Source organism: Eumetopias jubatus, unplaced genomic scaffold (assembly GCF_037043125.1).
Source record: "Eumetopias jubatus isolate StellerSeaLion01/CBP00866 unplaced genomic scaffold, mEumJub1_p1.0 scaffold_10, whole genome shotgun sequence".
Classification (NCBI taxonomy): domain Eukaryota; kingdom Metazoa; phylum Chordata; class Mammalia; order Carnivora; family Otariidae; genus Eumetopias; species Eumetopias jubatus.
The window spans coordinates 22,157,563-22,373,389 of NW_028274816.1; the positions used below are offsets into that span (position 1 = coordinate 22,157,563).

Genomic DNA, 215,827 nt, shown 5'->3' on the forward strand with positions numbered 1-215,827 from the left:
GAGCTATTGAGAGGGAACCCAGAAGATCCACTCTCCCACAGCTGGAGCTACCCACTGTCTTCTTCTTTTTTTTTTTTTTTAAGATTTTATTTATTTATTTGACAGAGACAGAGCGAGAGAGGGAACACAAGCAGGGGGAGTGGGAGAGGGAGAAGCAGGCTCCCCACTGAGCAGGGAGCCCAACACAGGGTTCGATCCCAGGACCCTGGGATCACGACCTGAGCCAAAGGCAGATGCTTAACGATGGAGCCACCCAGGCACCCTGATCCACTGTCTTCTTCCAGTGCTGAGCCCAACCATCAGGGTCTTCTCCCGTCCTGCTAGTGAGACTCAGGTCTTACTTGAGTAACTGGTGGCTGAACTGCAGGGTCCCCTACCAACCACCAGAATGGGGAGCCTGTGCCACCAGACCCCTCCACAGAAAAGGACACTCATGCCTGGTTCCATGTCATTTGTGCCTGAATGATGGGGGAACATTGTGGGGTGTCTGCGGCTGCCATAGTAACATCTGGTAGGATGAACTGGGTCATCAGAACCACAGAATGAGGACTAAACAGGCAGCAATAACTGTGAGGCCTGGAGCCATGTTGGGGGGAGATTTTGACAATGATTGTTTAGGTGACCACTTAGGTGTCCAATGCGCTGAAGTCTCAGTTAGTTTCTGGTCTGGAGCCAGGTACTGTGTCTGATGCAGACGTGAGAGAACAGAGCGGCAAGAACTGCCCAGCTGCTCATCCGGGAACTCATCCTCCAGGGGGCTTTGCCCCTTGCTTGCCTCCCGTACCTGGAAGTAGCAGTCAGGGCTCAGCAGCTCCCAAAGCAACTCCAACACACTTGCTCAGGCCCATGTGCTACTCTTTTGCCCAGCCCAGCATACCTGTTCCACTTGTCCGAAGACCCGCAGCAGGTTTCCGCGAAGGACACCCTGGAGCTCTTCCTCACTCCAACCACGACTCAGCAACTCCTCTATCAGAACCGGGTACGTGGACACGTCCTCCAGCCCCTGAGGGAACCTGTGTGGCCGCGAGCCAGCCAGCTGTGGAACCTCAGCCCTGTTCCCTGTTCATGACTCAGAACCACAGCCCCATGTATCCAGGTCTACTGAACCCCAGCTCTGGTCAGATATGGGAAAGGGAGACTTGGAGAGGGTAAGTGATTCATACCTGCTCTTTATCCTGCAAAAGGAAGCTCTTAACCACTTTGAATATTCATAAAAACCCATTGAACTGTACTGTTAAGGTCTATGCTGGGACGCCTTGGTGGGTCAGTCAGTTAAGCATCCCACTCTTGATCTCAGCTCAGGTCTTAATCTTAGGGTCATGAGTTCAAGCCCCATTTTGGGCTCCACACTGGGCATGGAGCCTATTTAAAAAAAAAAAGATCTATGCGTTTCACTGAATACAAAGTTTCCCTCCATTTATAAAAAGAAGAAAAGCTTTTTAAGAACTGAGTTGACCTCCTGTAGGCACAGACCCAGCTGCAGGCAGAGGAAAGGGTGAGTTCACACCAGACCTTGCTTAAGAGTCTGCTCAGAAGCAGTGGGTCAGGGGCACCCTGGCTGGCTTGGTCGGAAGAGCATGTGACTCTTGATCTCGGTATTGTGAGTTGAAGCCCCACATTGGGTGTAAAGATTAGTTAAATAAATAAAACTTAAAAAAAGAAGCAATAGATCTGCTGGCACTAAGGGTGGGTGCACCTGCTGGGCAGATGATGATGATGACCTAGAGTGAAGTCAAGGGGTCACAGACAAACAGAAGGGCCCAGGAAACAGACTCTGGGTGTGGAGAGATGCGAGGTGGGCCTAAAGGCTATAAGGATCACGGTGTGGTGGGCATGGTGACTGTCAAGGCCCTACTGTGGCACAGCCAACCCCAGACAAGCCATAGAGAAGCGCTTACCGTTTGGCCCCATCATAATCTCCGCCAATGCCAATGAACCTGGATCCAATGACTGTCTTGATGTAGTCAAAGTGATCTGGAGGATGGAGAGTCAGCAGTGTGGGACTTCCAGGGCAGGGGGAGCTGGGGACTGCACTCTGCTGATTCCCCTTCTTGCAGCCCGTAGGCCACGCAGGCCAGTTCCTTCTGGCACCCAGTGTACTAACTTGAGGAAGCTGATGCCAGTTGTCTCTAGACTGGAATTTAGATTTGGAGTGGACCCCATTTGGGCCATTTCTCATCCAAGATCACCCTGCCTCCATTCTCCTTGAGAACCATGGGGGCTCCTTTCCATGGGTGTGGAGGATGAGCAAGAGACAAAGAATACAACTGACAAAGACCACAGAGACTTAAGGGGTTGCCCAGTCCCTTGGTCAGAGGCAGGGGCAGGGAGCTCTGGGAGCCCCTGCAGAGGCACAGATGGTTGGCACCTGGGCTCTATGTCTGACTGCCTCCCTTATACCCACGAGTATCATAGTTACCAACTCTGTGTCTTCAGTTCCATATGGCACCAAGGTGCTTTATACCATCCATCATTGAGTTTTTAGGAGCTGTGTCTACAGCCAAGAATGGGTCAGACCACTGGGGCTGTACTGAGGCCCTCCCCCCAAGGCTTCAGGTCCAAATCAGAGTTATTCAGAGAGCCCAGGCGGGGCTTACCTGCCACAGTGGACACATTGGCTAACAGGTTGCATTGCAGCACCCCCACTGAGAAAGACACCATCACGATGCCTCCATTCTTCTTCTGCAGGGGTGGACAAATGGACATTCAGCTTTGACCCCAGAACAACTACCTGCCTCTTGGCTCCGGTAAGGAAGATGTTCAGCTCTGGCTTTGAGTTCAGAGGAGACTACACCTCTAGGTTTGTGTGAATGGAGGAGTCTCAGCTCTTGTTGGGATGGAAATGTCTTGGAGTATTTACCACTTAGAACCCCCACACTTGAGCAAGAATTCAGGAGCTGTGGACTGTGGGTTTGTGGGGCAGATGTTCAGTCTAGGGTTTGAGGAAGATGAGGGAACACGGGCTCAGGCTCAAGGGCTCCTGCTTTAAACCTCTAGCTTTAGGTTTGAGGGCCAGGGCAGTCTCACCAGAAGCTGTAGGATATCATCAGGAACGTTCCTGGCATTCTTGCACACACCTCGGGCAGCCGAGTGGGAAAAGATCACAGGTGCCTGTGACACTTCCAAGGCTCGCCGAGCCACAGTGTCTGAGACATGCGACAAATCTACCATCATGCCCAAGCGGTTCATTTCCACCACCACCTTCTGCAGAGACAGGTTGGGGAAAGGGCATCAGGGGTGCACATGCCCATGCATTTTTCTGTAGGGAACTAACTGGTGGGACATGCACATTCATGGGGGGCAGGGTAGGGAACTAGGGTCCTCACCTCACCAAAGCTGGTCAGCCCACTGACATTGCTGTAGAAGGAATGGATGCCCTTAGCTGAGCTCTCTGCCCTGCAGGATGACCAGGAGGCAGTCTGAATGGTGGCCATGACTTGGCTACAAGAGCCTACTGAATCCTCTATACCAGCACCCCCCTGGAGCAAGAGCAGAGACCCAAGCTGGGCTGTGCCTGGCAGGAGGCAGTCCCTGCTGGGAATCCAGTCTTGCTCTGGGAACCCCTGCTCCCCTCCCCACTCCAGGGTCAGTGACAGATCCCAGGGGTAAAGCTTGGTCTGAGCCCCAGTATGATCTTGGGCAGATGCCTGCATCAGAGGGCACATACCATTTGCACTATGCTCACCAGGGTGTGTTGCAGGTGTGAGTGAGTGTCAGGTAGCGCACACCCAGCACATAGAAGGTACGCAAGATGGAAAGGCTACTATCCAGCGAGTGGCCACCCTCCACACCAATGAGGCAAGCTAACTTCTGGGTGTTGTTCAGAGCTGGGGGCAGGTAGGTCAGGTGATCACTTTCAGAGGCTGGAGTATTCAAACAAGTCCCTAACAACCCCCACTTGTCTGCCTACCTTTAACTGAAGTCACAAGCTCCAACTCAGAATAGGAGGCACACATGCGGCGGATGAGGTCAATTTGCTCCAGGGTGAGGCGCAGGGCATCCCGTTCCTGGGTCTGGCATGGGACGTAGGCTGACCAGAACTGAGGGAAGGTCATGGGTTGGCTTGGGCAGGGGTTGCTTTGGAGCTCCGTGGGCTTCTCGCCTTCACAGCCCACACAGCAAAAATGGTCACTTGTAATGCAGTGCTTATTCTGTAGTACTTGGATGCCCACCAGGCTAGTTCACTGTGACCCCTGCAGCCCCCAGCATCATGTTGTAGCATTTTGGGGGGCCGTAAGGTAACTGAGTTCTCATGTGATTAACCTGTGGTCTCTGGGGCCCCCACACTCCCTCTCAGCCATGCTATGCGTCAGTGTGGTACCTGGGCGCCCACGAGACCGTCTCTAAGCCTGTCCAGGCTGGTCTGGCCACGGCTGAAATTGCGCAGATTGACATCCTGTAACCCGTTGCGGTAAAATTGCCTCAGCACAACCGGCATGTCGTTGTGGCTGGAGGGTGGGCAAGGCAAGATCCGGTCAGGGGCAAATGGGTGGGCTCCTTAAGCCTCGGGATCAAGCAGGACATGAGCCAACGTTGGTGGGGGGATGCCCCCCCACCACACTGTCACACAGACTATACTAGGACCCCTTGAGCACTAGGCTGGGGGGTTCCCAGCAGGGGCGCAGTGACAGAGGAAGGGAAAAGGCGCCCATGGATGATGGGAGAGTGCATCCAGGGGTGGTATGAGGGAGCTTCCTCACTAGCTCTGCACGCTGAGAACTCCTTCCCCCCTTTGGGGTGGGCTCAGTCTCCACGCGCCCCCACACCGCACCTACGCACCCGTCCACAAGAGGGAAGTCCCGCATCAGGGCTCGCACGCGCTCCCGCAGACTTGGGGCGCTGGAGGTGGCCGGCGGGGTCCGGGAGCTGGGGGTGGCCGGCGGGGTTCGGGAGCTGGGGGTTCCCGGTGCGGTCTGGGCGCAGGTTATCGGCCGCGGCAGCAGCAGAGACAGCAGGAGCAGGAGACGCAGCAGAGGTCGCCGGCGGATGGCGGGGGTACCCTCGAGGCCTAGGGGCTGCATGCTGCGCAGGGCAGGACAGGCAGGCAGGGGCCGGTGTCGGGAGCCCGAGACGGGTGGCGAGGGGCGGAGGGCGACGATAAAGTTTGGAGCGTCGACTCGGACCACGCGGCGGCGCGGTCTGGCAAGGGAGGACCGGACTCGCAGGACCCTGGACCCCGGCTCTCCGCCGAGGCACACGCTCCTCCTCCCCCCGCCCCCCGTCCCCCGTCCCCGCCCCCAGCCTCCAGCCTCCCGCCTGCAGGACACCACCCTCTGGGCGGGCTCTCTCTCCTGTTGCCTCTCTCCTCACCCCCAGTGCTCCAAGGGACTGACCCAGGTTGCTCTGCTGCTGCCTCTAACCTTGCTCTGCAAGACAGAAGGCTTGGGGTGCTCCTCCCAGAGAGTAGCCCTCGGCGGTGAGGCCTCTCTCAACCACATCACGTCCCCAGTTTGCCTGCATCCTGCACCAGCCACCCTGAGGGCTACGTGCAAATGTCTCTGGCCACAGTACTCTGAGCTCTCGGATTCCTGGGCTGAGCCACAGTGAGGGTGGGGTGGGGAGCTGAGAGTTTCTCGAAATGAGGGGTTAAGCTTGTGGACTTTGCATTCAGGAAAAGGTCCTTTGCCCCTGACCTCTCTCTCCCCTACCTTACTTCCTTGCCTACTTGTCCATCCCCTGGGGGACTCAAGCCTGAACTGGGAACTGTCAGGGGCGCCCCTCCCCTAGTCTTCCCGTAAGTCTCAGGAAAGAGCTCCCTCCTCAGCAGATGCTACACCTCCCTGGGTCTGAATGGAGGGATTTTTGGAATGTGAACTGAGCAAACCTTCTGGGGAGGGTCAGGGGTGGCTTACTGAACAGAGCAGGAACTCAGTAAGCTGTTTGAGTGGAAGGAAATTAAGTCATTTTTAGGGCAGCAGAGTACGCCCCCCCATCCCAGCAGCATTCCTCCCAGAACTGCTGGCTGAGCTGTTGATCAGGATCCCACCTACCTCAGTGTGGAAGCCCTGTCTTCACTGAAGTCAGAAGTGTGGCTCCTAAGGAAAGACCTGGCATCTGGGTTCTGATCCGCGTTATCTTTTATCTCCTGTGGCTCTAGCTCTAGCTCTCCCAGAAAACTCTAGGCTGAATTGTGTTCTTCCTCTGAAGGCCCCACCCTCATTCCTAGCCTCAGGCCTTCACCCTAGTTGCCTCCTCCAAGAACCACCTCCTTACACACACGCACACAGCAGAATGCATCTTTTCCCCGAAGTTCCGCCACTGAGACGCTTCAAGGTCTCTGCTCAAACTCCTTCCTCCCAGCCTCTCAAGGTTCTACTGTGAACCTTGGTACCCTATGGAGCTGCTTGACCTTTGGGACCAGGTGACAGGAGTGACCAGTGCAGGAGTGGTGACCAAGTCTGAAGACTGGAGACCTTAGAAACCACCCTAGAAAGGAAATGACCAAAACTCTGCCAGCTTGGGTATATCTGAGTGATTGTGCATACGCTGGTGCTCGGGTGCAGGCAGGCAGGGGTGAAGGGCAAACCAGTGGCACTGTGCTTGAGGTGGGTCTGCTCTCTGACTACTGCAACTGGAGGGTTTTCTGGGCAGCCCCACTGCAGAGTGTGCATCCCCTAGGGTATGTCCTTGCCCTGGGTAGCTGGGGAGCCCAAACTCAGACCTGGCTCCCTCCTTTCTCCCCCTACTGCTGGCCAGCAGCCCCACACCCACTCATGAAGCCAGCAAGTGGGGAAAGGGGAGGAGAAACTCTTGGATTGATGGGGCGCCTGGGTGGCTCAGTTGGTTAAGCGACTGCCTTTGGCTCAGGTTGTGACCCTGGAGTCCCGGGATCGAGTCCCACATCGGGCTCCCTGCTCAGCAGTGAGTCTGCTTCTCCCTCTGACCCTCCCCCCTCTTGTGCTCTCTATCTCTCATTCTCTCTCTCTCAAATAAATAAATAAAATCTTAAAAAAAAAAAAACTCTTGGATTGGCTGGTCTCCAAGACAAAAATGTTGGTTTGGGGAATAAACAACTTCTCTATTCCACTCTTAATAGCCCCCCAGGAAGTGGGGAGTATAAACAATCGAAGAGGTAGGGAGGAAATCCAGGATAAATAGCAGCTGCTGACAAGAAATAAGAAGGGAGAATTTAGTTTTTCGAGGTTTGTTAGCTTTTCTCCAGGGGCCAGATGTCTTACACCCCAAGACTTGGAGAAAACTCTAGCCCAGCACAGACAGGCTGTGGTGAACCAGAGAAAGTGGGCACCATCTCTGTAGAAGATCAGCCAGGCAGAATAATTTTCAGTAACGTTCAACTTCAGTCCTTAAACTAACTAGCATCGCTAGTCATGGCCTTGAGGTGACCATACAAAGCCAATCACAGAAACACAGACATACCCAGACCCTTATACACACAGGGACATGTGAACACTCATACTCAAGTAGCAAGCGGGTTTTAGCCAACTGAGTGAGTGGCCTGTTCTCCTTTTTACCTCGTCCGAGGCCATCTCTCTGCCCTGTCCTGTGCAGGGGGAAATAAACACGCATTAGTGAAGCCTCCTTGTCCCATTCCTTCTTTCCTCCCCTCCCCCTCCCTCTTCATTCCTTCCTTCCTTCCTTCCTTCCTTCCTTCCTTCCTTCCTTCCTTCCTTCCTTCCTTCCCTCCTCCCTCCCAACCTCCCTCCCTCCCTTCCTTCTGCAAAGCCTTGTCCTTCAGAAGACTCCAGTATCTGTGGACAGACCTGGACAATTTGGGAGAAGGGGCTATGAGAAATTATCCAGGCGCTTGCTGGCAGTGGACACAAGAGGAAACAGGGGGGAAGCCCAGGGTCTGGCTCCAGAGCTGACCTGAATGTCATCTCTGACACCTACTCCCCTCTGCCCCCTTCTCCCCTTTAACAGCATCTCCAGATCATTCTGGTTGAACCCCCAAACATCTCCCAGGGGTGTCTTCTCCATTCCCACTACCTCTTCCTCAGTACCGGTCCCTTTCACCTCTCACCTCCTCCTGGTCCCCCCACTTCCAGTCCATTCCCAAAATGAGCTGCCAGACCTATCTCTCTTTGAGAAGAATCTATCATCTTCTTGCCTAAAGTTCTTCTGTTCCTTCCCATTGCTTTTAGGGTACAGGTTTCCCCACTAGCTGAAGTCAGAACTTTCCCATGAAGCCTTTTGTAAGTCAGAATGGTGTAAAGCAATGAGTACCCCAGGTTTTGGAAAGTTTGCATCATGCCACCTTACTTTTACAAAAGACCTACATTGCTGCCTGTTTTTACTAACCAAAAGAAATCTGGAGAGGATTTTTGCTTTTAGGAAAAAGCCATTACCATACTCATGTACCAGATTCCTTTATTTGGCTGGCCTCTCTAGTCTCAGCAAATGGCATAAACCCTGTTGCCTTCTTGCTTTGCGGCCTGCTACCACAGAGCCTTGTACGTGCTGTTCCCTTAGCCTCCCACTAGTGGGGCTGCTCAGGCAGGGCCAGTGTAGGCAAAGGGGTATGTGAGTAAGCACCTTCTCTTCTAATTCCTCACCTGTGTAGTGTTTACCTAAATCAAGACCTGCAGAGGACGCAGTGGTAGAAACAGGCTTCTCCTGGGTCCAAGCTTACTTTCGTGGCAGAGCTGACCCAACCCCACTGATCTCCAGTGTATTACAAGAATATGCAGGCAAGAAGGCTGTCAGACTGAGTGACAGGTCACTGCACATGCTCGGAGCGCAGGAGTGGGGCAGAGGCAGGGGCTTCCTCAGTATCCAGCATTGCCCAGGTGATGTTCGTCTTCCTTCTTGCACCTGGAGACTCATGCTGCCCTTGCTGCTTTCTGGGTGTTGTGCTGGTTCTGCTGCCGTGATGACAGAGTCTCATTCCCAAGTCGCAACAGTCTCTCTGGCCAGAAGACAGCCTGGCCACCATGGACACACATCCTCTAATCACAAAGCTGAGGCTACCCTTCCGGAAGTGGCCAACAGGTAGCACATTTTCCTTCAAAAGGCAGCCACCGGGGCGCCTGGGTGGCTCAGTTGGTTAAGCAACTGCCTTCAGCTCAGGTCATGGTCCTGGAGTCCCGGGATCGAGTCCCGCATCGGGCTCCCTGCTCGGCAGGGAGTCTGCTTCTCCCTCTGACCCTCCCCACTCTCATGTGCGCTCTCTCTCTCTCATTCTCTCTCTTTCAAATAAATAAATCTTAAAAAAAAAAAAGGCAGCCACTGTCCACCTTGCTAGGTAAGCACGAGTGCCTCTCTGTCTCCCGATTCCACCCGGACTTCTCCCTAATCCCCACCTTTGTCTTCCACGTCCTTGCCCGCCTTCCTGTCCATCTTGGGTCTCTTGCAGCCAGACTCGGCCTGATTTCAGGCAGTATGGAGGATCCAGTACACAGGGTCCCCAGAGCAAAGCCACCGTGGTGTCTGGGAGGCTTTAAGTGTCTGACAAGGCTATTTTCTGGGACCAGATATTTGGGTGATTTAGGGGTGAAGCCCACAGGGCTTGGGACTCCCGTCCTGAGGTTGGTTTGCATGCCGTCCCATGTTCTTGAGGTCTTGCCATCAGCTGAGGGGAGGCTGGAGGGGCAGGGGCTACAGGAGTTCGACTGAGGAAGATCCTACAGGGAGTCCCTGGGATTCAGATGGCACCTTCTGAACTGTGATACTCAGTCGCCTCGAGAGGGGGGCATATCATGGAGAACCTGAAAAATCCAAACCTTCTTCGGTAACTTGCTCTCTTTAAAAACAGGAAAGCGGATGAGCCTCTCCGATTGCTCAGGTTCAGGTTTGCTGGAACCTTTGCCTCCTCCTCCTCACCTTCGTCCGTACCCTCCTCCCAGCAGCCTGCGGTCACCCGCCCTGTCGAAGCTGGCAAGTGAACTCAGTGAGGCCACGACCACCATATTCTGGCCCCTAGCACCACACCTGCGCATAGCAAAGGCTCAACCAACATTCCTTGAGGAGCGAGTCGACTTGGAGCTCAGCAGACTGCTGCCTTTCCTTCCCTCATGGAGCAAGGGCATGTGACGACAGGGACAATGTGCCAGAGCAGCCAAAGCTACTGTGTGTCCAGAGCTGTGCTACCAGTGTCATGCGTCGTAGCCCATTTGATCTTAACGATAGCCCATGAGGTAGGTTTTTACCAGCTTCATTTTCTAGGTGAGAAAATTGAGCTTCATCTTGGTGAAACTGGCAGGTGGAGCTGGGATCTGAAACCAAAATTCCCTTACTCTTAGATTTTTTCAGCTTTGAGCTTTCCGATTCTGTTCTCCATCTCGGACCACTGCGGGTACGAAGCAGTTGCCCCAGCTAACAGATGCCCTTTCTTGATCTCTGTACCCCTCTGTCTGGAGGCCTCCCTGAATGCTGGGCAGAGGGAATTCATAAATTTGGGGGCAACTTGTGAGGACAATGGGACTGACTTTGTGGTAGAGGAATGTACTTAGCTTCCTGATGTCCAGGGCTCTCTGGGACCCCAGGCCAGAGCTACTCAAGAGTTTTTATCTCTTTGGGCTCGCTCTCTATGGGTGCTCCAGGCCCATGTGGGGAGAGAACTTTGGAGAATGACTACCAGCCATTTGGTAAGGTCTATCCTGTCTGCTTCTGCACATGCCACTCACCTCCTGCTCACCACTGCCAGGCTCACCAAAGTTGGACTGGCCTGGCCCTGTCTTTGGTGTGGCTTCATGGGGCATAAGGCAGCCATTTGGGGAAACCAGCAGTGGCAGAGAGAATAGCCTCCTGGCCCGAGGACGGAACCCTCCTTGAGCTTGGCTGAAGGGGAGGAAAGGGTAGGGAGGCCAGCAGCTGGACATGCCCTTGGGGCCAAGTCAGATTAGGGTTCCATGGACTTCTTGACTTTCAGCTGCTGCTTCTCTCACCAGGAGAGGCTTCAAGTCCCTTACATCCTCTGTTTGTCTAGGCGTTCCCCACTGATCACCCCGTGGAGCTGGCCCCGTTCCGGGGTATGCCGTGAAGGGGCTGGACAAGTTTCCAGCAGTTATCTACCACATCTGCTGACAGAAGCATCTGGAAGAGTGGGCTGTGTGCACATCAGGTGCTGGGAACTGGCTCTGACCAAACAAACATCTATGATGTGGCATATGTGATTTTTTTCAGTTAGCCTCAAGTTCAGACTTGCTGTCCCTTTGCTCAACCTAGCCTGCTTATCTCTGAGGCCTGTCAGACCGGCAACAACATGCTGTACACAGCATACCCTGCCTCAGAGCCCTCGTGCTTCCTGTGTTCATGCAGGAAGGCTGCCCTCCTCTGCCTGGCTGCCGTGGCTCCCACCTGCTAATTTATGCTATGAAGCCGACCCCCCTTCACCCTGAGTCCTCACTGATTCCATATCTGGCTGATGAACATCAGGCTGCACCTGAGAAGCTTTAAAAAAAAATTTCTTTTAACCTATCAGGGTAATTTCAAACATAAAACAGTAGAAGAGTATATTGAACTCCTATGTGCCAGTCGTTCAGCTTCAACAATTATGGATGGCCCATCTTGTTTCATTTATACCTTACTCATTTATACCTTCTACAGAATATTTTAAGGCAAATCAAACATTTATTCCATCCATATTTAAGTTTGCATCTCTAAAAGATAACGGCTCTTTTTAAAAGACAACTACCATTCAGAGGTCTTTCCTCCAGTATCTCCTGAACGGGTGCAGCACTGGAAAAGACCATGAGGGATGATTGTACTTTTATTACATCTGACTTCCTGACTTCCTCCGAGGTTAGAGTGGCTTACTTGCTCAGCCAGTGTTGGCAAAAGGTTGTGCTTTAGCCCCTTTTAGTCAGTAAGGCTTCCACATTTTGCTGATGGACCTGTGGTATAACTTGGGGAATTTTTTTTTACATCTACTCTATATCCCACTATGGTTACTCCTGAGGGGGTTCAGCCTAGGATGTGTTCTTGACCTTCTGGCCCCTCAGGGATATGTGTGATCTCAGGGGGACTCTTCTTGGATGTCTCTCAGGTGCTGTCTATTGAATTTATGGCTGGTTCACTTTGTTCTACTGATACTGTGAAGCTACTAGCCCCTGTGTAATTAATTGCTTGCCACCAGAATCTCCATTGTTTTTGACAGAGTCCTTAGGCATGGATAAAGTCAGACTCTTCAGACGGTGTGGTGGAGCTCTCTGTCATTAGGGCCTGCCTCTCCTCCTGAGCAGAACATCCGTGCCACTGCGGCAGAGCTTTGGGCAGAGGCAGTAGCCTGCTTCTCCCAAAGGGTCAGTCCTTCTCTACAAGCAGGCACTGGGTGGCCCCTGGTCTTCTAGCTTGCTTCTCTCAGTGTGCAATCTCTATATTCTAGGAGTGAGCTAGAATTGGGGCAGTTGGGGCCCCACTATTCTCAACTTGTTGCTTTTGAGGCAGAGCCCTGCCCTACAAATGGGAACTGAGTGGGGGAGGAGAGATGTAACTGTCTTAGCAGCCCCCGCCCAGCTCTGTGTTTCAGCAGTGGTGGGGGCCTGGGGGTGGAGGAATGAGAGGCACTGGCAGCTGGTCCCTGTCACGTGAAGCCATATCCCTAGATTAGCTGCTGGGAAGAGAGGGAACCCCCATGTTCTTGGCCATATCCACCCAGAGTAGAGCTCTCATCACATGCTCTTTTTTTTTATTTTTTCAAGGCTGTGTTCCAAGTTAAATGACATTTAGCTCATCGGATGACTAATCCTTCACTGTAGTTGAATATGCTCATTAATTTAAGCTTTTTTATATCTTTATGTTCCCTGTTGTTAGAACCGTGAATGCCACTTCATAACAAATACTCAATAAATGTTTGCGGATGAAAAAAAAAAGACAACTACCAAACCATTATGACACCTAAGAGAGTCACAATACTTTCTTAATATCATAAATCATCTATCATGTTCAAATTTCCCTGATTGCCTAATTTTTATTTTTTTATTTTATTATTTTTTTAAGATTTTATTTATTCATTTGAGACACAGAGATACAGAGAGAGAGAGAGAGAGAGCCTGAGCAGGGGGAGAGGGAGAGGGAGAAGCAGGCTCCCCACTGAGCCAGGAGCCCGGACTGGGGCTCGATTCGAGGATCCTGGGATCATGACCCGAGCCGAAGGCAGATGCTCAACTATCTGAGCCACCTGGGCGCCCCGGGACTAATTTTTAAATAATTGTTTTGATTATAATGTAGATAAGGCCACCCACATTGCATTTGGTTGTTAGAGCTCTTAATGCATGGGTTCCTCTTCCTTCTTCCTTCCTTGCAATTTGTTTGTTGAAAAAATCATGTCCTTTGTCCTTTAGAGTTTTGGAATTGTCTTAGAACTTGCTGGTTGCATCCCATGGTGTCATTTAACAGGTTCCTCTGTCACTTGTATTTCCTATAAAATCATGATTATGGGAAAAATTTAAAACTGCAGGTTTCCAGATTCCTCCCGAAGAATGTATTCAGCAGGACTGGTGTAGGCACTGGGGATCTCTAGTTTTCCTAAGAGTCTGCCCCACGAGTCTGTTTGCCTCATGTTTAGGAATTGCCAACCTACTTGACTCCTCCAGGGTCGCAAATCTTCCTGAGTCACACCAAGTTTCAGAGAGCAACATGAGGTTCTAATCTCCAGCAGTGGGTAGTGGGAGTCGCTGCAGGAAGAGGCGTTAGCTGTGTTTTGTGGGTTAACTGAGATGAGACTCACAGTGGGAACTCCCCAGAGCCTGTGCCTCCTTCCTCTAACCCAGGTTAGGGAAACTTCTTAAGTTATCAGGACCCTTCCTGGCGAAACACTCTTGCTGGTGTGGCCCTTGGGGGTGAGCGTACCGTCCACAGAGTGAGTGGTTTCACCTGGGCCTGAGGGCTACAAGTTGCTGACAGCGCCCACTTTGGATCTGGGAAGCTAAGGCACGTGGACCTGGCACACAGGCCCCCGCACACCCTGTGCGCTTTCTTCTCTGCTGATATTCCCCCACCCCCACTCCCTAGGACCAACTGTCCCCTTAACTGCTGAGAGAGACATTCCATGGGTAACAGCCAGCACCCCACTGCCAGGGCACACAGTAGTCGGAATGATCTTTTTAGCATCTATGTCTGATCATTTCACTACCCTGCTCAACTTCTTCCCATGACTTCCCCATCACACTTAAGATCCACATTCCTCACCATGGCTGAGGAGGCCTGCTGTGGTCTGGCCCATGCCTGCTTCTCCAACCACATCTTTCATTCTTCTTTCTCTTTTCTCTCTGGCCACGAGCCTTTCTGTTGTTCCTACAACAGGCCAGCCTCATTCCTGCCTCAGGGTCTTTGCTCCTGCCATTTCCTCCTCCAGGAATTGTGTCCCTCCAACTCTTCACAGGATTCCCTCACATTTTCACTGAGATGTTGCCTCCTCAGAGAGGCCTCCCCTGACTACCTTGTGGAACCTAGCACCCCTCATCCCTCTATCCTTTTATCCCATCTTACTTTATTGCTCTTATAACTAGTTGAAATTATATCTTTTACTTATCTCTTCCTTTAGTTTCTGGGTGCTATGAGGAGAGGGGCTTCAATCATCTTATTCACTAATATACCCCAAGCAACTAGCAGGTGCTCAATAAATATTTATGGAGTAGGGGCACCTGGGGGGGCTCAGTTGTTAAGCATCTGCCTTCGGCTCAGGTCATGACCCCAGGGTCCTGGGATCGAGTCCCGCATCGGGATCCCTGCTCCGTGGGAAGCCTGCTTCTCCCTCTCCCACTCCCCCTGCTTGTGTTCCCGCTCTCGCTGTGTCTCTCTCTGTCAAGTAAATAAAATCCTTAAAAGGAATTTGTGGAGTAAATGGATAGAGATGGGTGGATCGACAGAACGTCTTCTCAGTCCTGCCTCTCATCTTCTTACACACACACACACACACACACACACACACACACACACACGTATGCACGCATATGTGCACACACAGAGGGAAGTTCTCATCAGGCTCTGCATTTCTTAAAGAACCTGCCCGGGTCCTGCCCCGATTTGTACAGGTGTCCATTGTGAGAGCCACACAGTTAGAAGCTGCACTCAGGGGTCTTCTTTGGAGGCAGGTCTCAGAGCACCAGGATCCCCATGTGGGAATGTACTTTCAGGGAACAAGGAGGTTTGGGGCCTCGCCTTGGACAAGCTGGATTTCAAGTCAAATATGTTAGACAAAATCATTTTATTGAACAGTAAGAAATCCCACTGGGGCCAGAAAGGGATGGGAATGAAGGAGCACATGAGCCTCAGTGGTGGTGCCACCCAACTCTCTCCATTTTCTTCCTGCACGGGGGAGCGGATCTTCCTGGGTCTCTTTATTCTGCCTCCTGGCACTCCAGACAAGAGGCTCCCTGGGTAGACACAAATTGCTTTTTTCAGTTTCAAAAAGCCCAGCTCTTCTTGATTTGTGTTGATGGCTGCTGGCAGTGACTCAGGGCAGGAGTCTATCTGATAGATGGGCCCCTGCTGAGACTACTCTGAACCCTCTCTCTGCTCCTGGATCCTCCTTGGCTCAAAGAGTGCAGACTTTTCTTTCTTCTTTCCAAGAAGGGACTCTAGAGTATCAAGCAGAGAAACATCAGGTTTTCTTCCAGGCCAGTTTCCACCCTGGGATGGTCGGAGCAGCCTCTCGTTTCAAGTCTCGGTTTCTAAGGCTCCTTGCCCATGGCCAGTTAGTATGGAAGGAGGCTCCTGGCCGACAAAGGCTCAGACAGAACGGCTCAGGTTCTAACCTCCAGTGGTGGGCAAAGGGGGTCACTGCAGGAAGAGGCATTAGCTGTCCTAGGCGGTTAAACGTTTGCCCTCTCTGTAGAGTGGCTCAGCCAGCAAGCTTCTGTGGGGTCAGCCTCCTGCGACCATGCTGCAATCGCCGAATTTTGGGGCTGGAGCAACCTAGGTCTTTATCCGACTCTGCGAGAGCTCGACGTCTCTTGGGAGCCCGGCTGGGAATGGGTTTCTCTGCTTCCGCCTTTGCTGGGGTGGCCACAGGAGCATCCCCATAGGTCCGGTAGCCACCAACCAGGCAGTATGTCTCCCCATGCCAGCCCACCTGGGTTTCTCCACACCCTTGGTAGAGGACATGGTAGTGACCAGGTGTAGGAGGAGAAGTGGGAGGTACTGCTGCTGGAAAGAAAATCAGATCTCATCAGTCATTTCTGCTGTATACGGCGACCTGCCAGGACCTCCAATCTCACATCTCTCCCTGTTTCCGGCTGAAGCCCTTTAATCTGCTTGGTATCCAAAACACAGCCTTGGCCCATCACCTCTATGAGTCCCCTAGAGAAGGAATATGGCTGCAAAAGCGGTTCTATGGAGCTTAGGGCAGCAGCAGGAGGCCTGGAAATCTGTCCCTCATTCTCAGAGGAAACCGTAGAACCTGGAAACAGTTGCAACCAGGATCCCTTCCATGTATCCCTTCCACAGCAGAAAAAGCATTTCTTAAGGTCTGTCACTTCTGAGGCTTTAATGGAAATACCTTTCGGGTGTTGAAAAAATAATATAAATGGGCTAAGAACCCCTCCCACCTTGGCAACTCCTCTTGGGCCCCATTCACACTGCCTCTTTCAACCACACTGACCTCTAGCCCTCTGATACTTTTACCTAGATTAGGAAAAGGCCAAATACGGAGGCAGAGTGAGCAGGAGCTTCAGAGCCAGATTCTGAGTAGCAAGTCTATGCTCACGTCAACCCAACCTCCTAGGACGCCATTTCGTCAGCCCTCTAATCTTGTATCACTCATCACTCTCCTTGGCTCTTCTGTTCTTCCCATCGATATGAAACCACCTTTCCCCAGTATTCAGCAGCCCAGTCTGCGGTGTTTCTGGGGGGACCCTTGTGTGTGTCTACCCGACAGCACAGTGAAGGTGCCTGGGTTTGAAGGGGAGGTTCATGAGTAGCCCTCAACACTCCTTCCTCAAACTGCTCCGCTTATCACTTGCCAACAAAAATGCGCTTGACTTTTCCTAAGGGGCCAATCAGGAAAGGGTCAGAATGGAAAAGGAGCTTGTAGCCCAAAAGGGAAGGCTGTATTTATAAAGATTAGAAGCTTTCTGAATAGTTGCCCAGGGATGACCTTTCACTTGTCCTCGGCAGGGAGCAGGGACACCGTAAGTCCCTGAGGGCGCCCCAGGCCACTTGTTCTACTTACAGCTGGTTACGTTCTGAGGTGTGGTGGGGAAGCCCCAAAGGAACATGTGGCTGCCAGGTGGAGTTGTATGTACACCAGTGACTCTTGGACAGATGCCTGGCCTAGGCCTACCTGCTGTGCTGCCCTCCCAGGGCACAGAGGACAAGTTAGAATGAATATAGAAGATCCGGTCAGACATTCTCTCTCAGGCAACCAAACAGATTGGTATCTGGTAGAGAACTGGTAGGAAAGTTTCCCCGACAGCACCACGTTTGAGTAGTTACCCTGCCGTGGAAACTGTGAGGAAGGCCTGTGAGGTCATCACTACCCAGTGAGGTCACATAAGGAATCTGTGACTTGAGGGGCAGGCTCTCAGGGTTTTGTGGAGGAGAGCAGGGTGGAGGCAGAGAAGCACGCTGCCTGGGCCCTCACACTTCCCTCCTCAGCCAGCCCTAGTGAAGTAGCCACTCCCTGTGGAGCATACCTCTGGGCTGTCACAGCCCCAGGGACCAAAAGAGGGCAAGAGAAACCCACATTCTGCTATTGGCTTGAGACGCAAGATTAACCCAAGAGACAGCTATGTTGTATGGCACTGTCCCTAAGTATTCAATAGCTGGAGAGGCAGAGATCTGTGTAGAAGGCTCCTTGGCAGTGGGTCTGAAGGATAAGTTAGATTTGGACCCGTGGAGAGGAGAGGGAAGACATTCCAGCTGGGAAGAATAAAAGCAAAGACATGCTCTTCTTGAACTTGTCCTGCCCCAAGTATAAATTCACAGAACCCTCATGTATTTACAAGTGGGGGACTCAAAAAACCTATGCAAGGTTGCATAAGCAGTGAAGAGGTGTTCTGCTCAATGGTAGAGCTTCATGTTGGGCTCTGGATTTATACCTGATAGGAATGTGAGGACAAGCTCATCACATTTCAAAGTAACACTGGAAGAGATGTTAAAGGTGCTCCAAGGCAAAATGAGGGTCCTGAATGGCTTCACAAAGTGGGAATGGTGGGCCCATTTTAGTATAAAATTCAAAACAAATTCATGACAAAATGACATAATATGACAACTTAATCATTACTTTCATCTCTCCCCCAAAAGGCAAATACTGTAATAACAATCCTACCACCATGAAAGGACGAAGTGGGGGCTCAGCAAAAGTGCCGGTGAAAAACATGGTCAAACTGTGAAGAGATGTTACTAAAGCTGATTGGGTCCTACTTGGAGGAGGAGGAAATAGACAACTCTGCCCTTAGCCTGATCAGGCCCACAGGAAGGAACCATATTTGGGGCAGCCTTGGATATAGTGCAGCCAAGAACTTCCTAGCAATGAGAGATAACCTTCCTTAGGAGGGAGCCCCCTGTTGCTGACCTTCAATATGCGAAGATGGGATGCTTGTTTCCTGGGGCAGTTGCAAAGGGGATGTGCCCTGGAGGTAGAAAATGACAGGACTACTATTTTAGAGGTTGGGCAACCCTGGTTGAGAATCACATCATGTTCTTTCTATTCCTGAGTTGCTTGAATTAGTGTGGTGCATGTTAGGACACACAAAATCAGGCTTGATTCGAGCAGACTGCCCTTGGGGAGTGCTAGGAGGAAAAATGTGAAGGGGAGAGCTCTGGAGGAGGTTCTTTCTGGCAGGTGGGCCAGCAGAAGACTACTTAGATTCTCCAAGGCTCCAGAGAGTTTGGGAATATCACTCTGACCTGGTAGGGTTAGATACCTTATCAGGACCTGGCTGTGTCTCTGGGGAAGGCAGAATAGCATAGACAAATGGTTGTGAGTTCAGGAATCTGTAATTTTTTTTTTTATGATTTTATTTTTAGGTAATTTCTTTACCCCTCATGGGGCTTGAATTTACAACCCAGAGATTGAGTCACATGCTCTACTGACTGAGCCGGCCAGGTGTCCCTGGAATATGTATTTTTAACAGTTCTGCCATAGTGATCCATGGATAGAATGACTCCATTATTGTCCAAACCTGGTTGCTTTTGAGAGTCAAATTGGGCAATATTGAAAGTTGGTAAATAACTCAATCCTTGGTGCAGACAGACCAGATTCTGTCATACTTATGTGTATGATTTTGAGCAAGTTTTTTTTTTAATTTATTTATTTGAGAGAGAGACAGAGAGAACATGAGAGGGGGTTAGGGCAGAGGGAGAAGCAGACTCCCTGCCAAGCAGGGAGCCCGATGTGGGACTCGATCCTGGGACTCCAGGATCCTGACCTGAGCTGAAGGCAGTCGCTTAACCAACTGAGCCACCCAGGCGCCCTTGAGCAAGTTCTTTTATCCCTCTGAGCCTCAACCTTCCTCATATGAAAAAGAGAGATATGATTGTACATTTAGTGCAATATTCTCTCCGGCAAAGATTGCCCTGGGCCCATTTCTTTTCTATGCAACCTTATCCTTTTCAGTGTGTAAGTATTTTTAAGTTGTTTTGTGGAGTATTTGACTCTCAACTGTGCATTACTTTAGGCTTATATAATGCTGCAGAAAATGGAACCTAGGAAATAGAGGATGCTACATGCCTATTTTGCCAGTTTTGTAAAAAGTTTAATCCTCTTTTCTCTTCCCCTGCCACAAGAGATGAGAAAGAAGGCAGAGCCTGGAAATGCACACCAAGCATTACTTCTGCCAGTACTTCCCAGAGAGATTTCACCAAGAATGCCCAAGCTTGCCATGGGCACTGTTGGTGAAGAGAATCTCTGCTACTCATATCCCCTTTCCCTTCTCTGGGGTGCTTAATGGATGTTTTGGGGGCAAGAAATAAAATCTAAATGTTTACTAATTAAAGCAGCAATGGAATGGGTTGGCTGGGTGGCTTGGTTGGGCGTCTGCCTTCGGCTCGGGTCATGATCTCAGGGTCCTGGGATCGCGCCCCACATCAGGCTCCCTCCTCAGTGGGGAGTCTGCTTCTCCCTCTCCACTCGTGCTCACTCTCTCTCAAATGAATGAATAAAATCCTTAAACAATAATAAAAATAAAAATAAAACAGCAGTGGAAAGAGCCTCGGTCCCAGATGTATTGTTTGGAGTGTGAATCTTCTCATAATCCAATGAATTCTACCCCAGTGTTAACTATTGTTAGACCCATAAAAACATCATTTATTGTTAGAAATTATGACATAATACAAAGCCAAAAAATCTACTTTATTTTTCAGGAGTCATGTGAAAGACTACAAAGAACCATGCTCATTCTCCAGTGCTGGCCAAATCTACCTTTGGAAGCCAGAGAGCAGCTAACCAGGCCTTCAGGGAGGTGACTGGGCAGCCCAGTGCATCCTATGGACAAGTGTGCTCACCCACCCAGGGCAAAGGGAAAGATTCCTGTTAATGGCATCACATTTAAGCTGGCTACCATCAGATTTGCTGGGGCAAAGGCTCTCTTACTGAGGACCCTAGTCCTGGAAGACTTCTCCTCCGGCGAGCTGCCAGCTCAATCTTCTGAACCAGGCTTACATCCCAGGGATGGGTCACAAAGCTGATGACAGTGCCAGGCACCTCACTTCCTACACGGCCCACCCTACCTGCTCTGTGGATGTAGTCTTGCAGGGTGAGGGGAAAATCATAATTGACAACTAGCTCTACATGGGTGCTGTCCAGGCCCCGAGAGGCTATGTCTGTGCAGAGGAGTATGTCTCGGGAGCCCTCCTGGAAGCACTGGAAGATGCCTGCCCTCATTGAGGCTGGCATTTGTCCCTGCAGCCTTAGGTGTTGGATTTTGTGGTCATCCAGAATATATCCCAGCCAGTTCACAGTGCTGGAGCTATTACAGAACACCAGAACAGTTCCCGAGAGGCCAGTCCTTTGTGATCTGTCATGCTGCTTGAGGATCTGCACCAACTCAGTCACCTTCTCTGCTCCCTTCAGCCTCATAAATGTCTGTCTAACATGAGGCATGATGCGGTGGAGTTTGGAGCTGGTGATGGTGGTCAGAGAGTCTGGGCTGGCAAGTTTACTTAGCAGTTGGCCTACACCTTCAGGAAATGTGGCCCCCACCAACACTAATTGAGTTTTGGGATTGAAGGGGTCTTTTAAGTCAGCGGGGCTTTCTGCTATATGGCTCTTCTCCAAGATGTAGTCCACTAGTTCTAGGAAGCTTTCATCCAATAGTGTGTCCGCTTCATCCAACACCAAGTAGGAGAGCTGGTTCAGGCTGATTAGTTGACCTTTCAGGGCCTTCCACAGAGCTCCTGGAGTGGCCACTAGTACATCTACTGGAGGTTGTTTGGACAGTTGCAGCCGAATCCTACTCATGCCATGGCCTCCCCCTAGCTCCCGCACCTGGAGGCCCAAGGAGATGCCCAAGGGCTGGGCCACGGCCCGCACCTGTTCGGCTAATTCTCGCGAAGGCACAAGGACCAGGCCTCGAGGGGCAGGTATACTGTGCGAGTCCAGGCTTGGCCGGCCCAAGAGCCGTTGAAGCAGAGGTAGCAGGTATCCAAGAGTCTTGCCACTGCCGGTTTCCGCCGCGCAAAGGATGTGGCGGCCGCGAAGTAGGGGGGGGATGGTGCTCGACTGCACGGTTGTAGGCCGAACGACTTCAGGAGCAGCCTCCCGTAGTGCATGCAGCACGCGGGGTTCCAGACCCAGAGCCGCGAAGCAGCCCTCACATGGGGGGTTCCGCAGCGATGGTGCCTCCTGTTGCGCACGCTCGATAGAGAAGTAGTCTCTGCGGGAGCGTCGATTCTTCCAACCACGCGAAGCTAGTGGCGCGCGCTCCCAACGGCCCAGCGTGAGGCGCGCCGGCTGGTTCAACTCCGGCCGCCGCGCTGAAATTAGCAGCGGGCCCGGTCGCGCCAGTACCAGCCGAGGGGAACTCGGTCGCCCGCTCTGCCGCTGTTCCTGCCGCCGCTGTAGAGCCCGCGGGATGCGAACCACGGGCAGGGGCTCGTCGGGGCCGCGGACCGCTAGGTCCCGTCGAGGCGCCAAAAGCAACCGAACCGCGAGCCACAGCGGCCGCAACGGTCGCGCCAGTGCCATCGTCCCCTTGGTGTGCGAAAGGCGCACGGCAATGACGTCACGGGCGCGCAGAGCCTCGCGGACGGTGTCTGGCGCGGCTCAGTAAGGCTTGTGGACTTGGCGAACCCTGAGGAAGGAGGGAGAGTCTGTAAAGTTCAACTGCTGCGAGGTCTGTAGGTCCGAATAGGGTTTGGCGACATCCGGACCCGGACCAACCTTGGGGAAACGGGCTTGTTGGAGGCAGGCTCCAGGGTCCGGCGATACGCGGCGCTGGGGGCCTGGCCCTATGGACAGGGGGCGGAGGGCTTCTGGAGATTGGGTGTCTGATCCTTGCCATTCTCCTTTGTCGCTCCCACCGCTTCTTTGATGGCTTGTCCAGTGCTGGTCTCCTCCTGTAAATTCCGAGGGTGCGGTGGTGTTTTCCCAGATGTGGTCCCCGTGCAAGGTCTGGTTAGTAAGTGTTTATTGAGAGTATGAATGTATGGTAAGGCCTGGGGGAGAAGACAAGAGCCAGGTGTCTTAGATCTAGGCACCCCCACTTCCCTCAGCCAAGAGCTGAGAACTCCGAGGGCAAGCTGGTGGCCTCTCGGTGAAGTGGGAGGTCAGATCTTCAGGCTTTATTTCAAGCAGACCTTTCTCTCTGTACTTACCCCCCCCCCTTTTTCAGCTGAGGTTCACTCTCTATTCTCTTGCCTTCCCTCCCAACTTTTCATCCTGAGGCTACCATTCTTGCAATCATTCACCTTCACTGGCTTCCCAGATACCTAAATTGTTTAAATAGTGGTGAGGAGGGTCCTTCTAATCTACTGAGTGATCACATATGTGGCTTGCCTCACATAGCCCTGGTCAGAATATTTTACTTGAATTCAGATGTTCAGGTTGCAAAAAAACCCCTTATCTTTCTTTGATTGACTTATTTCACTTAGCATTATACCCTCTAATACCATCAGTGTTGTTGCAAATGGCAAGATTTCATTCTTTTTTTAATAGCTAATATTCCATTCTGTGTGTGTGTGTGTGTGTGTGCGCGCGTGCGTGCGTGCGTGCGTGTATACACCACATCTTTATCCATTCATCTATCAAGGGACACTTGGGTTGCTTCCAGAATTTAGCTATTGTAAATAATGCTGCAATAAACATAGGGGGTGCATATATTTTTTGAATTCATGTTTTTGTATTCTTTTCATAAATACCCAGTACTGGAATTGCTGGGTCATACGGTTTCCATACTGTTTTCCACAGCGGCTGCACCCATTTTAATTTCCACCAGTAGTGCAGGAGGGTTCTTTTTTCTCCACATCCTCACCAATGCATGTTGTTTCCAAAATGATAAATACCTTTAAAGTTTCAAATGCCATTTTGATACATAAGTAGACTTTCTGGAAAGTTACTCATTAAACCAGCAGAGGAGAGAGATTTGAGGAGTGACAGGTGAACAGAGTCATTAGATAGAGTGGTGGCTCTCAAGTGAGGGTGATTTTGCCCCTGCCCCACCCCGGGACATTTGACAGTTTGGAGACATTGTTATTTTTAATTTTAAATTTTTAAAAAGATTTTATTGATTTATTAATTAATTATTTATTTACTTGTTAGAGAGAGCACAAGCAGGGGGGAGGGCATGCAGAGCAGGCAGAGGGAGAAGCAGGCTTCCCGCTGAGCAGGGAGCCCAATGTGGGACTCGATCCCAGGACCCTGGGATCAGGACCTGAGCTGAAGGCAGACACATAGCCGACTGAGCCATCCAGACATCCTGAGTTTGGAGACATTTTTAGTGTCACATCTGGGGAGGTGCTACTGGCATCTAGTGGGCGGAAGCCAGGGATGTTGCTCAACACTGTACAATGCACAGGGAAGCCCTCCACAAAAAAGGATTATCTGGCCCAATATGTGAATAGTGTGTTGTTGAGAAATCCTGCATAGAGGATGAGGACTGAAGAGAGGCTGAGATTACTTGTGCTTTCACTTTAGGGAGGCACATTTGACAAGTTTTTGCACTGGCTCTGCCTCATCCTCAGAATCTGTAGCAAGTACACCGATGCCATTGCTTGCTTTGCCCTTGGGATTAGGAATGTTGGGGGCCCTGAAAGTCATAAACACAAGAAAAAGTGATTCAAGGCAGTGATGCTGGAGAAGAGAAGTTTAGGGAGAATAAAACTGTCCTTACAGATCTGGGGAATGTGCCAGATGGAAAAGAGATGAGGTGTGCTGTGGGGTGTACTATTCCAGAAGGCAGATTCTGAATTTGATATATAAAGAACTGCTGTAACAACTAGAATTGCCCAGATCTGTCCTGAGGGTGAGGAGTTTTCCATCAATGAAAAGTTCATATCCAGGCCAGATGGCTGCTGGTTGGCAATATGATAGAGGGGAGTTGATATAAAGGACACTCTAAGATACTTGATTTTACACTACTTGTATGATTCTTTCAAGAACTCAGGGCTCCTTGTTCCTTATCTATGTAGCTTCTTGGACATCTGACTCAACAGGTTTTATCCATTTACATGTGCCACTGTTTTTTTCAGATGAAAACAGTCTTACTTCGCACCAAGCCAGAACAGATACACTGAAGAAATTATCAGAAAAGAGTAATACATAGGTATGTACTTGCATTTGGGTTCTGCCCAAATATTTGGAGCAGGGAAGCTGGTTAGTATAGGGCTGTTTTCTCACCACGCTCAAGTCCTGACAATATGATTAATTCAAAATCTCATAAGGATTGGAATCTGTCTGAGCCAGTCTCTGGCCATGGCCCTTAATTTCTTTTTGTCAGTTCATTAGCCACTGAATAAAGCTCCTCTCTTTTCCTTTTGCTCACATTGAGTAACTTCTAGTTGTTATTGAGATACATGTTGTACATTATAGAATAATGTACAATAACGGAAATAAGAAAGTTTTACTTATTGTGGAAAGAATGTAAGCTCCTGAGAGCAGGGGCCTAACTTAGTAGTATTTTTTTCCCAGGGCTACCATGGTAACTCCCATTGCCTGGTTACTCCATAAGTTTTAAACAGAATTGTCCCTTGGATCTCAGGTGATAGTGATACATTCATTCATTCATTCATTTATTCATTCAGTAAATGTTTCCTGAGCACCATGCATGTGCTGGATACTGTTCAAACAGACAGCAAGCAAAACAGGTAGAATCCCTGCCCTAATGGAGGTTACATTCTGATTTAATTGGTTTTGGGTGTAAGGCCGGGACATTGGTATTTTTTTAATATCTTTCCAGATGATTTTAATGTGCTGTCCCATTTGAGAATCACAGTTATATATGAAGCACTTTGAGAATTGCAACGCATTGCAAAGATAAAAAGTGCCTGTTAGTATTCCCTCCCTGTTCCTTCAATTTCCTGCCTGCATCAGGACTGTTGTACAAGTGCTGGCCATTCTCTTTTCAGCCTGTTTCACTGTATGCCTAGGTCATTTCACCCTCTTTCTTTTTTTTTTTTTTAAAGATTTTATTTATTTATTTGACAGAGAGAGAGAGACAGCGAGAGAGGGAACACAAGCAGGGGAGTGCGGGGAGGGAGAAGCAGGCCTCCCGCGGAGCAGGGAGCCCGATGCAGGGCTCGATCCCAGGACCCTGGGATCATGACCCGAGCTGAAGGCAGATGCCCAACGACTGAACCACCCAGGTGCCCCTCACCCTCTTTCTAACCCAACTCCTTACCTCCTTCCTGTCTTTCACTCTCTAGCCCATCGTCTGTTGTCCGAATGATCTTACTAAAGCACAGCCATGGCTTTGTCACTCCTTGACTCAAAAGCCATCAATGGTTGGCCTACAGCTTATCTCCTAATCAGTCTCCGGAGTCTGCCCCCAACTTTATATCCTGCTGCTTTCTTACCTGAATCTTGTTCACTCAAGTGGTGGCTTTTATGCAAGTTGCATAAAGGGCTCATAGTCCTTTACTGGGTAAGCAAAGGAGGGGAGTAGTCATTTGCTCTGTAACGAAACTGGACATATGGCAGAGCGCTTGAAATGCTCCGTGATAGAGCACATTTGTCTGTGATAGAGCTCTTCTGTGGCTGTAGCATGAGCCCTATTGTGGTTCTCGTTGCCACTTGACCTGTTAACTTCTTTTCACAACAAACCCTAAACACCTACCTCATGCCAGATTGTGTGCTCTGTGACAGGGACCTAGTGATGAGCAAGATGCGGTGCTTGCCTTCCCCTTGTGATGCGGAAGGCAGATTGATAGTTGCTCTTGTAATTACAAGAGTATATTCCATCCAGCACAGGAATGAGCTAAGAGGAGGTGCCCTTACTCTGTGTTTGGGAGATAAGTGTCAGGGAAGACTTTCTGGAGGAAGTGACATCTGTATGGAGGTTCTGAAAGGCTACTGGAAGTCAGCCAGGTGGAGGAATAGGAATCTGGGTTCTAGGCAGGGGCAACTTGTTCAGGGACTACAAATTGAGAGAGAGCAGGCCAGTTTGGGGAGCTAGAAATAGTTCAGAAGAGCTGAAGCTTAGCATGGCGGAGTTAAGAGGGCAGGGGGCAAGTGATGAAAGATAGGGCTTCTGAGGAAGGCAGGGAGCAGACCTTGTTTGCAATGTGAAGGAGCTGGGACTTAATTCTAAGGGCAGAAGGGAAGGCTTTGGAGAATGGGAATATCGTATCCTGATTTGTGTTTTGAAAGACCCCTCTGGCTGCTGGAAGGAACAGAGATGGAACATAATGAGTCTGGAAGCAGAGAGACTGGTTTGCAGGCCCTTGTCATCAGTCACTTGACAGATGGCACTGGCAGAGCCGAAACGCTCCTTGGGGTCGAGAGCTTCGTTCTTCCCATTTCTTTACCTTCAGCGCTTCACACTGTGCCTTCATCCCAAAAGAACTAGTAGATGTTTGTTGATAAAACAATAGACTTAGAATGTGTTGAAAGTGTAAAAGCCTGATAGTGAGAGCAGTTAACATTTATTAAACCCTTACTGTGTGCCGTGAGCTATTGTGCATCATAGAATTGACTCTTCACAGCATCCCACCTGACATGGATTCTGTGGGAGCCTCATATGCCAGAGGGAGAAGCTGGGCCTCCACTAGGTTAATTCATCTGCCCGGGCAGAGTTGGGATTCCAGTGCAGGTCTCTCTGATTCCAGAGTTCAGAATCTTAACAGAGAGATTCTGTATCACCTCATTCTCTTATAAATATAATAGATCACTTTAGTTTTTTCTTATCTACCCGTGTTTTGAGTGGGAAATAGAATAATTCTCTGAATATTTAATCTCTTAAATATTTAATATTTAATATTTTATTTATTTATTTGACAGAGAGAGACACAGTGAGAGAGGGAACACAAGCAGGGGGAGTGGGAGAGGGAGAAGCAGACCTCCCGCCGAGCAGGGAGCCCGATATGGGACTCAATCCCAGGACCCTGGGATCATGACCTGAGCTGAAGGCAGATACTTCATGACTGAGCCACCCAGCTGCCTCTAAATTTCTATTTTAAAGAAATTGCTTTTTAAGCAAGGTTATAGTCCCTAGGAAAATTTACATGGAAGGGGCTGGTAAAGTTTTTTCCATTCATTGCTTTCCCTGAATGGTGTTATCTTCAATCTGAAAACGTTATAATTGATGGGATTTTGGATCTATGCAACTGAAGTTAAGGTTACTGTCTGAGAAGGTAATCAAAACTGTCAGAAAACCAGCCCTTAAAAGAATGATAGAGAAATCGTCTCAGTTTGTGTGACTAAAATGGTGATCTGGGTGTGATCTCCGGCCGGTGAATGATTGTGAAGGTAACCGGGAAAGGGTGGGGACTGCCTAGCTTCTTTGAGAGGAGCCTTCTTGGAGGCAGGCCCTGTCAGGCACTGCTGACGTGGGCCAGAGGGAGTTCCCAGACCAGCCACCCTCCAGGAGGGTGTTCCCAGCCACCACAGAGTGAGTATTCAGTCACACCTTCCTTCCAAAGCGGCTGCTAAGGGCCAAATACTGGGCTGAGGGCTAGAAACCTGGCGGTGAACTAGGTAGCCATGTTCCTGTCTTGGTGGACTTGTCCTGGTGGTCTAGAACAGGAGCTGGGGGTTAAACAAGAGACCACACAAATCAGAGTGGATACAGGGGGATCGTAACTGAGCTATAGGGAAGCACAAAGTGTGTGACCTGGGACCTGGAGTTAGGTGGTCTGGTAAGGAAATGTCTCCAGAAAGGGGACATTCAAGGTCAGGAGGAGGTTCATGTGTGTGTGTGTGTGTGTGTGTGTGTGTGTGTGTGTGTGTGAGATTGAGTCGGGGAGAGTGTTCGAGACAGAGAGGACTGCAAGTGCATACCCCAGAGTGTGTGTGTGTGTGTGTGTGTGTGTGTGTGTGTGAGATTGAGTCGGGGAGAGTGTTCGAGACAGAGGACTGCAAGTGCATACCCCAGAGTGTGTGTGTGTGTGTGTGTGTGTGTGTGTGTGTGTGTGTGTGAGATTGAGTCGGGGAGAGTGTTCGAGACAGAGAGGACTGCAAGTGCATACCCCAGAGCTTGGTGTGGGAGACTTTCAAAGAAGGCCAGGGTGGCCAGAGCAAGGAGAGTGAGGGGGGAGAGAGGCTTTGAGCTGGTGACGTGGGCAGAGACAGGTCATGCAGGGCTTGCCGGGTCATCAGAAGGGTTTGGAAGTTATCCTAAACTCAGTGGGAAGCCATTAAAGGATATAAACAAGGGAATGGTATCAGAGTTGCCTTTTTCAAATGCCACTCAGTATAGCAGGGGGTAAGATTAGATTTGGGGAGACCGTTAGGAGGCTGGCTTTGTGCACAGTGGTGGCACTGGAGATGGAGCGAAGCAGATGGATTATATATTTTGAAGGTTGTTTCAACAGGAGTTAGTGATAGATTGAATATGGGGAATATGGATTAAGGATGAGTAATTGGGTGAGTGGAGATGCTAGTTGCTGAAATGGGAAACATTTTCTCTCCATGTATTGGCCTGCTTAACACCTCTCCCTTGAAATCTTAAATCAGAAATTATTTCTTGGGGTGCCTGGGTGGCTCAGTCTGTTAGGCATCCGACTCTTGATTTTGGCTCAGGTCATGATCTCAAGGTTGTGAGATAGAGCGCTGCGTCAGGCTCTGAGCTCAATGCAGAGTCAGCTTGAGGTTCTTTTCCCCATCTCCCTCCCACTCTGCTCTTCTCCCTGCTTGCGCTCTTGCGTTCTCTCTCTCTTTCTAAAATAAGTAAAATAAAAAAAGAAGAAGAAGAAATTATTTCTTAAGGGAAGCCCTTCTCTTCATCCCTTTCCTGCTGGCACAGATTCCCAAAATCTCATGTCCTTCATAGCACTGTACACGGTTACGGTTTCACAAGTATTTGTAAGTTCCCTGTCTATAATCCTCTCTTCTACTGTACCCTCTCCTCCTCATGGTGCCATCCAGTGCTTGGCATATCATACGGGCTCAGTATATGTCTGTTGAATGAATTAGTGAAGACATAGGAGGCAGCTTAGGAGGGCAGATCAAGATCTTGTTTTGTGCATGTTTAGTATAAGATATCCTTAAGCTACCCGGGTGGGGCCGTGTATTAAGCAGTTAGTGTAAAATACCTTTGGAGATCACCAGCATATTACCAATATTTTAAGCCATGGGAGTGAATAAATTTGCAAGGGAGAATGTGTGGAATTAGAAGGGAAGAGGGCCCAAGACTAAGGAGGAAACTCAACATGTGAGTAGAGGAGGTGAAACCAGGAAAGACACTGAAGAGCGGGGCAGAGAGGTGGGAGAAAAACCAGGAAAGTGTGGGATCAGGGGTGTCAAGGAAGACGGGAGGCTCAACCATGTCACCATACTGTTAGTGAAACAAGATTGTGGACAGGTGAGTGTCTGGTTGATTCTACAACTTCGAGGTAATTGGTGACTTTGAGCAGTTTTAGTGGAGCGGTGGAGGTGGGGACCAGCCAGAATGGGCCGAATAGTAAAAAGAAAATGGAGACAGCGTTAGTAACTGAGCAGAGCATAGCATTGGCTAGCTAGCTTTGTGACTTTTTAGAGGGGTCCATATTTGCTTAGAATAAATAAATTAATATTAACAGTTCTCTCTGGGATATGGGATTTTGATTTCTTTTTTTTTTCTCTTTTTACCCCTGTTGGCTCTACCTTCAAAGTATAATTAGGATGTGATCACTTCTCACCACCTCTACTACCAGCTCCCTGGCCTGAGCCACCATCAGCTTTTATGTTGGTTACCAAAGAGCCTTGTACCCAGTCTTCCTGTGTTTACTCTGGCCCCCAGCAGACTCCTTTTTATATAGCAATCACTGTGATCATGAGAAAACATGTTCAGTCATGCTACTCCTCTGCTTAAAACCCTTTACTGGCTTCTTTTTCGTGAAGAGCTAAGAAAGTCCATAGAGTGTCCTGTAAGGCCGTATGGGATCTGACCACTGTGTCCTATCTGCTTACTGCTGTGACATCGTGTATCTGACTTTCATTATTCTCTCTTCTGTGTTCCAACCACATTGGCCTCCTTGCTGTTCCTCTAACACACCAGGCAAGCTCCTGCCATAGGGCCTTTGCACTGGCTGTTTCTTCTGCTGTGTATTCTTCCATTAGATACCAACTTGGCTAACTCAAGTCTTAGCTCGAATGTTATCTTCCCATTGAAGCCTATCTTTGTTTCCCTATTTAAAATTTTATATTTTAATGTAAATATTTCATATAAATATTTTTATATTTTACTATAAAATGTTAAAGTACCATTTATTTATATTTTTCTTGCTGGGAGAATGGAGTTATATGGATGAAGGTGGTAAAAAGATACGAACTTCTGGGGCGCCTGGGTGGCTCAGTCGGTTAAATGTCTGACTCTTGATTTCGGCTCAGGTCGTGGTCTCAGGGTCGTGGGATCGAGCCCTGTGTGGGGCTCTGTGCTCAGCATGGAGTCGGCTTGTCCCTCTCCCTCCTCACCTCCCCGCCCCCTTCTCTTTCTCTTTCTCTAAGAAAAAAAAGAAAAAAAGATAGGAACTTCCAGTTAGAAGATAAATATGTTCTGGGGATGTAATGTATAGCATAGCAACTATAGTTGACAAAATCATGTATTTGAAAGTTGCTAAGAGTAGATCTTTTTTTTAAAGATTTATTTATTTGAGAGAGAGAGAAAGAATAGCGGGAAGGAGGGGCAGAGGGAGAGGGAGAAGCCCGGGATCATAACCTGAGCCGAAGGCAGACGCTTAATCGACTGAGCCACCCAGGTGCCCCTAGAGTGGATATTTTTTTTTAAGATTTTATTTATTTATTTATTTATTTGAGAGAGAGAGAGAGAGTGAGAGCATGGGGAGGAGCAGAGGGGGAAAGAATCCCAGACAGACTACGAGCTGAGTGCAGAGCCCGGAGCCACCCAGGCACCCTGCTAAGAGTAGATCCTAAAACTTCTCATCACAAGAAAAAAAATTATTTATTTATTTATTTATTTTTAAAGATTTTATTTATTTATTTGACAGAGAGAGATAGCGAGAGAGGGAACACAAGCAGGGGGAGTGGGAGAGGGAGAAGCAGGCTTCCCATGGAGCAGGGAGCCCGATGCGGGGCTCGATCCCAGGACCCTGAGATCATGACCTGAGCCGAAGGCAGTCGCTCAACCAACTGAGCCACCCAGGCGCCCCGAAAAAAATTTATTAATATGTGAGGTGATAGATGTTAACTTATTGTGGTAATCATTTTCTAGCATATATGTATATCAAATCACTATGTTTGTACACCTTAAATTAATACATTATATGTCAATCACATCTCAATAAAATGGAAAAAAATTTTTACCCAGCCCCAGTGTTTTCAATTTCCTTTATCCATGCTATTTTTTACTCTGTAGCATTACCAATTTTCCAACATACTAAATAATTTATTTGTTATGTATTATTTTTTTTGCCTTTGTTCCGCTACTAGAATAAAAGCTCTATCAGAGCAGGAATTTTTGTCTCTTTTGTTCTCTATTATATCCCCAAAGACTAGGACAGTGACTGGCCCAGACTAGGCACTACTAAATATTCTTTAGGTAAATAAATAAGCATGCGTGATTTTTATGATCAGAGAAAAGGGGAACAAAGTCCTATGTGTTGGGAAGAAGAAGAAAAGCCTGCCCTGGATAACAGAAGAGATTTTCTTTATTTGGATTTCTTACTCTTGTTTTCCCTTCCTGCAGGCTTTAGCAGAGGAAGAATGATCGAGCACACCCTCTCATTGTGCTACCACAACAAACTCATCTTAGCCCCTATGGTTCGGGTAGGCACCCTCCCCATGCGGCTGCTGGCCCTGGACTATGGAGCGGACATTGTGTACTGTGAGGTAAGAAGCTCCTGATTTTCCCAGGAGGCTTTCCACCAGCGCAAGCTCCTTATCTGTGGGTGGGAGTGGTCAAGAGTCTGTTGGGGGCAAAATGGGCGCTCACTTCACAGGCACTCCCTGAAGGCAGCGGGAGACAAACATGGCACTTGTGAGTTCTCTGGGTCCTTCAGGGCCAGGAGCCTGGGCAGCACAGAGGTATTGTGGGATCCCTGGGCTGGGTGGTTAGATGAGTGTCATGTCAGGTCACCGCCCTCGCCTCTGTAGGAGTTAATAGACATTCAGTGCGTGAATGAACTCAAGGTTAGAAAGAGGAGGAAAAGGACCAGGGAAGCTGGGTGGGGTTGGTTTTGGGAGCCACAGGATTTTCTGGTGGTAGTAGCTAGTGGGTTGCCTACGTCCTGGCTGCTCTGGAGAATAGTGTGACTTCAGACCCAGGTTTAAAAAGCATTTTCTAGGAAAAACAGCATTACAGAAGTAGCTGATATTGGAGAGTGTGGAGGTGTGAGCAGTGTTTCTCAGCTGGGCATATAACAGAATTATCTGGAGAACTTCCCCCTGTCCTCAGTCCCGATATTTCTCCCTAGTGTGTGTGAGAAGTTGAAGAAGAAGCTACTCAAGTGCTTCATATATTTCTATCTTTAAATGGCACTGGTGATGGGAGGGGGACTGTGGCTATATAGCAGGGCAGCCCAAGGAATCCTGGTGGTGATGGGACTGTTCTGTGACTTAACTGTATCAGTGTCAGTATCCTGGTTGTGATGTTATACTATAGTTTTGTAAGATGTTACCATTGGGGAAGTTGGGCAAACAGTACTTAAGAGCTCTTTTTATTTTTTTTTTTAAGTAGGCTCTACACCCATATATAGGGACTGATGTGGGGCTTGAACTCACGACCCTCAGATCAAGACATGAGCTGAGATCAAGAGTTGGACGCTTAACCAGCTGAGCCAGTCTGGTGCCCCTAGGAGCTCACATTCTTACAACTGCATGTGAACCTCCAATTATCTCAAAATAAAAACTTTAATTAAAAAGAAGGCCACGTATAGAACGAAGGGTGAGCTTAAGAGGGAACTTGGGAAGACCCTAACCTGCTGGGTGTTTGTGTGTGTGTGGGGGGACAGGTAAGTAATGTATGATAGAAAAGTAAAAGAGTGGGGCACGTGGCTGGCTCAGTCTTGATCTTGGGGTTGTGAGTTCAAGCCCCACATTGGGCGTGGAACCTACTTAATAAAATTAAAAAAAAGTAAAAGAGTGTGAGAGAAATAGGCAAATTAAGAAGAATGTGTGTCAGGAAAGGCAAAAGTCAAAGTCTATCAAGTGTGACGGATGATGCAGAGAAATCCAATTGCAAAAAGACCAGAAAGGTGTTTGATTTGAAAATCAGATGATTGGAGGACAGCCATGGCACAGAGATGTGAACTCTTGTGGGGGTGACGGATTGCGGAGTGAGCAGCAAATGAGGAAGTAGAAACAGAGCTGCCCACTACCCCTCAGGAATTCAAGAGGTGAAGGGAAGATAAGAGTACACGCAAGTAGGGGAGATGAAGGGAGCTGGGTGAAGGGAGTTGTTCCTAGGTGACTTGTATGTTTGCAACATAAGAGAGAGCACTTACCGTGAGGGGAGGCCTGAAGATTCAGCAAATCAGTGTGGGGTGGGTAGGGCCTGGGCTTGGAGGGGCAGGATTCTAGATGAGGTGGTGGGGCCTGCCTCCAAGATAGGGCAGGGAGGGCAGTGGGGGAACCGTGGAAGGCAGGAAAGCCAAGGTAGTTTGCCTGAGAGGCTTTTTGACAAGATGTGGGAAGCCAGTCCTCTGTTAGTGATGAGGGTGGCAGGAGTGGGGTGGGAACCTGAGGAAAGAAAGTGAGGGCATTTTGGCCCCGTTCCTATGGGGAATGGGCACTGGGAGATTTGCCTGGCAGCTAGGTTTGCATAGTATTGCTGGTTTGCAGCTTTATGGGAAGGAGAGCTGCAAAACCTGGCAGGGGGATGCTCATGGCTGGGATTGGCCTGCCAGTATCTACAGCTGGGCAGGGCCAGAGCCATCTAGGGAGTTAGCAAGGTGAAATGGGAGAGAGGGAGCATGTGTTGTCCAGATGTGGGAGTCAGAAAGGGAGGTTCCCGAGTTTAGGGTCACAAGTGAAGGACCTGACTTCTAAGGGGTTTGTTGAAATAGAGGCAAGGAGGTCCAAGAAATGAGAGCTGGGCATCCATAAGCCTTCCAGGCTGCCAGAATGTGCTCAAGTCAGGGAGGAACCTGTGTCCGGAGGCCAGTCCCAGGGGAATGTGGTAGTGCACTGAGCTCTATTTATCTGGTCGCTCATCCTTTGAGCCTCCACTCAGGCCCCCAAGCAGTCAGCTGTGGGTTAGGTATAGCCTTTTTTAGCCAGCACCCTCCTGGCCCTCCAGAAAAACCTCTTAGATTTGGAAGAGGATTGGGAGGAAGGACTGTGAGGACTCAGGGACAGTGAGGGACTGCGAGGACTCATGGACTCAGAGTGTGAGGAACAGGAACCAAAAAGCAAGTCCCAGAGAACTTAGCTGTTGTTTTCTTGCTTGTGATGCCCCCTTTGGCATGCTTGACGGGCATTTACTCTGGCAGAGTCAGTATGGCTTATAAACAAACCAGCCTCTGCCAGAGGACACCTAGGCCTTCCCCCCAGGCCTAACCCCTGTGGAGAGCAGAGGCAGGCTGGCCAGTGGACCCTTGCTTAGCATGAGCAGGTGGCTGGGGACTGGGCCAAGTACTGGATGTGGCACAGTATGGTGTCTGATGCCCCCTGGTGGATCCAGCATTGCTCTGCAGGCCCGCTGCCCGGATGATCTTCCTGGGTTCATGTGAGGTGGTTGGTCCAGCTGTGGATTTAGTTAAACCATCCCACCCACCTCATAGGACCAGAGTATAGGGTCTAGGAAATACCAGGCACCTCCTTAAAAGCTCTGCAAAGCTCTCAGTAGCTGGAGGTGAAGAAAGCATGAACTAGCTCAGCAAAAGTCAAGGGAGCAGTAGTGTGATTCCCTACTAAGTTCTGCCTTATTGATAGGGGTTTTCCAGGAGTTCCTCAGATGTGATCTTATTTACTCCTTTTTATAAAAACAAGGGGACTCCAGTCGCCCAGACTGTGAGAGGACATCTACCTGTTAGACTTAAACCTTTCTCTAAGCAAGACCAAGGGAGGAGGCAGTGTTCTGAAGAGGCCGATTGCCAGAATGGATACTTAAAATTTGTGTGTGTGTGTAGTAAAAAAACACATAACATAAAATTTACCATCTTAACCATTTTTGAATGTGCATTTTGGTAGTGTTGAGTTGTGAAACAGATCTATAGAATCTTTTCATCTTGCACAACTGAAACTCTGTACCCATAAAACAACTCCTCCTTACCCCATCTCTCCACCCCCTGGTAACCACTCTTCTATTTTCTGTTTCTATGAATTTGACTACTTTAGATACCTCCTAGAAGTAGAAGCATGCGATACTTGTCTTTTTGTGACTGGCTTGTTTCACTTAGCATAATGTCCTCACGGTTAATCCATGCTGTAATATGTGACAGGATTTCCTTCCATTTGTAGGCTGAATAATAGTCCATTGTATGTATCTGCCCCATTCTGTTTATACATTCGTTGGTGGATGGACATTTGGGTGCTTCCACCTCTTGGTTATTTTGAATAGTGCTGCTGTGAACATAAGTATGCAAATATCTCTTTGAGATCTTGCTTTCTTTTTTTTTTTTAAAGATTTTATTTGTTTATTTGACAGAGAGAGACAGAGTGAGAGAGGGAACACAAGCAGGGGGAGTGGGAGAGGGAGAAGCAGGCTTCCCGCTGAGTGGGGAGCCCGATGGCGGGGCTGGATCCCAGGACCCTGGGATCATGACCTGAGCCAAAGGCAGACGCTTAACGACTGAGCCACCCAGGCGCCCCTTGCTTTCAGTTCTTTTGAATATATATATATACCCACAAGTGGAATTGCTAGATCAGGTGGTAGTTCTGTTTTTAATTTTTGGAAGAAACTCTGTACTATTTGCCCTAGCATTTGCACCATTTTACAATCCTACCAACAGTGCACAATTTCTCCATGTCCTTGCTAACACTTGTTCTTTTCTTTTTTCTTTCTTTCTTTCTCTTTCTTTCTTTCTTTCTTTCTTTCTCTTTCTTTCTTTCTCTCTCTTTCTTTCTTTCTTTCTTTCTTTCTTTCTTTCTTTCTTTCTTTCTTTCTTTCTTTCTTTCTTTTTCTTTTCTTTCCTTCCTTCCTTCCTTCTTTCTTTCTTTTGTTTAATAATAACCATCCTAATGGGTGACAGGTGATAGCTCATTGTGGTTTTAATTTGCATATCTCTGATGATTAGTGATGTTGAGTATGTTCATATGCTTGTTGGCCATCGGTGTATCATCTTTGGAGAAATTTTTATTCAAGTCCTTTGCCTAGAATGGGTAACTTCTTAAAACTTAAAAAAGAATTCAAATTTATAGAAAAGTTGTATGTCTGTACTTCAGTAAAAAATAACACATTTTTTTAAAAGGGAAAAAAATTATTAAAAAGTTGCAGTAATAGAGAACATCCATACCCAGATTGACCTATGGTCAACATTTTTGCTTGATTTGTTTTATCATTTGTGTTCTATCTAATGTATATATTTTTCTCCTTAATTAATTTTTTAAAAAACTTTTTGTAATGATTATTTATATATTTATTTTGAGAGAGAGAGCACGAGCAGGGGGGAGCAGCAGAGGGAGAGGGAGAAGCAGACTCCCCGCTGAGCAGGGAGCCTGATGCGGGGCTCTATCCCAGGTCCCTAGGATCATGACCTGAGCTGAAAGCAGACGCTTAATCGACTGAGCCACCCAGTCTCCCCCTTAACTAATTTTTTAAGCTGAAGTACGGTTGACACACAGTAGTTCATTAGTTTCATGCATTCTCCTTAACTATTGGAATAAGTTTCATACATTATAATTTACTTCTCAAGTACTTCATTGATATTTTCCCAGAATCAAGTTATGATTCTTCTGTACAGTTATGATACAGGTATCTTCTATACAGTTATGTTATAGGTATTATCTTCAGTAAACTTAACATTGATATAATACTTTTTTTTAATCTACCTTCCATGTTCTAATTTTGTCAGTTGACCCAAAATTGTTCCTCTAAGCATTTTTTAACATTTAAAAAAAATTTTTTTTAAGATTTTATTTATTTATTTTTGCCAAAGAGAGAGAGAGAGGGCAGGCATGAGCAGGGGGAGGGGCAGAAGGTGAAGCAGACTCCTTGCTGCCTGATGTGGGGCTCCATCCCAGGACCCCAGGATCACGAAGATCAGCTAAAGACAGATGCTTAACTGACTTAGCTGGCCAGGCGCCCTAACATTTAAAAAAATTTTTTTTATTATTATTTTAAATTTTTTTTTTTTTAATTTATTTGACAGAGAGAGACACAGTGAGAGAGGGAACACAAGCAGGGGGAGTGGGAGAAGGAGAAGCAGGCTTCCCGCTGAGCAGGGAGCTCTATGCAGAGCTTGATCCCAGAACCCTGGGATCATGACCAGAGCTGAAGGCAGACGCTTAACGACTGAGCCACCCAGGTGCCCTGACATTTTTTTTTAAAGATTTTATTTTTAGGGTCGCCTGGGCGGCTTAGTTGGTTAAGTGTCTGCCTTCAGCTTAGGTCATGATCCTAGGGTCCTGGGATCCAGCCTGGTGGCTAGTTCCCTGCTTAGCAGAGAGTCTGCTTCTTCCTCTCACTGTGCCCCTCCCCCCCCCACTCATGCTTTCTCTCTCTCAAATAAATAAATAAAATCTTTAAAAAAAAAGATTTTATTATTAAATTATCTCTACCTCCAACATGGGGCTCGAACTTAGAACCCTGAGATTAAGAGTCACATGCTCTACCGACTAAGCCAGCCAGGCTCCCCTTTTAACACCTTTATTGAGATATGGTTCACACATGCCATATAATTCACCAATTCAAATTGTACAATTCAGTGGCTTTTGGTTATATTTATAGAATTGTGCATCCATCACCACAATCAACTGCTGAACATTTTCGTCACACCAAAAAGAAACCTCATATCCGTTAGCAATCCCTCCCCAATTTCTCCCTCCCTGAGTCCTTGGAAACCACTATTCTACTTTCTGTTTCTATAAATTTGCCTGTTTTAAACATTTCATATAAATAGAACCGTACTATATGGTCTTTTATGCCTGGTTTCTTTCACTTAGCATAATATTCCTAAGGTTCATCCATGTCATTGCATGTATCAGTACTTTGTTCCTTTTAGTGGTTGACTAATAATTAATTGTGTATGTATACCACAATTTGGTTATCCATTCAACTGATGGATATTTGGATTATTTCTACCTTTTGGCTATTATGAACCATGCTGCTATGAACATTTGTGTATATTCCTCTTGGGTATATATACCTAGGAGCAGAATTCCTAGATCATATCGTAACTCTGTGTTTAACTGTTTGAGAAAATGCCAGACTGTTTTCTGAAGCAGCTGTACAATTTTACATTCTCACCAGTATGATGTTTCCAGTTTCTCCACAACTTTGCCAACACTTATTTGTCTTTTTGATTTTGGCCATCCCAGTGGCTATGAAGTGGTATCTCATAGTGGTTTTTGCATTTCCCTAATGATTAATGAAGTTGAGCATCTTTTCCTTGTTTATTGGCCATTTGTATATCTTCTTTGGAGAAATGTCTAATAAATATGCCCATTTTTTACTCAGGTTTTTGTCTTTTTATTCTAAGAATTGTAAGAGTTCTTTGTATAGTCTGGATACTAGACCTTTATTAGATAGATGATTTGCAAATATTTTCTCCCATTCTGTGAGTTTTCTTTTCACTTTATTGATAGTATACTTTGATACATAGAAGTTTTAAATTTTGTTTTTTTTTTAAGATTTTTTAAAAAATTTATTTAGTTGAGACAGAGAGAATGAGAGAGAGAGCACATGAGAGGGGGGAGGGTCAAAGGGAGAAGCAGACTCTCTGCCGAGCAGGGAGCCCAATGCGGGACTCGATCCAGGGACTGCTGGATCATGACCTGAGCTGAAGGCAGTCGCTTAACCAACTGAGCCACCCAGGTGCCCAGAAGTTTTTAAATTTTGATGAGATCCAATTTATCTTATTTTTTTCTTTTGTTGTTTCTACTTTTGGTATCCTCTCTAAGAAATTATTGCCTAATCTAAGGTCACAAAGACTTATATTTGTATTTTCTTCTATGAATTTTATAGTTTTGGCTCTTACATTTAGGTCTTGGAAGCATTTTCAGTTAATTTTTGTATGTGATATGAGGTAGGGTGCCTACCTCACATCAAAATTCATTTTCTTGCACTATTTATTGAAAAGATAATTTTTCCCCCCAAAATTATCTTGGTACTCTTGTCAAAAACCAGTCGATTATAGATGTTTTGGTTTGTATCTGGATTCTCAATTCTATTCCACTGGCCTATGTCTGTATCCTTTAGACAGTACCACACAGTCTTTTTTTTTGAGGGAGAGTGCGAGCCTGAAGAGAGTGGAGGGGAGGGGAAGAGGGAGAGAGAGAGAGAATCTTAAGCAGACTCCATGCCTAGCACAGAGCCCGACATGGGGCTCGATCTTACGACTGTGAGATCATGACCTGAGCTGAAATCAAAGAATTGGACACTTAACCAACTGAGCCACCCAGGTGCCCCAACATACAGTCTTGATTATTGTAGCTTGGGAGTAGGTTTTGAGATTAGGAAGTATAAATGTTCCAAGTTTGTTTTTCTTTTTCAAGATTGTTTTGTCTACTCTGTGTCCTTGCACTTCTATATGAATTTTAGGATCAGCTTATCAATTTCTGCAAAAAGAGCATCTAGGGTTTTGATAGGGTTTGTGTTGAATCTATAGCTCAGTTTGGAGAATATTTCCATTTTAACAATATTAATTCTTCCAATCCATGATCATAAGATGTCTTTTCATTTATTTCGATCTCCTTTAATTTCTTTGAACAATATTTTGTAGTTTTCAGTGTGCAAGTCTTTGCCTCCTTGTTTACTTCTGGCCTTCATCATTTCTTTTGAGAGATCAGTTGTTATTTTTTTTTAATTTTTTAGAGATTTTATTTATTTATTTGACAGAGAGAGACAGCGAGAGAGGGAACACAAGCAGGGGGAGTGGGAGAGGGAGAAGCAGGCTTCCTGCGGAGCAGGGAGCCCGATGCGAGGCTCGATCCCAGGACCCTGGGATCATGACCTGAGCCGAAGGCAGATGCTTAACTGGCTGAGCCACCCAGGCGCCCTGAGAAATCAGTTGTTAATCTTATCGAGGATCCCTTGTATGTGGTAAGTCACTTCTCTCTTGCTGTTTTCAAGATTCTCTTTGTCTTTGGTTTTCAGCAGTTTGATTATTTGTGTGTAGGTGTGGGTGTCTTTGAGGTTTTTTTCCTAGGAGTTTGTTGAGCTTCTTAGATGTACGGGTTAATGTTTTTCATCAAATTTGGGAAATTTTCTGCCACTATTTCTTCAAATATTCTTTCTAGGGGCACCTGCGTGGCTCAGTCAGTTGAGTGTCTGCCTTCTGCTCCAGTCATAATCCTAGGGTCCTGGGATCAAGTCCCATGTTGGGCTCCTTGCTCAGCGGGGAGCCTGCTTCTCCCTCTGCCACTCCCCCTGCTTGTGCTCGCTCTCTCTCTGTCAAATAAATAAACAAAATCTTAAAAAACAAAACAAAACCAAAACCAAAACCAAGTATTCTTTCTATCCCTTCTGCCCTTCTTATCCTTCAGGGCCTCCCATTATTCATTTTGGCTTTGATTTTTTTTTTTTTTTTGAGGTGGGGAATTGTGTAGTTTTTCAATCTGAGTATACTTGTGTTTCTGAAAATAAGGGATATACCAAAGATCCTTCAACCAAACTAGAAACGAAAAAAAAGTACCAGGATATACCAGAGCTGGGCGTACAAAGGTGTCATGGAGAGGCACTGGTGATAAACTGGGGATAAATGTTATGATCAGCTCAGACAGAGACAGCAAGCCAAGAGGAATGGAGAAGATGAAGGTGGCAAGGCATATTTCAGATACAGAAACAACACATGACAGACAAGAAAGAATAAGCCCATACACGATAAGGCATTTATTTATTTATTTATTTATTTATTTATTTATTTTCGTTTATTTGTTTATTTGTTTATTATTTATTATTTATTTGTTTGTTTATTATTTATTTATTTATTATTTGTTTATTTGTTTATTATTAATTAATTAATTTATTTATTTATAGGCTTCATGCTGGGTGGGGCCCAACGCAGGGCTTGAACTCACTACCCTGAGATTAAGACCTAAGCTGAGATCAAGACCTGAGATGAGATCAAGGGTTGGATGCTTAACTGACCGAGTCACCCAGGTGCCCCTAAGGCATTTTAAAATTAAATGATATGGGGTGACTGGCAGGCTTAGTTGGGAGAGCATGCGACTCTTGATATCAGGGTTTTTTGAGTTCAAGCCCTACATTGGGCATGGAGCCTACTTTGAAATAAAATAAATAAATAAAGTAAAATAAAATAGAAACAAAATAAAATGTTGTTCAGAAAATTGGGTAGTCATTTGAAGAAAAAATGACTTACAAATGGCCTTAATTTTCAGTTAAGCTAAAATCTAAATTAGTTTTTTAAATTTTTTTTAAAGGTTGTCTATTTTTTTTTAAGATTTTATTTATTTATTTGACAGAGAAAGAGACACAGTGAGAGAGGGAACACAAGCAGCGGGAGTGGGAGAGGGAGAAGCAGGCTTCCCGCCGAGCAGGGAGCCCGATGTGGGGCTCAATCCCAGGACCCTGGGATCATGACCTGAGCCGAAGGCAGACGCTTAACGACTGAGCCACCCAAGCGCCCCTAGCTTTTTAAATTTTTTTTAAGATTTTATGTATTTGAGAGAGAGAAAGAGAGAGAGCATGGGGGGGAGGGTCAGAGGGAGAAGCAGGCTCCCCGCTGAGCAGGGAGCCTGATGCGGGACTCGATCCTGGGACTCCAGGATCATGACCTGAGCCGAAGGCAGTCGCTTAACCAACTGAGCCACCCAGGCGCCCCAAGATTATATTCTTAACTATATAATGGAGATATATTTAGGAAATAGAAGGCACCGATCATGGCAAAGTTAGGGTGGTCTCTTCTATAAAAATAGAATTTTATGTATGATAGAAATTGATGTTTGTCTCCTACACTGTTGGTGGGAATGCAAGCTGGTGCAGTCACTCTGGAAAACAGCATAGAGGTTCCTCAAAAAGATGAAAATAGAGCTACCCTATGACCCAGCAATTGCACTACTGGGTATTTACCTCAAAGATACAAATGTAGTGATCCAAAGGGGCACATGCACCCCAGTGTTTATAGCAGCAGTGTCCACAATTGGCTAAACTATGAAAAAAGCCTAGATGTCCATTAACAGATGAGTGGATAAAGAAGATGTGGTACACACACACACACACACACACACACACACACACACACACAGGAATATTATGCAGCCATCAAAAATGAATCTTGCCATTTGCAACGACATGGATGGTACTAGAGGGTATTATGCTAAGCGAAATAAGTCAGTCAGAGAAAGATAAGTGTCATACGATCTCACTGCTATGAGGATTTTGAGAAACAAGACAGAGGATCATAGGGGAAGGGAGGGAAAAATGAAACAAGACGAAACCAGAGAGGGAGACAAACCGTAAAAGACTCTTAATCTCAGGAAACAAACTGAGGGTCGCTGGAGTGGTGGGAGGTGGGAGGGATGGGGTGGTTGGGTGATGGACATTGGGGAGGGCATGGGCTATGATGAGAGCTGTGAATTGTGTAAGACTGATGAATCACAGACCTGTACCCCTGAAACAAGTAATATATTATATGTTAATAAAAAAATTTTAAAAAAGATTTAAAAAAAAGTCTGCCAGATATGTTTCATTTGCTATAGTTTGCGAGGCATTCTTTCAAGTAAAAGTGCTGTTCTATTTTTTTTTAGAAAAGTATTTCCTTCAGTTCCCAACTAAAATAATTGTACAGGTGCTTTTCCTTGAGACAGTCATCATGGTCTGGTTTGTAGCACAAGTGATTTATGCATACTTCCTATATTGTTACACAGAATAGTAAAAAGATATATACTTGAGTGTCAAGATTTATAATAAAAATAATATTTTGTACTGTTTCACCAAGATGTTCTCAGTGTTGTCAAGCTATCCTCCTGTGTTTTCTTCTAAAGACACTAAGGAACAATTTGGAGATAACTGACATCTTAATAATAATGAGTCTTCCAATCCATCAACATGTTATATCTCTCCATATATTTCAACTTCAGTTTCTCTCTGCAGTGTTTTCTAGTTTTCAGTGTACAAGTCTTATACATCTTTTGTTAAACTTATCCCTGAATATATCATATTTTAAATATGATAAATTGAATTGTTTTTACTTTTATTTTCCAATTGTTTATTGCTTGTTTATTGTTTATTGCTTATTATTCTAAATGATATATTGCTTTATATCAATGAAAATATAATTGATTTCTGGGGGCACCTAGGTAGGGCTCAGTCTGTTAAGCATCTGCCTTCGGCTCAGGTCATGATCCCAGGGTCCTGGGATCGAGCCCCACATCAGGCTCCCTCCTCCGCGGGAAGCCTGCTCTCCCTCTCCCGCTCCCCCTGCTTGGTTTCCCTCTCTCGTGTCTCTCTCTGTCAAATAAATAAATAAAATCTTAAAAAATATATATATATAGGGCGCCTGGGTGGCTCAGTTGGTTAAGCAACTGCTTTCGGCTCAGGTCATGATCCTGGAGTCCCGGGATCGAGTCCCACATGGGGCTCCCTGCTCAGCAGGGAGTCTGCTTCTCCCTTTGACCCTCCCCCCTCTCATGTGCTCTCTCTCTCTCTCATTCTCTCTCTCTCAAATAAATAAATAAAATCTTTAAAAAAAATATATATATATAATTGATTTCTCTATTGACCTTGAAAAAAAATTGAAGTTTGTGACAACATGGATAGACCTAGAGGGTATTATGCTAATTGAAATAAATCAACAGAGAAAGACAAATACTGTATGATGTTACTACCTGTGGAATCTAAAAAACAAAGCAAATAAACCAAACAACAATAAAAAAAGAGAAACAAACTCATCAATACAGAGAACAAACTGGTGGTTGCCAGAGGGGAGGAGGTTGGGGGATGGGTGAAGTAGGTGAAGGGGATTAAGAGGTACAGACTTCTAGTTATAATATAAATAAGTCATGGGGTTGAAAAATACAGCCTAGGGAATATAGTCAATAATAATGTAATAACTGTGTATGGTGACACATGGTAACTAAATTTGTGGTGAGCTTTTCATAACATATAGAATTGTTGAACCATTGTGTTGTACACCTGAAAGTAACATAATATTATATGTCAACTATACTTCGATTAAAAATAGAAAAAAGAGTATAGGTAAAAAAAAAACAAACTGAGGAAATAGTAGTGATAGAAGAAAAGTATTTGTGTGGGGCGCCTGGGTGGCTCAGTCATTAAGCGGCTGCCTTCAGCTCGGGTCATGATCCCAGGGTTCTGGGATCGAGTCCCGCATCGGGCTCCCTGCTCCGCGGGAAGCCTGCTTCTCCCTCTCCCACTCCCCCTACTTGTGTTCCCTCTCTTGCTGTGTCTCTCTCTGTCAAATAAATAAATAAAATCTTAAAAAAAAAAGTATTTGTGATAACTAAGATGGAAAAACTCAGTATCCAATTTGACAAAGAATAGATTTTTTCCTACAACTTGTATAGATGTAAAAGGCAGTTTGCTGTGAAGATACACAGATCATAAGCTCTATCACTTGGAAAAACAATGTTTGTTTTCACTAATTAAGGAAATACAGTGAAAAAAACCGTGAGGTTCCATTTTATTCCCGCAGAACTAACTGAAATGAATAAAATTGATGAACAGGGGTGTGGAGGGTGTGTGGGTGAGCAGACACACTTGTGGTTTTATTGGTGACAATTTAATTTCTCCACTTCAACAGTTGAATGTCTGCTGCGTGCTAGGTCTTGAAGTGGCTCTGGCAGATGTTTAGTGAGCCCTTGAAATGTGCTAGATGCTAGTGATTGGAAGATTGAATGAGACGATATCCAGGCCCCAAAGGCTTTTTGGTGTGGTGGGGAGACTGAAAAGAAAATAAGACATTTCAAGGGCCATTTTGCCTTAACTCCTCTTCTTGGGGCTCAGGTTACCTGGCCTGGGTCCTCAAAGCCTACCCTTGTGTGGACACAGGATCCTCCTCAGGGGGTTCATGGTCTAATGGTAAAGATATTTCAGGGGTATCTGTAACTGGCATTTGAAGAAGTAGTAAATGACTTGGCAGAGGGGGGTTTGGGAATCCCAAGGAGGACAAGTTACTGCTGGCAGAGCTGGAGGCCCCAGCAAGGGCTTGCCTTGCTTTACCCTGCTCATTTCCAGCTGAAGTTCAGCCTGGCTGCAGAGCTTCTTTTTATGAGCACAGGCCACTCAATGCTGCCCACTTTTCCACTTGCGTTTTTGCTTGGTCCTGCAACTAAGATCACTGGTTATAGGGGCTCTGTGTTGGGCTGTGTCCATCCCTTGGGACACCACACAGGTTCTTGGGGCTTAGATGCCAACCGTGTATCCATAACTACTTGGTGGTGGTGATTTGTTTGGCCAGACCTGGTGGACATCAGGTATTTGGTGACCTGAATGCCACAGAAACATTACGGTGTGTACTGTCCTGGATGATGAGTATGCTGGGGGGAGTCCTGTGGATGCCATAGGTGCCCGTTGGCCACGTTAGCCCTCCATGCTCCCATGAGGGAGCAAAGACTATTGTGCCCACTTGGCTGGAGTTGGGACTTGCTGAGGCTCATAGGTAGTCAATATGGGGCAGAGTTTCTTCCTATATTTTTCTGGACCCACAGAACCCCTGGGCATGAGCTTCTGGGCAGTGTGGCAGGTACATGGCTCTTGTGATTTTTCTTACACATTTCTTGAAATGATCACTGAACAAAGCAGAACAGTTGTCTCCTACTAAGAGGCAGAGAATCTCAGTCCTTCAGGAGATAGGAGCTTTCCCTTCATTTTCATGATCCCGATTTGGAAGACACCTCTTTCTCCTTTCTTTCCTGAGTCTGTTTGAAAATGTCCAGAGCTCAAGAGCTTGCCCCTTTTATTTCCACAGTGTGATCCATGTTGGACAAGAGTTCTAGAATTGACCGTGGGGTGCCTGGCGTGGCTCAGTCGGTTGAGCATTTGCCTTCAACTTGGGTCATGATCCCGAGGTCTCGGGATCCAGCCTTGCAGAGCCTGCTTTTCCCTACTCCTCCCCCCCCCCCAACTCATGCTTTCTGTCCTTATCTCTCTCTCTCTCAAATAAATACATTTAGAAAAATCTTATAGAATTGATCTCAAATCTTCCTCCCTCTGCTTTTATTCACTGGTCCCACTTTTGTCCTTGGACATTTCCTGGGAGCCCATCACTGTCTGCTGTTTGCGTAGGGATGAGATAGTAGGTTCTTTGAGGGGATGGACTGGAACTGAGACTAGTAGGTGAGGAACGTGTCCAGGTGTCCATAATCTGGGCTATTGTCTTTTCTCTGGCTCCTGAGTGGCTCACCCTTTCTAGGCCCCCAACATCTCCAAGGTCCCTGGGAAGAGCAGCTGATTGAGGGTAGATCACTCAGGCTCCTGCTTGCCTTAGGCGGGGAGGTCAGCACTACATTCCCCAAAAGCCATGATTTGTTGTTAGTAGTAGGGTGATAGGCCAAGTGACCCCCCCATTAATGATTCCCAGTGATGGTCCCTGCCCCTGTACCCAGGACCTACATGACCAGCACTGACAAGTGCCCTCTGATTCCTCTGCAGGAGCTGATTGACCTCAAGATGCTTCAGTGCAAGAGAGTTGTCAATGGTGAGTGCGGTTCTGGTCCCAGGATTGTGTGTGTGCCTGGTCAGGCCCAAGCAGCACTAGCTACCCCTGCCCTTGCCTGGGGTGACAGTGTCCTTCCCGTGCGCCTGGCTGTGTGGTTTTGTGGATCATGTGCCCCCTTGACAACAGTCACTACTCCCCAGAGACTCTAACAAAGAGCCAAATGTGAGATAGACTGAACATACCTTCCACCCACAGGCTTGCTGGCTTAGAAATTGATAGGTTTGGTAGTGGGGAAGGGGTGCCCCTAAAAGCCTTGGGGTCACGATGGCTTCAACATTGTTCCTGGCTCTGTCACTTGCTAACAGTATGACTTGGAGCAAGTCATATAACATCTCTGCCTCCATTTTTTCAGCTCTAAAATGAAAATCAAAACCCCTGCTTTACTTAGTTTTCAATTAGCGATAATTGCGCCTCAGATAAACCTCATTGGCTATGATACTGCCACTGCGCAAAGCTTCCCCTGCTTTACTTAAATCATAGGGTTGGAGTGAGAATCAAATAAGATAAGGTACATGTAAGTACTTTGCAAATAGAAGTGGTTGTGCTAAATTGTGGTTTTGCTTGTGCTTTATTGATGAGGCTGATTCTGTTTTGATTAGAGTTGTGGTATTGTCTGAGGTTTTTTGAAATGTATACACATTTGTGAAATCTTAATGTCAGTTCATCAGAAATTATGACTCAATTTTGTCTTTAATTGTTTTAGATATATATTTTTTTGTTCTGAAAATTTTATTTTCACAGACCCTTTATATAACCCTAGAGGATGAAAATCCCCCATAATCCCATATTTGAAAAAGTAATCACTAAGAGGAATAATGCATATTTTTTACACATTTAGTAAAGCATGTATATAAAAATAGAGCATGTTTCTGTGTATGCCCTCCCTTGGGATCATGCTCTGCATATTTTGCCCCTGACTTTTTGTACTATGATCTTTTCCCATGTTGGTATCTATAGGTAGCTATGTCAGAATTGATTTCATCAGTGCTTTACTGCGGTTTCCAATATTTTGCTGTTATAAATAAAGCTGTAGTATAAACACACTAGGTTTTTGTGGTTCTTCTCTCAGACTTCCGCCTGCTAGTCATGAGCCTGTGCTGTTGGAATTCACTTCCATTGCCTCTCCCAACATGTCACCACTTGGACCCTACCTTTTTAATCTTCTAATCTGTTTAGTGCTGGGTTGATAATAACAGCTTCCATTTATGGAAGTGCTTTACGTGTATGAAAGATCTCATTTATTTTTCAAAATAAATGCACAGGGTATGCCTAGTCTCTCATCTGCCATGTTGGATCTCTTTCATGTGGCAGTCATCTTTGAAGCTAGTAATGGTGGTACCTACTGTAGTGCTTTATTATGAAGAACATATGAAATTCTTATTATTTGCAATAGTTGTTTTTTTTTTTTTAAGATTTTATTTGACAGAGGGGCACCTGGGTGGCTCAGTCATTAAGCATCTGCCTTCAGCTCGGGTCATGATCCCAGGGTCCTGGGATCGAGCCCCACGTCAGGCTCCCTGCTCCGCAGGAAGCCTGCTTCTCCCTCTCCCACTCCCCCTGCTTGTGTTCCCTCTCTCGCTGTGTCTCTCTCTGTCAAATAAATAAAAAATCTTTAAAAAAATTAAAAAAAAAAGATTTTATTTGACAGAGAGTGAGAGGGAACACAAGCAGGGGGAGTGGGAGAGGGAGAAGCAGGCTCCCCGCGGAGCAGGGAGCCCGACGCTGGGCTCGATCCCAGGACCCTGCTGTCACGACCCGAGCCGAAGGCAGACGCCCAACGACTGAGGCCACCCAGGTGCCCCTGCAATAGTTATGCTCTATAAAATTGCTTTGAACAGGGGCGCCTGGGTGGCTCAGTTGGTTAAGCGTCTGCCTTCGGCTCAGGTCATGACACCAGGGTCCTGGGATCGAGCCCGGCGTTGGGCTCCCTGCTCCGCGGGGAGCCTGCTTCTCCCTCTCCCACTCCCCCTGCTTGTGTTCCCTCTCTCGCTGTGTCTTGTCTCTGTCAAATAAATAAATAATATCTTTAAAAAAAATTGCTTTGAACACCAAATTAGCAAATACTGAACCATTGCTTTTAGGGAAAATACAGTATTAGGTTCCTGTTAGCCTCGGGTTACAACAATTTCACTAACAGATCAGTACATAATCTTGTTTTATGTGTAAGTCTATTTAAACATTGAACTCACAGTCAGCAGTACTCTAATTTCATGTTTGAACAAAGGTTGTTTGATGTGGATTTTCTCCCTAAGGCACCCCACAGCCTTGTGCTTAGGAGCACTGGAGAGCACTTCGGCTCTGTGCTTGGGGCCATTTTCAACAGCGAGAGCAACAAAAGCAAATGTGAAAAAAATGTGGCATTAAATATACCACCTTAAAGACACTTTATTTACAGTGTGAGAGCTGAAATAAGAAGGTAGAGCCTTGCCTTGTCTGACCTCAGCTGGGAAGGCATGCACCAGGTGACTGACTTTTTTTGCAGTTCTACATATATCTGTGAATGACCATGAAAATGGCATGAGTATTGACTTTGGGGTTACAGATGCATTTTAGCAAGCAGGCAAATTTGTAAGTACGTAAGTACACATAATGAGGGTTGATTGTAATAGAGTGAATCTCCACTCACAGTACCTAGCACATGGTAAATTAAGAAACAGCAACTTTCCTCAACCTCAGAGTGACACTGGGAATATTTGGGCCAAACCTGAAATACAGACAAGGTACCACGTGTATACATTTTTTTTCAGTGTTTTAAAAATTATGAAATATACACACTACACCAATGAAGTACATAAAACAAAAGCATGTGGTATAACAAATAACTGTAAAGCAACCAGCATGTAACTACCATCACCTAAGTCAGGGACTGGACCATCATCAGCACCTCAGAAACCTCCATGTGCATACCGATTTCTTTGAAGAATTGTGTACTTCCAGCATCCCTTTTTCCCCTTCAAAGTGATATTTTTGCTGTGTTTTCTTCCAGGGTTAGGCTAGATTGAACTTCCTTTCTTCATTGAGTGGCCCGGTGTGTTTGTGTTTTCTTGCAGAGGTGCTCAGCACAGTGGACTTTGTCGCCCCTGATGACCGAGTAGTCTTCCGCACCTGCGAAAGAGAACAGAACAGGGTTGTCTTCCAGATGGTATGAGATCCCAGGGGCTGAGCGCCCTCCCAAGGGTTACTCATCCTTAAATACCTGGGCTCCGTTGCACAGTGGTGGTTTCCTGAGACTCTGCTTCAGTGTTTTTCAAAGATTTGTTCATGAGTGTTTACACTGTCAGAGACGATTTAAGGAAATCAAGCTTTAGCATTCTTGTTACATGCCTCCAGTGTCAAATACAATTTCCTTAGTTGCAGGAGTTGTCTGTTTGGCATAACATATTTTTACTCCCTAGAATTGGTTATTCAATTCACGTTCTTTGTTTTTTGTATAGTCTGTACATATTTCCCATAGAAAGAAAATTAGGTTTCCTCAAGAGCAGTTAATTTACGTTAGGCTTGTAATGACTCCATAGCGCTCTTCTCTCACTTAGGGAATTTCTTGGTGCTTTTTCAGAAATAGATTCTGCATGATGTTTAAGTTTTTAAAAGGTTGGTAATAACAATGGGTAGACATATGATAAAGCAAACATAGCAAAATATTAATTGTAGAATGTAAGTGGTGAGTATATGAATGAATGTTCACTATAAAATTTTGTCAACTTTTTTGTATGTTAGAAAGTAATCACAGCATTGAGGACATTTTCTAGGCCTTCCGGGTCCAATTTTTACCTCCGACAGTGAGCTAGTAGAGTGGGCTGGCTGTTTAAGAGGATGCCAGCCAGACTCTACTCGCTGAAGTGCGTGTGCATGCGCACACGCATACGTGGTGTCATCGTTGGGTTTGTCTGTGCATCTGTGCACATGTACCTGCGTCATGGATGGTGGTTGAGGGAGCCTCTTTTGTTTCCAGGGGACTTCAGATGCGGAGCGAGCCCTTGCAGTGGCCAGACTTGTGTAAGTTCTTCTCTCTTTGGGACTGCCTTTGCCTCTCCTGTGGGCTGTGAAGCTTTACTATTACTGGTGACCCTGAAGGCGACTACCCTTCTGTCTCTTAGCTCTCTACCTTCTCTTTCCAGGTTAAGAGTGTCTGGTTTTTTTTCTCTGTTTTTGGCCTCTGAGGGCTGGCCTGGGACTCATGTGTACCCATGTACCCAGATCCCAGATAACGTCTGTTCAGGCAACTATTTTTTAGTGTTTATTCATGAAGCTCCCTTTCCAGGGATTCTTATGACTGATCCCTAAGGTTTTGAGTCTCATGAAGTGTAGGGTAAGGCTTATTACTGCTTAAATTAATGAAGGCAGGAGAGTACTGTGGTTAAAGAGATGGGCTTTGGAGTTAGACAGACCTGGGTTGGAATTCTGGTTGCTGCTTGCTGAGTGACCTTACATAAGTTACCTAACCATACTTTAACTAGGAGAACTTAGTTTCCTTACCTAGGAAGTGGGACCAGTAGTACTACCTACCTCTGCCATTATAGGTGATGGTAAATGAGATAATGCACGTAAATGTCTTCGCAATATGTGGTATGTAGTGAGGGATTAGTGTTAGCTATTATTATTATTAATTACAATAGCACTGAGAAGGAACTCAGGCATTAGTTACAGACTATTAACTGTATACACACCAGAGGATGAGCTCAGGGTCCTTTCCACATCTGAAAATTGTTGGGAGTAAACCAACTGTGCAGCCCAGCAAACAAAGGCAGTCCCATAACTTCTAGAACCAGTGCTCTGGGAACGGGCTCTGGTATTCATGTCACTTCTGTGCATTGACAAATGGCTTTCACGACCCAAGTCAGAACTGGAACTCTGGGATCAAGTTCAATGTGGCTCAGTATTTGGATTATCTGATATAATTCCCAAGTGGCAAAGTCCTCCAAAACTAGCCCGTTGTAGATGTTTGAGCACAATATGCTCTTCTTGAACTCTGCTCAGGGAAAGCAGTTGTACCTTTCAGAGACCAATTTCTTCACCTTCTGTCACTGGGGGTTGGCATGTTTAATAGGGCCAGGGACCTGGTAAGAGAGGTTCATGAGCACAGATCCATGCCTTTGACTCTAAATTCTCTCCTCAAGTTGGATCTTTATTATAATCTTCTCTACCTCATGTTTTCCCAGGGAAAATGATGTGGCTGGTATTGATGTAAACATGGGCTGTCCAAAAGAGTATTCTACCAAGGTAAACTGATTTCTTTTTTAAATTAAAAAAAATTTTTTTTAAAGATTTTGTTTATTTGTCAGAGAGAAAGAGAGCAAGAGCGAGAGTGTGAGCACAAGCAGGGAGAGTGGCAGGCAGAGGGAGAAGCAGGCTCCCTGCCAAGCAAGGAGCCCGATGTGGGACTCGATCCCAGGACCCTGGGATCATGACCTGAGCCGAAGGCAGAAGCTTAACCGACTGAGCCACCCAGGCGTCCCTAAACTGATTTCTTTATACACCTCACAAATACAGGGTACAGAGTAAAGGCAACTAACAAGACATTACCTGACTCTGGACTAGGTCCGTACTAGATGGAGAAAATACTCAAAAGGATATTGTTAGGTCAACTGGCAAAGTTGGACTACGGGCCATAGCAGATTAGCTAAAAATATTGTATCAGTATAAGTTTTTGAAGTTGATAACTCTTCTATGGTTTTGTTAGAATATCTCTATTCTTTTTTTTAAAAGATTTTATTTGGGGCACCTGGGTGTCTCAGTTGTTGAGCGTCTGCCTTCGGCTCAGGTCATGATCCCAGGGTCTTGGGATTGAGCCCCGCATCGGGCTCCCTGCTCGGTGGGAAGCCTGCTTCTCCCTCTCCCGCTCTGCCTGCTTGTGTTCCCTCTCTCACCGTCTCTCTCTGTCAAATAAATAAATTTAAAAAAAAAAGATTTTATTTTTTTAGGGGCACTTGGGTGGCTCAGTCGGTTAAACGTCTGCCTTCAGTTCAGGTCATGATCTCAGTGTCCTGGAATCGAGTCCCACAGCAGGCTTCCTGCTCAGCAGGGAGTCTGCTTCTTCCTCTGCTCACCCTCCCACCCCGCTTTTGCATGTACATGAAAATAAATAAATAGGGTAAAGATTTTAGTAAAGATTTTATTTTTTTTAATTTTAATTTAATTTTTTTTTTTTAGAGAAAGAGTGAGAGCAGGGCAGGGGGGAGACACAGCAGAGGGAGAGAGAATCCCAAGCAGTCTCCACACCCAGCGTGGAACCCAATGTGGGGCTCGATCTCACAACCCTGAGATCATGACCTTAGTCCAAATCAAGAGTCGTACCTTCAACCAACTGAGCCACTCAGGTGCCCCTAAAGATTTTTTTTTAAAGATTTATCTATTTGTTTTAGAGAGAGAGAGTGAGAAAGAGTGCATGGGGGGAAGGGGAAAGGGAGAAGGAGAGGGAGAGGAGAATATCAAGCAGACTCCCTGCTGAGCATGGAGCCCAATGTGGGGCTTGATCCCATGACCCCGAGATCATGACCCAAGCTGAAATCAAGAGTCAGACGCTTAACGGACTGAGCCACCCAGGTGCCCCACCCATAAAGATTTTATTTTTAAGTAATCTCTACACCCAACGTGGGGCTCAGACACACAACTCTGAGATCAGAGTTGCACGTTCTACCGATTGAGCCAGCCAGGTGCCCCAAGAATATCTCTATTCTTAGAAAATACACACAAATATTTAGTTGTAAAGGGCTATGATACAGTGTAACCTACCTGTAAGTGGTTCAGGAAAAATTTTATTTACATACACATACACACCTAAATAAACACAAAGCACTCATGCCTGAGTAATTAACGATGTAAATTTTTAAAGAAAAAATTGTGAACAGGGCTTTGTTTTTTCATGAATAAAACTGAGATGTATGCTAAAAAGAATAGAGGATGCAATACATGTGTGCCCGTTGCCATATCAGAAGATCAGAGCAGAGTGCTAGGGCAGCTTGGAGAAAGGAGGGGAAAGGCAGCCCTTAAACTAAGTATCTTCTAGGGAGATGTGGTCCTTGATGAGGGGATCTGGGACCCTGCAGGCAGAGGGAGTGGCACAGGCAGGGGCCCTGGAGAGGCCAGCATGAGGCAGAGGCAGAGAACTTTGAGTTGGGGCATGGAAAATGAAGAGGAAGCAGAAGAGCACAGGATTGAAAATCTTGGTTAGGACCAGATTAGCGGAACTTGGGCTTTTGATGTTTCTGCCTTTTGGAACAGAGAAGCCATGTGATCAGAAACTTAGTTTCCTTCCCCAGGGGAAACCAGCGTTACTGGTTTCTTTGTGTGTCTTTCCAAATATATTCTGTGATAGAAATACTTAGAAATACTAATTTGAGAGCCATGTCTGGTAGATTCAAGTGGAAACGGGCTAGGGGTAGGGACACGGATTTAGGAGATTCCTGGTGGAGAGAGGAGAAGTGAAACTGGAGCAGCATTTGATAGGACTTGGCTGGCAGTTGATTGGACTGGGTGGGGGGAGGTGGAGTGAGTGTTTGGGGTAGAGGGAGGAAAGACCAGTAGTCAGGAGGACAGTTTGTCTTCCACATGATTGGGACTGCTGGAGAAAAAGCATGTTTGGGACAGATAACAAGGACAGCCTGGGGTTGGCTGCATATGAGGCACCAGAGGGAGTCCTGTGCGGCTGCTGCTGGGAACCTTATCACAGGATGTGCGGTCAGGGTCTGCAGTGTAGACACAGCAGATGTCCCCCTGGATTCACTGCCCAGAATCAGCTACTCTGTTCCCTGGAGTTAGGTGGCTTGGGGACGTTGGCTTTAGGCCAGGAGGGCAAAGATTACTTGAAGGAAAGGCTTTTTGGATGCTTGAAAACCACAGGGCCTTGTAGATAGCTACTTCAAGGAATTATGGAGGTTTGAAATTGTCTGTGAGGAGTTGAAAACTTGGGACCTTGTTTTGCTGTCTTCTAATTACTCCTTTGTACTTCTGAGATATGTAAAGAGCAGAGTTTAAATTATTGGCATAATCTCCCTGATACATTGTGGCGTGGAAAAGCAAGGAGCCAATTTAGATATGGTATACCACCATTTATATATGAGGGATGATATTTATATATGTTTACATTTCTAGTCATAGAATATATTTGGAAAGACACACAAGAAACTAGTGACACTGGTTTTCCCTGGGGAAGGAAATCAAGTTTTTATTTGGTTTGGCATAAGGAATAAATTCCCATTGTAGGGGTGCTCCTCAAAATAGCTAACATCTGGCACGCACGGCCCTGGCCCTGACCAGTCAGAATAGATAGCTCCCAGTATGCTATACGAGTATATACCCCCTGAAGAGCCACTCTCTTCTCATGGTTCAAAAATTGAAGCCTTATGAAAAGTATATATTGAAAAGTTTTCCATTTCTCAGGGAAGGGGAGTTCTTACTTTTTACCCTTTTGAACCTTTAAAATTTTTAACGTGTTACCTGTTCAAAAAAGCAAATACGTTAACTAGAAAGGAAGGAAGGAAGGAAATACTAATTGACAAAGCCATTGTTGTAGAAGGGCTGGATTTTAGATCCTGTGATTTCCACAAGGAAGGACTGTGACTGTGTGTGAGGTGGACGAACGGAGCCGGGGGTGAGTGGCCAGGGCTTCCTTAAGCCTTCTGAGGTTTGTATTTGTGGCCAAGGTAGACCAGGACTGGTAGCTCCTCCACCCTTCCCAGTCTCCTCTGAAATGCAGGCTCTGGCTGGGCGAGTCTGCAGTGGCTCAGAGTTCTCAGATTCTAACCTGTCACCCTTAAATATGAAATTAAACTGTAATAAGTGAACTTCACACTTCTGAGCACATCCTGTGAGCATTCATTAGTATGCAGTCTGTGTACTGACAAGGGATTTATTTATTGGATTTGGTTTTTTTCCCTTTACCTCATTTTTTAATGGGTTCAGCTCCCCTTTCCTGATTATTAAAGTAATTCATACCATTGTCCAGAACTTGTGTGATATAGGAAAGTATAAAAAAAGACCAACCATCAACAATCCCACCATCAAGAGGCAGCTACTGTTGTTAATGTCAGGAATTAAGTGGCTCCTCGGGTTGTTGGTTTCTGTTAGCTGGGGCTTTTGCTAGAGCTTGACGTCAGTCTGGAGGATTGTTGCTGGCAGGGAAGAGGAGCCTGGGCAAAATTTTCAGGTTATGTTCCTCTAAGTGGCTTTGCTGGCAGTGAAGGTACCAAAACAAGTGTTGGGAGGATAGGCCGAAGGTGTATTGGATTTCATTTCAAAGGGAGAATAATTCATTGCTTTCTTAAGGGCTTACCATATTGTGCAGTTTAGTTTATTAAGACCCTGAGACCCTGGGTAGGGAACGGGCACTCCTGAGGAACAATGTTTGTGGAACCCGCTTGTAGCTAGATCTGTGGGTTTTGCCAAGAGGATCAGAGTGATGACTTTTAGAATTCATCCAACTCTGATCCCTGACATTATGGGCCTGGATGCTGCTGCTTCCTACTTGACTAGAAGTGCCGATTGCCAGTGAAGCTCGGTCTCTTGGCTGTGAGTCCCGGGGTGGTGCCGGCTTACCATACCACGTTGCCATACCATGGGGAAGGACTACCCTCCTCCAGCTATAAGAAGACCCTCTGTGTGCTTTTCCTTAGGGAGGAATGGGAGCTGCTCTGCTGTCAGACCCTGACAAGATTGAGAAGGTAAGTCCTGCAGGAGTGAAAGCAGAGGTCCTTACACATGCCTGTGAACTAGAGTTGTCTGGAACACCCACCCACCCTCACCTGCCTCCCCCCCTGCAAGATTTAGCGAATCAGTTACTCACTCCACCTGGAGTCTGTGTTTTTTTTGTTTTTTTTTTTTAAGATTTATTTATTTGAGGGGCACCTGGGTGGCTCAGTCAGTTAAGTGTCTGCCTTTGGCTCAGGTCCTGATCCCAGGGTGCTGGGATCGAGGCCTGCATCAGGCTCCCTGTTCAGTGGAGAGTCTGCTTCTCCCTCTCCCTCTCCCCCTGCTTGTGCTCTCTCACTCACTCACTCTCTCTCTCTGTCAAATAAAAAAAAAATCTTTAAAAAAAGATTTATTTATTTGAGAGAGAGAGAGAGCACATGAGCACAACCCCGAGATCACCACCTGAACTGAAACCAAGAGTTGGTCGCTTAACTAACTGCGCCACCCAGGCACTCCCCCTCCCTTTTTTTTAAAGTAAGCTCTGTGCCCACCATGAGGCTTGAACTCATGACCCCGAGATCCAGAGTTGCATGCTTTACCGACTAAGTCAGCCAGGTACTCCTGGAGTCTGGAAAATTTTTGAAAGGCTTCCCATTGACTGTGACATACAGCCAGGTTTGGGAACCCCTGAGCGAGTGTACAGCAGCCTTGGAGTTCCTCAAAAGCCCAGGGCTTAGGGACATGTCAACTGAGAGCCGGGGCCTTGAGGAGTCACTTAGAGCCACCTGTGTGTGGTCTGTCTCCCTTCTGAGAAGATCATGAGAGCATACGCCAGGCTACCTGTGGATTGTGGACAGACTCAGTGGTGTTGGGGTGTGGGGATGGCCTCTCCCAGGGTGCTTGCTGAGAGCAGCAGTGGGTCTCCTCCCTACTGGTGGAGTCTACCACCAGCCTTTGAAAGCCATCAGGCCAGGGTCATGTGAGGCAAGCTGAACTTGGTCACCTCTGGTCCCCTTCCCTTGGTGATTCCAAAGGCCAGGTTTATGAGGCCCTGGCATTTGCCACCCCGTGTTGTGAGCTGCCAGGGCCTGTAGGGGTGACATTTTCTGCTATACCATATATACCTGTTACTTCTTTCTCAGTCCACCAGCTCTCTCTCTCTTGCTCCTCTTAGCTCCTTTATTTTCATTTTCCATTCCCACTTCCCTGTCTGGGCTTTAAGCCTCCTAGTGCCTCCAATAGGCTAGAGCAACTCGGAAAAGGCACCACCAGTAAAAGCTGCCATTATTTGTGCTGGCTACCCTGTCAGCACCTCGACTGTGTATATTCCTCCAGCCCCACTGTCTTTGGGATCTTGGAAGACCAGTGTGTTGATGGGCTTGGTGCCTTTCAGTTTTTCCTATGTGCATATAGGTACAAATATGTAATGTGCCTATATGTGTATATATATTCAATTTGTTCCTCAAGCCCTTTGACGTAGACAGGGGAGACATTTGTTATGTCTATTTGATCAAGAATAATAAAACTAAAGCACAGAGAGATAAAAGTAATTTGCTCACGATTATGTAGCAGATAAGTAGCAGGCGGAGCTGAGGCTAGGGCCATGGTCTTGTGACCCCTACCCCAGTATCAGTTGCCCCCTCTTGATGGTATCTCAGTTTAAAGGTGCCCAGGTGTAGTTTGTAAGTGTCTCGCTACAGGTCAGTAGACATCTGGACTTAGGAACCTCCAGTCAGACACCTCTATGCAAGATGGAGTGGATTTGGACAACTGTGGATGTTAAATTCATCACCACACTTTGGGGAGAGGGCCCCAGTGTGGGGTGGTTTGGCGTCACAACATGTGCCCACAGGCATTTTTGTTATCCTGTTCTCCAGCCTCCTGGTTTCTCCCTCCCATACTGTTGGCTCTGTCTTCTCCACGGCCCCTCTTTGGATAAGGCACATTTCATACATGAGGCAGCAGAGTTATACTGCTCAGTTCATTCCATTCCTTTTCCATTTGATGGCGTTGTTGGATGGACCAGGTTGGACTCGTGGATGGGGTTTGCCTCATGGAGGTTGCAGGCTTCCACAACAAAGCTAGATGGGACCCAAGAATAGTGGACTGGATTAGATGCAGGTTCAAACTTGGCTGGCAGACTGGGTGACGTGGGTGAGAACCTTGTGGGTTCTTTCAGGCTGGTGTTTTAGGTCCATGGTCTTGTCTGTGGGAGCATTTCAAGGCTATGTGCAGAATTTTTTCAAAATAAAGATACTCGTTTGGGATGATGAAAAATTTTGGAAATAGGTAATGGTGATGGTTGTATAACATTGCGAACGTAATTAATGCCACTGAATTATACACTTAGAAATGCTTGAAATGGAAAATTTTATGTTATATATATTTTACTACAATAATAATACTAAAAAAGGATTTTATCTGTTGAGAATTCTATATACCCTTGGAGTGGATAGGGGCTGGGAGGGAGTATTATTTAGCCTTTTGAGAAAGCGTCCTAGGTAACTCTAATGTACCCTCCCTAGATTAAGAACCTCATTTTATTTTTTATTTTTTTTAAAGACTTTATTTATTTATTTGACAGAGAGAGACACAGCAAGAGAGGGAACACAAGCAGGGGGAGTGGGAGAGGGAGAAGCAGGCTCCCCGCCGAGCAGGGAGCCCGATGCGGGGCTCGATCCCAACACCCTGGGATCATGACCTGAGCCGAAGGCAGATGCTCAATAACTGAGCCACCCAGGTGCCCCAAGAACCTCATTTTAGACTCTAGGTTAGTAATGTCCCCTCTCTCACCCCTACCCAAGATTTCCTGGGGCCCCCTGGCTGCCCAGGGCATTCCCCTGTGCATGGTACACTGAGGCTATGACTAACAGTTGGCAGGGCCAGGACTTGAACTCAGTTCCCAGTGATTCCTAAGCCTATGCTCTCCCATCTTCCTTTCTGCCCATCCTGCAACAACCAGGGGAGCTAAGAGTCAACTTTTCCTGAGTCAGCTAGGAGAGGTGTAAGATGAGCCTGCCTGTAGGAGGATGTGCTGTGTTATCTGTGTTACGAGCTTACCTCAGGTCCTTCTCCCCCCTCAAACTTTCACACCACAGACAGGTGGTGTAACTTGGATCTGGGAGAGTTGAGTCCAGCAGGGTTTCATGCTAGAGCCTAGCCAGAAGCAGTCTGTATTCACCCAGTCCCCTTAATGTGACCTTTGCAGGTGGCTGGGGATTTTGATTACTAATTTCCTTCCTGATTCTGAACACGCACATGAACTGAACAGAAATACTAAAGAAAGTGCTTAGAGCTACTTGGATGAAATACAGCAAAGGAAGTTCTGCAGAACAGAACTGGATCAAACCAGCTGACATTGCTTTAGTCACCAAACATCAGGGGATTCTAAGTCAGCACTAGCAAAGGAACCTTCCAGAGATGGTACTGCTAGTCTTAAGTATAGGACTAGAGAGAGAATTTTTATTGTGTACCTCAGTGGATCTGGCAGTCGTCCCCCACCCCATTAAAGGGTAGTTGCCCCCTAAGGCCTGCCAGAGTGACCCTAGAACCACAGGCCCAGTCCAACTCCTGGGGCAGCATCTGGGGACTTTTCCTTCCTGCCAGTCCCTGGCATTTGTGCTTAGGCCAGTAGGCCCTCTCTTGCCCTTTATCTGTCTACCTGCCTTGTCAGCCCAGCTTCTTGGTATGTCTTCTGGATTGGTTTGTCTCAGCTTCGGCCTGAGAGAAAGCCCTCTGGGACTGGTTCTTGCAATCTGGCTCTCTGCTGCCCCCACTTGTCTAGAACCAAGACTGACAGCAGTGGCCTGGGTGTCCCCTGTGCTCTGCTGGCAATCCAGTTCTTGGAAGAGGGCTCTTGGGATCACCTTCCCTCCAGCTTGCCTAGCCTGAATTTTTTTTAAATTTTTAAAAATTATTATTTTACAGTAATCTCTATACCCAATGTGGGGCTTGAACTTCCGACCTCAAGATCAAGAGTTGGATGCTCTACAACTAAGCCAGCCATGAACCCCTAGCCTGAAATTTTTGACGAGGGAAGAATATAGCAAAACGACAGACGTTCATTGTCATCTGCATGTCTCTCTCTCTCTCTTTTTTTTTTAAGATTTTATTTATTTATTTGACAGAGAGACACAGCCAGAGAGGGAACATAAGCAGGGGGAGTGGGAGAGGGAGAAACAGGCTTCCCGCGGAGCAGGGAGCCCGATGCAGGGCTCGATCCCAGAACCCTGGGACCATGACCTGAGCCGAAGGCAGACACTTAACGATTGAGCCACCCAGGTGCCCCTTTCTGCGTGTCTCTTGGTCTCTGATTCATATGTGATCTGACTCTTTCCTGTATGACCTCTTGATCTTTCTTTGAAGTCCTTTGCAATTACTGTGCAAATTAATACTTTTTAGTGTGTTGAATATGTTGTCTTTTACTTTGCCAATTTCACTTCTGTGTAACCAGCCCACCTAAAGAGAGGTACATGAGAAAAAAGAGAGAGAGAGGCTCATGAGGACAGGGCCCAGGCAGGACCTGTACGACCTTCCTGGCTCCCTCACTTGGCAGATCCTGGAATAGCACTTGGGGAACGTGGCCTTCAAGCAGGAAAGAAGCTGTCCTCCATGTCTTTTCAACCAGGACGAGGCCTCAGAATCATGTTGAGGAGGGAGGGTGTTAAGCTGAACCTTTAAAAAAATTTTTTTTATAAAAAAGATTTTATTTATTTGAGAGCACATGTGTGCGTGCAAGAGAGCGCACACCAGCGGGGGGGAGAGGCAGCGGGTGGGGAGGGGCAGCGGGAGACGGAGAAGCCGACTCCCTGCTGAGCCAGGAGCCCAGTGCGCGGCTCCATTCCAGGACCCTGAGATCATGACCTGATCTGAAGGCAGACACTTAACCGTCTGAGCCACTGAGGCACCCCAAGATCTACTCTCTTAACAACTTTCCTGGATATCCTACAGCAGTGTTAGCTGCAGGCATTATGTTGTACGTTAGATGTTTGTGCCTTTTGACACCTTTCTCCAGTTCCCCCTCCCAACGCCTCTGGTAACCATCAATCTGATTTCTTTTTCTAGGAGCTTTTCTTTTTATTAGATTTCACATATAAGTGAGATCATACCATATTTGTTTTTCTCTGACTTATTTAGTATAATGCTTCAAGGTCCATTCATGTTTTTTGCAAATGGTAGGACTTCCTCATTTTTTATGGCTGGATAATATAGTCTTTTGAAAACACATATTCCTAAGCCCTGCCCCTAGAGACCCATTTAGGAAGTACAGGGTAGAATGTAAGATTCTGTATTTCTTAAGCTCTACAGATGATTCTGATGTTTGCCTGGCAAAGGATTACTGTGTTCTACATAGGCATGCATGCAGGTCCATTCATTCATTCATTTACCAAGTATACGTACACCACGGTGTACCAGGCAAGGGGCTTCTGGCGCTGGGGTGCTAGCGTAGGAAAGGAAGGACACCTACGTGAACATAGACTTGTCCATGCCACGGTGATGCACAGGCCTGTAGCACAGTTAATTAGTCTGAGCAGTGTGGCTGTTTTTCTAGAATAGTTTGTGTTTTCCTGTCCGCAGATCCTTAGCACTCTTGTTAAAGGAACCCGCAGACCCGTGACCTGCAAGATTCGCATCCTGCCATCGGTAAGGTGCTACATTTCAAGGTGCATTTTCCCTGGGGATGTTCATTTGTGGGGTGGTGAGTGATTCTCGAGGAGCTGAATTAGGTTTGGAGGAGGGAGTGGGGCTGAGCCCACTCTGGGAGCTGGCAGCTGTTCCCCCGGTAGCTTCAGTAACCACCCTGGGCTGTCCTCCTCCTCAGCTGGAAGATACCCTGAGCCTTGTGAAGCGGATAGAGAGGACTGGCATCGCTGCCGTCGCAGTTCATGGCCGGTGAGTGGTTGCCTAGCTAGTGACTGACTTGCAGGGAGGTCCTCAGCTCTCTTTTTTTAAAAAATGTTTTATTTATTTGAGAGACAGAAAGAGATAACAAGAGAGAGCATGAGCTGGGGGTGCAGAGCAGAGGGAGAGGGAGAAGCAGGCTTCCCGCAGAGCAGGGAATACGATGTGGGGCTCGATCCCAGGGCCCCTGGATCACAACCTGAGCTGAAGGCAGACGCTTAACCGACTGAGCCACCCAGGCGCCCCAGCTCCCAGCTATCTCAACAATGCTTCGCCAGACCCCAGGTGACAGCCAGCTTTTCTTCTACATATGCAGCCTACCTCTGCCTAGCTCTTTGACATCCTATAAGTCCTGAGGGCAGTCAAACCCTTTGTAGGCTGGCATTCTTCTTTGTTTCATTCACTGAGCATCTACTGGTGGTAGACACTGCACTGAGTTTAAAGACAGACAGACGGAGAGGAAGACTGAGTTTAGAGACACAAGAGGAAAGAGAAAGACCCATACCCTCAGGATGTGTAAATGGTAGAGATCAAGTGATAGGTTCAGAATTGAACCATGCAGCCAGGAAGTGGTGGGATTAGAACTGTGAATCTCATTTTCTTTCCACTACGTTGAGCAATGGCTTCTCCCTCAAATGATCCTAAGCAGATGGCTGTTCTTTTAAAGGCACCGTCTGTCACGGTGACTACTTGAAACAGCCCTTGTATCTGCAGCTAATGTGCTCTCTTCTGGGAGCTGACGTGCTGCTGACGGCTCCTTTTGCTTTCCCAGGCCGACTTGCTCCCTGTGTCTACGATGTGCTTTTGTACATCCCAGGTCAACAGACTTTGGCCAGAGTGACCTCTCTTCTCTGAGTGTTGTTCCTTTTGGGCTTCAGGGGTCTTGTAGGAACAGCCCACTGTTTGCTGGTTGTGTCTATTACGCGTTTCAGACAAGTGAACCCGTTAACTCCAACATGTGAAAGAGAAAAGCAGAGCTGTACGGGTTGAAGCCAGTAGGGGGCGGTGAAAGGCCACACACATGTACACACATACTCCTCCCTGCCACAGCAGGCTCTAGGCTCAGGCTGCCTGGTTTGGGCTCCCGGCTCTGCTGCTTGTTGGCTGTGTATCCTTGGACACATCACTTAACCTCTCTGAGCACCACATTCCTCATTTATAGCGTTGTCTTGAGGCTTTTATGAGATTGTGAATATATAGCCTTCACATAGTGCCTGGCATCTGGTATTCTCTGAATAAATATAGCTATTCCTTTTTGCCAGTAGTTGGAAACACCAGGAAGACAGATATGGGTGAGTTTAAAGAGGGGCCTTCAGGCCATCAAAGCTGTTGAGGATGGACTGGCCTGGCTGCTGAGGGTGTGGGGAGGTGGAGGTGAGGGATGGGTTGATAGGCCTTCTGAGGCCCTGTGGCCCCTGACCCTTTTATTGAGGAGTGTACCAGAAAGGATGGGCCCAGGCAAGAACTGAGCAAGGTCTGTCTGGTCGACCATCTCTTTTGCTCATTCCTGAGCACAGCTTAGATCAGGGCTCACTTCAGTATCCCTAAAACTTACTCATACACAAGAACTTCTTGCAGTTGACCTTGGAAGGAGGGGCCCCAGGCTGTGGTCCTGCCTCCCCGGGGCTCGTTGTGACAGCCATGATCTGTGGCCTGTCCTGGCTGTGGGGTCTGCCCTGTGCCAGGTGCCTCTCCCCAGAATCAGCTGCCCAACTTGGCCTCAGCATAGGCAGCTGTGTGGGAGTGGCCAGTCTGAGGGCAGCAGCTGTTCCCAGTCTTGTAGGGAGGGCAGGACTGGGACAGTAGGGGCAGCATTCTTAAAGCACCGTCCCTCATCTCTGGCAGAGGTGAGGGAAAGCTAGGGAAAGGCAGTGTGACCTTGGGAGCCAGGCCACCCATACCAGCCCTCTTCTGCCATGCCTCACCCGCCGGCCTGCAAGAGCTGGACTTGCCTTCCCAGCAGGGGCTTATGCTGCTCCTGCCCCTTACAACAGAGGTCATGGAGAGACATCCTCTGCGCCCAGAACCCTGTCCTTCGTGGCCGTGTGACCTTCCTGAGGTTCAGCAGGGAGGACAGTAGGGTTTGGCTAAGGTAAACCTGTCCAAACTGTGACATGGCCTCAGCCCTTGGCCCCATCTTTTTTCCTTATTTCCAAGGAAGCGGGAGGAACGACCTCAGCACCCTGTGAGCTGTGAAGCCATCAAAGCCATTGCTGAAACCCTCTCCATTCCTGTCATAGCCAAGTAAGCCTCTCTTCTTCATCATTTCCTGTTTTATGCTCCACCTCACTCTGAGGGATTTGAGTTGACATACAAAAAATGGACTCAGATAACATTAAAAAATGATCTAAGGGAAAAGGAAAAAAAGGTGGGACAAAAACATGAGGTTGGGCATGAGGCTGAAAAGTACCTGTCATGTCCCCTGGCCTCTGGTGTGTGGCTGCTGTAGGTATGCAGCAGGCAGGGCATTCTGATGGATGGGTTGAGGTAAGGGGTGTTCACGGGACCGGGAGAGCGAGAAGGCGGCCGCTGAAGCAGGCCCAGGGGACAGTCATGTCACACCCAGAGTTAGGTGTGCAGGGTGTAGGGTGAGTAGTCCCAAGCCAGAGCATACAGAGATATGGCTTAGGGGGCATAAGGCAGGTCACAGTCCAAAGCATTCTGGGCAGCTACAGGACCAGGAGCCGAGACAGGTAACAGTTGTGAGGTACCAGTGACCAGCCCAGAGGCTTAGTAGCAAGACAGTGTTCAGTTGTCATTGGGGAGCTGGCTGTGTGGGCCAGTTGGGAGTCCAGCGTAGCCTTGCACCGTAGGATGGCACCGAGCCCGAGGGCAGGAGGGGAACAGAGAAGTTCCAAAGCCCCGAAGTCCTGACAATAGGCATGCCTGACTGTGAGAAGGAAGAAGGGAGCCAAGGTTGGGGGTGTTAGCCAGGCCTGGTTGTCGCTAGGCCAAGGAGTCGTAGGAGTGGCTTGGAGAGGATAGGACTCAAGAGCCTGGGTCCTGATGCTGCTGCCGCCACCTGAGAGTCTTTCCCACAGTACATACAACACTGTCTCAGAATTGAGGCTGTCACCTGACTCCTAATGGAACAGATACAAACAGAGCGGTTTCCAAGGGGGCCCTTGGGGCTTCCCGGGTGGCAGGAAGGGAAATTGCAACCAAAGTGGGCCTCCTTCCTTCCTCTCATAATCACCACTGCATCTGTGGTTTTTGACCCAGCCATTAGTAGGTATATCAGTGCCCCAGGCTGGGGGTTTTCCTGTGATCCCAACATCCACTTACAGACCCATGTCTTCAGATTTGGGCTGGCTTTAGGATGAGGAGGAAGGAAGGTAAAATCTCTGGGAGACCTGTTATGGGCCAGGCCTGGTTCAGGCTGTTTCACTGCGTCATTTCACTTGGTGTTCTTGACCCCAAAGTGGGGTGTGCGTTATGACCTCCATTCTCCCGAAGTGCTCATAGCTGAAGGATTTGGCCAAAGCCATACAGTTAATGAGTAGCAGTTCTGGGAGTTGCCTTTTTCTGAAAATGCTGGTATAAGGATGGGGACACCCCTCACTCCTCTGTTGCCTTTCAGTGGAGGATCTCACGACCACATCCAAAAGTATTTGGACATAGAGGACTTTCGACAAGCCACAGCAGCCTCTTCGGTGATGGTGGCCCGAGCTGCCATGTGGAACCCATCCATCTTTCTCAAGGAGGGTCTGCGACCCCTGGAGGAGGTCATGCAGAAGTACATCCGATATGTATGTCTATGTACTTTTTCAAAAGAAACATTTCTCACTGTCTGCCATATTCCTGCAAAAAGTACCTTGGGTGAGCCCCCAGCCACCAGCAGCCCTGTTGCTCCTCTCCTTTTCTTTTTAGTTCTTGTAATGTAGCATTGGGTCTCCCTGACTGCAGTGTGAAGAGAGTGTGCTGGGGAGGCATGCCCCTACTGTCACCTCCTTTGAAAGCTTCCCAGGCGTGGGGGTCGTAGTAAGGACCGCTGGATTCTGGATGCTGCCCAAACATGTGATGTATTTCTCTCTCTCATCCCCCCGTCCCCCCACATACATGCATGCACAATGACAGTGGGGTCTGTGTCACTGAAGACACCCATGCCAAAGGGCTGGTGCCTGACAGCCAGGAGGGGCCGTTGTAACTGTTGTTGAGGACAGATTATCTCTGTAGAGACTTCTTTTTGGTCATAAGTCAGGATCACTTCTAAAACTCTTTTCTTGCTAATTCCCAGAATCCTTTAACCTCTGACTTAGGGACCAGCCTAACTTTAACCCTCTCCTCAGGGACCAGCCTCTTCCTCTCACTGAGAGCTTGATGGTAGTGCCAGAGGCATTTCCCTCTAAAGGAACTTTTCGACCAGTTCACCTGCTCTGTCCCTTTGGCACAATCCTAGAATTCTCTGAAACTCTATTAGCTGTAATTGTCTGCAGGCAGAGAGAGTCAGTGGACTTCTAATTCTTCAATGTGTTGGGCCTGAGCAGAGAGTCCAGCCCTCATCCTCTTCAATACTGGGGCTCACACCCTCCTGGGAGGGTCAGGAGCTTCTCAGATCCTCAGCCTGCCCATACCTTCTTCAGGCCATGGCCATGCCTGTGGCAGCCGTGGCCGCCATGGCGTGTGGGTATCCCCAGGACTGTGCAAGCTGGGGATGGTAGGAGGCCCTGAGGCTTCTGTCTAGAGATGGGCAGTTTGTGTCCTGGAGCCTCCCTGCTTGATGCTACAGCCCTCATCCCCTGGGTTCCAGGTGTCCTGTTGGGCAGGTTACCGACTACCGGGCTCTCCAGTACCCTGGGTCAGCCAGAGACAAGGGGGGCTTGCCTTAGCCCAGGCCACCTGTCTAGCTCTCGCAGCTGGCTGGCACGAGCAGAGAAGACACGCTCAGCACTGCTCACTGGGTAAAAGGTGTTGTTATCATTCCTACTCAGTCTGTCCCTTGGCAGCTCCTCAAGAGTTGTTGTCCTGGAGGATGGGAGTGGCTTTCAAGCATAGGCAGGGCTGTGTCTGGTCCAGCCAGGTGCCTTCTGTCACAGACAAGCGAATCAAAGTCTTGCCGCTAGCTGGGGCTTACCAGCGTATCTCTGCTTTGTCCTCAGCGTGTCATGGCACCTTCCCAGGCACTGAAGACATAGGCCCAGGTGGAGATATTAGAAGAGTGTAGAGGGCGAGGCCTGGGAGGGTGTTCTAGAGGCCTGGGGCCCCTCTCACCCAGGATTTTTCTGTCTGCCCCAGCCAGGCAGGCTTCTAAGGGTGTCTCCCTGTGCAGTCAGCTTGCCTCCCTGTGCCCGCATTTGTCAGGAGTAGTGGTAACAGCTGCACCTCACGCTTGTGAGGCTTGTGAAGCTCAATTAAGGGACAAGTAGCATGTGAACATGACTGGTACATGAGGCTGTGCTTTTCCATGCAGGTGGCTACTGGGGACAGATTATTTAAGATGTGGGCAAGGAAGGTACCCACTGTGTATAGAAATAGAAGAATCTCACCCCTGTCCTGGTGCTGCTCCTGCCACACCAGAATTTGACTTGCCCTCCGTCCCTGCCCTGGAAGGGCAGCAGGTCCTCTGTGGCAGCCTGTGGTGGCTGAAGCAGGAAGGGCTCCCTACACATCTGGACGTCCTTCAGTCTGTCTGGTTGAGTGTGCTCCTCACCCTGGGTCTTGGCTATGACTCTCGAGCTTTGTACCGCTCATTGGAGGAATAGATGGCTAGGATGGAGGTGGCTTTCCTTATGGGTTCACACTGCCCCAGCCGCGAGCGCACCTCTGATGCCCCCTTGGAGCCCCTTTCTCTGCCACCAGGGCATAGCTCAGGCCTCACAGCCTGCCTGGGCAGCAAGTGGGCTCATGCTGGTTCTTCCCTCAGGCCGTGCAGTATGAGAACCACTACACCAACACCAAGTACTGCTTGTGCCAGATGCTACGAGAACAGTTGGAGTCGCCACAGGGAAGGTTGCTCCATGCTGCCCAGTCTTCCCAGGAAATTTGGTGAGAGGGGCAATGGCTGTCCATCATTCCTTGCAGACATTGCCAGGCTTGACTATGAGCCCTAAACTGACTATCAGGGACCAGGGATGCAGCTTCTGGAGGCGGATGTACAGGAGTGGGGTGGTGGTACAGTTTCACCTCACAGAATTGGATACTTAACAAAACTTTGGAACTTTCCATCCCTGGACTGATCTCGCAGCAGAATCTGGGGAAGTAGAGTGCCAGTAGGATGGAGGAATGTGGGGGCTGGGCTTGGGAATTCTTGGGAAGGAAGGGGCTTTCCCAATAACAGATTTGTCACACACCAGGCCATCAAGACCCAATGGTCAGGAGAGTTGAGGTTGTAGAATCTAGCCCCTAGCCCCCTAGCCTGAGCCTGTGCCCACAACCCGTCACTCTGCAGTCTGGGAGGCTACCCCTTGGTCCTCTACATTAGGTATAGCTCCTCACAACCTGGCCTATTACCTGTTCCTGTGGCCCCCTGTCTATTTGTCTATTTCCCCAGCTCCACATCTATGCTTATACTGGGTCTTCTGCCTGAATGTTCTTTCCTCCTCACTGTGTGTTTCCTCCCTCCTCAAAGAAACTTTCCTAAACCACACTTGTGCCCAGGCACCCATCCAAACAAATATCCTTTAGCCCTCAAGATGCTTCCTAGAAGGGAAAAGAGCTGCCAGAACTCTCTTCCCAGCGCTGGGCTTGTGGTGTTGGTTCTGTCCCTACCCCACATAGCTTAATCAGCTTGACTCAGGTGTCTTGTGAGTTTAAGAGAAAGAGTATAACTCTGTAATTCTGGGTGGTACCTCAGTTTAGGCTAGGCCTAACTGCTTGTGGCGGGGTCAGGAAGTGGGGAACCACTTAGTGGTCGTGGCCTCTGTCTCTTCCTCCCTTGGGCCCACATGAGGATGGGGCTGTGTATAACCCAGGCGCTTGTTCAGTGTAGGTCAGTTTGCTTACTGCTGGCTGGGGACACTTGCCTGTGTTTTCCTCTTTGGAAGAGAGGCTGGGGTCAGGTGGTAGAGGTGACCTTTACAGCCTTTTCCACCCAGCCCAGCCTGCCCTCCACTGTCCAGCCTCAGCGGCTCACATTCACTCTTTGCCAGTCCTGGCTGATCCCAGGGGTAGGTCTCAGTGGTGTTTGTGTGTGTGTGCGCACGCTTGGGGGTGGGGTGAGGAGGGGTCATTTCTCAGTGGTGAGGCCCTGGGCTCTTACAGTAGTTTCTCTGGATGCTGGGTCCACTAAAGGGCTTGCTCTACTTGTCCTTCCATAGTGAGGCCTTTGGTCTTGGTGCCTTCTACGAGGACGTGACACGGGAGCTAAATGCCCGGCGGGCTGAGCTCTTGGCCAGGACCCCAGAGGCTGTGGGGGAGCCAGCTGAAGACCCCTCTGGTGTCATTAAGATGGCTGTCAAGTTTGACCGGTAGGTCTCCAGGTTGGCGTCAGCTTGGCCAGGGCCTGTGCCCTCAGCTGCTGCTTGCTATACATGGTTAATGCCAAGTTCCGGGACCACAAGTCTTCTTGGTTTGGATCCTTGTTCTCATTTTTCAGCATCCCAAAGAAGGCACTTTAGGGAAGACAGTCCCTGAAGGCCAAGGCAGCACTGTCAGGGGTGTGGGTGATGTCCTGGGGTGACCAAGCTTCACCTTTTCCTTGATCCACCTTGTCCCACAACTCAGGGGACCTAATAAGGATGGGTACTGAGCTAGATCCCAGACCATTGCTTGGCCACTTGTATTCCCACCCCCCACCCACTCCCTTTTGTCTTGTCTTGAGAGGCAAACTGGACCTTCTTCTTCTTCTTTTTTTTTTTTTAACATAGGCTCCATGTTGAGCATGGAGCCCAGCACGGGGCTTGAACTCACAACCCTGAGATCAAGACCTGAGCTGAGATCAAGAGTCAGACACTTAACCGACTGAGCCACCCAGGTGCCCCTGGACGTTAATTTTTGGCTGTTGAAAGCTGTTTTCCAGGCTAGAGTTCAGAGTGCTGGAAGTTCACTTCATATCCCAATTCCCCAAGCATGCTGAAGCCCATCTTCCCTTTAGGTAGAATCCAGGCTCCACACCAGTGGTGGGACAGAAATGGGAGCTCAGGGGAATAAGTACAGGAATCCTAAGGCAGCAGCCTGGTGGTGTTGGTGGGTGAGCCCTGACTCCTTCCTCTCCTTGCCCCAGGAGAGCATACTCACCCCAGATCACCCCCAAGATGTGCCTGCTGGAGTGGTGCCGGAAGGAGAAGTTGGCGCAGCCTGTGTATGACACGGTGAGTTCCCGGCTGTGGCCTGCCCTGCATCCAGCTCTACAGTGCCTCCCATGGCTGGTGCCATCACCCCCAACACACCCATAGCTTATACCCTGAATTCCAGACTGCTTGACTGGAGCCTGGCTTTGCCCTCCATGAGCATGCAATGGTTGCTGGCGGCTGGACCAGTATGATAGCACCTTTCCTGTGATAGTGGGCCTGTTGTCTCATTCTGGCCACTTTCATAAAACTGGACTTGAGACCTACTTAATGGGCCGCTTGGGCCAATCTCTGCCAGTGGTGTTGCTTAGACTTCTCTGGAAAGGACCAACTGGCTTACTTAACCTAAAAGTTAGACAGACATGTTTTTGGACCAGGCCTCAGCCAATGGGGCTCAGAATTGGGCCCTAGACTTGAGGCCCCTTGGTGGAAACTTTAAGACAGTCTTTCTTCACCTCCTTTGGTCCCCATGGCCATGCCTTATTTAGGCTGCTCTGTCTCTTCTGGACTGGCCTTCTGACCTCTGATCTACTTCTAGGACTTGTGTTCCCCTCTCCCAGAGTGACTTTTCCAGAACAGATCTGACCTCTGCCTCCCTGCTCAAGTCATCCTCTCCCCAGTGCCTTTGGGATCAAGCCCTAGCACCTCAGCACAGAGCACAAGCCTCCCCACATGCCCTTCTGCTTCCTCTCTCATTCACTCAGCTCTCTGTCCAGCCATATCACGTGGTCGCTCTGCCAAGTGTACCTTCTCTGCCCCATCCTTGCCCCCTCTCACCCCGTTGCCATCTGGTGAATTCCTCCTCATGTTGGGTGACCTGGCCCATCCAGATGTCAGTAGGAGCAGGATCCTTGGTCACGTGCAGCTAAGGACTCTGATGGCCCTTTGCTTAGGGACACGATTGAACTCCTGACACACTAGAATGTCATTGCCTGTTTATGTATCTGCCTTTCTTCCTTGGCAGATGTACCAGGCACTTCTGCTGGGGAGGAGCATGTGACACAGGTAGCCTTCATTTAACTTAGGTGGGAAGTACTTCCCTTTTTCTGTCTTCCACGTGATCCTGGCAGGTGAGCCCCAGGGCTCATTCCTCTTGCTCCCATGCAGCCATCCCTGTTTCCTTTCCTCTCTTCGCACCAGGTTCAGCGCCCCCTGGATCGCCTCTTCTGCTCTGTTGTGACTGTTGCTGAGCAAAAGTACCAGTCCACCTTGTGGTGAGTTTCCTCGTCAGTGGGCTTGGGGCGTGGGATGAGGGGCCTGAACCCAGCCTTGGCCGAGGAGGGTTTGGGGAGGATGGTGTACCTGGGCAGTGGCATCCCCAGGTGATCACCCCCTTTCTCAGTTTTGTCAGAGTCTTTGCCAAGGGTGTATAGAGTCAGGCCTTTTCAGCCTCTCATCCTGCAACCAGCCTGCCTACCTACCTGCCTTATTGTCCCATGCCTCATCTGCCCAGGGACAAGTCTAAGAAATTGGCGGAGCAGGCTGCGGCCATCGTCTGTCTGCGGAGCCGGGGCCTCCCTGAGGGTCGGCTGGGCGAGGAGAGCCCCTCCTGGCACAAACGCAAGCGGGAGGCCACTGACCAAGACCCTGGGGGTCCCAGAAATCAGGAGCAAGCGGTGCCTGGGGAGCTGTGCAAGAAGCTCTTTGTGGCCTTGGGAAGTGGTGAAGAGAGCCCCCTGGAAGGCTGGTGACCATTGTCCCTACCTTGGTCACCTGCTTTGGGACCCTGGCTGTAAGATGTCTGTGGGTGCAGAGCATGAACCAGATGCCACTGGACAATTCTCTGACTGTTCCTGGCAGGAGTTAGGAGGTCCTGACCTGGGCCATCAGCCTGGAGCACAGGCTAAAGGGTGCCTAGAGTGCACATCTCCCTTGGTGGGTCTGAGTAGCAAGGCCAAATTCCCAGTGACCTCAGTATTTTCTTTGAAAACAGGAGCTTCTCAGGTGGCACCTCCTCAACCTGACATTGGTACAGTGCAATAAAGATCCCCCTACCCTTACCCATGGCTGGCTGCTTTAGCCTTGGGCATCTTCACACACAGACTCATGGCCTGGCATAATTCTTTTATTCCCACCCTCTGTGCAGAGCTGGAGCTCCCTAAAGCATATTCCCTGCCCATCCTTATGGGTCTGGTCGGAAATGAGGGGCAGGGTATCATCTTTAATGCTCATAGGACTTGGGCTGAGCCAGGAAGGCCCAAGAAGCCCATTCTACTGATGGCAAACCTGAGGTACTACCCATCAGTTAACTTTCGTGATGAGAGGTGCCATAGAATCTGGGGAACAATTAGGGTATGGGTGCTCCAGGAAGGGACCAGCTCAGGTGAGTGGGGGGGGGGTCCTGGGTTTGATCCCCAGCTGGCTGGAGCCGAGACCTGATGAGGTCTCGGCTCCAGACAGGGGACACTGAGGACACATGTTGCTGATGCCAGCAGTTTGGGGCCCTTACAAGTGCCCACCCACGCCACTGCCTGCCACCAGCCCCCACTATCCCACTTGGGCCGGAAGGAAGTGGCAGATTCTCTTTAATTTCCTCTTGGCAGTGAGAAGCAAACAAACGGCTACCACATCTCATGGGCCCTCCCCCTCTTACTGGGAGGGGCGTTCTGACCAAAGGTCCCTGCCCTGCACCACCCCCGCTTCCTCCACTGTAAACACACTACTTCTCCTCCCCTTTTCCAAGTTCTGTGGGGAGGGGCGTTCCCCTCCAGGCCAAGGCCATGTTTCTGTCATGTCCCTGGGGTCAGGCCCCTATGCCAGCCAGCAGCCCCTGGCCCTGGTGGCCAGAGTGAAAGATCAGGCAGGTGAGGCCTGTCTCAATCCCGGAGTCGCCCCTCCCTGCACACTTGTTCTTCTGTGTGCACTACCAGCCATCTCCCAGGGCCCATTGCGGTCTGACCTTGGGCAAGTCACTTCTAGTGCTCTTTGGGTCTGAGGGCCCTCCTCTGAGAGGGAGATCAGCTGCTCTCTGCTTGCCGGAGGTTGGCTGGAGGATAAATAGGCCTGTGATAGGGCACTGTGTGGCTAATGGGGTCACTCCATGCTGGGGCTGTCCTAGCTTCCTAGACAAGTGCTCTAAGAGAAGGGACCCCACCCAGGAGACAGCTGAGGCTTGGTCCAGTCTCAGTATCAAGCTTTAGGCACAATTTCTGTCTGATTTTTCTCACAAAAAACCTGTCTCAGTTAAAATGCCCCCTTTGTCTTCCCTCATATCCCAAGTGGAACAGGGCAGACAGAGAGGCCCCCGTGGACCTGCGGGCATCCTGAGCTAGTCAGAGCTTGTGGAAGGGACCTGTGGTGACCAAATACCAAGTCTAAAGATCCACTTCTGTGGTGTTGGGTTGTACCCTCAGGCCTCTTCTCCCACCAGTGTACTTTCCCTGGGGAAGCCCCTTCTCTGGTAGGGTTAGGTTTATTTCTAGGCTATGGGGAAGGAGAGGCAGGGGTGGAGGTCAGCTGTTCAGACATAGTCTGGAAAAAAAACAAATAGAGGTGGAGTATGGGAGCTTAGAGGGCCCAGGAAAAGAACTGGGGAGAGGGTCATTCACAGGGGAGCAGGTGGAGAGGGGCTCATGTGTGTTCCATAACTGAGGATATCTGGCAAAGATTCTAGGATATGTTGGCTCTCAAATAGTCTCACATTAGCATACTTCAGTGATGCCTGCCCTGGTCTCAGAGTGACCTGCCCAAGTCTGGGACCAACTGGGAGGGCCCAGTCAGGTCTGAAAGCTTCACTCATTGTTCTCACCATGCCCACTTAGGTGACCACTTAGATGCCCAAACCCCTCTGTGGGCTAGTGTCCACAGCATGTATTCATCCATTCCAGCCACCTAGACTGAGGACTTCCTCTTAGCTCATCACATTTTGGGGACACATGGTTTTGAGCATGAGAGGGAGGGATGAGTAAAGCTGGAGGGGGTGGCACATCTTCCAAAGGCTGAGGCAAGAAGACTGGACTTCGTGCAGAGACGAGTGGGGAATCTCTTAGCCCTGCACACTTAGTTCCTTCCAGGGTCACTCCTGCTCAGAACTCTTCTATGGCTCTCCATTGCCCTCTGGCTCAAGTCCAAATTCCTCAGCCTCGTATCTGAGAACAAAGTGCTGACCCTGTCTTCTCAGCACCCTGTGCTGACCTCAGCAACCAATTTTCTTCAATTGGAGTTGGCGGGTATTGCCTCTGCCCAGATTGGGAGCTGCTCAAGGGCAGTTCTTGTGTCTGCCACGGCCAGCCTTGGTGTGGGTGTGGGGAGCAGGAATAAAAGAAGAATCAGACAAGCTTGTTGAATGGGGTATGTGGCATGGAAAGAAAGAACTTTTCTAAACCCTGACTTTCCTCCAAGGCTCCTGTTTCCCCTAATTTGGAACAAAAGGGGCTGGGCTGGGCTAAGCTAAGCTGTACCATTCCATGGCTCAGAGGCCACAGGAGAGCCTTCAACATCGGGGGCTTAGGACCAGGCCTGTGGCAGCTGATGAAGGTAATGGCTTTCCCTAAATCTCAGGCCTGGCTCGCATTCACACAGGAGGGAGAGAGGGTATACAGGGACCCACATAGTCCTTGTCCATGAGTCTGGAGTCCTATCTACAGTAGTCCCCTGGCCTCCTGGTTTCACAGGGCTCTCGGAAGGCTGGCGGCAGGTCAGATGACCTCCTACCATCTAAAGAGCTTTCGAGCTGGCCTGAGGAAGAGCTGATAGGGGAGATCCTGGCTGAGGAAAAGGGGTGGAGAGACAATGTATCGGTGTGTGTGAGTGGGATAGGATAGTCCCAGCCTGCAGAGCTCTTAGCCATTGCTACCCTTCTGACCAAGGTGGCAACACTCTTCCTGCAGTCAGTGCCCACTGTGGCTCCAGCCCTTATCAGTTCAGGTTAGAGTTCTCAGTTTCCTCCAGACCAGAAACCTTCCTAAGATGTAACCCTGTCTAAGTGTTCTCCAGCTGCACAGTGGCGGGGAAACAGATGGATTCATTTGGTGAATGGGTGAATTTTTCAAGGCATCTCTAGCTTCTGTGTGTGGTCTCTTCCCAGTGATGGGACTGACAGGTCCAGGTCTCCCTCTTGCATTCCCCCCCCCCCCCCGGCTGGCTAGTTGAGCCCCTGGTTTGGAGGGCAGAGGGGATAGATAAAGGTCCGTTTTCTCAATCCAGATGATAACCTAGGGAAGTATGTTGGGGGGAGGTCTACGCAGGGGGACAACACATCCTGAAATTGCTCATTAGGAGGATATTTCGCCCACACAATGCTGTTTACTCCCTCTCTTTGACCCGTTATTTTCTTCTGTCTCTAACCTCCCCCTCTCCCAGATTTCTGATTATGTAAGTTCCTTGCTCTAAATCCTTCCGTGGCTCCCTACTGCCCTCTGGATAAAGTCTAGATACTTTGCAGTGGCCTATAGCACTCTTCCCATTCATCTGGCCTTACCTTTGGCTTCTGCTCACTGCCTGTGCTTTCTGATTTCTAAGTTCTTGGAAATCTGTCCTCTGCCTGGAATCATCTTCCTCACCTCTCAGCTATCATTCCAATTCCTAACTCAGCCCTGTGGAGGCCCTGCAACCCTGGGGGATTATGAAACTTTCTGGAGATCCTGGCACATCCCTAATCTCTTAGCACAGTGATTATAGACTTGCTGGCCTCCTCTCCCCAACCCCTGAAGGGAGACTAATTTATCTCTGCTTCTCTAGGTCCAGCTCAGGTATGTGTACAGAGCATTGAGCAGGAAAAATTTTCTGACCTCAGGGATGTACCAATCCAAGATGAACATCTCATCTACTCTGGACATTACCTGTCCTCCTGACCCAAAGCCTACTTAGGCCTTCCTTAGGGCTCCCTGGTAGCTCAGGTATCAGTCCATATATTGAGACCTTTCTACAAAGCATTCCACTTTGTCCTCTTCGCCTTTTTGTGGGTGAGTGCCTGGGCCCTTGCACCTGCACCCAAGCCTCTAGACCTAGTGCCATGAGTTCCTACAGCAACTTGCTTCTAGAGATACTATGCCCTGTGGGGCCTGGAGCTAGGGAAGTAGGTCACTGCTACTTTTCCCAGCTCCTGGTCCACCCTGCGTTTGAAGGAGCCCTAAGTAAACAAGCCAGGCTCAGCGTCCCCTGGCACGGCCGCCACCCCAGGCCCAGGAGGAGTCGTCCTGAGTCTCAAGGGAAGAGAGGCGCGCTGGGGAGGGACCGACAGCGAAAAACAGTTCTTCAGACACAGTGTCACTTCCTCTCCATTAACAACCACTCAGTTTGGGTAGGGGGTCCTCCCGCTTTCACGGATGTGCACCGGGATGCTGAGGTCATCGAGCCCATGAGTGGTGCGAGTTCACGACGGGCTTTCTGGTTCAATCGGCTTCGACTTCCAGCAATGGACCGACCTTGCTGGTGGGGCTTTGCCGAGGCCTCGAACGCGCCGGCTGTCCTCCAGAGAGCAGCTGCCAGTTCGTAGGGACAGACAAAGGCGCAGCCACCCGACGCGGGCCCCGCCCCGAAGGGGTGGGTCTGCATTGTTGAGGAGCTGAGACTCCGGACTCCTCGGGCTGCGCAGGTCTCCTCCGGCTCCGCCCCACCTTAGCCGGAGGCTCGGCCCGGCCCTGCCTTCGCTAGACTCCGCTATTAGGGTTGGGGTGGCGGCATGAGCGTGTGAGTGGCGTTCACGTAACCTTCCCCGGCCCTGACACCGTCCCCAAACTCAGCCATCAGAGCAACATTTCAGCCGCCCGTCACCAAACCCATAACCCCACTCGACGTGAGCTCTGCCCAATAAGGAAAGGGATCTTCGATTGGCGGGTGGATTGGATTGCACTCAATCCAACTGAGAGGGCCCTGGTTTAGAAGTTAAGCAGAGAATAGCGGCCAAACTACAAATCCCAAGAGCTAGTGGGGCCATCCAACTCTGTGCACGTGACTTCCTCCTCCCAGAGAGGGAATCACGCGGTAGGCCGGCGAAGGGGGCGGAGCCGTTGGGCGAGCAGGGGCGCCAGTGGCCGATGGGCAGCACGGTCGGATGGGCGCGCGGTAGGGGGCGGGGTTAGGCGTGCTACACGGCGCGGCAGCGCGCCGGCGGCGGCGGCTGTTGGGGGGCGGGGAATATCGGCTAAGGCGACCGTGGCGGTTTAGGCAGTAGCGACAGGCTGTGGCGGCGGCTCCTGGTGCGACTCGGCCCGCGGCCAGCTCTCGAGTTTGGAACGGAACGCTCGGTGTCACGGTCCCCGCCCGGAAACTTTGCCGCGGAGCCACGACCTCCTGGCCCGTGCGTCCCGGCATGAAGCGGCGCTGAGGAGCTGCCGCCGCCGCCGCCTCCGTCGCCGCCGCAGCCAGAGGAGGAGCCGCAGCACCCTGGGCCACGCCGATGACTACTGCAAACTGTGGCGCCCACGACGAGCTCGACTTCAAACTCGTCTTTGGCGAGGACGGGGCGCCGGCGCCGCCGCCCTCGGGCTTGCGGCCTGCAGGTGGGTGCCGGGCCGGGCGGGACCGGGGAGCGTCCCCTCCTCTCCTGGTTCGCACGAGCTCGTCCCTTCCCTCGTCCCTTGGTTGTCCCGGGATTAGTAACACCGTGTGTGTGTGTGTGTGTGTGTGTGTGTGCGTGCGGTGAGTGAAGAGCGGATTTAAATTGCTTAAGAGGCGTGTGGGTCGCAGCGACGTGGAAGTGGACGCGGGCTTGGCTGGAAGCGAACTAGTGGGGAACTCGACTCCGGGACGCTTGTGGCTAGTGGACGCCTGCGGTTTGGAGGCCGAGGGTCGGGGCCGTTGCCCAACTGGCGTCTGGTTGTCGCTGCTTTGCCAGCGTGGTGCGGAGAAAAAGCTGTCCCTGTGAAGTGTAAGCGCACTTGGCTTTTCATCTATCCCAGGTTTTTAACATTTTTTATTTGAAAGGTGCACATGCTTGAGATGTAGGAGTTCTCAAAAATTCGTGCACATGTCTGTTTAAATCTACTTTGTTAGGAGAGTAGTGCCATTGGGTTAACACTTGTCCAAGTTTATGGCCCACGTTTAATTCGAAGTGTAACTATAACGGGACTTTTTGAAAACTGGATTTCTTTTCTTGAGCAAAATGTTTCGGAAGATTAAAAAAAGTGGGGTGCCTTGTTCATAATTCTAGAAAGTTCTGGAACTCAGTCTTTAATTAAAAGCTCACCGCAGAAGGTGTTTTAGAGGAGATCGTGAATTGGGAAGATTGGGCACCATAATGCTTGGAGGTCAGACCAATCAGGAAATAGAAACAGGATGGCTGGGGACTTAGAGCTCTCCTGTGACCTGGTTTGGAATACTGTGCTTCATTAAGTTCAGTTTCCCTATTGTATATGCAGGCGAACTTCAAAAGAGAGATGGATAAGACTAATCCCTATTTATTCTTTCTGGGTATTAGATGAATTACTTCGTGATCATATTGATGTCCCATTGCACTGAAAAACATATCTGAACGTGAAAACTAAAGGATTTTTTGGACAGTATTTGTCTTATCAGCCCTTTTAGTATTTATATGTTGTCTTTTTCAACATAGTAATTTACAACAGTTATTTGTTGCCTGAGTTTATTTCAGTTCCACAAGCGTTGTTTGAGCACCTTTTAGGTTGAAGATACTGTTAGGTACTTTGTAGTGTTGTGTTGGATGCAAAAAAGGCCTGAGGCCCCTCAAGGAGCTTGGGAAATGGGAGGGGGACACATAACCCAAACAATTATGCCCCCAGGCTGACTGCATGGTGGTATGTGTTACAACATAGGTAGAAATGGGAAAAGTGGCATTTGTGGAGAGAGTAGCAATGAACTGTGTGTTTAGATTATTGGGATTTAATAAAAACAGACCTTTTTAATGAGTATTTTTATTATAAAGAAGATAAACAGGGGCCCCTGGGTGGCTCAGTCGTTAAGCGTCTGCCTTGGGCTCAGGTCATGATCCCGGGGTCCTGGGATCCAGCCCCGTGCCCCGCGTTGGGCTCCCTGCTCAGCGGGGAGCCTGCTTCTCCTTTTCCCACTCCCCCTGCTTGTGTTCCCTCTCTCGCTGTGTCTCTCTCTGTCAAATAAATAAATAAAATCTTAAAAAAAAAAAATAAACAGTTGGTGATATCCGCAGACTTTTCTTGAGCACAGACTTGATTAAAGCATGTTATATACCAAATTCATGATCAATAAAGGAGTATCCTTATGTAAGTAGGAATTGTATGTACATCCAAAAAAATGGATAACATTTAAGAGCTACGAAAACAGCTTTTTAAGAAATGATTTTTACCATAAAACCCCAAAAACCATTTTGATATTGAAATGGGTCTAGAAGGAGTTAAAGTTTGAAACTTATAAATGAAATTCCCAAATTTAAACTTGAGCAGTTTTATTTGATAAAAAGTCCACTTTAAAATATTGGGATACCTATGTTTTTTAAAGGGTTCCCCCCCCCAGTTAAGGTGAAATACACATGACATACCCATTTTAAAGTGAGCAATTCAGTGGCATTTAGTTCATTGACAATGTTGTGCAACCTCTTCTATCTAGTTCCAAAACATTTTCATCACTCCAGAAGGAAACCCCAAACCTATTTAAGTAGTTGTTTCTCATTCTCCCTTGTTTCCTCCCACTTCCTGGCTGCCCAGTCCCTAATCTGGGATTTGTTTGTATGGATTTAGCAATTCTGGATATTTCGTGTAAATGGAATCATACAGAGGTGTTTGGCTTCTTTCACTTAGCATAGTATTTCGTGGTTCATACATGTTGTAGAATGTATCATTACTTCATTCGTCTTTATGGCTGAATAATCTGTTGTATATATACCCCAGTTTATCCATTCCTCCATTGATGGACACTTGGGCTGTTAACTGCCTTTGGTTATTGTGAATAGTGCTGCTATGAACACTTAGCAGCTAATTTTAAAATTCTACTGAGAAGGATGTGTTATATATTCAAAATTATTTGTTCACAAAATTGGTTTTCATTTTAATAAGCATAATTATGAGTGTGTAGTTTGAATATTTTAGTTATTTACTTGACAAGAGAGAGAGCAAGAATGCATGCACAAGCAGGATGAGAGGCAGAGGGAGAGGAGGAGCAGGCGCCCCGATGAGCCGGGAGCCCAAACAGGGGACTTGGTTCTTTTTTATTTTCTCTTGTTTCCTGGGATCAAGACCTGAGCCAAAGGCTGTCGCTTAACCAACTGAGCCACCCAGGTGCCTCTATGCGTGTGTAGTTTGAAGGAACAAGTAGATTAACTGACATGCTTTTAGGATGGTAATAGGCAGTAAAGTGAGCCATGAGAATAAAATTGCTTCGCAGAATTAAGATCAGTATGGGGTTATATCAGTGTGTTTACATGTTTATGGATTTTCTTCCTTACTGGATCAAAGGTATCATGAAGGCAGGGATGATGTCTATATCTTGTTCATAGTTGTATGATCGATGCCTAGCATAGTGCCTTTAACATAAGTGGGCACCCAGTATTTGTTGAATTAATGAATAAATACCGCTTAAGTTTTGAGTCAGTGCTCACTTTTGTGGGAGAGGAAGTTGATGAGACTTGTTTCAATTCTTTGGCTTTTAGTGGTCAGTCCCATAAGATAGCAGATCTAGGTAATTTGGCGCTGAAGGTTTTCCATCTCTTTGAGGGTTTGAGAGTATTTGTATCACATGTAAATTTCCATACAGAAGATTTTTGAAAAATATTTGGAGGAAGGGATAATGGATGGGAATTGAGGATAAGCAGAGGGGCTGAATTTAGTGAATGTTCTAAGAGAAAGCTTGTTAAAGTACAAATTAGATGTTTTGATACTTGATAATGTCGGATACCTTTATGACTGAGTTTTTAAGATTATTGCTTTGGGAGGTGTTTTGAGATTTTTTTCCATTAAAGAAAATTTAAGACCCTGGAGTCCTTAGCAGTGAGGCTAGTTTTGATTTTTTTCAGTTAAAAATGAATCAAACTATTTTGTTTAAATTTTCTTAATATCTTGCTTCAAAATGAAGATATACTTCAGTAGTAAATAGAAAATTTTAAGTTGGTAAGTGTTTAATGCCTTTCACTAACATTATTTGCCATTATAAAGGGCAGCTTCTGGTGCTTTATTTGAGGGTACTGATTGTGTATCTCTAATTTAGTTTGATGTTATAATAATCTTTTCAAATTCAAAGTTTGACTCTGAGGGCTGGTCCATTATTAAATATTGACTTTCTAGTCCTGAATGAGAGTCACTGGAAGGAGTGTGTGCCATATACTAACTGCATAGTATCTTTTCTACTGCTGCTTTTTAAGAGGGGAGAAATATCTTAGATACAGTATGTATTTTTGTAAGAAATTTGCTTTAGGATAAGATGTGTAATTTTGTTGGATATTACTTTAATACACAACTTTTTCCTATGTAAATCTGAGGAACTTTTCCTAGATGATCATAAAAGTGTTTAATTTGTAGCGTTCTTACTTTGTTTAATGCTTTAAAATCTGATTCGTGTTTGTTTTTTTTTTAAGATTTTATTTATTTATTCATGAGAGAAAGAGAGAGGCAGAGGGAGAAGCAGGCTCCTCACTGAGCAGGGAGCCTGACGCAGGACTCTATCCCAGGACCCTGCGATCATGACCTGAGCCAAAGGCAGACGCTTGCTTAACCATCTATCTGAGCCACCTAGGCATCCTGATTCATGTGTTTTTTATAATTTAACTGTCTCAGATAATTTTCTCACTTTTCAGTTTCTATTGATAATTTTTACTCAAAGTTTTTGTTTTATCTATGTCAAGTGAGATAATGTATTTAAAGCTCTTAGCATTGGTCCAGTAGTGCTCATTAAGTGCTGTTAGTTAACATTTCTTACACACACACACACACACACACACACACACACACACACACACACACACACACTGATGATAGGTTATTTTTTATTTCCTCTTGTTTCCTAGACCCTTTTCTCTATGCTAAACTAAAACTGAATAGGGGCAGATAGGAGATCCAGTTATTTTAAACCTTGCATAGAGAAGTTGTAATATTTGTCTTAGACATTTTTACTCTAACTTCTTCTGTTATTCATTTCAGTGTTAACCTCATTTCTTATTTTACTAAATAAAAGTACTGAAGATCACTTGCCTTTATGTTTTTCTCCTTTCTGGAATTAAACTGTTAGTATGGTGGGAAAGTTGGTTGATTTGCTAACCATACTAAGTATAATTGGATATTTAAATCAGTATGAAAAAAGGGAAGTTGCTTCTATGGTTTCCTGTAGAAATTTAATGGTGTGTTTGTGTGTAGCGCATTAGGTAGTGTATAGGAGGAGATGATTACTGCTGAGCCTTACTTTCATACCATAGGTCAGCTTTTTTAGACTTGAATGCAGTGAGAATATGTATCTGATGATTGAGTCACTGACAGATATTTCAGTATTTCACTTGGAAGAGTAATTTAATATTGTTTCTTTTTAAAATTTTATTATTATTATTTTTTAAGATTTTATTTATTTATTTGACACAGAGAGAGAGACACAGCGAGAGAAGGAACACAAGCAGGGGGAGTGGGAGAAAGAGAAGCAGGCTTCCTGCAGAGCTGGGAGCCGATGATGTGGGGCTCAACCCCAGGACTCTGGGATCATGACCTAAGCCGAAGGCAGATGCCTAATGACTGAGCCACCCAGGCGCCCCTAATATTCTGTTTCTTTGGTACTTCCTGATAGGGGTAGATGCCCCTGGGGGTATTAGAATTTTGTGATGGAGGTGTCATATGTTGCGTTAAAATTTCATCAATGGAAGAGCATTGCTATACCTGCTATATCTGTGTTTTCTTAGGTTTTCCCATTTGCCAATACAAAAGGGACATTTTGGCATATTTTCTAAATTTAGTAGAGGTAATACTGTAGTAGTTATATTACATGATACAAAAATTAAAACTTGGGTATTATGTACATGGCCAAGAAATTGTGAGTCTTGTGAGGCCTGTATCTTCAGCATTTAAGGGCATTTAAGGTATTAATTTAAGGTAAATTGTAGAATCAGCATATTGTTATGACTTGCCTTTCTGTGACAGCCAGTAAACTTTGCCAATAATTGTATGTATTTTTATTGAGGGCATATCCCAAGCTCTGCTTTTTTTTTTTTTAAAGATTTTTATTTATTTATTTTGAGAGAGTGAGAATGAGAGAGAGAGAGAGTACATGAGAGCGGGGAGGGTTAGAGGGAGAAGCAGGCCCCTCGCCGAGCAGGGAGCCCGATGCAGGACTCGATCCCGGGACTCCAGGATCATGACCTGAGCCGAAGGCAGTTGCTTAACCAACTGAGCCACCCAGGCGCCCCCAAGCTCTGCTTTTGAGTTTTGCTCTTTATTTTTTCAATGAAGTGTGATCATAAAGACATTTTTGGTAAGAAAATGTGAAAAGTGTTTTTCTTTAGAGAATGTAATAAAGTAGTGATACATAAAATGGAAGCCTACTAAGAGAAGAGAAGCAGTTGTATTACTGATCATGAAGTTTAATGCGTCCTCTACTTTCCTTATTAGTATTGAGTAGTTGATGATTCAGTATGGTGATGTTTTATTTTAAATAAGAGGTGGGGTTGAGGAAACCATAATAAGGTGAAGTCAGTCCTATTACTCTTAAGAGATAGGAAACCCGAGTAGGTTGAGCCTCATTTGATAGTAAGCTGCAGTTTGACTGCTCACAGCAGTAACATAAAGAAGGGAGGTGTTGTCTAAAGCTGTCCTGGTGGGTCAGGGGAGTAGACACGGCAGACTTGGCAGTAAGCCTGGCTTCTAAAACAAAATCCAAGTCATCAAATTTGCCCAGGCATGCCATATGAGGTTCAAGTAACAGTGGAATTCAAGAGGAGTGAGTTTGTTCATGGAGGCTTTAGGAGAGTCACAAGCAGGAGTAAGCATTTTAATAGCCATAATTTTAACTCAAATGTAGTATGCATCTGCATATATTTTAGCATTTCAGATAATGTTTAAATAATTATAATGCATGGCTCTCACCTGCTTGCCAGAATTCAGTAGACTTTAGAAGAGAGGAACAATTGGACCTGTAAGATTTGAGTAGTATGGTCTGTCAACTTTCTTTCAGTTGCTACCTGAAATTTAATCATTGGGTCAGTTCTAGTTATGTTGATATGCTGTGTGCAAAGGAACTACATGTCTACGAAAGCCAGAAAATCCCTGGTACACAGGAGAAGTAACTTTGAACGCTCCATTTTCCTACAAGATGTAAAGTTTGGATATGTCTTATGTTACAGAAGCAGGTGACAGTTTTAATTTTTTTCAATACATTTTCAGTGTCTTAAAATAATTTTTATATTTCTAAGCTCTGTGGTAAAATTCTTTTTAAATTTTATTTATTTATTTATTTGAGAGAGAGAGAACCAACGGTGGGGAGGGGCAGAGGGGGAGAGAAAGAGAGAGAGAAGCGGACTCTCTGCTGAGCCGGAAGCCTGACGTGGGCTTATCCCAGGATCCAGAGATGGTGACCTGAGCCAAAGGCAGCCTCTTAACTGACTGAGCCACCCTGGTGCCCCTCTGGTAAATTTTTATCAACTTTGCTGTTTATTTTAATTAGAAAATAGGATTAAATGAGCTTTGAAATTAATATTGAGTAATAACTTTTCAGTAATGTTAATTTATATCACATGAAAAAAGATTTCTAAAAACATTTTTTTCCATCAAGGTAATTAATCATTGGCCAGAACACTTTAATGGACAGTTTGTGAGTTGTACTTAAATGTAAATATTTTTCAGTATTGTTTTAAAAAAGGTTGTTAAGGACGCCTGGGTGGCTCAGTCGTTAAGCATCTGCCTTCAGCTCAGGTCATGATCCCAGGGTCCTGGGATTGAGCCCCGCATCCGGCTCCTTGCTCGGCAGGAAGCCTGCTTCTCCCTCTCCCACTCCCCCTGCTTGTGTTCCTGCTCTCACTCTCTCTCTCTGTGTCAAATAAATAAGTAAAATCTTAAAAAATAAATTAAAAACGTTGTTAAATAAAAATGACGGGAAATAAATGATATTCAAAAGTTGTTGAAGCTAGGGGAACCTGCCTGGCTCAGTTGGAAGAGCATATGACTCTCGATCTCGGGGTTGTGAGTTCAAGCCCTACCTTGGGTGTGATTACTTAAAAAAAAAAAGTAAACTAAAAAAAAAAAAGATTGTTGGGGCCCTTGGGTGGCTCAGTTGGTTAAGCATCTGCCTTCGGCTCAGGTCATGGTCTCAGGGTCCTGGGATTGAGCCACTCTCCCGCCTGCTCAGCAGGGAGTCTTCTCCCTCTGCCCCTTCCCCCACCCCGCTTGTGCATGAACGTTGTCTCTCAAATAAATACATAAACTCTTTAAAAAAAATTGTTGAATTTAGATGATGGCTATATGAGAGTTTATTGTAACATTTTCTGTATTTTTTGTATGTTTTAAAATTTCCATAATAGTTTAAAAAATGACATTCAGAAACTCTTTAAGTTCCTTAAGTTGTTAGATTAGGATAGGAAAAATGTTTTAAAATGGCATTATGAGGGGCGCCTGGGTGGCTCAGTTGGTTAAGCATCCAGAGCTCAGGTCTGGATTTGGGGTCTTGAGTTCTAACCTTGCATTAGGCTCCTTGCTGGGTGTGGAACCTACTTAAAACAACAACAAAATAAAATAGCATTATAAAGTTAATAGGATTTGCTGTTGCATGTAATTTAAAAAAAAATAAATAAACTGGTTTAGCTGGGCTCCTGGTAGGCTCAGTTAGTGATCTCTTGTCTGGGATCAGGCTCAGGGCTCAGCAGGGAGTCTGCTTCTCTCCTTCTTCTGTCCCTCTGCCCTGCATGCTTGGGCAAGCTCTCTCAAATAAGTAAATAAAAATCTTTTAAAAAATAAACAAAAACTGGTTTAGCAAATAAACAGAATATAAAAATTGGTTGTGCTATTTCTGATTTACAAAACCCATTTCTCTCTTTAATTAGTAGTGGGATGGTGAGGTGACTTAGTGTACATAAATAAGTGAACTGATCTTTTGGTATGCTTTTAAGTAAGTATTTTTTAGGGGTGCTTGGATGGCTTAGTCTGTTAAACGTTGGACTCTTGGTTTCAACTGAGATCATGATCTCAGGGTTGTGGGGTCGAACCCTGGAGACCTGGAGATGTGCATTGGACTCTGTGCTCAGTGGGGAGTCTACTTGAAGATTCTCTCCCTCTGCCCATCTCCCCACTTGTACCTTCTCTCTCAAATAAATAGATCTTTTTTTAAAAGTAGGTATTTAAAAAAAGTTTTAAAGATTTTATCCATTTATTTAGATAATTTATTTGGGGCGCCTGGGTGGCTCAGTCGTTGGGCGTCTGCCTTCGGCTCGGGTCATGATCCCATGGTCCTGGGATTGAGCCCTGCGTCAGGCTCCCGCTCAGTGGGAGGCCTGCTTCTCCCTCTCCCAGTGTTCACTCTCTCTCTGTCTTTCTCTCTCTCAAATAAATAAATAAAATCTTAAAAAAAAAAGATTATCATTTATTTAGAGAGAGAGAGCACATGGAGGGCGGAGCCTGAGGTGGGGCTTGGTCCCACGATTCCAAGACCCTTGACCCCGGGGGAAACCAACAGTTGGAGGCCCAGGCAGCTGAGCCACCCAAGTGCCCTGGTATTTCTTAATTTTTAAAATGTTTTTCCTGACTATGGGGTCAGAAAAATTCACTTACTGCTTAGTAATTTAAGGGCTTGATGGTATTATTTATTATTATTATTTGTTTTTTAATGTAGGCTCGGCACCCAGCACAGAGCTTGAACTCATAACTCTTGAGATTGAGACCTCGGCTGAGATCATGAGTCAGTCACTTAACTGACTGAGCCACCTGGGCTCCCTGAGCTTGAAATTATTTTTGAAATATTAATGTTTTATCATATTGCTTTATCAGTATAATATTTATTAAGTATTGTCAGTTCTCTTGAACTTTTAGATTTGTGATGAAATGAAACTAGAGGACTTGGTCTTAATTTTAAGACTACTTTTTTGTTATTTATTTATTTATTATTTTTTTAAAGATTTTATTTATTTGAGAGAGAGAGATTGAGAGAAACAGTGGGAGGAGGGGCAGAGGGAGAAGCAGTCTCCTCGCGGAGTAGGGAACCAGATGTGGCGATCATGACCTGAGCCAAAGGCAGACGCTTAACTGACTGAGCCACCTAGGCTCCCCAAGACTAGATTTTTAATCCTACTATGTAATTTATAGTGATTAACTGACAAAAATAATTGACATGTAGTCTTTTGATTTGTGAACATTTCAGAGCAAACAAGATCTGAAATTTTTTATCTTACATCTTGACATTTGTGAGATCATATTGAATACTAAAGGAATATAAGTATTAACCTTGTCCTTTATAATTGGAAAGGCTTTGGGGAAAATATAGAAAGTTTCATCTAAATGTTAATTTTTCTTTTTTTTATTGCAATATAAAAGTTTTAAGGAAACTTTGATTTTCTCTGATATTAATACTACTTTATAGTTTTCACATCCTTTCAGTAGAGGGTTGTTCAATAAAAATGACATTCAGGAAAAAAATGACATCCAGAAATTGTTGAAGCTAAATGATATATGAGGACTTCTTATAATACTACCTGCTTTATGTTTGAAAACTTCCATAATATAAAGTTTTGAAACTTTTTTGGCTGTAATGCAAAAAGAGTAAGAAATGCATTTTATGTTTCATCCTAACACAAGCATACATGTTTATACACAAACTGAGATAGAAGTTTCATATAAAGCAGCATTTACCTCTATTCTGTGACATTACCTTGACATTTTCTTTTTCATTATATTAAACAGTTGTTCAAACCTTTAGTTTGAAAAACAGAGTTTTAGGAAATGGCTTCATAATTCTGATTATATTAAAACTGTTAGGTCATAGAGATGTTCTTGTTATTCAGGCCATATTTCCTTATGTGTATAGTTTTTTTTTTTTTTAAGATTTTATTTGTTTATTTGACAGAGTGAGAGCAAGAGCAGGAACAAGCAGGGGGAGTGGGAGAGGAAGAAGCAGGCTTCCTGCCAAGCAGGGAATGTGGGACTTGATCCCAGGAGCTTGGGAGGGATCACGACCCGAGCCGAAGGCAGACGCTTAACAACTGAGCCACCCAGGTGCCCATGTCTGTAGTTTTAATACATTTTTTTAAAATTATTTTTTATTGGATTACTTTATTGCTATCTTTTATTGGGTTACTTGGTTCCTAAATTTTGTCACTTCTTGAAAATGAGTTGTATCTCCCTGTTTTTCTCTGCTCTGTGACCAAACTCAAATCTTGGTCACCACCTGTTTGGATTTATGAAATTTTCTCTTCAAATTTTATTCTCCCCCAAATCATTTTTGAAAGTCACAAGCAAGGGCATCTTTGATTCCTGCTCCTTGCATCTATACCATGCCTCCTCACTGGTCATTCTCATTATGCTCTACCTATTTTATATTCCTCACTCTGTATGTTAATAACAGGTTTATCATCTTTAATTTTATTCATCTTTTTTCAGTGTCAGTGTGAAACCTTTCACTCTACCCATTTATCTGAACTGCCTCTGACAGCCGCATGTTGTTTCACAGTCTTTCTCTTTTGAGTCAATTTATAAACACTATTTTGAGGTACTGCTGAGCTAGGTCTAGGTTCTAGATTCATGTTTGTTGCGATCTTGTGTGACATTGCTAAAAAGCACAGAGTAGTTTTTGGCTAATTCTTTCGTTTTATAAGAGAGGATATTGAGGTTCAAGTTTATTTGCCCAGGGTCATTTAACCAGTTAGTCGCAAAACAAAGACCCAGGAACTCTGACTCCTATTCCTTTCTTCTTCTCTAGAAAGTTGCTTGATTTCTTCTTGAAAATTGTAGAGTTGTTTTTGCACAGCGTATAATTTTGATCAATTTTGTAACTTCCTTTTTATGTTTGTGTTCTATTAGGTCTATAGAACTGTTTCTGTTCTATTACATAAATACTTAATTTAATTGAGTACCTATTATGTGCAAGGTATTTTTATGTGTAAGTCTTAAAATAATCTGAAGAGGTAGGTGTTATTTCCATTTGTTTTTAAAGGTTTATTTGTTTTAGAGAGTGAGAAAGAGAGCTAGCAAGGGGGGGAGGTGGTGCAGAAAGAGGGGGAGAGAGAGAATCTCAAGCAGACTCCCTGCTGAGCTTGATCCCACGACCCTGAGATCATGACCCCAGCCTAAACCAAAAGCCCGATGCTTAACTGACTGAACCACCCAGGTGCCCTTGTTTTAGTTCTGTTTTATACCTGAGGAACCAAATGCCAGGTCTATCTAGAAAGTGGAAGATAGGGCATTTGAACCCTGTTTTTGTGTTGTTTTGTTTTCTTTTGAAGTAATCTCTACACCCAACGTGGGGCTTGAACTTGCAACCCTGAGATCAAGAGTCGCATGCTCTACCGACTGAGCCAGCCAAGTGACCCTGAGCCCTGTTTTTTTTATTTAGGCTCTTTCTACGATGCCTCTTACCTCTCAGAAAGAGTTTTGGTTTTTTTTTTTTTTTAAGATTTTATTTATTTATTTGACACAGAGAGAGACACAGTGAGAGAGGGAACACAAGCAGGGGGAGTGGGAGAGGGAGAAGCAGGCTTCCCGCGGAGCAGGAGCCCGATGTGGGGCTCGATCCCAGGACCCTGGGACCATGACCTGAGCCGAAGGCAGACGCTTAAAGACTGAGCCACCCAGGCGCCCCAGAAAGAGTTTTAAGTAATATTATTCAGAAATATTCAGGTTTTCCTTTGGTGAAACCAAGACTCATGATGAGCACATGGAATCAAAATATATGTGGGCTTGGGGCACCTGGGTGGCTCAGTCGTTAAGTGTCTGCCTTCGGCTCAGGTCATGATCCCAGGGTCCTGGGGTTGAGCCCCACATCCCGCTCCCTGCTCAGTGGGAAGCCGGCTTCTCCCTCTCCCACTCCCCCTGGGGGAAAAAAATATATGTGGGCTAGGGCGGACGAGTTACATGTGTGTTCTTGTGACTAGATTCCTGCTTTTGGCTCAGATTGGCTGCTTGAGGGATGATGCTTCTACTCCTGCCTGTTCTAGAAATTTTTAAATGGTAGCAGTATTAGAGCCAGGCCAAAAGAAAGTACTGCACAGCTAACTGTGCTAGGCCCAAATTTAGCTGTTAGGCCTCTTTGCTTCCTTGCAGATCTGGAGGTCAAGAGGTCATGTTGTTCTAGGTTTTCAGTAAGGAGGACTTGGCCCTTCTCTGTGACAACTCCCTCCTGTGTTGTCCTGATTAGGGTCTGATGTCTGACCTTTGCAGGCTATTTTGCATTTATGATTTAAAATTTAAAGCATTTTTTGACTTGTCAAAATTGCTCTAAACCTAAATGAGGGAGAAGTTAAGAATTTAAAAAATGTGAAATTACTAGTTAGGGCAGTTTTTTTGTTGTTTGTTTGTTTGAAGTTACCATTTTGCTTTCACATGTTCCAAAATATATATATATACTATTTCTTTGGTTGAATTTATTTTTATTTTTATTTTTTTAAAGATTTTACTTATTTGACAGAGAGAGAGCGAACACAAGCAGAAGGAGCAGCAGGCAGAGGGAGAGGAAGCAGGCTCTCCACTGAGCAGGGACTCCGATGCGGGGTGCAATCACAGCACCCTGGGATCACGACCTGAGCCGAAGGCAAACCCTTAACTGACTGAGCCACCCAGGTGCCCCTCTTTGATTGAATTTAGATCCCAAGTAAAATCGATCTACCATCTATAGCCAACTAACACCGATTCAGTTTTTTCTTTGATATTTTGGTCGTTTTGCCACCTGTCACCTACTCTTATCTCTCAAGATCAGTACTGACGTTTGGGCTTCTCTTTGTGTGCTCCCTATTTCTTTTACACACACCCAGTTATCTCTGAGCTTTACCAGAACTCTACTTTTCAGAGCAAAGGCAAGAAAGCTCTTTTGTTATATTACCTAGTAAATGTTGGCTGATCACTGTTTTTGAAACTTCATTGACTTTTTATCATTTGATTGCTATTTGAAAGAAATAGTAGTATTTTAAAACTTCTAGTTTAAACATATACAAAATAGTTATATTTGGGGTTGATATATTTGGTAGGGGGAGGGAAAGAGATACAAACACGGCTACACTTGGCTGTTTTCTTTTTAAGAGTGAGGAAGGACTGTTCCAGAAGAAGCCTACAACAAACAACCTCTCATTTCATTGACCAAAATTGGGTTACATTCCCTTTCCTAAATTAGTCACTGGTAAAGACTGAGGGAATTATTCTTAGCCAACCAAGCCCATCCCTTGACTTGAGGATGTGGTTGACTTCCCCTGAAGCATATGGCTGCATGAGAGAAGAATGGATAGATAGATGCGTGGAAGAAAATATATTAGGGAGGAAGGAGAAAATTGAGGGGCTGGGAGGAGAGGATCAACTAAAAGAATCTTCTGCGCTTACTCTCCACAGTTTGTTAGCAGTTGAGGAACTTTAAAATGTAAATGCAGCTTTTATTATGCAGTTACTTTTTCTGGCACTTGCTTTTTTCTTGCTCTGTCAGAGTTCTTGGGGTGGACGTGAGAGGTCATATAAGTACAGAGAAAGACTGAATCAAGTATGGCTAATAGGTTTCTGTGAATGGTGGGTGGGTTATTTGGGACAGCGAATTCATGTTCCTTGTGTGGTTCAGGTGGAATCAGATGGCTATGCAGGCATATAGAAGCATAAAGACAGTCATCTAGTTAAGCAATCCTGATTTTTCAAAATAGCATTAAGTGTTTTATTCTTTGTCTTTAAGGCTAGCTTGAAAGGAACCTGGAATTTGTTAAATAGTAAAATAGAAGGATATGCACTGGGAAGAGAAAGTAAAAACTAGGGGCGCCTGGGTGGCTCAGTTGGTTAAGCTTCTGCCTTCGGCTCAGGTCATGATCCCAGGGTCCTGGGATCGAGCCCCGTATCGGGCTCCCTGCTCAGCATGAAGCCTGCTTCTCCCTCTTCCACTCCCCCTGCTTGTGTTCCCTCTCTCTCTGTCAAATAAATAAATAAAATCTTAAAAAAAAAAAAAGAAAGTAAAAACTAGATAGGAAGATTGTATAAGATCTTAGAATAACTGGGAGGGAGGGGAACTCAAGACTGTTAGCTGAGTGTACAAAATCATTCAATCTTTTAATAAAATTTATTATATCATTATTATGTGTGAATATGGCTCAGTTTATTGGAGTGGACATCTAAATATATGCAGCAATATCTATGTAATACAGGTACAGAGAAGGCCCTCTGAACACATAAATGACAAATTTGAGAGGTCAGAGAAGAGGTTACATTGAGCTGAATCCAGTAGAATGAGTTTCCTAGATAGATAAAGGAGGAAGTGTATTTCAGATTCATTGATGACCACATCCAAAGACCCAAGTTAGAGAGTCCTTTAATTTGGTAAGGTTGAAGATCAGGCTATAGTATCCAGGTTTGGCCAGAGAAGGAGAGCCTATTATGTCATAATGAGGAATTTGGATTTTAGAATGAAGATTGTAGGGAGCCATTGAAGGATTTGAAGCTGAGGAGAAACACCAAATTTGTGGCTTAGATCACTAGGCTACGTTGGATCATGGATTAAGGCAGGAATTGAGGGAGTGGGGCTGGGTGGGTGGGGGCCGCAAATGTATCAGAAATGATAAGGGCAGAGGAGTAGAGACGGCAAGGTGGGAATAAAGGTGAGCTAGATTTAGGGGAAAGAAATCAATAGGACCTGTTATCAGTTGAGTAAAGAGAGGAAGGCGGCTAGAATTATTTCAGGTCAATTGTGATAGAAGAAGCAGATTTGGAGGTGGGGAGAAGGAAAGTTGATTCAGGCATTAATAAGATGTTTAATAAAATGTTTCAGGCATTACTAAGAATCTGGGAGGCTTATATACCATTTTACCAGAGTGATAAAGTGTGGAGAAGAGACTAAAAAGGAGCATTTGGGCTTCTGGGGAGGAGGGTGGTGGTTGTGGGAAGGTGACTAGGAAATGTATGATAAATAAGGGTTGTTTAGTAAGATTTGTTATGCAGATAAGAGTACTTCTCAGGGTAGTGAAGAGGGGGAACGAACACTTTACAAATGGAAATTTATGTCGCCTTTACAAAGGAAAAATTTATGCCCTGCTTTTAGGCTGAAAGGGAGAGGGCAGGGTTCTTCCTGTGTCTGCTGTTTTTTAATTGCCTTCAGCTCAAATAATCCTTATGCCAAAGTGGCATATTTTGGGGTGGTATATTCTGATCTCCTTCAATAATAAACAGTACTTACTTAAAGTGTATAGTCTGGGACGCCGGGGTGGTTCACCCGATTAAGCATCTGCTTTCGGCTCAGGTCATGGTCCCAGGGTCCTGGGATCAGTCTGCTGCATCGAGCTCCCTGCTCCGCGGGGAGTCTTCTTCTCCCTCCGCCTGCAGCTCCCCCTGCTTGTGTTCTCTCTCTCTCTCTCTCTCTCTCTCTCTCTGACAAAATGTAAAAAAAAAAAATAAAGTGTATAGTCTGAGAAATTTTTTTAAAAGATTTTATTTATTTATTTATTTTTTAGAGAGAGAGAGTATGGTAAGAGCCGTGGGGGCAGGGAGGAGCAGAGGGAGAGGGACAAGAGGGCTCTGCACTAAGCGTGGGGCCCCATGCTAGGATGGCAGGCTTGATCCCACGACCCTGAGATCTTGACCCAAGCTGAAACCAAGGGTCAGATGCTCAACCGACTGAGCCACCAAGGTGTCCCTAGTCTCATAAGTTTTGACACATATATCTCTATGAAACTTTTACTGCATTCAAGATAGTGAACATATCCATCACCCCCAAAAGTTTCCTTATGCCCCTTTAATGGTCATTCCCTCCCACTCACCTTTCTTTCCCCTGTCCCAGACAACCACTGAAGTCACTTTAGAAATCATGTAAATGAAATCATGTAGTGTATACCTTTTTTTTTTTTTTAAGATTTTATTTATTTGTTAGCACAAGCAGGGGGAGCGGCAGGCAGAGGGAGAAGCAGGCTCCCCACTGAGCAAGGAGTCCGATTCGGGGCTCCATCCCAGGACCCTGGGATCATGACTTGAGCCGAAGGCAGACGCTTAACTGACTGACTTCCCAGCTGCCCCTGGAATGCGTACTTTTGATGTGGGAAACAAGGCAGCAGAGAAATCATTAAATTTCCTACTGCCTATAGCCCATTGAGAAGTCCTTGAAACAGGCCAAGTGACAGTCCTCTAGGGACTCAACTGCCTCGATATTAATACTTTGCTAAGGGCAAAAGAATCTTAGCCTAACCCCCAGGATCCTGTAAGTCTACTTTAACATATAAAAATTCCTTAAGAGGGGCGCCTGGGTGGCCCAGTGGTTAAGCGTCTGCCTTCGGCTCAGGTCATGATCCCCAGGGTCCTGGGATTGAGCCCCGCATCGGGCTCCCTGCTCCGCGGGAAGCCTGCTTCTCCCTCTCCCACTCTCCCTGCTTGTGTTCCCTCTCTCACTGTGTCTCTCTCTGTCAAATAAATAAGTAAAATCTTTTAAAAAATTCCTTTAGAAATTTCCTTTATCTCTAAACCCCCCAAGATATGTGTTGGCACTCATCCTCCAAGCATATGACCCACCTGTATACATCTGAAGGGTCTCCTGACTAAAGGTTTTATTAGACAGTAATAAATGTCTAATAAACTTTTGCCAGCAATAGTTAGCCCCCTCAAAGTCCTGGAAACCTTGCTTCCAAAATTCCTTAGAGACTTACGCTATCCCTAACCCCCTCCCAACTTGAGAGTATATAATGGGCCCCTCCTCATGACCCCGGTGCAGCTCTTTCTACTAATGGGTCCTGTCCCTGTGCTTTAATAAAACCACCATTTTGCACTAAAGACATCTCAAGAATTCTTTCTTGGTCGTCGGCTCCGGACCTCACCCCACCAACATCACCTGTATTCCAAAACGACATCACTTGGAGAGGGGGGCATCTTCTGACTTCTTTATTTTATTCTTATTTTGAGAGAGAGCAAGTGAGCAGGGGTGGGGGAGACAGAGGGAAAGGGAGAGAGAGAGAATCTCAAGCAGACTCCCTGCTGGGTGAGAAGCTTGATCTCCCAAACCTGAGATCATGACTTGAGCCCAGATCAGATGCTTAACTAACTGAGCCACCCAGGTGCCCCTGGGTCTGACTTCTTTTAGTGGGCTTTATTTTTGAGATTCTTACATGTTAGTTTATCAGGTTATTCATTTTTATTGGAAAATAGTTTCCATTGTATGCATGTACCACAATTTGTTTATCCATTCACCACTTGATGGACTTTTGGATTGTTTCCAGGTTTTGGCTGTTACAAATAAAGCTGCTGTGAACATACGTAGATACATATTTCCTTTACTCTTGGATAAATACCTAGGAACAGAATGGGTGGATTATATGACAGGTATAAGTTTAACTTTATGAGAAACTGCCAAACTGTTTTCCTAAGTGGATGTATCCTTTTACATTCCTTTTAGTGGAAATGTACATTTGGATATCGTCATCAACATCTGGTATGGTCAGTTTTTTTTTTTTTTAATTTTAGGCATTCTAATAGGTGTGTAGTAGTATCTCCTTGTGGTTTTATTTTATGTTTCCTTAATTTATATTTACATGCATATATACATATAATGTGTATATATATTTATAATTTTGTGTGCTTTTTTACCATCTGAATATCTTTTGGTGAAATGTCTGTTCAGGTTTTTTTGCCTGTTCTTAAAAACCCTCCAATTTTGAAATAATTATAGATTCACAGAAAGTTGCAAAAATATATATAGAGAGAGGGAGGTTCTGAGAGTCCTTCACTAAAGTTTCCACCAATGATAACATCTTGCATAATTATAATATCAAGACCAGGAAAATGACTTTGGTACAGTCCACCAAACTTACTCAGATGTCACCAATTTTACATGTACTCGTGTGTGTGTGTTTCTGTGCAATTTTATCACGTGTAGATTCATGTAACCACCGCCATAATCAAGATACAGAACTGTTCCATTACCACAAAGTTCAATCTCACTAACCCCTTTATAACCACACCCACTTCCCTCCTTCCTCCCCACCCCATTATCTAATTCCTGGCAACCACTAATCTATTCTCCATCTCCATAATTTTATTTCAAGAAAATGTTATATAAATTGAGTCTTATAGTATTTAACATTTTGAGTTTGGCTTTTATCACTCAGTGTGATTCTCAGGTGATCCTTCCAAGTTGTTGTCTATATTAAGTTCCTTTTAATTACTGAGAAGTATTCCATGATAGGGATGTATTACAATTTAACGTTTTACCTTTTTTTTTTTAAACATTTTATTTATTTATCTGAGAGAATGGGAGAGAGAGCGTGAGGGGGGAGTGTCAGAGGGAGAAGCAGACTTCCTGCTGAGCGGGGAGCCCATTGCGGGACTCGATCCTGGGACTCCAGAATCATGACCTGAGCTGAAGGCAGTCACTTAACCAACTGAGCCACCCAGGCGCCCTAACGTCTTGCCTTTTGATGAACACTTGGCTATTTGCATTTATAGGATATAATGAATAAAGTAAATATGAACACTTATATACAGGTTTTTGTTTGAATATAAGTTTTCATTTCTCTGGTTTAAATGCCCAAAAGTACAGTTGCCTCCCAACCTCCAACATGTGAATTTAGTTTTATAAGAAACTGCCAAATTTATACATTCCCACCAGCAGTGCACAGATTACCCAGTTTCTCAGCATCTTAGGCAGCATTCGGTATCATCACTATTTCTTATTTTACCATTCTGATTGGTGTATGGTGGTATTTTATTATGGTTTTAATTTATATTTCCCTAATGACTAATACTATTAAGCATTTTTTAAAATCCTCTGTATATCATCTTTGGTCAAGGGTCCAAGTCTTTGCTTCTTTTAAAGTAGGATTGTTTTCTTATTGTTCAGTTTTAAGAGTTCTTTGCTTTTTTTAGACACAAGTCCTTCATCACCTATGCTTTGCAAGGAGTTCCTCCTAATAGATGTCTTGTCTTTTCACTAACAGTGTGTTTTATAGAAGTTTTATAGAAGTTTTTAGTTTTGATTTATGAATTTGTTCTTTTATGGATTGTGCTTTTGATGTTACATCTAAGAAATCTTTGCCTAACCTAAGTTCCCAAAGATTTTCTCCTAGGTTTTCTTTTGGGGTTTTATAGTTTTGGGTTTTACATTTATGTCTGTGATCTATTTTGAGTTAATTTTTTTGGGTGTATGGTGTGAAGTATGGACACAAGTTCATTGTTTTTTTACATATGGATATCCAATTTTTCCAGCCCCATTTATTGAAAAGGCTATTCTCTCTTCCAGCATTGCTTTTGCACCTTTGTCAAAAATAAGTTCACCATATATATGAGTTTATTTTTGAACTCTGTTCTTTGTTGAACTATGTGTCTGTCCTTTATTGATACTACACTATCATGATAAGTGTACCTTTATAATAATTCTTGAAATCAATGTCACTTTTCCAACTTTGTTCTTTTTCAAACTGTTTTGGCTATTCTGAATCCTTTCTGCCTTCCCATCTAAATTTTGGAATCAGCTTGTCAGTTTCTATTAAAAAAACTACTGGAATTTTTTTTTAAGATTTATTTATTTGAGAGGGAGAGAGAGTGTATGTGCACGTACACAGTGGGAGGGGCAGAGGGACAGAGAGAATTTCAGGCTGACTCCCCACTGAGCATGGAGCTGGATGCGGCTAGATCCCACGACCCTGAAATCACAGCCTGAGCCGAAAATCAAGAGTTGGATGCTCGTCCGACTAAGCCACCCAGGTGCCCCAAAATCTGTTGGAATTTTGATTAGGATTATGTTGAATCTGTTTTTTTTAAGTAATCTCTACCTCTATGCCAAACATGAGTTGAATCTGTTTTTTTTAAGTAATCTCTACCTCTATGCCGAACATGAGGCTCAAACTCATGACCCCAAGATCAAGAGTTGTATACTCCATCAGCTAACCCAGCTAGACGCTCCAAACTGTGTTGAATCTATAGACCAGTTTTGGGAGAACTGATGTCAGTATTGAATCTTCCAACCTATAGATAAAATGTCTCCATTATTTTATTAATTTGTTATATATCATTATTATTTTATTATATATTGTGATTATATAATTTCTCAGCAATATTTTACGGTTTTCAATGTAGAGGCCTTTCTGTTGTTTAAGTGCTTCTGTAAATATTCATATGCTGTTTGTGTGTGGACATGTTTTCCTTCCTCTTGGGTATGTACCTAAGAGTGGAATTGCTGGATCATATATTCTGTGTTTAACTTTTTGAGGACCTGCCAAACTGTTTTCCACACTAACCATACTATTTTACATTCCCATTAGCAGTGCACAAGAATTCCTGTTTTTCCACATTCTCCCTAATACTTGTTATTTTTTGTTTTTGGTCTCTCACTGTGGTTTTAATTACCATTTCCCTAACGACTTGTGATGTTGAGCATCTCTTCGTGGGTTCACCTGCTATTTGTATAACTTCTTTGGAGAAACATGTATCCAAGTCCTAAAAATAGTTCTGTTTTAAAATTGAATTGTCTTTTTGTTGTTGAGTTGGAAGGGTTCTTTATATATTCCAGATACTTTTTTTAGGTTATAGCATATGCTATATATAGTACATTCTTTTTACATTGTGTGCATTCCATCCTGGAACCCCCCAAACTCCTGGTTGGTTTTTTTAATTTAATCTGCATACATTAAAGTTCATTCTTTGTGATGTACAGTTCTGTGGGTTTTGACACATGCATAGTGTTATGTGTTCCTTACCCCATTACCATATAGAACAGTTCCTTATCTTAAAAATCCTCCCATGAGTCACCTTTGTAGTCACTCCCTCTTCCTTTTATGTTTAGTTTCTTTCACTGTACAAAATGTATTTAAGTTTCATCCATGTCATTGTATGAATTAATAGGTAGTTCTTTTTAATCACTATGAAGTATTCCATTATGGATGTACCAGAGTTAGTTTATACATTCATCTGTTGAAAGACATCTTGGTTCCTCCTGATTTAGGCAGTTATGAATAATTCTATAGAATTACACACGGGTTTTTGTGTGAACCTAAGTTTTTAGTTCACTTGGTCTTCTCAAAGCATCATATTTTGGTTTCATTGATTTTTCTCTATTTTCTGTTTCATTTATTTTCTGCTTTCATGTCTTCATTGTTGCTTTTCAAGTAGAGGACTTTAAGAAGAAGGAGTGGTTAATATCAACTTCTTCAGGAAAATGGATGAAAGTGCATACTGTATTAAGAGTTGTTTCAGTGTATGGATGAGACCCGAAGCCAGATAACATTGAAAAATGAGGAAATGGAGACAATAACCGTACATGACTTTTTCTAAAAATTTATTTTTATGTAATTTTATTTTTTTAGAGTGGGGAGGGGCAGAGGGAGCGGGAGAGAGAAACTTTTCTTAAGATTTATTTATTGGGATACCTGGGTGGGTCAGTCGGTTAAGCGTCTGCCTTTGTCTCAGGTCATGATCCCAGGGTCCTGGGATCAAGTTCCTCATCAGGCTCCTTGCTCAGCAGGGAGTCTGCTTCTCCCTCTCCCTCTGTGCTTCCCCCCCCCCGCAACCATGCTGAACTTGGAGCCTGATGTGGGGCTCCATCCCACAACCCTGAGATCACAGCCTGAGCTGAAAACAAGAGTTGCTACTTAGTGGACTACTCCATCCAGGCGCCCCAGCAGAGAGAGAATCTTAAGCAGGCTCCATGCCTGGGCATGGAGCCTGACACCAGGCTTGATCTCACAACCCTGAGATCATGACCTGAGAGGAAATCAAGAGTCGGACGCTTAACTGACTAAGCCACTCAGGTGCCCCTATTTTTTTATGGCGGGGGGCAGAGGGAGAGGGACAGAGGGAATCTTAAGCAGGCTCCATGGAGCCTATCGCTGGGCTCAATCTCACGACCCTGAGATCATGACCTAAGCCAGAATCAAAAGTCGGACACTTAACGGACTGAGCCACCTAGGCTCCCTTAAAAATTTAGTTTTTAGAGCAAGATCTCTCAGCTTTGGTACTATTGACATTTTAAACTGGATAATTCTTTGTTTTAGGGAGCTGAGTTGTGCATTGCAGCATCTCTGGCCCCACTTGCTGTGTGCCTTACCTGCACATGGCATCTTTTGGGACCTGTCATTAACGAAGCCTGGTTTGGTAAACTTCGTGGATGAGGTCTTGCAGCAGCAGAAAGCCTGCACATGATACTGAATATGTTTGTGATTGAATTATTATAAAAACATTATATGACCACAGCTGTGATGTTAATGGTTGTTCTGTTTGACAGGTTGACGGGTGCCATCCAGTCAGATTTTGTGTTCTGTATGGTGACACCTGAAGATGTTAAAGTGACAGGTTACTAAGGCCTTTGTTGAGTCCACACAGCCAGTAAAATAGAAAAATCTAATAAAGTTGCAATATGTTGTTTAAAAAAAAAAAAGAATGCTTCCCCTTCATCTATCACAACCAAAAATGCCTCCAGACATTGGTAATCTGGGGATCAAAATTGCCCCATCTTAAAACAGTATTTTAGATGAAGAAGAGTGAAGACCTAGAGAAGAACTCAGCTTCCTCAGGGAAGCTTTTTAAAGGAAGTGACAGATTGAAGGAAGTAGTGGGTGGGTGGTGAGAAGGGGAAGGTTGAAACTATGAAAGAAAAGATAACCGATGGGACTGGGGAATGGAATTTAGAGCATAGATGGGGAGGTATAGCTTTATACGGGAGATGGGTCACTTTTTTTTTGAGAAAGGAAGAAATGAAAGGGATAAATATAGGCATTTGTAGAGATCGTGTATTTTTGAGGCTGGTGTAGGCAATAGCGGTTCTCTGTTGTTTGTGTTTCTTCCAGTCTGATTGGTTGTTGTCCTTTCATAACCGCCTCCCACCCCTGCCCCATCCATTCCCCCAGCAATATTTAACTGCTTATGTATAATAACAAAAACAAATGATTGGATTGATTCTGGGCTGAAATTTGCTGGATGGAAGGTCAAATAGTGGATGGCAATGAGCTGCCTGGAAGAAGGCAGTTGAAGTGATGGAATTTGAGATATAGTCTAGGTAAGGCAGTAAGTGAAGCCAGGAGTTGAAAGATTGACAGAAAAGGGAAGTGTTAAGAGATTGTGCATCTAGAGGAGATAACACAATGGGTATAATGGAGTAAAAGAAAGAGTGATGAATAGTTAGGGGTAGTGGTAAGAGATTGGAATTTTAAGAATTTTAAGGTTAAGGAATCAAATGGGTCCATCCAGGCAATGTCAAAGTCCAAGTTAAGTTCCTGGAATTGGGTGCTCCTGGAAGTGAGGTGATGATGAAGGACTTGGATGTTGAGGATGCCTAGGGTCAAGTAGACTTGGATTGTAGAGGAAACCTGTTACAGATGCCAGTGACCTAGAGGACATGAGATAATGGTAATACCAGATGGAAGATGATTTAGCTGGATGGTGTGGACCTTTCAAAGACTGGTAAGAAATGTTGCAAAAGCTGGGAGACGTGTGGGAGTAGACAAGAGAGTGCTGGCTCTTTCAGCCCCAGAGTACACATTTGAGAATTGGTGAATAAGCACCGGTATACTATAGTGACTTCTAGAGAAGCAGTATCCTCAGGGGAACCAACCTTAAGTTTGAGAGATGAGGATGGAGGATCTCTCTGTTAAGAGATGGAGAACAGAGAGGAGTCTGGTGGGAGGTGTCATCCTTGTTAGTAGCCTGATATCTAGGGGTAAAGTGTAGGGTAGTAAGGGATTAAGAGAAGAAATGGTATGTAAAAGAGAATGCTGGTTTGGGGAGAAATGGAGGGACTATAGTACATGACACTGTTTTCTGAAATCATGCATCTTGTACACATTGGAAGCAAAAGATTAGCATTCATATCACTGTAGTAAAGGACTTACCGATGTGGTTTATTAGATGACTAGTTTTAAAGTTCTTACGTTTAGCTTTTATTATTCTCTGGTAATAGGCTGTTTTAAGTAGTGGAACTCTATTGTTGACTTAAAAATTATAGTCAGTAGTAATACACAGATTAATGAGAACCAGATTTGCTTCGTTATATATGTATGCATATGTTATATATATAAACATTTATTTGGTGTATGTTCCAGATAGGATGCCAGATTTTTTTTTAATTTATTTGACAGAGAGAGAGACAGCGAGAGAGGGAACACCAGCAGGGAGAGTGGGAGAGGGAGAAGCAGGCTCTCCGCTGAGCAGGGAGCCCAATGCGGGTCTCAATCCCAGGACCCTGAGATCATGACCTAAGCTGAAGGCAGACGCTTTAACGACTGAGCCACCCAGGTGCCCCATGATGCTAGATATTGGTACAGATTATCTAGAATCCTCACAACAACCTTTCAGTATAGATATTATCCTCATTTACTGATAAGGTAATTGAAACTCAGACAAACTAATTAACTTGATGAAGGTAAGGCATCTGTTAGGTGGTGTGTTTGACTCCAGAGTCAGTGTTCTCCATTGTGTCTTCTTGTTTGATCCCCACCCCCACCCTGGGCTTGTGTTATTCTACACTACTTTGTAAAAAGTTATTATTATTTGTGTAGTGTGGTCTTATTGTAGTCTGTATTAATGTTGGAATCATAATTTGACCACTTTGTTGTTTTCTCTTTTTCTTTTTCTTTTTAAAGATTTATTTATTTGTTTTAGAGAGTGGCGGAGGGGCAGGGGGAGAGGGAGAGAGAGAATCCCAGGCAGGGAGCCTGGGTAGCTCAGTCGTTAAGTGTCTGCCTTTGGCTCAGGTCCTGATTGGGATCGAGTCCCGCATCAGGCTCCCTGCTCAGTGGGGAGTCTGCTTCTCCTTATGCCCTTCCCCCACTTTTGCATGTGCAAGTTACAAAAAAATAAATAAAACCTAAAAAAAAAAAAAAACCAAGAATCCCAGCAGACTCCATGCTGAGCTCAGCAGAGCCTGGCACCCAACACAGGGTCTCTGTCTCACGACCCTGAGATCATGACCTGAGCCAAAACCAAGAGTTGATGCTTAGCTGACTGAGCCACCCAGGCACCACTGTTTTTTCTCTGCTTTTAAGAGATTTTCCCACAGCTTCTCATGGTAATTTAGAATTTTGTCTTCCATAGTAGTTGCCGTTGCCATTATAGTTAATACAAGTATTATACAAATACTAATAATACTAATCCAATATAACATTTAGAAACATGAATATATATTTATATTATTATATTGGTTATTCATAAGTAACTTGAAAAGGACAAGGTACTAATGTTGATGTTGTACTAAAGGACAAGCTATCTAAATGTTGATATCGATGAGTCACTGTTTCCAAAACAACAATTTGTATACCTAATTGCTACCATGATTTCTTGCCCCCTGGTGAGAATGTCACATGCGATGGATTCAGACAAAGGCTTATTATTATAATTTAGGTAGATTTTATTTTCTAATTGTTTTCTCCTTGTAGGCCACTATAATGGCTATTGTAGGAAAAAATTAAATTGTCCTGGTCTTTTTTTTTTTAACAAAATCATACTAGTATATATTCTCTTTGACTGTGAGTTGACCTTACTTATTTTTTCCTACATGTGGATGTTAAGCTATAGTGGCAGCATCTTTCTTCACTATTGACTTTGTCCCTGTAATCAAGCATAATAGTGCTAGGTAGATGGTTGCCAAATGATTCTCCTGTTTTTTCTTTTTGGGTGAGAATTCCTTTGAACAATTGTTCATTATTACTATTTTTCAGCAGTGAGAGGACTTAAGGGAATCCTTTGCTTTTTAAAACTCTTCTTGGGGCACCTGGGTGGCTCAGTCGGTTAAGCAGCTGCCTTTTGCTCAGGTCATGATCCCAGGGTCCTGGGATTGAGCCCTGAGTCCAGCTCCCTGCTCAGTGGGGAGCCTGCTTCTCCCTCTCCCTCTGCCTGCCTGCCCGCCCGCCCGTGCTCTATCTCAAATAAATAAATAAAATCTTAAAAAAAAAACAAACCCAGGAAGTATTTTCTTTCTGCTGTGGTGGGATATAGTATAATTGAGTACCTGTGTGAAATTCCATATTCATTCTAACATACTGCTTTTTTTAAGATTTTATTTATTTATTTTGACAGAGAGCACAAGCAGGGGGACCAGCAGGCAGAGGGAGAGGGAGAAGCATACTCCCTGCTGAGCAAGGAGCCTGATGTGGGGCTTGATCCCAGGAGCCTGGGATCATGACCCGAGCCAAAGGCAGATGCTTAACCGACTGAGCCACCCAGCTGCCCTAGCAAACCAAATTTAACAGCATATTAAAAAAACCAAATGGAATTTAGGGCAGCAATGCAAGGGTCATTCAACATATGAAAATTAATTACCATAGTAGTAGAATGGAGGATCATCTGAATTGACACAGAAAAACATTTAACAGAATTCAGTACTTTTTCATGATAAAAGAAAAAATCCAGCAAACTAAGAATAGAAGGGAACTTCCTTAAAATGATCAAGGGATTTTTGAAAACCCCATAACTAACATCATACTTAATGGTGAAAAATTGTAAGCTTTCTCTCTAAGACCGAGAACAAGACAAAGATGCCACTTTCACCACTGCTATTCAACATTGTACTGGGAATCCTAGCCAGGGCAATTAGGCAATAAAAAGAAATAAAAGGCATCCAAATTGGAAAGGAAGAAGTAAAACTCTCTCTTTGCAGATGGCATGATTCTGTATATAGAAAATCCCATAGAATCCACAAAACACAATTAGAACTAATAAATTAAGGAAAATTGTATGGTAGAATATCAACACATAAAATTCAGTTGTGCTTCCATACACCAACAAGGAACAATACAAAAAGTAAATTAAGGGATGCCTGGGTGGCTCAGTTGGTTGAGCGTCTGCCTTCAGATCAGGTCATGATTCCAGGGACCTGGGATCGAGCCCCGCAGCGGGCTCCCTGCTTCTCTCTCTCCCTCTGCCGGCTGCTTCCCCTGCTTGTGTTCTCTTTCTCTCTCTGTGTGTCAAATAAACAAATAAAATCTTTTTTGAAAAAAAGTAAATTAAGAAAATAATTCTATTTATATCAGCCTCCAAAAGAATACAATACTTAGGAATAAATTTAACCAAAGAGGTAGAAGACCTGCACAACTAACTGCAAAATAATGCTGAAAGAAATTAAAGAACTAAGTAAGTGGTAAGAATTCCCTTGTTCATGGATTGGAAGATTTAATATTGTTAACACTAAAATATTCCACAAAGCAATCTAGTCAGTGCAATCTGTACCAAAATTTCAATGGCTTTTTCTGCAGAAGAAATGAGAAAACCAATCCTCAAATTTATATGGAACTGAAAGGGGCCCAGAACAGCCAGAACAATATTGAAAAGGAAAAAGCAAGAAGACTCCCACTTCATAATTCGAAAACTTACTACAAAGCAACAATAATCAAAACACTGTGTTATTGTTGTAAGGATAAACATATAGACTAATAGGATGTAAGTGCGTCCAGAAATAAACCCGAAATATCTATGTCCAATTAATTTTTTAAAAAGATTTTATTTATTTGACCGAGAGAGAGAGAGTTCGCACAAGTAGGCGTAGCGGCAGGCAGAGGGAGAGGGAGAAGCAGGGTTCCTGCTGAGCAGGGAGCCGGGTGCTGGGCTTGATCCCAGCACCCTGAGATCATGACCTGAGCTGAAGCAGACACTTAACCGACTGAGCCACCCTGGCACCCCATGGCCAATTAATTTTTGACAAGGGTGCTAAAATGATTAAATGGAAAAAGAATAGTTCCTTCAACAAAGGGTGCTGGGACAACTGGATAACCACATGCAAAAGAATGAAGTTGAACCCCACCTCACACCATATATGTAAATTAACTTGAAATAGATCAATGACCTAAATTTAAGAGCTAAAACCATAAAACTCTTAGAAGAACACATAGGTGTATACATACCATGACCTTGGATTTGGCAAAAGATTCTTAGATTTGATATTAAAAGCAGGAGCAACAAAAGAAAAATTGGATGAAATGGATTTCATAAAAATTAACTTTTGTTTGGGCGCCTGGGTGGCTCAGTCAGTTAAGCGTCTGCCTTCGGCTCAGGTCATGATCCTAGGGTCCTGGGATCGAGCCCCACATCGGGCTCTCTGCTTGGCGGGGAGTCTGCTTCCCCCTCTGCCCCTCACCCCACTTGTGCTCTCTCTCACTTTCTCTGTCTCTCTCTCAATTAAATAAGTAAAATGTTAAAAAAAATACTTAAAAAAATTAACTTTTGTGCATCAAAAGATACTATAAAGAAAATAAGGACAATCCTTACTCAGCCATAAAAAAGAATGAAATCTTGGGGCGCCTGGGTGGCTCAGTTGGTTAAGCTTCTGCCTTCAGCTCAGCTCATGATCCCGGAGTCCTGGGATCATGAGCCCCAGGGGAGTCCTAGCCCCTCATGGGCTCCCTGCTCAGCTCCCTCTGACCCTCCTTTCTCTCGTGCTTTCTCTCTCACTTGCTCACTATCAAATAAGTAAATAAAATTTTAAAAAAATGAAATGAAAAGAATGAAATCTTGCCACCTGTAACAACATGCATGGACGTAGAGGGGAGTATGCTCAGTGAAAAAAGAGAAAGACAGATACCGTATGATTTCACTCATATGTAAAACTTAAAAAACAAAAAACAAAACAAAACAAAACAGAAACAGACTCATAAATACAGAAAACAAACTGGTGGTTGCCAGAAGAGAGACAGTAGGAGGATGGGCAAGATAGATGCAGGGGTTTAAGAGGTACAACCTTCCTTATAAAATAAATAGGTCACAAGGATGAAAAGTACAACATAGGGAATGCAGTTAATAAATAATACTGTAATATTGTTTAGTGACAGATGGTAACTACACTTAATGTGATGAAGATTACATAATGTAAAGGATTGTGGAATCACTGTTACACACCTGAAATTAATATAACATTGTATCAATTATACTTTCAATAATAAAAATTTAAAAATAAATATTTAAAAATAGTTCTTGAAAAAGCCATTCAGCAAACACCTTTGCAAATGATTCTCTGTAATGATGACATTTTCCCTTCAGAAAGTTGATTTCCTCTATTAAAAAAGAAAAAAATCTAAAATTGAGAAAGAAAAAAAAAAACCCCAGAAAATGGAAGAAAGTATTTGCAAATCATATGTCTGATAAGAGTTTGAGTATCCAGAATATATAAAGAACTCTTATAGTTCAAAAACAAAAAGACAACCCAATTTTAAAAATGGGCAAAGGAACTGAATAGACATTTCTCCAAAGAAGATATATAAATTGCCAGCAAGCACAAGAAAAGATGTTTAAGGGGCACCTGGGTAGCTCAGTCGGTTGAGCGACTGACTCTTGATCTTGGCTCAGGTTTTGATCTCAGGATTGTGGGTTCAGACCCCACGTCGGGCTCTACACTGGGCATGGAGCCTGCCTACATACATACATACATGCATACATACATACATACATACATAAATATTTTTTCTTAAGATTTTATTTATTTATTTGACAGAGAGAGACACAGCGAGAGAGGGAACACAAGCAGGGGAAGTGGGAGAGGGAGAAGCAGACTTCCTGCTGAGCAGGGAGCCCGATGTGGGGTGCGATCCCAGGACTCTGGGATCATGACCTGAGCCAAAGGCAGACGCTTAATGACTGAGCCACCGAGGTGCCCCATATATAAATGTTTTTAAATAAAAATAAAGATAAAAAAAGACGTTCAGTATTGGTCATTAAAGAAATGTAAATCAGAACCACAATGAGATACCATTTCTTACCCACTTGGGTTTTTTTTTTTTCCCCTAAGATTTTATTTATTTGGGGCAGGAAGCAGAGGGAGAGGGAGAGAGAATCTCAAGCAGACTCCCTGCTAAGTGCAGAGCCCGACATGGAGCTCTTTCTTTCTTATGACCCTGAGATCATGACCTGAGCGGAAATCAAGAGTCCGACGCTTAACAACTGAGCCACCCATGCACCCCAGGGTGGCTTTAATTAAAATAATAATAATAATAATAATAATAAATGATGAGAATGTGAAGAAATGGGAACCCTCATATATAAGTGGTGGCAATGAAAAATGGCGTAGTTATTGTGGAAAAACAGTTTGACAATGCCTCAAAAAAGTTAAACACAGAATTAGCATAAGACCTTGCAAAGCCCCCTCTAGGTTTATACCCAAGAGAATGCAAATATACTGTCTTCATAGAAGCCTATAAACAAATGTTTACAGCACATTATTCACTAATAGGCAAAAGCTAGAAACAATCCAAATGCCCATCAGTGGATGAATGGGGAAGCAAATTATGGTGCATACAAACAATGGAAGCCATAAAAAGAAGCAAAGTATTCAAAGATGCTGTGACCTCCATTAACATGGAAAACATTACAGTAAGGGAGAGAAGCCAGATTAAAAAAAGATCACATATTTAATGATGCCTTTTATATGATGTGTCTAGAATAGGCAAAACAGAGACAGAAAGATTAGAGGTGACCAGAGAATGCGGGGAGAAGGAAATGGGGAGTGATTTCTTAACGGGTATAGGGTGTTTTTAAGGGGTGATGAAAAAGTTTTGAAACTAAAGAGAGCTGTCGGTTGCACAACATTGTAAATATACTAAATACCACTTAATTGTATACTTTAAAATAGTAAATTGTATACTTTAAAATGGTTAATTGCATGTTGTGTAAATTTTACCTCAATAAAAACAAACAAATTGAAAGAACTTCCAGAAAGAGGACTGAAGACATACATTTGTCCATTCCCTACTCAGTTTCCACTAAATGATTGTAAAAGGATATTTTCTATGGGTGTAAACTCACAACAAAAAGCACAGAAGATGAAGCCATGGCAATAAAACTTTTAGAAGGTGCAATGCAGGACACATGGTAACTGATTTAGCATTTGAAAACTGTGAAAACTAATTTCCAACGAAGAACTCCAAACACTCAGGAAATCAACTACCAGGTACTTTTGGTGAAGGCAAAAATGAAAACAAGATTGGCACAACGTTTGTTTAATGAGACACTAACCTTCCCAATTTCCCATACTGCCTCACTTCACACTACTGGATGACCATCTCTCTGGGCAGAACACTGGAGATTTTCTAAAGAGGTTAAACAGGACAACTAAGAACCAGGCTAACCATACTGAAAACAGTTGACAAAATTAAAGTGTCTCTAAAACTTGCATATTAAAACCCCCAATACTCTTCTCTCCCTTGGCTCACAATACTAGCAATAGAAGAGATTGTTCTTTTGGAAATCTGATTAGCCTAAAAGACCTACAGTTAATGACATCACAAGGTAACCTAGTAAAACTCCTCAGTGAAGCCTACAAGTTAGCAAGTGCCAATTGTGATCACATAACTGCCATTAAGGTTTTGGTGCCTCATTTTTAAAAAATAAACAGATAGCCACAGATCATTGAACATCTGAGAAAAGCTTCAACCTTAGAGACAAAAAGAGAAGTGGAGGGAAAAGGCTGTGCAGCAAGATGGAAACCTCAAAAATAAAAACAAAACCTACCCTCAATAACCTCAGAGGAAAAAAACAAGATATTGTAACCTTGAAACAAGAACATGTGCTTTTATAAATGAAGCCTGCCTGGGTAGCTCATTCGGAAGAGTGTCAGACTCTTGATTTCGGCTCAGGTCACGACCTCAGGGTTGTGAGATCAAGCCCTGCATGGATTCTTTCTCTTCTTCTGCCCCTTCCTCCCCCATGTGCATCCATGCTCTCTCTCTTAAAAAAAAAAAATCAAATAGCCCCTAGAAATTAAAATAATGGAAGGCTGAAAGAAGAACTGGAAGATAAAGCTGAAGAAATTCTCCAAAGAGTTAAGCAAAGAGAATAAGAATAAGAAATGGGAAAGAATATTAGAATCTGTCTAGGAGTCTGAGCTGCTTCTCCCTCTCCTCCCGCTTGTGCTCTCTGTCGCTATCTCTGTCTTGGGGGGCGCCTGGGTGGCACAGTCGTTGGGCGTCTGCCTTGGGCTCAGGTCATGATCCCAGGGTCCTGGGATTGAGCCCCTCATTGGGCTCCCTGCTCTGCGGGAAGCCTGCTTCTCCCTCTCCCACTCCCCCTGCTTGTGTTCCCTCTCTCGCTGTGTCTCTATCAAATAAATAAATAAAATTAAAAAACCCATTTGGTTTGCTGTTATTTTGTTGAGGATTTTTGTGTCTATATTCATAAGGGATATCGGTCTGTAGTAGTCTTGTTTCTTTGTCTTGCTTTGGTATCCGTAATACAGGCCTCAGGGAATATTCTCTCAGTGTTAGGTAGAATTCACCAGTGAAGCCGTTTAGTTTTGGACTTTTTCTTGTTAGATTTTTTGGCTACTGATTGAATCTCTACTTGATGTATGTCTATTGAGATTTTCCTATTCTGAGTCAATTTTGGTAATTTTATGTGTTTGTAAGAATTTGCTCATTTCTTGTAGATTGTCTAATTTGGTGGTGTACAGTTGATCATATTATTATCATAGTATTCTCATATTTTTACCAGCACCAGTTATAATACATCTTAACAACGTCCATTTAGATTGTACTAAACTATTGTTTTCTCAACCTTTTAAAAAATGTTCTTGCCTGAAGTTGTTGCATGCTGACTATTCATAGAGGCTAGTTCTTTAGTTACTTTAAATTTCACTTTGACTCTTAAATAGTAATTGAACATAATCTGTAACATCTTGTTATACATCAGGAGCCAAGGAAAACCACTTGAAACCATTTGCCCTGTTTTGTAATTGCCTGTTGATGTTGTTACCAGTGTCCTCAATTTTTCAATCAACCATGCTTGCTGAAAGGCTAATACAAGTTTATTTTCTCTGAGCAAGTTTCTTCACTTGCTGCAATCAAACAATTTATTTTTAAAGATTTTATTTATTTATTTGAGAGAGAGACACAGCGAGAGAGGGAACGCAAGCAGAGGGAGTGGGAGGGGGAGAAGCATGCTTCCCGCGGAGCAGGGAGCCCGATGTGGGCCTTGATCCCAGGACCCTGGGATCATGACCTGAGTGGAAGGCAGACGCTTAACGACTGAGCCACCCAGGCGCCCCTGCAATCAAACAATTTAAATAATTCACCATTAGAAGATGCTTGGCTAACAAATGAGCGATTCAGAAGCTTTCTTTGGTTGCAACCTCATTTTTATTCTTTTTTTTTTGGTAAAGAAATCCTGCTATGATAAGGTATTCTGGTTTTTTTGTTTTTTCTAAATTTTATTTTCCTGTGAGTTGGGCTGTTGTGATGAATTTACTGCGGTATTGCTGATGTATAGGGTATTATAGCACAACCATAATGTCACTGATGGTAAACATAAAATGCCATTTAATTTGATAGCAAAATAACCCACACTCCAGTCAGTGTGCCCTGGAAGTGTGACTTAGATTGGAAGTCTACTTTTCTCTGTCCTGTTTTGATTTGATAGGTGTGTACTGGTAAATTTAAAATATTGTTGCAGTATGTCAATATGCATTGCATTCAGAATTATGTCCAGCTAAAACTGGGTCACTGCAGTTTGTTAGTGGACCAAGTACCAATGGGAAACAGTTATCTCATAATCACAGCTGCTCAGCTCTACTCTTGTGTGAGAGTAACCATAGATCATACATAAACAAATCGATATGGATGTGTTCCAGTAAAACTTTATTTGTGGACGCCATAATTTGAATTTAACATCATTTTGTGCCATGTAACAGTATTACTTGATTTTTTTTTTCCAACCATTTGAAATTTTTCTTAGCTTGTAGGCTATACAGAAACAGGTAGAGACCAGGTTTGGCCCATGGGCTATAGTTTGCCAACCCTTGCTCTCCGGTGTTTAAGACATTTACAGATTACTGCATGCCTCTGTGTGACCTCCTAGTGGCTCAAGGAACATAGAGCAATTGCAATTAAGTCTTGAGAATGTCAAGTTTCTGAAGGAGCATGAATTTGAGAACCGTAGAGTTGGAAATCTGGAGGTAGAACTATTTATTTTATTTATTTATTTGTTAAAGATTTTATTTATTTATTTGAGAGAGAGAGCACAAGCCAGCGGAGAGGCAGAGGGAGAAGCAGGCTTTCCGCTGAGCAGGGAGACCGATGCGGGGCTTGATCCCAGGACCGTGGGATCATGACCTGAGCCGAAGGCAGACGCTTAACCGACTGAGCCACCCAGGCACCCCTAGACCTAGAACTCTTTATTATAGAGAGGTTGTAGTAGCTGCTCATATCATTTCCAGCACTTGGGCTTTGGTGACGCTGTGGAAGAAGATAAAACATCACTCTCCCAAATTTTGTATTCAGATCTCTGCAGTGCTATAAGACATTTACGACAACTTTAACAAATACATTACTATAGACTTAATAAGCATCAGGGATTTACTAGGTATTAGATATGTAGTAGTCAAAGTTATTCTCAAAATAGAGATCATGTCTCTCTCCTTTTAAAACTCTCTTATGGTTTCTTTTATTGTTAGAATAAAATTCACACATTACCATGATCTTTCTAGGTTTGCTTCTTTTCAGTTCTCCCCCTTCTGTTGTTGGCTCTAGCCACATATTGAGCCTTTCACTTCCTCAAAGAAACCAAGGTCTTAACTGACTGCTTATACCATTCCCTTGTGTTGGAGCTATTGCCTTCTCTACCTAAGCCTGCCCACACTCACCTCATTTTCATTGTTTGCTGGTTCCTATTCATCTTTCGGGTTTTAGCTTTTATGCCACCTTCTCAAAAAGGCGGTAGGCTGTCCCTGTACTCTCTGTAAAGTAGGTTCCTTCTTTAGTCTCTTAAATTTCTACTGTTTAGTAGTAGTACAATGTTTAATTTGTGTTTTTGTCGGTCTCCCCTGAGACTGTATACTTCATGAGGGCAGGGACCATGCATGTCTTATTTACTATTTATATATTTACTTATTTACTATTTATATACGTAGCATCTGGAACAGTTCCTAGAAAATAGTAATGACATTATAAATAGTTGAATAAATGAGCACTTGGTTTCTGGGAGTCACACTTTTTTGGATTTTCTTCCATTTCAGTGACTGTCCCTTCTCTTTCCTCATTTTTCTTTGTCTTCTTGATCCCTAAACTTTGGAATCTCCTATGCCTCACTTGCCTGCTTTCTTCTCCATCTGCACTTACTCCCTTGTCCTCTGTTTTGGTCTTTTTTTTTTTTTTTCCAAATTTTATTTGAGAGCGCATGAGAGGGGGTAGGGTCACAGGGAGAAACAGACTTCCCGCTGAGCAGGGAGCACAATGTGGTGCTTGATCCCAGGATTCCGGGATCATGACCTGAGCTTAACCTACTGAGCCACCCAGGCACCCCTCTCTGTTCTGGTCTTAATAGCCTTAAATATTATCTGTGCATTAATGACTCCCAAATCCATGTGGTAAACCTGAGACTTTATATAAAACTCTCTACTTGATATTTCAACTTGGAGAGCTTATTGGCATCTCACATTTTATATGTCCAAAGTAGAATTTTTGATTTCCTATCTCCCAAATTTCTTTCTTTACTTCAGTAATTAAAAATACTGTTCGTATAATAGTTCAACCCCCAAACCTTGGGGTCATCCTTGACTCTCCTGTGTTTCTCACATCCAGTCCCAAGTTCTGTCAGCTTTACCTTACAAACAAAACAAAAAAACCCACCTCATTTCTTACTGCTCTTTCTACTTTTACAACCTACCACCACCCAGGTCCTATGCTCCATTATTTTGTACCTAGATTATTACAGTAGTCTCTTAAATATATGTCAGGTTATTATATATCAGATTATGACACTCGTTTGCTTACAATCCTCCAGTGGTTTCTCATCTCATAATAAAAATCAGTTGTTCTAATGGTCTGTGAAGCCTTAGTTTACTAGCCACTGTCCTTTTACCCCCAGCCCTTACTCTACCCATACCTCACTCAGTTCTTTTCCCATTGGCCTTCTTGCTTTTTCTCATAAAATCCAAAAATTCTATGTCTTTAGGACTTTGCACTCACTATTTCCTCTACCTGCAGTGTTTCCCCCATAGATTTCTGTATAGTTCAGTTCCTCTTATCCTTTTGGTATCTCCTCAGATATTGGAGAAAATCCTTTCCTTCCTTTGCTCCTTCTTTCACTTCTGTTCCCCTTCCCCTATTTTATTTTTCCTTACAGCAAGTATTACTACCTGAAGTGTTACTGGTGTTAACCTTAAAGATAACTGTCAGTTTATTTTACCAGCTAAAATGGGTTTATTTGGAATAGCAGAAAATTGTGATTTGAGACAAGCAAGCTATAGCAAAACCCCATAGGCAAATCTGAGAACAAAAGAATAGAAAGCTCTTTTATGGAGGAAAGTAGGAGGAGTTGGACTGTTTTAATCAAAAAGCCCATTGGCGTTACTTGGAGCTCAAAGTATAGTGGCTTTTCTTTGGCTAAGTTGTGACAGTCTCTCATTGGCTGGGCTGTTGCCTGGGGGAGGAGAAAAACTTTTCTTCCTCTTTCTTGGGGTGGTAAACTGGTGTTCACGTGCAGTGTTCATCTCTTCCTGTTCGGGCTGCAATTGAGGGAGACTTGGAGGGTGTGAGAGCTCCCCCTGCTGGCCTCCAGGCTCCATTTTAATGACGTTTTCGCTCTGTGAGGATGGGGCTTTGTTTTGTTTACTCTTGTGTTTTCAGTGTCTAGAACATGCCTGTTACATAGCAGCTACTCAAAAAATACTTTTTAGGGTGGCTCAGTCGTTAAGCGTCTGCCTTCAGCTCGGGTCATGATCCCAGGGTCCTGGGATCGAGCCCCACATCGGGCTCCCTGCTCGGGGGGAGGCCTGCTTCTCCCTCTCCCACCCCCTCTGCTTGTGTTCCCTCTCTCGCTGTGTCTGTCTCTGTCAAATAAATAAAAATAAAATATTTTAAAAAATATATATTTTTTAGGGATGCCGGGGTGGCTCGATTGGTTAAGCGTTTATCTTCGGCTCAGGTCACGATTACAGGGTCTAGGGATCAAGTCCACATTCTGGCTCCTTGTTCGGCAGGGAGCCTGCTTCTCTCTCTGCCTTCCGTCCCCCCTGCTTGTGCTCGTGTTTTCTCTCTCTCTCTTTGACAAAATAAATAAAAGCTTTTTTTTTTAAGATTTTATTTATTTATTTGACACAGAGGGAGACAGCTAGAGAGGGAATACAAGCAGGGGGAGTGGGAGAGGGAGAAGCAGGCTCCCGCTGAGCAGGGAGCCGGATGCCGGGCCTGATCCCAGGACCCTGGCGTCAATGACCTGAGCCAAAGGCAGATGCTTAACGATTGAGCCACCCAGGAGCCCCAGTAAATAAAATCTTTAAAAAAATTTGTTGAATGATCACGTTGCTTCTGGTTTAGGACAAAATACACATATATGGTTGAAGGTGAACAGCACAAAGTTAGCACCCCAAAAGTGGCAAAATAGAAATATAGAAATAAATTGATTTATCAGTGACCTTGTTGAACTGATGAAACAACCAGTTCTGGAACTGCCTTACCTTTGGACCTCTTGTTATGTTGGAAAATACCCTCCCTCCCTTCAGCTACTTTCAAATGGATTTTCTGTTTTTTGCAGCCTAGAAACATTGTATTTCATACAGAACCATTTTTACTCTAATTACATGAAAATTAAAAAAAAAATAACATCCTGGTTGGAGAAACTAAAGTAAAACTGATATTCATGTCCTTCCCATGTTGCATATTAAAACAAGTCTTTTGAAACAAATGTCTCTTCATAGTAGAAGTGCTAAGAATGGGTACCCTGTGATTTAGTAACTCCATCTTTAGGTATTTATTCTTGGAGAGGGATTCAAAAGAGAAAAAGCTGTATGTATAGAGCTGTTCAAAGCTGTATTATTTATCAAAGTAACAGGAAATAGCTATGATCATTGACTCTTGACCTTTTAAGACATGGCCTTGAAAATTGCTTAGGAACTTTTTATAAGCCTGAGTTAAATACAAAAAACATTGAAAGACAAGTTGTATGTTATACAGGCAAAACAAAGCTAGGCTATTAGAAGTCAGTATAGTGGTTACTCTTGGTGGAGACCTAATGACTTTGGAAGCTAGCTAAAGTGGGGGCTTTTGGGATTTTTTTTTTTTTTTTAAGGATACTGTTAACAGGGGCACCTGAGTGGCTCAGTCAGTTAAGTGTCTGTCTTCGGGGGTGCCCGGGTGGCTCAGATGGTTAAGCCTCTGCCTTTGGCTCAGGTCATGATCTCCAGGTCCTGGGATCAAGCCCCACATTGGGCTCCCAGCTCAGCAGGGAGCCTGCTTCTCCCTCTCCCTCTGCCTCTCCCCCTGCTTGTGTTCTCTCTCTCTCGCTCTCAAATGAATAAATAAAATCTTTTTTTAAAAAAAGTGTCTGTCTTTGGCTCAGGTCATGATCGGGGTCCTGCCATGTTGGGCTCCCTGCTCAGTGGGGAGTCTGCTGCTTCCTCTCCCTCCTGCCCCTGCTAGGGCTGTCTCTTTCTCAAATAAATAAAACCTTAAAAAAAAAAAAAAGATACCATTACAAGGTATGTCTCTTTGTGACAGTTTATCAAGCTCTACATGATGTCTGCACTTTTATGATGTATCTTGTACTTCAATGAAAGATTAGGAAAAAACCTCCAAAATACTGTGATCCACAGCTATATAAAAAATACACCCATGTAGACAAAGATATATATGAAAATGTTAAATATTAGTTAAGTGTTAGGTGATAGCATTTGTTTATGATTTCCTTAGATAAGAAACATGTTTTTAATTTCTAAAAAAGTTTTAATTGTGATAAAATATAGATAATATGTGTTCTTTTTTTGATAATATGTGTTCTATATATATTTTCATAACTGCTTTATTAGGATGTAATTCACATACCATACAATTCACCCATTTAAAGCATACCATTCATTGTTTTTAGTATATTTACAGAGTTAGGGTAACCATTACCACAGTCAATATTAGAACATTTTTATCACTCCAGGGGTGCCTCGGTGACTCAGTTAGTTAAGCGTCTGCCTTCGGCTCATCATGATCCCAGGGTTCTGGGATCAAGCCCCGAGCAGAGAGCCTACTTCTCCCTCTCCCTCTGCTGCTCCCCCTGCTTGTGCTCTCGTTCTCTCTCTCTGTCAAGTAAATAAATAAAATCTTAAAAAAAAATTTGGGGGGGAGGGAGTGGGGGGGATGGGTTAGCCTGGTGGTGGGTATTAAGGAGGGCACATTCTGTGTGGAGCACTGGGTGTTATGCACAAACAATGAATCATGGAACACTACATCAAAAACTAATGATGTAATGTATGGTGATTAACATAACAATAAAAATGGGGAAAAATTTCATCACTCCAGAAAGAAACCCAATACCCATTAGAAGTGACTCACTGTTTTCCCCAAACCTCTTATTTTTGTTGTTCAATTAATTTTTATTTGAGTATATAAAATGTTACACACAATGTTAAATTAGTTTCAGGTGTACAGCATAATGATTCATTATCTCTATACATTATGCTATGCTTACCACAAGTTTATTTTTAAAAGTTTTTTCCCAGCTTTTGTCACTGTCAAATAGCAGTTTTCTTCTTTGGAGCTCTGACCTTCCTACTTATCTTGATTCAGTAAGTGGAGTGAGAGTGTGGAGTGAGTGGTGTACTTAAAAAGGTGTTACAGTTTATTAAGAAATACTACAGAGTTAAAAAATAATAATAAAGTATAATATAACATACCAATGTTAAATTTTAAAAAGGGAAAGACAAGGTAATTAACATGTAGTGAGTTCTTGCTAAATATTAATTGTTCTATTAGGTTGCTTGTTTTAAAATGGTCGTGTGTGTTTCACTTGATATCCTGCTCACCTCCTGACAGTTTTATAGAAAAAAACTGCTTCAGAAAACTGAGGTTCCCCAAGCTAGTTAAATAACTTGTCCAAGTTTGTACAGCTATGGAATGGCAGAGCCAGGGTTTAATTAAACATAGGGTTTTATTTTTGTTTGTTTTAATACATGTAAAAACTCTTTACTGAATGTGGTCACTAACCATAGATCATCTTTAAAGTTCCAAAATCTAGAATTTATGGAGATAGTTAAATTATGGGATACTGGTTAATGATAGCAGCACTAGGATTCTAAAAGATAATGTTATTTTCCAGGGGTACTAATGTAATGAAATAATGTGATCTCCTTGAGTACTTTTGAGAAGAGGCTAAAGGTTTGTGCTTCTCTCTGTTCTATCTGTGAACAGTTTTGTTTTTGGTTTCCCAATGATCTCTTCGGAAAAAGTGAAGGTGTTAAAGCACGTTGTGCTAGAGCTTCAAACTTCTGTCTCTCTGAAAAGGGTAATAATCACTCCATTCTAAAAGTAAAGTTGCAAAATACCCTTATTGCTGCAAATACTCTCAGTAGGTAATCTGGCAGGACTTGTTTAGTGTTAAATATTCCATCTAGCAAGGGTTGCATTTTAAAAGCTATGCCCTTATGAGGTTTACTTTAACAATCAATCATAGGTTAAAAGCTCTAATGAGTTATTTTCTAGTTGAGGTAAAGGATCCAGTGGGATCATGTGGCTCTTGTAAACTGGTCTGCTATGTCCAAAGATAGAAATTCTTGATGGTATGTTGTTGAAAGAGAAAGCTACTATTGTTAATCATAAAAATTTCTTGGGGGCACCTGGGTAGCTCAGTCGGTTAAGCATCTGATTTTGGCTTAGGTCATGATTTTAGGATCCTGGGATTGCGCCCTGCAGGCTGAGTGCTCAGTGGGGAATCTGCTTGAGATTCTCCCTCTCCCTCTGCCCCTCCCCCATTCATGCAGGCATATGTGCACGCTCTGTCTCTCAAAAAAAAATTCTTTAGTGGAAAGTTCTGGCACTACTACACGAAAATTGAGGTTGTGGAGAGGTTAAATGATACTACTGAGAGCTCACAGATAATGGCAAAGGCAAACTAGAATCTAAGTCTCCTAAGTTGAGTCTGTAATCCTTCTCATTAATAAACTTAGTGTGGAGGTGCCTGGGTGGCTCAGTTGGTTAAGCAACTGCCTTCAGCTCAGGTCATGATCCCGGGCTCCTGGGATCGAGCCCCGCGTCGGGCTCCCTGCTCAGCCAGAAGCCTGCTTCTCCCTCTCCCACTCTCCCTGCTTGTGTTCCCTCTCACGCACTCTCTCTCTCTCTCTCTGTCAATTAAATAAATAAAATCTTAAAAATAAATAAATAAAATAAACTTAGTATGTAGGGTGCCTGGGTGGCTCAGTTGGTTAAGCGACTGCCTTTGGCTCAAGTCATGATCCTGGAGTCTCAGGATCAAGTCCCGCATCGGGCTCAGCAGGGAGTCTGCTTCTCCCTCTGACCCTCCCCCCTCTCATGCTCTATCTCATTCTCTCTCTCAAATAAATAAATAAAATATTTTTTAAAAAATTAAAAAAAATAAACACTGTGTATGCTTATGAACTAAAAACATTTCAAAGACTGTTCTATTCTGTATTCCATTTTAACTTGCAGACCCCAGATGAGGCTGAATTTATAGAATTGTATCATTTTATAGTTCTATGAATGTTTTTTAGAATTACGGATATGATTATTTCTTTTTTTTTTAAGATTTTATTTATATATTAGAGAGAGACAGCGAGAGACGGAACACAAGCAGGGGGAGTGGGAGAGGGAGAAGCAGGCCTCCCGCTGAGCAGGGAGCCCGATGCGGGGCTCGATCCCAGGACCCTGGGATCATGACCTGAGCCGAAGGCAGACGCTTAACAACTGAGCACCCAGGTGCCCCTGATTATTTCTTTTATAGAAGCATTTATTTTCAGATGTTTTGTGATTTTCATTTTAGAAAATGTGGAAATAAGGGAAAAATTACACATATAATTACAAATACAAATATGTAATAACATGTATCTGCAGAAATAACCAGATATATTTTTTAAAAAATACATGTTGGGGTGCCTGGCTGGCTCATTCAGTAGAACATGCAACTCTTGATCTCAGGGTTGTGAGTTGAAGCCCCATGTTGGGTGTAGAGATTACGTTAAAAATTTAAAAAAGAAAAAAACCCCACATTGTTGGTGTTGGCAGAGAAGGGATTTGAATATAAACAAAACACACACCACTCTTCAGTGGAGCTAATGATACACATTTTGTGTCCACTTTTTTCTCTCAAGATTATTATTTACTTTCTCATCTAGTAATTTATACATCTAAATTTTCTAATTTCTTGTTTTGTTGATTTTTTTTCTTTTTTTTTCTTTCCCCCCATAGATCTTGAACCAGATGATTGTGCATCCATTTACATCTTTAATGTAGATCCACCTCCATCTACTTTAAACTCACCACTTTGCTTACCACATCATGGATTACCGTCTCACTCTTCTGTTTTGTCACCATCGTTTCAGCTCCAAGGTCACAAAAACTATGAAGGAACTTGTGAGATTCCTGAATCTAAATACAGCCCATTAGGTGGTCCCAAACCTTTTGAGTGCCCAAGTATTCAAATTACATCCATCTCTCCTAACTGTCATCAAGAAATAGATGCTCATGAAGATGACCTACACATAAATGACCCAGAAAGGGAGTATTTGGAAAGGCCTTCTAGAGATCATCTCTATCTTCCTCTTGAGCCATCCTACCGGGAGTCTTCCCTTAGTCCTAGTCCTGCCAGCAGTATATCTTCTAGAAGCTGGTTCTCAGATGCATCTTCTTGTGAATCTCTTTCACACATTTATGATGATGTGGATTCGGAGTTGAATGAAGCTGCTGCCCGATTTACTCTCGGATCCCCTCTGACTTCTCCTGGTGGCTCACCAGGAGGCTGCCCTGGGGAAGAGTCCTGGCATCAACAATATGGACTTGGACACTCCTTGTCACCCAGGCAATCTCCTTGTCACTCTCCTAGATCTAGTGTCACTGATGAGAATTGGCTGAGCCCCAGGCCAGCCTCAGGGCCCTCATCAAGGCCTACTTCCCCCTGTGGGAAACGCCGGCACTCCAGTGCTGAGGTTTGTTATGCTGGGTCCCTTTCACCCCATCACTCACCTGTTCCTTCTCCTGGTCACTCCCCCAGGGGAAGTGTAACAGAAGATACCTGGCTTAATGCTTCTGTCCAGGGGGGATCAGGCCTTGGCCCTGCACTTTTTCCATTTCAGTACTGTGTAGAGACTGATATCCCTCTGAAAACAAGGAAGACTTCTGAAGATCAAGCTACTGTACTACCAGGAAAATTAGAGCTCTGTTCAGATGACCAAGGGAATTTATCACCATCCCGGGAGACTTCGATAGATGATGGCCTTGGATCTCAGTATCCTTTAAAGAAAGATTCATCTGGTGACCAGTTTCTTTCAGTTCCTTCACCTTTTACCTGGAGCAAACCAAAGCCTGGCCACACCCCAATATTTCGGTGAGTTGATGGAAATGGCTGCTGGTCATTGTTCATGCTTATGGGTTATTGGCAGTGTGCGACTACGTTGTCTATATGGAATGGTTTGACCATTCCCCGCCCCCTTCTTCAGTGTCTTTTGGACAAATCAATTAAAGTCTGCATGTATGTTCCATTGAGTCTTAAGAGGGCCTTTATAGAGGCTGGACTTAGCATTTTAAAAGCATATAGATAATGAATTGTAAATAATAGTAAATTACATTTAAGAATCCCTAGAAAGAATTTTCTTATCTAAAAAAGCTTCTTGTAAAGGGTTTGATTATAGTATGAGTTAAATTACTAATAAAACTAATTGCAAATAGGCTTTTTATATTTTTAAGAGCTTATTGTACAAATGAAGTTTGTATATAGTGTAGAGGAATTTTAACATTTTATGTATTCAAATTTGTCTTTTGCCGTATGGCTTTTGGATTTTGTGTTATATTTGAAAGCCTTACCCCAGTCTAAAATAATTAAAAATAAACAAAAATCTAACTTGTACATTTCTAAGAAAATTTTTATTTACCTATTAGTTTTATAATATATGTATATAACATAGTGTTTGTATTTATACATATATATTTGAATCTTGAGTCTAGCTAAGGACTGGAGTAAAGTGTAACAACTTTATTTTCCAAATGACTGATCAGTTACCACAATCCTATTTTATAGAATCAATTTAGTCTATAATTGATTAGAAAAGACAACTTTTATCGTCTACATGGGTTTGTTTACTTTTTTTTTCAATGTTTTTTCATTGGTATGGATGTTTATTTCTGGATCCAGATCTTTAGAAAAATAAAATGTGGAATTACAGTATTGAAGACACCTTTAAGCCTATCATGCACACTCCTGAAAATTATCTTAATCTTTTTAGGGGTTTACTTATGTCTGTGGAACAGTGTGGAAACCATCTGAGAGTTGAAATTGAATTGTTTCAGACTAGTAAAAGTTAATACCTTTGTGTTTCACAGTAGTTAGTAAAGCTGGGCTGGGGACATTCAAAGAAATGAATGATAGGAATAATAGCATTTCAGAGGTGGAAGAGACCTTAAAAGTCCTATTTCATCAGTCACTAAGAAGATATTTTTAACATTAATCATTGTAGCTTTGGTCCTTTAATGTTTGACCTATAGATGTATAAGTTATTTCTTTTTAAATCCCACATTTTCAGTGTTAATGTCTGAATGAATCTGTATCCCTATCCCTTTAATCTGTTTAAATTATCTTATTGATCAACTGACATTTTCTCTAAAATTGACAGAGTGCTTCAGTGATAGGCCTTATATTTTTTTCAGCCAGGTGTATAGTGAAATTAAATTTGTTCCTCAAATTGCAGTATACTGTGGACTATAAGCAGTATTTCAGTGAGACAGGGAAAAGAGCAATAGGGAGAAAGTGGGGAAGCAGCATGTACAGCAGACTAACTTCTGTAGCTACACATCATGAAGGAGGTCTATGTACTGAGATACAGGGATGTTTGGATCCTTAGACATTGATACACATACACACAGATGGACATCTTTGCTTAAAAAAATTAAAATTATTGTTTTGTTTTTATAATTATGTACACATAATTGAGAATCAGTTATAGTTTTACAGAATATTAGAACTTGTCCTTTAAAAAAAAAATCCAGGAAACCAAGAAGTAAATGAAATTGATTTTATTCTTCAGGTTAAAGAATTATTTCTTAAGTACCCATCATATCCAGTGTTATAACTTATTAAGTGAAGTTTTGCAGTACTCTGCTTCAAGAGATCACAGGAAGAAAGAAATGTTGATGGCTAGCAAAGTGATTTGAATCATTGCTTGTCAATAATAGCATGGTGAAATGCATTTTTTGTGTGTTTTGTTTATAGCACATCTTCATTACCTCCACTAGACTGGCCTTTACCAACTCATTTTGGACAGTGTGAACTGAAAATAGAAGTGCAACCTAAAACTCATCATCGAGCCCATTATGAAACTGAAGGTAGTCGAGGAGCAGTAAAAGCATCTACTGGGGGACATCCTGTTGTAAAGGTATGAGTTGGGGCTTCTTTTGGAGATACCATATATCTGTTGATGATAAAGTCTGCACATTTAGGTACTACTGAGCCCAAAGGGAGAAAACTCAAAGCTTCAAAGCCTCTGTTGAGGTTTTGTGTTCTTGTTGATAATGGCAGCACTTCTGCATTGAGGTTTTTTGTTTTTTTGTTTTGTTTTATTTTCTATACTGAAAAATAGTCTTTTGATTGTGGACTGACTCTCTAGCTGGGGAACTCTGGGGAAAGATTATAGTGATCAAACAGTTGTTTTTCTCATTAAAACACAAGGGGCGCCTGAGTGGCTCAGTCGTTAAGCCTTCAGCTGAGGTTATGATCCCGGGGTCCTGGGATTGAGCCCCACATTGGGCTCCCTGCTGAGCGGGAGGCCTGCTTCTCCCTCTCCCACTACCCATGCTTGTGTTCCCTCTCTTGCTGTGTCTCTCTCTGTCAAATAAATAAATCTTTAAAAAAACAAAAAACAAAACCACAACTGTATTATGCTTTTAAATATAATACATGCTCATTTAAAATCCAAATAATACCAAAAAAGTAGAATAAAGCAGTAAATTACCCCAAATCTAAGCCCCTCAGAAAGGGGCACATGGGTGGCTGAGTCGGTGAAGCGTCTGTCTTCGGCTTAGGTCATGATCCCGGGGTCCTGGGATCGAGTCCCACATTGGGCTCCCTGCTCAGCAGGGAGGCTGCTTCCCCCCTCCCTCTGCCTGCCACTCCCCCTGCTTGTGCTCTCTCTCTCTCTCTCTCTGTCAAATAAATAAAATCTTAAAAAAAAAATAAACCCCTCAGAAATAAGTAGTTGTTAGTATTTGCTTAACATTTCAGATAATTCTCTGTATATTTAGTGAATGACTGAATGGATGGCTAGAAAATAGAATGAATTTTTTAAGGTTAAGATTATACTGAACATCTTTGTGATTAAAATTTTTATTTTTATCTGAATTTATTAGAAGAAAATAAAACTAACCTGAAATCATAAAAATTATATAATAGTTGAGTGTGTGAAATATATTTAATATGTAAGTTTTGAATCAATAGTTGAATATTAACTTTAATTTTATTTGAATGAAACATTTTAAAAATGAAATAGAAGTAAAACTAAGAACTACTGAATCTTAGATAGTGTTCTTCATGCTCAGAGGTCCTAAAAAGATCTAAGGTCAAAGATACTAAATAGGGGCGCCTGGCTGGCTCAGTCGTTAAGCGTTTGCCTTCGGCTCAGGTCATGATCCCAGAGTCCTGGGATCGAGCCCCACATTGGGCTCCCTGCTCCGCGGGAGGCCTGCTTCTCCCTCCCCCACTCCCCCTGCTTGTGTTCCCTCTCTCACTGTGTCTCTCTCTGTCAAATAAATAAAATCTTAAAAAATGTATATATATATATACTAAATAAATTATTGAGAAACTGAATCATCATTTAATGGTTTGAATTGACTCCCTGCTTGAAAGATGAGGTGATTGTCTGTCTTAAACTTCTGCTCTACCCTCTACCTCCTGAATTTTGTTGCTTATATTATTTTTCCCTGCTGATGTACAGCCATCTTCCCACTCCTATGCCCTGCCATCTCCCATTGTTTGGCTTTAGTCCTATATCTAGTTGGATCCAATAATTGCTACTGATTTTTACTTATTTCACTGTTAAGTGTTTTTGTTTGTTTAAGGAGGGCTTTAGATTCTATATTTCTTGGGTTCTTTCATGTTGGAGAATGTTTGTTGCCTTAAATACTCAAACATCAGAATGGCTGTATATAATAATATTGAGTCACCCATTTTCTTTGTTAGAACTTGTCTTAATAGCATTGTGTGTTGTGGAGAAATTAATTATATCTGAAATGTATTTGAACAAATACAGTTTATGAACTATCACTTCCTATATCTAAACAGTATTTCATAGTTCTTGACAAACAGCTTTACATTTTGGGGGGGATTTAAAATGACTTATATTAGGAAATGTCAGTTATAGAAAGAAATCAGGGGGAGCCTGGGTGTCTCAGTTGGTTGAGCATCTGACTCTTGGTTTCAGCTTGGCTTGTGATCTTGGGGTCATGATATTGAGCCCTGTGTTGGGCTCCATGCTTGTCAGGGAGTCTGCTTGGGATTCTCTCCCTCTCCCCCTCCTCCCATGTGCACGTGCATCCATGCTCTCTTTCTCTCAAATACATAAATAAATGTTTAAAAAAAAGAAAGAAATCAGATTTGTGGTTAACAGTGACAAAACTGGTTGAAGGTGGTCAGAAAGTACAGACTTCCAGTTATAAGTAAGTACTGAGAATGTAGTGTACAACATAATGACTACAGTTAACATTGCTATATGGTATATTGGAAAGTTGCTAAGAGTAGATCCTAAAGTTCTTATCACAAGGAAAACAACCTTTTTGTTCTCTCTCTCTCTCTGTTTCTGTTTACTATATCAGGTGATGGATGTTAGCTAAATTTATCTGGTAATCAATTCACAGTTTATGTAAGTCAAGTCATTATGTTGTGTATCTTAAATTTATTCAGTCCTTTATGTCAGTTGTCATAGGAATTCTGCCATTTGTTGTTAGAGTCCTATTTTGCTCTTAAAAGAGAGCTTATTTCACTTAGATTAAGGAAGACGATTCTTTGCTTCATTTCCTGTATCTTTGACTTTTCTTACCAAGAAAGAAATTATTTACAAGTGCTTAAATGAACAAAATAAAGAACTGGTTCTCTCTCTCTGGGGTGCCTGGGTGGCTCAGTGGGCTAAGCATCCAACTTCTGATTTCGGCTCAAGTCATGATTCAGGGTGGTGGGATTGAGCCCTGCGTCTGGCTCAAATCTCTCTCTCTCTTTATCTCTATTTTTAACTAATTTACAGCAAAGTAAATCATAATTGTAAGTAGCCAGCTCCGAAAAAAGTCAAGGAAAAACTTTCCCTCAAGAATAAAAGATACTGGGCGCCTGGGTGGCTCAGTTGGTTAAGCAACTGCCTTCGGCTCAGGGCACGATCCTGGAGTCCCAGGATTGAGTCCCACATCGGGCTCCCTGCTCAGCAGGGAGTCTGCTTCTCCCTCTGACCCTCTTCCCTCTCATGCTCTCTGTCTCTCATTCTCTCTCTCTCAAATAAATAAATAAAATCTTTAAAAAAAAAAAAAAGAAAAGATGCTACATTCTGCTCCAGGGCCTTTGGCAGAGGCAGAAAAGGTCAAGAGTGCTTACCATCTTCCAGAGCTCTGTGCTGTGCTAGGGGAACAAGCACAGCTCATGAAAATCTGATACATACTGGAGTAATGGGAGTGGGCCATAATACATACATGATATTGTTCACTCTCTTGAGCCAGACTCAATAAGGCCTACCTTTAACTAATTCTGTACCTGTTTCCCCCAGTCTCCTCGGGCTATAGACCAAAGTTCTCAGACAAAATGGGGGATAAAAGGCTGTAAATTAGTTAGCATTTTCTGTTTTATTTTCTCACTTTATAACTTTGATTCCATTAATTTACTTATTAATTTTATTTATTCTTATTACTCTTCCTGGTGGATAAAGGTATGGATTAGTTAGCAGTTCTGCCACACAAATCAGAATCTTAATCTTCTGTTTTGCGTTTCTCATACTGTCCCTGCTACTGCCACATACATATATATACATTTTGTTTATTTTGTTAGGTATTGGGGGAAGAAGATTGTGATACTACTTCATTCCATTGTCTTTATCCAAAAGTTCTCTCCTTTTTCTTTTTTAGATTTTATTTATTTATTTGAAAGAGACACAGCGAGAGAGGGAACACAAGTAGAGGGAGTGGAAGAGGGAGAAGCAGGCTTCCCACTGAGCAGGGAGCCTGATGCGGGGCTCGATCCCAGGACCCTGGGATCATGACCTGAGCTGAAGGCAGACGCTTAACCGACTGAGCCACCCAGGTGCCCTAAAAGTTCTCTCTTTTTCTAATAATCAGAGAAAAACAAGCATTGCATGATGAGAGCCCGTCATTTCAAATTGGAAATAAAACTGATGCCTGATTCTATATACTGTAACCACACTTGCAGGGTTGTGTGCTTTGTATGGACACTCTTATTTTGTGTATGCCTACTTCTGAGCCCTCATTTTTCCCACTAACAGAGGTGGCCCTTTACCAGCAACTAAGAAGACTTTGTAGCTTTCTCTGCTGTTCTGAGAATTTTGTAATAGGAAAGGAAAGCATCATTTGCCATTCCATATTGGTCTGACCCATCACACATAAGAGTGTCATGCTTGGTTCCCAAGACCAGTGATTTTGGGGTGCCTGGGTGGCTCAGTCGTTAAGCGTCTGCCTTCGGCTCAGGTCATGATCCCAGGGTCATGGGATCGAGCCCCGCATCGGGCTCCCTGCTCAGTGGGAAGCCTGCTTCTCCCTCTCCCACTCCCCCTGCTTGTGTTCCCTCTCTCGCTGTGTCTCTCAAATAAATAAAATCTTTAAAAAAAACAAACAAAAAAAAACAGTGATTTTGCTCTCTGTGTATTGGCCTTTTTTTTTTTTTTTTGGACCTTTTATTGCTGTGTAAGAATACATCACTGAAGTACAAGTCTTAACATGTACATCTCAGTGAATTTTTAACACATGCACACACCCATAAAATACCACAAAGGTTAAGACACAGAATATGTTATTTTTAAAAAGATTTATTTATCTATTTATTTGAGGGGGGAGGCTGAAAGGGAGACATAAAGAGAGTCTTAAGCAGACTTGTGCTGAGTGTGGAGCCCAACTCGGGGCTCAGTCCCATGACTCTGAGATTATGACCTGAGCTGAAACCAAGAGTAGGACACCCAACTGACTGCCCACCCAGGTGTGGTGAATTTGTAGAATATTTTAATCACCCCGAAGACTCCCTTGTGTCCTTCCTAATTTGTATCCCCCAACCTAAGGTAATCTTGCTTCTGACCTCTTATCATCATAGATTCGTCTTTTTATTCTTGAATTTCATATAAATGGACTGATACAGTATGTCCTATGTCCTATTTTCTGTCTGGCTTCTTTTATTCCACCCTATGACTGTGAGAATCATCCATGGGGGGTCTTTTTCTTTGCTGTGTAGTATTCCATTGCGTAAATTTGCTATAATTTCTCCATTTGTCATCCTATTCATAGACACTTGGTTGTGTTCAGCTTTGGACTATTATGAATAAAGCTGCTATGTTCTTTTTTCTCTTTTTTTGCATATCTTTTTAATTTTAATTCCAGTACACTTAACATTCAGTGTTGTATTAGGTTTCAGGTATACTACACGTATCTTTTTTTTTTTTAAGATTTTATTTATTTGAGAGAGGAAGTGAGCGAGAGAGAGAGAGAGAGAGGTAAATAAAGTATGAGCAGGGGGAGGGACAGGGAGAAACAGACTTCCCCTGTTGAGCAGGGAGCCCAATGCGGGGCCCAGTCCCAGGACCTGGAGATCATGACCTGAGTCAAAGGCAGACGCTTTAACCCACTGAGCTACCTGGGTGCCCCACTACACCTATCTTCTGATAGACAAAGCCTTCACTTTTTTTGGTATATGTCCAAGAGTGGAATTGCTGGTGTTTCAAAGTACTGTACCAATTTTTACTCCTAACTAGCCATATATGAAGCTTTCAGTTACTGCACATCCTCACCAATACTAATACTTTATTGCTGGTAATTTTTAACCATTCCAGGAGTGTTGTAAAGGAATCATAGTGGTTTTAATTGCGGTTTCCTGATGACCAGCGATGTTCAACATCTTTTCATATGTTTGTCAGTTATTTGGCTGTCCTCTTTTGTGAGGTACCTGTTCACGTCTCTTGACCAGTTTTTAAATTATCTCTTTTCCTTATTGATTTATAGGAGTTAATATTTTAAATAGAAGTTTTTTGTCAGATATATACATTGCAAATAAAATTTTTTCTCGTCTTTTGCTTGCTTTTTCACTTTCTTGTGTGTTTTGATGAATGAAAGTTTTTAATTTTAATAAAGTCCAAATTGTTAATCTTCTTTTTCATGGATAGTGCATTTATTTATTTATTGAAGATTGACCTCTTGATGTTGATGCCTCCAGTCCATGAATATGGTCTATCTCTCCATTTATTTAGGTATTATTTAATTCCTCTTTGCAGTGTTTTGTAGTTTTCGAAGTAGAAATCTTTTACATCTTTTGTTATTTGCAGTGTTCAGTGTTTTTTATGCTATTGTATTTTTATTTCATTTAATTTTTTGTTTCTAGAATACAAAAATACAAATTTTTTTATGTTGACTTTATATTTCTTGACCTGATAGTTTATTTTAGCTTCTTTTGGGTTTTCTAAACAGTCATCTCTGAATAATGAGTTTTACTTCTTTCTTCCTAATTTTTATACCTTTTTCCCCCCAAATTTTTATTGTGGTAAAATATACATAACGTAAAATTTACCATCTTAATTATTTTTACATGTACAGTTTAATGGTATTAATTGCATTCATACTGTTGTACAACTTTGACCACTATCCACTCCATAGCTCTTTTTATCTTTTAAACTGAAATTCTATACCCCACTTCTTCTCCCTCCAGCCCCTGGAAGCCACCATTCTACTTTTTGTCTCTATGATGTTGACAACTCTAAGTACCTCATATAAGTAGAATCATACAGTATGTGTCTTTTTGTGAGAGGCTTATTTCACTTAGCATAATGTCCTCAAGGTTGATCCATGCTGTAACATATATCAGAATTTCCTTCATTCTAGGGCTGCATAATATCTCATTGTATATACAATGTCCCTTGTCCATTCATCCATCAATGGACATATGGGTTGCTTCCACATTTTACTTATTGTGAATAACATTGCTGTGAACATGGATGTGCAAATATCTTTTTGAGACCCTGCTTTGAATTCTTTTGGGTATATACCTAGAAGTGGAATTGCTGGATCATGTGGTAATTCTACTTTTAATTTTTTTTAAGATTTTATTTATTTATTTGTCAAAAAGAGAGAGCATGCGCACAAGCAGGGGTACTGGCAGGCAGAGGGAGAAGCAGGCTTACCGCTGAGCAAGGAGCCTGATGCGGGACTCGATCCCAGTACTTGATCCCACGACCCTGGGATCATGACCTGAGCCAAAAGGCAGACAGACACTCAACCGACTGAACCACCCGGCATCCCTCTACTTTTAATTTTTAACCACCATTCGCACCAGTAGTGCACAAGGGTCCTAGTTTCTCTGTGTCCTTGCCAATGATTGTTATTTTCTGGGTTTTTTGATAGCAACCATCCTAATTAAGTGTGAGGTCGTATCTCATAGTTGTGATTTGCGTTTTCCTAGTGGTCAGTGAGGTTGAGCATTTTTTATGTGTTTATTGACCACTTATATAACTTCTTTGGAGAAATGTCTTTTCAAATCCTTTGCCCATTTTTTGAAATAGGTGGTGTGTTTTTCTGTTGTTGAGTTTTAGGAGTTTGTTCTTTTACTCGCCCCCTCTTTCTCTCCATCTCCCTCTCTCCCTCTGCTCCCCCTCTCTCTGTAGAGGTGTGTGTATGTCACCACATGTTTGTATATATTTATATAATTTTGTATTTATATAATTTATATATTTATATTATTAAATGTATGATTGGCAGATGTTTTCTCCCATTTTGTTGGTTCCTTTTTTACTCTATGGATGTCTTTTAATGCCTCAAATTTTAATTTTACTGAAGTCCAATTTGTTTGTTATTCTGTTGCCTTTGTCTTTTTTTTTTTAAGATTTATTTATTTGACAGAGCACAAGCAAGGGGAGCAGCAGGCAGAGGGAGAGGGAGAAGTAGGCTACCTGCTGAGCAGGGGGACTGAAGTGAGCTCATCCCAGGACCCTGGGATCATGACTTGAGCCGAAGGCAGACGCTTAACCACCTGAGCCACTCAAGCGCGCCGTTGCCTTTGTCTTTTGTGTCATATCCAAGAAAGCATTGTCAAATTCAGTGTCATGAAGCTTTTGACCTATGTTTTCTTCTAAGAATTTTGTAGTTTGAGTCATACATTTAGGTCTTTTATTCATTCAAGTTAATTTTTGATAAGTGTCAAGATAGGTGTCCAGCTTTATTATTCTGCATGTAGATATCCAGTTGTCCCAGCACCATTTGTTGAAAAGACATGTCTTCTCCCTACTGGGTGGTCTTGACACTGTTGTCAAAAATCATTTGACCACATGTGCAAGGATTTATTTCTGGGCTCTGAGTTTTATTCTGTGAGTCTAATGTGTATCTTTCTGCCTGACCACAGTGTTTTTATTACTGTAGTTTTATAGTTAGTTTTGAAATTCTGAATTATGAGACCTCCAGTTCTGTTCTTTGTTTTTGAAGATTGTTTTGGCTGTGTATAAAGGTCCCTTGAGATTCCATATGAGTTTCATTTTCTGCAAAAATCTCATTGGGATTTTCATAGGGATTACATCGAATCTCCAGATTGTTTTAGGTAATACGGGCATCTTAACTATATAAATCTTCAATCCATAAACAAGGGATACATTTCAATTTATTTATGTCTTTAAATTTTTTCAGCAATGTTTTACAGTTTTCATTATATAAGACTTTCACCTCCTTGACTAATTTAATTCTGAAGTATTTTATTCTTTTTTAATTTTTTTTTTAAGATTTTATGTATTCATTTGAGACACAGAGATAGAGAGAGAAAGCATGAGTAGGGAGAGAGGCAGAGGGAGAGGGAGAAGCAGGCTCCTTGCTGAGCCAGGAGCCCGATGTGGGCCTCAATCCCAGGACCCTGGGATCATGACCTGAGCCAAAGGCAGATGCTTAACCATCTGAGCAACCCAGGCGCCCCTGAAGTATTTTATTCTTTTTCATACTCTTGTAAATGGAATTTTTTTCATTAATTTCCTTTCCAGAGTATTCAGATTGTTTGTGTATAGAAATATAAAAAGATTTTTGTATACCGACTTTGTATCCTGATATTTTGTTGAATTCATCTGTTAGGTCCGACTGGTGTGTGTAGGGGTGTGTGTGTGTGTGTGTGTGTGTGTGTGTGTGTGTAATTATTAGGGTTTTCTTCAGATAAGGTCATATCATGTGAGAACAGGGATAATTTTACTCCTTCCTTTCTAATTTGGATGCCTTTTATTTCTTTTTCCTGCCTAATTGCTCTGGCTAGAACTTCCACTACTGTGTTGAATAGAAGTGGTGAAAGCAGGCATCCCTTGAATTGTTCCTGGTCTTAGAGGAAAAGCTTTTACTCTTTCACCTATGAGTATGATGTTCATTGTGGGTTTTCCATATATGGCTTTTCTTATGTTGAGATAATTTCCTTGTAGTTTGTTGAGTGTGTTTATCATGAAAGGGTATTGCATTTTGTTAAAGGTTTTCTGAACCAATTGAGATAATCATGTGGTTTTCCCTCCTTCATTCTGTTAATGTAGTATATTACATTGATGTTTATATATGTTGAACCATTCTTGCATTCCAGGAATAAATCCCACTTGCTCATGGTTTATAATCCTTTTGACTGAATTCAATTTGCCAATGTTTTATTGAGCACTTTTGTATCAGTGTTCATAAGTGATATCAGTCTGTAGTTTTTTTTTTTGTTGTGGTATCAGGGTAATGCTGACCTCATGGAATGAGCTGGGAAGTATTCCCTACTCTTCAATTTATTTGAAAATTTTTAGAATGATTGGTATTACTTTAAACATTTGGTAGAATTCACTGGGTCCAGAGCTTTGCTTTTTCAGATGATTTCTGATTCCTGATTCAGTCTTCATGCCAGTTATAGGAATATTCAGATGGTCTGTTTCTTTGTGAATTAGTTTTAGAACGTTTTGAGTTTCTAGAAATAACTAATATCGGTTATCTAATTTATTGGTATACAGTTGTTTATAATACTCATAATCCTTTTTATTTCTGTAGAATTGGTAGTAATGTCCTCACTTTCATTTCTCATTTTAGTAATTTGAGTTTTCTCTCTTTTTTTGTAGTCTATCTAGCGAATGAAAGGCTTGTCAATTTTCTTGATCTTTTCAAAGAACCAACTTTTGGTTTAATTGATTTTCTCTAGTGTTCTTCTGTTCTCTATATCATTTATCACTGCTCTAATCTTTATTGTTTTCATCTTCCTGCTAGCTTTAGGTTAGTTTGTCCTTCTTTTTCTAGTTCCTAAAGTTGTAAAGTTGTGAATTCACAACTGGAAAGCAGATTCTTTCCCTTCCACAGGGACTTCTGTTTTTTATTATTGTTTCTTGTTTTTTGATTGCTTTAGGCTGTTTCTTTGCCAGCGATCAGCCTGAGATATAAATTTAAGGTCTTCTCTTATCTTTTCTGAGCCTTTCCCTGAGCATGGGTGGTTACTTTCTAATTTTCTCCAAATATACAGGATTTTTTAAAAAAGATTTTATTTTAGGGTGCCTGGATGGCTCAGTCATTAAGCGTCTGCCTTCGGCTCAGGTCATGATCTCAGGGTCCTGGGATCGAGTCCCGCATTGGGCTCCCTACTCAGTGGGAAGCCTGCTTCTCCCTTTCCCACTCTCCCAGCTTGTGTTCCCTCTCTCACTGTGTCTCTCTCTGTCAAATAAATAAAAATCTTAAAAAAAAATTAAAAGATTTTATTTATTTATTTGAGAGACAGAGAACATGAGCAGGGGGTGGGGCAGAGGGAGAAGGAGAGAGAGAATCTCAAGCAGACTCCCTGCTGCGTGGGGAGCCTTACGCAGGGCTCTATCCCAGGACCTTGAGATCATGACCTGAGCCGAAGTCAGATGCTTAAGTGATTGAGCCACCCAGGCACCCCTGCAATTGTTTTTTTAATATCCTAGTCTTAATGTGTGTATTCCAGAAGGAGAAAAAGTAAAATGTGGTGAATTTGTAAATGGAGAGTGCAAAATAGAAAGAAGTTGAATGTTCTTTTATTATTAAATTGGTTTGATAGATGAATGATTGATACTGGTACATATATGTTGTATGTTATACATATATGCGCGCGCGCGCGTGTGTGTGTGTGTGTGTGTGTAGTCTCATGCCTTTGTATACTTTATGGTTAGGGACTGTGGAATTATGCAGCACTGTTAATCTTTTTCCAAGTTCCCAGTGGGATTTTCTTAGGTTTTACACATCTATAATGTTTTTGAGTTGTGGGGATAAAAAATTTCTGTAGTGCCTTTGGCATGTACAAACACAATTGAGAAACATGCAGGTTAGTCTAAAATGAAACTAAATTGTTTACTTGTTGCCAGGAAATTAATCTGTAGTAAATTTAGCATAGTTTATAATGAATACTTAATCAGATTATTTTTCTTTTTAGTACTTAGCCAAATATGGGAAAATTGTCTCTTTAATTAAAGTCAGTAGTTTTTATTGGAGTTTTACAGTGAAGATGTACATTTTCATCATTCACTAGGATTGAAAGAGACTTACAGATTTTAATACTATGAATTTTGTTTTAAATGTTTTAACATATAGAATCTCCGTATCTTTTAGAATAATTTTTTAATTTTTAGAACACATATTTTAAAAGAATTTGATTTTCATGTGGACATTTATTCCCAAACTGCTAGAAGAGAATATGCTATTTAAATTGCCGAATTCAGTGACATTTTACATATTTGTGCTGCTGCTAATCGCAAAAATACACTTTTTTGTAGTGCTTTGTAATATATAAAATGTTTTCTCAGAGTTTATATTTAATATTCACAATAGTTCTTTGAAAAGGGCAAGGCAGTTACGTTGTGCAGGTGACTTAAGATTACACATGATGTAGGGGCGCCTGGGTGGCTTGGTTGGTTAAGCATCTGCCTTTGGCTTGGGTCATGATCTCAGGGACCTGGGATCGAGCCCCACATCAGGCTCCCTGCTCAGCGGGGAGTCTCCTCCCTTCCCTTTGCCCCTCTGCCTGCTTGTTCTCTCTCTCTCTCAAATAAGTAAATAAAATCTTAAAAAGAAAAGATTACACATGATGTAATTGGTAGAGACCTTAAACCCAGGCCTTTTGACTCTGCTGTTATGTTTTCTATTGTACCGTATTGCCTCTTATACTACAGTTAAGTTATAATTTCGTAGGGCTTTTCGTTTCCATAACTACTTTCACATTGTCTCATTTAATTCTCCAAACAAGCCTTTTTAGAAACCCTGGTCTTTAACTTAAAGTCACATGCTGTTTCTACTACCTTTATAATCCCTGATAAAAATCTTAGACCTTTATTTACCATTATTGTAGTTTAAGCTCTCTTGGATTAATCATGTTAGGCTCCCTACTATGACTAATACTTCCCAGTTCTCAGTGGTTTAGGACCCAAATAAAGGAAGTTTATTTTTTATTTTCTTAGAGATTGTCACTCATGAATTCAAGGTCTCTCCATCTTGTGATGCTATCCTCTTCAATACACAGCCTCCATGGTTCCTAGGAAAAGCAAATGGAGTATAGGGAAGGTACATAAGATACATGAACCTAGAAATTACTACCAGTTATTACTTCTCACAGTCCAATGGCCAGAAGTAGTCACATGACCCTACTTATATAGACGGGGACTGTGAAAAGTAGTCCCTGGGTTGGGAGTCTTTCCTCAGCAACAACTCTATACTATACTATACAACATGACTCTACATAAATCTTTGGTGTCAGCATGTCTTCTCTGCCATATCCTCTCTACAGTATTGGTCTTTTAATTTATATTCAGGAGTTTAATAGTAGCTAAGTGACTAATAGGGTTCTGCAGCCACACTGCTTGGGTTTGAATCCTATACTGTATTTTGGCCAAGTAACTTTTCTAGATTTTTTTTATTAAATCATTCCATGCTTAATTTATTCATTCATCTATCCGCTCACTCAGTAAATATTTTTTGATTGCTCACTACATTATAGACAATATTGTAGATGCTGGGGATCTAGAGATGAACAACACAAAGTCCTGCCCTCATGGGCCTTTCTTACATTATACTGAGAAGAGACAATGAAAAAGTAAAATATTATTACAGTGTTGTAATAGTGAGAATTAGAATGTGATGTGATAAGAGGCTAATTATGGGGAAGTTTACCTTTGGTTTCTTTTTTATAAAGTGAGGATAATATCATCCTACCTAAGAACTGATATGAGGATTAAATGAAACACTGCATGTACAGAACATGGCATAGTACCTTACACAAATGCTCAGTAAATGTTGATCAGTACTCTGTGAACCCTGATGAAAAATAAGTAGCAGAGTAAGAGTAAGAGAGCATACAAGTGGTGGGGTGGTTAGAATCTTAAGCAGACTGCGCTGAGTGCAGACCCCAATGCAGGGCTTGATCTCACAACCCTGAGATAACCACCTGAGCGGAAACCAAGAGTCAGTCTGGTTGCTTAACCGACTGCACCACCCAGGTGCCCCTGAAGTAAATAATCTTATTCGTTAATATGGTCTGCAACCATTTAATACATTCAAGCCAGTCTTTTACTATAGTAGCTGGGGATTTGGTGGGGGGAAATCAGACATGTTTCCTAGTTCCATGAAGTTTACAGTTTGGTGAAGCTTGCAAATGAGATAATAACAGTAAAGTAGGATAAAGGTTTAATGGAGGAAATTCACATCTCTAAAAGAGCAAATAGGTGAAGGGGTTGAAATGGGTACTGCTTATTTAAAAAAAGTTCGTAGCTCATTAATAAACATTAACCAGAGAAAAGGTAGATACTAAGAAAGGAAAAGTATTAAGTAGAGGGAAGAGTTTAGAACTGCACTATCCTGGGGTGCCTGGGTGGCTCAGTCGTTAAGCGTCTGCCTTTGGCTCAGGTCATAGTCGTAGGGTCCTGGGATCGAGCTCCACATCGGGCTCCCTGCTTCGCGGGAAGCCTGCTTCTCCCTCTCCCCGCCCCCCGTTTGTTTTCCCTCTCTTGCTGTGTCTCTCTCTGTCAAATAAATAAAATCTAAAAAAAAAAAAAGAGAGAGAACTGCACTATCCAATCCAGTAGCTGCCACATTTAAATTTAAATTAACCAGAATTAGAAATTGAGTTCTTTAGTTGCATTAACAGCATTTCAAGAGTTGGTAGGTGTGTGGCTAATGACTATTGTCTTTTTTTTTTTTTTTAGGGAGGGAGGGAAAGAGAGAGAGAGGGAGAGAATCTTAAGCAGGCTCCATGCCCAGTGCAGAGCCTAATGCAGGGCTCAATCTCACAACCCTGAGATCATGACCTAAGCCAAAATCAAGAGTCAGATGCTTAACTGACTGAGCAACCCAGGAGCCCCTACATTGTCTTTTTTTTTTTTTTTTTTTTAGATTTTATTTATTTATTTGAGAGAGAGATAGTGAGAGAGAGCACAAGTGGGGTGGAGAGGGAGAAATAGGCTCCCTGCAGAGCAAGGAGCCTGATGCGGGACTCGATCCCAGGACCCTGGGATCATGACCCAAGCCGAAGGCAGATGCCCAACTGACTGAGCCACCCAGGCGCCCCCTACATTGTCTTTTTAACAAATGATGTTGGAGCATTTGGACATCCATAGGACATCCATTTATTTTCCATTCAGAAAATAAATCTGAACCTAAACCTCACATTTTACACAAGAATTGATTCCACATCGATCATGGATTTTTTTAAAAATGCAGATGTAGAAGATTTTTATCATTGCAGAGAGTTCTGTTGGGCAATGCTGGTTTGATAGCCAGGGAACAGGAACAAGTTGAAGACTGCAAATATAAAGGGGTAGTACAAGAGAGTTCCTTCGTGGTGATGGAAGAGTTCCTTATCTTGACTGTGATGTTGGTTACTTGAATCCACACATGGGGTAAAATTGCATAAAGCAACACATACATTTTATTATACAGTGATAATTTTATTAAGGCACAGATATTTAGTATTTTTAAAAATTTATTTGAGAGCACACGCAAAAGTCCGGCAGGGAGGGGTGAAGGAGCAGAGGGAGAGAGAAAAACAGACTCCCCACTGAGCAGGCAGCCTGCTGCAGGCCAATCCCAGGACCTGGAGATCATGACCTGAGCCAAAGACAGACACTTAACCAGTTGAGCCACCCAGACACTCCAAGGCGTAGATATTTTGAATCTTATCTCAAAAGTTACTGAAATTTTATTTTATTTTTTTTAAGATTTTTTATTTATTTATTTGAGAGAGAGAGAGTGCATGGGAAGGGGGAGGGTCAGAGGGAGAAGCAGACTCCCTGCTGAGCAGGGAGCCTGATGCGGGACTCGACCCTGGGACTCCAGGATCATGACCTGAGCCAAAGGCAGTTGCCCAACCAACTGAGCCACCCAGGCGCCCAAAAGTTACTGAAATTTTAAAAACGGGGATTGTTGGGGCACTTGGGTGACTCAGCTGGTTGGCATCCGACTCTTGGTTTTGGCTTGGGTCTTGATCTCACAGTCATGGGATAGAGCCAGGCACCAGGCTCCACACTGCACAGAGTCTGCTTGAGGGTCTCATTCTCCTCCTCTTTCTGCCCCTCCCCCTGCTTGCTTGCTTGCTTTCTCTCTCTCTCTCTCTCTGAAGTAAATAAATAAATCTTAAAAAATTAAAATAAAATGAAAATGGGATTGTAGAATTTTTTTCATATTTAGACTTTGTATTTCATTATACACCAAGATCCTTTCCCAGGGGATGATTTTTTTTATATAATGTTGTCATATGCACATTTTCAATTTGAAACAGTTTGTTTATATTATGGAAATTTAATTTTGTATTTTTAGTATTTCTCTGATGTATTCTCATGTTTCTGATATATTCAGATTCCCCCCCCCAAGTAATTTAGCAGAACTGATAATAGAATTGTTCTTATTGAAGCTGCTCTGGTTTGTCCTGTAGTGACCTTCAGGCTTTAACACTCCAGCTTTAGTTAAATTAAGCAGGCACAGACCTTTGCTATGGAAACGATACAGAAACATAACAAACAACTTGGCTTACTTTCTTCTCCAAAGCAGAGGGTGGCCTGAAGAGAGGTATACTGATCCTAGATGAAAGTTTTTAGAGAGTTATGTTAGCAGCAGTAATTTGTTTTAGGCCTATAACGTAATGCTCATCTGAAAATAAAATGGGAAGACAGTCTAATTTATTTGATGTCCCTTTAAAATCCCTAAGATGCATGGGAGAAACCCTGTTTTTCATATGCTATATAGTCCATATGCTTGGAGCACATGCTGGCTGAAGTATGTGTTACAAAATATATTCCCTTTGAAATCTTATATGCATGATTACTTTCCCCCATCACTGGTTTATTTTACTATCGAAGTATAAAGGACAGGTGGCTTATGTCTTTGCCAAGCTGGTATTAATGTGAGTCATCTAATATGACTAGGATACTTTGATATATAGTACTTACTGGTACGTTATGTGATATTTGGGTAGCTTAATAGATAGCAATAAAATTTTTATTTGTATTTTCTATTTTAGACTTAACTACTTCGTTTAGAACAGCCTACTTTAGTGACTTACTCTTATTTAAATAATTCTGCTGCCTAATCTCATGAGTTATTTTGCTCCACCAAATTGTACTCTCTTATTCCAAAATTCATTCATTCATCAATGATTGAACGTCTGTAATGTGCTAGGTACTATGCCGTGCTCTGGAGATAACAGAATGGACCCTGTCCTCTTCACAGTACTTAGAGGCGAGTGGTAAAGTTGTTGGTATTTCTTCCTCTATTAGACGAATAGTTGGTTCCATAGAGTAATTTGTTCAATTTGGATTAAACATGAAAGAGCAACAGGTATAGCAGAAAGGAATAGCTAATCACTTATTAGCCATGGGTTTCCAATTTCTTCTTTAGTTATTGATTTAGTTTTTTTTATTGTGATCATGTTGGCATTTTATTTTTTATGGAATATTTTCCATTTAATTAAATCTATATAAAATTTATTAACTTATTCTATGAAAGTATATAAAAAGAAATCACAACTGAAAGTATTGAGGGGTCCCTGGCTGGCTCAATCAATGTGTCTTTTTTTTTTTTTTTGAGAGAGGGAGATAGAGCACGCTTGCATGCTTGTTGCGCAAGGCGGTGGGGAGGAGCAGATCTAGAGGGAGAGAGAGAATCACAAGCAGAAGCCCCACTGAGCCCGGAGCCAGACACAGGGTTCAATCCCACGACCCTGAGATCATGACCTGAGCCAAAACCAAGGGTTCAACACTTAACCAACTGAGCCACACAGGTGCCCCAGAGTGTGCAACTCTTGATCTTGGGGTTGTAGGTTTGAGCCCCAGGTTGGGTGTAGAGATTACTTAAAAATAAGATCTTAAAAAAAGAGAGAATATTGATAGATTTCTTGACTATATAAATATTTGTAGAAATCTGCAACTTCCAGTTAAATATAGTAAATTGAACACATATGTTTTACTGTCATTAGAACTTAGCTGCAACTTAAGCCTGTTGGATAGAGAGAGAATCAATAAGGAACACAAATCATTTTACACCAAAGAACCCTGGAAAGACTCAGGAATTTGAGGCAGTGAGTGTCTCTGAAAGTGGGATGTGAGGTGGAGCTGAAAGCAAAAGGATTGATTGAAAGTCTACAAAAGAAGTAGTTAGACTTCCCAGATTTTTCTCTTTATGTGGCATAGCCAAGTGATAACCACTGTCTTACCCTGTGAGAATATTGCAGATTTACTCTTTAGAGGGAATGAAATAGAGATTTTCGATTCTAGAATTACTGAAGGCAGAGCTTGAGGATCTATACAGAAAATGGAGTTGGGATGTAGGGGAGGCATAATGAAAGTCTGCATACTGAATAGGGAGACTGCTGACCCCTTAACTCCCAAAATGCTTATAACAAGTTTATGTTCCCTAGACAGGAAATCGGAAGATTTGCTTTTAGATAGGTCAAGAGAAAAATGCCCATGTGCCTCTTGACTTGCAAATATTCTAGAGTAATGATCATACCTGACCCCACTTTTTTTAAACAAATATTTTGTAACACTACTTTATTAACATGAAATGGAAATGCAAAGATTATATAATCAACTTGCACATACAAATTTAAGAATATCAAAATAATGCTGTAATTATTACGAGGAAATAAATTTAGAAAACTAAATTATAACAAAATAGTTCTGTTTCAAAATGAAAAAGCTTGGTATTGACTGTAGAAGACAAGTAGTTAGATATTTTTACCTGCAGTATCACTGCAAGTGTTGCAGGTACAAAAGCAGGTATGTTGATCAGCAACCTAAATTTCATTAGTGAGTGGCATTACTGGCAATGACATGATTTTCTGAAATGATGAACTCTTGCTAAAGTTTTCTTCAGTTTATATGGTAGTCACATTCATAAAACATTCATATGTTAAGGGGCGCCTGGGTGGCTCAGTCGGTTAAGCGTCTGCCATCGGCTCAGGTCATGATCCCAGGGTCCTGGGTTCAAGCCCCACATCGGGCTCTCTGCTCAGTGGAAAGCCTGCTTCTCACTCCTCTGCTTGTGCTCTCTCTATCTCTCTCTCTCTGTCAAATAAATAATAAATAAATAAATAAAATCTTTAAAAAAAAAGCATTCATGGGTTAAAGCTCTTAATTTGGGGGCACCTGGGTGGCTCAGTTGGTTAAGCGTCTGCCTTTGGCTCAGGTCGTGATCCCAGAGTCCCAGGATCGAGCCCCACATCAGGCTCCTTGCTCGGCAGAGAACCTGCTTCTCCCTCTCACTCTCCTCCTCCCCCTGCTTGTGCTCTCTCTCTCTCTGACAAAGAAATAAATAAAATCTTTAGAAAAAAAAACCTGCAATTTTTTGGTATTTATATATACTAAGGAGTTTGGTTCTAAGTTCATAAACTTTTCTATATACATAAATATGTGTAGGACCTTCTGAAGTTCTGTGCAACATAGACTAGTTCTGTGCTTGAAAGAACTGATTATCCCATGCATTGATAGGAATTTCAATCTCTGGCCCCTTGTCATAAAATGCCTATAGTGTACCTCACTCATCTTGTTGCCATGCTCATTCATTTATATATTGACTATGGCTGTTTTTGTATGATGATGGCAGAGCATTTAAGATAGAGAACATAGATGGTACTCTCATCACTTCACACTTTGCTCAGATGTTGCACATCACAATGTTGCAGTTAAAACTCAGTAGTGTTTCAAGTCCTCAGAGTATTGCTGTACTAGAACTTTTACAGTGTATACTTCTGTCAGAACAAAAGAAAAATGGATTTCAAATGTCATACTTTTAAGGCACAGTAGACTGTATTATTTTACTATCAGAATAGCAAAGCATTGTGTTTATTGTTCAGTGAGGTTATGGTTGGGCTAAAAGAATGTACACCTTATATAGCATCACATTTCCATCTATCTGTGTCACTCTTACTTTGAATACAACATGACTAACAGTGAAAACACTACCTCCTCTCTCTCCAAAGCTGTTCTGAATCACTGACTTCTTCATTTTATTTCCTAGTGATACCACCATTCTATTGGATTCTGAATCTCAGAACCTTTTTTTTAAGATTTTATTTATTAGAGAGAAAGAACACGTGCACATGAGCAGGGGGAGGGGCAGAGGGAGAGGGCAAGGGAGAAGCAGACTCCCCGCTGAGCAGGGAGCCTGACATGGGGCTCCATCCCAGGACCCTGAGATCATGACCTGAGGCGAAGGCAGATGCTTCACTAACTGAGCCACCCAGGCGCCCCTGAATCTCAGAACTTCTAATTTCTTTTTTCCTTTCTCTTTATTATTCTATATATAGTCACTTAAAAGAAATCTCTTTAGGGAAGGACTTACTGCATTCATCCCTCTCTGTTTCTGTCTTCTATTTATGTTCTTACTTCCATTCTAATTTAAATTTTTAATACATGTGATGTTAGTACTTAGTAACTCAGCCTCTTAGCTGATTTCCATGATTCTGTCTTTTCCCTCCTTCACAGAGCCTTCATTGATTTTTATCATATGCATCCCAACATCCTTTTTATTATAAATAAATTTCTGCCTTTTAAAGTCTTCACTAATTTCTTAAAGTTTAATACATGCCACTTTGTTCTTTATTTTATTGTCACCTATATGGTATTGGCTGAAGCAGTGATATTCAATATGGATATTTCCATAATGGATCCTCAGTTAAAAGAGGAAGGGGTAGAGGTAAAAGACAAAGTTTCTGCCTTTTTGGAACTCTATGGTACTGAGGGAAACAGATAATAAATGTATAACACACTTTTTAAAAAAGATTTATTTATTTGCAAGAGAGAGAGCGAGTGCTTGTGCGCACTAGTCGGGGGAGGAGCAGAGGAAGAGGGAGGGAAAGAATCTCAAGCAGACTCCCTGCTGAGCTTGGAGCCTGAACCTGGGGCTTGATCTCAAAACCCTGAGATCATGACCTGAGCAGAAATCGAGTCACATACTTAACCAACTGAGCCACCCAGCCACTCATGTAACACACTTTTCATAGTGATCCATACTATGGAAAATAATAAAACAGGGTAAGGGGACAATGATATGGTATTTTAGGTAGGATGGTCTTCTCTGAGGAGCTGACCTTTGAGTATGGAACTGAAGGAGTGAGGTGGTATGAAGATCAAAGGGAAGAATATTCCAGAGTGATAAAGTATTAAGTGTGAAAGTCTTGAGGCTAGGAATAAGCTTGGGTGGGTCAAGCAATAAGGCCAGGATGGTTAGAGCCGACTGTGGAAGCAAAAAGAGTAAGAGAAGGTAAGGCAACAAGTTAGCCAGGGCTCAAATCACATAGGCCCTATAAATCACCACAGGGCATTTGGATTTAGTTGAGTGTTGGAAGGAAGCCATTAGAGAGTTCTGAGCAGAGGATGAAATTATCTAGTTAAAGTTTGTTCTGGCTCCTGGACAGCAAAATAACCTGTAAAAGAATAAGAGCAAGAACAGGGAGAATAGTTATAAGGGTATTGCAGTGGTCCAGGTTTAATCGCTTCTCTATAAATGTTACAGTCCTGAAAACCATCCTAGGTAAATTATATTACCCAATAATAGGCAGAAATCTTCATGTCCTTTCCTGGGTAGAGGATAATCAATTATGATGTTGCTTGGTTACAAACTCCACTGTAGATCCAGGAATGGGCAAGGAGGGGGAGTAAAGTGTTCACCTGAAGGACCTCATAGTAGACTAAAACTCCTTCTACACATTTGAACTCTGACTACATTATATACCTAGAATCATGGACATAGACTAATAGCTAATATTTGTTTATCACTACCTACATGACAGCACTGTACTAGGCACTTTATATTTGATATCACCTATCAGGCTAATTTATAAACCATAGTACAGAAACAGAAGGTAATTTTTTTTTTAAGATTTTATTTATTTATTCATGAAAGAGAGAGAGAGGCAGAGGGAGAAGCAGGCTCCCAAGGAGCAGGGAGCCCGACGCAGGACTCGATCCCAGGACCCTGGGATCATGACCTGAGCCGAAGGCAGACACTTAACCATCTGAGCCACCCAGGCGCCCCAGAAGAGAATTTTTTTAAAGGTTATTAAAAAATCTCTGGCTTGGAAGCTACATGGTCTGGAACATTGTCCAGCCATCCACCCCAGTACTGCTATAGTGAAAACAGCACTGACACTGTGACTTATGACCATAACTTGTTCTGTCGGTGCTAGGGACTGAGTGCCAGAAACTCCATTGCTGCCTTGAAGAGCTGGACACCTCCTCTGCCGTGTATACTGAAAAATAGACTTTATGCCACTGACATTATCATGTCTCTCCCTTGCTGGTTTAATGGACTAAAGCAGCCATGGAACAAATCTTTCTCCCAGTTGGTGGCTAAAAGTAGGAGTGGAGATTACTCAAAGACATCTCTCTGAAACTTGTAAGACCACGAAGTATGAGGAAACCACTGTATCCAAGCAGAGGAATCAGACTAAAGCTGCACCAAAGCCCAGACATAGCTTAAGAATTTGTTACCTGACAAAGGAAATAGCATGCCTCTTTCTGGAGGTAAATACTTTCCTACTTGAGTCTCTAAATACCTTGAATACAAAGTGTTCAGTATATGTTCAGCAATACACACACACAAAAGAAAGTATAACCCACAATAAAAAGAAAAACAGTCAGTAAAAGCAGGCCCAGAGATGGTCTAGATCTATTTCTTCATCTGTGTTGGAGTTATCAGAAAGAGTCTTTAATCATAACTATGATAAAATGCTGAACCGTCTAGTAGAAGAAGTAAGCTATATATGTGAAGAGATGGAGGGATTTCAGTAGAAACATGAAAATTTTTTTAATTGAAAAGATAAGGACAAAGATACAGTATTTATATTTATATTTCTAATATAAACACAAAAATTCTCAACTAAAAACTAACAAACCATAACCAGCAGCACAGTGAAAAGATCATACAGCATCGCCAAGTAGAATTTATCCGAAAAATGCAAAAGGTGGCCCAACATAGGAAAATCAATTGATGCAATACACCACATTTAATAGAAGAGATAAAAACTACACAGTCGTTTCAGTTGACACAGAAAAAGCATTTGACAAAATTTAATAGCCTTTCATTTACACACACACACACACACACACACACACACACACACACACACACACACACACACACACGGAAAGGGGGAAAATGCCTTACCATGAAAGATCATTTATGAAAAGCCTACAGCTAACATCATAATTAATGGTAAAAGACTGAAAGCTTTCTCCTTAAGATTAGGAACAAGGATGCTCACTTTTCACCACTGCTATTCAGCATTTGTGCTAGGACTTCTAGCCAGAACTAATAGACAATAAAAGAAATAGAAGGCATTTGAATTGGAAAGGAAGAGGTAAAACTCTCTATTCACAGATGACATGTTCCTGTACATAGAAAATCTCAAATCATCCATACGAAAGCTACAGAGCTAATAAACAAATACAACATTTCCAGGTGGAAGATCAATATTCACTCAACATTTGTGTTTCTGTGTACCAGTGATGAGCAACCTGAAGAGGAAATTTAAAAAGCGATTCCAGGGCGCCTGCGTGGCTCAATTGGTTAAGCGACTGCCTTTGGCTCAGGTCATGATCCTGGAGTCCCTGGATCGAGTCCCGCATCAGGCTCCCTGCTCGGCAGGGAGTCTGCTTCTCCCTCTGACCCTCCCCCCCATGTGCTTTCTCTCTCTCTCATTCTCTCTCTCTAAAATAAATAAAATCTTTAAAAAAAATAAAAAGCGATTCCATTTACAGTAGCATCTAAAGGAATTAAATTGAACCAAGGAGGTGTCAAAATTTGCTGAAAGAAAAATATAGATGGAAACATAAAATAAAAATGAATAAAATTTAAGTATATGTAAAATAAAAATAGATATCCATGTTTGTAGATAGGAAGACTTAACATTAGTAAGTCATCAGTACTCCCCAAAGCAATCTATAGATGCAGTGTTATACCTCCCAAAATTCCAACGGCCTTTTTTGCTGAATGGAAAGGCATATTTTCAGATTCATATGGAATTGCAAGAGGCCTCAAATAGGCAAAACAGTCCTGAAAAAGACTTGGAGGACTTACTCTTCCTGAGTTATAACTTACTACAAAGCTACAGTATTTAAAACACTGTGGTACTGGCATATAAGCAGACCAATGAAATAGAATAGAAAGCCCAAAAATAAGCCCTTACATATATGGTCAATTCATTTTCTGTAGGATACCAAGACTATTCAGTGGGGGAAGGGACAATCTTTTCAACAAATGGTACTGGGAAAACTGGATATCTACATGCAAAATAATGTAGTTGGATCCTTACATTACATCATATACAAAAATAAACTCAAAATAGATCAAGGACCTAAGTGTGAGACCTAAAGCTATAAAACTCTTAGAAGAAAGCACTGGGGAAGTCTTTGACATTGGATTTGGAATTGGTTTCTCAAGTATGGCACCAAAAATACAGGCAACAAAAGACAAAACAGATAAATTGGACTCCATCAAAATCAAAAACTTCTGTGAATCAAAGGACAGTACTAAGAGAGTGAAAAAACCTACAGAATGAGAATTATTTGCAAATCATATATCTATAAGGGATAATTCAGATTATATAAAGAACCCCCAACTCAGAAACATCAAAACAGATACACACTCAAATGAACCCCCAAAGAATGCTGAATTTTTGTTTTTTTGTTTAAGCAGTCACTTAACTTGGTTGGAGTCAACCTGGAAAACCTGTCTCTTTCTGGTTGGTGGCAGCTCATAATCTCATTTTATTTATGTTAGCTTTACACTCCTCGGGATCTGACCTGTTTATAGGTGGTTCTCAGGTCAATCAAAGGATTGGGCAAAGTTTGTATGTATAATTTGGAGCTCCCCTTCTCTGGCTGTCTTCTTTCTGGGATTTCCCTCTTACCCTCCAGAAGCTGTGGTTGTTGTGTACTCTGTCCTTATTTCTTCAGGCCCTCAGACTAGATTTTCTTTTTTAAAGATTTTATTAATTTTATTTGAGAGAGAAGGAGAACATGAGCAGGGAGTGGGAGAGACGAGCAGAGGGAGAGGCAGGTTCCCTGCTGAGCAAGGAGCTCAACGTGCGGCTCTATCCCAGGACCCTGAGATCTTGACCTGAGCTGAAGACAGATGCTTAACCGGCTGAGCCACCCAGGCACCCCGACTGCAGATTTTCTGTAGGAGTTTCCACCACTTTGTAAGGCATGGACTGTGGCCTTCTCTCCGGTTAAAAGTCTTAAAAACAGGAAACACACTTTTTGTTACTCTATTCTTACATGTGTCAGTTTACTTCCAGAATATGCTTACTTTGGTTACCCTCCATGCTTTCAAGTCATTCTTTATGTTTGTTCAAGTTTTAATTGTTATCTGCATGATGATGGGTCAGATTGGTGCTACTCAGCCATCAGATTGGATAGGGGAGCCTCCCTAAGTCCCAAATGTATACTTCTTTAGACTCTGTTTCTTTTCTTTTTCTTTCAAGATTTTATTTATTTGAGAGAGAGAAAATGAGAGAGCACGAGAAGGGGGAGGGTCGGAGGGAGAAGCAGATGCCCCGCTGAGCAGGGAGCCAGATGTGGGACTCCATCCTGGGACTCCAGGATCATGACCTGAGCCGAAGGCAGTTGCTTAACCAACTGAGACACCCAAGTGCCCCTAGGCTCTGTTTCTTTTATTTTCCTCCTTTTTTATGGTCGCTGTTTTTACCTCCAGCCCTTCCTGGTCCTCCCCCTGGATAGTCATTTTAACCTCAACAATAGTGAAGGCTACCAGAGAAAGCCCAACCTGCTAACTCAGTTGAAACTTTAAGTTGGTAACATATATAATAGGCTTTTTGAGATTCTTTCTACTAAAACAAACTGTCTCTGATTTTAACATCCTATTAGAGGAGCTTCCTGTACACCAAAGTCTTTTAAGTCTGGTCTGGATGATTAATGTTGCCTGGCGTACAGAATCAGCATTACTTTTGGTTCTTCACAGCATTCTATAAGAAGGCTTTTGCAAAATATTTATTGTTCTAGATATTTATACAGAAAAAAAACCCTCATCCCTTTCTAACATATTCCAACCTTTTATAACTCATAAACTTTTGAAATTTGGAAGATTAGTTCACTTATTACTTTTTCTTATGTTATCTTTTTGAAATAACATCTTGTGTATCAGTAATATGTTACTAATATAACAGACTTACTATTGTAAGCTTATTGTAAATACATGGATAATGAACTGTATTTTTCCATTTGTTCTTCCTAATTAGCTCCTGGGCTATAGTGAAAAGCCGATAAATCTACAGATGTTTATTGGAACAGCAGATGATCGATATTTACGACCTCATGCATTTTACCAGGTGCATCGAATCACTGGGAAGACTGTTGCTACTGCAAGTCAAGAGATAATAATTGCCAGCACAAAGGTTCTGGAAATTCCCCTTCTTCCTGAAAACAATATGTCAGCCAGGTATCTTGAAACATGCCTCAAAATGGACAGTTTTTTTTTTTTTTCCTAAAACAACTTTCAGAAAAAACGTATTTCTTTTTATAGTACAGAAATGAAGCATTCATTGTTCTAAATTAACTGAATAACATTATATAAATAATCGTAGTATATTTGCTAGGGTTGGTAGCGAATTTCCAGGAAAGAAATTGAATTCGCGAAAAGTTTATGAACCGTAGTACCAGCCAAGCGTTATGTTAAGTGAAAGAGAAAAAAATATATGGACTTTTTTCAAGTTGCTCACAGTCTAATAGGATAGACAATAATAATTGCAGTACAGTTGTTGTAATTGTTAAATTTCCTTAAGGAAAACTTTGACTCTATCTCCAGGGTATCCTCTTTGACTCATTTCCAAACAAAATGAGGTAGCTAGCTTCTGAATGAGAATACTTCAGAGTTTTGTTCAAGTTAGGATTATATTGCAGTTTATTATATGTTAGATTGTATGTTAGAAAATGCAGTGGCTTAAACATTAGACATTTAGTTTGTTATTCCATAAGAGAAATACACAGGTAGGCATTTTAGGACTAGGCACAATGGCTCCATAAGTCATTGGTGGTCCAAACTCTTTGTTTTTTCTTCTCTGCTATTTTAAACATGTGACTTCTGTCCCCAAGATACAAAATGGCTGCTGGAGCTCCAGCCATCACAACTGTAGTCCCAGAAGGAATAAGGAGGAAGGGTAAATGAAAACTTCCATCTGAGTTAGCCTCTTTTTTATGTTATGTTGTGTTGTGTTATGTTATTTATATATATTTTTAAGTAAGCTCTTTGCCCTACGTGGGGCTTGAAGTCACAGCCCTGAGATAAGAGTTACATGCTCTACCATCTGAGCCAGTCAGGTGCCCCCTGAATTAGCCTCTTTAAAGAGCTTGTTACAGGGGCACCTGGGTGGCTCAGATGGTTAAGTGTCTGCCTTCCGCTCAGATCATGATCCCAGGGTTCTGGGATCGAGCCCTGCGTTGGGCTCCCTGTGTCAGGCTCCCTTCTTGGTGGGGGTCGTGCTTCTCTCTTGCCTTCTACTGCTCCACCTGCTTGTGCATTCATGTGCTTGCTCGCTCGCTCTCAAATAAATAAATAAATAAATCCTTTAAAAAAAAAAAGGTTTGTTGCAGAAACCTACCCAACAAATCTCATTGTTCATCCTTGTATATCAGGAACATCTGGGATTTTTTTGTTTTGTTTTGCTACCTGTAACGATATAGGGACCTATTACTAAGAAAAAAGGGGGGAAAAGGAAATTTAGTAGGCAACTTTTAATTTGTCACAACTAGGTATTTGAAACTTATAGTGAGGTTTGTTACATAGATTGTTTCAAACTACAGTATAGACCTTTCTTAAAATGGCAGTAACATCTGTCCCAGGCTATTGCAAGAACAGATTATAAAATAAGATTTTGGTCTCTAGCTCTCTTCCTTTAAATTTATACTTAAATAACTTTTTGGGTAAGCTGAATATACCCCTTAAGGAAAACCAATTTGTGATGCAATTCTATTATTATAAAATAAGAACTGCCAAGTACCTGGGTAGCTCAGTCTAAGCATCTGCCTTCAGCTCAGGTCATGATCCCAGGGTCCTGGGATCGAGTCCCACCTTGGGCTCCCGGCTCTGTGGGAGCCTACTTCTCCCTCTGCCTCTACCTCCCTCCCTCCCTCTCTCTTCTCCCATGAATAAATAAAGAAAATCTTAAAAAAAAAAAAAAGAATTGTCTTAAGAAATAACTTGGGGCACTTGGGTGGCTCATTTGGTGAAGCATCTGACTCTTGATTTTCGGCTCATTGGGCTCAGTAAGGAGTCTGCTTGTCCCTCTCCCTCCCCCTTTGCCCCTCTCTGTGAAAGAACTTGTTATTTAGGTTTTTTTTTCTTGTTACCTGCCTATTACTAGAAAAGACAAGTTAATAAAAATTGAAATAAAACCTTATTTTTACCTGTTTTGTTTACATGGACGGTACTCAATAACCCAACCCAGTTCTCTGCCTCCAGGCATCCTTTTGACCCATTTTCAAATAAGGTGAGGTGGCCAACTACTGAATGAGAATGCATGCGTGTAGGCTTCTTCCCTTTTACTCTAGGCATGAAAAGCATATTTGATTCATTTGGCATCAAAAGCATATGAATATACAGTACAATAGCTGCAGAGGTGAATTTAAAACTCAGTTGAACCATCTTTTTCTAAGAACTCATAAAATTGATCTTTAGAAGATAGTTTGCAGGCCATGTTTCCATTCATTCTTCGGGATATTCAAAGCACTAGACTTGAATCAAGTTCAATAGAAAGTCACCATAAGTTTCTTACACTTCTTAACTTTGTCTGAAGGATAGGATAAGAAATATCCTGGGCGGCTCAGTCATTAAGCGTCTGCTTTCGGCTCAGGTCATGATCCCAGGGTCCTGGGATTGAGCCCCACATTGGGCTCCCTGCTCCGCAGGAAGCCTGCTTCTCCCTCTCCCACTCCCCCTGCTTGTGTTCCCTCTCTCGCTGTGTCTCTCCCTGTCAAATAAATAAATAAAATCTTAAAAAAAATAAAAAGAAATATCCATATGAATAACTTCATAATCTGAAAAAACACCATTAAATATATTAGCTCTTATGTTGGTCATTATTACAGATACACATACACACAAAATCTTTTCAAGTTAAAGGGAAAAAGCTGATTATTTCCTGATGGCATGGTAGATTTTGGTGTACCAGACAAGGAGAGACATATAAAAACTTTCATCACATTTATTTTTTGCCTTGGCTTCTGGAAATTCACAGTCAAGTTCAGTTATAGTAATTATAATAATTTGTATAACCCTAGATTTGGAATATATTATTTCCTGTTCCTTCTATTTAAAATTTTTTTCTATTTTTCCTTGACCTAATTTGTATTTATGTTGTAAAATGCCTCATCCTTTCTAAAAATAATGTATAAATCAATAAAAAAGAGCACACAAGTTTCTAAAATTTTCAAGAAATTGGGAAAGCTTCACATATCAAATAATGTGAGAAAATCAGCTAAATGTAGCTACCTTATCCTTTTCCCATCTACTAGTATACGGAACAGGCTGTAGTCATGACTCATCCCTTCCTCAAGAGGATATGGCATATACTGCCTGCCTGGATCAGATCAGAAAGGACAAAGCTGCAGAAATATCATTGTTACTAGTTACATGCAGCTAGTGCCTTCATCCCACCCTGCCAGATACACACCTGAAGTTTCTCTGGCCATTCTATCTACCCTGGCCTGTTAGATTGGGGACAGGAATTCTGTAAGAAGGCTTGTGGCAACATTGTGTGTGTCCCAAAAAGGGTTGAATAAGAAGCAACTAGAAGGGGCGCCAGGGTGGCTCAGTTGGTTACGCATCTGCCTTCCAAAGGGGTCGTGGTCCCAAGGTCCTGGGATCGCCTCCCCCACCCCCCCATCGGGCTCTCTGCTCAGCAGAAGACTGTTTATCCCTCTCCCTGCCGCTCTCCCTGCTTGTACTCTCTCTCAAATATGTAAATAAAATCTTTAAAAAAATAAAATATATTCATACTTGTAAATCGAATTAATAGTTATTTTTATTCCTCTGTGTGTGGTTTTTTTGTTGATCTGGTCTTTTCTTGCATTTTGTAGCCAGAGGTATTTTGCACTTTTTTTTTTTTTTTTTTGAGATTTTATTTATTTGAAAGACCGAGAGCAAACACAAGCAGGGGGAGCAGTAGAGGGAGAAGCAGGCTCTGCACTGAGCAGAGAGCCCAACATGGGGCTCCATCCCAGGACTCTGGGATTGTGACCTGACCTGAAGGCAGATGCTTAACCAACTGAGCCACCCAGGCACCCCATGTAGCCAAAATTTTAAGATTGTCATTTCTGATACTCATTCCAAATCTTCTCTTAGAAACTTAGCTCTCTGCTAAAATACCTTCCTTCGGGTCACCTAAGTGTCTCAGGTCAGTAGAGCATGTGAGTCTTGATTTCAGGGTTGTGAGTTTGAGCCCCGCGACGGGGGTAGAGTTTAAAAATATAAAATAAAATAATACATACATATATTTATATAAAATACCTTCCCTCAAAACTCAATAAAATGGATAATCTCTGGTATTTCTTTCCCCTTAAAGACTCCTATTGACATGTTAAGATGGATAATCAATACTGGTTGAGCTAAAGTGCAGGTGTTCAATATTAGTTAAATATAATTTGTTATCCATAAATGGCAACTATTTATTTTCAAAAGTATTTCCTTTTTTGGGAATTTCTTCTGTATCTTTCTGAACATGAAAGTATTCATCCTTTTGGGATTCGTTTTTGTGCTTTACTGGTTCTTACCTTGATAACCTAGTTCTTTAACACATATTGTCCTCAAAGCAACTGCTGCAGCCTCTGGGCAGTGAACACTGGAGTTGGGGCTGTTGGGGTAGATAAAGCAAAAGGACAGATGACAAGGAATACCACAAGAGAGAGGAAACTTTAACTAGAATGTTGATTATTAAATCCGTTTGCTTTCTTTCCATATGTGAATACAAATATATGTTTTAGGTACTGTTGTTTCCTACTGATTGTGTGTCAAGCAGCCATACAAGTAATAAATTTTGAAGATAATGAAATGTTAGAACTTAAATGCGAAAACTTTAATTTTATATGTGCATACTTTAGAAATGAAAGAATCTTAGTCTGATGGATTGTTTTTACTAATTAACATTCTACTAGAAAAGTCTAAAAATGCTATTAATGACTGATTTGTAGTCCTACAAGTTAATCTTTTTTGGCCTGGTTATATAGAATTAAACGGTCTTTTTACTTTGTATTTCACTTAACCTAGTTCTGTAAAAGAAACCACTCTAAAATTTAGTGGCTCAAAGTAATAACTGTTCATTATTTTCATGATTCTTAGTGTTGGCTGGACTCAGCTGGTCCATTCATGTGGTGTCAGCTGGGATCACTCATGCACCTGAATTTAGCTGGGAGCTCAGCTGGGTTTTGAACATCCAAGATGGCTGGGATGGCTGGAGTAGTTGAGGATTGTCTTGGCCTTTCTCTCCACCTTGCCGATTGGACTTCATGGTGGCTCAGGGCTCTAAGAGAGGAAAAGTGGAAGTTATGAGGCTTAAGTGCTGGGTTCATAACTTTTACTGTATCAGTTGATTACATTCTGTTTGTCAAAGCAAATCATAAGGCCAGCTTTCAAGGAGAGGTACCTAGGTACTCCACCTCTTGATGGGAGAAGTGGTATGCAGATACAAAAAAGGGGAGGAATTAACAGCCATCTTTTTAGACAGTCTACCACGCCTACCATTATACGTTTGTCATTGAAAACATTTTTAATCTCAAAATTGAAATAGGAGAAAATAGCAGTCATACATCTTTTTTTTTTTTTTTTAAGTGGGCTCCACACCCAACATGGGGCCTGAACTCACAACTCTGAATTCAAGACCTGAGCTGAGATCAAAAGTCCGATGCTTAACCAACTGAGCCACTCAAGCACTCCATACGTCTTTCTTTTTTGACCTGATTTTAGGTAGTGATAGTTCTTTCCTGCCAAGTTGAGCTAAGTTGTTGAGGACCACTAAGTATCAGTAAGCAAATAAATTTTGTTTATTTTTCTCCCTAGTATTGACTGTGCAGGTATTTTGAAACTCCGCAATTCAGATATAGAACTTCGAAAAGGAGAAACTGATATTGGCAGAAAGAATACTAGAGTACGACTCGTGTTCCGTGTACACATCCCACAGCCCAATGGAAAAGTCCTTTCTCTGCAGACAGCTTCCATACCTGTTGAGTGCTGTAAGTGAGCTTGTGGTGTTGTTTTCAGATTTTGTTTATGATAAGCCATTTTCTAGTTTACTTATAATGTAATATTTGGATCAGAAGTATAAACTGAGGCACAGAGATTGGATAGCTAATGTGATTTTCTTGTATGGAAATAAGCTACGTGTTTAGGTGGGAGGAGTACTGATCATGGAGTTAGAAAACGGGTTCTCACGATAATTTGACCATACATAGCTGTGGGACTATGAACAAATTATCTTGACAACAGTTTTCTTACCTATAAATAAGGAATGTGGGCTTGATGATGTCAGAGAACCAATTGAAGCTATGGTTCTGATACTAAGTATCCCTTGGTCACCTTTGTGTAGTTAAAATGTGAGCCTTCTTGTTGGAAGATGCTTATCTCTGCAAGCTGATGCCTCAGCTAAAGACTTTTAGGAGTTTATTTTTTGGTTTGTTTTACCATTAATCTGTTTACATCAAATTGAGAAAGTGAATGCTCCCCCCCTCGCCGATTTACAAAGGCAAGAAATGAGAACAGGCCCTAGAACCTGGTACCTATTCAAGCCCTGGAGAACTGTGAACCTCTGGCAGTTAGCTGGTAGGACTGAAATTTTGAGACTGCTGTTTAGATGTTTAGGACATAGACTTAGAAGTGTTCTAATTCTATGTCTTAATTTTGTGTAGGAGGAAACTGAGGCACAAGTATATGAAGTACTCATTCAGTACCAACACATTCAGTGTTGGTGAGAGCTGTGTCTAGAACACAGGCTTAGTGCTCTTTCAGTTGTACCATTTTATTTCTGTGAAACACACGCATTCCTAATTTGGGATCAAACCTACTGTATTAACTTGCTCTGCTCCTTTTTGCTGTTTGTTGAATTGGACTATTTATTATTTCCCAGTTGACTTTGGGAATCACTGAGCAAATCCATGGTAATAGAATTCACTGTAGAAGTAGTTTTGTATTAAAATTTAACAGACAATACAAGTACATGCTACAAAATTCAAAAAGAATATAGAGTGAAAAACAAATTTCCAGGTCAACTATTTCCCCTTCTTAGAAGCAGCTATCATTGCCATTGTTTTTATTATCATGCCTGACTGTTCTGTGCCAATATAAGCATATATGTCTCTACTTTTTAGCAAAGTTAATTTTTTTAAAAGAATTTACTTATTTATTTGAGAGAGAGAGAGATAGTGAAAGAGATAGCGAGAGAGAGCACAAGCAGAGAGGAGTGGGAGTAGCAGGCTTCCTGCGGAGCAGGGAGCCTGACGCAGGGCTTGATCCCAGGACCATGACCTGAGCCTAAGGCAGATGCTCAACCAACTGAGCCACCCAGGCGCCCCTAGCAAAGTTAATTTAAGTAATTTAAGTTCATAGAGTGATTTGAGTTTTTGAGATGAAGTTATTATTTTAAAATCATTTTCTATTTTTTCTTTTAGTTTATTAAATTAATATGTGATTATTGTTGAGAATATAGAAATGCAGAATGGTGCAAAGAGTTGAAAATCTTTTGTAATACCACTACCCTGAGGTAGTCACTATTAACCTTTTTTTGGATTTTTTTCTTTACATTTATACATAATATCTTTTAGTTGAGCTTACCTGCTTATTATGACTGCCATATGTTGAACACATTTTTGCTGTTACTTTGAATGTACCCATGGTGGCTAGTTTCCACCATAAATATCTAAAACTTGAAATAGTCTACCTCTTAGGCCATCCATTGCTTATTTTCATTCCCCTTCTCTCTGAGCCATTTGGAACATAAGTATTTTCTGAGATCTAGGTTAGTGCTCAATACTTTCCAAGTGATAGTTGATCCTAAATCCCAGACCCATCTCCTATGAAAAAGGGTCTGTTTTAACCTTCTCTTTGAATGGGGCAGTGATTCCAATTCACATACATTTTTGTGGCTTGATATTAAATACTTGGGAGAGTCAAGAGCCATAGTGAACTGGGAATGTGTGCTTCCTAAAGGCATTCAAGTTTAAATTTCTTTAAAATGTTGTTCTAGGGGCGCCTGGGTGGCTTAGTTGGTTAAGCAACTGCCTTCAGCTCAGGTCATGATCCTGGAGTCCCGGGATTGAGTCCCGCATCCGTCTCCCTGCTCAGCAGGGAGTCTGCTTCTCCCTCTGACCCTCCCCCCTCTCATGTACTCTCTCTCTCATTCTCTCTCTCAAATAAATAAAATCTTTAAAAAAAAAACTTTAAAAAAAAGATAATAAAATGTTGTTCTAGCCAAACAAACACAGCTGACCCTCAAAGCCACCAATTTTCTACCCACGAACTAGGACTAAAAGTAGACCAGTTTTCCAGCTGTGAAGAAGAGCATATAATCCATACTTTTTTTATTTGTTTTAATCCAGAGAGAAACCTAATTAGGCATTTGGCAAGAAGAAACCCTTAGAGAATCTTAGCAGTCAAAAGAAGTATAATCTGTAGCTTAATGCTTAGGCAAGTTAAAAAACAAAGAAAAGAAAACTCAGAGATAGGATCTCACAAAATATAACAACTTGAAATCAGGCAATATCAGAGAAAGGTGACCAAGGTCACTTTATAAAAGTTGATAATTTAAAGACTGACCTTAAGGCACTAAGAAAAATTATGTTCACATACCTTGGGAAGGAAGAGTGCAGTGCACTGTAGAAACATTTACTTCCCTTTTTTAAAATTCAGTATGTACTTCATGTATGCTTCGGTTATTTAGAAAATTGCCCAGAATGGAATCCTGTTGTCTCGGTGATGATCTAGATACTTATTTTTTTTTTTTAAGGTTTATTTATTTATTTATTTATTTAACAGAAAGAGACAGCGAGAGAGGGAACACAAGCAGGGGGAGAGGGAGAAGCAGGCTTCCCGTGGAGCAGGGAGCCCGATGCGGGGCTCCATCCCAGGACCCTGGGATCATGACCTGAGCCGGAGGCAGACGCTTAACGACTGAGCCAGGCACCCCTAGATACTTTCTTGAGGAAAGAGCTAATTCATGTTTGTCCTTTAGAAACCTGTCTTCTTTTAACTGTATGCAATATAATTACCTATGTTTGGATTAATTTGCTTTTTATAGTTACATTAGATTTATCAATTCTAACAGTTGTAAGGAAGAAACGTATTGAAGACACAAGCTAAAAGGAGAAAAGTGGATGAAATTAATGTTTTGGAGTCAATATGAAGTTGCAGGCATTGATTAATTTTCCTCTATTGGTTTCTTTACAGTTGTTAGAAAATTATTTAGAAACCACACAAATCTAATAAATCTATTTTGTTTTCTAAATAATAGTGAATATTGTTACCATTGTCTCAAACTTTAAAAGCCCAGAGTTTGCTTCTCTTTATTTTTATTGTATAGCTTGAATTTATCATTTATGTGTGGAATATTTTAAACTAATACTTTGTTTTTTCTCAACTCTTATAAAAAAAAAAACAGCTCAGCGGTCTGCTCAAGAACTTCCTCATATTGAGAAGTACAGTATCAACAGTTGTTCTGTAAATGGAGGTCATGAAATGATTGTGACTGGATCTAATTTTCTTCCAGAATCCAAAATCATTTTTCTTGAAAAAGGACAAGGTAAATAAGATTTGAGTTTATTGACCTCAAAATAAAGGGTAGACAGGGTAAAATAAATTATTCAGATGTTTCACTAACATTAATTACAAAATAGTTTTCCTAAAGCTACAGACATCATTTACATAGATTTTTTTTTTTTTGTAAGCCATACATTTCTTAAATTTTCATATAAATGTTGAATTCTCATTAAGGATGTCTCAAAACTAGAAGAACCCCCAGTATTTCTACTCCTATGTATATGTATACTCAAGAGAATTGACAATATGTTGCACAGAAACTTAGATACAAATATTTATCACCACATTATTCATCATAGCCAAAAAATGGGAACAACCCAAATGATCATCAGCTGTTACATGGATAAGCAAACTGGGGTCTATCCATACAATGGGATATTAATCAGCCATAAAAAAGAATAAAGTACTGATTCATAACACAACATGAATGAACCTTAAAAATGTGCTAAGTGAAAGGAGTCAGTGCACAATGTCCCAAATCAGCAATCCATAAACACAGTAGATTAGTGGTTGTCCCTATTGGAGGGAGGGGAGTGACTCTTAATGGGCATGGGGTTTCTGGAATTAGTGATGGTGGTTGTACAGCTCTGTGAACATACTAAAAACCTCTCAATTTTATACTTTAAATGGGTGAGTTTTATGTATAAATATGTAAATTATATCTTCATTTTTCAGAAATGTAGAAGAATCCTAGGACTATCAGGATGTTTGATATAGCACTTCTTGAGCATATTTAAAACATTTTTCCATTAAGCTCCTGGAGGACAGGGACCACCTCTACAAAAAGTAAAAAATCAATACCTCCCCCATCTCATACAGTGTCCCAGGATCCTGGGGGTGGTGGAGGTGCACGGAAAAGCAGAACATTTTCCATCAGTTATTCCTTTTCATTTTTTTAAGCATTTTTAAAATTGTGAAATACCTTTTTATAAGAATATAACAGAAATTCATACCTGCTACCCAGCTTAGAAGTAAGACATTTATCTCTGAAGACCTCCTGAAGCCCCTTCCCTAAATCCTACTCCTAAATCGATCCATGCTTTTCTTTATAGTTTTATGTGTTTTCTCTGGTTTTGAACTACTTATAACATTGCATATATTCTTCTGAAGATTGCTTTTTATAGAGATCACCATTAATGTTTTAGGATTGATCCATGTAATAGAAGATCTTTCACTTTTACTTCTACATAGTTTTACTGTATGAACATGCCAGTTTATTATCTGTTTTCTCACTGGACATTTGGGCTGTGTCCGGTTTTTGGCATTAACAAACAGTAGCTAACAGTGCTGCTGTGAACATTTTAGTTCTTATCACCTGATGGGCATACATAAGAATGTCATAATTCTTAAATTTTGTTAATCTGGTAGGTGTAAAATGGTGTCTTGAACATTGGATTTGAATTTGCCTGACATTTATTGAGGGTGTTATGGGTCATTCATGTATCCTTTTTTGTGTAATATCTGTTGGTGTTTTTTGCCCATTTTTTCCATTGAGTCAGTTTTCATTTTCTTACTGCCTTATAAGATTGTTTATGTATTCTGGATATCAAAGTGAGTTGGGGAAGTGCCTCACTTTTTCCCACTCCCCAGGTGTGTGTCATATAATTTCACCTTCCTCAACATGTAGTTGAGCTCATTTCTGAAACCTTTGGGCTGGGGGCTTTGTGGGACTATTAAATTCTGCTATAATTCTATTCATGGGTATAGGAACCATTTAAGGTTTGTTTTTTTTTAAGATTTTATTTATTTATTTGACAGAGAAAGACTGCAAGAGAGGGAACACAAGCAGGGGGAGTGGGAGAGGGAGAAGCAGGCTTCCCATGGAGCAGGGAGCCCGATGCATGGCTCGATCCCAGGATCCTGTGACTATGACCTGAGCCGAAGGCAGACGCTTAACGACTGAGCCACCCAGGCGCCCCAAGTTTATTTCTTCTTGAGTTATTTTTTGTGATTTATATTTTTCCAGGTTAAAAAAAACAAAAACAAAACCCTCAGTCTGTTTCTCCTTTACTCTCACATTGTTACCACATTCACAATACTTCTCACTCCAGATGTGTGGGTTTCCCATATATCAACCAATTCTTTGACATGAACTGGATGTTCTTAATTAAATTCAATTCTGACAGTAACTGGAGTTAGCACAAACCACAGGTTAGGGACTCAGTCCCATAAGACTGCCCCCCCCCACTTCAAATGCCAGTCGAAAACAGTAGGTGCCCAGGTGCCTACAACTTCTGTCTGACTTGGCTACAGATCAGAGGTTCCCATGACCCCCATCTTGGATTTGATCATTTGGTAGAGCAGAACTCAGAGCAACACTTACTTATATTTACCAGTTTAATATATAGTAGAGGATATCATAAAGGATACAGATGAACATCCAGGTGGAAGAAATACATGGAGTAAGGTATGTGGGAAGGGGTGCAGAGCTTCTGTATCCTCTATGGACATGCCACTATCCCAGCCACCTCCATGTGTTTTACAACCCAGAAGTTCCCCCAAACTCTGCAGTAATTCAGAATTTTTATGGAGGCTTCACCACAAAGGCTTGATTGATTATTCCATTTCCAGCCTCTCTCCCCTCTCTCGAGAATGGAGGTGGGACTGAAAGTTCCAAGCTTCTAATCATGGCTTGGTCTTCTTGGTGACCAGACTCCATCCAGGGGCCTACCAAGAGTCACCTCCTTAGAACAAGAGATAGTCCTATCACGCAGGAAATTCCAAGGGATTTAAGACCTCTGTGTCAGGAACTGGGGTTAAAGACCAAATACAAGAACAAAAGGTACTCTGGAGTTCTTACCACTTAGGAAATTGTAAGAATTTTAGGAGCTTTGGGATGCCTGGCTTGCTTAGTCAGTTAAGCATCTGCCTTTGGCTCAGGTCATGATCCCAGAGTCCTGAGATCTAGTCCCACGTCGAGCTCCCTGCTCAGCGGGTGGGGCCTGCTTCTCCCTCTGCCTGCCGCTCTCTCTGCTTGTGAGCATGCGTGCTCTCTCTGACAAATAAATAAAATCTTTAAAAAGAATATATTAAAGAATTTTAGGAGCTTTATTCCAGGAACCAGAGGCAGAGACCAATATATATTTCCCTATTATTTCACACAAGGATTTTAATTATTTCACTCAAGTTTTCAAATTTGTTGACATTAATTTGGTTATGATACTGTATTTCTGCATCTGGAATTATATCCCTTTTAAAAAATGTATTCCTGCTATTATTTGTGCCAACTCTGATTTTTTAGTCAGTGTTTCTAGAGTACTTTGATTTTACTGATCCTTTCAGTTTCTGTATTCCCTGGCTTCTGTATTTTTTTTCTTTTCATTTTTTGGGTGCTTAATATGTTTCTTTTTCTTAATTTAAATGGTAATCTCATTCATTTTTCATGCTTTCATCTTTTTAAAACTTAAGTATTTAAGGCTATACATTATCTTCACTGCCTCTTATGATTTCAGTACCTCTTTTTCCACTGAATACTTTTTCTTGGAGTTTAAATAAGTTTAAATTTTTTCATATTAAACCATTCTCTTTCCCTTGACTCTGTCATCCTCACAGGCTATCATTTTATTTCTTTCATTTATCATCCACCTCTCAAAAAAGTAATATCATCTACCTCATTTCCTTACCTACTACTTACTCTTCTATCTTCTGTATTGAAACATAACCTAAAACTTTGACAGTCAGCTACCCACTCTCCTCCTTGATAGTCTTTTCTTTCTTGGCCTTTGTGTGATTGTACTTACCTGGTTCTTGGCACATTTTTAACTATCCCCACTCATCTTTTTTTATCAGTTTTTCTGGCCCTTAAATATAGATGTTTCCCAAGGTTCTGTGGTTCATCTTTCTTTTTATTATATTCCTTCATTCTAGAAAATTTCATCAACCATCATATCTCTATAGCCACATTATTTCTTTTAAACTTGTAACATGTGCTTTAAAGTACCCACCGAATATTGAGTAAATGGCCCGCTGATACTTAAAATATAAAAACATGTCAGACTTAACAAACCAGTTCATCTCAGTGAGTCCCCCAACTTGATTAATAATGTTATGTCTTCCTGTTCTTAGGCTGGAAACCATGTTTTTCCATGTGTCGTTTCCCTTTAAAATTCACTTCCTTCCAGCTCTTTTGATCCTGACCCATACCTGCCTGTCTTCAAGAAGTATCAGTTCTGTTTCACAGTTTATTAATTCATCAATTATTTATGAAACAACTGTTACATGACAGACACTAGTCTAGGCATTGGGAATATAATAGTGAATAAAATCTTCAGGTTGCTTGCTTTGACGGTCTCCCTTCTAGTGGGGAAGCAGGCAATAAACATTAGTATAAGGAAGAAATAGTATCTCAGAGCTACCCCTTTCCATTATAAAAATTCATTTGTGCCTGAATATAATAAATATGTATGTATGTAAGGCAGTTTCATTATAGAATTCATTAAACTCAGAACTTTATTTTTGAGTGCTTTTGTTTTCAATTGAATCATGTTAAATTGTAGCAGTTACTGGTTTCAGATGAAATTGCAGCTGTGAATATGTAACTCCCATTCTGAAAGCACCATCAGTAGTAATCCCTTCATATTTTAGGCCCCTTCACATGGCATTTAGGTCACAACCTCTTGCCTTTCTTTCCAGCCTCATTTCTGACTGCTCCCTGCCTCATACTTTATACCCCACTAGCACAGCTGCTTATCGTTCCCTGTATCGTGTAGTTTCTTGCCATCTAGGCTCTGCTCGTGCCCTCTCTTCTGCCTAGACCTTCCCCCCCCCCCCATCACTTGAGTTCTACCTTATTTTTAAGCCTCAGTTCAAGAACGCAGGAAAAGACCTTCCTTGTCTCATACCCTTACACCAAGGCTAGGGTAAGGACCCTGACTTCCGTTCTCTTGGCACATCCAGAGTGCACCTTTATTAGATACTGTGACCACCACGTTTTATTATAATGAACTGTTTGTATTTGTCTTTCATCCACAGACTCAAGGTAAGAGTCCTATGGTCATTATCTCAGTAACCCACAGTGCCTGGCACGTCAGGACCCAGCAGTTGATTGTTGAACTGAGCTGTATTTCTGTGTAGGCATAGCATTTGTCTGTAGTGTCTCTTGTGCACAAGGGTAGCCAATTTAGAAGGTGTTTGATTGAGCCTTTTCTGATATCCTCACAGACCAGATGAAGAAGTCATGCTAACTCTGAAGATACTTGTATGGATTAGTCAATGGGCAAACACCCATGACTTAAAAAAGAATGCTTTAGACTGCACGTCAGACTGGAGTGAGAGCTTTAGTAGCAGTTGCGGTTCTCCCCAGGGGAACAATTCACTTGAGATGTAGAGACAGAAAATGTGCTGGCCAGATCTTTTGGTGACACAAATCTGGAAAGCCTAGCAAATATATTCAGAGACCATCAGTGTCTAAAAAGATCTTGGCGGTGTGCCTGGGTGGCTCAGTCAGTTAAGCATCTGCCTTCGGCTGCGGTCATGATCCCAGGGTCCTGGGATCGAGCCCCGCATCAGGCTCCTTGCTCCGTGGGAAGCCTGCTTCTCCCTCTCCCACTCCCCCTGCTTGTGTTCCCTCTCTTGCCGTGTCTCTCTCTCTCAAATAAATAAAATCTTAAAAAAAAAATAAATAAAGTTTGGGAAAAAAATAAAGAAAAAGATCTTGGCAAGCCAAGCAATCTAAGTCTAGTAGGGAGAAATTAACCTAATAAGGGTTGCAGGGGAAAAACACGTAAGAGTTTGAACTTGATGGTAGAAAATGTAGTGGACTGAGGGAAACTTGCTGACTGCACACTAAGTATAAGTCAGTATGGTGCAGTTGCCCCAGAAAACTTCTAACAGACGCAGCACCTTCACATAAGGTGGCAAGAGCCTTAATGATTCTCTACCATGCTGGTCATTTCCCACTGGGGTTATTCAGTTCTGGGCTTGGTACATTTGGCAGGAGATGGTCACGCTGGAGGAATGTTCAAAGAAGAGTGGGCAGGAAGACTAAAATACTGTGTAGGAGTTAGATGCAGAACTGGGGTGTTGCTAGCCAACAGAAGAGGAGACACATGCAAACATAGCTGTTTTTAAACATTTGGAATACTGTCTTGCAGAGAACCACTCAAGATTTCTTGGATAGGTGGGCTGCAAGGAGTAGTTCTTAAACCAGTGATGGGATATTATAAGAAGGCAGATTTCATCTATCATGAAGAGCTTTCCAGCAGCAATGACTGTCCAGAGATAAAATGGGTTACTTGGTGAGGGAGTGAGTTTCCCATTACCTAAGATATACAAGCAGAAATTGGCTACCCCTTGGTGGAGGTGCTCTCAGAGGATTTTTCAGACATCACTTGATAGAATAAACTGTGGGGCCTGCTAACTCAGGTAGCCCAAGATCTTTCTCCCCATTTTTTCTCATGGGTACATATTTTATTTTCATAATGGAAGTCAGTGAGAAAAAGATTCCCTTTGCCAATAAGCTTGTGATACTAAATGCATTAGATTTTGTTTATATACTTTCTGACTTGAATTACTTTTAACTGTAAATTGTTTCTTTCAATAGATGGACGACCCCAGTGGGAGGTAGAAGGGAAAATAATCAGGGAAAAATGTCAAGGGGTAAGAAATGTACTTTATTTCTTTTGAAATACTTAAGCATGATAAGAAAATGGGATAACGCTACTTTACATTATAGATGAGTCTTTTATCTATTGAGTGAAAGAAAAGTAAATTCGAATTTTTAGAAGTTTGGACATGAGATAGGTACTTTCCTGACACTAAAATTAAATTTAGGATAGATAAACAATTGGTGTCTTTCCCTTTTATTAGAAGGTTCTTACTGATGTTATCATTAATTTATTTCTCTGAATTCAGTGAAGAAATCAAATAAATTCAGTAAAGAACATACATAATGGGCAAAAAATAATGGGGAGAACAAGCCCTCATGGGTTTGTGTATTTAGCATGATACTTAGGTCTTTTCAGCATTAAACCTTCAGGATTCACCACTGAATGCTGTGGTCCCTTCATCCTGGTTGGAATGGTGACAGAATCTTCTGTGGGGTAGAGAATAACACTGCACAGTGCTCTCCAGAGACCTGGAAAATTTGATTAAGGGTTGCAATTGGTTTGGGGCTAACAGTTTTAACTCTGCTTGTGTAAAATTATTTTTTATGTGGGAACAGATTTCGTATATTGCCAGTTTAGAACATTTTGAATATGAAATTTAAGATAAGAAATCTAAACTATTAAAAAAAAGAAATCTAAACTATAAACTATAAAGAAATATTAAACCTGATTGAAAACCAGAAAAGACTTCCACTTAAGATCAGTAGTAACATGTAATATTCAGTAGTGCAGAGTATCTCACTACATAGTATATAAGACTGTTTTTATTTCTGCTACAACTAGAAACCCAGTTGGATGACTAAAAGGTAATTTCTCCATTAGTGGTTTACTTTAAAGAGTTTATCTCTGTTGAGACTAGAGTTTCATAGAGTAAATCTCCAGATGACTTACATGACCAGTTGATGTGCATAATGATCTATGATGGGAGAGACTGGGTAGTTAAGACTCATGAGTTGTGCTGAGTTTAGCAGGTGCATTTCATTTTTAGTTCTGAGTGTAACACAATCTTGCTTTCCATGCTCCTTAGGCTCACATTGTCCTTGAAGTTCCTCCATATCATAACCCAGCAGTTACAGCTGCAGTGCAGGTGCACTTTTATCTTTGCAATGGCAAGAGGAAAAAAAGCCAGTCTCAACGTTTTACTTACACACCAGGTATGGGAAGTTGTGATGGTTTACTATAGAGCTTGCTTTCATAATGAATAAAAAGTTATTCAGTGAAACCTATATGGGAATGTTTAAGGTAGAGTGCTTATAATCAATAAAAATCCTAACATATGCCAATCTGTCAAGTTTGTGTTGACTTATGTTAGATGTGATATAGGGGTGCCTGGGTGGCTCAGTTGTTAAGTGTCTGCCTTCAGCTCAGGTCATGATCTCAGCATCCTGGGATCGAGCCCCGCATCGGGCTCCCAGCTCAGTGGAGAGCCTACTTCTCCCTCTCCCACTGCCCCTGCTTGTGTTCCCCCTCTCGCTGTGTCTCTCTCTCTCAAATAATAAATAAATAATCTTCAAAAAATAAATAAATACTAGATGTGATATTAGTTATTTTATAGTTACTGATTATAAGGAAATTAGAAGATTGAATGTAGATTTTAAGTCTTTTTCAGTAGCTACCTAAAATCACCAGCAGTTCAGTAAGGGCAGGTGTTTGTGAATATGTGTGACCTCCCCTTGTGTCCTTAGCACTGCAAAAAGGTAGTGTGTTCATCTCAAACATTTCCAGTCAGATGAAAAATCTCCCATTAGATTTTCATTTGGCAAGTAGTGACTGTAGCATACTCAGGGCTGTGGGGGATATAAAGTTGTTGCCAGAGTTTCTGGTTGTACAGATGCACCCTAACAAAGCTTCCATACTGCTTTCTGCAGTAGTTCAAATGCTGTAACTTTCCAGGTCTTGTTTGTGACACATAAATATTAGATACAGTAATCATGCTGATGTTTACATACTTAGAGAACAAATCTTTATAGAGGACCTTTCTTGTTTTAGGCACTGTTATTAGTCACCAGAGTATATGATAATAAAAAATCATAGTGAACTTTACTCTTCAAAACTTATTCTTGCAAGATCTTTTATTTTTCTTTAAGATTTATTCATTTATTTTAGAGAGAAAGAGAGAATCTCAGGCAGACTCCCCACTGAGCTGAGAGCTTGACACAGGGCTTGATCCTACAACCCTGAGATCATGACTTGAGCCAAAATCAAGAGTTGAATGCCCAATTGACTAAGCCACCCGGGCACTCCCTCTTGCAAAAACTTTTAAATGGTTTATAGTAAATGAAAAAAATAAACACTTAAATTTGAAAGGGTACTGGTCATTAATGATCATTCATTTGTCATTCATATTCTTTAAAGCCTGACTATATTTCAGTTTTAGCCTCTAAAGGCCATTTTTATTCCCAAATCTGAAAATTAATATTACTTGATCATGTTAATACATTAGTTGGTAATAAAATATTTCAGATCATTTTCAAATAGAATACAAACATTCTGAAAGATTTTGGTTAGCCATTTCAATATTAATTCAGTAAGTATTTGAGGGTGCTTACCAAGTGGGTGAAACCTATCTCAGTTCCTTTATCATGGAACTTATAATCTAGTGGGACAAGCAGAAGCTAATGAATCACTAAATAAATTAGTTACTAACAAATTTGTAATTAGAAACTGCAGTAAGGACTCTGAAGGAGAGGGACACAGTGCTATAGGTGCAAATAACAGGGGGACCCTTGCCTAGGCTAACAGGTTGAGAAAAGGCTTTTGTGGGAAAGTAATACTTGAGTTGATAACTGGAAAATAAAAATAGTTTGTGGACATGTATATATATCTATGGTGTGTATGTGTGTATACGTACATACATACATGCATACATATGGGTGTTCTAAGCCCTTTCTGTATTTATTCTTTTGATCCTCATAATAGACCTATGAGATAGGTTATTACCCAGGTTATTACCCTGTTTTACAGATGAAGAAACTGAGTAGCTACGTAATATGCCCAGGGTCTCACAGCACTTAAATCTTAGAGCCAAACATCATGCATTGGCAATCTGGTTCCAGAGTCTGGGCACTTGTTATGCTAGAGTACATCTCCGTTTTGTTCATTGATTTAGCAGACATATAGAGCATTTAGTGTGTGCCAGGTGCTATTCTAAGCAGTTTATACAAAATAACTAATTTATCCTCTCATAATCCTGTAAAATAGATAATACTGCCCTCTCCATTTTGCAAATGAGTGAACCAAGGTCACATAGCTAATAACTGGCAGAGGTGAGATTTGAATCCAGGCAGTCTGGCTGTAGAGTCTATACCGTTAATTACTGTATTAGATAAACTGAGGGAGAACATTCCAGATAAAGGCAGCAGCATATGCAAAGGTCTTATGGTTGGTTGGATAATGCAGTATTAAAAGAGCCTCAGTTGGTTGTGTCTGACTCTTGATTTCAGCTCAGGTCATGATCTCAGGGTCATGGGATTGAGCCCTGCATCGGACTCTGTGCTCAGTGTGGAGTCTGCTTGTCCTTCTCCTTCTGCTCTTCCCCCTGTTTTCTTACTCCTTCTCAGATAGATAGATAGATAGATAGATAAATAAAATCTTAAAAAAAAAAAGAGGGGTGCCTTGGTGGCTCAGTCAGTTAAGCGTCCGACTCTTAGATTTTGGCTCAGGTCATGATCTCAGGGTTTTGAGATTGAACCCTGCATTGGGCTCCACGTTGGGTGTGGAACCTGCTTAAGATTCTTTCTCCCTCTCCCCCCTTTCTATCCTCTCTTTAAAAAAAGTGTTGTAAGAAATGAGCTTTAACAGGGAGGTGACATGATCAAATTTGTATTTTAAAAACCACTTTCAGGGCGCCTGGCTGGCTCAGTCAGTAGAGCTTGTGACTCTTGATCTTGGGGTTGTGAGTTCTGTCCTCACGTTGGGCATGGAGCCTACTTTAAAAATCCTTTTCCCTGTAATATATGCATGTATCAAATTAACATGTTATACACCTTAAATTTTTCACGGTGTTATGTGTCAAATATATTCAACTAAAAGAAAGTTTAAAATAAAAATCATTTCCCCCTTATTTCTTCTTATAAGGTGTCAATGACCAGTTTAGTCTTTCCTCAAATTATTGTGGAAAGTGAGATTTATACGGCAGAGGCCCAAAAAAGTTAAAAAGGTGATTCAGAATAGAGGAGACCGCATTAATGAAAATAAAGAATATCAGGTTTCTGAAAAAGGTGGGAAGGATTAAAATTTAAAATATAAAAGTTGGAATGGGCCTTAGGTGGGTATAAAAGTTGGAATGGGCCTTAGGTGGGAGAAGGAACAGGAAGGGGAAGGTAAGGATGAACAAGATGGATGTATATATATTAGGCAGGTTTGTACATTTAGTAGTGAAGAGTTTAGGGAGTTTCCATATGATAGCATCAACTTTTTTTCTTGAAGGAATAACATGGAATCTTCTGTTGGAAGCAGAGGTGAGTATGGGTGATTTGGCAGTTTGAAGAATGTGGACAAGTTTGAAATAGTTGTTGTAAAGAAAGGGGAGAGTAAGTTACCACAGAAACATAATAGGATTCTAGGCATGATGAAAGGGCACGTTTGATGTTGATATTCATGAATTTATAAATATTAATTCGCCCTGCTGTGTAACTTTCTTAAATAGCACTCAGATTCTTTAGGGTAGGTGGTAAAATAACAGATAGTAGGGTTCCTCCAGGGTGATAAAGACATACAGTTCAAGAATGTTATCAAGTGCTGTGAAGATGGGAGACTGTAGAATCTAACCTGAATAAGAAGGGAGAGAGGACTTCTGGGATTGTTTAAAAATAAAAAAAACAAAAACAAAAGAGGGTCAGCAGATTAGAAGTTTTCATTGTTACCATCATAGCAGTAGTAATTGAACAGGCAAAGAGATAATGTAAAATGCTTTTACATTATCAGCTCAGGAGTTGGGACGACCCTAGACAAAACCCTAGAGGGCATTATATATGAGAATGGAAATCAGTGGGGCCCCAGAGTGCAGAAAGAATATTGGATTGGACTACCAACTGTCTTCACTGGCCTTATGATTGACAATATACAAATCAGGTGGCACACACAGAAGAATAGATTCAAGAAGTGTTTGGGGGCGCCTGGGTAGCTAGTCAGTTAAGTGTCCCTCTCATGGTTTTGGGTCAGGTCGTGATCTCAGGATTGTGGGATTGAGCCCAAATCAGACTCCGTGATCATTGTATAGTCAGCTATAGATTCTCTCCCTCCCCCTCCCCTTCTCCCCCTCTGTCCCTCCCCGCACTTGTGCTGTCTCTCTCTCTCTCTCTCTCAAATAAATAAATAAAATATTTTTTTAAAGTGGGCAGTCCTTGTTCTGGTTGATTACTATCTTTTCTCTGTAGCATTTGGGTTTTTTCATTTTTTTCTAAAATGAAATTTGAATACAATTTTTATAAAAGCAAATACATTACTGTGAATTTATTTTTTTAAAAAGACAAGTTGAGGGGCGCCTGGGTCCCTCATTCGGTTAGGCATCTGACTCTTGGTTTCTGCTCAGGTCATGATCTCAGGGTCCTGGGATCAAGACCTGCGTCACTTCTGCACTCAGCACAGAATCTGCTTGTCCCTCTCCCTCTGCACCTCCCCTGCTCACGTGCGTTCTCTCTCTCAAATAAATAAAATCTTTAAAGGGAGAAAAGGAAAAAAAAAGACAAGTTGAAAAAATATTTTCAAACACCCTAATTGTCTTCTGCTCTGAAACTGTCATTCTATCCTTCTGGATCCTTTTGATCCATTTATAGGTCAACATTTTAAAATAAAAATGAGACCAAAATATATATAGTATACTAATTTTGTGACCTCAGCATTTTTATATTTCTTCTTGAGCAGATAAAGTGTTACAGAATTTCAATAACTTCTAGTATTCTAGTGTGTGATACTTATATTAGAGTTATGTTTGTCTTAATTTGTATGAATTATTAAAGATTTTCACCTTTTATTTGTTGTGACAATTCTTTTTTAAGTTTTGCTTATAAAAATTTTTAGATATTCAGCGTCACCTAGGTGGCTTAGGTGGTTAAGTGTCTGCGTTCGGCTCAGGTCATGATCCCAGGGTCCTGGGATAAAGTGGGATTGAACCCTGTTTTGGGCTCCCTGCTTCTTCCTCTCCCTCTGCCCCTCCCCACCACATTGTACTCTCTCTATCTCAAATAGAGATAGAAAATAAAATTTTTTAAAAAATTAAAAAATAAAAATCTTGGATATTCATAAGTTGCTTGTTTTTTATTCGTTACCATTTTGACAACCCCCTAGCAATAGGAACCTGACCAATATCAATATCCAATGAGAGAATAATCAGTTGCAAATGGCTGTTTTGAGTTTTAATTTTTATTAGTGAAGTATAGTTGACATACAATGATATGTTAGTTTCAGGTGTAATAACTTAAAAAAAAAAAGAATTGGAGATTGTATTTAGCGTAATTTGTCCCATAGTCAGTTTACTTTATGAATTGAAGACCATTCCCGGCATATGCGTATGATTTACAAATTACCCTAATCACAGAGCCCTTCCCTAGTGGTCTGCCTGAATTTCTGCTCGGCCTCTAGCTTCAGAACTTCTGATGTGGGAGCCCTCTCTTCCATCCCAGTATCCCTGAAGCTTTTGGGGGACTCTTCCTCCCTCTGAAGCCTAGCAGTAGTTGTTTGTACTAGAGGTACCATCTGAGCTCTGGCTTTGGAATAGGGGGGTTTGGGGGGACAACATTAGAGCCAAACTTTCATGTATAATTATTTTGTCCATGGGAAGGTATATTCTATGCTCTAAGTAGTTCACTGGACAGACTTTTGGATTATGGTTCTCCATTCTCCAGCTGGGAGAGAAAGCCTGCCTAACGGTCAGGAGATCTGGTTTCAGTTCTGCCACAAACTTTACCCACTGATTAATCTATACAAAATGAGGATATAAGTCTTTAAAAAAAAAAAAAAAGAAGAGGGGCACCTGGTGGCTCAATTGGTTAAGCGTCTGCCTTTGACTTGGGTCATGATCTCAGGGTCCTGGGATCGAGCCCCATGTCAGGCTCCCTGATCAACAGGTGTCTGCTTCTCTCTCTCCATCTGCTCTTCCACCCCTGCTCGTTTTCTCTGTGTCTCAAATAAATAAATAAAAATCTTTTTTAAAAAAAGGATATAAGTCTAAAGCAATGGTTTTCAGGTTACATTGTTTTACTTTTCAAATAAAATCTTAGGCAAAAAGCCAGTATATAAAAGGGATGAAATCTAGCTTGGGTACTCTGGTTATACTGGAAGAGGGATCCAGAGAGCTTCTACTCTTTGGATGCTACTCTTCCACATCCATTACTTGAAGAAGAGAAGTGAGGCTTCTTGATGGTTTGAAAACCACTAGACCAGTAGATTTTTTTTCCTTCATCAACATTCTAAACTTGTGAATGAGCATATTTAACACAAAAGGTAGAGTTAACCTGTTTCTAAAATTCAACTCATTCTAGATATTTTAAGTTCTTTTTAACTGTATTTCCCTCTAAATAAGAATAAATAATCATAGACCAGCAAAGAGGACTTCTTAGATTTGGTCAGTTTGGAGTCTTAATCCCTTATAGACAAAAATGATAGTTGATTTGGCAAAGTTGAAATATATTCAGTTTAGCAAAGCAGAACTCTCAATCTTAGTGCACATAAAAAAACAGGATTGGATCATGCAAAAAAAAAAAGGTGGTTATTATGCTGTAGTTCTCAGTCCCTCTGTCTCCTTTTTAGTGCATGATAACCAACCACTTATGTAACCAAGGGCCTTACCTTCTCCATTCAGGATTAATTAAGAGGTGAGAGGCTTTCTTAGATATTCTCCCTCCTTTATATGGAAATGTCACTCTGGGTATGGCATTTACTGTGGCTTTTCTGGGACCAGAGTAGGAGCTGAAGTAGAAGAGGGAAAAAGAGTCCAGTAGTACAGGGAGAAAGTTCTAGTTGTGCCAAAGTCAGAAGAAAAGTAAGTACATCAAGACATAAGAGAGGTCTGAGTTGTTAGACACAGTGAACCATACTTGAAATACATGAGCGAGAATAAGAAACTGGATAGAGGCCTGGTTTAGGAATGTTAGCACTGGGGCAGAAGCAATAAGAAGACTGGTGATATGCTTCCTCTGTTTTAAGGGTTGTCCTGTTAAGGGTGGACTCACTTAATGCTTACCAGATTTAGAGACTAACACAGTGATGAGTGATGAGCCCAGTCTGTTCTTGCTAGGACACCAGAGAAAAGTGTCAAGCTCAAATGTACCCCCAAACAAGTGCTCCATTTATTACCTCCTCTACAACAAATATACTCTCCGGGCTATTCTAATTCTTACTTACTTTCATATCCTCAGATTGAGTCCATACTTATGTGGAGAGACTTGCATTTGACAGGGATTCGGTAAATGGTCAGATGAGGTTTGACTGTGCTTTGGTTCTCATTGTTATTTTCTTTTATATAAAATGAAGTTGTTACATTTTAGTGAAGATGAAAATTTTAATTATGTTTAAATAGTATAAACATAGAAGGGACAATGAGATATGAATTCAGGAAAATTATTTTTTTGAGATTTTAAAAATTTACTTATTTTTAGAGAGAGCAAGAGCAAGGGGGAGGGAGAGAGGGACAAGCAGACTCAGCGCTGAGCAAGGGACTCAATCCCAGGACCCTGAGATTAGAAATCAAGAATCATGACACCCAACTGGCTGAGCCACCCAGGTGCCCCAGGAAAATTATTTTTAAAGGAGTTACAGCACTTTAATAGGAGGATAAAGTAGATAATTTTTAGAATAGTGGACTGAAGTAATTCCCAAGAGAAACAATGAAATCTGTTGTTTTGACACACAAAAAATTAACTGCTTCTACATGAAGCAGTCCTTTCAACAGGTAGATTCATCTAAAATAATGGATTTGCTACTTTTTTGATGTGATAAAGGATAGTGCTTGGTATTCATAACCTCTGCTTGTGTGATGGAATGGTGAAGTTGAATCTTTCTTGGTAATACAGTACAGTGATTAAAAGAATGGACTTTGGGGGCGCCTGGGTGGCTGTCAGTTAAGTGCCTGCCTTTGGGTCAGGTCATGATCTTAGAGTCCTGGGATCGAGCCCTGCATCAGGCTCCCTGCTTAGTAGGGAGTCTGCTTCTCTTTCTCCCTCTGCCCCCGGCTTGTGCATGTTTTCTTTCTCTCAAATAAATAAATAAAATCTTAAAAAAAAAAAAAAAAGACATGGACTTTGGAGGCAGAAAAACCTGGATTCAGGTCCTTGTGATGCCACTTTAACTACTATGAGATCTTAGTGTCTTTAATCTCTTCTTCAGTATAATCATCTATAAGGCAGGGGTAATAATAATAATCCCTACCTAGGAAAGGTTGTTTTGAACTAAATTAGGACTTTTGGATGCAAATGACAAAAACTCAATTCAAATCTAGCTTAACAAAAAGGAATTTATTGGGTCCTGTAACTGGAAGATTAACTGCAGTGCTGGTTTTAGACATGCTTCAGCTCAAGCGTGTGGTCTTAGGGCTTAGACTTTCTCTTCATCTTTAACACTGTCTTTCTTTTTGTTGGCTTTAGCTCTTGGGCACACTTTCATCACATGGCATCTCTAGGTTTGTTTCATCTTCATAATTAGCGATCCTAGAGAGAAGTACTGGTACCTCCCCCCTTCCACACACACTTCCATCTAGATCGATCCTGGGGTCACATTCACATCTTTGGCTCAGTCCTCTTGCGTTTGTAGGAGTTCTTATATATTCTGGATGTTAAACCCTTTTCAGAAATATCATTTCTGCAGATACTTTTTCCATTCTGTGGGTTATCTTTTCACTCTCTTGAAGGTGTCTTTTCATAGTCAGAAGTCTTTAATTTTGATGAAATCCAGTTTTTCTTTTGTTGCCTTAAACTTCCAGTATACATAGTGCTAAACAAACCATTGCCAAATACAATGGCGTGAAGCTGTTGCCCTTTGTTTTCTTCTAAGAGTTTTGTAGTTTTGCTCTTATGTTTAGGTCTTTGATCCACTTGAGTTAATTTTTGTATGATTTTCAGATAAGGTTCCATCTTCATCTTCATTATTTTGAATGTGATATCCAGTTGTCTCGGTACCGTTTGTTGAAGAGACTGTTCTTTCCCCCGATGAATGGTCTTGGCACCCTTGTTTGAAGAGCAATTGACTATATATTAGAGGGTTTGTTTTTGGTCTCTCTATTCCATTGGTCTGTATGTCTGTCCTTAGGCCAGTATCACATGGTTTTAATTGCTGTAGTTTTGTAGTAAGTTTTGAAATTACAAAGTGCAAGTCCTCTGTCTTTGTACTTTTTCAAGATTGTTTTGAGTATTTGGGGTCCCTTGGGATTCCATATAAATTTTAGGATGGGTCTATTTCTGCAAAAAAACGTTGCTGGGATTTTGGGATTGAATCTGAAATTGTTTGGGGAAGTGTTGTGTTCTTAACAGTTAAGTCATCCAATCCATGAACCTGGGATATCTTCCCATGTATTTAGGTCTTCTTTCATTTCTTTAGCAGTATTTTGTGCTTTTCAGTTTGTAAGTCTTGCCTACCTTGGCCAAATTTGTTCTTTAGGGAACAAATTTATTTTTTGATGCTATTATAAATGAAATTGTTTTTTTTTCTTTTTTTGGCAGACTCATTTTTTATTGTTTTAATTTAAATTCAATTAACATATAATATAGTATTGGTTTCAGAGGTTGAGGTCAGTCATTCATCAGTCTTATATAATACCCAGTGCTCATTACATCACGTGTCCTCCTTAATGTCCATCACCCAGTTACCCCATACCCCCAGCCCCCTCCTTTCCAGCAACCCTCAGTTTGTTTCCTATGATTAAGAGACTCTTATGGTTTGTTTCCCTCTTTGATTTCATCTTATTTTTTCCTTTCTTCCCCGATGATTCTCTCTTTTGTTTCTTAAATTCCACATATGAGTGAGATCATATGATAATTGTCTTTCTCTGATTGACTTAGGAAATTTTCTTAATTTCCTTTTCAGATTGTTTATTGCTTGTTAATAGAAATACAACTGATTTCTACATGTTGGTTTTGTGTCCTGCAACTTTGTTGAATTTGTTTGTTAGCTCTATCAGGTTTTTTGTGCATTCCAGTACTTTTTGTCATCCCTCATTATTCCTCTTGTAATATGTATCTGATGATGGTTGAGGATCAGATGAGGTACTCGTGAAGACCATTGTAAACTAGAAGCTCTGTGAATATTAAATTAGATTAGATCTGTGGTGTATGATGCAACATGCAAAACCAGGTGGCCAGTAGGTTTCAGATCAGAGATCTCAAAATCAAGGTTGTTTTTTTTTTTTTTAAGATTTTATTTATTTGAGAGAGTGCGAGCAAGAGAGCATAATCAGGGAGAAGGAGAAGCAGACTTCCTTCCCACTGAGCAGGGAACCTGATGTGGGGCTCGATCTCAGGACCCTGAGATCATGACCTGAGCCAAAGGCAGCTGCTTAACCAACTGAGCCACCCAGGCGCCCCTCAAATTTAAGACTTTTATTAGGCCATAGAGCTTTGGGGGTTTTAAAAAAATCATTTATTTTGAATAGGTAATGTATATACCTGGTTGAAAACATTCAAAAGACACAAAACTTACATAGTGAAAAGTAAATCTGGCTTGCTCTTATCCCCTAGTCACCTAGTTTCCATTCCCAGCGCTAAACCCAGTACTTACCAGTTTCATGACATCTTTCCGGAAATATATAAGCAAAAACGTGCACATGTATTATGCATATGTCTATATGCACACGATATTTTACAAGATTTGTGATATGTAACACATTGTTCTGCAGCTCACTTTTTTTGTTACTTAGAAACGTATTAGAGATCTTTTCATATCACTTCATAGAGTTCTGTGCAGTGTTGTTGTTTTTTTTTAACTTGAATACTTTTAGAGCAAGAACCACTCCCTGTTGTCTTATGCTTGCTGACTTCACATATTTTATATTATTTGCCTTCTCTGAAGGCATTTGAATTTTTAACCCCTGGCTTGGATGCATGCTAAGTTATGTAGCCTAGAATGAAGGCCCTTTATAATCATTGTATATATTATGTAATAATATTTGCTCTAATCATTTTCTTTTTAGTTTTGATGAAGCAAGAACACAAAGAAGAGGTTGACTTGTCTCCAGTTCCAGCATTGTCTGTGCCTCATCCTGCCCAGACCCAGAGGCCTTCCTCAGACACAGGACACCCACATGACAGTGTACTGTCAACACAGAGAAGCTTGGTTTGTCCCATCCAGCAAACATATGCATCCATGGTAACTTCATCTCATCTGCCACAGTTGCAGTGTAGGGATGAAAGTGCTGGTAAAGAACAGCATATGATACCTTCTTCAGTCATGCACCAGCCTTTTCAAGTCACATCAACACCTCCTGTGGGGTCTTCCTATCAGCCTATGCAAACTAATGTTGTGTACAACGGACCAACTTGTCTTCCAGTTAATGCTGCCTCCAGTCAAGATTTTGATCCGGTTTTGTTTCCACAGGATGCAGCTCTTCCTAGTTTAATAAATCTTGGCTGTCAACCACCGTCATCCATACCTTTTCATTCTTCAAATTCAGGACATCTCTTAGCCCACACACCTCATTCAGTGCAGACCCTGCCTCACCTGCAGTCAATGGGATTCCATTGTTCAAACACAGGACAAAGATCTCTTTCTTCTCCAGGGGCTGACCAGGTCACAGGCCAGCCTTCCCCTCAGTTACAGCCCATTACATATGGTCCTTCACATTCAGGGTCTGCTACAGCCGCTTCCCCAGCAGTCTCTCATCCCCTGGCTAGTTCACCACTTTCTGGCCCACCATCTCCTCAGCTACAGCCTATGCCTTACCAATCTCCTAGCTCAGGAACTGCCTCATCACCGTCTCTAGCCACCAGAATGCATTCTGGACAGCACTCAACTCAAGCACAAAATACAGGCCAGGGAGGTCTTTCTGCACCTTCATCCTTAATATGTCACAATTTGTGTGATCCAGCTTCATTTCCACCGGATGAGGCAACTGTGAACATTAAGCCTGAACCTGAAGAGCAGGAACCTAACTTTTCAACAATTGGTCTGCAGGACATCACTTTAGATGATGGTAAGTTCATCTTTATGTTCTTGAAGCAGTGAAGATCTGGGAACTTCCTTCTCTAATAGTCATAAAAAAATCACCATGGATTGCTTATTGGCATATGGCATGTGGTTGGGCTTTTTTTTTTTTTAAATAGTTGTTGTCACTAGAAATATGTTAATATCTGACTTTGAGAATAGATGTGAAAATCTATGCTTTAAAGTCTGTTGTACCACTAATACCCGTTGCGAAGGGTGAGACCTTGAATGATAGCCTATTACCCGTTCATGATGGAACTAAGGACATGAGATTTATTGAGCATCTCTTCTTTCCAAATATATAGTGAGATATCAGTGTCTGGAGAATGGAATTCAGAAAATATTGCTGAATGGCATCTATTTGGAAGGCACAGAGTTAGATGATGGGAATACTAGGAATTTGTTTAGAAAGAGTTCCTGTCCTTGAGGAGACTCACACCAGTAAAGAACCTGTTCCTCTGTGGCCCCACCAGCTTGCTGAGTCAGATAGTGGTGATGGTACAAGACCAGACTGGTTGGCTGTGGCTGGCACAGATGTTGGCACCAGGATAAAAAGCTATTTATATAAATGTTGCAAGTTGGCACATAGACCTCTGTTTTTAAATTAGAGAACAAACTCTGGAATATTAGTTATTTCAATGGCTGAAAATTCCCCGATATAGGATTTTCAGGTAATAATTTTCAACTTTATTCTTGGCTTTATTGTTTATATAGTAGTGAAATTTTGTCTAAATAGGAATTTAGTGAAAACTACCTGTAACTGTTCAATATGAAAATTTTAAAGAATTTTCTAAATTCGGAGCGCCTGGGTGTCTCAGTCGTTAAGCGTCTGCCTTTGGCTCAGGTCATGATCCCAGCGTCCTGGGATCGAGCCCCGCATCGGGCTCCCTGCTCTGCAGGAAGCCTGCTTCTCCCTCTCCCACTTCCCCTGCTTGTGTTCCCTCTCTCGCTGTGTCTCTCTCTGTCAAATAAATAAATAAAACCTTTAAAAAAAAAAAAGAATTTTCTAAATTCTAAAGAATTTAATTCTCTCTCTGATTCTGTATTTTCTGTATAGAAAAGTAATTCTAAGTCAGCCATCTGGAGAAGCTGAATTTACTACTTAGTTGCAGAGCTGGTATTAAATCCCAAACACCAAACATACGGGGAAAGGAAGGTAAATAAAATGTGGCATCCCCACTCCCAGAGCTTCCACCAGATCAGTATATGACTGACTGGTCTGCAGTGGGTCTGAGTCACTTATAACCAGGGTCTAAAAGAAGCACATTAGATCGTCAGAGAGCTGTGATAGACTGCAAAAGAAGGATTCAGCAATGGGGCAGTTGGCTGGCTTAGTCGGTAGAGCATGGGACTCTTGATCTCAGGGTCATGAGTTTGAGCTTCACATTGGACCTAGAGCTTACTTAAAAAAAAAAAAAAAGGATTCAGCAAAACTTACTTGCAGAGATGATATTTGAGCCAAGTCTTAGAGGATGAGTATATGTTTTCAGTAAATGAGTATCAGAGGGCAAATCAGACAACATAAGCAGAAACAGAGCTATGTCTGGGAAAGCATGATTATCAGTGGCTGGAGGGCAAATGGCATAATAAAAGATGTCTTTCAAAGCCGTAAGGGGATGTGCCAAGTCATTTGTGTGTAAACAGAAGATAACAGTTGGCCCTTGAACACTTGGGGGTTAGGGGCACCCACCCTCACTCAGTCAAAAAGTCCATTTATAGCTGTCAACTCTCCAACAACTTAACTACTAATAGTCTGTTGATTGGAAGCCTCAATATAACATAATTAACATATATTTTGTATGTGTTTTTTTTAAGATTTTATTTATTTATTTGACAGAGAGAGACACAGCGAGAGAGGGAACACAGCAAGGGGAGTGGGAGAGGGAGAAGCAGGCTTCCCGCCAAGCAGGGAGCCCAATGTGGGGCTTGATCCCAGGACCCTGAGATCATGACCTGAGCCGAAGGGAGACGCTTAACAACTGAGCCATCCAGGCACCCCTATTTTGTGTGTTATATGTATTTTATACTGTATTCTTACAGTAAGCTAGAGAAAATAAAACGTTATTAAGAAAATCATAAGGAAGGGGCGCCTGGCTGGCTCATTCGGTTAAGCGTCTGCCTTTGGCTCAGGTCATGATCTCAGGGTCCTGGGGTTAAACCTTGAGTTGGGCTCCTCACTCAGCAGGGAATCTGCTTCTCCCTCTTCCTCTGACCCTCCCCCAGCTCATTCTCTTTCTCTGAAATAAATAAATAAAAATCTTTTTAAAAAATAAAATCCGGATGCCTGGGTGGCATAGTTGGTTAAGCGTCTGCCTTCAGCTCAGGTCATGATCCCAGAGTCCTGGGATCAAGCCCCACATCGGGCTCCTTGCTCAGCGGGAAACCTGCTTCTCCCACTGCCTGCTGCTCTGCCTGCTTGTTCTCTCTCTCTCTGACAAATAAATACATAAAATCTTTTGAAAATAATAATAAAATCATAAAGAAGAGAAAATACATTTACAGTACTGTGCTGTAAAAATCCACATGTAAGTGGATTCTTTTGATTGAAACCCCTGTCGTTGTAGTTGTTTTAAGATTTATTTGTATGAGAGAGAGAGAGCGTGCATGAGGCAGAGGGAGAGAATCTTTCAGGCAGACTCCCCACTGAGTGTGGAGCCCGACACAGGGCTCAATCCCCTGACCCATGAGATCATGACCTAAACCCAAACCCAAACCCGGAGTCAGATGCTCAACCAACTGAGCCAACCAGGCGCCCCAAAACCCATGTTAATCAAGATTCACCTGTGTACATGGAAACTGAAGCAACACCTACAATTTGCATAGTGTTTTCCTATTCATTATTTCTTTTAATCCTTATTAATCTTCCATCTCTGAGATAGTGATCATGTAGAGAATTGGACTTTCTGAAGGTCGCATAGCTGGTAAGTAGCAGGGCTGGGACTGAAATCACATCTTTTCAGTCTGGTCTTTTTTCTGGCATCACTATATTTGCCTCCCAGCAGCAGCAGGCCATGGCGGTTAGAACTCTCTGCTAAAGGGTCCCTCAAGCTTTTTATTTTTAATTCCTAAAGAAACGTGTGCCGAACTTCATTGCATGAACACGTGTTCACAACTGTCTGATCTGTCACACTTGTATTGGGAGTACTTCGAGGGCTCTGATACTAAGTGTCTTACTGTTCTCTTTATGCGCAGTTGCCATTAGTGTTACTGCCTACTTGATAATGATGAACACCAGCTGGAGAGCAGACTTCTACTTTGAGGCAAAACAGATTTGAAATAAGTAAAGGCTTTTTAAAATATACATATGGGGCGCCTGGGTGGCTCAGTCGGTTAATTGTCTGCCTTCAGCTCAGGTCATGATCCCGGCGTCCTGGGATCGAGCTCCGCATCGGGCTCCCTGCTCAGCGGGAACCCTGCTTCTCCCTCTCCTACTCCCCCTGCTTGTGTGCCCTCTCTCGTCGTGACTCTCTCTGTCAAATAAATAAAATCTTTAAAAAAAATAAAATAAAATATACATAAATTTTAAAATGTGACCTATTCATTCTTTTGGCAGTTTTAGACTATTCATAGTGCTTTTAAGGTTTAATCTGAGGGACGCCTGGGTGGCTCAGTCGTTAAGCGTCTTCCTTCGGCTCAGGTCATGATCCCAGGGTTTTGGGATCGAGTCCCACATCGGGCTCCTTGGTCAGTGAGGAGCCTGCTTCTCCCTCTCCCTCTGCTGCTCCCCCTGCTTGTGCTCTCTCTCTCTCTCTCTGACAAATAAAAAAAAAAAATCTTAGAATTTTAATCTGAGACAAAGGGTAAGTAAGACCTTGAGTGATGGAAGTGAAGATATGAGATGTATTGAGCACTTCTCAAAGTGTATTCCAGCTCATTTTTTTTCCAAATGAAGACTTTTTTCTTCTAAAAAGGGACCAAAGGTAGTAGAACTTGCTTTTTCTAATTTATTAATTAGAAATTAATTTCTATTTATTAGAAAGAGTTTGATATTTTGGGGGCAACAAATTGGAACTTCTAGAAAGGTTTTGTGAAAAGTTTATTTTACCCTTTGAATATGTGAAAATATGTTACCAAAACAAAGAATCTGGAAAGATGAGGCCTATGAGGGCAGGTATAAAAAATTTTTCATTTTTGCTCCATTCATTATATAGGCCACACAATCAAGAAAAGTTCCCAGATTGTAGCCCTACAAAGATGAAGACTATTGAATTCTCTCATTGCCACCTATCATGAAACTTGATAGAAGCTCAGTGCTGCTACAGTATTTAAAGGGGGAGGGACTAAAATGCACTCCTGGGCACCTTGGATTATTAGATGTATGGTATTTGCCAGCTGACTCATTGATAATGTCATTTTGATTTGCCTTTGGAGGTAAAATTCTAGGTACTTGGTCCTACAGTTTTGCAAAGTTTTAATACAAATTCATTAAACAACAATAACGTCTCTCATAGGCCTGGAACTTCATTAGCATTTGAATGTCCCCTTTCTGGTTAGTTTTAAAAGGAACCCATAAGGGTGCCTGGGTGGCTCAATTGGTTAAGTGTCTGCCTTCAGCTCAGGTCATGATCTCAGGGTCTCGGGATCTAAACACCGCCCCCCCCATAGTGCTCCCTGCTCAGCAGGGAGTCTGCTTCTCCCTATTCTGCTCCTCCCCATTCCTCATGCTCTCTCTCTTTCTCTCAAATAAATAAATAAGATCTTTAAAAATAAAAATAAATTTAAAGGAAGCCATAAAACATACCAAAAAGAATTAGAAGCACTTAAGGTGAACTTTGCAGTTAGCTTAAGCTCAGGTTTTATATTAACTTTTCTATATTGTGTTAAATATTAAGTACAAAGTAATTTCCACTCCACAACTAGAGGACACAAATAATTTTTTTTAATTTGTGTTATACTAGTTAAATATACTTACCGCCTAATCCTAAGAACTTTTGTTAATCATATTTCTGTTTTAGAGTGCCTAAGTGGCACCGTCAGTTAAGTGTCCAACTCTTGATTTTGGCTTGGTCATAATCTCAGGGTCATGAGATCAAGCCTGTGTTGGGCGCGATACTGGGCATAGAGCCTGCTTAAGGTTCTCTCTGTCTCTCTCTACCTCTCCCCATCCTGCACTCGAGTTTTCTCTATCTTTCTTCACCCTCTTAAAAATTAATAATAAAATAAGGGTGCCTGGGTGGCTCAGTGGGTTAAGCAGCTGCCTTCAGCTCGGGTCATGATCCCAGGATCCTGGGATCAAGCCCTGCATTGGGATCCCTGCTTAGCAGGGAGCCTGCTTTTCCCTCTCCCTCTGCCTGCCACTCTGCCTACTTGTGCTCTCTCTCTGTCAAATATAGAAATAAAATCTCTAAAAATAATAATAAAAAGTAAATTTAAAAATAAAAATAAATTAAAACCACATTAAAGATTTTAAAAGATTAAAGATAAAATATCCTTTTTATTTTGTGATTTTTAAATAGATGGAATCAGGAGTCATTCAATTATTAATTGACTTATTTTTAGAATGTGGATATTAACACCTTAATTTTTTATTATAAATTCAGTGACATTTAGTAGAGAAGATACTAGTGTACCTCAGCTTAGGAAATATTTCTAATACAACTCCCTCATTTTATTATTAGATAAAGAATCTAAGTTTTACAGAGCCTACGGTTTTGATCCAGGGTAACACACAGTTAACAGCATATAAAGACTAAAATCCAAGTCTCCTGGCTCCTAATTCAGTGCTTTAGGTATTTTTCCCGTATCTATAATCATGTTTCTCATTGGTCTGTGAATGAGACTGCAGATGTAGAGCAATCAGAATATTGAAAGAAACTGCCATTTTCTTTGTAGAGCCTCAGTTTGTGAGAGCGGCCAGGGCAGTTTTAAGATTATAGATTCCCAGGGGCGCCTGGGTGGCTCAGTCGGTTAAGTTTCTGACTGTTGATTTCAGCGCAGGTCCAGATCTCAGGGTCATGAGATCAAACCTCACGTTGAGCTTCCTGCTCATTGGGGAGTCTGCTTCCCTTCTTCCCCTCTTCCCCTGCTGTCACTCTCTCTCTCTAAAAAAAAAAAAAAAAAGAAGTTTTTTTGTTGTTTTTACGATTTTATTTATTTATTTATTTGTCAGAGAGAGATAACCAGGGGGACCAGCAGACAGAGGGAGAAGTAGGCTCCTCGCTAAGCAAGGGAGCCTGATGTGGGACTCAATCCCAGCACCCTGCGATCAGGACCTGAGCCGAAGATAGATGCTTAACTGACTGAGCCACCCAGGTGCTCCAGATTCTCAGTATAATGAAGTTTGAAAGGCTCTCTGGTCCATCCTCCTCTTTCACACTGGAGTACATACTCTGGTATCCTTAATAATACTATATTCCTGTGTGTCTTCCTCTTCACCTTCTTTGGAACATCTCAGGGTCTTTTGAGTTCTAGCTGCCCTTATTTTATGTGGGTTCTGATGCCTCTGGAATCATGCAGAACAAATCTAATCCATCATGTAATAGCCCTTCACATTTGTGAAATCTTGATCTCTGCCAGTCTTAAAAACACTCCAGCACCTTCACCTGTCCCTCATCCTCACCAACCTCTGCTTGACCCTGGTGTTTTAGTTCCTTTTTGTAGTGTAGTATGTAGAAGGGAGCACACTATAGCCAGCTAGAATGGATTGGAACTGTTATCTTCCTTGTTCAGAAGGCTTTATTTTATCAATACAGTCTGAGGTCAGGGGATTTTCTTAGCTCCATCTTACTGTTGATTTAGTGAGTCATAAGGACTGCTAAATCACATCCTTTCTCTCCCCACTCCCTACCCCTTGGGTTTTTGCATATGTTGTTTTTGGAACCCAACACTAAACTTTATAATTATCCTTGTTCAGTTTCATTGAGGCGATTTTGGCCCCTCATATTTAACCTTCCAAGCTCAGAAGAGTCTTTTTCAGCGTTGTGTGGCTCCCTCCCCAAGGCGTATTCTTTAGGGGAATAACAACAGTAGAATACTGATTTTTACCAAGTGATGTTTTCTTTTAAGAAGTCCTCTTGGGGGTCGCCTGGGTGGCTCAGTCAGTTAAGGGTCTGCCTTCGGCTCAGGATCCTGGGATTGAGCCCCGAATCCGGCTCCCTGCTCAGCAGGGAGCCTGCTTCTCCCTCTGCCCCTCCGCCCTGCTTGTGCATGGTCTCACTCTCTCTCTATTTAAAAAAAAAAAAAGGAAGTCCTCCTGAAAGGCTGTAATACTACTTATTCATCCAATTAGGGCATTGTTCAAAATTCTTTTGCTACTTCTTTTTTCTTTGTTACCTGGATGTATCACTACATCCCTGCTTAAAAAGTGTGCTGTCTACATCTCTAAAATTATCAATGAGTTTTTACTTGTGTTACAATTTGTATTCCTGGAGCTGCAATTTTTCCTAAAATTTCCTGTGAATTATAGTGTGTATGTCCCAGTTTGGACCAAACGATACACATTAAAACGGTACAGAAATACAGAAATTGTCACAGCTGTGTTTTAAGCATTTTAATTAAGATTATAGTATTGTTAAACTAGACTGCCTTTGACCGTTAAATACATGCCCATTTAATTTGTGACTGAGCTGAATCCAGTTACAGCTTTCCATTAGAATCCCTCAATTCCCACTTGTCCTCTTTTGTTCACAAACTAACAGAGCTGCAGCTGCAGCCTTTCAGCAGAGAAGAGGGGAGATGTTAAATATAGCCTGGCCTGGTGCTGTGGTGAAAACTGACACGGCCGCTTGCAGGCTCTGTGCAGTAACATGCTGATCCTGAATGTAGGGCAATTACTAATTCGACTGTAAACAGGGACTCTAGACATGACCTCAGATGCTGCAGTTCTGCATATAAGTAACAAGCAGAAGTGCCTACTTTGGAGTAGCAAGGGAGTGATAAAACGAAAGATTGAGGATGGGGAAAGTAGGAGGCTGGTGTGGAGGAGCAGAGGTAAATATTATTGTGTTTTATTCTACCTGTTGGATATTAGTTTCACTGGTGTTTATAATATTTAAATAAAACGAAATAAAGCCGTGTATAGCCAGTGGTGAGAATGGGTCACAACTGAGGTATTTAATGACTTTGGAGTAAAAAAGTGGAGGGAAGGGTGCCTGGGTGGCTCAGTCGTTAAGCGTCTGCCTTGGGCTCAGGTCATGATCCCAGGGTCCTGGGATCAAGCCCCACATCGGGCTCCCTGCTCCGCGGGAAGCCTGCTTCTCCCTCTGCCTCTTCCTGCAGCTCCCCCTGCTTGTGTTCCCTCTCTCGCTGTGTCTCTCTCTGTCAAATAAATAAATAAAATCTTTAAAAAAAAAAAAAAGTGGAGGGAAGCAGATAGTATTGAAATTTCTCCTTTAACTGGGACTTTGGGTAGCTCATGAATCCTCTTCTGGGAAGCATACATGTCATGTCCAGCATCAAACATATTTATGAGAATAACTCCAGAGGCAGGAAATTCCCATAAATAATGCCCATATAGGCTTTGGATAGTAGTTCATGCAGAACAGACCATGATGGCGATTCAGGACCTTAGACATAGCGACTCTTGGGTATATGATAAGAAAGTTTAATTTTCAAATCCAGTGAAGCAACTGTAAGCATTTGAAAGAATCTTTTATTATATCAAGTGTATCTGTGTATCTCCACAGACACAAATTAAGTGTACTCAATTCAAACAAAAATCTTTCTTTGAGTCAACTTGATGCTGAAATTTACACATAAACTAAGAAAAACCCAAGAGAGACTACCACTAAATAACTGGCATATATATCATAGCATATCAAAAGTCTTCAAAAGAAGTTCACTTCAAGAAGTATATTTAAAAATAATGAATTATGGTTACTATTCTTGATAATAAAGCATTTTTTGAGCTCTGTGCTAGCCATTTTGCTAGTATAGCAGTAGCTCATTAGTTCTTCCCAACAATCTGTGAAAAGTGAATTACTAGTTTTATTTTTTGGAGGTGTGGCTCAGAAAACTTAACTACTTTGCCAGTGTTAAATGGCCACAAACACTGGGACTGACATTTGAATGGAGTCTGCCTGAAATTTAGATTGTCTCAAATGTTTAGTGGTTTCTGAAATAGCTGTAATTGATTACTTTATATAATCTCACCTTTGTAAACATAGTAACTTTCTTGTGTCTGCCATGCATAAGGTACAAAGCCAGTGTCTAAAGTTGTATTCCATTTTAAAAATGTGTATCTTGTTTTTGAGTTCCTTTGGAGATGGATCATTCACAAAGACAAAAATATTTTAAGTGAGAGAAATAATTTTAGGCTCACCAGTTCAGCTTTTATGGTTTCGTGGTAATTGGTAATTGTCTGGCTTTGTGTGACAAGTTTACCTCTAGCCATGGATCTTAGCTTTTGATAAATAGTAGATTTGATATACTCAAACAATTCTTTTGTTTGAAGATGTCTGACTTTTTTTTTTTTTTTTTTGACATTACCTACCATTAGCCTGCCTGAATGATCCAGAGCAAGTAAGGTAAAGAGTATTTGGAGTGTTGTGAAGGGTAAAGTGGGGAGAAAATTGCAGCTTTGAGTAGAGCAATCAGAACAATCTAAAAGTAAGCCTTATTGGTGAGGAAATATTTGATCAAAAACTTGAAAATGAGGAAGTTACCAGTGTGAATACCTGTGGGAAGAGTATTCCAGGCAAAAGTGACAGCGAGAGGAAAGACCCTAAGGTGGAAGCATGCCTGGTTTTATTAAAGAGGAAAGGCAGTGAGGCCAGTGTGGCCTGAACAAGAGGGATCTGGGGGGAAAGTAGTAGGAGGTGGCGTCAAGGAGGTAACGGCAAACCATAACACGTAGGGCAACAGTTCTCAAACTTTTTGGTTTCAAGACTCCTTTATAATCTGAAGAGTTATTGAGGATTACCAGTCTGGTTTATATCTATCAGTAAACTGAGAGCTTTTAAAAACAAGGGTACACAGGCACACGTTCCACTACAGCAGTGAAGTCATCACATACCATGTAGATCCAGTGGAAAACTCCCGTATAGATTCATGAGGGAATGATAGTGACAAAGGCAAAAAACATTTTAGGATTATTGTTGTTATGACAATTGCAGACATTCTTAAAAGTTCTCCAGAAAAAATCCTCATGTCCCTGATCATACTTTAAGAACTGGTATGTAGGGCGCCTGGGTGGCTCAGATGGTTAAGCGTCTGCCTTCGGCTCAGGTCATGATCCCAGGGTCCTGGGATCGAGTCCCGCATCGGGCTCCCTGCTCCTTGGGAGCCTGCTTCTCCCTCTGCCTCTCTCTCTCTCTCTCTCATGAATAAATAAATAAATAAAAAGTTAAAAAAAACTGCTATGTAGACTGTTATAGCCCTTGTAAGGTTTTGATCAGATGAGTCATGATCTGATTTAGGTTTTAGCTGGGCTGCTCTGGCTCTTGGTTAGAAAATGGATTGTAGGGAAGCAAGGACAGAAACCGGGAGACCAGGTAAGATGCTATTATAGTAATCCAGGCCAGAAATGATTTATACTAGGTGGTAGCAGTATATAGGAGCTTTGAAATGGTCTGATTTTGGATGTATTTTAAAGGTAGAGCCAATAGCATTTCTTGACAGATTCCATATAAGGTGTGAGAGAAAGAAGTTAAAATTGGCACCAATGGTTTTTGGTTTCTTTCCTGAGAAACTAGAGAGATGGAGTTGGCATCGGCTAAGATGGGGAAGGTTATGGATGGAGTAGGTTTTGGAGAAAGGTCAGGTGTTCAGTTTTGCATGTGTTGTGTTTAAGATATTTGTTGAGCATTCAAGTAAAGATATCAAGTAGTCATTTGGATGAATGAGTCTAGAGTTCGGAAGTGAGTTATAGACTGAAGATAAACATTTGAGAGTTGTTGGCATGCATATGCTATTTAAAGCCAGGACAGGGGCGCCTGGGTGGCTCAGTTAGTTAAGCCTCTGCCTTCGGCTCAGGTCATGATCCCAGGGTCCTGGGATCGAGCCCTGCACCGGGATCCCTGCTCAGCGGGGAGCCTGTGTCTCCCTCTCCTCCCCACTTGTGCTCTCTGTTGCTTTCTATCTCGCTATCTCTGTCTCTCTCAAATAAATAAATAAAATCTAAATAAATAATAAATAAAGCCGTGACACTAGATGAGGGCAGTAAATGATCAGTTAATTGTCCTGCCTTTATCAATTTAAATAATAATTGCATTTCTCTACAGTGTTGCAGAGTACATGTCTGCACATACATTTCAGGAGACTACCTTCTTTGAGTAAAGAAATAAACAGATTCACACAGATTAAATGACTTCCCTTGGGTCACCAGTATTGTAAGTGATGAAACTAGGGTTCCAAAGCCTTTATTTTCATCTACCCACCAGGTCTTTGCCTTGTTTGTATAAACCAGAAACGTCTGTGTTTATTGATTAGGTGGCTAAAAAAGCAGCTTGGTCAAGTAGAGAGGCAGCTTGGACAGTTGGGGAAATTTTGCTTTCCTTTCCACACACATATCTCAGGATCTGTAAATATTTAATTTGTTAAAACTTGGAGATAAAAGGAACAGATTTTGTATTGCAGCTTTTACTTTATTTTTTTTATTTTTTTTTAAAGATTTTATTTACTTGAGAGAGAGAATGAGAGATAGAAAGCACAAGAGGGAAAGAGGGTCAGAGGGAGAAGCAGACTCCCTGCTGAGCAGGGAGCCCGATGTGGGACTCGATCCCAGGACTCCAGGATCATGACCTGAGCCGAAGGCAGTCGCCTAACCAACTGAGCCACCCAGGCACCCTGTATTGCAGATTTTAAAAATTTTAAGAGGGATTTACAAGTGTCTATCAGGTCTTGCCTGTGCTTTAGTGTTATATTTAAATCATTGCCTAATCCAAGGTCATGAAGATTTGCCCTGTGTTTTCTTCTTCTAAGAGTTATAAGGACGCCTGGGTGGCTCAGTCGGTTAAGCATCTACCTTTAGCTCAGGTCATGATCCCAGGGTCCTGGGATCGAGTCCCACATCGGGCTTCTTGCTTGGCGGGGAGCCTGCTTCTCCCTCTCTGCCTGTCTCCCTGCTTGTGTGCTCTCTCCCTTTCTCTCTCTCTCTCTCTCTCTCTCTGTGTGACAAATAAATAAATAAAATATTTTTTAAAAAAATTTTTACAATTTTAGCTCTTTTGGGGGTGCCTCGGTGGCTCAGTCAGTTAAATGTCTGCCTTCAGCTCAGGTTATTATCCCAGGGTCCTGGGATCGAGCCCCGCATCGGGCTCCCTGCTCAATGGGGAGCCTGCTTCTCCTCTCCCTCTGCCTGCCGCTCTACCTACTTGTGCTCTCTCTCTCTTTCTATCAAATAAATAAAATCTTTAAAAAAAATTAGCTCTTTTGTTTAAGTCTCTAATCCATTTTGAGTTAACTTTGTATGTGGTGTGAAGTGGGAGTCCAGCTTCCATTCTTTTGCATGTGGATATCCAGCTTTCCTTGTACTGTTTGTTAAAAAGACTGCCTTTTCCCCCATGTAACGGTCTTAGAACCCTTGTTTGAAAGTGAATTGGCCATATATTGTGAGGGTTTGTTTCTGGGCTCTCTTTTCGGTTCCTTTGGTCTGTGTGTCTGTCCCTATGCCAGTATCACACTGTTTTGATTACTATAACTTTGTAGTAAGTTTTGAATTTGGGAAATGTGACTCTTCTTTGTTCTTGTTTTTAAAACTATTTCTGGCTCTTCATGGTCTTTTGAGATTCCATATGAATTTCGGGATTGGTTTTTCTATTTCAGTAAAAATGGGAGGGGCGCCTGGGTGGCTCAGTTGGTTAAGCTACTGCCTTCAGCTCAGGTCATGATCCTGGAGTCCCAGGATCGAGTCCCACATCGGGCTCCCTGCTCAGCAGGGAGTCTGCTTCTCCCTCTGACCCTCCCCCCTCTCATGTGTTCTCTCTCCGTCTCTCATTCTCGCTCTCTCAAATAAATAAAATCTTTAAAAAAGAAAAAAAAATTCTGAGCACAAGAGTAAAAATTAAAAATGCTGTTGGGGTTTTGTTAGGAATTGCATTGAATCTCTACATTGCTTTGGATAGTATTATCATCTTAACAATATTAAGCCTCCCAATCCATGAACATGAGATGTTTTCCATTTATTTAGAAACCTTAATTTCTTTCAGCAATGTTTAGTTTTCAGTGTACAAATCTTATGCTTCCTTGGCTAATTCCTAAATATTTTATTCTTTTTGAGGCTATTGTAAATGGTGTTGATTTTTAAATTTCCTTCTTGGGTTGTTCATTGAACGTATATAGAATACAACTGGGGGCACCTGGGTGATGTATTCAGTTAGGCGTTGGACTCTTGGTTTTAGCTCAGTTGGTGATCTCAGGGTCGTGGGATTGAGCCCCGCATCAAGTTCCATGCTCATCACAGAATCTGTGTTGGACTCTCTCTCTTCCTCTCCCTCTGCCCCTCCCTCTTATTCCCTCTTTCTCTCTCAAATAAATAAATCCTTTTTTAAAAAAAGAATACAACTGAATACTGTGTGTTGATTTTTTTTTTAAGATTTTATTTATTTGGGTGCCTGGGTGGCTCAGCTGGTTAAGCAACTGCCTTCGGCTCAGGTCATGATCCTGGAGTCCCGGGATCGAGTCCCACATCGGGCTCCCTGCTCAGCGGGGAGTCTGCTTCTCCCTCTGACCCTCTTCCCTCTCTTGCTCTCTATCTCTCATTCTCTCTCTCTCAAATAAATAAATAAAATCTTTTTTAAAAAAAAGGTTTTATTTATTTGAGGGGGCGGGGGACAAGCACACTCCACACTGAGCACAGAGCCTGACGCCAGGCTCCATCCCATGACCCTGAGATGACAACCTGAGCAGAAACCAAGAGTCGGATGGCTGCTCAACCATCCCAGCCACCTAGGCGCCCCTGTGTGTTGATATCTTATAACTGCTGACTTAATTTATTAGTGCTAACATTTTTTTGTATGTCAGTTCTTTCAAGCTTTCTGTGTATAAGATCATTTATGAACAGAGATAATTTTACCTCTTCCTTTACAATTTGGATGCCTTTTATCTCCTTAGCCTAATTGCTTTGGTTAGAAATTCCAGAACCATGTTGAATTGAAGTGGCAAGAGTGGACAGCCTTGTCATGTTTTTGATATTAGAGAGAAAGCTTTCAGTCTTTCACCATTGAGTATGATGTGGGTTTTTCATATATGGCCTTTATCATGTTAAGGAAATTTCCTTCTATTCCTAGTTTATTGGGTATTTATGAAAGTGAATTGAATTTTGTCACATGCTTCTGCATCAATAGAGATAATTATGTAGTGTTTTATCCTTCATTCTAATAATGTGTAGTAAATTACATTCATTGCTTTTCATATGCTGAACCATCTTTGCATTCGAGGAATAAATCTCACTTGGCCATGATACATACATTTAGTATACTGAAGAATTTAGTTTGCTAGTATTTGTTGAGGATTTTTGCATCTATATTCACAGGGGATATTGTGTAGTTTTCTTTTCTTGTAGTGTCTGTCTGGCTTTGGTATCAATAATGCTGGCCTTAGAATGAGTTAAGAAATATTCCCTCCTCTTTAATCTTTTGGAAGAGTTTAAGAAAGGATTGGTATTGGGGCGCTTAGGTGGCTCAGTCGATTAAGCTTCTGACTTGATCTCAGCTCAGGTCTTGATCTCCCGGTTGTGATAGGCCCTTCATGGGTCTCTGAGGGGAGTCAGCTTCAAATTCTCTCTCTCCCTCTCACCCTTCCCCACCCCACATGTTCCTGCTTTCTCTCTCAAATAAATAAATATTAAGGAAGGAAGGAAGAAGGAAAGAAAGAAGGAATTGGTGTTAATTCTTCAAATGTTTTGTCACAGTTTTTGTGATAGGAAGAAATGAATCAGGTCTTTTTTGAAGCTGTCAACAGTATTTCAAGGAACTAGAAAGATGTCTTGAGGACTGCACATTTCCATAAGCACAATATGAAATTACCATTGTATAAATCAACTCAAAAGTCACTAGGGTCTGCTGGCCTCTTAGCTTTGTTCCTGGGCTGCTTCTTATTTATGTGCTGATGTATCTAGAATCACATGGTCTATATCCTCATGTCTGTTTTGGAGTATTCTGTATCGGAGATTGGGCATCCTCAGAAAGTCTTTTGACTATGTATATTCAGTCTCTAAAATACTTCACATACACTGTAATCCTTAAATCCTCTTTGAGAACTTGGTGAGTGATCTCAAATTTAGTAATAAAGAAGCTTAAGGCAGAAAAATTTTGCCTGTAAGCACAAAGGATTTCTGGCTTTTGTGTTTTGTTTTGTTTTGACCCCTTAATGAGGCTGCATTTTGCACAGATTGGTTCCTCCTTTGTTTTACCTCCTTTATCAGCCTAAGACAAGGGCATTAATTATTGTTCACAGAGACTATATACAGAGTCTTCTGTGCTAAGATAAAATAAGCATTCTTATAGAATCTGAAAAGTTAGGTCCTTTTCTTTGAGGTTGAATAAGCAATGGCCAAAAATAATTCCTTATAGGCCAAAGGAGGAGGCTTTGTATCGTTATGTTTGGGCTCTCTAACTAGGTGTCTGAATGTGTCATCCATTATCACAAAACTGACCAATGGTGACTCTTGAATACAGTGACTTTCAAACATTTTTGACAGCTTCCTACAATAAGAAGTTTTATAGCATAACTTAGTACATAACAAACAAAAATGTATATACAACTAACATGAAGGTCTCAGAGGCCAATTCTTAACCTTTATTAAAGAAAATGCAACCTGCTATCTTCTATTTTGTTTATTTCTTCTTAAAAAGATGCTATTCTCAACTTGCTGAATTGATTTCATAACCTGCTAATAATTGTGGGCTTTTGGGATGCCCGAGTGGCTCAGTCAGTTAAGCGTCTGCCTTCGGTTCCGGTCATGATCCCAGAGTCCTGGGATTAAGTCCCACATTGGACTCCTTGCTTAGTGAGGAGCCTGCTTCTCTCTTCGCCGCTCTCCCTGCTTGTGTTCTCTCTCTCTGACAAATAAATAAAATCTTTAAAAAAAAAATATGGGCTTTAATTTAAAAAATATTCCTCCACGACCCTCAGATTTACCTGTGCATATCGTTTTCTGGGCTCCTATCCTTCAGGCATTTTGATTCTGTGGTTTGAAGGAGAACCCAGGAGTTACTATTTTTATTAAGTGCCCAGATAATTCTGATATAGCCATAGACAAGTATTTGGGAACTACTAATAGATCCAATCTAATAAAAACTATTTTGTTTGAAACTAAATCTGTCATATAAAATTGCTGACTCCAGGGTGCCTGGCTGGCTCAGTCGGTAGAGCATGACACTCTTGATCTTGGGGTCATGAGTTCACGCCCCACATTGGGGGTCGAGTTTACTTTAAAAAAAAGTAAATAATAAAAAAATTGCTGAAACCATCATTGTGACTTTTTAAAATTATTGCCTTTTAATTTTAGGAAATAGCCATTACCTAAACTCTCTGGACTCCAGTATTCATATTATTTAATAAAATATGGGGAGCCATTTTATGTAGTGATTGACAGATAAAGGATGGTTAAATTCCTCTTGATTATAGAAAAAACAGGCTGGGCATGTAGTAGATTTAAGTTACTCTCTGGTTTGTTCCATTCAGTAGTGATGTTGTCTTCTTTGACACAGACCAGTTTATGTCTGACTTGGAACACCAGCCATCAGGTTCAGCAGAGAAATGGCCTAACCACAGTGAGCTCTCATGTCCAGCTCCTTTCTGGAGAATCTAGAGGGTGAGTGTTGATTGAAATGTGTCATTGTTTTTATACTCAAGTCTGGTATTTGCATGCAGTGGCTGGATTTGCATGTGCTACAGAGGATGGGGGTATACACGGGCAGTCTTCTTGATAGGTCCACTCATTATCTTTGGAGCTGCACTTTGACTACAAGATTCTGCTTTTTAAATCTAACCACATTCAGGTTCTTACACTAGTGCTTATAAATTTAATCTGGGTTTGAATAGAAGGCAAGTGTTTAACTGAATTAATTAAAGCAGAGAAGCCCATCTATAAGAATTCTTTGGCTTGGGGGAAAAAAAGGATACTATGGGTTGGGTCCTGAGTAAACCTGGTTACCAGTCAGGTGTATAAGCCTACTGATTTCTGGTCATGTACTCTAAGTTTTGATGTGAGGCAGTATGAAACGGAAATAAAGCAGGAAATTTTATCTATTTGCCAGAGGCAACCTGGATCATGAGCCTGCCTTGTGGGCCCCTGTTTGCACTCCTGATAGTTCTTCTGGAATTCCATTTACAAAGAATCCAGAGAAATGAAGTCTGTGTGAGGGAGGGGCTGGGCCTCAGGCCTCTCTACCTCACCAACCCACCAGGAACAGAGCTCTCCCTCACTGTCACACAGCTCCTTTCTTCAAAGACTCTGAAAGTTACTTGAGAACATGTGTGATTCTAAATATACAAATTATATATTGTAAATATACAAATTATATTGTATATTATATATGTAAATTATAAATATACAAATTATAATTGTTGAAATGTCATTTGAATTTAATTTTAATGAATTTAGATTTGGAAGGGGACTACCCAAATCTTTATATTTAGGATACTGAAGCCCCATCAGACAAGGCACCAAAACACTGCCTTCTCCCAGAAGCTGAGCCTACCCTGGTCTCACATCATTCTTGTCTCTACTCATGAGAGGAATAAAAATGGCAACTAAATTCTTGAATCTCTTTAAGGAGAGTTTTTTTTTTTTTAAATTGAAGTATAATTGACATACGATATCCTGTTAAGTTTCAGATGTGCATCACAGTAATTTGATATTTTTATATATTACAAAATGATCCCCACGATAAGGCTGGTTACCATCTGTCACCATATAAGGTTATTACAATATCATTGACAATATTTCCTCTGCTTACATTACAACCCCATGACTTACCTATTGTTAAAGCTGGAAATTTGTATCTCTTAATCCCCTTTACCTATTTTGACCACCCCCCAAACCTTCCTCTCTATAACCAGAAAGATTTAAATGAATTTCCTCATATTATGGTTGAGAAGATCAACTGAAGAAAGATTAAGTAAATCACCTTAGTTCTATCACAGCTGAACCAAAATTAAAGTTTTATCTCTTCTACAGTTTACCCCATTGCTCTTCCCATGTATGAAGCGACAAGTAAGTTGGTCACTAGTGATCTTGGTAAGAACTGTTTCTTTGGAATGAAGGAGTCAGTGTATGACTAAGGAGTGAACAGGAGGTAAGAACAGAAACATGAAATAGCAGGCAGTGTATATAACTCCTTTAAGATATTAAGTAATGAAAGAAAAAATTAGATATAAAGGGCTATGTGGGTTCTAGGATTTTTATTTGTTTGCTTGCTTGTTTAAGGTAGAGAGCCTTACCATACTTAGTAATGATGAGAAAGATCCAGGAGGGAAGGTGGGTAGATTGACTGAAGAGCTGGAAGGGTGAAGAAAACTTTTGGAGCAAGTCTTGAAGAGGCAAATATATAGGATCCATAGCACAGGTGCTGGAATGCATCATATGGTTCTGGAGCTCAGGTTGGGTCCCCGGAGGTAATAGGTTTGGGAGTCAACAGTATATAGAAATGGACAAGATTATCCAGAGAAAATGTACAATATACCCAAAAAAAAAAAAAAAAATAGAAGGAATCTACTTACAATCTTTTTTTTTTTTAAAGATTTTATTTATTTATTTGACACAGAGAGTTAGCAAGAGCAGGAACACAAGCAGGGGGAGTGAGAGAAGGAGAAGCAGGCTTCCCGCTGAGCAGGGAGCCTCGATGCGGGGCTTGATCCCAGGACCCTGGCATCACGACCCGAGCCAGAGGCAAATGCCCAACGACTGAGCCACCCAGGTGCCCCTACTTATAATCTTAAAATTCTTCTGAATCCAGCATCTTAAAGTAAAAAGAAGTGGGTTTTGGTTTTTATTTTTTCACATTTCATTTTTTGCTGATATAAAAGGATACATGCTGATACTTGAATACACTTTTAGATACCTGTGTACTGTTTACTCAGCTGGAGATTTAATGTTTGTCTTTGAAGAATGTTTTGAGTTACAGCCTTTTCTAGAGGAAAGATCTGTATGACACTGAGTATAGTATCAGACACATAAGAGATTTCTTAAAAAGAAAGAACCCTTAATAAGACTGATTCCTCTGTCAGGTGTGGTTTTAAAAAAAAGTCATAATTTTCCTTTACTAGTAGTAAAGCTACTGTTAAAAAGTGAAAGATAGGGGTGCCTGGGTGGCTCAGTTGGTTGGGTGACTGCCTTCGGCTCAGGTCATGATCCTGGAGTCCCTGGATCAAGTCCCGCATCTGGCTCCCTGCTCGGCAGGGAGTCTGCTTCTCCCTCTGACCCTCCCCCCTCTCATGTGCTCTCTCTCTCTCTCTCTCATTCTCTCTGTCTCAAATAAATAAATAAAATCTTTTAAAAAAAAAGTGAAAGATATCTTCTAATCTTTGTGCATATATTTTCACTTTGTCCTGTGGTTGAAAGCTGTTTAATGTTTAGGGTGAAATTTAAAATGACTTAGTTAAAAACTTGGCCTGATAAAGCTCAAGCTGGTTATCTTAGTTCTTGCTTAAAATACTTAAATATTCTTTCTGTATTACCTTTATGGTGATGAGTTTTATTTTTGTTAATAAATAATAAGGGGCGCCTGGGTGGCTCAGTCGGTTAAGCGGCTGCCTTCGGCTCAGGTGGTGATCCTACGGTCCTGGGATGAAGCCCTGCATTGGGCTCCCTGCTCAGCGGAGAGCCTGCTTCTCCCTCTCCCTCTGCCTGCCACTCTGCCTACTTGTGCTCTCTATCAAATAAATAAAATCTTTAAAAATAAATAAATAAAAATCTCTCTAATGGAGATTCCAAAATACAATGGCTTAACCACATTGGAAGTTTCTCTCACACTTCATGGTAATTCACAGATCAGGATTCCCTTTATTTCATTGTTCCTCTGTTTCCTTAGTTATTATCAAAGCAGAGTTACCACTTTGACTTGAGTCTTGGCCCAAAGCAAGAGGTATTGGGGAAGGAAAGGAAGAGGTTATTGAGCCTGGGATGAGGAAGATACACATCACTTCTGTTCATATTTCATTGGAAGAAAACAAATTATATGGCCATACCTACCTACAAAGGGGAAGCTGGGAAATGTAGTTTATAGCTAAGTGGCTGTGTGAGTAGTTAAATTCAATTACTTAAGAATGAATTAGGACAGTTAGCAGTCTACCATACTTTCTGAATTTTCGGGAATTTTTTTTGTCTTTAGTTTGAGAAGGTATGTTAATAAATGCAAATTCTTCCAACTCATGCCGTAAATAGGTGAATTCAATTATTTAATGTATGTAGTTTTTTTTTTTTTAAGATTTTATTTATTTATTTGACAGAGAGAGAGCAAGTGAGAGCAGGAACACAAGCAGGGGGAGTGGGAGAGGGAGAAGCAGGCTTCCCGCCGAGCAGGGAGCCTGATGTGGGGCTCGATCCCAGGATCCTGGGATGATGACCTGAGCCGAAGGCAGACGCTTAACGACTGAGCCCCCCAGGCACTCCTAATGTATGTATTTTAGATGGTGTTCTTACAACTTATCAAAACCTAAAAGTATATCTTAGCAAAACTGTGTTGTAGAATAATATAAACCATAAATACTAGATTTCTCATCCATTTAAACTCATTCCTTTACTTCCAAATTTCTCTTGTTTTTTTCAGTGGAATTCAGAAAATAATTGGAGGCTTCATTTTATAAAAAATAACGTCTCCATAAAATGTTCACCAGAGAATGGATTATATACCTTTAAACTTGGGGTACAAGGAAGGGAAGAAAAGGTGAATTTGCCAAACCTGGATGAATGTTCCTTGTAGCTTCAAAATGAAATAACATACATAAATAGAGTCTAGTTATACCCAGAAATCCTTTACACAAATGCTCAAGATGCTCAGATGCTAGTTAGAAAGGCCCTTTGGGCTTTTGTGTATATGACTATATATCTGTCTACTCCAGGGGCAGTGTCCTGGGTTACTCTGCCCCTGTCCACCTGGTGGTGAGATTTCATCCCATACCATGCTTGTCCGCTCTAGCTCTGAAACCTTAACATTGGAGATAGCTCCAAATAAGAGACCTGTTGTTACTCAAACACCTCATTCTTATGTATAGAAATAGCATTCCAGTGGACTGTTAATTTGGATAGCAATTTTTGGATTAAAAAACTTGTTCTTACAACAAGTACTGCTGACTGTTGTGGTGGCACAGGTGATCCAGGTGCTGGGTAGCAGGAGTCAACCGCAGCTGTCCCAAGTGGGCCAAATGCTGTGACCTACATAACCTGTTAGCACAGGTGTTTAGGGCTGTTGACTCTTGTTCTAGGCTTTGAATTCACTTTACTCTTTAAAGGAGGGAAATGATAAAATTGCATAGTAGGGGTAAAACTCTGCTCTTAAATTGATGAAAAAAAAATAAAGCCATCTCACATACTTTCTGGACTAGGGCTTAAATGAATAAATTCATGCATATATATTCAAAAGAAAGTGGAAAATGAAATTGCAAGCAATTCACTGTTATTTAAGAAATAACAATGTCAAATCACTAAGTTTTCTTTGTTTTTGTTTTTTAATATTTTGTTTATTTATTTGACAGTGAGAGAGGAAACACAAGCAGGGAGAGTGAGAGAGGGAGAAGCAGGTTTCCGGCTGAGCAGGGAGCCCGATGCAGGACTCGATCCCAGGACGCAGGGATTATGACCTGAGCCGAAGGCAGACACTTAACAACTGAGCTACCCAGGAGCCCCATTAAGTTTTTTTAATCACTAAGTTGTACACCTGAAACTAATGTAAATATGCATCAGCTATACTTAAAAAAACAAAACAAAACAAAACTGGGGCACCTGGGTGGCTCAGTCGGTTGAGCATCTGCTCAGGTCATGATCCTAGGATCCTGGGATCGAGTGCCGCATTGGGCTCCCTATTCAGGAGGGAGCCTGCTTCTCCCTCTGCCTGCCGCTTCCCCTGCTTGTGCTTTCTGTCAAATAAATAAATAAAATCTTAAGAGAAAAAAAAAAAACGGGCGCCTGGGTAGCTCCGTTGGTTGAGCGGCTGCCTTCGGCTCAGGTCATGATCCCAGAGTCCTGGGATTGAGTCCCGCATCGGGCTCCTTGCTCAGCAGGGAGCCTGCTTCTCCCCTGCCTGCCATTCCCCCTGCTTGTGCTTGCTCTCTGTTTCTCTCGCTTTCTCTGTGTCAAATAAATAAATAAAATCTTTAAAAGAAAAAAAGTAAAAAAAAAAAGTATACTTGGTAAGTGGGTGGATAATGCTGGATATATACCTTCATCCTCCAGAAAATGTAAGCATTGACTTCCTCATAAAGACACAATACATCATGTGGTTTTTTTATGATGATAAAACACCATTTCTAATCACCTTGTAGATTTAAAACTTGAGCAGTGAGATAATTTAAGAAGGTGTGTTGCATGGCAGCTTGGAACATTTCTGAAGTTACTGTCCTTGGAGGGCATAAGTGTTGGGAAAAGATGATTCTCTGCTGGTACTTGCTTCTCTATTTGACTTGTTGCTACTGCTGGGAGACCTGTCTAAAATAGACACTGTCAAAATCAAAATCAGATGTCATGATGGGGCGCCTGGGTGGCTCAGTCATTAAGTGTCTGCCTTCAGCTTAGGTCATGATCCCAGGGTCCTGGGATCGAGCCCCGTATCGGGCTCCCTGCTTGGTGAGCCTGCTTCTCCCTCTCCCTCTGCCTGCCGCTTCCCCTGCTGTGCTCTCTCTCTGTCAAATAAATAAAATCTTTTTTTAAAAAAATCGGATGTCATGCATTAGTCTTAATAACATTGTTTGGGCCCCTTCCTACCGCACCACCTAGTGAACTTTCAGTATATTAATTCCCAATAGTTTCTAAGTAATTGTATTGAATTAGGATCCATTTATTCAGTCATCAGAAATTGATATTTCCTCATTAGTAAGGTACCTTGCTTGCCCTTCAGGAGCTTGCCAGCTATTTGAGAGACAAATGATGACAACCCCTACGAGTAATTTGATGTGGTGAGTTATGTGAAAGGCCATGTGCAAAGATCATGGGCCATCCTTGTGCTCCGTCTTAGCATGAGACTAGCCCATAGATCTACACGTGGAATCCACACTGAAAACACTGTTCCTTGCTTGTTATGTGGCTTGGAATAACAGGTGCCTTTTCTATATTTGTCCCTTTTGTATTGTCTCTTTCCTGTTTCCCTCTCCTTACTCTCACCATACTCCTCTCTCTCGCAGCCATCACCACATTTGTCCAGGTCTTTCACATTTTCTTTGTCTAAATGATTTATTTCCCTGTTTCTCTTCCCTTGGCCTCCAAGAAGTGACAGTTGTTTGGAAACTGATTCCACCATTCACTAAGCAAATTATGTGACCAAAGCCTCAGTTAACTGATTTATAAAGTGGGTTAGTAGTTACTTTAAAATGTTGTGAAGATTGAAATAAGATACAAAATTTCAGTTGTAAACTCTCATAGATGCTCATTAGTATTTGTGAAGTGAGTTCCCTTCTTACAGCCATCAGTATATGAATTTGAAGAATTTTTTTAATTACCTAAACTATAAAGAGAGTAGATGTTAATACTTGAAGATTTTTTAAGTGATTGTTAGTGTCTCCCTTGCTCTATGATCACATCACATTCTAAGTATAAAAATTTTTTGTCTTCGCCTCTTTTCATTTATTACAGCTGTGCTGAGATATAATTCATCACTATAAAATTCACCCTTGAAAATAGACCATTCAGTGGTTTTATTATGTTCACAGAATTGTACAACTATCACAACTATCTAATTTTAGAAAATTTTCATTATTCCAAAAGGAAAAAAAAGAAACCCCCATACCCATTAGCAGTCACTCCCTATTCCTTCCTCACCATAACTCCTTATAACCACCTATTTTCTGTCTGTGTGGTTAGCCTGTTCTGGCCATTTTATACAAATGGAATCAAACAATATATGATCTTTTGTGTCAGGTTTCTTTCACTTAGTATGTTTTCAAGGTTCACCCATGTTGTAGCATGTATTAGAACTTCATTCCTTCTTGTGGCTGAATAATGTTCCACTGTATAGATAGCCCACATTTCATTTATCCACTCATCACTTGGTTACCGACATCTGAGTTGTTTCCACTTTGGGCCTATTATGAATAATGCTGCTGTGAACTTCTATTCGAGTACAAGTTTTTATGTAGACATATGTTTTCAGTTCTTTTGAGTAAATGCCCAAGAGTATAATCTTTAGTTGATACAAGAATTTTCATTTCAAAGCAAAGAATTCTCATCATGAGAGAACTAAAGGTTCTTACTGGGGGAATTGGGGGTATTTTTTTTTAAGATTTTATTTATTCGAGACAGAGAAAGACAAAGATAGCAATAACATAAGGGAGCCGAGCGAGCACAAGCAGGGAGGAAAGGGAGAAGCAGGCTCCCTGCTGACCCTGGGATCGTGACCTGAGCCGAAGGCAGCTTAACCTACTAAGCCATCCAGGAGCCCCTGGGATATTGTTTTCTATACTGGTTCCTTAATATTGAAGTTTTTTGTTCCTTGAAGTGCTTGGCTTGTCATAGAAACCAACACAAAAGCAAGAGTCTTTTCTGAAAGGATGAGAATAAATGCCCCCGACATAATAAAAGATGCTTGTATTAGCATAAGGTAACAAAATAACTGCCACATCCTCCTTTATTCTTACCAAAACAGTTTATTTGCATTCAGTTTACAAAGTACACTGCAGGAATCAGGAGAAAACCCTCCTAAAAGGATGCAAATTAAGGAAAAGTTAGATTAACATGAACTCATTTCAGATATATCCTATCTTCTCCAGAGCATTAACTTTTAGAGTGAGGGTAAGAATGTTTCCTGTTCTCTGAGCCATCTCCCTTCCCAAACCAAACCAAACTGAACTGAAAGGGAAGAGGAGGGGTCTGGAATGATGTCTCCATTCAGTTTAGGAGCAGGCTTTAAGCACTGCATTTACCTTTATAGAAAACTGGAAAGGGGAAACATGTCTTTGACATGGAACTCGCCATTGAGCGTCATATAGTCAGTCACACAGAGGTCGCTAATCATTCTTTTTCTTGTTTTTCAGTGAACGAGATAATTGGGAGAGACATGTCCCAGATTTCTGTTTCCCAAGGAACAGCGGGGAGCAGGCAGGCTCCCCTCCCGGGTCCCGATTCCCTGGATATAGGAAGATCCGATGGGCTCTGACAGTGCTCACTGCAGCCATGTGTCCACCACCATGTACTTCTCAGCATGTTTCTCTCCTTGGACCTTGGGTTTCCAACTCTGTGGCCTTCAGGACTGGCACCAGGAGTTGGGATCACTGTATGTGGGGAAAGCAGCATTCCTCCACCTCAGGCCTTGGGTAGATTTTGTAAAAGAACAGGAGCAGCATAGACTGAGCTTTGGGGAAATGAGCTTTGCTTTTTGTATTTAAATAGGATACTTTTATATGATGGGTGCTTTGAGTGTGAATGCAGCAGGCTCTCCATTTCAGAGGTGCTGCTTTTGCAAGTGACTTGGTTGCTTAGCTATGATTGGTGATTTGTACTCCTTTATGGTCATTTGAAGGACTCTTTAGCTTTGATGATATTTTTAAAGTAGGAACTTTTGATAAAACCTTCCAGAGGCAAACATGAAAGAAAAAAAAATTCTAAGCCCACACCTAATGCCTCAGAAACTCAGCATGTCCTAAAGACTTTCATAGATTTATAGGAAATAAAGCCAAATGTAGCTCATATCTCTTTATAAAGGTAAACTTAAAGAAGAGACCATTCCAATCATTGACATGTTGGAATATAAAACGACATTCCAGAGCGTAGCCGTTTTGTAACTTCCTAGGTAATCTTGCTGCAGTCTCTCCATACTGACTCCGTGTTGAAATTGCTTTTTTCCCTCAGGGCCTTGGATAAGATAGCTACATGTAAGGTGACTTTGAACAGTGGGTTTTTTAGCTTGGTAGCTTTAATACCCTGCCATCCTGCAAACAAGTAGGTTGTGGAGTGCTTTTCCCTTTTGTGTCCTCTGGTCCCAGACCTTTTCTAACTGGGAGTATCTGCATTTGGCTGCTCTATAACCTTTGAAGCCACAGCCTCATGATGGTTTAGGCAAATCTGCTGGTTCTAACTCATCTCTAGAGGCCAGGCTGTGTCAGAAGCTAAGCACAAATGAGCTATATGCTTCAGAAGAGCAGAGAAAATACAGGACTCCAGAAGGGAAGCTTTTAAGATTCACAATGGCATGGAAGGCTTATCCGTCATTCTGTTTACAGCCTAAAATGATTCTGGCCTACCCTCGTCCCATCTGCATGGCCTAAAAACCATCCTTTTCCCCAAAAGGCTTTGAGGCAAACCCAAACATGAGGTAGCATCATAGACCTGACCCTCCACACCAAAGATGCCCCGGTGCTGCTGCTGGTGAGGCTGGTGCCCAGGGCAGGGGCCAGCAAGAAACTCCAGCCTGCTGTCTACCAAAGGAGGTGCCCGAGCTGGGTGCTTTTTCCAAACCCTGCCCTTCCCCCTCCCTTTAATGGGATTAGTACCTATTCCAAGACTGGGCCCATTTCAAAGCACCTGAAGTTTGCAGTATGTTTTCAAATGAAATCATGTAATTTCATTTATTCAGGAAGGAAATTTTTTTGAGTGCCTATATGCGCGACAATGTGCTGAGCTGGTCAAGGGCTTGATGATATTACTCCAGGGGATTATGAGTCCTAGATGCCAGGACTCTCTATTGAGGCCAAGTAAGGCCTGGGCAGGGGGAGCTGGCTCATTGCCCACCACCTCTGGTCAGCCAGGTAGGAGCTGTTGACCTCCTACAGGATAAAGATGGTCTTTTTTTCCCCTTCAAACCATGATTTAGATTTTTTTCCCCTAAACCTAGTTAGAGCAAAGTGTCTATCCTTCAGCAAATCACTCTGGTCCCTCCTGGAGCTGGGTATTTTCCTATTTTCTTTAAAAGTTTTGTGTCCGAGTGTGGATAGTGAGATTTGCTTCAGGGCCTGTAGTTGGCAGCCCACAGCTTCCTTTGGAGGGGTTGTGAGAGGTGGCCCCTGACAGAAGTTCCAGACAGTTGGCTGGACTTGCCTGCACCCTCTTGCCCCTGGGGTAGCTGCCTCACATGGGGTTCTTGCAAGAGTTCGCCTTGCAAGACCCTTTGGGGGTTGCTCTGCTGCCCTCAGGAATAAAAGCCTCTATGATCCAGAGTTGCTATGCACCAAATTTTGATGCCTTTTAAATACCTTGATGCCTGTAGCACTAGAAATGCTTTCCTATTTAAAATAAAAGTTAAATTTTAAAAGAGCTTTGTATAATATATAAGCAGTCTTGTATCATTTTGTAAAGTCTTTGGTTTAAGAATATTTTCTGGCTTTGCAGGTAAAGACTAAACTTTGTGCAATGTAAATGGCGCTAAAGCACATGTTCATTGGATTATGCAAATTGACTTCTAGTAGCAACACTGAGCAACTGGGCATGTCTCAGTACCTACCCTACCCCTTCCAACCTGTGCTACATCTTGGTTTGAGGAATGGGATAAGCAGCCTTCTACTTACTAGAGATACAGAGAGAAACACGGCTGAGAACAGCTCTAAAGGGACTAGATGTCCTGTCTTCGGTTCATGTGTGGTGCGTGCAGTGCAATCCACCCCTGCCCGGGGCTAACCACTATCACCAGAGCTCTGCTGGATCTGGCCAAGAAGCCCTGGGTGGGGGGGTGTTTTTGTAAAGATTTATTAATTTTGGGGGAGAGGGAGGGAGGGAGACCCCGAGATCACCTGAGTCAAAACCAAGAGTGGGACTCTGAACCGACTGTGCCACCCAGGCATGCCTCCCCTCCCCAGACTTGAAGCCCTGTTTTTAACATTCAGAATAGATGGTCATCTTCAAGGCTCAGATGGGCTCAAGTTGAAACCTTCTATTTTATAAAATGGGCGATGTACAGTTAAGGAATTGGTTCCATGTTTACAGGACGTGGAATTGTGTTTTCTTACACGCTTTGTATTCGAAAACCTTGTATAGGAGTCTAGTGCTCCTTACACAACATAACAAAGGGGAGAGCCAGCAATTCATGGTTCCTCAGTTACAGGGCTGAAATAATAAACAGTGACAGGTTAACAGTGTCCTGGAAATCCACCTGAGTTTACCTCTGCTCGTGGCAGGTGTGGAGCCCCACACTCTGGGGTCCAAAGCTAAGGGCACTTTGGCTTTTAAAAAGTCCACTTGGTTAGGAACCTTTGTTTATTTTACGGAGGAGTGAGTAGAGTTCCAAATTCCTTCCGAAGCTTCAGTTCTGTACCCTCTAATGGGTACAAAGGGCATTCCACGATGTCTGCTGAGTTCAGGACAACTGGCCTGCCCAAGGTGTGCATGAGAAGTAGGCAGAGAGTCCCCTTTAAAATTCAAGCCTGAGTTTTTCTGAGGGCCTCCTGCCCCCTAGTGTCCTCTGGGGATATTGCAGTACAGTCCATCAAAATAGCCTGTGATCTTGCCACCTGATAGTCCTTGTGCCAAGCTGGAGGAGAGCTATTACCCTTAGACCCAAGACACAATGTGGCCACTAAGGGTCAAGTATCCTGGGGGCTGGGGCCAGCATTCTCTGCCTCCCTGCCCCCTGCCAGAAGGGAAAGGGGAAGGTAGAACATTGGGATCTTTATGCAGAAGCTCCCAGGAGTCATACGTTGAAGGCACCAGGGCTTATATTTTTAAAAAGCCAGCCAGCCTGCTGTGGACATCAGCCCCATAGAATCTGTGTGTATGGGCCACAGCCAAAACCGACCAAAGGCTCTCTCGGTGCTTTTCAGAGGCCGGATCAGGCCATCGGGAGGAGGGTAACACCATTCCACCCCCAGCCCTGCATGCAGGGTCCAGCCATCAGCTTTGGGGTGGACAGGCAGAGCAACAAGCGGGAGATGGAGCTGGGGCTTGAGCTCCTCTAGGTGCTTTCTGAGAGCTCTGACAAGCCCAGAAAGCAGGCACCTGGTTGAGGTTAGTGGTTCTCTGGATGCCGAGACAGACATGATAGACATCAGCCAGCTCTTACCTCCTGGCTCCCTCACCTACAAACACACCCACTCTTTGGGGGCCTGTAGCACAGTGCGAGGCGGGTCACCAACAGGCATCAAACTGGTGTAGTCATCAGGGGCTAACTGCAGAAGGAACAGAGATTTAGGGGAGGGAGCTCCAGGCTTGGCCAGGTTCCCAAGCCCTCCAGCCACACCTCACCTGATAGGCCTGGAAAACGCTGAGCAGATCCTTCATACCAGCTGTATACGGGACACCCTGCATACGGACCAGGGCTCCTGGCTGGGACAACACTGGGGTGGAAGCAGAGGCCAGGGCAGCAGGGGGTGTGGTGAGGTAGCCCACAGCGGTGGGAGAGACCGGGGGACTAGGATGGGAGAGGCAGGGATTTAGGGGTGCAGTCCCACCTATGGCCTACACCAAGACCCACCTCCTCTTCCCTTGTCTCCGCCTTGTGCTTAGTTCAGTTCCTCCTCCCTAAAACCGCTGTCTCCAGACTCCTCCCCATTCTAATTTGTCGACAGTATCCTCCAGACCGTACCTGTCACTCCCTTGTCCACCTTAAGATTACACTGCAGCTCTTAACAGACCTTGGATTATCTGGCCCAGGAAGGGGACCATGACCCTCCGTCACACCAGAATGGGGGCAAGACGGGGGGCTTTTCTTAGCCGCTGGTACCTGGGGTAGTAAGCTGTGTAGTTCATGTAGAGTTGAGCGGCTGGCCCTGGGTAGTAGGCAACAGGGGTAGGGGCAGCAGGTACCCTGGCAGCCGGGAGCAGTGCTGAAGAGGGGTACAGAGCGGCTGTCTCAGCGGGAATGAGTGCTGGGGTGGCCTGGAAGGTGGCGTAGGTGGGTGGTGAGAGGCCTGCAGGCAGAAGTAGAGAGTGCATCTGCAGGGAGCCCAGCACTGCCCTGGGTGAGGCAGCCAGAAGAGAGCCCCCACTGTAGAAAGCGAGGGTTATAACAGCTTGTCCCCTACATGCCTCCTTCCCCAGCCCCTGGGACACTCACAGGGCAGCTTGCAGGGTGGAGGGGACATGCCACTGCGGCCCAAGGTGCCCCCCATTAGCACACGGCTCATCTCCTCTGTGGAGCAGGGGACCACTTCCACATAGCGTTCCTTCATCACTTTCTTATGGCAACGCTGAGCAGCAGCTAGGGCCCGTTCTGCTGATGTCATCTGGATGAAAGCATCGCCCGATGGCCGGCCCTGTGCACACGGTGGTCTTGTGAACAACCTGTCACGCGCAAGAGGACCTCACTCCCAACCCAACAGCCCTCTCTAACCATGCAGGTCTCTCCAGTGACAGCAGCCTCACCTGCTGGTTGAGCACCATGTGCACACCGTGGGGCCGGATGTCAGCAGCTGCCTCCCCGAGAAAGCTCAGGATGTCTTCGATGGTGGCTGTGTAGGGCAGGCCTCGAAGGCGCACACAGTCTCTCCCAGTCCCAGTGGCCAGTGGAAAAGGGATGGGGAGCAGGGGAGCAGCGAGTGCGGGCAGGAGTGGGCTGGATGCATAGCGGTTCAGGACCTGGCCAGGAAGGCAGCAACAGGCCGGTGATGCCAAGTAGGGCAGGGGTACAGGGGGGTTGGAAAGGGTCCCCGGGAGAAGCACATGGGGGGAGGGGAAGCCCTGGGTGCTCACCTGCTGCACTTCAGCCGCAGTGCTCCGGAAGAGTTCAATGTATCGCTTACCCAGCATGCCCTTGTGCCTGCGCAGCGCAGCCTGTGCCAGGTCCTCACAGGCAAAGAGGGCAAAGGCGTCACCGGTGGGCCGGCCGTCAGGGTGGCGCACAAAGAGCAGCCCATCCGCACCCCCCGTCACTGGGCACTCGGGCCCCAGAAAGCCTAGCACATCCGCCGGCCCAGCCGAGAAGGGCAGTCCCCGTAGCCTCAGTATCACTTGGTCTTCCCGGGACAGGAACCGAGCCACCTCTAGTGATGTGCCTTGGTGAGAGGCATGGAAGTCATTTGTGCCCTTCCAAATACCCAGCTACACCTGGCACGCAGGGGCGCAGAAAGGCGGGGAGGGGGTGGGCAAGGGGGGGGACATGGTCAAGAGCCAGGGGAGCCAGGTGCGGTTGGGAGCACACTCACCCCCTGCGATCTTGACAAACTCTTCTCCTGTTGCTTTGTATACCTGTGGGGACAATGGGGGACAGCCCGTGGGTCTCCAGCCTGGCGGGCCTCAGCTCCGCCGGGCTTCACTCCCAGCCCGAAGCCCCACCTCAATATAGCGGACGCCCATGTGGTGCTTGTGTCTCTGCAGCGCTAGGTCCCGCTGCTCGCTGTCCACAAAGCGGATGAGGGCCTCGCCGTTTCTGCGGCCCTGGGCGTTGAGGCAGAGTGCTACACCTCCCCTGCGGAGCCAGGGCTTTGTTAGAGCCTCCTGGGCAGGCCTGCCCTCCCGAGCCCACCCACCGCACCGTACCTACCTGGCAATGTTGAGTCCTTTGAAGAACCGAGCCACATCCTGGTCTGATGACTGCCAGGGCAACCCACGGGCCCGAACCACAGTCTCACTGTCCACCGCATCGGTCTTGCTGCTGTGGGGGCAGGGCATAGAGTCAGAGCTGTCCGGTTCTTGGCGCCCCCCCACCCCTGCCCCCACACTCACCAAGGACCTGTCTCATATTTCTGCTTTACCACCTCTGCCTTTGAAAACAATTGACCTGAGAGGAGATGGCATGGGGGTCAGCAGGGTCTGGTGGAGGGGGGTCTCCCCACCAAGCTCTGCAAAAAGACGACAGTTGAGGGGGATAAGGAGGTGACAAAGGAGCTTCTACCTGCGGTCTCTCAAAGAAGGTTAACAAGTGGGGACGGCGACTTTGAGGAAGTTAAGAGACAGACATTCGCCCAGTCCTGAGAGCGGGTGACAGGTGGTGAGGGGAACCTTACCACTGGGCCCTTCGAGCAGGTGGAGGATGACAGCTACCATTGTCTTCACTTCCCAGACCCCAAAATCATCCTCTGTGGCATCTGTCTCCAGCCCCAAGTCTATGAGCAGAGAAATAATAAGGAAATCCCAACCTGAGAGGCAAACACATTTGTTCTGATCCAGCTCATATATGCCTGTACGAGTCCCCATCCCAGACATAGGCAGACATATGTCCCTGTTTCAGACACACCCCAGCACACAGAGGCATGTGTCCTCAAGAACTTGGCAGATACTGTAACTTCGCATTTGTTTATATAGCCCTCCAGGATGCACATACTCAAAAACAGCCTATAGCTTCCCCTCCACCCTAACCCTTCTGGGTCACCGATACCCTGTGCCATGGTGGCCACGGTGAGCTCCCTGGCAGGGCAGGCGCTTGGGTGCTGCACATGGAACTCTCTGCGGAGGTCGTAGAAGGAGAAGAAGGTGTCGGGGAGCACCAGGTTCTGGGGGCACATGGGAGTGGGCATGAATTGGGGGGGAACTGAGCTGCCCTTCCCACCCCCATGACAGGGGTCCTGGGAGCCCTACCCCCTGTTGTGCCCTCAGTGGCATACCTTCCTGGAGGCCTCAGGGTGCAGGACCTGTCGCAGCAGCTGCTGCCCATCAGTGCATAGCATGTAGGGGCCCCCGCCTAGCAGAGCCACATCCCCGCTCACCAGCTGTGAGAACTGGGGATAGGGAGTGGGGAGAGAGACAGACACAGACTCACAGCTGGGCGGGCACGAGGGAGGGCAGAGGCTGCAAAGCTGGTTCGGCTAGCTGTTTAGCCCTCCCCTGCCTGGGGAGGAGTCGGCCACAGGCGGGGGCCTGGTTCTGTGTCCCTTTTCTCCCCCAGTCCGCTGTCACCTTCTCCAGGCCAAATGGGGGCAGTCACATATCACCCAAGCCCCCATCACACACACTCCCAAGAGTCTGGAGTGGGGCCAGAGCAAACACCTGGTGGAGTGCGACAAGCAGGTGGGAAGGGGCGGGGCAAAGCAGGTTAAACCTGTCCCTGACCAGGCACCACCCTCAGACAGGTGGGGGAGGCCCAATCCTGCCTGAGGCCCAGCGGGCTCATGGTCAACGGCAGCCCCACCTCTAGGTCTGACCAACCGAGGGGCAGAGAAAATCCAAGGACAGAGCTGCACACCTGGACGCCAGGGGCAGCATGAGCTTTGACCCACACCCTATCGACCGGTTGGCACGGAGTTGTTTGCTCACAGAGGGGGTGGCACTTCTCAAGCTGCCCAGCCCCCCGCCCCCCAGCCTTCCTCCGTGCTGGAGAACAGGTAGAAGCACTAGGCACAGGCCCAGAGCGAGCCAACCCAGTTCTCCTTCAGCACACTCCCCAAGTAGGGTCTAACCTGGGAGCCCTTCTGGAACAGGACCAGGTTCAACACCTTTGTACCTCATCAAGAACCTCCCAAGTTGTTGAAAAATGAAAGAATCTGCGCCTGTAAAGCACTTAAAACTCATTACACTCGAGAGTCAGGCACAGGGTGAGTGCAGTAGCGGAGATAAGAAAAAGAAAACAGCGTCGGGAACCGCCTCCCACTTCAGCCAGAGCTGGGACGCACCCGGGGCCTCTGCACCCAGGAGACAGGTAGCCTTCAGGCGGGGTCCGGACAGCGCCCACGCCTGGCCAGCCGGCCGGGACAGGCCTAGACGAGCAAGCTTACACCTGGCGGCGTCCGCCTCGGAGGCAGACCCCGCCCTCCGCCCCCGCTCCAGCGTCTCCCTAGGCTGGTGGGTGGGCCGAGGTCGCCGGCGGCAGGGACCGTGACCTATGGCCAGGACCGGGCCCCTCGGCCCTTCTGGCTTCCGACCGCTGTTCTGGGAGACCTGGCCAGGCAGGTTCCCAGAGGCGTCTCAGCCTCACAGCCCCGCCGGCCCTGGGAGGGGTCTCGCAGCTTCCATCCCACCGCGTCAGTAGGAGTGGATCCCTGGAAAGGCTGAAAAGTAAGGTGCCCCCAGGAAGGGCCGGCACACGCGGGAATCTCTGAAACTTTTAAACAACAGGAACTTGTCCTACCGCCCGAGCCAGTTGGTCGCAGCACGCCAGGCCTTGCCTCCTGCCGCCTCTCCGGCTGAGAAATGTCCCCGCGGCCCGGCCATGCCTCCACTCATCCGGGCCCCAGCACTCACCTGCTGCAGCACCTTGTCCAGCGGCTCGGCTCGCGCCAAGCTGTCGGCGCTCAGGCCGCTCGCCTCGCGGCACTGCGGGCTCAGTGCGGCCGCCTCGGCTCGAACCAGTGACTTGTGCAACGTCCCCACCTACGAGCGGCGGGGGAAACCGATCAGCCACTGCTCCCCTCGGATCCTGAAACTCCCCGGGGACTCCCCCCGCCTCACCGTACCTGACGGCTCTGCGGCTCCACCACTTGCCAGACTAGGAGGATCAAGTCGGTCTCGTCGGAGCCCAGGTCCGGCCCCAGCGCACCAGCCGTGGCTCCGAACAGTACGACCAGGGGTCCAGGCCCCGGGCGGGGGTCGGCCGAGGAGTCTGAGATGGGGTTGGGGCCCGGGGGCGGTGGCTGGGGAGGCGGCGGAGTCATGGCCGCAGAGGAAGGGGGCGCTCGGCCAGACACACGCGGACCGACGAGGCGCACGCACGCACCGGCCGACGGCAGACACGAATCAGCTTGGGCGGGACACCGTGTGTCGGGGGCGGCACCTGCAGCCCGGCTGGCGCAGTGGGCGCTGCTGAGACCCGCCCGCGGCGCCCCGTGGGGCGGGGCGGCTACTGGCCTCCGCCCTCTCCGGGCGAGTTACCTGTCGGCCCCGCGGGCCACGTGACCGAGGGCGGCCCCGGGAACTGAGGGGGAAGGCAGCTAGAGCCTCGCCCGGAGCGCGCGCGCTCAGACGCCCGGCCTGGGTGCACGCTCACGGCCCGGACTCCCACTCCGTCAGAGGGTCTTGCCTGGGTCGATCTCGTCCTCCTCTCTATCCCTCCCCACCATGAAGCCGGCGCCAAGAAAAATGCAAAAACAGGGGCCTTCTGCAGTCCACAGGGGTCACATGGGATTTGTGAAACTCACCAGGAGGCAGTCTAGGGGCTTTGGGGGTCACGACGGACGGCCGGGGTATGATAGAAGTCACCAAAGAGGGCGGTGAATTACTGGCTATCACCCAGAGAGGCCTGGGGGGAGGTGGTCACCAGAGGCCAACTGGGTTGGGGGGGGAGGGTGGGGGGTCAGCAGAGGTACTTAGAGCGATAAGGTCGGGGGACGAGAGGTCACGGGGCAGGGCTTGTCCACACACGTGTGAAGACCTGGCCTTAGCCTGGCTCCAGGATGTGGCCGCGGTGCCAAAACACTCTAGGTGGTGTGCAGGCCTCGGTGCTGGGGAAGCAGGAAGCGCCCCGCTCCAACTCCAGAGAGCGCCACTCTAGACGGGGCTGAGCCGGATGGTCTGGGCCTGGAGCCTCACCACTACCCCACGTGGAGACTGCTGCCTGTTTTCGTCGCCCTCCCCGCCTGACGACGGGCCTGTTGCCTGAAGATGTGAGCGCGCCGGCGGGTGGGGGCTAGCGGTGAACGTGTGATGTGCGCGTGCGGGCTGCAGAGCCTCCATTTCGTCTCCATGCGAGAGCAGGAACCCAGTAAGGACAGTCCCGCATGGAGGGCTCCCAACACCCTTTCGCCCCGTCGTGCTTGGTGAGGCTCCTTTACGGCGCGTGTCCAGGCCGCGCCGTACTTCCCTAAGTGCTCCCCTTCATATGACTGAGAAACTGAAGAATCCGGCGGGAAGAAGGGACGTGGGGATGCCAAGCCCGCGCGGAAACTGAGGCTGGAGCCGCACCTCGCGCTTTCGGAAAAGCTCAGCGCTGCGTCCGGACGTTCGGACGTTGGAGAAAGAGCCCGGTGGAGGGGGCGCTTCCGAGGCCTTGCCCATTGAACCCATACTTCAACGCGTCCCTACTTTACTATTGGATAAAGAGACCGAGGTGCCCAGGAGGGGCCGGAACTCGGCGGTCTGCGGGGAGTCGGAAAAAGGTTTTCCAGCCGCTTCGGGTTACGAGCGCTTCCTCCGGTATAGGCGGGGGTCCGCCCCTTTCCGGACCGCCCACTCCGGCGCCTGCCCGCTGGTCCCCACCCGCGGAAGCCTTAGGCCAATCAGGCCGGGCGGGAGGGGGGAAACGTCGCTCTTCGGGTCCAGCTCCGCTCTAGATAAGCCTGGAATGTCAAATATTTGTTTGGGGGCGGGGCCCAACAGTGAAGTAAGGCTCCTCCCCTGCCCACCCTGCAGCGCGCGTGCGCCTGGTGGAGTTGGGCCTGCCTCCATCCACGCCTTCGCGGCAAACGCCTCCTCAGCCTAGGGGCTCTCCTAAAACTCCTTGGCGGGCATCGCTCCTTGTCGGGCTCCTGTCTGGGCTCCAGCTTCTACAGGACAGTCCGGCGTCACCACCTTGCCATCTGAGAGCTAACTCGATCTCGGTCTCAGCCTTCCCGGAGCCATCCATTTAACCTCTAGACCTTCACGCTAGGCCCTTCCCTATTCTTTCATTGTGGGTCTCGAGGTCAGGTCTTTAGGGAAGCCACCTTCTTGAGGTGACCTCTCCATTGTGGCACCTCGAGCCATCCTGGCAGCGTGGGGCAACTCCGCCCATCTCCAACCGCATGACAATTCCCGATGCTTGGACTCTTCTTGAAAAACTAAATTCATTAAAATAACGTTAGGAAAAAATAAATAAAATAAAATAACGTTAGAGCCCCTGCTTTGCTGAACTCCTTTACTCATCTTCAGATGGATCCTCCCAGATCACACCATTAATACTAAACAACCCTCATTCCTTTCCCCCAACACTAAAGTAACTTCATAATAAATGACAAATCATTTATTGTCTCCCTACACCACATCCACCCCGAACTCAGAACTCAGATCCCGGAGGACAGGCTCATTCCCAGGGCTTATCAGTGCGCCT

The 215,827-nt window shown here is 43.3% G+C and overlaps 6 protein-coding genes and 1 non-coding gene across 13 annotated transcripts; 2 read left to right on the top strand and 5 right to left on the bottom strand.

Annotated features, from left to right (window-relative positions):
- Positions 1–262: 262 nt before the first annotated feature.
- On the bottom strand, positions 263–5,021 carry LOC114203285 (dipeptidase 2-like). The gene is made up of 10 exons (XM_028096657.2): positions 4,780–5,021; positions 4,322–4,448; positions 3,911–4,040; positions 3,686–3,827; positions 3,327–3,396; positions 3,028–3,204; positions 2,598–2,682; positions 1,899–1,974; positions 878–1,013; positions 263–784 (listed from the first exon to the last, which is right to left on the bottom strand). The coding sequence occupies exons 1-10, from the start codon at positions 5,019–5,021 to the stop codon at positions 530–532; spliced, it is 1,440 nt and encodes a 479-aa protein (XP_027952458.1). The 3' UTR covers positions 263–529.
- Positions 5,022–15,742: 10,721 nt separating this feature from the next.
- DPEP2NB (DPEP2 neighbor) lies at positions 15,743–17,249 on the bottom strand. Its single transcript, XM_028092645.1, has 2 exons — positions 17,183–17,249; positions 15,743–16,047 (listed from the first exon to the last, which is right to left on the bottom strand). The coding sequence occupies exons 1-2, from the start codon at positions 17,247–17,249 to the stop codon at positions 15,743–15,745; spliced, it is 372 nt and encodes a 123-aa protein (XP_027948446.1).
- Positions 17,250–20,177: 2,928 nt separating this feature from the next.
- DDX28 (DEAD-box helicase 28) lies at positions 20,178–22,043 on the bottom strand. Its single transcript, XM_028090584.2, has one exon. The coding sequence runs from the start codon at positions 22,025–22,027 to the stop codon at positions 20,405–20,407; it is 1,623 nt and encodes a 540-aa protein (XP_027946385.2). The 5' UTR covers positions 22,028–22,043; the 3' UTR covers positions 20,178–20,404.
- Positions 22,044–22,048: 5 nt separating this feature from the next.
- On the top strand, positions 22,049–72,966 carry DUS2 (dihydrouridine synthase 2). Of its 2 annotated transcripts, XM_088027436.1 has the most exons (17): positions 22,049–22,175; positions 24,529–24,602; positions 32,118–32,260; positions 47,103–47,148; positions 50,220–50,311; positions 51,122–51,165; positions 52,329–52,389; positions 56,781–56,828; positions 62,374–62,439; positions 62,618–62,688; positions 64,855–64,941; positions 66,278–66,446; positions 68,561–68,682; positions 69,954–70,103; positions 70,859–70,946; positions 72,066–72,139; positions 72,379–72,966. In XM_088027436.1, the coding sequence occupies exons 3-17, from the start codon at positions 32,135–32,137 to the stop codon at positions 72,614–72,616; spliced, it is 1,482 nt and encodes a 493-aa protein (XP_087883562.1). In that variant the 5' UTR covers positions 22,049–22,175; positions 24,529–24,602; positions 32,118–32,134; the 3' UTR covers positions 72,617–72,966. The 2 variants fall into 2 exon arrangements, with proteins under 2 accessions (XP_087883562.1, XP_087883563.1); XM_088027437.1 differs by lacking the exon at positions 24,529–24,602.
- LOC114204334 (U4 spliceosomal RNA) lies at positions 47,480–47,625 on the bottom strand. Its single transcript, XR_003608160.2, has one exon. It is a non-coding gene; the product is annotated as a U4 spliceosomal RNA (small nuclear RNA).
- A 5,012-nt stretch (positions 72,967–77,978) lies between the features above and the next one.
- Positions 77,979–204,249, top strand: NFATC3 (nuclear factor of activated T cells 3). Of its 4 annotated transcripts, XR_003607209.2 has the most exons (12): positions 77,979–78,367; positions 120,982–122,116; positions 123,995–124,157; positions 149,693–149,892; positions 155,503–155,675; positions 159,092–159,232; positions 165,791–165,846; positions 166,882–167,008; positions 177,973–178,971; positions 195,572–195,675; positions 197,044–197,161; positions 204,045–204,119. XR_003607209.2 is itself a non-coding variant. In XM_028090636.2 (11 exons), the coding sequence occupies exons 1-10, from the start codon at positions 78,265–78,267 to the stop codon at positions 195,670–195,672; spliced, it is 3,198 nt and encodes a 1,065-aa protein (XP_027946437.1). In that variant the 5' UTR covers positions 77,979–78,264; the 3' UTR covers positions 195,673–195,675; positions 204,045–204,177. The 4 variants fall into 4 exon arrangements, 3 of the variants coding, with proteins under 3 accessions (XP_027946437.1, XP_027946430.1, XP_027946447.1); XM_028090636.2 differs by lacking the exon at positions 197,044–197,161 and having other exon boundaries at positions 204,045–204,177; XM_028090629.2 differs by lacking the exons at positions 195,572–195,675; positions 197,044–197,161 and having other exon boundaries at positions 77,980–78,367; positions 204,045–204,249.
- A 3,764-nt stretch (positions 204,250–208,013) lies between these two features.
- ESRP2 (epithelial splicing regulatory protein 2) lies at positions 208,014–213,458 on the bottom strand. Of its 3 annotated transcripts, none has more exons than XM_088027438.1 (15): positions 213,261–213,458; positions 213,049–213,177; positions 211,476–211,589; positions 211,250–211,364; positions 210,879–210,977; positions 210,598–210,652; positions 210,416–210,523; positions 210,208–210,340; positions 210,078–210,120; positions 209,626–209,927; positions 209,299–209,511; positions 208,991–209,189; positions 208,658–208,844; positions 208,180–208,345; positions 208,014–208,103 (listed from the first exon to the last, which is right to left on the bottom strand). In XM_088027438.1, the coding sequence occupies exons 1-15, from the start codon at positions 213,456–213,458 to the stop codon at positions 208,014–208,016; spliced, it is 2,151 nt and encodes a 716-aa protein (XP_087883564.1). The 3 variants fall into 3 exon arrangements, with proteins under 3 accessions (XP_087883564.1, XP_027946467.1, XP_027946458.1); XM_028090666.2 differs by having other exon boundaries at positions 210,416–210,526; XM_028090657.2 differs by having other exon boundaries at positions 210,416–210,553.
- Between the last annotated feature and the right edge of the window lie 2,369 nt (positions 213,459–215,827).

Bases quoted from the DNA above. Each gene is read 5' to 3' on its own strand.
- DUS2 (XM_088027436.1), top strand. From the start codon at position 32,135: ATGATCGAGCACACCCTCTCATTGTGCTACCACAACAAACTCATCTTA. The intron at 51,166-52,328 runs GTAAGTTCTTCT...ATGTTTTCCCAG, and splicing joins CTTGCAGTGGCCAGACTTGT to GGAAAATGATGTGGCTGGTA. The intron at 70,947-72,065 runs GTGAGTTCCCGG...TCTTCGCACCAG, and splicing joins CGCAGCCTGTGTATGACACG to GTTCAGCGCCCCCTGGATCG.
- DPEP2NB (XM_028092645.1), bottom strand. From the start codon at position 17,249: ATGTCTGACCGGATCTTCTATATTCATTCTAACTTGTCCTCTGTGCCC. The intron at 16,048-17,182 runs GTAGGCCTAGGC...TTTTCTTTCCAG, and splicing joins CTGGGAGGGCAGCACAGCAG to CAGCAGTACCTCCCACTTCT.
- NFATC3 (XM_028090629.2), top strand. From the start codon at position 78,265: ATGACTACTGCAAACTGTGGCGCCCACGACGAGCTCGACTTCAAACTC. The intron at 165,847-166,881 runs GTAAGAAATGTA...CATGCTCCTTAG, and splicing joins TCAGGGAAAAATGTCAAGGG to GCTCACATTGTCCTTGAAGT. The intron at 178,972-204,044 runs GTAAGTTCATCT...CTTGTTTTTCAG, and splicing joins GGACATCACTTTAGATGATG to TGAACGAGATAATTGGGAGA.
- LOC114203285 (XM_028096657.2), bottom strand. From the start codon at position 5,021: ATGCAGCCCCTAGGCCTCGAGGGTACCCCCGCCATCCGCCGGCGACCT. The intron at 4,041-4,321 runs GTACCACACTGA...ACCTTCCCTCAG, and splicing joins ACGGTCTCGTGGGCGCCCAG to TTCTGGTCAGCCTACGTCCC. The intron at 1,014-1,898 runs GTAAGCGCTTCT...GCGGCCACACAG, and splicing joins GATTATGATGGGGCCAAACG to GTTCCCTCAGGGGCTGGAGG.
- ESRP2 (XM_028090657.2), bottom strand. From the start codon at position 213,458: ATGACTCCGCCGCCTCCCCAGCCACCGCCCCCGGGCCCCAACCCCATC. The intron at 211,590-213,048 runs GTGAGTGCTGGG...CCCTATCCCCAG, and splicing joins TGGACAAGGTGCTGCAGCAG to TTCTCACAGCTGGTGAGCGG. The intron at 211,365-211,475 runs GTATGCCACTGA...ATGTGCCCCCAG, and splicing joins ACCCTGAGGCCTCCAGGAAG to AACCTGGTGCTCCCCGACAC.
- DDX28 (XM_028090584.2), bottom strand. From the start codon at position 22,027: ATGGCACTGGCGCGACCGTTGCGGCCGCTGTGGCTCGCGGTTCGGTTG.